General features: G+C 47.1%; 13 protein-coding genes and 1 long non-coding RNA gene across 27 annotated transcripts; 9 read left to right on the top strand and 5 right to left on the bottom strand.

The window, feature by feature from the left end:
• Positions 1 to 16,641: 16,641 nt before the first annotated feature.
• On the bottom strand, positions 16,642 to 18,024 carry LOC138817189 (uncharacterized). The gene is made up of 3 exons (XR_011368775.1): positions 17,977 to 18,024; positions 17,703 to 17,896; positions 16,642 to 16,818 (listed from the first exon to the last, which is right to left on the bottom strand). It is a non-coding gene; the product is annotated as an uncharacterized lncRNA (long non-coding RNA).
• A 297-nt stretch (positions 18,025 to 18,321) lies between these two features.
• On the top strand, positions 18,322 to 23,647 carry Txnip (thioredoxin interacting protein). Its single transcript, XM_070007586.1, has 8 exons — positions 18,322 to 18,848; positions 20,285 to 20,357; positions 20,459 to 20,606; positions 20,721 to 20,823; positions 20,920 to 21,176; positions 21,294 to 21,450; positions 21,550 to 21,701; positions 22,077 to 23,647. Exons 1-8 carry the CDS (start codon positions 18,599 to 18,601, stop codon positions 22,116 to 22,118), a joined length of 1,182 nt encoding a protein of 393 aa, XP_069863687.1. The 5' UTR covers positions 18,322 to 18,598; the 3' UTR covers positions 22,119 to 23,647.
• Positions 23,648 to 38,974: 15,327 nt separating this feature from the next.
• On the bottom strand, positions 38,975 to 49,201 carry Polr3gl (RNA polymerase III subunit GL). 2 transcript variants are annotated; one of them, XM_070007581.1, is made up of 8 exons: positions 49,113 to 49,201; positions 45,263 to 45,431; positions 43,511 to 43,640; positions 42,307 to 42,375; positions 41,676 to 41,732; positions 41,405 to 41,478; positions 41,162 to 41,275; positions 38,975 to 39,431 (listed from the first exon to the last, which is right to left on the bottom strand). In XM_070007581.1, exons 2-8 carry the CDS (start codon positions 45,386 to 45,388, stop codon positions 39,345 to 39,347), a joined length of 657 nt encoding a protein of 218 aa, XP_069863682.1. In that variant the 5' UTR covers positions 45,389 to 45,431; positions 49,113 to 49,201; the 3' UTR covers positions 38,975 to 39,344. The 2 variants fall into 2 exon arrangements, with proteins under 2 accessions (XP_069863682.1, XP_069863684.1); XM_070007583.1 differs by lacking the exon at positions 45,263 to 45,431 and having other exon boundaries at positions 49,113 to 49,191.
• Ankrd34a (ankyrin repeat domain 34A) lies at positions 48,736 to 56,807 on the top strand. Of its 6 annotated transcripts, XM_070007576.1 has the most exons (5): positions 50,911 to 50,972; positions 51,060 to 51,337; positions 52,796 to 53,125; positions 53,425 to 53,502; positions 54,074 to 56,807. In XM_070007576.1, the coding sequence occupies exon 5, from the start codon at positions 54,190 to 54,192 to the stop codon at positions 55,693 to 55,695; it is 1,506 nt and encodes a 501-aa protein (XP_069863677.1). In that variant the 5' UTR covers positions 50,911 to 50,972; positions 51,060 to 51,337; positions 52,796 to 53,125; positions 53,425 to 53,502; positions 54,074 to 54,189; the 3' UTR covers positions 55,696 to 56,807. The 6 variants fall into 6 exon arrangements, with proteins under 6 accessions (XP_069863675.1, XP_069863676.1, XP_069863677.1 ...); XM_070007573.1 differs by having other exon boundaries at positions 51,060 to 51,285; positions 52,796 to 53,502; XM_070007577.1 differs by lacking the exon at positions 53,425 to 53,502.
• A 1,766-nt stretch (positions 56,808 to 58,573) lies between these two features.
• Positions 58,574 to 79,365, top strand: Lix1l (limb and CNS expressed 1 like). Its single transcript, XM_070007579.1, has 6 exons — positions 58,574 to 58,927; positions 67,992 to 68,155; positions 70,507 to 70,647; positions 72,847 to 72,942; positions 74,029 to 74,106; positions 76,279 to 79,365. The coding sequence occupies exons 1-6, from the start codon at positions 58,642 to 58,644 to the stop codon at positions 76,519 to 76,521; spliced, it is 1,008 nt and encodes a 335-aa protein (XP_069863680.1). The 5' UTR covers positions 58,574 to 58,641; the 3' UTR covers positions 76,522 to 79,365.
• Positions 79,366 to 80,732: 1,367 nt separating this feature from the next.
• On the top strand, positions 80,733 to 82,609 carry Rbm8a (RNA binding motif protein 8A). 2 transcript variants are annotated; one of them, XM_070007585.1, is made up of 6 exons: positions 80,733 to 80,846; positions 81,096 to 81,155; positions 81,271 to 81,345; positions 81,523 to 81,659; positions 82,173 to 82,309; positions 82,403 to 82,609. In XM_070007585.1, exons 1-6 carry the CDS (start codon positions 80,780 to 80,782, stop codon positions 82,446 to 82,448), a joined length of 522 nt encoding a protein of 173 aa, XP_069863686.1. In that variant the 5' UTR covers positions 80,733 to 80,779; the 3' UTR covers positions 82,449 to 82,609. The 2 variants fall into 2 exon arrangements, with proteins under 2 accessions (XP_069863686.1, XP_069863685.1); XM_070007584.1 differs by having other exon boundaries at positions 81,268 to 81,345.
• A 66-nt stretch (positions 82,610 to 82,675) lies between these two features.
• Positions 82,676 to 89,541, bottom strand: LOC138817182 (gonadotropin-releasing hormone II receptor-like). Its single transcript, XM_070007578.1, has 3 exons — positions 89,032 to 89,541; positions 84,231 to 84,441; positions 82,676 to 83,466 (listed from the first exon to the last, which is right to left on the bottom strand). Exons 1-3 carry the CDS (start codon positions 89,539 to 89,541, stop codon positions 83,066 to 83,068), a joined length of 1,122 nt encoding a protein of 373 aa, XP_069863679.1. The 3' UTR covers positions 82,676 to 83,065.
• A 723-nt stretch (positions 89,542 to 90,264) lies between these two features.
• Positions 90,265 to 97,282, top strand: Pex11b (peroxisomal biogenesis factor 11 beta). Its single transcript, XM_070007580.1, has 4 exons — positions 90,265 to 90,352; positions 91,235 to 91,350; positions 93,511 to 93,712; positions 95,818 to 97,282. The coding sequence occupies exons 1-4, from the start codon at positions 90,297 to 90,299 to the stop codon at positions 96,215 to 96,217; spliced, it is 774 nt and encodes a 257-aa protein (XP_069863681.1). The 5' UTR covers positions 90,265 to 90,296; the 3' UTR covers positions 96,218 to 97,282.
• A 101-nt stretch (positions 97,283 to 97,383) lies between these two features.
• Itga10 (integrin subunit alpha 10) lies at positions 97,384 to 122,889 on the top strand. Of its 2 annotated transcripts, none has more exons than XM_070007571.1 (30): positions 97,384 to 98,850; positions 101,548 to 101,659; positions 103,705 to 103,814; positions 104,013 to 104,104; positions 104,277 to 104,391; positions 105,810 to 105,937; positions 106,095 to 106,243; positions 107,723 to 107,873; positions 108,622 to 108,787; positions 108,931 to 109,004; positions 109,621 to 109,765; positions 109,918 to 110,066; positions 110,542 to 110,685; positions 110,809 to 111,009; positions 111,393 to 111,523; positions 112,489 to 112,655; positions 112,745 to 112,887; positions 113,471 to 113,584; positions 113,792 to 113,877; positions 115,852 to 115,993; positions 116,574 to 116,666; positions 116,790 to 116,866; positions 117,025 to 117,114; positions 117,933 to 118,017; positions 118,131 to 118,244; positions 118,681 to 118,761; positions 118,874 to 118,987; positions 119,428 to 119,523; positions 120,072 to 120,185; positions 120,455 to 122,889. In XM_070007571.1, the coding sequence occupies exons 1-30, from the start codon at positions 98,799 to 98,801 to the stop codon at positions 120,518 to 120,520; spliced, it is 3,501 nt and encodes a 1,166-aa protein (XP_069863672.1). In that variant the 5' UTR covers positions 97,384 to 98,798; the 3' UTR covers positions 120,521 to 122,889. The 2 variants fall into 2 exon arrangements, with proteins under 2 accessions (XP_069863672.1, XP_069863671.1); XM_070007570.1 differs by having other exon boundaries at positions 110,806 to 111,009.
• Positions 122,890 to 124,898: 2,009 nt separating this feature from the next.
• Positions 124,899 to 155,014, top strand: Ankrd35 (ankyrin repeat domain 35). The gene is made up of 14 exons (XM_070007568.1): positions 124,899 to 124,976; positions 134,006 to 134,136; positions 135,878 to 135,966; positions 136,301 to 136,365; positions 138,939 to 138,996; positions 139,171 to 139,241; positions 140,549 to 140,655; positions 141,714 to 141,898; positions 142,603 to 142,640; positions 142,742 to 144,616; positions 151,130 to 151,219; positions 151,984 to 152,049; positions 153,886 to 153,991; positions 154,820 to 155,014. The coding sequence occupies exons 1-13, from the start codon at positions 124,938 to 124,940 to the stop codon at positions 153,946 to 153,948; spliced, it is 2,877 nt and encodes a 958-aa protein (XP_069863669.1). The 5' UTR covers positions 124,899 to 124,937; the 3' UTR covers positions 153,949 to 153,991; positions 154,820 to 155,014.
• Positions 155,015 to 158,456: 3,442 nt separating this feature from the next.
• Positions 158,457 to 169,879, top strand: Pias3 (protein inhibitor of activated STAT 3). Of its 4 annotated transcripts, none has more exons than XM_070007566.1 (14): positions 158,457 to 158,520; positions 162,097 to 162,514; positions 162,915 to 162,999; positions 163,500 to 163,550; positions 164,031 to 164,121; positions 164,755 to 164,889; positions 165,060 to 165,165; positions 165,586 to 165,659; positions 166,575 to 166,735; positions 167,066 to 167,199; positions 167,280 to 167,448; positions 167,548 to 167,690; positions 168,044 to 168,081; positions 168,511 to 169,879. In XM_070007566.1, the coding sequence occupies exons 2-14, from the start codon at positions 162,100 to 162,102 to the stop codon at positions 168,775 to 168,777; spliced, it is 1,869 nt and encodes a 622-aa protein (XP_069863667.1). In that variant the 5' UTR covers positions 158,457 to 158,520; positions 162,097 to 162,099; the 3' UTR covers positions 168,778 to 169,879. The 4 variants fall into 4 exon arrangements, with proteins under 4 accessions (XP_069863667.1, XP_069863666.1, XP_069863665.1 ...); XM_070007565.1 differs by lacking the exon at positions 158,457 to 158,520 and adding an exon at positions 159,022 to 159,115 and having other exon boundaries at positions 167,563 to 167,690; XM_070007564.1 differs by lacking the exon at positions 158,457 to 158,520 and adding an exon at positions 159,022 to 159,115.
• Positions 169,880 to 170,121: 242 nt separating this feature from the next.
• Positions 170,122 to 172,550, bottom strand: Nudt17 (nudix hydrolase 17). Its single transcript, XM_070007064.1, is given in 8 exon segments — positions 170,122 to 170,364; positions 171,347 to 171,445; positions 171,625 to 171,703; positions 171,810 to 171,934; positions 172,064 to 172,118; positions 172,189 to 172,255; positions 172,258 to 172,300; positions 172,365 to 172,550. Coding segments are annotated over 8 exon segments (897 nt in total).
• A 2,745-nt stretch (positions 172,551 to 175,295) lies between these two features.
• Polr3c (RNA polymerase III subunit C) lies at positions 175,296 to 190,675 on the bottom strand. 2 transcript variants are annotated; one of them, XM_070007560.1, is made up of 16 exons: positions 190,573 to 190,675; positions 189,982 to 190,109; positions 187,794 to 187,960; positions 186,781 to 187,036; positions 186,493 to 186,678; positions 185,523 to 185,608; positions 184,550 to 184,654; positions 184,322 to 184,414; positions 181,834 to 181,914; positions 181,520 to 181,571; positions 180,934 to 180,994; positions 180,371 to 180,521; positions 178,980 to 179,081; positions 178,830 to 178,879; positions 178,185 to 178,334; positions 175,296 to 175,428 (listed from the first exon to the last, which is right to left on the bottom strand). In XM_070007560.1, exons 3-16 carry the CDS (start codon positions 187,938 to 187,940, stop codon positions 175,347 to 175,349), a joined length of 1,602 nt encoding a protein of 533 aa, XP_069863661.1. In that variant the 5' UTR covers positions 187,941 to 187,960; positions 189,982 to 190,109; positions 190,573 to 190,675; the 3' UTR covers positions 175,296 to 175,346. The 2 variants fall into 2 exon arrangements, with proteins under 2 accessions (XP_069863661.1, XP_069863662.1); XM_070007561.1 differs by lacking the exon at positions 189,982 to 190,109 and having other exon boundaries at positions 190,573 to 190,643.
• Positions 190,676 to 190,823: 148 nt separating this feature from the next.
• Positions 190,824 to 229,787, top strand: Rnf115 (ring finger protein 115). Of its 2 annotated transcripts, XM_070007563.1 has the most exons (10): positions 191,137 to 191,165; positions 203,291 to 203,349; positions 204,237 to 204,288; positions 208,410 to 208,467; positions 215,729 to 215,940; positions 221,301 to 221,372; positions 222,509 to 222,581; positions 223,602 to 223,695; positions 226,475 to 226,590; positions 227,978 to 229,787. In XM_070007563.1, exons 2-10 carry the CDS (start codon positions 203,340 to 203,342, stop codon positions 228,107 to 228,109), a joined length of 819 nt encoding a protein of 272 aa, XP_069863664.1. In that variant the 5' UTR covers positions 191,137 to 191,165; positions 203,291 to 203,339; the 3' UTR covers positions 228,110 to 229,787. The 2 variants fall into 2 exon arrangements, with proteins under 2 accessions (XP_069863663.1, XP_069863664.1); XM_070007562.1 differs by lacking the exon at positions 204,237 to 204,288 and having other exon boundaries at positions 190,824 to 191,165.
• Positions 229,788 to 231,184: the final 1,397 nt, after the last annotated feature.

Genomic DNA, 231,184 nt, shown 5'->3' with positions numbered 1-231,184 from the left:
GGTGAGTTCTGCTTTGTTCAGATGTGAAATGCACACTGTGTGGATGTTAGGTGAAGGACACTGGCTTTTGGAGAAATGCACACAGAAAGGACAGAAGCTAGCATGCCAGCCCCTAACTCATCTGTTATTAAAGCTAGGAGCCTCCATGTGTCCGCTGTTGCTGGTTCTTCACAGATGCAGGAAATGGAGTAAGGTGATGTGTTTGCTGAACGCACAGGGGCTCTGAAGCTGTCACTTTCTTTTTCTGCCTGCTATGAGAGATAAAACTGACTCATGTGGAGGAATCATGAGTGTGTAATTCTTCACTAAACCAACCTTCCTTCCTTCCTTCCTTCCTTCCTTCCCTCCTTCCTTCCTTCCTTTCTTTCTTTCTTTCTTTCTTTCTTTCTTTCTTTCTTTCTTTCTTTCTTTCTTTCTTTCTTTCTTTCTTTCTTCCTTTCTCTTTCTTATACTGGAACAGAGGCTTGGACTCAGGGCCTAGGTACTTTCCTTAAGATTTTCCCTTCGAGGCAGATGCTATTGCATTTGAGCCACACCTCCATTCCAGCTTTTGGGTAGTTAATTGGAGATGAGAGGTTCACAGACTTGTCAGCCCAGACTGGTTTTGAATTGTGACCCTTAGTTATCAGCCTTCTGAGTAGCAAAGCTTTACATACATGAGCCACTGGTATCGGGTTGTTTAGATTTTTTTTTTTCTGGTTTGAATTTGGGATCTTGTGCTGTTCCTGAGCTTCTTTTGCTCAAGGCTAGCCTTTACCACTTGAGCCACACCACCATTTCTGGCTTTTTCTGAGTAGTTTACTGGAGATAAGAGTCTCACAGACTTTCCTGCTTGTGCCAGCTTCCAACTGAGATCCTCAGCTCTCAGCCTTCTGAGTAGCTATGATTATAGGAGCGAGCCACTCGTGCCCTGAACTTCTTTTGCTCAAGAGCTAGCACTCTGCCACTTGAGCCACATTTCCACTTCTGGCTTTTTCTGTGTATGTGGTACTGAGGAATGGCTTCATGCATGCTAGGCAAGCACTCTACCACTAAGCCACCTTCCCAGCCCCAGAATTCTTTTTTCATGAAGTTAAATGTACTAGTACTTGGTGACTCTGAGTTACATGTCATACTTTGCCATGTAAGAGTGTAAAATTGCATTGAGGTCAGCACAAAGCAGCAGCTCAAGACTGAGCCTGAGAATCAACTTAAGAGCAATGAGACTCCACGGGCAGAGGGCTAAGCACAGGCGGGACGCTTGCCCGCATGCACGAGGCCCCAGCACTGCAAAATACAAAATAAATGAACAAAAAATGCTAAAGAAGGCAGTCTTCCCCCTTCTCCCCCCTTCTTCCCCCGTCTTCCTCCTTCCCCCTCCCTTCTACTCCAGGGTTTTGCTATGTAGGCTGAGGGAGCTTGTATTCTCCATCCTCCGAGTAAGCTTCCTAGGTGCTGGAATTACAGGTATGTGCCACTATACCTAGCCCTTTATCTCTATTTTTTTTTTTTTTTTTTTTGTTGGTCGTGGGTCTTGAACTCTGGGCCTGAGTGCTGTCCCTCAGCTCTTCAGCTCAAGGCGAGTGCTCTACCACTTGAGCTACAGCGCCACTTCCGGTTTTCTGGTGGTTTATTGGAGATAGGAATCTCACGGTCTCTCCTGACCGGGCTGGCTTTGAACCGCGATCCTCAGATCTCAGCCTCCTGAGTAGCTAGGATTACAGGCGTGAGCCACCAGTGCCCCGCTTTATCTCTATTTTTATTTTATTTTATTTATTTATTTATTTTTGGGTCCGGTTGTGGGGCCTGAACTCTGGGCCTGGGCACTGTCCCTCAGCTCTTCAGCTCAAGGTTAGCACTCTACCACTTGAGCCACAGCGCCACTTCCGGCTTTTTTCTTTTTGCTTATGTGGTGCTGAAGAATCAAACCCAGGGCCTCATGCATGCAAGGCAAGCACTCTACCACTGAGCCACCTTCCCAGCCCTATCTCTATTTTTATATAAAGAAACTTAATTACAGAAGGATTAAACAATTCTAATAAGTGAGAGAGTCAGAAATGTAACCTAAGCAGTTTGTAGTGGTATTACCAGATATTATCAAGGAAACCAAGCTATTTAAATATTTTGAACTTAGACATGTTGGTATGCACTTATAATCCCAGTAGGGTGTGAATTCCAAGCCAGCCTGGACTAGATAGAAAACCCTTCTCTGTCTCTGTCTGTCTCTCTCTTTCTTACACACACACACTTCTTGCTCTTGTATGGGGGCTTGAACTAGGATATCAGACTCTTTCTTGCTTTTTCTTACTCAAGGCTAGTGCTCTACCACTTGAGCCATATCTACTTCAGGCTTTTTACTGGTTAATTGGAGATAGTCAATAGATAGTCACCGGACTTTCCTGCCTGGGCTGGCTTTGAACTGTGATCCTCATATCTCAGCCTCCTGAGTAGCCTGGGGGGCCGGGAGTTACAGTTACACAGCAGCCCCTGATCCTGGCAAGCCAGGTACTCTGACTCTCCATCTCAGCCACATCAACCATCGGCTCCTCTTCTAGGCAGACTGGTGGCGTGCAGGCTGCTCAGAGATCCAGTTCTCCCGGGTAGAGGCATTTTTGTAGGTCCAGGGCAGTGGTGTTGCCTTCTCCAGGATGACCCCCGGGCTAGCTCCAGGTTCAGATCAACTCTGCCAGCTTGGAGCAGGGCTCTGGGGATACCTCCAAATGCTAGATTTTTTTTTAAGGGGGAGAGGGTGGTGGGTTTTGTTTTTTTTTAATTTGGTGCCTATCCTAGGGCTTGAACGCTGAGTGACTGGTGCTTATTTTATAGAGTTGCTAGCATTTCATAATACAGTATAAAATAATGGCAGTTTTATGAAAAGAGTATCTTACAGTTTAAAAACAACCCTGCTGGGTGCCAGTGGCTCAGGCCTGTAATCCTAGCTACTCAGGAGACTGAGATCCAAGGATCTCGGATTGAAGCCAGCCCAGACAGAAAAATCCCTGTGAGAAGTGATGCTGTGGCTCCAAGTGGTAGAACACTAACTAGCCTTGAGCAAAAGAACTCAAGGACAGGGCCCAGACCCTAAATTCATGCTCTGGGACTGACAGAAAAAACCAAAACCAACAAAAACCACCCTGTGACCCCTAATTCTGATCACCCACTTCATCAAAGCCAGCAGGTGGCGCTGGTGACTAAAAAGTGACTCAGGAGATGAGACCAACCCTTGGGAGAGTCTCTGGCTTGTTGGCCATTTGAGAAAAAAATATTGAGTGTTTGGCAGAACTGGCATTTCAGAAATAAGATAGATTCATGATAAGCCAAAAATTTTTTTGGGTTATGGGGCTTAAATTAAGGACTTGGGCACTTTCCCTGAGTTCTTTTGCTCAAGGCTAACGCTCTACCACTTGAGCTACAGATCTACAGCCAGTTTTTGGCTGTTTTTTTGGGTTTTTTTTTTTTTTGGTCGTGGGGCCTGAACTCTGGGCCTGGGCACTGTCTCTCAGCTATTCAGCTCAAGGCCAGCTCTCTACTGCTTGAGCCACAGTGCCACTTCCCGTTTTCTGAGTGGTTTATTGGAGATGAGAGTCTCAAGGACTTTCCTGCCAGTGTCTGGCTTTGAACCGCAATCCTCAGATCTTTGCCTCCCGAGTAGCTAGAATTACAGGCATGAGACACGGGTGCCTGGCTTACTTCCAGTTTTTTAGTGGTTAATTGGAGATAGAGTTTCACAAATTTTCCTACCCAGGCTGACTTTGAACTAGGATCCTCAGATCTCAGTCTCTTAAATAGGTAGGATTACACCTATGAGCTATGAGCACCAGCCAAGAAAAAATAAAAATTTTTAAAATAAAAAAATAAGGGGCTGGGAAGGTGGCTCAGTGGTAGAGCGCTTGCCTTGTATGCATGAGGCCCTGGGTTCGATTCCTCAGCACCACATAAGCAAAAAGAAAAAAAGCCAGAAGTAGCGCTGTGGCTCAAGTGGTAGAACGCTAGCCTTGAGCAGAAGAGCTGAGGGACAGCGCCCAGGCCCAGAGTTCAGGCCTCACAACTGGACCCCCCCCCAAAAATAAAATAAGTTCAGCTGGTTCACACCTGTATTCCTAGCTACGTAGAAGGCTGAGAACTGAGGATCATGATTTGAAGCCAGCTGGGGCAGAAAAATCCCAGTGAGAGTCATCTTCAATTAATCACCAGAAAACCAGAGCTGTGGTTTGAGCTGTGGCTCAAAGTGGTAAAGCATTAGCCTTGAGCAAAAGAGCCCAGGGACAGCGCCCAGGCCCAGAGTTCAAGCCCCAGGATAGGCACCAAATAAAAAAGTGAAACAAACAAAAAACCCACCACCCTCTTCCCCTAAAAAACAAACAAACAAAAAATCTAGCATTTGGGGGTGTCCCCAGGACCCTGCTCCCAAGCTGGCAGAGTTGACCTGAACCTGGAGCTAGCCTGGGGGTCATCCTGGAGAAGGCAACACCACTGCCCTGGACCTACAAAAATGCCTCTACCCGGGAGGACTGATCTCTGAGCAGCCTGCACGCCACTAGTCTGCCTAGAAGAGGAGCCGATGGTTGATGTGGCTGAGATGGAGAGTCAGAGTACCTGGCTTGCCAGGATCAGGGGGCTGCTGTGTAACTGTAGCCACCTCTCCCCCTCCCCCTCCCCGCCCCCTGCCTCCCCCCTCCCCGCAGCCCCCCCCTGCCTGAGGGGGGAGGGGCCGGGGAGGGGGAAGTCCCTGAACTTTCGTGGTGCTGCAGTCTAGTGCTCTACCACTTAAACCACAGCCCCATATCCAACTTCTTTTTTTTTTTTTTTTTTTTGGTCGGTTGTGGGGCTTGAACTCTGGGCTTAGGCGCTGTCCCTGCACTCTTCAGCTCAAGGTGAGCGCTCTACCACTTGAGCCACAGCGCCATTTCCGGTTTTTTAGAAAGTGGTTTATTGCAGATAAGAGTCTCACAGACTTTCCTATCCTGGCTGGCTCTGAACCATGATCCTCACATCTCAGCCTCCTGAGTAGCTAGGATTACAGGCATGGGCCACCGGCGCCCAGCCCAACTTCTTTTGCTGGGTAATTGTAAATGAAAGTCTGGCTGACTTTCTTGCCTGGGCTGGCTTTGAACCTTGATCCTCATATCTCAGCCTCCAGAGTAGCTAGGATTACAGTGGTGAGCTACCACAGATGCCTGATACCTAAACTTCTCTCACCTGTGAACAATTCCACGCCATCTACCCAAGGCCTGGCTTTCCCCCTCCAACTCACCCTCCAAACGTCACAGCAAGTTCCTTCCTGCATTTCTTCTCAAGGAAGCAGATAACATCGTTGGCCCAGTAATTACCGTTCTCTAAATCCATGCCAGGAAGTTATACAGCTTCCCGAGGATGGGAAAGCGGGCAGAGCACAAGAAAACCATTTCTCAGTTTCTCAGGCTCTTTCCAAACCAAAAGTATTAATTATCTCCACTACCTTTAACAGGAAAAAAAAATGACACATGTTTCCTGAGATAAAACATGTGAATGGAGGGGTGGGCTTTGACAAAGTGAAACCTAAATTAGGAAGGCTACATAGATTCTGCCTCTATTCTCAGGCTATTTCAGAATTGGTTCACAAAATCAATATTCGCGTGTGTGTGTGTGTGTGTGTGTGTGTGTGTGTGTGTGTGTGTGTGTGTGTTGGTACTGGTACTTGGGGACTTGAACTCTTGCTTGGCTTTTTACTTAAGTCTGGCACCCTACCACTTAAGCCACAACTTCACCTCTGTTTTTTTTCTGCTGGTTTATTAGAGATAAGAGTGTCATGGACTTTTCTTTCCTGGGCTGGCTTCAAATGGTGATCCTCAGCTCTCAGCCTCCTGAGTAGCTAGGATTACAAGTGTGAGCCACCAGTGCCCAGCTGAGTTTTATCTTTCTTTAACTGGGTTGAACAGTTTGTTTATCCTACTCTACCTTACTTCAGCCAAGAACTGACAGGCCCTTTGCTTAAACGAAAGCACCTGAAACAGAAGAAGTTTCAGCCATAATTTTATTTTCTTTTTACAGAGAAATTAAGTGCTGGTATCTCGTACAACCAAAACAAACTGGGAGAAATGCCAGCAGGGTTGGAGGAGAAACTTCGAGCAGCAGGATGAGTAATGGGGGAGATTATATTAGTAACTCACTAATCATGGATTAATTCAGAGCAATTCCAGAATTTCTGGTCTCCCTAAACTCTGCTAGGTCCTATGACAATATGGTTCTTACTTTTGAGGAGCTCAGCGTGAAGAAACAGACAAAAATCACTACATGATAAATGATAAATACTGCATGTAGCCAGGTACTATTGGCTCCACTCTATAATGCTAGCTACTACACAAGAGCTGAGAGTTGAGGATCACGGTTTCAGTACAATGTTGGACATACTTTTATACATTTCTAGTCTGTATGTTGAACTTGGGCTCCGACAGTGTCTCTTAGTTTTTCAGTCAAGGCCAGTGCTCTACCACTTGAGCCACCGCCACACTTCCAGCTCTTTGCTAATTGATGGGAGGTAAGAGTCTCAAGGACTTTGCTGTCTATGCTGGCTTACAATCATGATCCTCAGATCTCAACCTCCAGAGTAGCTAGGATTACAGGTGCCCAGTGTTAGAGACATTTCTTAAACTAAAGATCTTGTTAGTACATAAACTACCACAGGGTGGCAGGCCTGAGCCAACTAGGTTTCTAATCTGTTGAAGAAAGAATTTCTCAGAAAAGGGGAAGTTGGGTTGAAGACACAATGTTCTGGCTCTCTCATTCTTGTAAACATGAACGCAGTCCAGCGTTCTCCTCAGAGAAAAACAAAGCATTGCCACGCCTTGCTCTGATACATAAGCAGGCAATAGATTTTGAGGGACTAGTATGTCACCATATAGCAGAAGAACTGAAATTGAGGTTTTTGGTTTTGGTTTTGGTTTGGCCAATACTAGGGTTTATCAAGCATGGGTGTTGTCCTTTAGTTTTTTCCCATGCTCAAAGCTGGTGCTCTACCACTTGAGCCACAGCTCTACTTCCCACTTTTTGCTGATTAATTGGAGATAAGACTCTCATAGACTTTTTTGCCTCTCTGGCTTTGAACCTTGATCCTCATCCCTCAGTCTCCTGAGTAGCTAGGATTACAGGCCTGAGCCACTGGTGTTTGGCAAAACTGAGGTTTTAAACCCAACATTAGTAAGCAGAAGAAAATGAGGGAGGGGGTAACTGTTTAAAAACAAATGTATTCATTACCTTATGTAACTGTAAACCCTCTGTTCATCACCTTTACAGTAAATTAAAAACACAACACAGGAACAACCAACATTTCTCACTGGACAGAATGTTGAAAATGAACTCTACAACTTGAGGGTGTTGATGGGAGGGGAAAACTGGGGAAGAGAGTGAGGGGAGTGACATTGTCCAGAAAGAAATGTACTTATGACCTGATTTATGTAACTATAACCCTTGAGTACGTCATGTTTATAATAACAATAAAAAATTGAAAAACTCAACATTTCTTTTGTGTGTGTGTGTCAGTTGTGGGGCTTGACTCTAGGCCTGGGCTCTGTCCCTGAGCTCTTCAGCTCAAGGTGAGTGCTCTACCACTTGAGCCACAGTGCCACTTCTGGTTTTCTGAGTGGTTTATTGGTGATAAGAGTCTCTCGGACTTTAGTGCCTGGGCTGGCTTTGAACCTCAATACTCAGATCTCAGCCTCCTGAGTAGCTAGGATTACAGGCGTGAGCCACCAGTGCCATGATACTCTTATCTCCAATAAACTACTCAGAAAAAGCCAAAAGCAGTGTGGCTTAAGTGTTAGAGCACTATTCTTGAGCACAAAGAGGCTCAGGGACAGCGCCCAGGCCCTAAGTGCAAGCCTCACAACCAACCAAAAAAAAAAAAAAAAGAACGCCATTGTGTTCATATTCTGACTTGTTGAACTGAAACTCCCTTGTACAACTACTCTAAAAAAAATCATGCCCTGGATTATTCAAGTGAAAACAAAGTCATATTTGGTCATAAAGTGAGAAGACTGGGAATCGAGAAGATTCCTTGAGCAGTGTCACTTACTATGTGCCAGAGCAGATAAAATTTCGGAAAGCAGAGCTGGAAAGTTAGGACAGGAGTTCCGAGTAGAGAAAAGCACAGGCAGAGACAAAAGCAGTCAAAGACGCACAGACGTGAACAGTAAGTACCGGGGCTTGGCTAGGTATAGGTACATGGATGAGGAAGCAGAAGGAAAGGAGCTTGAAAAGTTTGGCTAGGGCCATTTTGTGAAAAGCTTTATAGGGCAGGTTGACAGGTTTAGTCAGCAATGAGTTTTTAGAGCATCATAGGGAGAGACTGAAATAAAATCTTGTCAATTTCTTCTAGTTTCAGCCAATGTATTAGAGCAGATTAGTTTAAAAGATTAGTTTAAAAACTATTAACTGAGCTAGGTGTCGCTGACTCACACCTACAATCCTATTTACTCAGGAGGCACAGATCTGAAGATCACGGTTCAGAGCCAGCTTGGGCAGGAAAGGCCCTGAGATTCTTTTTTCTTTTTGGGTCTGGTTGTGGGGCCTGAACTCTGGGCCTGGGCGCTGTCCCTCGGCTCTTCAGCTCAAGGCTAGCGCTCTATGCTCTACCACTTGAGCCACAGTGCCACTTCCAGCTTTTTTTCTTTTTGCTTATGTGGTGCTGGAGAATCGAACCCAGGGCCTCATGCATGCAAGGCAAGCGCTCTACCACTGAGCCACCTTCCCAGCCCGGCCCCGAGATTTTTTTTTTTTTTTTTTTTTGTTGGTCATGGGACTTGAACTCTGGGCCTGGGCACTGTCCCTCAGCTCTTCAGCTCAAGGTGAGCGCTCTACCACTTGACCTACAGCGCCACTTCCGGTTTTCTGGTGGTTTATTGGAGATAGGAGTCTCACAGTCTCTCCTGCCCAGGCTGGCTTTGAACCGCGATCCTCAGATCTCAGCCTCCTGAGTAGCTAGGATTACAGGCGTGAGCCACCAGCACCCCGCTTGGCCCCGAGATTCTCATCTCCAATAAACCACTCAGAAAATGAGAAGTGGTGCTGTGGGTCAAGTGGTGGAGCACTAGCCTTGAGCTGAAGAGCTGAGGGACAGCACCCAGGCTCACAGTTCAAGCCCCAAGACAGACAAAACACACACACACACACACACACACACACACACACACACACACACACACACACACACACACACACACACACACACACACACACACCATTAAAAGAGAGCAAGTGGTTGATGCCTATAATCCTAGCTGCTCAAGAAGCTTGAGATCCGAGGACTGAGATTCATCTTCAGTCTGGGAAGAGAATCTGGGAGACTCTTATCTCCAGTTAACCACCTAAAAGCTGGAAGTTGAGGTGTGGCTCAATTGGTAGGGCAACAACCTTGAGTGAAAAAGCTAAGCAATCCTGGTTTCGGTGGTTCAGACTTGTAATCCTAGCTACTCAGAAGGCTGAGATCTGAGAATCATGGTTCAAAGCCAGCCTTGGCAGAAAAGTATGCGAGACTCTAATAAACCACAGAAAATCAGAAGTGGCACTGTGGCTCAAGTGGTAGAGCACTGGCCTTGAGCTGAAGAGCTCAGGGACAGAACTCAGGCCCAGAGTTCAAGCCCCACAACTGATCAAAAAAAGAAAAAAGACAAAGAAAAAGCTAAGCAAAGAGTGTAAGGCTGTGAGTTCAAGTCCCAGTACTAGCACGAAAACAAAACAAAATCCTAAGCTGGGTGCTGGTAGCTCACATCTAGCTACTCAGGAGGCTGAGATTTGAGGATCATGGTTCAAAGCCAGCCTGGCAGCAAAGTCTGTGACTCTTCAATGAACCCTCATCAAACTGGGAAGTGGCACTGTGGCTCAAGTGGTAGAGCATTAGCCTTGAGCTGAAGAGCTGAGGGACACTGCCTAGGCCCAGAGTTCAAGCCACAGGACTGATTAAAAAAAACACAAAACCTTAAATGAGCCTCTTAATGAGTTCCCCTAAATGAGTTCTCTTCCCATCTTGCTAAGAAGTTGGGCCATACCATTCTTTCCTCAGCCTGGTATAAATATAGACTGTAATAAGCCAGATGTGGGGATTTCCAGATAAGATTTTGTTTGTTTTTGTCAGTCATGGGGCTTGAACTCTGAGCCTGGGTGCTGACCCTCAGCTCTTCAGCTCAAGGCTAGCTCTCTATCTCTTGAGCCACAGCGTCACCTCCAGTTTTCTGGTGGTTTATTAGAGATAAGAGTCTCATGGACTTTTCTGCCTGGGATGGCTTTGAACTTGGATCCTCAGATCTCATCCTCCAGAGTAGCTAGGATTACAGGCGTGAGCCACTGACCAGAGCGCTGGAACCAGATAAGATTTTGGATGAGTTGTTTTTCTTTATTCTTTTCTTGGTATAGTATTAGGGTTAGAACTCAGGGCCTTGGGGCTGCTAGACAGACTTTCTACCACTTGAACTACCCCCCCCTAGCCTTTTACTTTTTTTTTCTTTTTGCTTCTGTTATTTTTCAAACAGGGAGTGTCTCACTTCTGCTAAACCCAGCCTGGACTTTGATCCTTGTTACACCTCCAGGCAGCTGCTACTCTGTCCAGTTTTTTTTTTTTTTTGGGGGGGGGTCTGGTCATGGGGCCTGAACTCTGGGCCTGGGCGCTGTCCCTCAGCTCTTCAGCTCAAGGCTAGCACTCTACCACTTGAGCCATAGCGCCACTTCTGGCTTTTTTTCTTTTTGCTTATGTGGTGCTAAGGAATCGAACCCAGGGCCTCTGGCATGCAAGGCAAGCGCTCTACCACTGAGCCACCTTCCCAGCCCCTGTCCAGTTTTTGTTGTTGTTGTTGTTGTTGTTTGTTTGTTTGTTGGTCAGATTTTTTTTGCTCAAGGCTAGCATGCTACCACTTAAGCCAAAGCACTACTTCTGGTTTTTTCTGTTTATGTGGTGCTGAGGAATCGAACCCAGGGCCTCATGCATGCAAGGCCAGCACTCTACCACTGAGCCACCTTCCCAGCCCCTATTCTTCAGCACCACATAAACAAAAAAGCTGGAAGTGGCGCTGTGGCTCAAGTGTTACAGCACTATCCTTGAGCTGAAGAGCTCAGGGACAGTGCCCAGGCCCAGAGTTCAAGCCCTATGACCAACAAAAAAAGAAAAATCTTTATATAATAAATATATAATACATATTATCTTTTATATATTAAATGTATATGTATTTTAATATTATATGTATTACATATAATTACATCATGAGTAACTGAAAGAAGAGAAGACTGATATGGAGGATTACTATGATTACTATATCAAAATACAGCAATAAGCTGGGCACTGGTGATTCATACCTGTAATCCTAGCTACTCAGGAGGCTGAGATCTGAGGATCATGGTTCAAAGCCAGCCTGGGCAGAAAAGGCCATTTAATTCTTATCTACAATAATCTACTTAGAATAAGTTAAAAGTGGTACTGCAGCTTAAGTGGCAGAGTGCCAGTCTTGAGCAAAAAGAAGTCTAGGGACAGAGCCCAGGCCGAGATTTCTAGTGCTAGGACTGGCAAAAACAAACAAAAAACAACATAAAAAACACCCCACAATATATAATTACATATATGATATAATATGATATAATACATTACATATGTAAACATAATATTTATGTTATATAAAGATATAAATATGTTATAATTAAGTATTTCTGTGGAGAATGTGGCTTAGTGGTAGAGTGCTTGCCTCTAGCATGCATGAAGCCCTGGGTTCGATTCCTCAGTACCACACACAGAAAAAGCCAGAAGTGATGCTGCAGCCCAAGTGGTAGAGCGCTAGCCTTGAGCACAGAGAGGCTCAGAAGTAGAGCACTAGCCTTGAGCAGAAAGGCTCAGAAACAGAGCCCAGTCCCTGAGTTCAAGCCCCAGGGCTGGCAAAATAATAAATGAAACTATTAAATATTTCTAATGTAAATATTTTTAATTTAAAAATTTATAATATATACACACCCACACACATTTATACATGGACTTACACATATATGTATATATATGCATATATACATATATTTATTTATATGTCTACATAGAGAGAGCTATAAGCTGGGGGCTCATGTCTGTAATCTTACTTAAGAGGTCAAGACTGGAGGATTGTGTTTCCAAGCCAGCCCAGGCAGACAAATCTGTGCGACTCTTATATTCAATTAACCAGCAACAAGCTAGAAGTATAGGTGTGACTCCTGTGATGGACCCCCAGCCTTGAGAAGAAAAGCTAAAGGATGGCGTTACAGCCCCCCCCCCCCCCCCCCCCCCCCCCGTTCAAGCCCTACTTCTGGCAAATGCTGAGTTTGGAGGGTAGCTCTGACAGATCCTAGCTGTATGTTTTAGGGCAGGGGGAATAGTTTGAAGAGCATTCCCTTGTCATTCTCTGAGTCCTATCCTATGAGATGCCAAGACTTTTTTTTTTTTTTTTTTTTGCTAGTCCTGGGTCTTGAACTCTGGGCAGGCACTGTCCCTGAGCTCTTCAATTCAAGGTGAAATGTTCTACCATTTGAGCCACAGCGCCACTTCTGATTTCTGGAGGTTAATTGGAGATAAGAGTCTCACAGATTGGGGGTTGGGGGAGGAGGCAGGGAAGGGATGTGAAGGGTAAACAAAGGAGGAAGCTGCAATGCTTGCTAAGAAATGTACGCATTAACCTGCCCATGTAATTGTAACCCCTCTGTACAGTGTGTTCACAAAAAATAAAAATAAAAATTATAAAATAAATAAACCAAACCAAACAAAACAAAAAAAAAGAGTCTCACAGATGTTCCTGCCCTGTCTGGCTTTGAACCACAATCCTCAGATCTCAGCCTTCTGAGTAGCTAGGATTATAGGCCTGAGCCACCAGCATCCAACTTCCAGCTTTTAGGTTGTACTGAGGAATCCAACTCAGGGCTTCATGCATGCTAGGCAAGCACTCTACCACTAAGCTACATTCCCTGCCCCTTACTACGACTTTTATAAAGATGGAACAAGATACCCCATGTCAAAGCACTGAGAGATAGATAGGCCTACACATGAGAGAGAACAGAACATACTTTAAAGTGGGTCAGACTTGCGTTCAAGATTTTGCTGTACTTACAACATGTGTGCCCTTAGGCAAACTGTCTTAGTCTTCTGAGCCTGATTTAATTAACTCTGAGTCACAGTATTGTTACAAGGCTTACAAGAAATAGCTTAACCTTGAATCCTTTCTGGAGCAAGATGGCAGATGACTTTCACAAATAAAATGGCATTGATATAACTATAAAAAAAACCTGGTATTTCACAGGTGCTCAAAGAAAGAAAAAAGACAAGCACTTTGAAAGGGACTCTGAGCAGTTATCGTATGCCTTTTATCTTCGACCTGGAGTTACATACAGAATTGAGTAGTCTCAGTTTTGTATTTTCATTCCACACTCTTACTTGCCCCCAAACTGATATTCCTTAGGGAAAAACAGCAAAGGGGAGAAAATAGAGATGAAGAAAGATTTATGGAGTTGACAGAAGTGTTGACAGCGGTGACCAAAAACAACCAAAGGAATTTACACTGCATTCCCAACTCTGAGACTCTGGAGTCTTCAATGCTTAACAGACCAGAAGTTAAAGAGAAGAGAAATGGAAGGCTAGGGCTTGATGGCTCACATCTGTAATTCTAACTACTCAGGAAGCTGAGATCTGAGGAGCATGGTTCAAAACCAGCCCAGGCAGGCAAGTCTGTGGGACTTTCATCTCCAAAAAGCCAGAAGTGTGGTTGTGGTTCAAGTCAGAGAGCACCAGTGTAGAGTGAAAAGGCTAAGCAACAGCACTTAGGCCCTGAGTTCAAGCTCAGTAGTGGCACAAAGAGACAGAGGGAGAGAGAGAGAGAAGAAATGAGCCCCACACGCATGCAATACCATCACTCAGGAGGCTAAGGCAGGAAGAGATTAGTGGGGGCCCAATAGTGAGTATGAGGCCAACCTGGGTTACCTAAACTCTGTCTCAAAGAAAACAGACGGGAGGAGAAATAGGAAGAGAGGGAAATGCAATCACTGCTCTGCCTTTGTTTCTGGCAGGCAGCAGCAGGCCGGGCATTTCCCTCCCTGAAACCTTTACCTTGTCTGCAGTAAAGCAAACAAATAACAATTGCCACTTGGTTTCCTGTTGGCTCATGGGATAAGAGGGTGGAGAAGCAGAGGTAAATGATCTAACTCACAAAACTTCTGGACTTATCCCTGTTTCTCTACGGTTCCTTCTTTGTCTCATACCTAACAAATGGATGTACCCTGTCTTTTTCAAGGGAGGAGTTTACCAGATTTGCCCAAAGAACTGAGAAAGAAGGAAGAAGAATAGAGGGAGGCAAGGGAGAAATTTTTACCAGAAGACTAGGTGAAAGGTTATAAACAACGCCATCCAGACTTCCATTTCAGAACATGCCTTGGATGTAGGCCCAGAAAGCAGCTGCTGCCACAATTAAACAGTTTTTTGGCATTCAGGAGGAGTCAAGCACAACGTAGAGCAAAGCAGTGGTCTGCCCTGAGCTCCGCAGAAGGAGAAAAAAAAAATCTAGAGAAATATGACTTGTAACAGGATTATTACAAACTCAAAAATTCGAGCAAGGGGCTCATGCCTGTAATCCTAGCTATTCAGGAGGCTGAAATCTGAGGATCATGGTCCAAACCAGTCAGGGGAAGAAAAGACCATGAAACTCCCAGCTCCAATAACCAGCAAAAAGCCAGAAGTGGAGATGTGGCTCAACTGGTAGAATACCAACCTCGAGCAAACAAACATTGGGCTGGGAAGGTGGCTCAACAAACAAGCTAAAGGACAGTGCCCCAGGCTCAGAGTTCAATCCTTAGTACTGGCATACACACAGAAAAATTAGTACTTCATATTATGTCTTCAAATAAGTAAATATTATCAACACTAAAAAAAACTACTTTGTTTGTTTGTTTTTCCCAGGGAAAGGGAATTCTCTCTTTTCTAAGACATCCAAAATCAACACTTCGCTGACCCAATACCAACCACATTTATATATATGTATCACATTGCTAAACAATACCATTCATGGTCTATTGGTGTTTTTTGTTGTTCTTGCTGTTGGTGTGTGTGTGTGTGTGTGTGTGTGTGTGTGTGTGTGTGTGTGTGTGTGTGTGTGTGTGTGTGTGTGTGTGTGTGTGTGTGTGTGTGTGTGTGTGCTGGTTCTGGGCCTTGAACTCAAGGCCAGTAACTCAAGGCCAGCCAACTCTCTGTCCCTTAGCTTTTTTTTTTTTTTTAACTCAAAACTAGCACTCTACCACTAGAGCGGGGTGTGTGTGTGTGTGTGTGTGTATGTGTGTGTGTGTGTGTGTGTGTGTGTGTGTGTGTGTGTGTGTGTGTGTGTGTGTGTGTGTGTGTGTGTGTGTGTGTGTGTGTGTGTGTGTGCTGGTTCTGGGCCTTGAACTCAAGGCCAGTAACTCAAGGCCAGCCAACTCTCTGTCCCTTAGCTTTTTTTTTTTTTTTAACTCAAAACTAGCACTCTACCACTTGAGCCACAGCTCTACTTTTACTATTTTGCTGGTGAATTGGATATAAGAAATTCATGGACTTTCCTGCCCCAGCTGGCTTTGAACTGTGGTCCTCAGATCTCAGTCTCCGGGGTAGCTAGGATTACAGGTGTGAGCCACCAGTGCCCAGCTGATTCATGTATTTTTGATGTCGCCCTCTGTCCTACTTCTTAAGTATTCTTGGAGCTAAGGGATTGTTTTTCACAGACTTGCGACTTGTGAGCCAGGAATAGTCACCTCTAAATTAGTTACACTGGATAAGATTAGGCATGGAATACTCTCCTAAGCACATTTTCCCTTTTTTTTTGGGGGGGGGGGTCCAGTCGTGGGGCCTGAACTCTGGGCCTGGGCACTGTCCCTCAGCTCTTCAGCTCAAGGCTAACGCTCTACCACTTGAGCCACTGTGCCACTTCTGGCTTTTTTCTTTTTGCTTATGTGGTGCTGAGGAATCGAACCCTGGACCTCATGCATGCAAGGCAAGCGCTCTACCACTGAGCCACCTTCCCAGCCCACACATTTTCCTTTTATACACAGAGAGAGAGAGAGAGAGAGACAGAGACAGAGACAGAGAGAGAGACACAGAGAGAGAGAGAGAGAGAGAGAGAGAGAGAGAGAGAGAGAGAGAGAGAGAGAAACAATCCACAACTACACAAATACAGTTCATCAAATTAACAATTTTCCTAGGCATCACAATGTTGAACTTCTAAGATTACTCTAGTGATAATTTCACCTTTATTTTTATTTTTTTGTCTGTCTGGGCCTGGGCATTGTCCCTCAGCTCTTCAGTTCAAGGCTAGTGCTCTACCAATTGAGCCACAGTGCCACTTCCAGCTTTTTCTGCTTATGTGGTGCTGAGGAATCGAACCCAGGGCCTCATGCATGCAAGGCAAACACTCTACCACCAAGCCATCTTACCAGCATACTGTTGTTAATAATTCAACCATCATTGTTATCACTTGAAAACACCTCAAGCCTAAATGGTTAACTTTGTAGAACATAGGGTGCTACCTCAAACCCAGAAACCCTAAGGATCAACATGTTCTCAAGGACAGGTGTGGCGTGTGTATTTTCCAGGAGTTGTGATACCTGATTCTGTACTTGCTTAATATTGGGGTTGAGTTATAACTTGTTAGCCTTAGGGTATATGATGAAGGAACCAGGATCTTAAACAGCGTTTTTTTTTTTTTTTTTTTGCCGAGAAGGTAGGCTTTTAATATATTCAATGGCTTCATATTTACTTCACCATGTGAAGCTCAGGCACATTATCTTCCTCTTTCCAGCAGAAGGACTGAGGCAATAATCACTGGATACCTCAGCTCAAGACACAGCAGGGGTCTAGAAGTCAAAGAAAAAGGAAGAATCCTTCTGTACACAAATTTTTTCTGGACACAGGAATTTGAGTCAACTTTTATTTGTATGCAGGGGTAGGGGGAGAGGGGATAGTGGGGTTTGAATGAATGGAGGCTGAGGGTCTGGACACTGTCCCTGAACTTCTTTTTTGGAGGCTGTACTGGGGCATGAACTGAGGGCACAGGTTGCTGTTTCTGATCTTTTGCTCAAGGTTGATGCTCTACCAATTGAGCCACAGCTCCACTATCAGGCTTTGGTTTTTGTTTTGTTTTTGGTCTTAGGGCTTGAACTCTGGGCTTGGGCACTGTTCCTGAGCTTTTCAGCTCAAGGCTAGTGCTCTACCACTTGAACCACAGCACCACTTCCAGTTTTCTGAGTGGTTTATTGGAGATGAGAGTTTCAAGGCCTTTCCTGCCTGAGGTTGGCTTTGAACTGTGACCCTCAGATCTCATCCTCCTGAGTAGCTAGGATTACAGGCCTGAGCCACTACGCCCAGCTTCGGTGGTGGTGGTGGTTGTTATTATTATTGTTATTATTTTCCTGTCCTGGAGGCGCAGGGAAGAAAGAGAGAAGCGTCCACCTGGCAGGGACACGCCTCATTAGAGGCACTGAGGTAAACAGGGGAACACATATACAAAACGTTCCCCAAGTTTGCAGCTGGACCCTGGGAGATCAGGGGATAAGCAACAGGATGTGGACACTCCCTCTCAATTTCCGTCTCGGAGAACAGAGAGAACAGACCTTAAGGTACAAAGGGTGAAGGAACAGTTCCCGAGCCGCGGAGGGAGTGGCCCACCACCTCGGCCCTGCTTTCCCAGGAGGGAAGTCCCAGCGCTCGGTCCCGGGAAAGGCCGGGCGTCTGGCTTTACCTGGAGACGCGCTGCGGGGGCGCCTCGTCCCCCACAGCCACACCTGCAGCCCCTGCCTGCCGGGGTGGAGTCTGGGGGGCGAGGGGAGTGCTTTCCACAGCACTGGAGCAGGAATGGACGGTCGTAGTCAGGGAATCAGTGACACTAGATCAGGGCAGGTGTGAAACTCCCGCACCAGCACTGGAAAAAAATTCCTGCGAAGCACAGGAGCGAAAACAAATCAAGGCGATACAAGAACCCCCAAACCGCGGCTTTCAGAACCAGAGGCACCCACCTCTGCCCTCCGATGGCCATTCGGGGTCCGAGGTCGAGGAAACCCCGTTTTCCACCCGCCCCGCCCCCCCCCCCCCCGCTCCCCTCCCTCCCTCCGCCTCCGCCCTGCTCGCGGCGAGCTAGGGAACCCGTGCATAACAACCGTTTTCCCCGCCAGGAGCACACAGTGTCCACGCGCCCCGGCGGCGTCGCCGATTGGTGCGCCTCCTGGTAAACAAGGACCAGGCAGCCAATGGGAACGCTGTGCACGCGGGCAGCACGAGCCTCGGGCCCTGAGCTCGCGTGGCTCAGCCGGCCGGGCGACTATAAAAGGCAGTTTCCGGCTGCCGGCTGGAAACATTCGCTCCGCTTTTCGCAGCTGCCTGCTCTTCCTGCGCTCTCTCCGACTTCCCCCGGAGTTGGGGGCGAACCGGAGCAGAGAAGGGGCTGAGTGGAGGCTTGGGGCTTCTTGGAAGCCGTTGGTCTAAGCCAAGCAGCTTAGGGTCTCCGACTCCTTGGGGTCTTGTTGGCGCCTTGTCAGCAGAAGCCCCTTCGCATCTGCCTCATTCCTGGTTAAAAAGTTACCAGGGTTGCAGATCGGATATATATATATTTTGTCTTCTTCCCCCGGCTCTGACCCGAACATGGTGATGTTCAAGAAGATCAAGTCGTTCGAGGTGGTCTTCAACGACCCCGAGAAGGTGTACGGCAGCGGGGAAAAGGTGGCGGGCCGGGTGGTGGTGGAGGTGTGCGAGGTGACGCGCGTGAAGGCCGTCCGCATCCTGGCGTGCGGGGTGGCCAGGGTGCTGTGGATGCAGGGCTCGCAGCAGTGCAAGCAGTCCCTGGATTACCTGCGCTTCGAGGACACGCTGCTCCCCGAGGACCAGCCCACAGGTGGGTGCCGGGCCGCGGCGACTGGTCCGGGGGCGAGGGTGGGGTGGGGTGGGGCTTGGGAAGTGCTTGACTAAGTGCTTTAGATTGTACCTCAGTAGTTTCGTGGGATGCTTCCTATTTTTTTTTAATTGTATTTTAATTGTACTTAAATTGTAATTTAATCTCCTTATCCTGCAAAAAAAAAAAAAATGAGGTGGGTGGGAGATGCAGTTTTTTTTTTTCTGTGTTCCCAGAGCAATCTCAAGGCAGGGGATGGCTTTACTTAGCCTTTTTTTTCTTGTGGGTACTGAGACTTGAACTCAGGGCCCAGGCGCTCTCCCTTAGCTTTTTTTTTTTCTTTTTGCTCAAGGGTGGAGCTCGATCCCTTGAGCCACAGCCCCACTCTTGGATTTTGGGTGGTCAGTTGGAGATAAGAGCCTCAGAGACTTTGCTGTCCCAAGCTGGCTTGGAACCCTGATCCTCACTCAAATCTAAATCTACACAGAAGCTAGGATTGCAAACTAAAGATTTCTGTATGCTTATGTTGCTTTATATATTATTAATATTTAACTGGGAGGCAGTGAGGGAAGGGGTGACATTGTCCAAAAAGAAGTGTGCCTGAATTTTGTAACCTCTCTGTATATATAACTGTAACCTCTCTGTATATCATCTTTTCTTTTCTTTTTTTTTTTTGGTCGGTTGTGGGAAACTCTACCACTTGAGCTACAGCACCACTTTGGGTTTTCTGAGTGGTTTACTGGAGTCTGAGTGGTTTACTGGAGTCTCGCAGAAACAGGCTGGGTAGCTTAAGTCTATAATCCTAGCTACTCTAGAAGCTGACCTCTGAGGATCACAGTTCAAATCTAGCCCCAGGCAGGAAAGGCTATGAGATCTTATCTCCAATAAACCACTCAGAAAACTGAAGTGGCACTGTGGCTGTAGTGGTAGAACACAGCCCTTGAGCTGAAGAGCGGAGGGACAACACCCATGCCCAGAGTTCAAGCCCCAGGACCGACAATAAAAAAAAATCAGACTTTAGTAGTGCCACCAGCACTTGGCTTATATATCATTTTTATAATACCAGTTTTACACTGGTGGCTTATGACTAATCCTCAGTACTCAGGAAGTTGAGATCTGAGGATCTTACATCTCTAATAGACTATTCAGAAACAGCCAGAAGTGGCGCTGTGGCTCCATTGGTAGCCTAGAGCAAAAGAATCGCAGGGACAGCGCCCAATCCCACACACAGTTCAATCTCCAGAACGGTGGGGGGTTGAGGGGAGATTATTAGTATTATTAGTTCTTGGAGTAACTGTACTAGGTCAACCTTTCAATATTGCAGGGTTTTGGAACTTTCTGATTCCCCCCCCCAAAAAAAAAAGTACCAGAATGTTTTTCATTTGCTACATATGCAATCAGCCTCACTCAGATGCATCACTGTCTTTCTTTTTCATCAGGTGAGAATGAAATGGTGATCATGAGACCTGGAAACAAGTATGAGTACAAGTTCGGCTTTGAGCTTCCTGAAGGGTAGGTACTCATAGAGTTACATACATCTTTGGACTCTTCTAGCTTGCTCAGTCTTCTCCCTAACAATACTTAGATACTAAACTATTATTATTATTTGACAGGCCTCTGGGAACTTCTTTCAAAGGAAAATATGGTTGTGTGGACTACTGGGTGAAAGCTTTCCTCGATCGCCCCAGCCAGCCCACTCAAGAGACAAAGAAAAACTTCGAAGTAATGGATCTGGTGGATGTCAATACTCCTGATTTAATGGTGAGGTTTCTCTCAGGATTCTAGTCTCCTTAGTCTCAGAATGTCTAAATTAGATAGATGTCTTGGGCATTGGACTGGAACATCTCAAAACATCTTTTTTTCCCCTTTTCATAGGCACCGGTTTCTGCTAAGAAGGAGAAGAAAGTTTCCTGCATGTTCATTCCGGATGGGCGGGTGTCCGTCTCTGCCAGAATTGACCGAAAAGGATTCTGTGAAGGTGAGGATTTAGTGCTTGAAATTCTAGATGGGAGACAGGTAACAGTAACCATGTAGATTCTATTAGTTCATGTGTGTTCATCTTTCTTATTGCTAGGAGATGACATTTCCATCCATGCTGACTTTGAGAATACGTGTTCTCGAATCGTGGTCCCCAAAGCAGCCATTGTGGCCCGCCACACTTACCTGGCCAACGGCCAGACCAAGGTGCTGACCCAGAAGCTGTCTTCAGTCAGAGGCAATCATATCATCTCAGGGACTTGTGCCTCATGGCGTGGCAAGAGCCTCCGGGTGCAAAAAATCAGGCCATCCATCCTAGGCTGCAACATCCTGCGAGTCGAGTACTCATTGCTGGTGAGTCAGTGGGGTCCGTGCCAGCAAGAGAAATGACTAGAAACTGTTCATCTGCTAGAACAGTGGTGCGCTTCCCAGAGCTCTCCTCTCAACAGCTGCCCTCTTGCTTCTTTTCAGATCTATGTCAGTGTCCCTGGCTCCAAGAAAGTCATCCTCGACCTGCCCTTGGTGATTGGCAGCAGATCAGGCCTAAGCAGCCGGACAACAAGCATGGCCAGCCGAACCAGCTCGGAAATGAGCTGGATAGACCTGAACATCCCCGATACCCCAGAAGGTGAGGCAGCCCTCAAGTCCTTCCTACTCTGGCCTGGTGAGAATATGGCGGTCTGGCGTTTCTTGGCTAGGTGTCTGACTCTGGATTTTCTCTCTGTAGCTCCTCCTTGCTATATGGATATCATTCCTGAAGATCACCGATTGGAAAGCCCCACCACTCCTCTCCTGGATGATGGGGAGGACTCTCAGGATAGCCCCATCTTCATGTATGCTCCCGAGTTCCAGTTCATGCCACCACCCACATACACTGAGGTAGGAATTGTCATTTTCTTTGTTTTACTGGTAGCATTTGTCCTAAACCTTCCTATAGGAAGGCTTGAGTTGGAGGGATTGCTAAATGAGTTCTAGTTTGTGTGTGTGCCTGTGCGCGCGCCCCCTAGTCCTAGGGCTTGAACTCAGGGTCTAAGAGTTTATTTGCTCAAGGCAGGTACTCATCACTTGTACCACAGCTCCACTTCCAGTTTTTTGGTGGTTAGAAATAGGAGTTTCACAGCCTTTCCTGCCCTGGCTGGTTTAGAACTGTGATCCTGAGATCTTAGCCTCCTGAGCAGCTAGGATGACAGGCAGGTGCTATGAGCACCCAGCATTGCTCCAGTTCTCAAAATCCATGGTTTTTCTTCCTCCCAGGTGGACCCATGCCTCAACAACAACAACAACAACGTGCAGTGAGCAGCAGAAGAAAAGCAGCAGCTGTCTCTACTTGTTTCTTTCTGCCTCTCTTCCTTGGACTCTCAACATTCATAGAGACTTTCCAGTGGTGCGTGGGTTACCCCCAACCTCTGCCTCTCCAGCCTAGGCAGTGTGATCAGCAGGCCACCCTCAAGCCAGTACCATTGTTGTGATATGGGAGTGTTTGCTGGATGGGTTTAAAGATACACCGCACCTGTGTCATTTTTCAGCTCTCCTTGGATATGAGGACACTTTTGTTTTGTAGTGGTTGGGGTTGAAATGACCTGCTGGCATGTCTTTCCAGGGTTGGATTTTCTTTCTTGTTGCTGTTTTTTTTAAAGGGAATTACAGATTTGTCATAACATCAAACCTCAAACTTTATGTGCCATCACGTGAGACAGAGCCAATGTAACAGACAAGGATAGAGGGGAAGGCATGGCTCTGCTCAACAAACTTAGGAAGTGAAAAATTAAAAAATCAGTGTTCCCCTTTGTACACTTACAGAAAAAAAGAGAAACACTCCAAGGCTAATCTGCGGACTTGGGAAGGCACTTCTTCTGTGGTTACGAGGAAGCTGCTCTAAGGCGTGCTTGCTTAGAGAATGTACTTTAACTGCCCTACCAAATGTCTGTCATGTTGAAAGCCTCTTGCACTGTGTTCTCCTGGCAAAAACTTGCTCTTATGGGAGACTCCTTTTATATTCATGTGACTCCTTAGAATTGAATCTAAGGCGATGATCTTAGCAGCACTTTAATTCCTGTCAATTTTATTTTATTTTTTGTTGTTGTTGGTTTCTCTCCTTACTGCAAATGTAAGCTACACTTAAACAAGTGTAAGCACAATAACAACAAAACTTGAGAACCAGGTGTGATGGCTCAGGCCTGTCATCCTGGCTGGGTACTCTGGAGGCTGAGGATCATGGTGTGAAGCCAGCTTAAGCAGAAAATGTAAAACTGATCTGATTAATCACCAACAGGCTAGGAGGGGAGCTGTGACTCAGGTGGTAGCCTTGAGTGAAAAAGCTAAGGGATGGCACTCAGGCCCTGAGTTCAAGCCCCAATACTATCACACACACACACAAAGCCTTACTGCTTTTAAGACTAAAGTGTGACCGCTGTCACTCTTGCCCACTGTGACTTCTCTAGACTCCAGGGGAATCTCTAGATCCACACTGCTTAGACTTCACACCCCGCGGTGTGGAACTAGAGGTCAGGGGTCCCCCCAGCCCCCCACCAGTGTTAGGAGGAGCAGCTGGCCTCACTGCAATCACCAGACCTGGTCAGTCGCCCTCAGCCATAGCACTTTGTTCGTCCTGTGTCGGAGCACTGAGCTCCACCCTTTTCTGAGAAATACTACAGCCCGAACCTTTGTGGGCTAAAGGTGGTTCTGTTTCTTGTTTTTGTATTTTTAATTGTATATCTTTTGTATGATTTAAAAAAAAACTATATTTTGTACTTAACCAGATATATTTTCATCCCAAGTGGGGAATCCTTTGTTTAAAAAAAATAAAGTTTTTTTAAATTGATAAATGTTTTCCTTGTTTGTGAACTGGCATTTAAAAATTTATTTAGAGGGCTGGGGAAGGTGGCTCAGTACAGTGCTTGCCTTGCATGCATGAGGCCCTGGGTTCAATTCCTCAGTACCACATAAGCAGAAAAACCTGGAAGTGGCACTGTGGCTCAAGTGGTAGAGTGCTAGCCTTGAGCTGAAGAGCTAAGAGCTCCTAGGCCCAGAGTTCAGGCACGACTGACCAAAATATATATTAGAAAAGCTGAGTGCTGATGACTCAGGCCTGTCATCCTAGCTCTCCTCCTGTCATCAGGAGGAGAGGAGGAGATCTGAGGATTGCAGTTCAAAGCCAGCTCGGGCAGGAAAGTCTGTGAGACTCTTCTCTCCAATTAGCTATCAGAAAACCGGAGGTGGTGCTGTGGCTCAAGTGGTAGAGCCCTTGCCTTGAGCTAAGAGACAGTGCCCAGGCCCAGAATTCAAGCCCCATAACCGACAAAAAAAAAACTTAGTAGAAAGTCCTAGCTGGGTTGTGGGTGGCTCAAACTAACCACTGGTGAATTGGGCCTGTAATCAGCCTCTCACAGAAGGCTAAGATCCGAGGACTGAGGTTTGAAGCTGGCCTGGACAGAAAAGTCCAAGAGACTCCTACCTCCACTTAACCAGCAGAGAAACAGGAAGTACAAGTGCAGTTCAAGTGATAGAGCATCATTCACAAGCTAAGAAACAAGAGCTCAGGTCCTGAGTTAAAGCCCCAGAACAGGCACATGTAATACAAAGTCCTTTCCTTCACATTTCTGAAAATGGAAGGGAACCTTGGAGAGAAAAAAAACGGAGGGAACTCTCCAGTGCATTTGGTCTGGTACACTAGAGCAGTGTGGCAGGGTCCTGTTTTTCTGTATCTATGGCTGATCACTGCCAAGTCCTCTTGATTTTAGATTTAGTGAATAGAGGAACCAGGTTGGTAAGGGAATTTCAAAAGGAAGCATTTAGGTTCCCCTTTAAAAAAAAAAAAAGCCGGGAAGGTGGCTCAGTGGTAGAGTGTTTGCCTTGCATGCATGAGGCCCTGGGTTTGATTCTTTACCATCACATAAGCAGAAAAAGCCAGAAGTGGCACTATGGTTCAAGTGGTAGAGCACTAGCCTTGAGCTGAAGAGCTGAGGGGCAGCGCCCAGGCCCAGAGTTCAGGCCCCACAACCAACTAAAAAAAAAAAAAAAAGTTGTTATTCAATGCCAGGAATTCTAACCAGAATGAAGCTGATGCACAAGCTAACCAGCAGCAGCAGCATTCAGAGAGCCGGGGCTGGGAGGAGGGTGAAAGCTGGCCTGTAACCCTAGCTACCCAGAAGGCTGAGAGCTGAGGATCATGGTTTGAAGGCAGGCTGGGTAAAACTCATCTACAATTAGCAAGCAAAAAAGTTGGAAGTGGAGCTGTGGGTCAAATGGTAGAACATCATTCTTGGGCAAAAAAGGCTTAGCAAGAGCACGAAGTTCTGAGTTCAGGTCTAGTAATGGCACAAAAAAAAAAAAAAAAACCACCATCCAGGACTTAAGAGCTTTAGAGTTAGGAGTATTTTTTTAAGTCTTTGTAATTACCAGCACATCAACAAACTCCATAAACATTTGCTAAATATTTAACCCCATTATCAACCCATAGGGTTCACTTTGACTAGCTCTTTCTTACAATTAGTGATTGACACCCCAATTTTATCACTAATAGAAATAATCTTTATTATTTTTATTTTTTTATTTTTGTTGTTGGTGGGACTTGAACTCTAGGACTGGGCACTGTCCCTCAGCTCTTCAGCTCCAGGCAAGCACTCTACCACTTGAGCCACAGCACCACTTCTGGTTTTCTGGTGGTTTATTGGAGATCAGAGTCTCACGGACTTTCCTGTCTGGGCTACAGCTTTGAAGGGTGATCCTCAGATCTCAGCCTCCTGAGTAGCTAGGATTACAGGTGTGAGTCACTGGTGCCCGGCTGTGGTTGTTTTTGTTTGTTTGTTTATCCTTTCCTTCCCAATGTGCCAGCTAGACTGTAGCTCTTCCTGTTGCCAGGGAGACTTTCACCTGAACTATGTCCCCACCACTTCATTACCTGTTCAAGAGCTTAGGGACTCCTCTAAATTCGTGACCAGTGAAACTAGGTCAAAGTTGATGGAAAAGTTCTGCATCTTAGATTAAGGATGTGGGGGAGAAGGAATGGAGCACACTGCAGGGTAGAGGGGTGGAGAGGTGAGCACTTCAGCGCCCTTACTTGTGTACACAATCTGGTTACTGGTGCTTGGCACAAGAAGAGACTGATAGGGAGGAGATAGACCCAAGGCTGCTTAGAAATTTGATCCTAGAAGGGCCAGAACATTCTAATTCCCTCCTGATACCCTAATCTCTGTCATCTAGCACCATCCAAATGAACTTTCCACCAAACCAGGCACTGCTAGTTCACATCAGTAATTGTGGCTATTTGGAGGCTGAGATCTAAGGATTGAGGTTCAAAACCAGCCCCGAAAGATAAATCCTAGAGACTATTAGCCAGCAAAAAAGACAGAAAATGGAGGTATTGAAACTGGAATTTTAGACACCAGGCCCAAAGTCCAGTAGTCACTCACACATATGTTAAATAATAAATCATAGTGTTCTGGTGCCATGGCTCATGCCTGCAATCCCAGCTTCTCAAGAGGCTGGGAGTTGAGGACTGCAGTTTGAAGCCAGTCCAAGCTGGAAAGTCCATGAACTCTTACCTCCAATAAACCACCAAAAAAGCCAGAAGTGGAGCTGTAGCTCAAGTGTTAAGAGTGCCAGGCTTGAGTTAATAAAGCTCAGGGTCACGGTGCGGCCTGCTGGGCCCTGAGCTCCCGCTCTGTCTTTGGTGGATCTGGAAACGTCCTTGCGTGATCGCTGGGACAGAACAGAACAAGGGGTCTCTTCAGGCCGGTTGTTCACTTTAGGATGATCAGGAGGCCCTACCCTTGTGGGGCGGTTGCCGTCCACTAGAGATGTTCATTGGCTGGGAATGTGGCTTAGTGGTAGAGTGTTTGCCTAGCATGCATGAGGGTTCGATTCCTCAGTGCCACATACACAGATAAAGCTGAAAGTTGTGCTATGGTTCAAGTAGTAGAGTGCTAGCCTTGAGCTAAAGAAGCTCAGGGACAGTGCCCAGGCCCTGAGTTCTAGTCTAGCAGAGATAAGAGAGAGAGAGAGAGAGAGAGAGAGAGAGAGAGAGAGAGAGAGAGTTTCCAAAGCAAGGTGAGAGCAAAGGGATGTTGGCAAAGACTAGCTCAGATCACAGGCACAGATACAAAGTTGGGGACTTTAGTCCATTCATAGGGCCCAGAAAAACATCTTTTAGATTGCCACTTACAGTATGCCTCAGGTAGTAAACAAAACACTGCCCTGGAGAGAAAAAGCAAAGCAAGAATAAGAGGCCTTTGAGTTCAAGATCCAGTACCAGAGCTTGCACACACACATGTGCACATGCACACACAGATACACAAATAAATGAAATGAAAAAGAACCTTCTGATCTGGGAAGGTGGCTCGGTGGTAGAGTGCTTGCCTTGCATGCATGAGGCCCTGGGTTCAATTCCTTAGCACCACATAAGAAAAAGGCTGGAAGTGGCGCTGTGGCTCAAGCGGTAGAGCGCTAGCCTTGAGCTGAAGAGCTGAGGGACAGCGCCCAGGCCCAGACTTCGGGCCCCATGACCGGACCTTCCCCCCCCAAAAAAAAGAACCTTCTGTGATGTGGTTAAGTTTCGCATCTGTGCTGTCCAATACAGTAAGCAGCCTTTAGCCACACGTGGCTATTGAACTTGGAAGTATAGTTACTTTGACTAAAGGGCTGAATATTTAATTGTGTTTAAATAGTTTTCTAGGAAAACTGTTCTGGGAATGTGGCTTAGTGGTAGAGTGCTTGCCTAGCATGCATGAAGCCCTGGGTTCCATTCCTCAGTACCACATACACAGAAAAGAGCAGAAGTGGTGCTGTGGCTCAAGCAAAAGAAGCTCAGGGACAGTGTCCAGGTCTAGAGTTCAAGCCCCAGGATTGGAAAAAAAATAGTTTTTATGACTAATGATTGCATTCTGAGTGCACAGCATAATCTGAGGAAGGAAGTAGCGAAGAGCTGTTTCCCCAGGAAGCCCATCCCTCCCTCAAAAGACAGCAGGCTGCCCTCCACTTCCTTTTTGCCTTCTCTACACAGTTTCGTCCTTACTGGGACATTTTCTGCAGACACCCTAAGTACACTTTCCTGAGTGATGGCCCACACATGTCCTTCACTGACCTGGCTCTTCTTTTCCCATGCTCTTCTCACGTGGCTTTTAATTTTTTAAGAGCTGTGACCTACATGCCAGCCATGAGGGGAGATCTAGGTCTGAGTATTATTTATTCATTAGGTCCAGTCTACTGTTCAAAAAGCTGAGAAAAGGGGCTGGGAAGGTGGCTCAGTGGTAGAGCACTTGCCTTGCATGCCTGAAGCTCTGGGTTCGATTCCTCAGCACCACATAAGCAAAAAGAAAAAAGCCAGAAGTGGCGCTGTGGCTCAAGTGGTAGAGCGCTAGCCTTGAGCTGAAGAGCTGAGGGACAGCGCCCAAGCCCAGAGTTCAGGCCCCACTACCAGACCCCCCCAAAAAAAAAAGAAAAGAAAAAAGGGGGGGGGCTGGGAAGGTGGCTCAGTGGTAGAATGCTTGCCTTGCATGCATGAGGCCCTGGGTTTGATTCCTCAGCATCACATAAGCAAAAAGAAAAAAGCCAGAAGTGGTGCTGTGACTCAAGTGGTAGAGCGCTAGCCTTGAGCTGAAGAGCTGAGGGACAGCGCCCAAGCCCAGAGTTCAGGCCCCACTACCAGACCCCCCCCAAAAAAAAAGAAAAGAAAAAAGAAAAAAGGGGGGGGGCTGGGAAGGTGGCTCAGTGGTAGAATGCTTGCCTTGCATGCATGAGGCCCTGGGTTTGATTCCTCAGCACCACATAAGTAAAAAGAAAAAAGCTGGAAGTGGTACTGTGGCTCAAGTGGTAGAGCGCTAGCCTTGAGCTGAAGAGCTGAGGAACAGCGCCCGGGCCCAGAGTTCAGGCCCCATAACCAGACCCCCCCCCAAAAAAAAAAAAAGAAGAGGAAGATGAAGAGAAAGGAAAGAAAGAAGAGAGGGAAAGGAAATTTGTAAGGAAGTTATTGAAAAATCAGGGTCCACGTTAGGGTTTAGCTCAATGGAAGAGTGCCTGCTAGCTGGACACCAGTGAGTCAAACCTGTTATCCTAGCTACTCAGGAAGCTGAGATCTGAGGATCACGGTTTGAAAAGTCTGAGACTCCTTTTTTTGGGGGGGAGGGGGGTCCGGTCGTGGGGCCTGAACTCTGGGCCTGGGCGCTGTCCCTCAGCTCTTCAGTTCAAGGCTAGCACTTTACCACTTGAGCCACAGCGTCACTTCCGGCTTTTTTCTTTTTTCTTATGTGGTGCTAAGGAATCAAACCCAGGGCCTCATGCATGCAAGGCAAGCACTCTACCACTGAGCCACCTTCCCAGCCCGTGAAAAGTCTGAGACTCCTATCTCCAATAAACTACTTAGAAAAATCCGGTAGAGGCACAGTTGCTCTAGTGGAAAGAATGTTAGCCTTGAGTACGAGAAGCTCAGGGACAGTGCCTAGGCTCAAAGTACAAGCCCCAGGATCAGCAAAAAGAGTGCTTGCCTAGCAAGTTCAATCCTCAGCACCATGGGGGAGTGGGGGAAGCAGATCCTTGGCTACATTGGACACCCCTAAACAAATAGGAAATACAACAATCTAATTTGAGTTAAGACGGGAACTGGGAGGAAAATTATGGGACAGTATTTGGTCAGTCAAAATAGTCATGCATAAAGGTGTGTGTGTGTGTGTGTGTGTGTGTGTGTGTGTGTGTGTGTGTGTGTGTGTGTGTGTGTGTGTGTGTGTGTGTGTGTGTGTGTGTGTGTGTGTGTGTGTGTGTGTGTGTGTGTACTGTGGCTTGAACTCAGGGCTTCACATTCTTCTTTTGGTTTCCCATCCAAGGCTGCTGCTTTACTACATAAACTACACCTGTACTTCAGGTTTTGTTGTTGTTTGCAGGTTAGTGGGAGATTCTTTCTGATTTATCTTCCCTGGCTGTATTTGAACCTCGATCCTCAGATCACAGTCTCCTGAGTAGCTAGCAGTGGACTTTTATGTGACACAGAGAGCTGTAGAGGTCAGCCCATGGACGAAGCCCAGTTTGGCATATTTGGACTTTTTCTCTCTGTCCTGACCTTTCCTGTGGGTCAACCCTCCCCTACTGTTTGCTGAGCCTGTGATAGAAGGAGAAAGAATAAACAGACTCTGGAGGCTGGGAGTTTTCTACCGACTGATTGGCCTGACATCTCCAGGCAACGGCAAAATGGAAGGAGGAGGAAGACAGAGAGAACAGGGGGACAAGGTGGTGACAGACACCGGCCCTGAGCCGTGGGTATCAAGCAAGGCCCTTTCTTAGTCCTTTTTGGGCGATAGAGCTGCTGATTAGGCCTTTCCAGGTCAATCAAAGTATACTTAGAAAATGTCTGGGTAGATACTCAGCATAGATATTTTTAACCTCTTGGGCAGATGGACAGAGGAAGGATTTCAGTTTCTGGGAAGGAAGGGGGAGGTCAGGGGCATGAGTACCATGTTTCCCTTCACTAGTTAGGTCTCTGTTGAATGCCCACCTTGTCAAATACCTACTTCCTCCTTCATCCAGCCAGACCCTTGGCTTCTCCTTCTACCTCCATTCTGTTTCTCTCTATTCCTGGTCTTTTATGTTTACTTCACCTTCCATATGCAGAAACTTTCTTCTCCTTCCTTCCTTCTTCTTCTACTATCTATCTGTCTGTCTATCTATCTATCTATCTATCTATCTATCTATCTATCTATCTATCTATCTATCTATCTATTGCTAGGACTGGGGCTTGAATTCAAGGCCTCAAGTTCTCAATTTTTTTTTTCTATCAAGCCTTGCTCTCTCTACCACTTGAACCATACCTCTACTTGTGGCTTTTGCTGGTTCATTGGAGATAAGAATGCCATTAGGCTGCCTAGGCTGGCTTTGAATCTATGATTCTTACTCAGATCTCAGCCTCCAGAGAAGCTAGAATTACAGGCTGTGAGCTACTAGTGCCTGACTAAAATTTCAGAACTCTAATGTTATCATTACTATTGTTATTGGTTAATTGGACATAAAAGCCTCACAGACTTTTCTGTCTGAGCTGGCTTACAGCCAAGATCCTGAGATCTCAGCCTCCTGAGTAGCTTGGATTACAGGCGTGAGCCACCAGCGCCCTGGCTAGCTTGTAGTCCTTGCCATGTTGTTCCATGAATCGTGCAATTTAGACAAACACAGTGAGACAGAGACAATGGAAGGAGAGACATGGAAGGAAACACGTGGAGAGAAAGAAGGTCAGCTGGAGGGAAAACAATATGAAGGACATGAATGAATGTGCTAAGATCTCCTGCTAGTCCTAAAACACTCCTTGTGACTAGTCACTCCCCCAAAAGTCTGTAGCCATCCCTGATAGCTCGGAACATGTGGTAACATGGTAGCTTAGGAAGGAAACAAAGAGCCAGGTCAAAACAAGGAGCTAGGCCAAGTAAGTGAGAGGTGAGAAGCCAAGAGGAGCTGAGCATGGGCAGCCTGGCAAGATGGTGTGGTGCCAGGAAAAGGAATGGAATACTTAGAAAAGGGCTGGTTAGCACTTGCCCTTTGTCCCACAAAGCCCATCTTTGTTTCACCCTGACTGTGAAAAGTGACATTGCTGGTGGCTCACACTTGTAATCCTAGCTACTCAAGAGGATCAGGGTTCAAAGCCAGCAAGGGCAGGAAAGCCTGTGAGATTCTTATCTTCAATTAACCAGCAAAAAGCCAGAAGTGGAGGTGTGGCTTTCGTGGTAGAACACCAGTCTTGAGTAAAAAAGCTAAGAGATAGTTACGAGGCTCTGAGTTCAAGCCCCAGGACTAGCACACACAACGAAGTATAAACAGCTGGGAATGTGGCTTAGTGGTAGAGTGCTTGCCTAGCATGCATGAAGCCCTGGGTTCAATTCCTCAGTGCCATGTAAACAGAAAAAGCCAGAAGTGGTACTGTGACTCAAGTGGTAGAGTGCTAGCCTTGAACAAAAAAGCAGCTCAGTGACAGTGCCCAGGCCCTGAGTTCAAGCCCCAAGACTGGCAAAAAAAAAAAAAAAAAAAAAAAAGCATTAACTTGGAGGAGTGAATTTCTCTCCAAAGTGGCAATATCTCTGGCCACTGCAGAGCCAAGCAGGTAAGAAGGGTTGGTATAAGAGCTTCTTTCCCTGTCCAAATGGATCTCCACCCATTCCCTCCAGGAAAAGAAATACCTCAAGCCAGCCAAGCATCGGTGGCTCACACCTGTAACCCTAGCTCCCCAGGAGGCTGAGATCTGGGGATTGCAGTTCAAAGTCAGCCCAAGCAGGAAAGTCCATGAGACTCTTAGCTCCCATTAACCATGAGAAAACCAGAAGTGTCACTGAGGCTCACAGTAATATAGTGCTAACCTTGAGCAGCTCAGGGACAGCACTCAGGCCCTGAGTTCCAGCCCCACAACGGACCGAAAACAGAAGAAAAACTTCAAATCTATGCCTCCAACTTAGGTGGGTCTGCTGTCTGTTCCTCTGCCCTTTTGATCAAACTATTGCTAACTCTAGCAAACCCCACTTTTTCTGGTCCAATCAGTGCTGGCAGATTTTTCCCCCTGCTCAGCTGGACATCCAGAGAAATGGAGTCCCAGGATCGGTATCATTCAGGAAGGGACAGGAGTCTAACCTTTGGGGGACACAGTCTATAGCTGCCAGCATGAGAGAAGGGGAGGTTAGACTTTGAGATACTAGGGCTCTTGGTCAGAATTACAGCTGATTCCCTGAATAACGCCACCCCCCTCTTGGTTTTCCATGATGTTGGCCTCAGGTGCTACAGTATGAGCTGGTCACAGGCTATGTCTACTGATGGCCCTTAGGGTGTACTTACATAAGTGTACTTACACTTTTCATAGAAGCTAAGAGCACTGATTGGGTAATGCCAGCCCATTCCTGAGATGATACAAGGACACTGGAATTCAGTATTTCTAGAGTTGCCATTCCAAATGACCTTGGGAAAAAGGGGACCTCAGTAGGGGAAAAGTCAGTGGAGAAGAGGCTGCCATGAGTCTGTCTCGATTACCTAACTGAGCTATTCCTGGCCAGCTCGTTGAGCTTCTCGGGCCGTATGTGGTATTGGAGGAGAACTAGAGAACTGGCCCTTTCCTCAGTGATTTTGGGTGGCTTGCTTGTTTTGTCAACGACTGTCCGATTGTGACCTTGAACTCAACTTCAGGAGTTTTTGCCTTTCTTGCTAGTTGATGGGATTGCTGATCTCCTGCCTCCCTGGCTGACAAGGTTCTTGGAAACAACTGGCTAGGTGCCTGAGGTATGTTTAGCCTCAGCCAAAAATAAGGCTGGAAAATCCAGCGGATGGAGTTCGTTCAGCAAAAGCTGCCAGCATCCTGCCTTTGTTTTCAAACACATTAGGGATCTCTTACTTGTCCTTTTGTGCTACTGCTGGGCTTGAACTCAGGGTCTGGGCACTCTCTGTCCCTTAGCTTTTTTTTTTTTTTTTTTTTTTTTTTTGCTCTGCCACTTGAACTACAACTCCAGTTAAAGCTTTTGGGCATTAACTGGAAATGAAAGTCTTGTAGACTTTTCTGTTCAAGCTGGCTTTGAACCACAATCATCAGATCTCAACTTCCTGAATAACTAGGGTTGCAAGCATAAGCTACTAACACCCAACACCCTTGACTTTATTTGTATGTGTGTAGTGCCTGTCCTGGGGGCTTGAATTCAGGGCTTGGGCGCTGTCTCTGAGCTTTTGTGCTCAAGGCTAGTCTTCTTCCACTTGAGCCACAGCTCCATTTCCAGCTTTTTGGTGGTTAACTGGAGATTGGTTGGAGGTAAGAGTCTTTCAAGGTCTTTCCGGCTTGGGCTGGGTTTAAAACTTGATCCTCAGATCTCAGCCATCTGAGTGGCTGGGATTACAGGTGTGAGCCACCAGTGTCCCGCTTGACTTAATTCTTGACAGGCCTATGCCTATAAGCCATTCTCTCTTCCTATACAGCTATAAAAATTAATTGAAGAAAACAACTTTTTTCCCCTTACATGTAACCTCAATCATGCTTTTTTTTTTTTTTTTTTTTTTTTGGCCTGGAACTCTCCATTTTTCTTTGCTGTCTACTCCCAGACTAAAGTAAATGTGTAGCCAAGTCTCCTATTTAGTCTTCCCTCAGACCACCTGCATTTCAGCTGCCTGCCCAGCCGGGACATGGCTAGGTAGCTAAGGAGAGCAGCATGCATGGAGGATAGGATCTTAGCTGGGTGCCAAGGGCTCATGGGTAGATAAATCCAAAAACTCTTATTTTCAATTAACTGGCAAAAAGCCAGAAGTGAAGCTGTTGTTCAAGTGGTAGAGCACCAGCTAGCCTTGAGCGAAAAAGCTAAGGGACAGCTCCTAGTTCCTGAGTTCAAGCCTGCTACCAACACACACACACAAACACACACACAAGGATTTTTTTTTTTGTGGTCGTGGGGCCTGAACTCTGGGCCTGGGCGCTGTCCCTCAGCTCTTCAGCTCAAGGTTAGCGCTCTACCACTTGAGCCACAGCACCACTTCTGGCTTTTTCTTTTTTTTCTTTTTTTTTTTCCTCTGGCTTTTTCTGCATACATGGTGCTGAGGAATCGAACCCAGGGCCTCTTCCCAGCCCCAAGGATTTTTTTATTTTGTCGGTGGTGGGGCTTGAACTCGGGGCCTGTGCACTTTCCCTGAACTCTTCCCTGAGCCCTTCAGCTCAAGGCTAGTGCTCTACCACTTGAGCCACAGCACCACTTCTGGTTTTCTGGTGGCTAGTTGGAGTTTTGTTTTTTGTTTTTGGGTCCGGTCATGGGGCCTGAACTCTGGGCCTGGGCACTGTCCCTCAGCTCTTCAGCTCAAGGCTAGCGCTCTACCACTTGAGCCATAGCGCCACTTCTGGCTTTTTTTCTTTTTGCTTATGTGGTGCTGAGGAATTGAACCCAGGGCCTCATGCATGCAAGGCAAGCGCTCTACCACTGAGCCACCTTCCCAGCTCCTGGTTAGTTGGAGTAAGATAGTCTCATGGACTTTCCTGCCCAGGATAACTTTGAACCCCGATCCTCAGATCTCAGCCTCCTGAGTAGCTAGAATTATAGGCGTGAGCCACCAGTGCCCAGCCACAAAATGATTCTTGCCGTAGAGCCTACTCTGCTTGGGGCTAGTTTAGTCCATAGTTTAGACACAGGCACATTCTATTGCAGGTAGACAGGCCTTAGCAGGTGTGACCAGGGTGGCCAGCACATGAGGGGCCTCTGGAAGCAGAATGGGCACACACCCTAACCAAATGGGAAGTGTGTCTGTCTGCCAGGCCAGCAGCTCCAGCCTCTGCCCGTTCAATAACACCCATGGTAAGTTGGGGAAAGGTCAATGGAAACAGTCTTAGCTAAAGCCTGGACCTGATCCAGAATCTGGGGAAGCTGCTGGGTCTCGTGTCATTGGCTTTGTCCAGCAGAGTCACCCGCCACACAAGGCAGGAGGTAGGCAGGGCAGAGCATGAGAATGGTATGAACTTTCCGACAGTTCACTTCTGAGGCAGTACAACAGATCCCAAGGGTCATTCCAACCTTTGTCCTCCTTTTTCCAGTTTATGGGAAAGGACTGTGTGTGTGTGTGTGTGTGTGTGTGTGTGTGTGTGTGTAGGGGCAAGGGTGGAGAGGTGGTGCCAGCCCCTCCGTACTCTTTTTCCCCTCCCTTTATTTTCCTTCCTTCCTTCCCCTCCCTCCTCCCCCCCTCCCCCCGGGTTTTGGTCGGTAATGAGGATTGAAGTCTGGGCCTGGGTGCTGTCTCTGAGCTCTTCAGCTCAAAAGGAGTGCTCTACCACATGAGCCACAGTGCCACTTCTGGTTTTTTCTGGTGGCTAATTGGAGTTAGAGAGTCTCACGGACTTTCCTGCCTGGGCTAGCTTTGAACTCAGTTCTCAGTTCTTTTTTTTTTTTTTTTGGTTGGTCGTGGGACTTGAACTCTGGGCTTGGGCGCTTTCCCTGTGCTCTTCATCTCAAGTTGAGCACTCTACCGCTTGAGCCACAGCACCACTTTCGGTTTTCTGGTGGTTTATTGAAGATAAGAGTCTCTCAGACTTTCCTGCTTGGGCTGGCTTTGAACCACGATCCTTAGATCTCAGCCTCCTGAGTAGCTAGGATTACAGGCGGTGAGCCACTGGCGCCTGGTCCCCTCCCTTTTCTTGTTTAAAGTTTCCAGACAGATATGTGGGATTTGTGAGTAGCTCTGCCTCCAACATAAACACAGACATAATAGACTACGATTCATGTGTGAATGTGTGTATGTGTGTGTGTTAGGGGAAAAGACAAAAAGGAAAATTCCAGTGTCTTTTACTTTTTTTTTTGGTTGTGGCGCTTGAACTCTGGGCCTGAGCGCTGTCCCTCAGCTCTTCAGCTCAAGGCCAGCGTTCTACCACTTGAGCTATAGCGCCACTACCGATTTTCTAGTGGTTTATTGGAGATAAGAGTTTCACGGACTTCCTGCCCGGGCTGGCTTTGAACCGCGATCCTCAGATCTCAACCTCCTGAGTAGTTAGGATTACAGGCGTGAGCGACCGGCGCCCAGCTTTTACTTATTTTTTAATTATATTTTTTATTATCTTTAAAAAGTTGTACAAAAGAGCTGGGAAGGTGGCTCAGTGGTAGAGCGTTTGCCTTGCATGCCTGAGGCCCTGGGTTTGATTCCTCAGCACCACATAAGCAAAAAGAAAAAAAGCCGGAAGTGGCGCTGTGGCTCAGGTGGTAGAGCGCTAGCCTTGAGCTGAAGAGCTGAGGGATAGTGCCCAGGCCCAGAGTTCAGGCCCCATGACCAGACCCCCCCCCCCAAAAAAAAAGTTGTACAAAGGGCCAGTCAACAAGTTAGTTTGTCAGTTCTGGGGCTTGAACTCAGGGCCTGGGCACTGACCCTGAGCTTCTTTTGCTCAAGGCTAGCACTCTACCACTTGAGCCTCAGTGCCACTTCCAGCTTTTAATGTGTATGTGGTACTAAGCACACTACCACTAAGCCACATTCCCAGCCCATGTAAATACAATTTTTGTTGTTGTTGTTTTGTTTTAGTACCAGTACTGAAACTTGAACTCAGGACCTTGGGGCTTTTAGCTTTTTTTTTTTCTTCTCGAGGCTGGCACTCTACCACTAGAGCCACACTTCTACTTCTTGAATTTTGCTAGTTAATTAGAGATAAGAGTCTCTTAGATTTGGGGGCTGGGAAAGTGGCTCAGTGGTAGAGTGCTTACCTTGCATGCATGAGGCCCTGGGTTCAATTCCTCAGCACCACATAAACAGAAAAAGCTGGAAGTGGCACTGTGGCTCAGGTGGTAGGGCATTAGTGTTGAGCTGAGGGACAGTGCCCAGGCCCAGAGTTCAGGCCCCACAACCGGACCCCCCCCCCAAAAAAAAAAGTCTCTTAGATTTGTCTGCTCCAGCTGGCATCCGACCCTTGATCCTCAGATCTCAGCCTCCTGAGCAGCTAGGATTACAGGCATGAACTGTTTGCTCTGTTTGCTTTCATGTTGGTTTGTTTTTTGGCTGATCTCTCTCTGGTTTTAACTACTGGCTGAGGTATAACTCTAGGAAATGGCAGCCACAAGTCCCCTGGCCTCTAATCTTCCCCACAACACATCAGAGAGCAAGAAAGGGATACACATCAATCATCACAAATTGCTCAATAACTCTGGAATGTTCTCCTTCTATTCTTGCTCTCTGTTTTCTTGGCTTGCCTCTCTCCTAACACTAGCACAGTCAACCAGGCTTTATAGATGCTTTCCCTTAATCGAGTTCTTTGTTTTTTTGTTTTTTTTTTTTTCAGTGAGGTCAGAAACATCTGTCACCTTCTATTATAATTCAGTCTGCCTTCCGATTTGTAGTTGGGAAATTTCTTGAAGTTTCTCTCCTACACTTTGTCTTATGACTTTCAAAAGCCAGGCAAGGCCTGGATGATAGCACCCCAGATATCTCATTCACTTCCTATTCTGGACAAGCAGCTCTACTCGTGTCTGCTGCATGCCAAGTGGCTGGAACCAATCACCTCACGGAAGGCTTCCTTGGCAGCCAATCAGAGCCTAGGGAAGTGACCTCACTCAAAGCAGAACCGCGTGGGTGAGGAAACATCTCCCAGAGCTGTGAGTGTCCCTAAAGTCACTGCCTTCTGTAAAACCACCTACCCCCTCCCCAAGGGAAGGAGCTAGGAAGGCCAGAGGGAAAAACCAAAAGCGAAACTGCAAGCACACCCTGCTTCTCCGGATGTTTTCACAGCTTGCTCTTACAAGATGTTATCTTGCGCAGTGGGGTCTCATCTGGGCACCAGTGGATGAAGCCTGTTATCCTAGCTTCTTAGAAGATGAGATCTGAAGATCGCAGCTCCCAGCCAGCCAGGACAGCCAAATCCTTGAGACACTTATCTCCCCCTAACCAGCAAAAAGCTAGAAGGAAGTGTAGCTCAAGTGGTAGAAGGCCAACTTGGAGCAAAAAAGCCAGGGGATAACACCTAGGACCAGAGTTCAAGCTCTGGTACTGGCACAATTAGAAAGCATCACCACAAAATCCAAAGTGCAGTCTTTAGGCTCAGGAGGAGAAGGGCATTTGCCGACCAGATGTCAGCCCCTCCTCCCTTCTTCCTTCTGGCACCTTTCTCCAGAACTTAATCTTTTATTTTGTAAATAAGGTCATGATCAAGGTTAAGTGTGGGAAAGGAAGGGCCTCTAACCTGTGAACATTGTATGAACACAGATTCCTATATCCTGAGGACTTGAGACTCAGAGGACAATGGATTTGTGGAAGAATACAGACTCTAGAAGTTTCTAGACATTAGGCAGCCCTCCAGGCAAGTTCCTGTATCTCCTCTGGCTGAACTTGGTTGCCAAGTATATGTCCTCCATGAGAGTGGAAGGGAAGGAAGAAAAGGGCAAGACTTCCCAATGACTAGAAGAGGGACTGTGGACTTGGGTGTACCATGCCCCTGAGTGTATCTTCAGGGCCTGAATTCTTGCTTGGCTTTATCCATTTTAGGCTGGTTAATTAGAGATAACAGTCTTTCTGAAGGGGCTGGTTTTGAACCTTTATCCTTACATCTTAAGCCTTCTGAGTAGCTAGGATTACAGGCATGAGCTACTAGAACCTTCTCCCTTCTCCCACCCCTCACCATGTCCTACTAGAAATTTAGAAAATGGCTCAGTTGGACATCCTGTCAGCCCTTCATCTCCCCTCCCCCACCAGACTCACACTGCACAGACAGATAATAAAAACACTTTATTAAAAAATGTGAAATTCACTTCCAATTAAATTCACAGTGACCTGTAAAACCTGGGTAAGGATATGTACACAGTGGTCTCATTCAGCTCCAACAAGCCAGTAACTCTGTCTCCTTGCTGTTATTTTAATGATATTAGTCTTTTCCTCTTTCTGCACGATATCAGAAGCTATATAAAGATGGGGTGAGGAGAAAAGGCTATCTGTCACAATTCTCCACTCCCAGCTTCAGCTCCAGGGGCCAGTTTTTTGTGTTTGTTTTTCATGTCCATTAAACTAAATGGGAGAGACAGTTTCTACATCCCAAATCAAGAATGATTATGAGTATGGCATGCTGCTAGGGACCTTTCTTTAGTATATGGCTTCATCCATATTGTCATCACTGTCACCCCCAAAGTCTTCTCCATTATCAAAATATGACATGATGTAGTCAGTTTCCTGAAATGGAAAAGAAGTGAAAGTCAGGCATGCTTTCAGCCACAGCCTTCCTCTCTCTGTAGCAGGCCTCTTCCCAATCATATTATTTCCTTTCAGCTGTAGGATTTGTGGGGTTTTTGGGGGGGACGGGGCAACACTGGGGTTTGAACTTGGGGCCTCACACAGGCTAGGCAGATGATTTACTGCTGAGCCACACCTCCAGCCTTTTTTTTTTTTTTGCACTGAATATTTCTGAGGTCTTACTTTTTCTGTCTGGTTGCATTTCTGGGTCTTGATCTGTTTTTAGGCTTCCTGTTGTAACTAGAATAACAGACACACATACAACACACCAACACTTGCTTGAGAAGTGGGGAGAGCCTCGGGAACTTTTTGTTGGGGCTCCTATTTCTCAGCCTCCCAAGGAACTAGAATAACAGGTGTAAGCCACAGATGGCTAGTAGTTCGTTTTTTTTTTTTTTTGGTCTGGTCCTGGGGCCTGAACTCTGGGCCTGGGCACTGTCCCTCAGCTCTTCAGCTCAAGGCTAGCGCTCTACCACTTGAGCCACAGTGCCACTTCCGGCTTTTTTCTTTTTGCTTATGTGGTGCTGGGAATCGAACCCAGGGCCTCAGGCATGCAAGGCAAGCACTCTACCACTGAGCCACCTTCCCAGCCCCTCGTAGTTCGTTTTTGTTTTGTTTTGTTTTTTTGCCGGTCTGGGGGCTTGAACTCAGCTGAGCTTCCTTTGCTCAAGGCTAGCGCTCTACCATTTGTGCCACAGCACCACTTCCAGCTTTTTCTGTGTATGTGGTGCTGAAGAATCAAACCCAGGACTTCATGCATGCTAGGCAAGCACTCTACCACTGAGCCACCTTTCTAGCCCATGGTAGATCATTTTTGAGAAGAACCCAGGGACAGATGAATTCAAGGAGGCTCCTACTCTCGTGAGGTACCATCTCCTTTGGTTCTCCAAAGTTCTAAGGAGAGTATCTATGAAAAAAAGAGGTAAGGGGCTTGCCTTGCTTGCCTGAGGCCCTGGTTTTGTTTTTTGTTTTTTTTGTGCCTTATATATTTATTAAGCAGTCACATTCTCTACACTTCTGGCCGTGACAAGGCAACCACGAACAGCTGTAGGCGGTGACTGTCTCTAACCAGGCTGGAGGACAGTCCCAAAATGACACTGCTGACTTACGAATTACAGGGCAGGCGTATTAAATTCTGATTCTTTAACTTTTTTTTCCCCAAAACCAGGGCTTGAACTCAGTGCTTTGAGCACTTGCTTGGATTTTTTGCATACAGCTAGTGCTCTATCACTTGAACCTTGCTCCAGTTCAACATTTTGCTATTTCAGAAACAGTGTAGTGAACTTTTCTCCCCAGCTGGCCTTGAACATCTTTAGACCCTTCAGATATCAGCCTACTAAGTATCTAGTATGAACCACAAGCACCCAACAGGAATATTAAATTCTAATCCATACTACCAAGACATAGCATCATATTCTTCCAACACTACAGTGCCCAATTCCTTCCTCATCCCCAACTAGTCTCAGAGGCCCTGGTTTTGATTCCTCAGCACCACATAAGCAAAAAGAAAAAAGCCGGAAGTGGCTCAAGTGGTAGAGTGCTAGCCTTGAGCTGAAGAGCTGAGGGACAGCGCCCAGGCCCAGAGTTCAGGCCCCACGACTGGACCAAAAAAAAAAAAAAAAGGTAAGAACAAGGTAGGAAGGGGATGGAGGGTGGACAGTCCCCTTCACCTCTTCATGTTCTTCTTCATCGTACTCCTCTTCCTCTTCTTCCTCCTTTTCTTCTTCTTCTTCTTTCTCCTCATCTTCCTCTGAAGTCACTTCTTCCTCTTTCTTCTCTAGGGTCTTTGGTGAAAACAAATGGAAAAGGAAACACACTCAACTAGTGAATGGGACAATTTGAGACGTACAGGGTCCAAGAAACAAGGAATGAACCTGAGGCCCAGGAGTGCATTAGGCACACTTCCTCCTCACCTCTAGTTTCTGTATTGTTTCTTCCTTGTCTTCTGTGGTCTTTGGGGGCCTCTTGGGGAGTAGAATGGTGGTGCCTGGGAGGGGCATCAAAAAGTGAATTACTAGTGTCAACACCTTCTAGTACCTCCTGCAGCAAATATGACGCTCTGTTGCCCTCTAGTGGCCACTATGGCACCCAGCCACAATTTATGGACTGAGTGGGTATTGGGAGGGTGTGGGAGGCCCTGCTAATTGATGATAAACTCTTCTTTCCCCAGATAGATACACTTACGCTCTTTCTGTAGCTTTCGCACTCGAATCTTTAGCTCCCGTGGTAGACGCCGCCAATCTGGCAATAGAGAGAGTGTGAGTATCAATAAGATCTGACCTGGGATCTTTTATGAATGATTAGTGCTAAAAAGGACAAGTTTTTTTTAACACACACGCATGCACTAGTCCTGGAGTCTGAACTTAGGGCCTGGGCACTTGTCCCTTAGTTTTTTCCTTCAAGGCTGGCACTCTACTACTTGAACCACAGCTTTTTGGTGGTTAACTGGATATGTGCATCTCATGGACTTTCCTGCTGCTTTGGAACTGCAATCCTCAGATCTCAGCTTTCTGAGTTGCGTGGATTACAGGCATAAGCCATTGGTACCCAGCTGAAGGAAAGGTTTTCAAGCCGAGGAGAGAAGGAGTTGGATTGATGTTTCTCAAACTAAAACTGGCTTGGACATCTCTGAAGGGGTGGGGTCTCTTAGATTGGTTTCTCAGGTTTCCAAGAATCTTTGGGAGTAATGGAAGGTTCTGGTTGACGGATACTGCATGCAGGAGGGAAGGGAAGGACACTGGAGGTGGACACTGGCATGGTTTGAGGCATCTGGGACATCTGAAAGAAACAGTCAATGAAAAGTCCCATCACCTACCGGGGTTCCAGTCAAGGGCATTGTCCAGGGGTCCTGACATCTGGTATTTGTCTGAGTAACGTTCCACATCTGAGGGGTCAAAGATCAAGAGTCAGAAGTTTTATCCCTAGAACAAAGGTTATTCCTATTCTCACTTCTGAAGAATTATCTGTCCCCTCACCCCAAACCCAGAGACCAGGGACTCAATCTTCTAACTTGTCCCTTTGACATCCAAAATTATGACAGCTTTTCTTTTATCTCTTGGCTCAGAAACAATTGTATTTAAGTAGTAGTCCAGAGAACAAGACTCAGGGGTTCCTGGCTGGCAGAGTTGATTTTTTTTTTTCAGTGCCAGTACTGAAGACTAAACGGGCTTTCTCTCTCTTTCTCTCTCTCTCATTTGGCCTTTTCACTTATGGCTGGCACTCTACCACTTAAGCCACACCTCCACTTCCAGCGTTTTGCTGGTTCACAGGGTGGTAAGTGTCTCACACTTTCGTCTGCCTGGGCTGGCTTCCTCAGCCTCCTGGGTCTCCTGGCCGTCAGGGGTGCTGAGTATGGGAATGACAGGCACTCTGTTTTAGCATTTCTTTTCCTTTTTAAAATATTTTTTCTCAGTTTAGCGTCCGTGCTCACACCTGTAATCCTAGCTACTCAGGAGGCTAAGATCTGAGGATCAAGCCTGGAAGCCAGCCCAGGCAGGAAAGTCTATGAGACCCATTTCTTCAATAAACCACCAGAAAACCATAAGTGGCACTGTGGCTCAAGTGGTAGAGCACTTGCTTTGAGCTGAAGAGCTGAGGGATAATGTCTAGGCCCAGAGTTCCAGCACTACGACTGACAAAAAATACATATGCTTTTTTCTCTTTTAATTAGCTATTTTTCAGTTTATGTGGTGCTGAGGAATCAAACCCGGGGCCTCATGCATGCTAGGCAAGCACTCTACCACTAAGCCACATTCCTTTTCTTGCTGATATTTGGTGTTTGAACTCAGGTATTATACTTTCAAGGACTGTGATTTACCACTGGAGCCCCATCCCCAGCCTGGGTTTTGCTTAGTCTGTTTTCAGACAAATTCTTGCTTTTGCCCAGAGGCCAACCTGATTCCCCTGGTCTGGTGCTTGCTGGGATGAATGGCGGGAGCCAATCTGCCCAGTTTGTTTTGTGGAAATGTCTTGCTCACTTTTTTTTTCTCACCCAGCTGACCTCTAGCATTTCAACTGACCTCTCTTGGGGACAGCTGGCCGTATGAAGTAGGGGAGCTGCCGCATGGCGCCACGCAGCTCCTGCTTCAATGCCAGGACGTATTCCCCTTCCTCTCCCGAGGGCAGAGGCACTGGGCGGAATTCCAAGGGCTAAGGAAGCAGAAGCGTTATCAGTTCAGGAAGAAATTAGTGAAGCATAAACCTTAGAAGGTCTCTCCCCTTCACTAGTTAATCTTTGTATCAGTACTGAAGTTTGAACTCAGGGCCTGGGTGCTTTTTCTGCTCAAGGCTAGTGCTCTACCACTTGAGCCACACTTCTACTTCTGGCTTTGGCGATAAGAGTTTCACAGACTTTCCTGCCTGGGCTGACTGAACTGTGATCCTCAGGTCTCAGCTTCTCGAGTAGCTGGGATTACAGTAGTTAGCTATCAGTGCCTGATTGATTGTCTCAATTTAATCCAAGAGTTCCAGTGAATAGAAGGGCAAAAGAAAATGGGAACATGGCATGTGGCATTTTGAGAGCTGGGAAGCTGGAAGTGAGGAAAGGGTAAAGCTTTTTGTTGTTGTTTTGGTGGTGGGGCTTGAACTCTGGGCCTGGGCCCTGTCCCTCAACTCTTCAGCTTAAGGTGGGCACTCTACCACTTGAGCCACAGCGCTACTTCCTATTTTCTGGTGGCTAACTGCAGATAAGAGGCTCATGGATGGACTGGGAAGGTGGCTCAGTGGTAGAGTGCTTACCTTGCATGCCTGAGGCCCTGGGTTCGATTCCTCAGCACCACATAAGCAAAAAGAAAAAAGCCAGAAGTGGTGCTATGGCTCAAGTGGTAGAGTGCTAGCCTTGAGCTGAAGAGCTGAGGGACAGCGCCCAGGCCCAGAGTTCAGGCCCCACCACTGGACCAAAAAAAAAAAAAGAGTCTCACGGACTTTTCTACCTGGGCTGGCTTTGAACCATGATCCTCAGATCTCAGCTTCCTGAGTAACTAGGATGACAGGCATGAGCCACCGGTGCCTGGCTAAAGATTTCTTTGATTAGAAATATCTTCTGTGTAGGGGCTGGGATGTAGCTCAGTGGCAAAGCGCTTGCCTAGCAAGTGCAACATCCTGGGTTTGATCCCCAGTACCAAAAAAGAAAAGACAAAAAAAATACAGTTAAAAAAAAAATAAAAATCTTCTGTGAGTTGGAAGAAGGAGAGGCAAGATACAGATGGTATTTATTTATTCATTTATTTGTTTATGTGATTACTAGGACTTGAATTCAGGGCCTCTTGTGATTTTTTGTTGTTGTTTGTGGGGCTTGAACTCTGGGCTTGGGCTCTATCCCTGTGCTCGTCAGCTCAAGGCGAGCTCTCTACTGCTTGAGCCACAGTGCCACTTCCCGTTTTCTGGTGGTTTATTGGAGATAAGAGTCTCACGGACTTTCCTGCCCAGGCTGGCTTTGAACCGTGATCCTCAGATCTCAGCCTCCCGAGTAGCTAGGATTACAGGCGTGAGCCCCGGCACCTGGCTTTTATTTATTTATTTATTTTTGGCTGGTGTCCTACCATTTGAGCCATGCCTCTACTTCCAGCTTTTTGATGGTAATTTGGAAATAAGAATCCCTTGGATTCTTACTCGCAGGGTAGCTCAGATTTCAGCCTCCTGAGGAGCTGGGATTCCATGTATGAGCCAGTGGCACCTGAACTGGGGATGGTTTTCTGATGAGGCAGAATTCATTCAGTCACATGCAGTCAGTCTGGAGTGCTCGGGGGTGGGGAGGAAGAAGAAACACTCACAGGAAAGAGTGGAGAAGGCTGGAGAGTGGGTGGGGGCAGAGCATCCCCTTTCCCAATGCCCACAGCCTCCATGTTGAAAGTCAACTGGCCCCGGCCACGGCCCCGGCCCCCTCCCCGGCCGGCCATGATGGAGGGGGGCCTGGCTATTCAGAGATCCAGCGAGGAAAACCTGAGAAAGATAAAAACACAGAGAGAGAAAAAGGACGATGGGATAGACAGGAAGCCAAGGAGACACAAGATGCAAACCGATGAGCTTCTCTCTAGGACACTGGGAAAGGTAACATCAGTCAACAAGTTTGACTGAGAAGGTTCAGTGCCACAGGGGTATTTCTGAAAAGAAAATGGCTGTTGAGTAGAACTGCAACACAAAGATTCTGGGTTTGTTGTTGTTGCTGCCAGTACTAGGGCTTGAGATCTGAGACTTATATTCTCCCTTAGTTGTTTTTTTTTTCCCACTCAAGGCTAACACTCTACCACCTGAGCCAAACCTCCACTTCTGGCTTTTTGCAGGCTAATAGGAGATAAGACTTTCTTGATTTGTTTGTCTGGACTGGCTTTGACTGTATCCTAAGATCTCAGCCTCCTGAGTAGCCGGGATTGTAAGTGTAAGCCACTAGCTCCTGGCAAAAAGTGTCTCTTGGGCTGGGAAGGTGGCTCAGTGGTAGAGTGCTTGCCTTGCATGCATGAAGCCCTGGATTCGATTCCTTAGCACCACATAAGCAGGAAGTGGCACTGTGGCTCAAGTGTAGAGCACTAGCCTTGAGCTGAAGATCTGAGGGACAGCAATCAGGCCAAGAGTTCAGGCCCCATGACCGACAAAAAAAAAAAGTATTCTTACCATCATCATTTTGTTCTCTGTACATCACCTTTATAATAACAATAAAAAAGTGAAACAAGGGCTGGGAAGGTGGCTCAGTGGTAGAGCGCTTGCCTTGCATGCCTGAGGCCCTGGGTTCGATTCCTCAGCACCACATACGCAAAAAGAAAAAAGCCGGAAGTGGCGCTGTGGCTCAAGTGGTAGAGTGCTAGCCTTGAGCTGAAGAGCTGAGGGACAGCGCCCAGGCCCAGAGTTCAGGTCCCACGACCGGACCCCAGAAAAAAAAAAAAAGTGAAACAAGGGGCTAGGAAGGTGGCTTAGTGATAAGAGTGCTTGCCTTGCATGCATGAGGCCCTGGGTTCAATTCCTCAGCACCATATAAGCAGAAAAAGCTGGAAGTGGCACTGTGGCTGAAGTGGTAGAGTGCTAGCCTTGAGCTGAAGAGCTGAGGGACAGTGCCTAGGGCCCAGAGTTCAGGCCCCATGACTAGCAAAAAATAAATAAAATAAAATAAAATAAAATATGTGGTTCTTGAATATGCAACAAAAATTAATACTGCTAACTTGGGAAAATGAGGTTTTGTTTGTTTTTTTAAGGTTTTTCTACTTTCTCTGTTATTTAAATAGTCAGGTGTGGTGTTATATACTTGTAATCCCAGCACTTTAAAGGCTGAAGTAGGAGGATTAAGGTTTATCAGGCCATAGTGGATTACACAGTATATAACTACAGTAGTTATATCTGCCTTATATACCCTAATAATACTTTTGGTCATGGGGCCAAAACTCAGGGCCTGGGGGCTGTCCCCGAGCTCTTTTTGCTCAAGGATAGAGCTCTACCACTCTGATCCACAGTGCCACTTCCAGTTTTTGCAAGGTTTATTGGAGATAAGAGTCTCATGGATTTTCCTGCTTGGGCTGGCTTTGAACCAGGATCATGATCTCAGCCTCCTGAGTAACTAGGATTGCAGGCGTGAGCCTGCTATTTACAATAGTAGTATTTATTTGGTATATATATATATATATACACAAAAAAAGAAAAAGAAAAAGAAAAAAAATGGTTGTTTCCAGATGGGCACTGGGAGCTCACAACTATCATTCTAGCTATTTAGGAGAATGAAATCAGAAGATTTCTGATTGAAGCCAGCTGGGGCAAAAAAATCCATGAGACTAGCTGGGCTCCGGTGGCTCACACTTGTAATCCTAGCTACTCAGGAGGCTGAGATCTGAGGATCAGATTCAAAGCCAGCCCAGGAAGGAAAGCCCGTCAGACTCTTCTCTCCAATGAACCACCAGAAAACCGGAAGTGGTGCTGTGGCTCAAGTGGTAGAGCGCTTGCCTTGAGCTGAAGAGCTGAGGGACAGCGCCCAGGCCGAGTTCAAGACCCACAACTGACAAAAAAAAAAAATCCATGAGACTCTTATCTCCAATTAATCACCAAAAAGCCAGAAATAGAGGTGTGTCTCAAGTGATAGAGGACCAAACTTGAGTGAAAAACCTTAGGAACAGCCAGCACCCAGGCCTAGAGTTCAAGCACTCTAGACATATGACTAAAGAATGCCCTAGTATGGGGTTGGGAATGTAGCTTAGTGGTAGAGCGCTTGCCTAGCATGCATGAGCCCTGGGTTCGATTCCTCTGTACCACATACACAGAAAACACTGAAAATGGTGCTGTGGCTCAAGTAAAAGAAGCTCAGGGACAGTGTCCAGGCCCTGAGTTCAAGCCCCAGGACTGGCAAAAAAAAAAAAAAAAAAAGGGATGCCCTAGGACAAGTATAGTCTATCATTGTGTCTGACATATAGATAGTGGTCAATAATATTTGTGGAATGAACAAGTACTTAAATTCTATAGGCCTTCCAAAATTGAGATCTTGTGATTCATAAAGCTTCCTCTCCAGTTCCCCTGTGGTTTTTTCTTCCCTGAACTATGAGAGCAATAATGAAACACTAATATTACAAACCACTAATTTAAAGAACTTCATTTATACTCTATTGTCTTTTTTTTTTTTTTTTTTGGTCAGTCATGGGGCTTGAACTCTGGACCTGGGCGCTGTCCCTGTGCTCTTCACTCAAGGCAGGCACTCTACCACTTGAGCCACAGCACCACTTCTGGTTTTCTAATGGTTTATTGGAGATAAGAGTCTCTCACTTTCCTGCCCGGCCTGGTTTTGAACGGCAATCCTCAGATCTCTGCCTCCTGAGTAGCTAGGATTACAGGTGTGAGGCACCGGCGCCGGGCTGTATTGTTTTTTATTGTCCCTAAGTACGCAGTTTAAATTGCCTCTGAAACAAGAGTGCAAGCCGTCTCCCCACACACACAAAAAAGAACCCCAATTCCATTCTATTAATATTACAAATTAAGTAACAGAATCTGCCCTACTAAATTTTATATTCTAAGAATAGACATTAAAGGAACCTACACTAAGTGCTCGGTTAAAGATATGCACAAAATGAACCTGGCACCCTGGCAAGGCCTATACCAGCAGAAGGACATTCATGTAGGAGGCTAAGGTAGGAAGACGTTGGGTTCCAGGCCAGGGTGGACAGCAAGGCGGAGAGAGAGGAGAGAGAGAGAGAGAGAGAGAGAGAGAGAGAGAGAGAGAGAGAGAGAGAGAGAGAGAGAGAGAGAGAGAGAGAGGGGGAAAGAAACAGAAACAGAGGCAGAGACAGAAATCAAGACGCAAACTGTATCCTCCAACTGGGAGAACAATGAAACCTGCAATAAATACAGCTACAGGCTACAGGTAGGCGTCACTAGTCCAGCGGTCTTAAAAGCTAACAGGGCACGGTGACGTCGTTCACCCCGTCGAGGGTGGCTGCTGCCACGGCGGGATCCGGGGTTCGAGCCCGAGCCTGCCTCACTTGAGTATCTGTCCTCGACGCCCGTGGAAAACGCCGGTTCTCCACTCAGCAGTGGGGGCTCGGGAGGGGACGGAGGACAGGGGCCCCGAGGGAGGGCTGCCAGCCAGCCGGGAAGCTCCAGCAGGCGACCCCAGGCGGCCTGGTGCGGAAAGTGCGGACCGAGCTAGGTCCTTACCTGGCGGCGTCCTCGGCCCCGCACCGGGCCCAGGCCGGGGCCAACTTGAAATTTGCTCCTCTTCCTCCAGGCGCTGGCGTTCTGGCCCGCCTCCCGGAGCGCCCCATTGGTGGGTTCTCCTAGCCAATCAGGGACAGCGGAGGCGGCAGGCCCGCCCACCTGCGGTCCGGGAGGGAGGGGGGAGCGCGCGCCGGAACCGGGCTTGGGAGCCGGGCGCCGGGGGAGCTGGGGTGACGGGGTCGCCCGCGGTGGGTTGTTTCTGATCTCGCCCCGTGGAAGGAGGGCCTTGGATGGCAAGACTTTGCGGAGAGAACCTGACCCTCAGATCTCTGCAAGGCGATCTATTTCTGGAGCGCTCCCCAAGAGGGGCCAGAAAGGGGGGGGGGTGACTGAGAAAGGGTTTAGGGGGGGCTGCCTTCATGGTTTGGCCTCGCCTCCAAGATTCCAGCTTTCCTTTCAGTCTTCCCCGGTCGTCCCCCATGGATACTTCTTTTCTGAAAGTGTTTTTTCCGTGGGTGTCGTCCTGTCCATACAAAGGTGGGAAATGGTTTGGGAAGGATTGGGGTAACCGAATGTTTTCTGCATATTCCACTGCCTTCGTCCCCTAAGCCTCCTACGTGAGTGTGTGTGTGTGTGTGTGTGTGTGTGTGTGTGTGTGTGTGCTGGTACTGGCTCTTGAACTCAGTGCCTGGGTGCTGTCCCTTAGCTCTTCTTACTCAAGGCTGGTGCTCCACAACTTGAGCCACTGCTCTACTTCCGGCTTTTGGGTGGTTAACCGGAAGAAAGAGACTCATGGACTTTTATATAGCCAGGCTGGTTTTGAACTATCATACTTTGATCTCAGCCTCCAGAGTAGTTAAGGTTACAAGTGCTAAGATTAGAGACATGAGCCACCCTTGCCTGGCTAAGGGGTCCAACTTTCACGAAGACAGAAACAAAGGAAGAGTTCAGAATGAGAGGCAATGTAGGTATCAGTCAAGAAGAATATTCCAGATGTCAGAAAATGACCTCTACTCTGGGAGGCTGTAATAAATAGGTATAGGGACGTTTGGGGGATAGGAAAAAAAAATTGTGTAGCTTTGGAGAACTTTCTTGAGGTTGTAACCACATGCTACAAGAAAATAGTAACTGATGGGGCTGGGAAGGTGGCTCAGTGGTAGAGTGCTTGCCTTGCATGCATGAGGCCCTGGGTTTGATTCCTCAGCACCACATAAGCAGAAAAAGCTGGAAGTGGTGCTGTGGCTCAAGTGGTAGAGCACTAGCCTTGAGCTGAAGAGCTGAGGGACAGCGCCCAGGCCCAGAGTTCAGGCCCCACGACTGGACCCAAAAAAAAAGAAAAAAAGAAAAGAAAATAGTAACTGAGTGCCGGTAGCTCATGACTGTAATCTTAGAAATGTGGGGGGCTGAAATCTGAGGATCTCTGCTCAAAACCAGCCTGGGCCAAAATGTTCGTGAGACTCTTATCCCTAATTAACCAGCAAAAAGCTGAACATGGAGCTGTGGCTCAAGAGATAGGGGCCAGCCTGGGAAGCCTTTGGGTGAAAAAGCTAAGAGATGGGGCCTAATAGAGTAGGCCCTGCATTTAAACACCAGTACTAGCATGTGTGCATGCGCGCACGCACGCACGCACCCCCCCCCACAAACACATGCAAACACATGCACACACAGGTTATAGTTCCTATCTTGTACAGCTGTGTGAGGATTAGCGATAATATATGTAAAGCACTAGGCTCATAATTGGCAGTAACTAGTAAAAATAGGTAGTTTCCCTGCAATATTTCGCTCTTCATTCCCCAGAAACATTATTTTTAGTATCTTGTGTCTGGCAGCCTACAGCCTCTGACTTATCTAGGAGCCTAGGTGAGCTTTCCAAATCCTGTTTTTTTTTTTTTTTGTGTGTGTGTGTGTGTGTTTTTCTCACCCCCCACTTTGCTTGGTGCCTTCCAGCTGGACACAGATTCACTTCTAAAATATGCAGATGGAATCTATGGTAACCATAGAGACAGGGCAGGTGACAAGAAGAGCCAGAGACAGTATGAGATACCAATAGGGACAGTACAGGAACAGAAAGAGTGATTCGGACAAGGACCTTCAAGCAAGACAGAAGATGAAAAGACAGAAGATAGAAAATGAGTTTCAGCAACAAAGAAGACTAAAGAAGCCAAGCATGGGGGTACATGCCTAGAATCCCAGCAATGAGGAGAGGGAGGCAGCAGGATCATGAGGTGGAGTGCTGCCTGGGCTATAGAGCTAAGCCTTGTTTGTATGTATGTATGTATGTATTTATTCATTGTCCCTTGTGGGCCCTGAACTCTGGGCCTAGGCGCTGTCCCTCAGCTCTTTAGCTCAAGGCTAGAGCTTTACCACTGGAGTCACAGTGCCACTTCTGGCTTTTTCTGCTTATATGGTGCTTAGGAATCGAACCCAGGGCCTCATGCATGCAAGGCAAGCACTTTACCACTGAGCCACCTTCCCAGCCCGTAGTGCCTTGTTTGTTTTTGGTTTTTGGGTTTTTTTTTTGTTTTTGTTATTGTTGTTGGTCATGGGACCTGAACTCTGGGCCTGGAGCTGTCCCTCAGGTCTTCAGCTCAAGGCTAGCACTCTACCACTTGAGCCACAGTGCCACTTTTGGCTTTTTCTGCTCATGTGGTGCTGAGGAATCGAACCCAGGACCTCATACCTGCAAGGCAAGCATTCTACCACTGAGCCACCTTCCCAGTCCATTTATTTTATTTATTTATTTATTTATTTATTTATTTATTTATTTATTTATTTGTCATGAGGCTTAAACTCTGGGTCTGGGCACTGTCTCAGCTCTTCAGCTGAAGGCTAGCGCTCTCCTATTTGAGCCACTGAGCCACTTCCGGTTTTCTGAGTGGTTTATTGTAGACAAGTGTCTCATGGACTTTCCTGGCCTGGGCTGGCTTTGAACCACGATCCTCAGATTTCTGCCTCCTGAGTAGCTAGGATTACAGGTGTGAGCCATGGGCGCCTGGTTTAGGCCCTGTATTTATAAAGAAAAGGAATTAAAAAGGATGAAGAGAGATGAAATGAGAAAGTATATTACAAGGTTTGCTCATCTATCTGTAGCTCTCCTAGCTCCTCCCTTCAGAAATAAGAGAAACTGCTGGAAATGTCCTTAGCCCTATCTAGAAAAATGATCCTAGAAGTCGGGCACCAGTGTTTTACACCTGTAATCCTAACTACTCAGGAGGCTGAGATCTGAGGATCATGGTCGGTGAGACTCATCTCCAGAAAACTGGAAGTGGGCTTGTGTAAAAAAGTGGGCTTGAGTAAAAAAAAAAACAACTCAGGGACAGTGCTCAGGCCCTGGGTCTAAGGTCCACGACCTAACTAACCCCTCCCATCACCCTCCCCCCCCCCCCAAATGCTCCCAGGATATCTACCTTCCTCAGTCTTACCTAACAGGTTCAAATATGGGATCTCAGATCCAAGTTTCACTGTGCTGTATGTTTGTTTTGGGAGAGGCAGGAGTGGAGATGTATGGCTTTATCTGCTTCCACACTGGCTTGTGCTTTCCCTGACAGCTAGTATTTTATTTTGTGCCAGTCTTGGGGCTTGAACTCACTTTAGCACTCGAGCCACAGCTCCATTTCCGGCTTCCCCCGCACCCCACCCCGCCTGGTTAATTGGAGATAAGGCTCACAGACTTTTCTACTCAGGCTGGCTTCGAACCTGGATGCTCCGATCTCAACCTCTTGAGCAATGAGGAGTGAGCCACCAGCTCCCAGCTCCCTGACATTTCAACCAGCAGCCGCATCATCTCTTGCTTCTCCCTGCCCAACGTGGACGCCGAAGTGGATCCAACCTTCTCCGGACGCCCCTCTCTACGTAGCCAGCCATCTGCCGGGCGTGGCAGCCGGGTCTGGCTACCGGGGCTCGTAAACACGGCGAGTGCGGGCCATGGGCTTCAGGAGCCCGGCGGAGCCCCCGCTGGTCCCCGGATGGGTCTCCTAGGAGCCTGCTTAGATTTGATGGCGCTGCCGAAGGAGGTAGGTTAGGAAAGGGAAGTCGGGGTTTAAGCGCCTGGGTTTTTTAGGGTTTATGTGTGCACAGTTTGGTGCGGGACGCCCCCACCCCGCAGAGCCCGGACTATAAATAGCAACGCGAAGCTCCGCCTATCCCCCCCCCCCCCCGCCCCGCGCTTCTCTCCTCCGGAGCCGGCGCGGTGCCCAGGGCGCACCGGGAGGAGGAACCGGGATCCAGTACCGGGGCGCAGACACTGACACCAAGGGAATCTGGGTGCGCCCCCCACACCCCACACCCCCCGACACGCCATGTGGGTCTCCAGGCATCCGGCTCCTCCACCCCAGCGGCTCCTCGGCCCGGGGCTCAATTCTGGCCAGCCGGAGATCCTGCGGATATTCAGGTATCTATTTGGGCTGACAGTCTGGGGGGGCTGGGAGGGCTGGGGTGGGGAGGATGGGGATCAAAGCAGAGAATATCGCAGGGGGGGGCAGATGAATCCCCCAATTCTTCCTCCGCTCCCTGGCAGGTTCCCCCAATGCGATCTGCTGCCTCCCCCCCCACACCCCGCCCCCGTACTCAATATTGGGGGTTGTGGCAATCTAAATGAGGTTAGGAATGAAAAAAAAATAACGTGTGACTGACGCGAAGAAGGGTGCATGTGGGTGGGTGGCATCCAGGCCCCTGGAGAAAGGGGGAGGTGGGGGAGGTCTGAGGAGCCGTGGGGTGGGGGGGTCGCGGGTCCCTGCGCGTGCAGGTCCGCCTGGGCAGGCGCGTTCCCTGCCCACCGCCTCGGGCGTGCGCTGGGGGTGGGGGGAGGGAGGGAAGGGGCAGCTCACAGGCAGGGGTTCGAGGAAGGGCTGTTGGAGACCTTCCCCCTGCCACACGCCGGGCGCCTCCAGGCGTGCCTCAGTTTCCCCTGCTGCGTCCGTCCCTACGATCCCTCTCTCTCTCTCACTCTCTCTCTCTTGCAGGGATAGGCTTTCCCACTGAGACCTCAGGCCGGTGCCAGCCACCCCCCCCCCCACCGACCTTCCTCTCGCGGTCCCCGGCGGATCCCCCCGCGGTGCTCCCGGCCCCAGCCGCAGCCATGCTGCATACCGAGGGCCACGCTCTTCTCCGGGCCGTGGGTCAGGGTAAACTGCGCCTGGCCCGCTTGCTTCTGGAGGGAGGCGCCTACGTGAACGAGGGGGATGCCCAGGGCGAGACCGCGCTCATGGCGGCCTGCCGGGCCCGCTACGACGACCCCCAGAACAAGGCGCGGATGGTCCGCTACCTCCTAGAGCAAGGCGCCGACCCCAACATCGCCGACCGCTTGGGGCGCACGGCGCTCATGCACGCCTGCGCCGGGGGCGGCGGCGCCGCGGTGGCCGCGCTGCTGCTGGCCCACGGCGCCGACCCCTCGGTCCGCGATCACGCGGGGGCCTCGGCGCTGGTGCACGCCCTCGACCGAGGGGATCGCGAGACCCTCGCCACGCTGCTGGACGCCTGCAAGGCCAAAGGCACGGAGGTCATCATTATCACGACCGACACATCGCCCTCGGGCACCAAGAAGACGCGGCAGTATCTCAACTCGCCACCGTCGCCGGGGGTGGAGGACCCCGCACCCGCGCCCCGGAGTCCGGGGGTCTGCACGTCGCCCTCGGAGATCCAGCTGCAGACGGCTGCCGGAGGCGGAGGCGGAGGAGGGAGAGTGGGACTGTTATCCCCTCGAGCTCAGGAAGAAGAGGAGAAGCGGGACATCTTTGAATTCCCGCTGCCCAAGCCCCCGGACGACCCTTCCCCTTCGGAGCCGCTCCCCAAGCCGCCTCGACACCCCCCCAAGCCGCTCAAGAGGCTCAACTCGGAGCCCTGGGGGCTCGTGGCGCCCCCCCAGCCGGTCCCCCCGGCCGAGGGCAGGCCGGGGGCGGAGCGCCTGGCGGCCGAATTCAACGGCCTGACGGTGGCCGGACGCCCGCGCCTCTCGCGGCGGCACAGCACCGAGGGCCCCGAGGATCCTCCCCCGTGGGCGGAGAGAGTGGCGGGCGGGGGTCCGCTGTCGCGCAGGAACACCGCCCCCGAGGCTCCGGAGGCCCCAGCCGGGTGGAGGCAGAAACTGAGCCGCCTGGAGCCAGTGGAGCCAGACGGCCCCGGGCACCTTGGCTCCGATTCGCCGGAGCCCGGTCGCCCGGCCCTGGAGCGCCGCCGCTACAGCGCCTCCCCGCTGACCCTGCCCCCCGCGGGCTCGGTCTCCTCGCCGCGCCAGTCCCAGGAAAGTCTGCCCGGGGCGGTGTCGCCCCTGAGCGGAAGGAGGCGGAGTCCCGGGCTGCTGGAGCGGAGGGGCTCGGGGACGTTGCTCCTGGACCACATCTCGCAAACCCGGCCAGGTTTCCTGCCCCCCCTCAACGTCAGCCCCCACCCTCCCATCCCCGACATTCGTCCCCAGCCCGGAGGTCGTGCGCCTTCCCTGCCCGCCCCTCCTCCTCCTCATGCCGGGGCGCCAGGCTCGCCCAGGACCAAGCGCAAGTTGGTGAGACGCCATTCCATGCAGACGGAGCAGATTCGCCTGTTGGGGGGCTTCCAGAGTCTCGGGGGGCCTGGGGAGCCGGGGCGCTGAGGGACTGGCAGGAGCCGACAGGACCTGGACCTCCTTGGGGGCAGGTGGGAGGAGAGCTCCAACCGCGGACCTGGGGACCGATTGCATGTGTTCATGGCACCGTGCGCGCGTACACACACACACACACACACACACACACACACACACACACACACACACACACACACACACACACACACACACACACACACACGGCAAACTTGTCCACACAAGCACGGTAGATTTTTCTTTTGTGTGTGTGCCGGTACTGGGGCTTGAATTTAGGGGCCTGGGCGCTATCCTTTAGTTTCTTGCGCTCAAGGCTGCCTCTCTACTACTTCTCCAGCCACAACTCCACTCCCTGCTTTTGGGTGGTTCATTGGAGATTAAAAAAAAAAAAAAAAAAGTCTTAACCGATAGTTCCTGCGCCGGCAGGCTTCCAACCGGGATCCTGAGATCTCAGCCTCCTGAGTAGCCAGGGCAGCACAGGAGATTTTTGAGTAAGGAAAGGTAAGCATTCCATTTTACTGGGTATAAAAGACGTGAGCATTCACGTCCTGGTCATTTCACATGTACGTGGGATTACTTGTGTACCCACAGACACAGCAGAGCAGTAAACACAAGACCACTTCTGCTAGGGTCCCAGACTCAGAAGCAGGAGAGACACCCTCTAAAGAAGAGGTGTCCGCTATCTTTGCTCCCCTGCGGAAGCCAACCCTTGCTTTCTATGTGTTCCCTGCAACCCAGCCTATCATGATTCGGCACACTCGACTCCCTCTTCATGAAAAACTCACCCCATTGGGCAGGCCTTGCTTCTTTCTCCAGGCCTGGCTCCCTGTTCACACCCTGCTTACACCTGCAACCCACTTGTTCAGAATGTCTTCTTCAACTCCTAGCCTCAATTGTGCTGCTGCTCCTTCCTGCTCTCAACTTAATTTCTCAGCTTCCTGATTTTTATTTCCACCTGGTTCCACTAAACACTACAACAGGTTGTCTTGTGTTCTCAGGAGGTGGATCATGGGCTTTAAGCTGCTCTTCAGAGCTAAATGAACACCTCCATGGGGAGAAGCGAGGAGGAAATCTAAATCACTCCTCTCTCCACGTGACGTGTCAAATAAATGTGTTCAGAAGTCTTTGTTTGGTCACTTCTGCTTGGAGGTGTAGGATGAGGGGAAAGAGGGATGGGGAGTGAGTGTCATACTAGGGTACCCCTATAATGATCCATGGGAATGTGTGTGTGTTCATGCCAGTCCTGGGGTTTGGACTCATGGCCTGGATGCTTTTCCTAAGCTTTTTTGCTCAAGGCTGGCACTCTATTACATGAGTCACATCTTCTGGCTTTTTTTGGTGGTTAATTGGACATAGGAGTCTTATGGTCTTTCCTGCCCCAACTGGCTTTGAACCATGATCCACAGACCTCAGATTATAGTTGTGATCCACCAGCACCCAGACAGAAGAATTCTTTTTTTTTTTCTTCCAGTTATGGGGCTTGCACTCAGGGCTTGGGTGCTATCCCTGAGCTTTTTTGGCTCAAGGATAGTACTCTACTACTTTTTTTTTTCTTTCTGGTTGTGTGGCCTGAACTCTGGGCCTGGGTGCTGTCCCTCAGCTCTTCAGCTCAAGGCTAGCGCTCTACCACTTGAGCCACAGCACCACTTCCAGCTTCTTCTGCTTATGTGGTGCTGAGGAACCGAACCCAAGGCCTGATGCATGTAAGGCAAGCACTCTACCACTGAGCCACCTTCCCAGCCCAGCACTCTACCACTTTAAGGCACAGCTTCACTTTCAGTATTCTGGTGGTTAATTGGAGATGTCTCACATACTTGCCTACCCCAGCTGGCTTTGAGCCACAAAACTTAGATGTCAGTCTCCTGAGTAGCTAGAATTAACGGTGTAAGCCACCTGTGCCCAGCTCAGAATTCTTATAGATAGCTGCCTGCTTTCCAAGTGACCAACTGGGGCCACTGTGGTACTAGAAGAAGGCAAGTTGTCTGTGTTTTGAAGGTTTTTAGACATTTACTAGGCCTCATATCCTCCAGCCCCCTTTATGTCCACCCTTAAATTCTTTACAATCCCTTAAAAAAGTCTCTCCCTTCACCATCAGCAGATATCTCAGAAGATTAGCGGTTCTATTTTCAAACTTCTGATTTCTTGACCACTCACAGGTTTGTTTTTTTGTTGTTTCTGTTTTTTTTTTTTAATTGTGTGCTAGCACAGGAGCTTTAACTCAGGTCCTACAGCTTGCTCAGCTGATATCCTACCATTTGCAGCATGCTTCCACTCTTTTTACTGGGTCTTCTGAGGATCCATGATGATTTTTCTCCCCGTGCTGGCTCAGAACCACAACCCTCCCGATCTGAATCTCCTGAGGAGCTAGAATTACAGATGTGAGCCACCAGCCAGCTTTGTTATCGTAATTATTAAATAGCACAACGCACTAAAGTCCACTGCATGTATGCTCACTTCAAGTCAGCCTCTTCCCTTGCTCCACCGCCGTTGATAGGTGATCTTGGACAAGTCACACCGCTTCTTTCTCATCCACGATCATAAAATGAAGCGGTTGCGCCCGTGATCTCAAGGATCACTCTGCCCACGGTTCTGAGCCTTACATCCAGGCCTATTTTTCCGTTCAAGCCCCGCCCCCCCGGGGGTCTGGCCAGATTTCTAGTGTTCTCCACAGGATCCCTAGGATTCTTAAGAGGCGAACGCTTTTTTCCTTCGCAATTGGTTCTCAGAATCTCCACCTTCGTCCATTATTTGCCTACGGCGGCGAGGAAGCCCGCCCCTCCCCGCGCTCTCGCTGGTGATTGGGTCCGGGACCCGGCTCGGCCACGCCCCCGCGTGACTGATAGCTGGCTCCCGACCCCGCCCTCCGTCCCGGGGTGCTCCCGACGCGGTGGCGCGGACCGTTACTTGGCCGGCGGGGCTGGCGGCTCGGGGGGCCTCCGGACCGCGCCCGAGGCCGCCATGGAGACCCTGCGGGCGCAGCGGCTGCAGCCGGGAGTGGGCACCGGCGGAAGGGGCACGCTGCGGGCGCTGCGGCCCGGGGTAACCGGGGCGGCGGCCACACCCCCGGCGGGGCCCCCGCCCGCCCCGCCGCCCCCCGCCCCGCCCCCGCCGCCGCCGCTGCTGTCGTCGGGGGGCCCCGGGCTGCCGCTGCCCCCCGGCGCGGCCGGCAGCCCCGCCGTGCTTCGCGAGGCCGTGGAGGCCGTGGTGCGGAGCTTCGCCAAGCACACGCAGGGCTACGGCCGGGGTGAGTCTGGGGCGCGGCCCGGGCTGTGGGGGGCCTCGCCCCGCGGCCCTCCCTCCTCGGTCCTCCCTCTCCGCGGTCCTCCATCCCTCCTCCTCGGTCCTCCCTCCTCCTCCCCCTCGGCCCTCCTTTCTCCCTCCTCCTCGATCCTCCCTCCTCCCCTCCGGTCCTCCCGCTCTCCTCCTCCTCCTCCTCCTCCTCCTCGGTCCTCCCTCTTCCCTCCCTGGGCCTCCCTCCTCCCTCCCTCCCATCGTCCTACCTCCCACAGTCCGCCCGATCGTTGTTTTCTTTTTTTCCTGGCGAGGCGCCCTCGACAGGCATTTGTTCCCTTTTGGGGAGTCGACTTCTGGGTAGCGCAGCCGTTGGTCCCCACACGTCGACGGCCCCCCGTCCCCTGTATTAAGTGCCTGTCCTCCCCTCCGGTGAGCCACCCCCGCCCCCAAGTGTCAGATCCAGTCTTCTTCCCTGTTCCCACCAGGACTAGAGTTCTTCCCATTGTGTGAATCCCGGCCTTAGATCCCAGGCAGTTCCCGTCCTTCCCCAGTAACTCTGGGACTTCTTCTTTACCCATCTCCTTCACTTTAACCCCCCCCCCCCGCCCACCTTTCATGCCAGTACTGGGACCGTCCCTCAGCTTTTTCGTGCAAGGCTGGCGCTACCCTTTGAGCCACAGCTCTACTTCCGGCTTTTTTTGCTGGTTAATTGGAGATCGGAGTCTCGTGGATCTCTGTGTCCCATCTGGCTTCGAACCAGTATCCTCAGATCTCAGGTTCCTGAGGAGCTAGGATTACAGGCATGAGCCACCACCAGCACCTGGCTTTATTCACGAGGTAGGACAAGGGATGGAGGCAGGGTCTTGACTATATAGCCCGGGCTGGTTTCAAACTCAAGATCATCCCGACTGTGTCCTAAATGCAGGGATTACAGGCAGAAGTCACCATGTCTGACTTTCCAAACTCCTTTACTTATTGAAATGTCCAAGGCAACTTCAAGCTTGCTGGGAATGAAGCAGGAACCTTCACAAATCACTCAATAATTGTGCCTTCAAATCTGGACTGAAACCACTGAGCTCATGCCAGCTTCCTGTGACTTAGTACTTCACATTGGTGTCTTAAAAAAAAACACAAAACTTTGGAGCCTTACAATTCCAGCCTCTGTCTGTCTGGCTCCGTTTTCCTGGCCCTTGCCCAGGAACTGAGGGTAAATCCCAGACCTTGGCTCTCTCAGTGTTAAATTCTGTGGCAGTGAGCCAGGTAGAAATTCTATTTGTTAGAATCTTCTGCTTAAAGATGCCTAATTTCCAGAAAGGGGGCTTGAGGACTTTGTTATTTTCTGTGTAACCAGTGTAAAATTTCCTGTCAGATTCAAATTTGTAGTTCAAGTAAACAAAAAAAAATGTAGTGAAGAATGTGAGATTCAAAATTTAAGTGTGGAGTTTGAAACACACCACTTCTGATGTTTGGTCAGTTCTGCTTGAGCTGAAAGTGACTATTTCTAACATTTTAGTTTAGCAAACTAGAAAGTCTTCTAGTCTAGAAAAGTTGCAGGGTTTTCTCTGTGGACAATTGCTTGCCTGCCTGCCTGCCTGCTTTCTTTCCTTTGTTCCTTCCTTTCCTTCTTTCCTTCCTTCCTTTAATGTTAATAATACTGGGGCTTGAATTTAGGGCATTGTTCCTTAGTTTTTTCACTGGGGCTCTGCCACTTGAGCTCCACATCCAGCTTCTTGCTGGTAAAGTGGATAAATCTTGGATTTGTCTGCCTGGGCTAGCTTTAAACTGGGATCCTCAAATCTCAGCCTCTTGAGCAGCTAGGATCACAGGCATGGAGCCTCTCTTGCCTGGCTGTCCCTCCCTCTCTCCTTCCCTCCCTCCTCCCCTCCCTCCCTCCCTCCCTCCCTTCCTTCCTTCCTTCCTACCCTTCCCTTCCCTTCCCTTCCCACACTCCCTTCCTCTTCTTTCTTTCAGAAAGTGTAGTGAAAAATAAAAGCATGTATAAGCTCTTGAGATCTGTCTCTTGCCAGCTTAGTCTTTGGAAAAGGGTCTTAATCTTACTGAGCTTAAGTTTCAAGGGTTATGAGATATTGCAATTAAGGCATAATATGTATTTCAAATTATTATTGTCATCAAATTTGTTGGCTTATGCTTTCTTAAGGAAGAATATAGGTTCCATTTTCTCCCATTGTCTTTCCTTTTTTGGCAATGCAGAGCCTTCGTTGCAAGGCAAGTCTCCCCCCCTTTTTGCCTTGGTTACTTTTGAGACAGGATCTTACTCTTGCCAAGGCCACCCTGAATTAGGGCTATACCATCCCCGTGGAGGCATGGTGACAGGTGTGTACCATTGCACCCAGCCACTGAGTGAGACAGAACCTTGCTAACTTTTTGCCCCAGACTGTCCTGTAACTTTCCATCCCTGATCTCTGCTTCCCAAGTAGCTAGGTTATCAGCTTAAGCCACTGTTCCTGGCTTATTTCCACATATTACTAAATATTTATATCTCTAAATCCAAAGATTCTGCTGAAAACAGACCTTCAGGGGACTTTGCTGTATGTGTCTAATGATGTAATTATCATTAATTTCATTTTTTCATACAATTTGCATTCCTACCATGTGTCAGGTGCTCTGCAGGGTGCTGAGGATACAAACACTAAGATTTAAAAACTCTCCATGAAGTTATTTTTTCAGTTCAATTTTTGTTGATTTTTGCCACTTTTTTTGGGGGGGGGGTCCGGTCGTGGGGCCTGAACTCTGGGCCTGGGCGCTGTCCCTCAGCTCTTCAGCTCAAGGCTAGCACTCTACCACTTGAGCCACAACGTCACTTCCGGCTTTTTTCTTTTTTCTTATGTGGTGCTGAGGAATCGAACCCAGGGCCTCAGGCATGCAAGGCAAGCGCTCTACCACTGAGCCACCTTCCCAGCCCCTTTTGTCACATTTTTGTTACAACTTTCCATTGCTAACTCAGTTCAATTCTTAGATTTGTGTATGTGTGTGTGCGTGTGTGTGTGTGTGTGTGTGTGTGTGTGTGTGTGTGTGTGTGTGTATCTGTGTGTTTCTGTGTGTGTACCAGGACTGGGGCTTGGACTCAGAGCTTGACACACTACCAATTGAACCACACTTCCACTTAGTATTTTTTACTGGTTAATTGAAGATGAGAGTCTTGCAGACTTTCCTTCCCTGGCTGGCTTTGAAGCATGATCCTTACACGCAGCCTCCTGAGTAGCTAGGATGACAGGCATGAGCCACCAGCACTAGGCTCAATTCTTAGATTTAGCAAGGTTATGTGATAAAATTGCCTTTAATTATTATCCTGCTGCTCTGAGTCTTTTTAAAGTCAATATCAAGGGAAACTGTCAGAAGTAGTCACCCTTCCTCTTGGAAACTTACATTTATTAAAATTATATGGAAATGGGACTGGAAATGTGGCTTAGTGGTAGAGTGCTTGTCTAGCATGCATGAAGCCCTGGGTTCAATTCCTTAGTACCACAATACAGAAAAAAGCCAGAAGTGGCACTGTGGCTCAAATGGTAGAGTGCTAGCCTTGAGCAAAAGAACTCAGGGACAGTGCTCAGGCCCTGAGTTCAAGTCCCAGGACTGGCAAAAAAGAAAAAAACAAACCAACCCAGAAATGTACTCTTCTTCTTGTCTGTGTTTCTCGGTCCTGACAGCCTCCATTATAGCTTCTAAAGAAATACTTTTAGGGGCTGGGAAGGTGGCTCAGTGGTAGAGCGCTTGCCTTACATGCATGAGGCCCTGGGTTAGATTCCTCAGCACCACATAAGAAAAAAGAAAAAAGCCGGAAGTGACGCTGTGGCTCAAGTGGTAGAGCGCTAGCCTTGAGCTGAAGAGTTGAGGGACCGCGCCCAGGACCACAGTTCAGGCCCCACTACCGGACCCCCCCCCCAAAAAGAAATACTTTTAAATTTCCTTAGAAAAGATGAGGGAGGGGCTGGGAAGGTGGCTCAGTGGTAGAGCACTTGCCTTGAATGCCTGAGGCCCTGGGTTTGATTCCTCAGCACCACATAAGCAAAAAAGAAAAAAGCCGGAAGTGGCGCTGTGGCTCAAGTGGTAGAGTACTAGCTTTGAACTGAAGAGCTGAGGGACAGCTCCCAGGCCCAGAGTTCAGGCCCCATGACTGGACCCCCCCAAAAAAAAAAATAAAAGAGAAAAGATGAGGGAACAGAGCTGGGCACCAGTGGCTGAAGCCTGTAATCCTAGCTACTCAGGAGGCTGAGATCTGAGGATCATGGTTCAAAGCCAGCCTGGCCAGGAAAAGCCGTGGACAGCACCCAGGCCCACAGTTTAAGCCCTATCACAGCAGAAAGAAAGAAAGAAAGAAAGAAAGAAAGAAAGAAAGAAAGAGAGAAAGAAAGAAAGAAAAGAAGGAAAGAAAGATGAGGGAACAAAGGGATCATGTTGACAAAGAGCAAAAGAGCAAGCAGTCCAGCTTCAGGCCTTGTGATGGCTCTTTCTGCCCCTCCCTTCCCAGCCCTCATTATTCTTGAGTTTCTTATTTCCAGTCTGGGTGTCCAGCCAGGACTTTGGGGGAGCTTGGCAGATAGCTCAGTTTCAGGCAAGCAGAATCTCTGCTGATTTGGCTCAGAAGGCCTTCATCACATGGACCAACTTATTCTGCTTTCATTAATAGGCAAAGCTGCCATTGGCATGTACCCACATAACCTTGTGACTGATGGCATGATGTTTGGGGGATGGCTCTATTCCCCTAAGTATGATTTACTTTGGTCTCTGTCCAGATCATTCCCCTTCTAGCAGTGTCTTTCAGATTATCTTCAATTCACAATCTTTATGTACCTCCTGATAACTCCAAATGTACCATTTCTAGTATAGTCTTTAGATATATCTTAACTAATGTTGGATTCAGACATTTGTGCTCAAAACTCTTTGTTTTGGTGCTAGTCCTGGAGTTTGAATTCAGGGCTTGGGCTGTCCCTGAGCTTTTTTTTTTTTTTTTGGGTCCGGTCATGGGACCTGAACTCTGGGCCTGGATACTGTCCCTCAGCTCTTCAGCTCAAGGCTAGAGCTCTACCACTTGAGCCACACTTGCCACTTCCGGCTTTTTTCTTTTTGTTTATGTGGTGCTAAGGAATCGAACCCAGGGCCTGAGGCATGCAAGGCAAGTGCTCTACCACTGAGCCACCTTCCCAACCCCCTGAGCTTTTTTTTTTGCTCAAGGCTAGTGCTCTACCATGTGAGCCAGCTCCACTTCCAGTTTTTTGGTGAATAATCAAATAAGAGTCTTATGGACTTTCCTGTTCAGGCTGGCTTTGAACTGTGATCCGCAGATCTCAGCCTCCTGAGCAGTTGAATGACAGGCATGAACCTGGCTGTCTTGTCCTTCATCTTTACCCATCTTCTATCTTCCCCCATCCAAGAGACACAGTTTACTGTTGGATCCTATCAGTTTATGATATTTAGGATTTGGGATCAGAGGACTTGGCACTTTGGGCTGCCAAGTACTGGCTATGTGATTTTGAAGAAATTGCTTAATCTTTCTGTGCTTCATCTGTTTACTTAACTTTATTTATTTATTTATTTGGTGGCACTATGGAGTTTGAACTCAAGGAGGCCTCATGCTCCATCATTTGAGCCACTGTGATAGTCCCTTGGCCCTGTCTTTATGGAGCTCACATTAGTTTTATAGAACAAGTATGAGGATTAATGATGAAATACAGCAGGATAGTATAGCAGAGAGAGGACTGGCTTTGGAGCCAAATGAATATTGTTTCTAAGTCCTAATTCTAAGATTGGGTGCTGGTGGCCCAAACCTGTAATCCTAGCTACCCCGGAGGCTGAGATCTGAAGATCACAGTTCAAAACCAGCCTGGACAGGAAAGTCTGTGAGACTTAACTCCAATTAACCAGCAAAAAGCTGAAGTAGAGCTGAGTTTCAAGTAACAAATGCCAGCCTTGAGAGAAAACAATTTAAAAAACCCTAGTTCTGCTACTTTTGTCCTGTTCCTTAACTTGTTTACTTTGTATGATACTCTGTATGATACTTTGTATCATACTCGGTATGATAGCTGTGTGGATTAAATGAGATAGAGAATATAAAGCTGGGGCTGGGAAGGTGGCTCAGTGGTAGAGCGCTTGCCTTGCATGCATGAGGCCCTGGGTTCCATTCCTCAGCATCACATAAGCAAAAAGAAAAAAGCTGGAAGCGGTGCTGTGGCTCAAGTGATAGAGCTCTAGCCTTTTAGGCCCCACGACTGGACCCAAAAAGAAAAAAAAAAAAGAATATAAAGCATGTAATACATAGTAGTCACAATAGCAATGGGCGGTTGCTATTATTATACATTTAGAAATGCTTTGAAAGCAGTACATGCAATTGGCATTGTTACCATTACCTCTTTTTTCCACATGGCAATTAGATTCCCTCTCATGCTTGCATCTGGCAATCCCTAAGCTTGTATAACCAAGAAGTCACTTGCCCATCTCCATCACTGATATGTTTCCCTCCTACTCTATCAGGCTTAGCTTTTTTTGATTTAGATTTTTTGTTTTTTCTCCAGTCTGGTGTTCCATCATTTGAGCCACACTTCTACTTCTGACATTTTTTTTGTTTGTTTGCTGGTTAATTAGAGATTAGAGTCTCATAGACATTCTTTTTTTTTTTCATAGACATTCTTGACTTCAAAACTCAGTCCTCAGATCTCAGCCTCCTGGTGGTTAGTATTACCAGCACCCGACCCAAAGTATTCTCTTTTGTGTTTTCAACCTGGTGTAATAAGCACTTATATGTTCTTTACTATCTTGGTCTTCCTTATCTAAGGCTGCCTCTGTCAGGGTCTTCCATGAAGCAACATCCAATACACATATTTTCCACATTCTTTTTTTTTTTTAAATTTTATTTTTGTCACTTGTGGGGCTTCTACTTTGGGCCTGAGCGCTGTTCCTGAGCTGCTCTTCAACTCAAAGTGAGTGCTCTACCACTTGAGCCACAGCACCACTTCCGGTTTTCTGGTGGTTTATTGGAGATGAGTCTCCCAGACTTTCCTGCCCGGGCTGGCTTTGAACCTTGATCCTCAGATCTCAGCCGTTTAGGTAGCTGGGATTACAGGTGTGAGCCACCGGTGTCTACCACATTTCTATTCCTTATATTAACCATAATGTTCATGATCCTTCACTGAAAGTCTAGCTGAAACTATAGGTATCCATAGCACATGTATGAACATGCATATGTGCACACATACACATAACACCTTAACAGTTTTAGGGGGCTTATGAGCCCTCACCAAGCCCAAATTTAGATTGGACCATAGACCTGTGGTTATGACTCCTAATTGGAAAGGACACTGACTTTGGAATGTCAGGATTTATGTTCCAGCTCTGTTATGGCTTTGTGACCTGGAGCAAGTCATTTGCTCTTCATTAGAATAAGCTGGACAGCTTGATTTATAAAGTGTCCCCACCTCTAAAAATCATACTAAAGGTGGGCACTGGTGGCTCACACCTGTAATCCTAGCTACTCAGGAGGCTGAAATCTGAGGATCGAGGTTCAAAGCCAGCCTGGGCAGGAAAGTCCATGAGACTCTCATCTCCCATAAACCACTAGAAAACCGGAAGTGGCACTGTGGCTCAAGTGGTAGAGCGCTTGCCTTGAGCTGAAGAGCGCAGGGACAGTGCCCAAGCCCAGAGTTCAAGCCCCACAACCAACCAAAAAAAAAAGTCATACTAAGATGGCCATTTCCTTTGATGTTGCATAATCATTAAATAGTCCTGAGTATGATAGCACACACCTGTAACCCCAACATTTGGGAGGCTGAGGCAGGAGGATTTTGAGTTCTAGGCCAGCCTGGCCTACATAGTGAGACTATTTCAGAAAACAAAAACAAAACAAAAACAAAACAAAAAGTCCATGTTATATGCAAAAGAGACTTAACTGAAATAGAATGGATGTAAGCTTTCTGGCAGGGTCTTCTCTCTTATGTGTTATCTTCCCCTTCGCTTTATTCCACTGTCCTATTATTTGCGTGTCAGGATGGCTGTCACCCAATGCATTGTGCTAAACTGTCTCAAAGAGGGAACTGGGGCTGAAAAGATCTCAATGGAAAGAACAAAGATGGCAAAGTGACAGGCAGTAGTGACCTTTCAGGAGCAATTGCCAAAAGTGAGGGTGGGAAAGAGTTTCTTTTTCATGCTGTCTTTTCTCAAGACCATCCTTTAAAAGTCAGTTAAATATAGCATGTTAGAAAAGAGCTTATGCTGCTTTGCAAACTCTGGCTGGTATCTGAGGTCCTTGTTTCAGCTACTGAGTAGGCCAGACAACTTATTATGGGCCACTAGATTTTGAGCCTCTTGCTAGCAAGGACTGTGTTATTCTTTGTATTCCTAGTGACTAGAATAGATGTAGTTACTGGAGTTCAAATGTTTCTTAATTAAAATGTACAGATCAGATGACTTGCTCTGGGAATCTGACTGACTGACAACTTCTTGGGTAGCTAGAATTATAGGGTTTTTGTTTGTTTGTGGGTTTGGGGTTTATTTATTTATTTATTTATTTTTGACAGTACTCAGGGCTTGAACTCAGGGCCTGGGCACTGTCTCTGAGCTTCTTTGCTCAAGGCAAGCACTCTACTACTTGAGCCATAGCACCACTTCAAGCTTTTTCTGTGTATGTGGTACTGAGGAATCAAACCCAAGGCTTCATGCATGCTAGGCAAATACTCTACCACTAAGCCACGTTCCCAGCCCAAGATTATAGGTTTGAACGACCTTTGCCCACCATCTTTTTTTTTTCTTCCAACTTTATATCCACTGCATAGTTCCACGTACAGGAAGCAGATTGTCATGGCTCTAAGCAGTTCATTAATTGCTGTATCTGTGTAGTGTCTGGACTAATCAAAATGTGAATTAGAGGGTTGGAGGAGGGCAAGCATGGCCTTCCAATGTAAACTGACTTAAATCACTGTCTAGTTTTATTAACAAATGTTTTCAAATGGTGATAGGAAACCAAGGAGCTCTAAATGTAGGTATGGATTGTGAGTACCGCGTTGAAATTCAGCACCACTCGGAGGTGATCTCACTGCCAATGGTAACTGTTTCTCTTTTCATAGTGAATGTGGTAGAGGCACTCCAGGAATTCTGGCAGATGAAGCAATCCCGCGGGGCTGACTTGAAGAATGGGGCGCTAGTGGTGTATGAGATGGTTCCTTCCAACAGTCCCCCCTATGTCTGCTATGTCACCCTGCCTGGAGGAAGCTGCTTTGGGAGTTTCCAGGTGAGAGTGGAGGCAGCAAGGTAAAGATAAAGAACGTTATAACTTTGGCCATTAACTTTCTTTTCTTCTTCTTCCTCTTCCTCTTCTTCTTCTCCTTCTCCTTCTTCTTCTTTTTTATCAGTCCTGGGTCTTGAACTCTGGGCCTGGGCACTGTCCCTCAGCTCTTCAGCTTAAGGCTTGCACTCTACCACTTGAGCCATAGCACCACTTCAGGTTTTCTGGTGGTTAATTGGAGATAAGAATCTCCCAGACTTTCCTGCCTGGGCTGGCTTTGAACTGTGATCCTCAGATCTCAGCCTTTTGAGTAGCTAGGATTATGGGCATGACCATCAGTGCCTGGCTGGCCATTAAATTTCTGCTTGAATATTTCAGGACTAAATCAATTCCAGTAAATTATTTGGGCAAGCATCGGATGCTCAGTAGCTTACAAAATAATCTCAGTTGCATACTTTTCTTTCAACCTTCAAATTTTCAAACCCTTGCTGGTATTACAGGCTTATGTCTGTAATCTTAGCTACTTCATGATGTGAAGCTAGCCTAGGAAACAAATACAAGAGACTCTTATCTGCAATTAACCAGCAGAAACCTGAAAGAAGAGCTGTGGCACAAGCTCTTTCTTAGCATTTTTGCTCAAAATGCTTAGGGGAGCTTGAGGCTCTGAGTTTCAAGCCCCAGTACTAGAAAACAAAACAACAACAAAACACAACCACCCTCAGATCTCAGCCTCCTGAGTAGCTAAGATTGCAGGTATGAGTCATAAGCATCCAGCCTTTTTTCTTGCTTCTACTGGGAAGAAATTTTAAAAGACTATATGTTTGGTTTTAGTGTTAGATTCTATTCAGGAACAGCTCCTTAGGTACACAGTATTATTGGGGAAAATGCTATTCACAGCTAAATGTGAAGCCCAAGAATCTCAGAAATCCCTAGCAGAGGCAGTGTAGACACAGCTTTGTTCTAATCTTGACTGCCTAGAGGAATGGAAAATACCTTGCCTGTCCGGAGAACAAGAGAACCAAGCCATGATTGATTTCTAAAATGCTAACTAGAATCTGGCTTTTGAGTGATCAGTTCTGTTGACAGTTTAAACTGAAGCCTAAGCATTTTTTACGTCTAATGATTATATGCTGATGTCAGCAGGCTTCCTCATTCTGCATTCAATTTAGTATGTGTTACAAACCATGCCCAGTTCTTTAATGACTTCAGGATGGTGAATCAAAATTACATTTCCAAGCCCTGGTGTTTGGGGCTCACGCCTGTAATCCTAGCTACTCAGGAGGCTGAGATCTGAGGATTGTCATTCAAAGCCAGCCTGGCCTATAAGACTCTTTTAATTACCAAAAAGTGGAAGTGAAGGTATGGCTCGAGTGGTAGAGTCAGTACTAGCTTGAGAAAAAGAAAAGAAAAGGAAAGAAAAGAAAATTAAGGACAGCACTCAGGCCCTGAGTTCAAGCCCCAGGACCAGCACAAACAAGTGGAAAGTGGAAATACACAGGAGGATAAGGAAGGAGGAAGGATCTTGAATTCTAGGCTGACCTGGGTTTACAGACTATGAGTGACCCTGTCACAGACAAACAAATAAGGGAGATTTAAAATGGTGTAGGCAGCACAGGGAAAGAAAAGAGGGTCAAGGTCAGCTCCCAAGTAGAGGGCGCTGAGGCCTGTGGACCAGAGCCATCCTGCTTGAGCTCTGAAGTGAGGAATACAACAAAGATGCTCAAGGGAAGACATAATCATTACACCTTCCAGTCCCAGAAGACTGAACCATGCTTGAGACTCCAGGAGGGGAAGAAGATTAAAAGGATGGAAGGAGACACCCTGGAAGACATAGCCAGTCTTCTGCTCCAGGGCCTCTTCTCAGAGAGTCTGTTCCTTCAGCTTCCAGCCAGTGCCACTCATAAATCTTATACTATTCTTTGTTTTTTTTTTTTTTTATTTGGCATTCTTTAAACATCTCCTCTAGACTGTTCAGGCCTCATAGAAGATAGGCGGCCCACCATGGCTCCAGCTGGGGATTTATACTGACCTGCCAGTTACCAAAGGGTAAACCGTCGGGGACTTTGCTTCTTGCTAAGCTCTCAGCTTCTTAGCCTATCCTCCTGTGTCCTTTCCTTCAGTTCTTTGTTGGGTTGGAAACAAACCTGACCTGTAGACAATAACACAAAACAACGAAGCTATGCTTCCAAGCATTCCAGCTACTTACAATAAAAACTTTGGAAAATGTGTTGAACACAACCAGTTCATGCCGTTGTTGTTTGTCAGTGTCTTCTACCTCAAGTGTTTCCTTCCCATGGTTTGTTCCTCTTTCTAAATAGACATATGCACATATGTCTCTTTTTCTTGCCCCTGCCTAGTTTTGCCCCACCAAAGCTGAGGCCCGGAGAAGTGCTGCAAAAATTGCATTGATGAACTCTGTGTTTAATGAGCATCCTTCCCGAAGAATCACCGACGAGTTCATTGAGAAGAGCGTTTCTGAGGCCCTGGCGTCATTCAATGTAAGGAAATGGGAATCGGAACAGAACTCTTTTGTCTGTCTACATTTCCGTTCTTCCGGTTTACTTTCTTTTACTTCCGGTTTACTTTTTTTGGTATGTGTATGTTATGTGTCAATCTTTAATTCTAACTGGATGCTTATGTGGCTCAAGTGGTAAAGCACTAGCCTTGAGCAAAAAAAAAAAAAAGAAGGTCAGGGACTGGGAATGTGGCTTAGTGGCAGAGTGCTTTCCTACCTTGCATGAAGCCCTGGGTTCGATTCCCCAGTACCACACACAGAAAAAGCAGGAAGTGGTGCTGTGGCTCAAGTGGTAGTGTGCTAGCCTTCAGCAAAAGTAGCTCAGGGACAATGCCCAGGCCCTGAGTTCAAGCCCCAGGACTGGCAAAACAAAAACAAACAAAAAGAAAGGAACAGTGCTTAGGCCCTAAATTCAAGCCCCAGGAATTGTGCACATGCGTGTGCTCACGCACGTGTGTACACACACACACACAAGTTAACATTGCCTTTATCCTACTTCCCAACAAACTCATTGACAGAGTGATAAAGTCAGCCCAATTTTCTGTTTCTCTTCTCTTTGTACTAACATGTAATTATGTATACAATTCATTTATCTGCCTTGTGTATTAGATGTTGCACTTTTTAAAATCATAAAGTTGCTTCTCTTTGTTGCTTAGAACTCATTCTTCTTTGCCTTAATCAACACTGTGTGTGTGTGTGTGTGTGTGTGTGTGCGTGTGTGTGTGTGGTGTGTGCTGGTCCTGGGGCTGGAATTCAGGACTTGGGTGCTGTCCATGAACGGTTTTGCTCAAAGTTAGCATTCTACTACTGAGCCACAGATCTGCTTCCAGCTTTCTGGTGGTTAATTTGAGATAAGAGTCTCAAGGACTGGACTCTTGGGCTGACTTCAGCTACTCAGAATTTCCCATGCTTGCTTTTACCAGCTCCCTTTCAAGTATATTGTTCTGTTGTCCTTTTGGTTAGTGGAATAGAATCTTGAATGCTTAACTCATGCATTCACTGTTATCTTGACTAAATCAGAGTACCTTTTGTTCAGTATTCCCTCATTGTGAAACAGGGAAAATCAGATTTGTGTTTTCTCTATGAGCCAAGATAAAATGTGTGATGTCCTGTAGGCCTGTGATGACTAATAGAATCACCACTAGCAACACAGAAATGTGGTTAGCATGATGCACTGACAGGTGCTCTAATAGACCTCAAAACTTTAGTACACACATTTTTGTTTGTTTGTGTGTGTGTGTGTGTGTGTGTGCGTGTGTGCGTGTGTGCATGCATGCACTCACGTATGTGCCAGAACTGGAGCTTGAACCCAGGGCCTGGGCACTGTCCCTTAGCTTCTTTGGCTCAAGGATGGCCCTCTACTATTTGAACCATAGCTAAACTTCCAGCTTTTTGATGGTTGATTGGAAATAAGAGTGTCATAGATTTTAATAGCTGTGCTGGATGTGAGCCATTGGTGCCCAGCATAAAATACTTTATTAATAATATTTACCAGGTGCCAGTGACTCACGCCTGTAATCCTAGCTACTCAGGAGGCTGAGTCTGAGGATCACGGTTCAAAGCCAACCCTGGCAGGAAAGTCCGTGAGACTCATCTCTAATAAACCACTAGAAAACCAGAAGTGGTGCTGTGGCTCAAGTGGTAGAGCACTCACATTCAGCTGAAGAGTGCAGGGACGGCACCCAGGCCCAGAGTTCAAGCCCCACGACTGACAAAAAAAAAAAAAAAGTTTATAATTACTATAATGAACAATATTTTAAATATGCTGGGTTACATAAAATATTAAAATATACTACTTAAATAAAATACATTATTAGGGGCTGGGAAGGTGGCTCAGTAATAGAGTGCTTGCCTTGCATGCATGAGGTCCTGGGTTTGATTCCTTAGCACCATATAAGCAGAAAAAGCCAGAAGTGGCACTGTGGCTCAAGTGCTAGCCTTGATTTGAAGAGCTGAGGGACAGTGCCTAGGCTCAGAGTTCAAGCCCCACAACTGGCAAAAAATAAAAAATAAAAAAATAAAAATATATATTAAATTAAATTTACTTGATTTTTATTTTAAGGTGGCAACTGGAAATTTTGAAATTAAATATGTGGCTCACATTTTATTTCTGTTGGATAGTGCTGCCTAGGATGATAATTCTGATCGGACATCTATTTGTCTTTTCCTTTCCTCTTACCAGGGAAACAGGGAGGAAGCTGACAACCCCAATACAGGAATTGGTGCCTTCCGATTCATGTTGGAATCTAACAAGGGCAAGTCAATGTTGGAATTTCAGGTACTCTTATACTACTTCTCTGGCTCTGATAATAATATCTAATATCTAATAATATCTCTAATAACAGCATCATATGTATATATCCTCTTACAAACCTCAAATTTATTTATTTATTTATTTATTTGGGTCCGGTCGTGGGGCCTGAACTCTGGGCCTGGGCACTGTCCCTCAGCTCTTCAGCTCAAGGCTAGCGCTCTACCACTTGAGCCACAGCGCCACTTCCGGCTTTTTTCTTTTTGCTTATGTGGTGCTGAGGAATCAAACCCAGGGCCTCATGCTGCAAGGCAAGCGCTCTACCACTGAGCCACCTTCCCAGTCCAAACCTCAAATTTATTGATGCTAAACAAGAAGGGAAAAAAAAGTGATTAGAATACTTTTCCAAGGGCTGGGAAGGTGGCTCAGTGGTGGAGTACTTGTCTTGCATGCCTGAGGCCCTGGGTTCGATTCCTCAGCACCACATAAGCTAAAAGAAAAAAAGCCGGAAGTGGCGCTGTGGCTCAGGTGGTAGAGCGCTAGCCTTGAGCTGAAGAGCTGAGGGACAGCACCCAGGCCCAGAGTTATGGCCCCACGACCGGACCTCCTCCCCCAAAAAAAAGCCAGAAGTGGTGCTGTGGCTCAAGTGGTAGAGTGGCTAGCTTTGAGCTGAAGAGATGAAGGACAGCGCCCAGGCCCAGAGTTCAGGCCCCACGACCGGACTCCCCCCCCCAAAAAAAAAGAATATTTTTCCAAATATATCTTTCTTTCCTCAAGGTATATCAGATTTCATGATTAGAGATGCTACCACAAATACATTTTGTAAAAAGTTCCCCATTGGGCTGGGAATGTGGCTTAGTGGTAGAGTGCTTGTCTAGCATGCATGAAGCCCTGGGTTCCATTCCTCAGTACATGAACAGAAAAAGCCCGAAGTGGCATTATGGCTCAAGTGGTAGAGTGCTAGCCTTGAACAAAAAATTCTAGGGACAGTGCCCAGACTGTGAGTTCAAGCCCTAGGATTAGCAAAAAAAAAAAAAAAGTTCCCCATGTAATTCTGATGCAACCTCCCAGTATAAAATTATTGTGCTAGTATTTTATATATTCTCCCTCCAGGAACTAATGACAGTTTTCCAACTATTGCACTGGAATGGCAGCCTTAAGGCCATGAGGGAAAGACAGTGTTCTCGGCAGGTAAGAGATTTTATGAGAGAGGGGAATGAAGAAGAACTATTTTAAGGTAGCTGCTTTGTAGAAATAAGCGGTCCTATGTTACTGGTTGTGACTACTGAAAGCATTATTTAAATACCACTTCATTCCTGTAATACTTCCTATTAAAATCTTCACAGTGATTCTTTTATCTGCCAGGAGTCTCCCTTAAGAATTCCCTTAGAGGGCTGGGAAGGTGGCTCAGTGGTAGAGCGCTTGCCTTGCATGCCTGAGGCCCTGGGTTCGATTCCTCAGCACCACATAAGAAAAAAGCTGGAAGTGGCGCTGTGGCTCAAGTGGTAGAGCACTAGCCTTGAGCTAAAGAGCTGAGGGACAGCGCCCAGGCCCAGAGTTCAGGCCCAACGACCGGACCAAAAAAAAAAAAAGAATTCCCTTAGAATAGCCAGGCGCTGGTGGCTCACGCCTGTAATCCTAGCTACTCAAGAGGCTGAGATCTGAGGATCATGGATCAAAGCCAGCCCGAGCAGGAAAGACCGTGAGACTCCTATCTCCAATTAACCACCAGAAAACCGGAAGTGGTGCTGTGGCTCAAGTGGTAGAGCGCTTGCCTTGAGTTGAGCTGAGGGACAGTGCCCAGGCCCAGAGTTCAAGCCCCATGATGACAAAATAAAAAAAAAAATTCCCTTAGAGTCAGGTGCTAGTGGCTCACTCCTATAATCCTAGCTATTCAGAAGGCTGAGATCTGAGGGAGAGCAGCTGGAAGCCAGCCTGGTCAGACTAATCTGTGGCACCTTTTTCTCTAGATGACCAGCAAAAAGCCAGAACTGAAGGTGTGGCTTAAGTGGTAGAGCACCAACTCTAGGCTCTGAGTTCAAGTCCCAGTACCCACACACACACACACACACACACACACACACACGCACGGTAGAGCACCAACTCAAGGCTCTGAGTTCAAGTCCCAGTACACACACACACACACACACACACACACACACACACACACACACACACACACACACACACGCACGGTAGAGCACCAACTCAAGGCTCTGAGTTCAAGTCCCAGTACACACACACACACACACACACACACACACACACACGGTAGAGCACCAACTCAAGGCTCTGAGTTCAAGTCCCAGTACACACACACACACACACACACACACACACACATACACACACACATGCGGTAGAGCACCAACTCAAGGCTCTGAGTTCAAGTCCCAGTACACACACACACACACACACACACACACACACACACACACACACACGGTAGAGCACCAACTCAAGGCTCTGAGTTCAAGTCCCAGTACACACACACACACACACACACACACACACACACACACACACACACCTTGGAAGGCAGGCACCAGTGGCTCATGTCTGTAAATCTGGCTATTTGAGAGGTAGATTAGGAGAATCATGGTTCAAGGCCAGCCCTGACAAATACATTTATGAGACCTCCCATCTCAGCTAATAGCTGTGTGCAATGGTGCACAACTGTTATGCCAGTTACCTGTTCATTTCAACAGACAGCTGGACAACTGTCTTCCCAGCTACTAGAAGTGTAAATATGAAGACTCATATGTCCAGGCTAGCATGAGCAAGGAGCAAGATCCTTTATCTAAAATAACTGAGTAAAGCTGGACACTGGTAGGTGACACCTGTAATCTTAGCTACTCAGGAGACTGAGATCTGAGGATCCTGGTTTGAAGCCATCTAATGCAGAAAAAGTGGGACTCATCTCTAATTAACCAACAAAAAATAGAGCTGTGGCTCAAGTGACAGAGCACTAGCCTTGAGCAAAAATGTTAAGTTACAGTGCCCAGGCCCTGAGTTCAAGTCCCGGTACCAGGTAGCATGCGTGCACGCGAGAGTGTGTGTGCATGCGCACACATACACACAGACAGAGCAAGAGTTCAAAGGACTGGAGGCATGACTCAAGGAGTGTCTGTCTAACAAGTTAGAAACCCCACAGTACCACTCTGTGTGGGAAGACCTTGGAAAGCCGAGACTGTGCCAGATAGTAAGACCTTGTTTCAGAAGGAAAAAGAAGAATCTTATTGGACTCAGGTGCTGACCTCAGACCTCAGTTAGGAAGTTAGGCTCTGAGGTTAGCCCCCAGCTGGGTGACTGTGGTTTGATCTGTGGTTTTACCTTTGCTGAGATCTATTTTCTCCTGATTAGGAGGTGTTGGCTCATTATTCACACCGGGCACTGGATGATGATATTCGCCACCAAATGGCCTTGGACTGGGTGAGCCGGGAGCAGACTGTGCCCGGGGCACTGTCTAGAGAGCTGGCCTCCACTGAACGGGAGCTGGATGAGGCCCGGCTCGCGGGCAAGGAACTGCGCTTCCACAAGGAAAAGAAAGATATTCTCATGCTGGCTGCTGGACAGTTGAGCAATATGCACCCCTCCAACTGCTAGGCCTCTCTCCTCATATGGCCTGTCCTCTCTAGCCCTTTTTTCTATGTCTCTTTCTAAGACTTAGGATAATTTCTGTATATACTTTCTCAGTTTTGTACTTTTAAAAATATATATGTATAAATTCTACACCTGGATTCCTATTTGCTAAATCTCTTTCTAACTTCTAGCTTTGGGTATCTTTTCATTTGAAACATCTCCATTTCAATTTGGATCTCTGGTGGTGCTTATACTTCCAGATCAACTCTGTGCAGTCATCAGTTGCTCACTATCATTGACTGTTGGTGTCTCCTTTAAAATAACAGGGAGACTAAGCAGGATCATATGCCCACTCTCACCCTCATTCTTGCTTTCTCCTGGACTCAAACAGGGTATGAGTAAGAAGCCTTTGGTTTTGGTTTATCTGGAGCCAGTACTGCTTAGTAATACTCCTCGCCCCATCACTAACTTATCACTTCTTTGCATCCAAACACTTTTTTGTGGGTTTTCTTTTTTTTTTTTTGGTGGGCGGGGAGAGGAAAGGATTGTACAGGGGCTAAAATTTCAGTGCCTGGGCACTTTTTTGCTCAAGGCTAGTGCTTCATCACTTGAGCCACAGCTTCACTTCTAGCTTTTTGCTGGTTAATTGGAAATGAGAGTCTCTTGGACTTTTTGCCCAGGCTGGCTTTGAACCTGGATCTTCATATCTCAGCCTCCTGAGTAGACAGGTTGACAGGCATGAGCCCAACCAACAGCCCCTGGCTAGTTTCTGATCTTTAAGTCACAACTAAAAAACTGCCCAGAAATGAGAGAAGAATTATAAACACAATTAATGGGCATAACTAACTAAGTTGATTCTGGGCCTAATCTCTACGCTTCTGCCAGTCCAGATTTCTGGATGTACATAGGAAGAGGGTCAGGGTTGAGACTGATTATTTTTCCCTTTCTTCTTTGTTCCCTTATCTTAGTTAAATACTAGATTAAAATCTTCCTGCCTACAAAGATTGGTAGAAGATAAAATTATTCCTTTCTATCCCCGTGCTTTTGCTCTGTGGAAGCAGTGGCTGTTCTATTTGGTGTGTCAGGAAGTGAATCCCTCTCACTTCCACTAAGTTGCTGTTGTTTATACTTTATATATATATATATATATTTTAGATTCTCATTTTCTTTTTCTTTTCCTCCAAAGTATTGCAGTATGGATTGATCAGGAAAATTAGATGAAAATATAGTTTTATGACACTTTCTAATTGGAACCTTGGGAAACTAAAGGAGAAGAAAGAAAACCAATAATCAGCTCTTCGTATTTTTAATGAATAGTTTTCCTTCCTCACCTCTCTTGGGTGAAATTAGAGAGAAACAGTATGGAATACAGCCAGAGCATTTTCCTTTTGGACATTTTTTTGTTTTGTTTTGAGATGAAAACACATTCTCCCTTGTTTCTGAAGTCTCCTTTATACTGCAGTGTTGTACAGTGCTCTTTCCTGAGTCTGTGTTTAATGTTTCATCAAGTGGAGCATTTCCATTTAACACAGGTTTGCTTTCACATGTAATTAGGAAACAGACTATAACTTGCTCTTTTGGATTAGATAAGAGCAAGATGACAGAGAGATTTCTTGACGTTGAAATCATCTTTGGGACTCGTACCCATAGGTTCAGAGGTAATAATCCAGACACAATTGTATGAGCACTTGAATTTTTAAGCCCTTTCTTTGTATTCTATGCAACACATGTAGGGTTGGAGTAGACTTCCACATTAAATAATAGGTACATTTATTTTATTGATATTTATAATCCAAAACCATATATAAGTCTTCCATTTTCTCCTGCACTCCTTTCTTTGGGAAGAAGGATTAAGTGGTAGGAGTTGTAGGAAGAACTACCTTTGTATCTGTTGAATTCATTATTTTTCTGTTACCCAAGATCACAAAAAACTTGAGAAACTTTGTCCTCCAATTTGTCTACTTTTGGTATTAAAGATTTTAGTTATCTTCTTAATACTTGTATTTTATATATAATTTTATGCATTAAAATAGATTTTGTTGGTGCAGTGAGTCAGTAGGACTCTTTATTTATACATCAGAGGAACTCTAAAATGGTCCCATTCATTTATTCATATGCTAAAAAAACTGTTTTGGTGCCAGTACTGGTGGTTGGATTTGAGCTCTAAGCATTTTTTTTTTCCAGTTGTGGGGCTTGAACTCTGGACGTGGGCACTGTCCCTCAGCTCTTCAGCTTAAGGCTAGCGCTCTACCACTTGAGCCACAGTGCCTCTTCTGGTTTTCTGGTGGTTTACTGGAGATAAGAATCTCATGAACTTTCCTGCCCAGGCTGGCTTTGAATGATTCTCAGATCTCAGCCTCCTGAGTAGCAGGATACAGGTGTGAGTCACCAGCGCCCACAGGCTCTTAGCGTTTTCTACTCACAGCAGGTGCTTTAGATAAGAGTGTCTTGGATTTGTCTGCCCAGTCTAGCACCAAAATACCATTCTCGGATCTCAGACTCTTGAGTAGGTAAGATTATAAGCGTGAGGCACCAGTGCCCAGCTCTAAAAAAAAAAAAAAAAGTTTTATTATTTTGAGAGTGAAAGAAATGAGATTGCAGTGCATGGAAAGGCAGTCCGCCTCCACTCCGGACAGTTCAGGAGCCTGGAATCTGCCCATGGCCCTTTAGCTCTTCAGTCTCCATTCATCCCCACTGCAATCTCACCTATTTTAATGGTTTCTACTCCTCCATACACAGACGGAGAACCTATTCTTTCCACCACAACTTGGTTTGATCCTTTCATCTATTTTTATACTGGACATCACGACCTGAATATGACAGAGCACTGTGAACTCACATATTCAAAATAAAACTCATTTCTCCATACTTGCTTCTCATGACTCCATTGTTGAACCCCTGTAATTACCTAAGCCAGAAACATTAGCTCCATCTTCACCAAATCCCTTATCATTACCAGAAATTATCTCTTACTCCAAGGGCTGGTGAGTGTGTGATGTTCGCTAGTACTGATGTTTATATTGCTGTGAAAAATGCTCTTTAGAATTTTGAGGCCTACCTGAAGTTGTTTTGATAGGGCCAAATCACATGATTAAATTGTGTGTGTGTGTGTGTGTGTGTGTGTGTGTGTCAGTACTGGGGCTTCAACTCAGAGTCTGGGTGCTATCCCTTAGCTTCTCTGCTCAAGATTAGCATCCTCCCACTTGAGCTATAGCTCCACTTCCCGTCTTGAGTGTTTTTTGGAGATAAGAATCTCATGGACTTTCCTGCCTGAGCTGGCTTTGAACCGCGATCTTCAGCTCTCAGCCTCCTGAATAGCTAGGATTACACATAAGCAGAGCCACCGGCGCCCGACTGACTTCCTGCTTTTTGCAAGCTGGTTAATTGGAGATAAAAATCTCCTAGGGGCTGGGAAGGTGGCTCAGTGGTAGAGTGCTTGCCTTGCATGCCTGAGGCCCTAGGTTCGATTCCTCAGCACCACATAAGCAAAAAGAAAAAAGCCAAAAGTGGCATTGTGGCTCAAGTGGTAGGACACTATCCTTAAACTTGGGGGTGGAGGGGTGGGGGTTAGAAGGGCGCCCGCCCGGCGCGTGCAAGGCCCTGGGTTCGGCCCTGGAAAAAAACAAAAACAAAACCAAAAAAAGCTACAAAAATCTCCTAAACTTTCTTGCCTGGGCTGGTTTTGAACCATGATTCTGAGTAGCTAGGATTACTAGCTTTTTGTCAATGAATCCTTGAGCTTGGGATGATGGATATGGCTGAGCGAGCCACAGTGCCTCTTCTGGTTTTCTGGTGGTTCATTGGAGAGCCTGCCCTGTCCCTCACCTCTTCAGCTCAAGGCTAGCACTCTACCACTCGACCATAGCGCCGCTTCTGGCTTTTTCTGCTTATGTGGTGCTGAGGATTCGAACCCAGGGCCTCAAGCATGCAAGGCAAGCATTCTACCACTGAACCACCTTCGCAGCCCAGCTAGCCATTCTTAATAAGGAATTTAGCTCGGGCTTCGCTTTGAGGGTTTTTAGACTCCGCCTTCTACCCTAGCTGGTCCCGCCCAGAGCGCCCTGGGTCAGCTCCTGACCTCCTCAAGATGGCTACAGAAGCACTTCCGCTTTCTTTCTGAACTAGTCCCGCCTTCGAGAAATCCCACCTCCCGCGCGCCGAGGGCGGAGCTTAAGATTAGCCTCTGATTGGTCAGCTTGACTGGCGACCTTTCCTCTCTGCGACAGTTTCCCGAGGTTCTTAGCGCTTCAGTGGCGCCGACGAGAGTTGGAAGGCAGGCAAGATGGCGGACGTACTGGACCTTCACGAGGCTGGGGGCGAGGATTTCGCCATGGATGAGGATGGGGACGGTGAGGACGGTGGAGGCGGCTGCGGGAAGTGGGGAAGGTGCGAGGGGAGACTGTAACTGGAGACATTTCTGCGGGAGCGGGGCCCCAGGGTGCGGACACAGGGTCTCAGTAGGCCCCGCCCCCGTGGAGGGATGGGGCGGGCCCGGGCCGAGCCTGGTAGTCGGGGGGAATGTGCTTCAGGGAGTGTCCCGGGGAGAAGGCGGTCGTTTCAATGACTTTCATACCTGTTCTTCGTTTTGGGGGCTCCAGAGAGCATCCACAAACTGAAAGAAAAGGCGAAGAAACGGAAGGGCCGAGGCTTTGGCTCGGGTGAGTGTGGGGGACGTGGGAGGCCGCGGTCCAATAGGACGGGAGCCCGACTCCCGGAAAACACTCGGGGAAAGGGAAGAGTTTTCGGTGATCTGGTGTGTGTTCCTTTCAGAAGAGGGGTCCCGGGCGCGTATGCGCGAGGATTACGACAGCGTGGAACAGGATGGAGATGAACCCGGACCGCAGCGCTGTGAGTTTCCTTGAGCCCATGGAGATCAGGAATTAGGCACGAATAAAACTGAGCCTAGTAGGGGTGAATTGGGCTAAACATGCTCTGGAGTCTATTGTCATTGTACCCTTGCGATCCCGCTTGAAGCTTGAAGTTTATCTCATGTGTTCGTACCACCACTCTACCCTTCCTCAACAGCTGTTGAAGGCTGGATTCTCTTTGTCACTGGAGTACATGAAGAAGCCACTGAAGAAGACATCCACGACAAATTCGCCGAATATGGGGAAATAAAAAATATCCACCTCAACTTGGACAGGCGGACAGGATACCTAAAGGTATTTTGGGTTGCACTTCTTTACTTCTTTTCCCCTTTAACTCTTAAATGGCATTGATGGCTCTCCTGTTTTTGCTGTGGTTTGCCAAGAATAAAATTGAAGTAAAATAACATTGGAGCCAGTTGCTTTTGACTCAGCACCCATAATCCCAGCTTCTCGGGATACTGAGATCTGAGGATCACAATTAGAAGGCAGCCCGTGCAGAAGTCTGAGAATCTTACCTCCAGGGAGCCACCAGAAAGCCTGAAGAGGATGTGCGCCTTACATGGTAGAGTACTAGCATTGAGCAGAACAGCTAAGAGAACACTCAGGCCCAGAGTACCCACACAGAAACAAAACAACACTGGAGATTGATATTGTTAGGCACAGAACAGAAATAAATCAGACAAGTTGTATATGCAGTAGGAATATATGATGTATGTTCATTGTGTAAAGTTTGTGTATTTTGCTGTTGAGTTTGGATTTGAGGAAAGAGGAAATGTGAAGTGATACCTGTCTCTTCATTTGTCCCAGGGGTATACTCTAGTTGAGTATGAAACATACAAAGAGGCTCAGGCTGCCATGGAGGGACTCAATGGCCAGGATTTGATGGGACAGCCAATCAGCGTGGACTGGTGTTTTGTTCGGGGTCCACCCAAGGGCAAGAGGAGGTACAGAAAAAGGGCATATGCTATCTTGTTAAAGGGAGTATGAGGAGAAAACGAAGACATTGATGAACTGCCCTTTCTCCTATTTGTCTTTAGAGGTGGCCGGAGACGGAGCAGGAGTCCAGACCGGAGACGACGCTGATAAGTTCTCTGTTCAAGTGGTCTTGAAGATTCCATTTGAACATTCAGCCTTGGAGATACAGGGCTGGGGCAGGACTGGGCTGTGTTTATATTTAATCTCTTAACTCTTGTTGCTTAGTGTTTCTTTTGGGTTATGAATAAATGTTGCATTTTTGTTTTCTATATGTAAGTTTTTCCTGTTCTAAAATAGCTGCTTTAAAGCACTATTCACAGTAAGGCATTATGGGTAATTGTGAAGATATTTCTGCTAGGGATGGAATTGTGTGTTTCTAGTGGGGTTTTGATGAGAGATTTTGCTCAATATATATATATTTTTTGGGGGGGTCCTGTCGTGGGGCCTGAACTATGGGCCTGGGCGCTGTCCCTCAGCTCTTCAGCTCAAGGCTAGCACTTTGCCACTTGAGCCACAGTGCCACTTCCGGCTTTTTGCTTTTTGCTTATGTGGTGCTGAGGAATCAAACCCAGGGCCTCAGGCATGCAAGGCAAGCGTTCTATCACTGAGCCACCTTCCCAGCCCCTCAGTATTTTTCTTGAAAGTATACAAGTGTAGCAGTGAGATATTCTGGGAGTATTAGAATAATTCTGTTCCTGTATACTCTATCGGGAGCTGATGGACTGTTATAAGAATGTCTCTTTTGCTTCTTCCTCTTTTGATATCACATTTGCTTGTACTTCTAGCTGTGTGAGGGCTTGATCTGGCATTCTTCCAGACCCTCCTTCCTTGGAGGAGTCTATTCTTGGTTGGTGGCGTCCTTTTTGGCAGCCAAGGGTAAAGGCCCCATAGAGGAGAGGATCCAAAGGAGCATTTAGGAGGCCAAAGAGGAAAAGGATGTGGCTGAGGCTGGGAGGGACTTCACTTAGCATGGTGGGGGAGAACCAGTACCACAGACCCAGTAGGTAATAAGGTGTCCAGCAGAGGGTGAAGGTCAGCAAGACTAGTAGGGCCAGTCGCAGGGCCCGAAGGCGAACACGAGGACGAGTGTCAAAGCTGCGGCGGAGGGCAAATTCACCATCAGGGGCTGGGAATTCAGAAAACACACTCATTCAAAACTGCTCAGCCTCTGCACTGAGAATCTTGAGAATTGATGAAGAGATAAAGATGGTGAGATGGAGCCTCCCACTTTTCCCAAGGAGAAGAGGGCAGCAAACCCTCTTAACTTTTCCCTGCCTGGGACTACATGACTCCTCCTACATCAGACATTTGACAGACATGTTGGGGAAAATGCTTTTGATTGAGAATGCTTTATCAAGTGAAGCCAGCACGTCTGCTTTAAGACTTGATGGTATTCCAGAGTAAAGAAGAATATTGACCTGGCTGGGAAAGTGGCTTAGTGGTAGAGCGCTTGCCTTGCATGCCTGAGGTCCTGGGTTTGATTCCTCAGCACCACATAAGCAAAAAGAAAAAAGCCGGAAGTGGTGCTGTGGCTCAAGTGGTAGAGCGCTAGCCTTGAGCTGAAGAGCTGAGGGGACAGTTCCCAGGCCCAGAGTTCAGGTCCCATGACCAGACCCAAGGTTGATACATTACCACTTGAACCACACCTCCAGTGTAGACTTTGTGTAGGTTAGTTAGAGATGAGACTCATAGACTTTCCCGCCTGGGCTGGCTTCAAACTGCCAGCCTCTAAACTCAGCCTTCTGAGTAGCTAGGATTACAGGCTGAGCCACCAGCACCTGACTAGAAAATAATGAGCACTTAGTCACTTTGGTTTAGTGCCGTACTGTCATAGCAGATACGTAAGTAATACTTTCAGGGTAAGGATTACAGTCTGGGAATTATTCTTACCATGACTCGCCTTTGTGGTCTGGGTACTGGACACACTGAGGACAATACGGCTGTAGCAGATGGCCATGACAGTCAGTGGCAGCAGAAAGAGGCAGCAGAAGGTGAAGAGGTTATAGGTGGTCTCTTGCCATTGAGCCTTGAAGCTCCCTTTGGTGACACACTGAGTGAAGGGGACTGGGCCAGCTCGCTGGACAGTGTGGAACAGGAACAGCTGGAGTGGAGTTGAGCTCTATTAGTACTACTTCCTACAGTATTCAAAACTATCCACGTATGTTACAGGATCTCCCAGTTACCCCTTAACACCATGCAGAGCAGTGCAATGAAGTTTGTTGTACCTCAAATATTTTTTGTCCTGGGGCTTGAACTCTAAGCCCAGGTACTGTCTTTGAACTCTTAAGCTCAAGGCAAGCACTCTACCACTTGAGCCACAGTGCCACTTCCAGTTTTCTGGTGTTTTATTGGAGATAAGAATCTCACGGACTGGCTGGCTTTGAACCATGATCCTCAGATCTGAGCCTCCTGAGTAGCTAGGATTATAGGCTTGAGGCACTGATGCCTAGCCCTGAGCCTCTTTGTGCTCAAGACTAGTGCTCAACCACTTGAGCCAAAGTACCACTTCCTGCTTTTTCTGAGTAGTTTATTAGAGATGCCTGGCTTCTCAAATACTATTCTAATATTGCACTTTGTAACATAGTACCTACAACTTTGCCTTAAATAGTTTTTCTGGTTACATCTTGTAAAATAAAAAAGCAAAAAGAAAAATCAGCCTACGACAAGTTTTTCTTGACTAGGCTGAGGAATAATTGTTGTTGTGAGGCTTGAACTCAGGGCCTGGGCACTGTCCCTGGCTCTTGCAAGACTAGCACTCTTATCACTTTGGACCACAGCACTGCTTCTGGTTTGTGAATGGTTAATTGGAGGTAATATTACAGGCATGAGCCACCCATGCTGGGTTCAGGAATAGTTTTTTTGTCTCTTTTTTTATCCCCATGTCTGGACATACTTGAAAATGTGAGAAGTGTAAAAATAGTTCAAATTCTTGGACTTAGAGTTTGGTCATATCCTTGCATCTGCCTCTCATTTCTATGTAACTTACATATAGTAGAAGCGTTTTTAACCATGGATTGCCTGGAATGAGTCTACAAAAGTCAGTAATTTCTTTTTTTTTTTTTTGGTGTTGGTCCTGGGGCTTGAATGCAGGGCCTGGACATTGTCCCTGAGCTTTTTGCTCAAGATTAGCGTCCTACTGTTTGAGCTACAGCTGCACTTCTGGCTTTTTTGGTCGTTAATTGGAGATGACAGTCTCACAGAAGCCTGGCACCGGTAGGTCATACCTGTAATCGTAGCTACTCAGGAGGTTGAGATATAAGGGTTGCAGTTTGAAGCTAGCCTGGACAGGAAAGTCCATGAGACTCATATCACTTGAAAATTGGAAGTGGACCTGTGTCGCAAAGTTGTAGAGTGCTAGCCTTGAGCCAAAAAAGCTCAGGGAGGGGCTGGGAAGGTGGCTCAGTGGTAGAGCGCTGGCCTTGCATGCCTGAGGCCCTGGGTTCGATTCCCCAGCACCACTTAAGCAAAAAGAAAAAAGCCGGAAGTGGCACTATGGCTCAAGTGGTAGAGCGGTAGCCTTGAGCTGAAGAGCTGAGGGACAGCGCCCAGGCCCAGAGTTCAGGCCCCACGACCGGACCCAAAAAAAAAAAAAGCCCAGGGACAGCGTCCAGGCCTTAAGCTGAAACCTCATGACCGACAAAAATTAAAATAAAAAAGATACATATGGGCTTTCTTGCCTAGACTGGCTTTGAACTGTAAACCTTAAATCTCAGCCTCCTGAAAGATTACAGGTATGATTCCCCCAATTCCTGGCTAAAAGTAATATCTAATTAATACCTATTACTTCTTTGTCATGCTCTTAAAAAAATCACTATAAATTTTGTATTGATAGCTAATCATTTCATCTTTTTTTTGGTCAGTTGTAGGGCTTGAACTCGGCCTGGGCGCTGTCCCTCAGCTTCAGCTCAAGGTTAGCTCTCTACCACTTGAGCCACAGCACCACTTCTGGCTTTTTCTGCTTATGTGGTGCTGAGGAGTCGAACCCAGGGCTTCATGCATACAAGGCAAGCACTCTACCACTGAGCCACCTTCCCAACCCCAATCATTTCAGATTCATGACATGCTACAACACATGGGCAAGGCAGAGGCTATCTGAAAGACACAATTTGGAACCCAAAAATATATCAGCTTTTGCATATACATGTCAAGATCAGTATGCCATTGAAGCATTGCAATTATTAGACTGCAGTTATTGCCAGCTGTAAGAAAAACGTCATTTCCTATTTCATCATCTTACACCTCATAGGTTTCAAGTGACTCAGTGAAAGTCACAAGCTTGTGGTAGAGTAACAGTCAAACAATGCAACAAAGATACTCAATTCCCAGTCCCTATCTAAGGTTTGTTTCATATAAACAGACTAAACAATTCCAGTTTCACTGTAGCAATAAGGTCTAAGTGTGGTATGGTAGAGGTCCTGTTTGGCATTGTAGGAAGTTTTTTTGTTTTTTGTTTTGGGCTGGTCATGGGGCCTGAAGTCTGGGCCTCGGTGCTGTGCTTCAGCTCTTTAGCTCAAGGCTAGCACTCTACCACTTGAGCCACAGCACCACTTCGTTTTTTTCTGCATCTGTGGTGCTGAGGAATCCAACCCAGGGCCTCATGCATACAAGGCAAGCCCTCTAGCACTGAGCCACCTTCCCAGCCCCAGAAGTAAATTTTTTTTTTGTCCTTAGTACTTATCTCTTTTTTTGGCAGCTAATTTTATAATATTTTAGGTTTTGAGGCTCACATCTTAAATCAACTAATATTCTGAAGACTGAAATTGCATGCCCTTCTTGGTTTCCTAGCAAACATAATCTTAATTCTGCAGTCTCAAGCGAAGGTAGTGATTTTTATTTGGAAGAAAATTCTCCATATTTAACTTTTTCTAGACTTTGAGCTCCTTTTCAGAACTGAGATTTGGTTAACCAGAAACCAAGTTCAGATGTCTTTGTGTTTCTTTTTTTCTTTTCTTCTTTTTTTCTGGTTGGTTGGTTCTGGGGCTTGAACTCTGGGCCTGGGTTCTATCCCTGAAATCATTAGCTCTAAGTTAGTGATATTATCACTTGAATCTCACCTACTTTCCTGCTTGGGCTGGCTTAGAACCTTGATCTTCAGATCTTAGCCTCTTGGGTAGTTAGGATTACAGGTATGAGTCACTTGCCCCAGCTGTGTTCCTAATTTTTAATACCCATTCTTCAGTAAATCTAGCATAGAAAGGAAAAACCAGTAACACATCACTATTCATCTCTTACCTTAGTGTGTTCCACTGCCCTCAGGATAAAGTAAAACCTTAGTATTTCTTCTTTCCTCTCTTTCCTGATTATTCACTCATATCAAGTCCTTAGTTTTAGCAGCAACCTCTTTGATATCCTTTACCTTCCATCCTCCTAGCCTTTCTCCTGCTTTAACTGGTTTTAAGAATTTATCATTTTCTGTCTTTCAAGTTTGTTTTTTTTTTTTGGGGGGGGAAGGGGAGTCCAGTCGTGGGGCTTGAACTCTGGGCCTTGAACTCTGGGCCTGGGTGTTGTCCCTCAGTTCTTCAGCTCCACAATAGCGTTCTACCACTTGAAAACCATAGCACCACTTCCTGTTTTCTGGTGGTTTATTGGAGATAAGAATCTCACCGACTTTCCTGCCCCAGCTGCCTTTGAACTGGATTCTCAGATCTCAGCCTCCTGAGTAGCTAGGATTACAAGTGTGACCCACTGGTGCCTGTTTGGTTTTTTGTTTGTTTTTTAATCATTTTTAGAAAGCTTTCCCTGACCTGAAGAATGGGTCAGAGATTCTGTTGCTTTTGAACTCCTGAAGAGTAGAGTACTTGTTCTTGAACTCTTTACCTTTAGCATAACACTTTTTGTGATAAGGGGGCCTGAACTCAGAGCCTCTTGCTCTTGATTAATTTTTTTTGTTCTAGTGCTCATTAGCCATGCCTCCATGTCCTGCTTTTTGTTCAGTAGTTGAAGAGTCTCACAGACTTTCCTACCCTGCTTAGTTTTAAGCCAGGATCCTCACAGTGGGCTCCTCAAAGCTCAGCCTCCTGTGTAGCTATGTATAACTAGGATAATAGATGTGAGCCACCAGAGCCTAGAGATGACACACTTCATGTTTTGTACCACAAGGCATTAATCAAAGACGGTGACTTCACTCCTTCCTGCCCCAAAGGTTTTCTTTTTTCAGTACCTGGGATTGAACCCAGAGCCTTGTGACTGCTAAGGAAGAACTTTACCATTGAGCTACACCCCCAACTCCTTATCCAGAGGTTTTCTGCATCATTATCAGAAGAAGGACTTAGTATGGGATGTTATGGGGAATTGGAAGCCAAACACTAGATCTAAAGAAGAAGGACAGATAATATAAGAGAACTGCTAGAGCCGGGTGCAGGTGGCTCACGCCTGTAATCCTAACTACACAGGAGACTGAGATCTGAGGATCACGGTTCAAAGCCAGCCCAGGCAGGAAAGTCCATGAGACTCTTATCTCCTATAAACCACTCGAAAACCGGAAGTGGCGCTGTGGCTTAAGCGGTAGAGCACTCACCCAAGCTCAGAGTTCAAGCCCCACGACCAACCAAAGAAAAGAAGAACTGCTACAAAGGTTAGCAACCCTCAAATAACATGCAAATAATCTTAAAAGGACTACAAGCTAATGGCGTGTAATATGCACCTTAGCAATCCAAGTTCATATGGTGAAACCAAATCCCAAATTACTCACCTGGGGCACGGCCAGCAGGAAACTAAGTCCCCAAGCTGCCCCCAGAAGCTTCCTTCCACCAGAGCGGGGTCCCAGAGGGTTGAGTACTGCCGCCTGGCGGTCAAGCCCGATAACTACGGGCAAGAAAGCGGCGGCGTACATGGCCATTAGTTTTAGGAACATGAGTGTCCGACAGGCAATGTCCCCTGCCAACCACTGGACTGTAATGTTCCAGGTAGCATCTAGAGGCATTACCACGAAAGTGACTAGTAGGTCGGCAGCCGCTAAATGGGCGAAGAGTCGCCGGACCGGGGAGGGACGGGTCTGGCTGGGTCGCGGCCGGGTCACTGACCACAGCACGGCCAGGTTTCCTCCAGCCGAGGAAACAAACAGCACAATGGTCGCTCCCACTCGGACCTTGGCTGCGGCCGAGAAGGTGGGTAACTCTGAACCCTCCACCTCTACTCCTGATCCCGCCCAGACCTCCTGCCCGGCTGCTGACCCCCAGTCGGTGCCGTTGCCTGCAGACATGGAGGCCTGGAAGGGAGGAGGAGGAGAGGAGGGAGTGTGGGTACGGAGCGGTTAACCCGGGCCGCTGATTCTTCGCTCTCCTTTTCAGGATCAGAAGGTGGTGATGGCGAATTGCGTCCCCTACAGTCTCTTGTCTCTCCATCTATGCTAAGGGAGGTCACCCCACAGAAATTAGGTGCTAATCATACCCGCTTCTCCCTTGATTTAGCCGGGACTTTGAACTTCTATTGCCTAAGATGTCTTTTGCAGCTAGAGCTTTGGATCGCATCGGTGTGTGTGTGTGTGTGTGTGTATGTGTGTGGCGGGGATGGGGTGGTGGCGGCGGATGGTGGACTCTGCTGACCCGCAGGGCTAGAAGATCACTGCGGATCTTTAGCCCCGCCCTCAGGCCCCGCCCACCGCCCTTGCCCTGTGGGCCCGCTCCTCACAGGCCCCGCCCCGCAGGCCCCGCCGGAGGCTCTCGTCATCCGGCCACGCCCCTCTCCGGCCCCGCCCCTGGATATTTAAAGTGTTCCCTGGGAGACGTGCTTACCCGGCGGGAGTGCGCTGCCGAGACCGCACGCACAGGAACACGCACGTATAGGGGTAAGGACGAGCGCTTCGCGTCCTGAAATGCCGGCTCGAGGGCGGGCTCCGCTAGCTATCCTTCCCGACGACGTTTGTCCCTCGCGGAGCGCCGTCGATCGCAGGGGGTGGGGCGGGGGCGGGGCGGGGGCGGGACTCGGCGACGCCGAGGAGCCGGGGTCGCCGCTGTCATGGACGCCTGGGTCCGCTTCGGCGCTCAGAGCCAGGCCCGGGAACGGCTGTGTAGGTGCGGCCGACAGAGGAACGGAGGGAGGGTGGGCTGAGGAAGGTTCTGGTGAAGAGAGATTCCATCCTGGGCTACGGGTGTCCCAAAGGGTCAACTCGGGCTACGGGGGCCCGGACGGACCCCGAGGCACATATCGGAGCCGGTCGTGAGGTGGTGGATTCTTTTCTGCTCCCGGGAAAGATGGGGAAACTGAGGCATGAGTGGGGGTGGGGGCAGCGGGGAGGTCACTCTGTCCACATAAGACCCAACAGTGTCCTCGCCGGCGGGCTGCAGTGAGGAGCCCCGGGGAGCTCCCCGACTTCGCTCAGTCTCTGCCCCGCGCGCTGCGCTTGGCGGTGGGGAGCAGCTCCGCACCGTCCTCCCCTCCACCCCCCGGCCCATCTCCGTTCAGTCCGAGGGCCTCGCAGCCTCTTGGTCCACCTGTGCCGAGGAATGGTACACCCTCCCCCCCCCCCCCCCCGTGTGTCATTACTGATGTGCTTGTGTTGCACTCCCACTGCCTCCTGACCTCAGGCCTCATCCGTGCCATAGCTTTAGTTTCGGAACCCCCTTCTAGGCCCCTTTACGCATGCATCTTTCCCTGGCCTGGAGGAGAAGCAGTGAGATATAGGCCTAAAGAGGAGGAAAGGAGAAGTCTGTCCTCATTTGAAGGATAGTGTGCGTGTGCTTGCGCTTGCGTGCCAGTACTGGAGCGTGAACTCAGGGCCTCCACTTCCAGCTTTTTGCTGGTTAATTGGAGATAAGAGACTGGCTCACAGGCTTTGCAGTGCCAGCTAGCTTCAAACCTCAGTCCTCAGAGCTCAGCCTCCTGAGTTGCTAGCCAGGATTAAAGATGTGAGGGGGAGGGTAGGAGGGTCTAACTTACTTTGTCCTCTCCTCCAGGGCTGCCCAGTATGCTTGCTCACTTCTTGGCCATGCACTGCAGAGACACGGGGCCAGTCCTGAGTTACAAAAACAGATCAGACAACTGGAGAGCCATTTGAGCCTTGGAAGAAAGCGTAAGTAATTGCAACTTTCCAACTATCCCAACTTTTCCTCCATCCCAAACTATTTGCCCATTTTACCCTCTTCCTAATTCCTGACCTCCCCTTTTCTCCCCCCCCCCCCCCATTTCTTCATCACTTGTTTTTTTTAATGCCTCCTGTTGAAAAAAAGTAAAGGTGCAAGTGTGGAGATGTGACAATGAACAACTTCCACCCCAACAGATATAAGCCAAATAAGGGGAAAAAATAAACAAGAAGCCTGGTGCCAGTAACTCACACTGTTGGTCCTCCCATTGACCAACAAAATGCATAAAGTGAAAGTGTGGCTCAAGTGGTAGAGTTCCAGCTTGGAGTGGAAAAAGTCAAACAAGAGCATAAGGCCCTGATTTCAAGTCCCAGTTCCAACACACACACAAAGAACAGGTAAAAGGAAGTAATGAGCGGGGCACCGTGGCTCATACCTGTAATCCTAGCTACTCTTGAGGCTGAGATCTGAGGGTCCAATAAACCACCAGAAAACTGGAAGTGGTGTTGTGGCTCAAGGGGTAGAGCCACAACCCACAACCTGCCTTGAGCTGAAGAGCTGAGGGACAGTGCCCAGGCCCAGAGTTCAAGACCCATGACTGACCAAAAAAAAGGAAGTAAATTGGGGTTAAGACTAATTAAAATCTGGGCTGGGAAGGTAGCTCAGTAGTAGAGTGCTTGTCTTGCATGCATGTGTCCCTAGGTTCTATTCCTCAGCATCCACATAAGCAGAAAAAGCCAGAAGTGGCGCTGTGGCTTAAGTGGTAGAGCGCTAGCCTTGAGCTGAAGAGCTGAGGGACAGTGCCCAGGCCGAGTTCAGGCCCCAAGACCAAAAAAAAAAAAACAAAAAACAAAAAACAAAAAACTAATTAAAATCTGAATAAAAAGTGAATTTTTTTGTGCCAGTTAGCTTTTTTTCTCAAGGCTGGTGCTCTACCACTTGATCCATACCTCTAGGTGTTTGCTGGTTAATTGAAGATAAGTATCTTTTTTTGTGGGTCCTGGGGCTTGAACTCAGGGCCTGGGCACTGTCCTTGAGCTCTTGTGCTCTTGTGGAGCTTCAGCTCCACTTCTGGTTTTCTGCTGGTTAATTCGAGATAAGAGTCATGGACTTGCCGGGTGCTGGTGGCTCACGCCTGTAATCCTAGCTACTCAGGAGGCTGAGATCTGAGGATCGCGGTTCAAAGCCAGCCCGGGCAGGAGAGACCGTGAGACTCCTATCTCCAATAAATCACCAGAAAACCGGAAGTGGCGCTGTAGGTCAAGTGGTAGAGCGCTCGCCTTGAGCTGAAGAGCTGAGGGACAGCGCCCAGGCCCAGAGTTCAAGCCCCACGACCGACAAAAAAAAAAAAAAAGAGTCATGGACTTTTCTGCCTGTGTTATCTTCAAACTGGGATCCTCAGATCTCAGACCTCCTGAATAGCTAGGATCACAAGTGTGAACTACCCAGCAAAGAAGATAAATGTCCTATGGACTTTCCTGTCTAGGTTGGTTCTGAACCTCAGTCCTCAAATTTCAGCCTCTTGCGTATCTAAGGCCACTGGTGCCTGGCAAAAGAATAAGTTGTTTTTTTGTTTTTTTTTTCTCAGCTCTTTTTTTTTTTTTTTGGGAGGGGGGGTCCGGTCGTGGGGCCTGAACTCTGGGCGCTGTCCCTCAGCCCTTCAGCTCAAGGCTAGCGCTCTACCACTTGAGCTACAGTGCCACTTCCGGCTTTTTTTCTTTTTGTTTATGTGATGCTGAGGAATTGAACCCAGGGCCTGAGGCATGCAAGGCAAGCGCTCTTCCACTGAGCCACCTTCCCAGCCCCCACTTATTCAACTTTTACTCTGCTGTTATCTCCCTTTTTTTTTTTTTTTTGTCTGTCGTGGGGCTTGAACTCTGGGCCTGGGCGCTGTCCCTCAGCTCTTCAGCTCAAGGCGAGCGCTCTACCACTTGAGCTACAGCGCCACTTCCGGTTTTCTAGTGGTTTATTGGAGATAGGAGTCTCACGGTCTCTCCTGCCCGGGCTGGCTTTGAACCGAGATCCTCAGATCTCAGCCTCCTGAGTAGCTAGGATTACGGGCGTGAGCCACCAGCGCCTGGCTTCTTTTTTGTATGTCTTACTCTCTGTCACTCTACCTCACATCCTTGCTTTCTTTGATAACCTCCCAGTTCTGCGTCTGGGTAACTCAGCGGATGCCCTTGAATCGGCCAAAAGAGCTGTGCACCTATCAGATGTTGTCCTGAGATTCTGCATCACCGTTAGTCACCTCAATCGAGCCTTATACTTTGCCTGTGACAATGTCCTGTGGGCTGGAAAGTCTGGACTGGCTCCCGGTGTGGATCAGGAGAAGTGGGCCCAGCGGTCATTCAGGTTTGTTATTCTTTTAACTTTAAAGATCTTTTGGCCACTTTCATACTGCATAATTTTTCATAAGAGAAAGATCGCTCAGGGCCTTTCCAAATATACAGTCAGCTTCATATCTATCGGTTTCACATCTGTGAATGCAACCAACTGTAGACTTAAAATATTAGGAAAATAAATATGTCTTTTTTGAACACGTACAAACTTTTTTTTTCTTCCTTCTTTGTGTCAGTACTGGACTTGAACAAAGAGTCTGGGCGCTGTCCCTTAGCTTTTGCATCAGGCTGGTGTTCTACCATTGGAGCCATAGCTCTACTTCTGGCTCTTTGGTGGTTGATTGGAGATAGGAATCTCATGGACTTTCCTGCCTGGGCTGACTTGGAACCACAATCCTCAGATCTCAACCTCCTGAGTAGCTAGGATTACAGGTGTAAGCCACTAGTGCCCAGCCTCCCTCTCTGCTTTTTTGAACCCTGCCAGCATCTACCACTTGAGCCATGCCTCCAGTTTCAGCTTTTATTGGTTAGTGGAAGATTAGAATCTCTTAGATATGTCTGCCTGATCTGACATTGAACTGAAATGCTCAGAAAATCAAGGATTATAGGTGTGAACCACCAGTGTCCAACTTTTTTTTCTTTTTTTTTTTTTAGAGATGGGATCTTACTATGTACTCTGGGTTTAAATGATCTTCCTACCTTAACTTTGAAGTAGCTGGGACTCCATAGATATGTGCCACTGACATTGTGTTCAGTTTTTCCAAAAACATTTATGAGCCAGAGAATAAAGCAAATAGCCAAAAAGATATGACACTTACTTCCATGAAGTTTATTGTCTAGTAGGGAAATCCAATATTACACCGAGAGCCAGTGGAGACCTGAGTTCCAGTCCCTGTACCTGCACAGGAAAAAGTGTACAAGGCAGTGTGATTAACTGTGGTCACCATGGTGTATGTTAGATCGTCAGAACTTGTTTATGTAACTAAAACTTTGTACTGTTTGACATCTTCCCTTTTTCCCCACCCCTGGCAAAACCACCAATCTATTTTGTGCCTTAAGAGTTAAGACTTGTTCAAAGCCAGTGCCAGCATGAAAGTCCGTGAAATTCTTTTTTTTTTTAAATTTAATTTAATTTTATTTGTGAACATACTGTACAGAGGAGTTACAAGTCCGTGAAATTCTTATCTCCAATAAACCACTCAGAAAACCAGAAGTGGAGCTGTGGCTCAAGTGATAGAGCACTAGCCTTGAGCTGAAGAGCTCAGGGACAGTGCCCAGGCCCAGAGTTCAAGCCATGACTGACAAAAAAAAGAGTTAAGACTCTTTTAGATTCCACATATAAGTGAAATCGTGAGATATTTTTCTTTCTGTGTCTGGTTCATTTTACTTGTCATAATCTTCTCAAGGGAGGATGTACCACATAGGAGGTTATAGTATTCACTTGGGTTTTTTTTGTTTTTTGTTTTTTTTTGTTTTCTACTTGGGATCAAACCCAGGGCATTGCACTTGCTAGGCAAGTGCTTTGCCACTGAGCTACATCTCAGCCACCTCCCATCTCTTTGCCATTTTTTTGTTTTTTGGTTGGTTGTATGACTTGAACTCTGGGCCTACCCTCAGCTCTTCAGCTCAAGCCAATTGTTCTACCACTTGAACCACAGTGCCACTTCTGGCTTTCTGGTAGTTAATTGGAGATAAGAGTTTCACGACTTTCCTCCCCTGGCTGGCGTTGAATCGCTATCTTCAGATCTCAGCCTCCTGAGTAGCTAGGATTACAGGCATGAGCCACCAGCCCTTTGCCTTTTTTTGAGGGGGACAGGTAGTAGGTGCTGAACTTGGCCTGGGTACTGTCCCTGAGCTTTCTTGTTCAAAGCCAGTGTTCTACTCCTTGAGCCACACCTCAACTTCTGGCTTTTTTGCTGGCTAATTGAATATAAGAGTCTCACAGGATTTATCTGCCTGGGCTGGCTTCAAATGATAATCTTCAGATCTCAGCCTCCTGAGTAGCTAGGATTATAGGTGTGAATGACTGGCACCGACTATGAAGAGAAGATATTTGAGTGTTGTGTGGCTGTGTTTAGAATCTGTCCACGCCCGTTCTAATCTTCCTGTGTATCTCAGGTACTACCTCTTCTCCCTCATCATGAATTTGAGCCGTGATGCTTACGAGATACGTTTACTGATGGAACAAGAGTCTTCAGCTTGCAGCAGGCGGCTGAAGAGTTCTGGAGGTGGAGTCCCTGGAGGAAATGGGGGGCCTGGGGGACTAGGGACTCCAGGAGGAGGCCTACCCCAGCTGGTGCTGAAGCTGCGGCTGCGAGTCCTGCTCTTGGCTCGGGTTCTTCAAGGCCATCCGCCTCTTCTGCTGGATGTAGTCAGAAACGCCTGTGATCTCTTCATTCCACTGGACAAGCTCGGGCTCTGGCGTTGTGGCCCTGGGATTGTGGGGCTCTGTGGCCTCATATCCTCCATCCTGTCTATCCTCACTCTGGTCTACCCCTGGCTACGACTCAAGCCCTGACAGCCTGGCGGAGAATAAGGAGGGGATTTGTGAGATGGAATCTTAGACCATCCCTTGTGGACTATCTGAATTCTCATTCTATTTCTTTTCCTTGGTTCAAATGAAAAATCCAGAGATTTAGGGGGTGGAGGGAAGACTGTTAGGAAAACATGAGGTCATGACAGATGGCTTGTCAATAGAGTCTGCTATCCAGATGTGCTTGAGGCTTTGCTCTTTTCCTCTTTCGTGGTCTGAGTCTGACTTTATCTGTCTTGTCTATGTCAGACTCTGTCTCTATGTCTTTCTTCCCTTTTCAGACCGCGGTCCAAGAATTTCAACAATTAGTTTTTGTTGTTGTTCTTGGTAGTTTTTAAAAATTTTTGCCAGTCCTGGGGCTTGAATTCTGGGCTTGGGCACTGTCGCTGAGCATCTTTTGCTCAAGGCTAGTACTCTACCACTTGAGCCACCCTACCACTTTCAGCTTTTTCCGTGATTAATTGGAGATGAGAGTCTCACAGATTTTCCTGCTCTGGCTAGCATCAAACCTAGATCCTCAGATCTTAGCCTCCTGAATAGATAGGATTACACACATGAGCCACCAATGCCCAGCAACAATTACTTTTTGATAGGGGACATTATAAGGTTTGTGTTATAAAATTACAACTACCTTCTTGCTATTTTCTTTTTACGCTTAGAGTTGCCACGTGGTTGTTTTATTTTTATTTTTCTCCTTCAATCTCCAACTCATAATTTTTTACAAAATCATAATTTTTATGACTTTTGTCATATCCCAGTGGTCTCCTTCCACATCTCTCTGCACCCCAAGTTGTTTGATGTTTCTTCTTCCTCCCTCAGGTCTACACCATGATTTAGCCCTCTTCCTTCCCTGTACCCATACTTTCAGATTTCTTCTTATACTTTAATCTCAGAATTTTGTTTCCTATCCTTCTTCACCTATCCAGATTGATGCTGTGCCTAGCATCTTGCTGTAAATACTGTATAATGACTCTGTGTGAATAGGTTTGGTTCATATCCACAATGGAGAACAAACCTTTCAAGTCAGCAAATTAAAGATGTTTACTCATTTTCTTTCGTTCTCCCTCTCCCTCTCCCTCTCCTTCTCCCTCTCCCTCCCCTTCCCTTCCCTCCTTCCCTCCTTTCCTCCCTCCCTCCTTCCCTCTCTCCCTCCCTCCCTCCCTCCCTCCCTTCCTCCCTTTCTTCCTTCCTTCCTTCCTCCCTTCCTCCCTTCCTTCCTTCCTCCCTCCCTCATTCCCTCTCTCCCTCCCTCCCTCCCTCCCTTCCTCCCTTCCTTCCTTCCTTCCTTCCTTCCTTCCTTCCTTCCTTCCTTCCCTCCCTCCCTCCTTCCCCCCTCTTACTTTTTCCCCTCACACAGAGGTTCACTGTGTTGCCCAGGTTGGCTATAAACTTGGAATCTTCCTGCCTCAGCTTTCTGAGTAGATAGGATTACAGGTATGTGCCACTGTACTCAACTGTTCATTGACATTTGATGTGGTGTCCCTTTTGTTCTGGTCATTTGACAACCCCTATTCCTGTTATTATACTTTGGGTTTTCCATGGTATTGGCCACACATTTTCACTGAGAACATACAGTGTGCAGGGGGGATATTCTACATGACAGACATGCTAAAAGCTAGGAAGATCTATGGTTCCCACAGCTGAGATGTTGATGCTCAGTGCCAGTGGCTTTGACTTGTAACCCTACCTAGTCAGGAGGTTGAGATCTGAGGATTGCAAAACACAGCTCATGCTCATTCATAGATATGTGAACTTGTTCCTCCAAACACTACAGGGCTGCACATGCTGGGAGCCATGAACTGCATGCAGTGCCCTGGGCTGCCAAGGTCTGGTTTGGGAATTGTGTCTTCAAACACTGTGATTCTTCTGGGTAGGGGGGAAAATTATGCTACTGCTATCAGCTTTTATTTTATATATCTAAAGTAGAGATAAATAAGATTAGAAAGTGAAAAGAATCTTGTCTCTCACTTCCAAATTTGAGGAAACTATTATGGACCTGGTAACTAAGGTAGGAAAAGAAAAAGAAGCAGCAAAGATGGTGAGAATTGTTCTCAAGCCAGGCACCAGTGGCTCACGCCTAGAATCCTAGTTACTCAGGAGGCTGAGATCCGAGGAATGTGGTCTGAAGCCAGCCTGTGCAGGAAAGTCTGTGAGAATCTCATCTTCAATAAGCTACTTTTGAAAAAAGTCAGAAGTGGAGCTGTGGCTCAAGAGGTAGAGCACTAGCCTTGAGCAAAAGAAGCTCAGGGACAGCGCCCAGGCCCCCTGAGTTCACCCTCAGTACTGACTTTAAAAAAAAAAGAAAAAGAAAAGAAAAAGTGTTCTTTAGACACTGAAATGAGACCTCCAGGGGGCAGCACAAAGGCAGAGAACTAGTCAGAGCCCTCAGCCTTCCAGGCCCAGGCTGGGGCTCCCCACAGTTTCCCGCCACCCCTCCTCCCATTCCTTCCAACTTTATTTTTAGCTGCCAGTGGGAGGGGGCAGGATAGGAGGGAAAGTAAAGAAAACAGAGAGGGAGAGGGACGCGGGCACAGAGGACTTCTCACGCAGGGCACAAGGACCCAGCATGGAGCTCACCCTCTTCCTTCACCTGTTCTTACCCCTGATGCTACTGACAGGTGAGGGAATGCAGTATCTTCGATTCTGTGGGAATGGAGGGGACATGGATTGTTTGGAATGGGGATCCCTGGGGAGTTAATATTCTTTGGGAGATAAGGTAGGAGGTTAATACTGATTGTGCATTCCGTACCTTTGTGTGTATTCCTGTGTCCCTACATGAGTCTCAGGAGCCTTGCATAAGATTTGTACCTAACAGCTGAGCGAGGTGGCTCAGCTGTCATCCTAGCTACTCAGGAGGCTGAGATCTGAAGATCCAGGTTCAAAGCCAGCCTGGGCAGGAAAGTCCCTGAGACTCTTCTCTCCAGTTAATCAGCAAAGAAGCTGGAAGCAGAAGGCATAGCTCAAGAAGTAGAGTGCCAGCCTTGATTGGAAAAGCAAAGGGATAGCATCTGGGTCCTGAGTTCAAGCCCTGGTACCCCACAAAGGCAAATTTGTACCTAATTCTCTAAAACCTTTGTCTTAAGTCCTATGGGAATGGGGAAACAGAAGAGAAATGCAAGTGGCAAATCCGATTCCTGCTCTCTCTCCCTCCCCTCAGTTATGCTTGGGGCGGAAGGCGTAACTGCCTCGCTATGTGGTCAGACCTGGTTCAGCTAACCCATGCGCTGTGGTTCCCTGTCGTACCACCCTGTCGGTCTCCTGAATGCAAAAAGGCTTGCATAGAAAATACCTTTTTGAAAGTGAGCATGTTTTGAGTTAGCGCCATAGCTCTTGTTATTTTATTGGTGGGATAAACTTGCTGACTGGCTTGCAAATAAAAAGCAAAACATAATTGAGAAGAGAACCTAGGGAGGAATGAGGCGTGGAATTTTTCCTTGTCCAGTGCCCTATAATCTTTGTTTCCTAAAATAACAGCTCTGATTTTAAGGGAATTGGGGTCAAAAGAGAAGAATCAGCCAGGACATAATTGCGGTGGTAGGGGTCTTTAAAGTGGGCAGAGTTGCAGGGAACTGTGGGAGGTAGGTAAGGGGCAATTTGGTGGGTGGATATGATTAAAAAGGAAGGGGATTGTGAGGAGTGTGGAGGGGTGATGAGCCTCTGGACTGGGCTGATGGTGAACTGTGTATGGGCAGTGCATGGCCCTGCCCAGTTAATTACCATTGAGGTTTCCAGGGCTGGAAGCAACCAGGGGCCTAGACATCGGGAGCAAGTGCCAGACTGACAATGCTACTAGAAGACAAGAGACAGATGGAGAGCCCCCTTGTTCTGTCTTATTATATTTCTATGGTCCTGGGTTTGGGAGAAAAAAAAATGGAAACCATGGTATTCAGGGGCTGGAGGAAAGTTTTCTTGGACCCTCACAATTTGAAGAGGATATGTAGGAGGACTAATGGGGAAAAGAGTAACTTGACCTTTCCAGACATGTCTGTGAATGAGATTTCAGGAGAGGGAATGAAAATACAGCTGTGCATCAGTGTGGCCGAGGGCCACAGACCCACACAGAGGCAGGATTCTTCCATGTCGGGCTCTGAGTAGATGACAGAGACTGGAGAGTTCAGAAGAAATAGGCACACATTAAGAGTCGGATATTCCCAAGCTGGGTGCTGTGGCTCATGCCTGTAATCCTGAATACTCAAGAGGCTGACATCTGAAGATCACAGTTAGAAGTCAGCCTAGACAGAAAAGACCATGAGACTTTGACTAACCAACAAAAAGCCAGAAGTAAGGGTATAGCTCAAGTGGTAGAGTGCCAGCCTGGAGTACAAAAAAGCGAAGTGAGGGGCTGGGAAGTTGACTCAGTGGTAGAGCGTTTGCCTTGCATGCCTGAGGCCCTGGGTTCGATTCCTCAGCACCACATAGGCAAAAAGAAAAAAGCCGGAAGTGGTGCTGTGGCTCAAGTGGTAAGGCACTAGCCTTGAGCTGAAGAGCTGAGGGACAGCGCCCAGGCCCAGAGTTCAGGCCCCAGGATGGACATACAAAAAAAAGCGAAGTGAGAGCACAAGGCTCTGAGTATGACATGTGTACTCACGCGTGCATGCACGCACACACACACACACACACACACACACACACACACACACACACACAGATATTTCCAAACCGGGCTGAGGTTCTAGCAATCTGACAAGCAGAGACAGGAAGATCCTGAGTTTGAGCCCAGCCAGGACTATATAGTAAGACTCTATATCAAAACCAAAATACAAACAAGCTGGGTGTCAGTGGCTCACATCTGTAATCCTAGCTAAACAGGAAGTTGAGATCTGAGGATCAAGGTTCAAAGGCATGAAAGTCTGTCACACTGTTATTTACAATTAACCACCAAAAAGCTGGAAGTGGAGGTATGGCTCAAGTGGCAGAGTGTCACACAGCATACCTCAAGTGGTAAAGCACTTGCCTAACCTGCCAAAGGCCTTGGGTACAAGAAAACAAAACAAACTCCAGACAGTTCCACAGTCTTCTCTATGGCCTATGTCTGGTCCTTCCCTGACTGACCAGCCATGCTAACCTTATTATCTTTTTTTTTTTTTTTTTTTTGGGTCCAGTCATGGGGCCTGAACTCTGGGCCTGGGCGCTGTCCCTCAGCTCTTCAGCTCAAGGCTAGCACTCTACCACTTGAGCCACAGCACCACTTCTGGCTTTTTTATTTTCTGCTTATGTGTGCTGAGGAATCGAACCCAGGGCCTCATGCATGCAAGGCAAGCGTTCTACCACTGAGCCACCTTCCCAGCCCTAACCTTATTATCTTGGCCCAACAGCTCTCTGTACACCGTTTAACCTGGATGTGTATCACCCACGTCTGTTCACTGGGCCACCAGAAGCCGAATTTGGATACAGTGTCTTACAACATGTTGGAGGTGGACAGCGATGGTGAGGAAGAAACCAGAAGGCCATGGGATTGGGACACAGCTGAACAAGAGGAGGCAAGATAGATGGCTCTGTAGTCAGGTCCAGTGGCTCACGCCCATAATCCTAGCTTCTCAAGAGGCTGAGATCTGAGGACTGCAGTTCAAAGCAGTTAAAAACAAAAACCGGGCTGGGAATGTGGCTTAGTGGTCGAGTGCTTGCCTAGCATGCATGAAGCCCTGGGTTCAATTCCTCCCTACCACACAAACAGAAATAGCCAGAAGTGGCGCTGTGGCTTAAGTGGTAGACCGCTAGCCTTGAGCACAGAGAGGCTCAGGGACAGTGCCCAGGCCTTGAAGTTCAAGCCCCAGGACTGGCAAAAAAAAAAAAAAAAAAAAAAAAAAGTGATGTTATGAGTTCTATCCCCAGTACCAAAACAGAAAAAAAAAAAAAAAAGACAATTTAAAAAGAAACTAAAAAGCCAGGCACCAGTGGCTCATGCCTATAATCCTAGTTACTCAGGAGGCTGAGATCTGAGGATCATGGTTCAAAGCCAGCCCAGGCAAGAAACGCCATGATACTCTTTTTTTTTTTTTTTTTGGGGTCCGGTCGTGGGGCCTGAACTCTGGGCCTGGGAGCTGTCCCTCAGCTCTTCAGCTCAAGGCTAGCTCTCTACCACTTGAGCCACAGCGCCACTTCCAGCTTTTTTCTTATGTGGTGCTGAGGAATCGAACCCAGGGCCTTGAGCATGCAAGGCAAGTGCTCTACCACTGAGCCACCTTCCCAGCCCCGCCATGAGACTCTTATCTCCAATAAACTACTCAGAAAACTGGAAGTTGTGCTGTGACTCAAGTGGTAGAGCACTGGAGTTGAGCTGAAGAGCTGAGGGACAGCACTCAGGCCCAGAGTTCAAACCCCATGACTGACAAAAACAAACAAACAAACAAAAACCTAAAGCTGTGCACTGGTAGCTCACACCTATTATCTTAGCTACTCAGGAGGCTGAGATCTGAGGATGGTGGTTTCAAGCCAGAACAGACAGGAAAGTCCGTGAGACTCTTATCTCCAAACCACCAGAAAACTAGAAGTGATGCTGTGACTCATGGTAGAGTGCTAGCTTTGAGCAAAAAAGCTCATGGATGGTACCTAGGCTCTGAATTCAAACCCCATGACCAACTAAAAAAAGAAAAAGAAAAAAGAATCTAGCCTGGAAAGGCAAATCTACAAGATTGTGTGTGTGTGTGTGTGTGTGTGTGTGTGTGTGTGAGTGTGAATTGTGTTGTGTGTGCTTATCCTGGAGCTTGAACTCAGGGCCTGGGTGCTGCCCCTTAGCTTTTGTGTTTAAGGCTAGCACTCTACCACTTGAGTCATAGATCCACTTCTGGCTTTTTTGGTCTTTGGAGATGAGTCTCAAGGACATTCCTGCCCAAAATGTCTTTGGACCTGCATCCTCTGATCTTGGCCTCCTGAGTAGCTAATACTACAGGCTTGAACCACTGGCCCAGACATTTTTTATCTCCCAACTAACCACCAAAAATCCAGAAGTGGAAGTATGGCTCAAGTCAAAGTGCCAGCCTTGAGCAGAAAAAGCTAAGGCAAAAGCAGAAGGTGGAATTCAAGCCCCAGTACTAACACACACACACAAAACCAAAACCAAAAAAGTGGCTGGGTATACTCATACATGAAAATGAGACCCCCTTTACACACTAATTAAAGATAATTTTTTGGGGGGGAGGTCTGGTTGTGGGACCTGAACTCTGGGCCTGGGCCCTGTCCCTCAGCTCTTCAGCTCAAGGCTAGCACTCTACCGCTTGAACCACAGTCCCACTTCCGGCTTTTTTCTTTTTGCTTATGTGGTGCTGAGGAATCGAACCTAGGGCCTCAGGCATGCAAGGCAAGCACTCTACCACTGAGCCACCTTCCCAGCCCAAGATAATAATTTTTATAAGGTGATTGGGGTTCAAATCTTTGAACTTTCCCTTTGGTTTAGATAAATAAAGGGTCACATCTATGACACTTTAAAGGGACTCCAAAAGAGTTACCCTATGCCCATATTTACATCCTTCCAGGATGCTGGTGGGCGCCCCCTGGGCTGGCCCATCAGGTGACCGGACTGGGGATGTTTATCGCTGCTCTGTAGGGGAAACTCACAATGCTTCATGTGTCAAAAGCCACTTGGGTAAGAAGATGTCTGACCATCTCCCACTCCTGACCCCTATTGCCCTTGTAACTTTGACCCTATATCCAGCATCTTCTTTGCCTCCATAACCCACCCCCTTTGGTCCTCACCTGGGTACTGATCCCCTCTCATTCCCTACCCAACCATCATGAAGTCAAGCACCAGCACCCATGTTCTTGTCTACTCCCCACCTCCCAGGTCACTGTCCACTGGGAAATTCCTCGCATCCAGCTGTGAACATGCACTTAGGGATGTCTCTGCTCAGCACAGCTGATGATGGAGAGTTCCTGGTGAGCCACAGAGAGGGTGGTGGCTGGGTCTGCGGAGGCCCGCTAGGCAAAAGGTCTGGGAGAGGGCCGGTTGAGGAGAAGCTTAGCCAGTGGGCTAGAGGTCTCCTCCGTCTCCAGCATGTTCTGGGGTGCTCGAACCTGGGGGGGTCACTATTTCCTCCCCCCACTCCAGGCCTGCGCCCCGCTCTGGTCTCGTGCCTGCGGCACCTCTGTCTTCAGTTCTGGACTGTGTGCCCTCGTGGATGCCTCCTTCCAGCCCCGGGAAACCCTGGCGCCCACTGCCCAGCGTGAGTCTGAGGAAGGGCCTGAGGACCAAGTGCCCAGAAAGGGGTCCTGGGTGGGGAAATATGGCTCAAAAAGGGTATGACTGCCAGGCACTCGTGGCTCATGCCTGTAATTCTAGCTATGCAGGAGGATGAGACACGAGGATTGAGACTCAAAGCCAGCCTGGGCAGGAAAGGCTGTGAGATTCTTAGCTCCTGTTAGTTTGCAAAAAAGCTGGAAGTGGAGCTGTGGCTCAAATGGTGGAGCACTAACCTTGAGCATAAAAGCTCAGGGACAGTGTCCAGGCCCTGAGTTCAAGCCCCAGGACTGGCATCAAAAAAAGGGGGGGGGGCAAAATAAGGGGGGGAGGTTGATAATTTGCAGGGGAATTTGCATGGCTATGCTATTGTTCCTGCAAACCTATTGTTCCTGCAAACCACCACCCCTTGTTTTCTAACACATTAGAGTTCAGACCCCTTACCAAGGCACCAAGACTTCCTGATCTGGTCTAATTAATTAAAAAACTCAACCCTCCACTCTGTGTGCCTTTGCCATGACGTTCAAGTCTCCATTCTCCTATGTGTCACCTATTTTCATACCTCTTTTTCCCTTTGTTTATTTTCCACCAACTAGCTTGCCTAGTATACATGAAGCCCTGGGTTTGATTCCTCAGTACCACATACACAGAGAAAGCTGGAAGTAATGCTGTGGCTCAAGTGGTAGAGTGGTAGCCTTGAGCTAAAGAAGTTCAGGAACAGTGTCTAAGTCCTGAGTTAGGACTGGCAAAAAAAAACAAAAAACAAATTGTTTAAGACCCACCTAGTGCTCTAATCCTAGCTACCCAGGAGGCTGAGGTCTGAGGATCACAGTTCAAAGTTAGACTGGGCAGAAAAGTCCCCAGGACCACTCAGAAAATGCAAGTGGAGCTTTGGCTCAAAGTGGTAAAGCACTAGCTTGGAACAAAAGAGCTCAGGGACAGTACCTAGGCTCTGAGTTCAAGCCCAGTGCTGGCAGAGTGACTCATGCATGAAATCCTAACTACTTAGGAAGCTGAGATCTGAAGATTGAAGTTCAAAGCCAGCATGGGTAGAAAAGTCCATGGAACTCTTACCTCCAATTTATGACCAAAAGGCCAGAAATGGAGCTGCGGCTCGAGAGATAGAATACCAGTCTTGAATGAAAAAGCTAAGGGACACACACACACACACACACACACACACACACACACACACACACACACACACACACACACACACACACACACACACACACACACACACACACACACACACACACACACACACACACACACACACACACACACACACACACACACACACACACACACACACACACAGAGTAATATAGGTTTGAACTGAGTCTCCTGTCCCAGGATTGCTACCTCAATCTGTGTTTCCCCTTACTGCACCCTTCCTCCTAGGCTGCCCCACATACATGGACGTTGTTATTGTCTTGGATGGCTCCAACAGCATCTACCCCTGGTCTGAAGTTCAGACTTTCCTGCGGAGGCTGGTAGGGAGACTGTTCATCGATCCTGAGCAGATACAGGTTAGTGCAGGCAATATGGACAGGCTTGGGGGAAGAGGGAAATGCAGGCCACACCTTCCATCGTATCCAGATGTTCATCTCCCTTCTCTCCCCTCTGTCTCTCCCTCCTCCACTCCCTTCCCACATTCATCCCACGGGGTGCACATGCTCTTGTCAGGTGGGGCTGGTGCAGTATGGGGAGAGCCCTACCCATGAGTGGTCCCTCGGAGATTTTCGGACCAAGGAAGAAGTGGTGAGAGCAGCGAGGAACCTCAGTCGGCGGGAGGGCAGAGAAACCAAGACTGCTCAAGCAATAATGGTGGCCTGGTGAGGCTGTGGGAGGGGCATGTGGAGGGCGGGGCCATGAAGGATGGAAAGGGGGTGGGGCCGCTTGGCAGGTAATGTGTATGTAGCAGGACACTGGCATGCTTGTCTCTGTGCACACAACATGTGCATGGAGGAAAGCTAAGTTGTGATTGCATTCCCTCTTGTATTTCTACACAGGGTCTAGGTTGGGTGTATGTGTGCACCTGTAGTGGGGCTTGAACAAGTTAAGGCCTGGGCTCTCCTTAAGGTTTTTGATCAAGGCTAGCACTTTACCACTTGAGCTATACCTCTACTTCTGACTTTTTGGTGGTTAGTAGGAGATAAAAGTCTCATGGCCTTTTCTAACCTTGCTGGCTTTGAACCATGATCCTCAGATCTCAGCCTCCTGAGTAGCTAGGATTTACAGGGGTGAGCTATTGCTCCTGACTTCCATGTCTTTATTGATCTCTGTAGACAGTACTCCAGCCCTCTACTCAACTGGGACTGTGGCTCTCAGCTTCTCCCCCACTCATGCTCTAGCCGCCTTTGCAAGCCTGATCTAAAATTCATGCTTGGGAGACCCTCCTGACTTGATCCTGACTTGAAGACAGTTGTCTTCCCAAATCCAGTGTTTGTTGAATGAATGCAGTTTGTGATCATTTGCACTTGTGTGGTGCATTCTTGATGTTCTGTGGCATTCAAATCTTGAGCTGTGCTTCATTGATTCTGTGCCTGTTTCTTCCCAAATCCAGTGTTTGTTGAATGAATGCAGTTTGTGATCATTTGCACTTGTGTGGTGCATTCTTGATGTTCTGTGGCATTCAAATCTTGAGCTGTGCTTCATTGATTCTGTGCCTGTTTCCATGTTAGACATTGTTGGGAAATGGCCGGAAAGACAACATGCCTGACCTCAGTGAATTACTGATAGCATTACATTTTATGTGTGCCAGGTGCCAGTGACTCATGTCTGTAATCCTAGCTACTCAGGGGGCTAAGATCTGAGGATCGAGGTTCGAAGCCAGCCAAAGGCAGAATAGTCTGTGAGACTCTTATTTCTTTTCTTTTCTTTTCTTTTCTTTTTTTTTTGTCGGTCATGGGGCTTGAACTCTGGGCCTGGGCGCTGTCCCTCAGCTCTTCAGCTCAAGGCGAGCGCTCTACCACTTGAGCTACAGTGCCACTTCCGGTTTTCTGGTGGTTTATTGGAGATAGGAGTCTCATGGTCTTTCCTGCCCGGGCTGGCTTTGAACCGTGATCCTCAGATCTCAGCCTCCTGAGTAGCTAGGATTACAGGCATGAGCCACCAGCGCCCGGCGAGACTCTTATTTCTAATTAACCACCAAAAAAAAAAAAAAAGCCAGAAGTGGAGCTGTGACTCAAGTGGTAGAATGCTAACACACACACACACACACACACACACACACACACACACACACACACACACACACAATTGTATGTGTGTGTACATGTGATCGTGTGTCATTCATTTCTCTCTCCTCTCAGCACAGAGGGATTCAGCCAGTCCCGGGGTGGCCGACCAGAAGCCGCCAGGCTACTGGTCGTTGTCACAGATGGAGAGTCGCATGATGGGGAGGATCTTCCTGCAGCGCTGGAGGCCTGTGAGGCAGGCAGGGTGACCCGCTATGGAATTGCGGTGAGAACAACTCTGGATCTAGAAGGATTAAGGATTGTGAACTTGAAGAATAGAGGTCTTAACTACCTCCTGGTCTTTAGCCCTGCCTCCCTCCCTTCCTTTCAGATGGTATTGTTCTGTCACTCCTTACTTCACAGAGAATGGGCACCATCCTTTTGTCTTTCTTGTATTTTCTTTTTCTTGTTTTCTTCATCATTAAGTAGTTGTACAAATAGGTTTCAATTCAATGTCATCCATGTCACTTTGATCTTTCTCCCTCATCTCTCCCAATCCCACCCACCCCTTCAACTTTCCTGGTTCCATTTTCACATCATTTACATTGAACTTCCATATATGAGAGAAAGCATGTGTCCTTCATCTCTCTGAGCCTGAATTACTTCACTTAAAATAATTTTTTTCCCACTGGGCGCTGGTAGCTCGTGCCTGTAATCTTAGCTACTTAGGAGGCTGAGATCTGAGGATTGCGGTTCAAAGCCAGCCCGGGCAGGAAAGTCCATGAGACTCTTATCTCCAATAAACCACTAGAAAACCAGAAGTGGGTCTGTGGCTCAAGCGGTAGAGCGCTCGCCTTGAGCTGAAGAGTGCAGGAACAGCGCCCAGGCCCAGAGTTCAGGTCCCACAACCAAAAACAAAATAATTTTTTTTTCCAGGCTTATCCATTTGTATGCAAATGATGGAATCTCATTCTTCCTGGTACATGAGTAAATTCCATTATGTAACAGATGCCATCTTGCTGTCTTGGCCTCAGGTCCTTGGTCATTACCTCCGACGGCAGCGTGACCCCAGCGCTTTCCTGCGAGAAATCAGAGCCATCGCCAGCGATCCAGATGAGCGTTTCTTCTTCAATGTCACTGATGAGGCTGCGCTAACGGACATTGTGGATGCCCTAGGAGACCGAATTTTTGGCCTTGAGGGTACTGCTTGCCCCAGAAAATGGGAGGTGGCAGTGTGTGTCGGGAATAGGGCTGGAGAATAAGTGGGGTTCCAGAATGAAATGTGTAGGTCAAAAGGGAACTGTCTTCTTCTGATAGCATGCTGCTGTTTTCTCATTCACAAGGGTCCCATGGAGAAAATGAAAGTTCCTTTGGGCTGGAAATGTCTCAGATTGGCTTCTCCACTCATCGGCTAAAGGTTGGACAGACTCTGACCCCTCCATGCCAGCTCCCAGCCTCAGATTCACTTATGAGGGGTTGGAGGCATGGCTCTGTTGGTAGAGTGTCAGCCAATGAGCAAAAGCGTCAAGTACAGAGTGGAATCCTGGTGTCAGGCCTTAAAAAAAAGGATTCATTTATGGGTCCCTCCAATTTTTTTCTTTTCTTTCTTTCCTTCCCTCCCTCCCTCCTTCCCTCCTTCCTTCCTTCCTTCCTTCCTTCCTTCCTTCCTTCCTTTCTTCTTTCCTACCTTCCCTCCTCCTCCTCCACCTCTTCCTCTTCTTTCTCTACTTCCTCCTCATCCCCCTCTTCCCTCCTCTGTCAGTACTAGGGCTTGAACTTAAGGCCTCCTGCTCTCATTCACCTTTTCCACTCAAGGCTGGCACTCTTTCACTTGAGCCACAACTCCACTTCTGGCTTTTGACTGGTTAATTGGAGATAAGGGTCTCTGGGATTTTTCTGCCCAGGCTGACTTTGAACCACAATCCTCAGACCTCAGCTTCCTATCTAGGTGTTAGCCACTAGTGTCCCAGCTGACTTTTTTCTCCTTATTCCAGACTGCCTTCTCAATAACTCCACCTGGTTCTTCCCTGCAGGATGGGATTCTTTTTGGGATGGTGGGCGCCTATGACTGGGGCGGCTCAGTGCTCTGGCTTGAAGAAGGTCGCCGCCTTTTCCCTCCACGTACAGCCCTGGAGGATGAGTTTCCCCCTGAATTTCAGAACCATGCAGCCTATTTGGGTGAGCAGAAGGGGACTGCGAGAGAGAGGGGACCTAGAGGGCCTGCCTCTCAGCTTGTGCTGTTATCCCCACATCTCCTGTGTCTTTGAGACGCCCCCTCCACTCTGAGCCTCCTTCGCCCCTTTCCTCTTGGATGCCTTGTTCTCTTCTAGGTTACTCTGTTTCCTCCATGCTTCTGCGGAGTGGACGCCGCCTCTTTCTCTCAGGGGCTCCTAGGTTCAGACATCGAGGAAAAGTGATTGCCTTCCAGCTGAAGAAAGATGGGGCTGTGAGGGTTGCGCAGAGCCTCCAGGGGGAACAGGTATGCCATCCTGAAGGGTTGGGGGCGGGGGGGGGGAGGAGCGAGGGAAGGGATGACACTGTCCAAATACAAACGTGCTCTTTACCTGACTTACATAACTGTAACCTCTCTGTATACCGCCTTTATAATAACAATATATTTTTTTTTTAAAAAAAGAAGGGTTGAGGAGCCAGGGCACAGGTGCCATTCAGTAAACTGAGATATAAGAATCATAGTTTAAAGCCAACCCAAGCAGGAAAGTCCACTAGGCACTTACCTCCCATCACCCAAAAGCAGAGAGACAGAGACAGACAGACAGAGAGAGCCAAGAGAGAGAGAGAGAAAGCACACAAATGGTAGAAAGTATGAATTTTGGTGGACAGAGTTTATTAGGGATGTGAGGATCAGATTGGCAGATTGGTGCATGTTTCCTGCCGAGGCCGCTTCACATTACCTTCCCTTTCCTCTGGGGTCACCACCACTCATCACTTCCCAGATTGGCTCCTACTTTGGCAGTGAACTTTGCCCTTTGGATACGGATAGTGATGGAACAACAGACGTCTTACTTGTGGCTGCTCCCATGTTCCTGGGACCCCAGAACAAGGAGACAGGACGTGTCTATGTGTATGCTGTGGGCCAGGTGAGACTTCCGGTATCACCTAGGACTTGATGGAGGGGGTGGATGGGAAGAGGATGGCACATGCCTCCTGGAGGGGGCAGGAATGTCAAATGTGCGTTTCCTGTGCGCTCGCTCCACCAGCAGTCTTTGCTGATGCTCCAAGACACACTTGAGCCGGCAGTCTCCCAGGACGCTCGGTTTGGTTTTGCCATGGGAGCTCTTCCTGATCTGAACCAAGATGGTTTTGCCGATGTGGCTGTGGGAGCACCTCTGGAGGATGGACACCAAGGAGCACTGTATCTCTACCATGGAACCAAGAGGGGAGTCAGACCTCGTGCTGCCCAGGTCAGGAATGCCCAGAACAAGTGGGGGACACACCTGGACCCGTAGCTACTCAGAAGGTTGAGATCCAAGGATCAAGACTGGAAGTCAGGCCAGGCAAGAAAATGAGGCTGTTATTCCTAACGAACCATCAAAAAACCTGCAGTGGAGATGTGACTTAAGCACTAGAGCTCCGGCCTTGAGTGGAAAGAAACTCAGGAACAGTGCCTAGGCTCTGAGTTCAAGCCCTAGTACCTGCATAAGGAGAAAAAAAAAATTAAGGGAAGGAAGAAAGGAAGGAAGGAAGGAAGGAAGGAAAGTAGGGAGGGAGGAAGGGAGGGCCTGGCAGAAAAACTAAGAAGCAGGTCTGTGAGTCCCTGCCTCAGTCTCCATTCTCTTCCACCCAGCGGATTGCTGCTGCCTCCATGCCACAGACCCTCAGCTACTTTGGCCGAAGCGTGGATGGGCGGTTAGATCTGGATGGAGACGACCTGGTAGATGTGGCTGTGGGTGCCCATGGGGCAGCCATCCTACTCAGGTGAGGGGCTCTGGTTCTGGTGTGGGGGGTTCTGGTTCTGGTTCTTGTAGTGAGGGGCAGGTGAGGGGCTCTGGTTCTGGTAGCAGGGGAAGCACTGCATGGAAGCACAGGACACATCAAAGTCAGAGACTTAGATTTGGGTTTCTTGGTCATCTCCTACATCCCAAGTTTATAGGATGAAAACTTATGGTTTATTGTAAAAGTCAAATCAGTCAATCTAGGTGTTTACTTCATTGAATCTGTTATCTGACTCTGTGTATGTGTGTGTGCGTGCACGCGTGCGCACGTGTACACGCAGGTCCTGGGGCTTAAACCCAGGACCGCATGCTCTTGCCTGGCTTTTTCTTTTAAGACCACTTGAATCACACCTCCACTTCCAGCTTTTTATTGGTTGACTTGAGATAAGAGTCTCTCAGATTTGTCTGCCTGGGCTGGCTTTGAACTGTGATCCTCAGATCTCAGCTTCCTGAGTGGCTAGATGACTAGTGTGAGCCACCAGGACCCAACTCATTCTTTGTTCTGATCATAGGAAGGAAAGCACCAAGGTGGTACTTGTTTTTTCTTCTTTTTCTCCTGCTCCTACTCTTCCTTCTTTTGATGCAGGGGTCCCCCAGTGCCTCATGCACAGTCAGCAAATACATGAGTTCAATCCCCAGCCTGGGCTCATACCTTTTTCCCCCCTTTAATTTGTGCCAGTAGTGGGGCTTGCACTCAGGCCTGTGATTTTTCTCTCAGGCCTGGCTCTCCCCTGGCTCTCACACCTCCATTTCCAGCTTTTATTTATTTTTTGGTGGCTCATTGAAAATAAGAGCCTCATGGACTTCCCTGCCCTGGCTGGCTTCTACCTTTGAATCTCAGATCTCAGTCTCCTGAATGGCTAGGATTATAGGTGTGAGCCCCCAGACTCCGGCTGTCCAAAGGCTTCTCCTTTTGCCGCTAGAGTATCTTCCCTGCCCTGGTCCCAGCTCCAGACCCATTGTCCACTTGGCTCCATCACTCAATGTGACCCCGGCAGCCATCAGCGTGGTTCAGAGGGACTGTAGGCGGCGAGGCCAGGATGCAGCTTGCCTGACCGCAGTCCTTTGCTTCCAAGTGACGTCTGGCACTCCTGGCCGCTGGGATCGCCAATTCGGTGTGTGACTCAATCCTCAGCCCCTGCCCCACCCCTCCCCCCAGGGCTCTGCATCCACCTCCATGCTCACCCTTGCCTCTTCCATTCAGACATAAGATTCACCGCATCGCTGGATGAGTGGACAGCCGGGGTCCGGGCGGCCTTTGATGGCTCTGGCCAGCGGCTGTCTCCTCGACGGCTCCGACTCAGTGTGGGGAATGTCACCTGTGAGCAGCTCTGCTTCCACGTGCTGGTGAGCAGGGGGCGGGGCCTCGCTGCAAAAGGAGCAGGCTGGGTCCCAGCAAGGGTGTGAATCAGCGAGAACGCAGAAGCAGGGAATGGGAGATGATTCAGATGGGCATTTGAATCCTGCTGTTCATCACTGGCAACTCTCCCATGTCACTTCACATCCAACACTCAGTTTCCTTGTCTGCAAGAATAGTAACTATTTCACTGAAGTTGTATCACTGGTGGCTCACGCCTGCCATCCTAGCTACTTAAGAGGCTGAGATCTGAGGATCGTGGTTCAAAGCCAGCCCAGGCAGGAGACTCTTATTTACAATGAAGCAGCAAAACAGCAGAAGTGTAGCTGTGGCTTGAGAGCACCAGCCTTGATCAAAAAAGCTAAGGGACAATGCCTAGGCTCTGAGTTCAAGCCCCAATACTAGCACAAAGAACAAAGTAGGCAATTTCAGAAGTATTTTAAAAACCTTAGCACAGTGCCTAGGACATGGAAAGTTCTCCATTAATGATCATTTCAGCAGTACATTTTACCAGGGACTGGAGTTGTACCCAGAACCTGGTTCCTCACTATGTCTGACTTGGATTTCCCACAGGATACCTCAGATTATCTCCGGCCGGTGGCCTTGACTGTGACCTTTGCCGTGGACAACTCCACAAAGCCGGGGCCTGTGCTGGATGAAAGTTCACCCACCTTCATAGGAAAGCTGGTTAGGAGTACTAAGCTCCACCTTGCCTCTGGGCTCCAGTACTACCTACCCAGTGATTTCAAGAGAGAGGGGTGGGGGGGTGAATGGAGATGGAGGGGCTGCCCTAATCGAAGTACACCTACTTTTTTCCTTCACTTTCCTCAAGTTCCATTCCTTTCTCCTTGCCTTCTCCTCATCCCTCCTGACCCGACCTTGTCTCTCTTCCAGATCCCCTTCTCAAAAGACTGTGGCCCTGACAATGAATGTATCACTGACCTGGTGCTCCGAGCTAATATGGACATCAGAGGGTCCAGGTTGGATATAAACTGGGCAAATAGGGTAATCTGAGATAAGCCAGAGGAGACTTGAAAGGGTGTGTGTGTGTGTGTGTGTGTGTGTGTGTGTGTGTGTGTGTGTGTGTGTGTGTGTGTGTTTACTTTTCTTTCTGTGTGCTGGTTCTAGGACTTGAACTCAGAACCTTGTGCTCTTGCTTAGCTTTTCACTCAAGACTGTTTTCTCTACCACTTGAGCCACACTTTCACTTTCCACTTTTTGCTGGCTAAGTGGAGGTAAGAGTGTCTTAGATTTGTCTGCCCAGGCTGGCTTCAACCTGTGAGCTTCTGATCTCAGCCTCCTGAGCAGCAAGGATTACAGGCCCGCCCACCTTGGGGGAAGGGGGATTGTTTCTTTTTCTTTTCTTTTTTTTTTTTTGTTTTGTTTTACTTAATGTCCAAGCATTTTTAATGTATACTCCTTTGCAATATCACTTTGCTTCTTCATGCCAATGAATCTTGGGACTCCTTTGGGTCCACAAAATGTGGCAGAAATAGCCTTGCCAAAGCTCAAGGATCAAAAGTCCCCACCATTGCCTTTTTTTTCCCCCTATTCTTTTTATGCTATTTAGGTTTTTTTTTAGTTTTTTTAAATTTTTTTATTGTAAAGATACTATACAGAGGGTTACAGTTACATGAGTAAGGTACTGAGTACACTTCCTATTGAGCATTGTTACCCCCTCCATTGTTTTCCCCCTACCATCCCTTCCCTCCCTACCTTCCCCGAGGTTCTTTTTTTTTTTTTTTAATTGTGATTAAGTGATTATATAATTTCCCAAATTTCACAGTATTGTGGAATAATGATGCTCATTTAAAGTCACAAGTTCATTCTAACTTTCCTGGAGCAAATTGTCTATCACAGTCTATAACATATAATGGTGTACACATATACACCATACATGTGGATCAGCAGCATGGGGATATTTAGTAGTGGTTCGACCAGATGAGTGGGAGTTCTTTGTTTCTTAAGTCCTGTTAGTTTTGTCGTATCACCTAACATTTTAGATTTATCATCCACTTATCAGGGAGACCATGTACGGTTTGTCTCTTTGCTCTTGGCTTACCTTGCTCAACATGATTCCTTCTAGCTCCATCCATTTCCCTGCAAATGCCATTATTTTGTCATTTCTAATGGCTGCATAATATTCCATTGTGTATAGATATCACAATTTTTGGATCCATTCATCTGTGGTGGGGCATTTGGGTTGTTTCCATATTCTAGCTATTGTGAACAGTGCTGCAATAAACATGGAGGTGCACGTGTCCTTGTATATTGATTCCTGTTGTTCAGGGTAGATGCCTAGAAGTGGTATGACTGGGTCGTAAGGGAGGTCAATCTTTAGCTTTCTAAGGACCCTCCAGACTGCTTTCCAAAGTGGTTGTATAAGTGTACATTCCCACCAGCAATGTAATAGGGCTCCTCTTTCTCCATATCCCCTCCAGCATTTGTCATTGGCTGATTTGTGGATGTGGGACATTCTGACTGGAGTAAGGTGGTATCTCAGGGTTGTCATTATTTGCATTTCCTTCACCACCAGGGATGATGAACATTTCCTCATGTGTTTCTTTGCCATTTTTATTTCTTCATCTGAGAAGTCCCTCTTTAGTTCCCTTGCCCATTTAGTAATTGGTTTGTTAGGTTTGGGAGGGATTAGTTTCTTGAGTTCCCTGTATATACTGGATGTTAACCCCTTGTCTGATATATTGCTGGTAAATATTTTTTCCCAATTAGTTGGTTGTCTTTTTAGCTTGGTTGCGATATAGATTTAGCTGTGCAGAAGCTTTTTATTTTAAGGTAGTCCCATTTGTAGAGTCTCTCTCCAATTTGTTGTGACCCTGGGACTCTGTACAGGCCCGCCCACCTTGGGGGAGGGGGGATTGTTTCTTACCACAGATAACAGGAGTATTGGGCATCACTGGGCATCTCCTGATCTCTCCTTTGTCCATCGCTTCCAGGAAGGCTCCATTTGTAGTTCGAGGTGGCAGGCAGAAAGTACTGGTGTCAGCAAGTCTGGAGAACAGGAAAGAAAATGCCTACAACACTAGCCTGAATCTCAGCTTCTCGAGAAACCTCCACTTGGCAAGTCTCACTCCTCAGGTACCTTAGAGAAAGGGATTTGAGAGCAGGAGATAAGAAAAGGAAAATTAGAGTTTGACCTTGTTTGTAGTGTGTGTGTGTGTGTGTGTGTGTGTGTGTGTGTGCATATGCCAATCCAGTGATACTCTGCCACTTGAGCCACACCCCCACTTTTGGCTTTTTGCTAATTGGAGCTATATATAAGTCTCATAGACTTTCTTGCCCAGGCTGGCTTTGAATGGTGATCCTTAAATCTCAGCTACCTGAATAGTTGAGATTATAGGCGTGATTGCCTATGATTGCCTCAAAGAAAGGCTCAGTTTTTTTTTTGGATCCGGTCATGGGGTCTGAACTCTGGGCCTGGGCACTGTCCCTCAGCTATTCAGCTCAAGGCTAGCACTCTACCACTTGAGGCACAGCACCACGGCTTTTTTTTTCTGCTTATGTAGTGCTGAGGAATCGAACCCAGGGCCTCATGGATGCAAGGCAAGCGCTCTACCACTGAGCCACCTTCCCAGCCCGAAAGGCTCAGTTTTTAAAGGTTGTGGGTAGGAGAGGGTACAGCCCAGCTGTAGCCCCACCCACACTCCTCTGCCTTTAGAGAGACAGCCCCATAAAAGTGGAGTGCACCACTGGTTCCCCTCATGCCCAGCTCTGCAGCGTGGGGCATCCGGTCTTCCAGGCTGGAGCTAAGGTAAGTCGTGACTTGGGATGAAGAAAGGGCTCTGGACAACCGGTGGCTGGGAGCTGGGAGGCCTGGGTAATCATTTAGGCACACAAGGGTTCCTAAAGGAAGTAATCTCCGGTTTGCCCCTAGGTGACTTTTCTGCTGGAGTTTGAGTTTAGCTGTGTCTCCCTTCTGAACCAGGTCTGGGTGAGACTGACTGTCAGTAGGTGAGGACAGGGGAAGCTCCTTCCTCTCCTATTGAGTCTTGGCTAGAAGTTGGGGGCAGGGGGCGGAAGCAGTGTGCCCCCTGTGTTGGCAGCCGGATATCTAAGGAGGGCCTGTGTGTGAACTGCCCCCTCCCCCGCCCCCATCCCCGGTTCTGCAGCAGCAGCCTGGAGAGAAATGGAACCCTGCAAGATAATACAGTGCAGACATCTGCCTACCTCCACTATGAGCCTCATCTGCTGTTCTCCAGGTATGGCCCAACTTCTGGCTGGGACCCAGTTGGGGCCCCAGACTCATTTCCTTTATGTTTCTCCCATTTTTCCAATGGGATGCAGGGTTACCAGAAACACAAATGTCAAATCTTTTTGTCCTCATTCCTACTCAGGATCAACTATCCATCTATCTATCTATCTATCTATCTATCTATCTATCTATCTATCTATCTATCTATCTATCTATCTATCTTTCTATTTAATTTTTGTTGGTTGTTGGGCTTGGGCGCTGTCCCTGCGCTCTTCAGTTCAAGGCAAGCACTCTACCTCTTGAGCCACAGCACCACTTCTGGTTTTCTTGTGGTTTATTGGAGATAAGAGTCTCATGGACTTTCTTGCCTGGGCTGGCTTTGAACCACGATCCTCAGATCTCAGCCTGCTGAGTAACTAGGATTACAGGAGTGTGCTACCGACACCTGAATTACATTCCATGTCTATTTATTTATTTATTTATTTATTTATTTATTTATTTATTTATTTATTTATGTCAGTCGTGGGGCCTGAACTCTGGGCCTGGGTGCTGTCCCTCAGATCTTCAGCTCAAGGCTAGCGCTCTACCACTTGAGCCACAGCACCACTTCCAGCTTTTTCTGCTGTGTGGTGCTGAGGAATGGAACCCAGGGCCTCATGCATGCAAGGCAAGCGCTCTACCACTGAGCCACCTTCCCAGCCCTCCATGTCTTTTTAATCCTTGTACACTTTTTCCATGTGCTGTTCCTGCCTTCCCTGATCCTGTGTCCCTGTGTCCCTGCGTCATGGCTGTCACCTTGTACTTCCTGACTTGGTGTCTACATAGTGAGTCCACTCTGCACCGCTATGAGGTTCACCCCTACCGGACTCTCCCAATGAATCCTGGCCCTGAATTCAAAACCACTCTCAGGGTGAGAAGTTGACAGTGGGGTGAGGGTAGGGAGGAGCAATTGCTCTGTGGAGAAAGGATGGGGAGAATCTGATGGATTTCAATGGTGTCCCTCACCATTTCCAATTCTCCCAGGTTCAGAACCTCGGTTGTTATGTGGTCCGTGGCCTCATCCTCTCTGCCCTCCTTCCAGCTGCAGCCCATGGGGGCAATTACTTCCTGTCTCTATCCCAAGTCGTCACGAGCAATGTGAGTCTGGGTGGGCTAGAGCATTTGGAACCTGGCTGCCTTGAGCTGGTGAACTCACTGAAGCCAGATTTTGTACTACTTCCCTAGGCTGGCTGCTCTCAGGGCTCCTCTTCCTGTGAGATCTTTCTTTTAATATAACAACAACAACAACAACAACATCTATTTCTTGTGTATATGTGTGTGCTGGTCCTGGGGCTTGAACTCAGGGCCTGGGCACTGTCCCTGAGCTCCTTTTACTCAAGGCTACCACTTGAGCCACAGCTCCTACTTCCAGCTTTTTTGGTGGTTAATTAGAGGCAAGATTCTCATGAACTTTCCTGCCCGGGCTGGCTTTGAACCATGATCCTCAGGTCTCAGCTTCCTGAGTAGCTGGGATTACAGATGTGAGCCACCAGGCTCTGGCTCAGAAGGGTGTTTCAAGTTAGGTCTTCCATAGGCAAGCTGCATAGTCCAGAACCTGACAGAGCCACCAGGGTCCCTTGTGCATCCAGAGGACCTTCAGCACACGAACAGGCTGGTATGAATCGGGAGTGGGTGTCCAGAATAAGAATGCAAGCAGAGCAAGGTATGGGGAGGGGAGTGTGGGAAGCCTTTTTTTCAGGATCCTGATCTGGTCTCTCTTCTCATAGAATTTGAGCAACACGCAGTGTCAGGTGGTGAGATGCCACCTGGGGCAGCTGGCAAAGGGAGCTGAGGTCTCTGTTGGAGTTCTGAGGCTGATCCACAATGAATTCTTCCGGAGGGTAAGCCTTTCCTCCTCTTCTCCCCTCCTACTTCTGTCTGACACATTGACATCCACTTTAGAGATAAACAAACCCATGTAAAAATTTCAGTTTTGCTTCTTGCTGGCTATTGGACCATGAACAAGATATTCATCTCTCTAATCTTCTCTATGTTCTTCTTCCTAATGTGTGTGTGTGTGTGTGTGTGTGTGTGCCTGCCACTCCTGGGGCTTGAATTCAAGGCCTTGAGCTCTCATTTAGCTTTTATGCTCAAGGTTGGCACTCTCCCACTTGACCCCACCCCTCCGCTTCAGCTCCTTGCTGGCCAATTGGCGTCTCAAAGCTTTCCTGCCCAGGTAGGCTTCAAGCAACAATGCTTAGATCTCAGCCTCCTAAGCAGGTGGAATTACAGACACGAGCCTGATGGCTCTTTTCACATGTCCTCCCACCACTCTTCACAGGCCAAGTTCAAGTCTCTGACAGTGGTGAGCAGCTTTGAGCTGGGAACAGAGGAAGGCAGTGTCCTGAAGCTGACTGAAGCCTCCTGCAGGAGTGAGGTGGGCTGGAAAACAATGAGAATGTGAAAACAATGGTGACGCGATGGGGTAAGAGAGGAGTTTTTTTCAGAGTCAAAATGCCTCTGCTAAGAAGCAGCAGGTAAGTCAGAAATGATGAGCATTAGTATTCCTGTATTAAGGTTCCCTATGGGGGCAGGCTTTGCTATAATGTGGGGTTGAGAGAGCTGAATAGATGCCTCATGTGAAGAACAACTCCTACTGGGCGCTGGTGGCTCACGCCTGTAATCCTAGCTACTCAGGAGGCTGAGATCTGAGGATCATGGTTCCAAGCCATCTCAGGCTGAAAAAGTCCATGAGACTCTTTTCTCCAATTCACAAGTTAAAAGAAAAACACAAAACAGAAGTGGTGCTCTATCAAATGATAGAGCACCAGCCCTAAGTGGAAAAAACCAAGTAAGAACGAGAGTTCATGCTCTCTAATGGCATGCGCATATGCAGACACAGACACCTGTGCATGCGTGTGTGCACGCACGCGTGCACATCCACACACACACACACACACACACACACAATTCTCTTCCCATCAGAGCCTCCTCGAGGTGATTCAGACTCGTCCTGTCCTCATCTCCCTGTGGATCCTTCTCGGCAGCATCCTGGGTGGGCTACTCCTGCTTGCTCTCCTTGTCTTCTGCCTGTGGAAGGTAGGCACGCGTGTAATGAGAAATGGGGAGCATGGCACCCACAGTTGGACAGGACTCGTGCCAGGTAGCTAGACAGTCTGTTGGTGTCATGCCCAGATCTCTTGCACTGTACTACACAAATGTTGATTGAGTTAAACAAAGCCAAATAAAATAAATCTGAACCCCATATTTTTGAAGAACAAAAGTGAAGACTGCAGATCAGTCTGTGGGCTGCGGGCAAGAGTCCCAATCAGGGTACGTGCCAAGGGCTCTTCTCTCTTCTTCTATAGCTTGGCTTCTTTGCCCGTAAGAAAGTACCCGGGGAGGAAAAAAGAAAAGAGAACATGGAGCAATGAATGTACAATAAGGCTCCAAAACCCCATTCCTGGCAGCTTCTTCAAGAGCCTTGTGAAAAGAGAAGAGCGGTTTGAGAAGTCAGCAGGGACAAGAAGAAGCTTCTGGACTCTCTCCCCAGACCTGCAGTCTTACTTGGTGATACTCTTGGCAAGAGATGAGACTTTACCTCAGACAAGAAGGGCTGGCACCAAACGCAGGCGTCCTCCCACCCAGGCCTTCCCTCCTTGCGATCCCATTCCCTAGTCAACATTGGGGTCTTTGTTTTCCGGGGCCTATTTGTCCCCATCTCCAGTAATCAAAAGAATGTTTGCCTGTGTCCCTGACTCCTTTCACATTCCCTTATCCTGTCTAATACTTTGTTAAGGAGGAGTCCTCCAGGTTATCTTCCTCCATTCCCCTGCTGTGTGTGTGTGTGTGTGTGTGTGTGTGTGTGTGTGTTTTACCTTCCTGCCTCCTCCTCACTCTACAGGAGGGAGCTGACATTGGCTTGAAAGAAGTAAAGTCAACATCTGCTGCTTTCCTGTGGAGCCTAAGTGATTCATAGAGCGGATGGGGAGAGTCCACAGGAAAAAAGGAGGGAGGAGGAAAAGCCACAAGAGACATTCTGTACAATCCCAAGGAACAGAGAGGCTTTTAGACAGGCAACTGCCATCCACGCCTGAAACCTGAGACTCCGTGGTACACTTGCCTGCCCTCAGGTGCTGGGGAAACAGAGCTGCCTCTAGGCTTGCTGGCACCTCCTTCCCAAGCCTCGGCCTTCCTTGGAAGACCTGATTTTTTTTTCCCTGGAGCCAAGGGTCCCCCAAGTGGCTAAAGCTAAAATAGCAGAGAAGACAGGATACCCTAGGCAGTGTGTGTGCATGTGCCTCTTTTTGTGTGTGTTTGTGTGTGTGGTATATGTGCGTGTATGTGTGTGTACGTGCATGCATGTGTGTGCGTGCATGTGTATGTGTGTGTGTGTATGTACTAGGGCTTGAACTCAGGACCTGACACTCTTGCTTCTTTTTTTCACTTAAGGCTACCACGTGAGCACAGCTCTACTTCAGCTTTTCTGGTGGTTAACTGGAGATTAGACAGACCTTCTGACACAGGCTAGTTTTACACCATGATTCACAGATCTTAGCCTCCTGAGTAGCTAGGATTATAAGAACGAGCTTCTGGTGTCCAGTTATCCCGGGCCTCCCTCTTTAGCTGTACCAAGACTGAAGCGTGAGGATTACTACTTGACCATGGGAAGAACCTTTTCCTTGTCCGTCCATGAGATTGACATTTAAAAGCCAGACACTAGGCTGAACTCTCAGAAACAAGCCCTCACGTGTCCATCTTCGACTGTATAGCATTATAGCATGCATAGCTCCTAGGGCAATGTTTCTGGAGCAACCTTGGTCATTTTTTTGGGGGGGGGTCCGGTCATGGGGCCTGAATTCCGGGCCTGGTGCTGTCCCTCAGCTCTTCAGCTCAAGGCTAATGCTCTACCACTTGAGCCACAGCACCACTTCCGGCTTTTTTTCTTTTCTTTTCTTTCTTTTTTTTTTTTTTTGGGTCCGGTCGTGGGGCCTGAACTCTCGGCCTGGGCACTGTCCCGCAGCTCTTCAGCTCAAGGCTAGCGCTCTACCACTTGAGCCACCTTCCCAGCCCCATCTTGGTCATTTTTTAAAGGGGTTTTTATGATAGAATCAGTTTGTCAGCTCTTATGTGATATTTACTGGAAACCCCAAAGTAAATTCTATATCTAAACCACTGGTCTTGTTTCTATCTTGGTCACAACCAGCAAAGAAAATTGGATTTTCTCCCTTTTTTTCCCCAAAATTATTTTTTATTGTTTTTTTTTTTTTAATGTGGTGATGGGCTTGAACTCAGGGCCTTTCACTCTTGCTTAGTTTTTTTTTTTTTTTTTCTCAAGATGGGCATTCTATCACGTGAGACACAGTTCTACTTCTGGCTTTTTGTTGATTAATTGAAGAGTCTCATGGCCTTTCCTGCTCAGGCTGGCTTCCTCAGATCTCAGACTTTCAAGTAGCTAGGTTTATGGTCATGAGTACTCAGTCAGCAATTTGATTTTCAGAGATACTGAGAAACTTGGTTTCTTTTTGTGTCATCAGGATTTTGGATACCAGAATCAGTAATTGGTCTCCACAGTGCAACTCTGATTTAGCATGGGAAGAATCAGCGCTCATTTCAAGTTAGACAGAGCAAAGATTCAGTTGCATGAGGGGAATATTGGCCAGAGAACCTGTCTTTCCAGGCTGTTCTTGAGGCCTGGATGAATGTTTATTTTGGTATGCATCTGACCTTCAGCAGAGGGCTACCTCCCTGGGCATTGTCTGTTTCCCAGCAGAGTAGACAATATATCAGATGGTGAGGACAAATAAAGTTCAGTGTCAAATGACTTCTGACTCTGTTTGAGTTTCCTAGGATATAGCCTGCTATGGTGAGTAAATGGTGGGCAAATTTTTACTTTATCTGATTCTTTTTGTTTGTGCTGGTACCAGAGTTTGAATTCAAGGCCTAGACACTATCTCTTAGCTTTTATGCTAAAAGCTGTTACTCTACCAGTCGAGCCACACCTCCACTTCTAGCTTTTTTGGTGGTTATTTGGAGATAAAAGTTTCATGAACTTTACTGCCTGGGCTGGCTTTGAACCACAATCCTCAGATCTCAGTTGGAATTATAGGCATGAGCCACCAGCACCCAGCTTGCCTGTGTCTTTATATTGTAGATTTCCTAGGGCTGGGAAGGTGCTTGCCTTGCATGCAGGAGGCCCTGGGTTTGATTCCTCAGCATGTACCACATAAGCAGAAAAGGCTGGAAGTGGTGCTATGGCTCAAGTGCTAGAGCACTAGCCTTGAGCTGAAGAGCTGAGGGACCGCCCAGACCAAGAGTTCAAGCTCCACAATGGACAAAAAAAAAAAAAAGTAGATTTCCGAGAAGAAAAAGTTATAAAGTATATTTTGATTATTTTCTTTGAATCTCCCATGTGAAATGTGCTATAGCCTCCTGTAATTCTCATTTACTTATAGAACTATAGAGTATAAGGTGTGTAGGTTCAGGAAGTACAGAAGGCTGGGAAGGTGGCTTAGTGGTAGAGGGCTTGCCTAGCATGCATGAAGCCCTGGGTTTGATTCCTCAGTATCACATACACAGAAAAAGCCGGAAGTGGTGCTGTGTCTCAAGTGATAGAGTGTTAACTTTGAGCAAAAAAAGCTCAGGGAGAGTGCCCAAGCCCTGAGTTCAAGCCCTAGGACTGGCAAAAAAAACAAAAAACCAAAGACACCTATATTGAAATCACCCATCTTTTATTTATTAGCCTTAAATAAACATCACTGGGGCTCAGATGACTGTAAGATGCTATTCAGTACAGTTGTTAATAATGAAAACAGTTTTGGAGTTAAATGTAGGCTATACTGCTTCAAACCTGTTTGACCTCAGACAGATTTAACGTTTCTAGGGGTAGTTTTCTTGTTTGTAAATCTATTAGAACCTGGTACTGGTGGCTCCAGCCTGTAATCCTAGCTACTCAGAAGGCTAAGATCTGAAGTTCTCAGTTTGAAATCAGCCTGGGCAGAAAAGTCCCGGAGACTCTTTATCTCTGGCTAACCAGAAAAGCAGCGGGTGGAGCATCAGCCTCGAGGGGAACAGCACCCAGGCCCTGAGTTCAAGCCCTTGTACTCTCCACCCTCCCCCACCCCCAACCAAAAGTCTCAACTTAAAAGGGAGTGAAGACAGGAAAGATCGGGTTTGTATTTTGTTGTTGCTGCTGTTTTTTCAGAGAGGGAATGCTAAGATAAAAATCCTCTCTTTGCCCCTTTCTAAGTCAAAGTTGGGTTAGAAAATTGGTCTTGACCCCCTTTCCCTCAGGTTTTGTCCCCCAGGTAGCAGCGGGGGCCCGGTCTTATCTGTGTTCAGGGCACAGCGACCTCCTCCTGGTTCCCAAAGCTCTCTCTAAGTCCTCTTGGGTGCTTGGGGTTTGTTCCCATGGGGCGGGGATGCTGGAGGAGAGGAAGAAGCAGAGGCCCCTGGGTGTAATGAAGTGTCCTCACCGCCTGTAAGGGCCCTCCCTGGGAAGCCGGGGTTCGCCTGCCTCCTCACCGTTCTGGGAGGGGCGGGAATGAGGCGAGCTTCGGGGGAGGCCGGTGCACTCTGCGAGGCGGGGCCCGGGGACCCGGCCCCGAAAGAGGGGAGGTGCACACTGCAGGGCGGACTGCGGGGTTTGGTGCGTGGGGCGGAGCTTCAGGCCCAGCCCTCGCCTTCTCGTCCCTGATTGGGTAGTGTGGGGGTCTGGGCGGGGCCTGAGGCGGGGCCGCTCTCTGCTTTTTGACAGCCGTCTCTGCCCCGGCTGGCGCTGAGTCCCCGGGTCTGGGCAGCGGTGCCCGGCTCTCCACGCGTCTCCGTCCTCCCGCGGCCCTGGCTCCGGCCATGAAGCGCATCTTCTCCTGCTCCAGCTCACAAGTGGCGGTAGGTGCCAGCGTGTGTGGCCCAGGTCTGGATTCGAGACCTCTGCTGGCAGAAATCTCGAGTCCCAGCTTCGTGCACCACGGCGGCCTTCAGCTCCCGTGGTCTGCCCAGCGCTTCCGCAGGGCAGCCCGCCAGCCTCGCTGACCTGACGCCGCTGTCCCCCCAGACCGGACCCCCAGCCTCCGACCCGCTTCGGAGCGTCCTCCTTCCCCACCGTCTTGTGCTTCGCTGCTGCTTTCTTGTTCCCCTCAGCATCTCCCCCTACTCCCAACTTCTGGAAGGTTCTTTGCAGCCCTGTCATCATCCCAAGGCCCTGTTCTCTACTGCTGTGTCTGTCAGTCAGCATTTGCCCGGCCCCTCCTCGGGCTTTGGCTCTGTTTCGCCCCCCCTATCTTCGGTTCCTTACCCACTGCCTCACTTCCACCCTGCCTTCTCCTCCCACCTGGTCCCATCCTTCCCATTTGTTCCCGCCCAACAAGTACTACGCTCAGCCCCACAGCCTCTCATAACCCTCCTTCACAGTCTGCTCTGTCCATCTCACCAACCCTTTCCCATCCCCTCACCTACACTACTGAACCTCGGACATCACCCAAAACTCAAATGAGCTCTCAAAACAGCAGTTTTGGGGTGTGTGTGTGTGTGTGTGTGTGTGTGTGTGTGTGTGTGTGTGTGTGTGTGTGTACAGGGGCTGGAACTCTGGGCTTGGGCACTACCCCTTAGCTTTTGTTTTGCTCAAGGCTGGCACTCCACCACTTGAGCCACAACTCTATTTTCAGCTTTTTGGTGTTTAAGTGAAGATAAGTCTCATGGACTCCCCTCACCCGGCTGGCTTTGAAACCATTATCCTCAGATCTCAGCCCCCTGAGCAGCTAGATGACAGGCATAAGCCATTGGCACTCGGCTGCACTTTCCGTTCTTTCCTTCAATCTGTGTCCCACTCGGCCCAATGGGCACTCATTTCTACCCAACCTCCCCTTTGCTCTGGATCTCCTTTTTGCTTGCTCACTGTGGGTCAGTCTTTCAGGCTAGCTAGCCTGGCAGGGACTGCCAAAGGATGCACAACTGTGCCTGGCTGCTTCTCAAAGGATAGTGATTCTCCTGCAGAATCTACTCTGGCCAGTTCAGTGCAGTATGCTCATCAGACTGGTATGTGGGCTAGTCAAGGCTTTCTGTCTGTTTTTCTCCAGACTCTTACTCTGAACCCATACCCAGTTGTTAATGACTTAATTTGCTGTTTTCTTTGATTGAGTGAAGAAAAGGGAAGATGCTAGAGCAGACACATCATGAGAGTTCCTAGCAGGCCACTACAGTTTCTAGCTTCTGCTGGAACAAAACAGAAGGTTAATGAAGATACTGTATTAAAGTGACTTAGATACTATCTAGTATTTAAGCTAGGTGCTGGGGGCTCTAGCCTGTAATCCTAACTATTCAAGAGGCTAAGATATGAGGATCTCAGTTCAAAGCCAGCCTGAACAAGAAAGTAGCTCTTAATTCCAATTTATCACCAAAAAGCCAGAAGTGGACCTGTGGTTCAGGTGGTAGAGCACCACCTTTGAGCAAAAAAAAGCTAAGTGAAAGTGCCCAGGCCCTGAGTTCAAGGCCCAGTGCTGGCACAGAAACAATAAATAAAGAAGATAGTAACTCAGAAAAGATATAGCTACTCCTTCTCTGAAAATCTCTTATAGACAGACCCTCCCCTTCCCTTCTCCCAATCTGGGAATAGAATTTTCTCTGGAGGTTGGGATTAGAGATCATTCAGAAGTGAATGAACCAGCTACTCATAGTAACATTGCTTGGTTGGCATGACTTAGTGGTGTCATTTATTTGTAAGCAAATATGAGAAATGCTCAGTTAGCTTACTTTGCATGGGCAGGTCACAGAAACTAGGAAGAAAGTTGTGAGGCAAGAGTAGGAACACTGTTGAGACCTGTCCTGTCCTATTTCCATTTGTTTCTCCATTTAGTTTCTTTACATTGACCAACTTGTCAAAAGAAATTTTAATTATGGGTGCCAGAGACTGTGTCTTCCCTCCCTAGATCCTGTCATAATTTATAATGATTTTCCTATTCATTCATACGGACTATTAAAATCCCCTAATTAAAATCCCCAACATTCCTTCCTTCTCAGGTTTGTGCTTGGGAATGAGGAACTATTTCATTCTTCCTGATTTTCCAGTCTCTGGGCAGGGCCTCCTCTCTAGTACAGCATAATGGCTGGATCTTGGAGTTTTAGAACCATTTTTGTGTATTTCTTGACTCTAGATGTCCTGAGGTGTTTTGTTTTTTTTGTCCTGCAATTTGATCATTAGAAAAGCCCATTCTAAACTTTTTGTGTGTGTATGTGCTAGTACTGGGCTTTGAAGTCAGAGCCTAAACACTGTCCCTTAGCTTTTTCCCAAAAGGCCAATACTCTACCACTACTTCTGACTTTTTGGTGGTTAGTTGGAAATAAGAATCTCACAAACTTTCTTGTCAGGGCTGATTTCAAACTTCAGTCCTCAGATCTCAGCCTCCTGAGTACCTAGGATTACAAGTGTGAACTACCAGCACTCAAACATTTGTCTTTCTTGGGTCTAGCTGGCCTGAGGTTTGATCACCAGGAGAATCTAAACTCTTCTTAGTATAACAAGATTCTAGGGTGGTGAGGGTCTGAAAGTAGAGGATGGATTTAGAGCGATCTAAAAATGAAACCTATTGCTGAGTCTTGGGTGTGCAGAAAGCTTAGTAGCCATCTAGAGTCATAAATAAAAATAAAAATTTAAAAATAAAATATAATAGGTCAGGGTCTGCTATAAGTTGTTTCTTCATGAAATCTTCCCACATGTCCGATGATCATATCCTCCACTTCTTTGGGGGTTAACAACATTGGGCCCACTTGTCAGAGGAATGCTATGAGTTTTTTCTGGCAACTATAACAACCTAACCTCTTGCTGGTGCCAGCAGTTACCTCACTCTATCCCAGCTCACATCCCTAAGTCCAACTCAAAGTCCTGCACCCTCTGTTTGAGGGAAGGACAAAAAGAGCAGTGATTATTCTAAAATTAGTCTATGCAGCCAGGTGCTGGTGGCTCATGCTTCTCAGCTTCTCAGAAGGCTGAGATATGAGGATGGAAGCAGACAAATTTGAAAGAGTTTTGTCTCCAATTAACTAGCAAAAAGCCAGAAATGGAGCTAGGTTCAAGTGGCAAAGTGCCAGCTATGAGTGAAAAATCCAAAACAGGAGCTCAAAGCCAAGTTTAAGCATACATACAGACACAGACACAGACACACACAGACACAGACACACACACACATCTCCTAAAATCTCATTTTATTTTATTAAAGTACAGAATATCTTCATAAGCATCTTATATATGAGCTTACTCTACCTAGGTAGGTAATAGACCAAAAAGCAGATCACTGAATAGCTTTAAATATTGATGCCAGATCAGTTTCATTTGAAGTGTTGTGAGATCCTGCCTGGATCCTCAGGGCAGCTTTTCCATTTCCATTCACCTGTTCTGCAAGAGTAGCCCTTGTGTCCTTCACTACCGTCCATCTTGATAGGATGCTGACAGGTACCACAGCCACAGATAGGAAAGGGTACACTTACTTCGACAAAGGCCTCCTAATCTCAGCTATGGGAATAATGCACTTGTTACTCGATTTTATGATTGCTTTGGTGATTGCTCTCTGGGAGTTATGATGGCTATCCAATTTCTATCTAATGTGCTAAGGGATGAATTGGATCTTGGAATTTGAAAGCAATCTCTTATTCTTCTGGTTTTTTTTTTTTGTTTTTTTTTGTCAGTCATGGGGCTTGAACTCTGGGTGCTGTCCCTCAGCTCTTCAGCTCAAGGCAAGCACTCTACCACTAAAGCCACAGTGCCACTTCCAGTTTTCTTGTGGTTAATTGGAGATAAGTCTCATGGACTTTCCTGTCCAGGCTGGCTTTGAACCATGATCCTCAGGTTTCAGCCTCCTGAGCCACTGGCACCCGGCTGTTTCTTGTTGTTGTTGTTTGTTTGTTTGTTTATTATTGTTTTTCATTTTTGTGTGTGCTGGTTCTAGGGCTTGAACTCAAGTCTTCTCACTTTCACTTGACTTCTTTTGCTTGTATCTGGTACTCTATCACTTGAGCCACACCTCTACTTCCTGCTTTTTACTGATTAAATGAGTCTCTTGGATTTATTTGCCCAGACTGACTTTGAACTGTCATCCTCAGATCTCAGCCTTGAGATCAAGCCCCAGTACCAGCACAGAAAAAAGGAGAGAGAGAGAGAGAGAGAGAGAGAGAGAGAGAGAGAGAGAGAGAGAGAGAGAGAGAGAGAGAGAGAGAGAGAGAGAGAGAGAGAGAGAGAGAGAAAGAAAGGAGAGAAAGAAAGGAGAGAAAGAAAAAAAGACTTTAGAGCCTGGTGTGGTGGCACACATCTGTAATCCCAGCACTCATGAAGTGGAGGAAGGAGGATTGCAAGTTCACCAATCTGGGTTATATAGAATGAGCCCCTGTCTACAGAAGGAAAAAAAAAAATGGCTTGAGCCAGAGAACTTCAAGCTGAGGTCATTTGATGGCAGTGCTGTGTGGCGGAGGCCTCTGTGTTCCCGAGTGTGACCTGGTTCCCAGGGTACAGCGTTGTTACATGTCAGAGTCTGTTAGTATGGGGAGTTATTTTGCTTACTTTGTCCTTTGAGAAAGAACCTGTTTGGAGACATCTCCCCAGAGAGTAGCAACTGATGGTGGGCGGCTGCACCCTAAGGCAAGCTGAGAAGTGTGTGTATCTGGAAACAAGTAACCCTTTTTCTTTTTTTCTTTTGTCAGTTGTGGGGCTTGAACTCTGGGCCTAGGCGCTGTCCCTCAGCTCTTCAGCTCAAGGCGAGCGCTCTATGGCTTGAGCCACAGTGCCACTTCCAGTTTTCTCATGGTTTATTGGAAATAATAGTCTCATGGACTTTCCTGCCCGGGCTGGCTTTGAACTGCAATCCTCAGGTCTCAGCCTCCAGAGTAGCTAGGATTACAGGCGTGAGCCACCAGCATCCAGCTAACCCGTTTTCTTTGTAGTAGCCAGAAATAGGACTGGGGATCAGCTAGCCTGGGTTCTAATTCCAATGTGACCACTCTTTTCTTCTTCCTTTTTTTTTGGGGGGGGGTCTGTCATGGGGCTTGAACTCAGGACCTGGGCGCTGTCCCTCAGCTCTTTTGCTGAAGGCTAGTGTTCTACCACTTTGAGCTATAACACCACTTCTGGGTTTCTGATGGTTAATTGGAGATAAGAGTCTCCCAAACTTTCCTGCCTTGGCTGACTTTGAATCACAATCCTCAGATTATGCCTACTCTTTCTATATGATCCTGGACCATGCTCTAATATCAGTGTGTTTCTGATTTCTTTTCTCTCTCCAAGACATAAGGTGATATCACCCTTAATTATTTTCCAATGATATGGAGAAGCTAATTGAAAAGACCACAAAGTTTTACAAGTTTTACTTTTTTTTTTTTTTTGGTGGTGATACAGATTGAACTGAAGAATTTGTGCTTGCTATCACTTAAACAACACTTCCAGTTGTTATAAGTTCTGCATAGAAATATTACTTTAGGGAGCTGGGAAGGTGGCTCAGTGGTAGGGCACTTGCCTTGCATGCATGAGACCCTGGGTTCGATTCCTCAGCACCACATAAACAGAAAAAAAAAAAGCCGGAGGTGGCGCTGTGGCTCAAGTGGTAGAGTGCTAGCCTTGAGCTGAAGAGTTGAGGGACGGTGCCCAGGCCCAGAGTTCAGGTCTCAAGACCCGACCCCCCCAAAAAACAAAACAAAACAAAACAAAAACAAAACAAGAAATATTACTTTAACACCCAGGCCTTGATATCTAGCCCTAGGACTGGGGAAAAAAAAAAAAGATTAGATTCAAGCTGGGCTCCAGTGGCATGCCTATATCCTAGCTACTCAGGAGGCTGAAACCTAACGGAGCACAGATCAAAGCCAGCTTAGGTAGAAAAGTCTGAAAAACTCCATCTCCAATTAACCAGCAAAAAGCTACGCTCAGGTGGTAAAAACGTATGAATGAGCAAAATAAGCAAGCTCTAAGTTCTTTTTCTTTTTCTTTTTCTTTTTCTTTTGGTTGGTCCTGGGGCTTGAACTGTGAGCCTGGGTGTTGTCCTTGAGCTCTTCAGTTCAAGGCTAGCACGCTACCACTTGAGCCACAGTGCCACTTCCGGTTTTCTGGTGGTTAACTGGAGATAAGAGTCTCACAGACTTTCCTGCCCAGCCTGGCTTTGAACCTTGATCCTCATATCTCAGCCTCCTGAGTAGCTAGGATCACAGGTGTAAGCCACTGATGTCCAGCTTGTAAGCTCTAAGTTCTGAGCCAAGCTCAGCTATCAAACTGGAAGTCCTGAGGTCAGCCCCAGGTACCAGAAAAACAAATCTGCCCTGTCATTGGTTAATAGTTTATCCTGCCTATAAAACAGTATTTGAAAATGAATTATTGGGCTTCCATGGGCACTAATTTTCTTCACCTCTTTTTATAGCCTCTTTTTTTGTTGTTGAGATTATACTCCATAAAACATAATGTGCCACCACCAATTTCTCATTCCTTCCTGTCTTAGTATAAGGATGTCATACATTTATATGACTCTATGGTTTATAAAGAGATTATGTACATATTAGCTTGTTTAATATGCACAGCCTGATGAGGTAGTTATTATTACCCATATTTTATAGATGAAGAAACAGGGTCGAGGTGTTTGATGGCTGGCTTTAAGTCACCTAGCTGAGAATGTAGTCAAACCAGGTTCTAAACCCAGCTCAGCTGACAATATATTTATCTGGGGCCCTTTTCACCATATCAAAGATCATGGCAGAAAAGAAAGCAAAGAATTCTGGGCCCAACCAGGCTTCTCTGTGCTTTCCGACCTATGTGCTTCTAACAGCTCTCTCTCTTTTACGCCCTGGAGTACTTCAATTATTATAATTACTCCTCCATAGCAGAACTCAAGCTGGAGTGAGAGGACAATGTATGACGTGTGGCTTTTGTAGGAGACACCTGCTCCCTGTCAAGGAACTGAGGAGGGAGGAGAGGAAGAGAGCAGTTCTCCACTGCCTCTGCCCTTCTAGGCTTCCTCATTAGAGACCAATCTTTTGTCTTTTTTTTTCCGTGTGTGTGTGTGTGTGTGTGTGTGTGTGTGTGTGTGTGTGTGTGTGTGTGTGTGTGTGTGTGTGTGTGTGTGTGTGTGTGTGTGTGTGTGTGTGTGTGTGTGTGTGTGTGTGTGTGTGTGTGTGTGTACTGGGGCTTGATCTCAGGGCCAAAATGTTCTTCCTTATCTTTTTCACTCAAGGCTGGTACTTTGCCACTTCAGCCATTCCTTCACTTCTAGCTTTTTGCTGGTTAGTTAGAGATGAGTCTCAGACCTTTTCTATTCAAGCTAGTTTCAAATTCTGATCCTCAGATTTCAGCCTCCTGGGTAGATAGGTGTGAGCCACCAGCCCCCTGCTTCTTTGTCTTTTGCTTGTTGTTTCCTTAAGAAAGGAAATAGGCGCTGGTGGCTCATGCCTGTAATCCTAGCTACTCAGGAGGTTGAGATCTGAGGATTGCTGTTCAAAGCCAGCCCGGGCAGGAAAGTCCGTGAAACTCTTTTTTTTTGGGTCCCGTCGTGGGGCCTGAACTCTGGGCCTGGGCGCTGTCCCTCAGCTCTTCAGCTCAAGGCTAGTGCTCTACCACTTGAGCCACAGCGCCACTTCCGGATTTTTTTCTTTTTGCTTATGTGGTGCTGAGGAATCAAACCCAGGGCCTCAGGCATATAAGGCAAGTGCTCTACCACTGAGCCACCTTCCCAGCCCCTCCGTGAAACTCTTATCTCCAATAAACCACCAGAAAACCAGAAGTGGCACTGTGGCTCAAGTGGTAGAGCGCTTACCTTGAGCTGAAGAACTGAGGGACAGTGCCCACACCCAGAGTTCAAGCACCATGACCAAAAAAAAAGAAAGAAAGAAAGGAAATAGGGTAGTTAGGTATGATACAGGAAAACAGAAACCTAGACGCTCCAATCAATTGTGAGATGCAAAGCTGATGGTGGTAGAGTCAGTATGGCTAAGGATTTGGACTTCACGCTGTGATGTAAAGTTAGATACCTTGATTTCCTTCTCTAAGGACAAAAAAAAAAAAAAAAAAAAAACCACACAAAAAAAACATGGCAGACAAGCCGGGTACCAGTGGCTCACGCCTGTGATCCTAGCTACCCAGGAGGCTGAGATCTGAGGATCAAGGTTCGAAGCCAGCCCAGGCCAGAAAGTCCATGAGACTCTTATGTCTAATTAACTACCTGAAGCTAAGAGCTTCAGGCCCTGAGTTCAAGCCCCAGCACTAGCCCAGTACTGGAACTTGAACTCAGGGCCAAGACACTCTCCCTTAGCTCTTTCACTAGGGGCTGGTGCTTTACCACTTGAGCCCAAAATGTAGTCGAAACAGCATTTCAATATGTGACAATAATGCTATATTTTTGTTTGGTTTTTGATACCAAGTCTCCCTGTATAGCCCAGATTGGCCTTGAAATCAAGATTCTCCTGCTTTAGCCTGTAGAGTGTTGGGATTACAGGCATGTACCATACTTCCTGGCCAATAATTTTTTTTTTCTTGTTGGTCATGGGGCTTGAACTCTGGGCCTGTCCTTCAGCTCTTCAGCTCAAGGCTATCACTTGAGCCACAGAGCCACTTCCGGTTTTCTGGTGGTTTATTGGAGATAAGAGTCTCACAGACTTTGTTGCCCTAGCTGGCTTTGAACCATAATCCTCAGATCTCAGCCACCTGAATAGCTAGGATTACAGGTGTGAGCCACTGGCACCCGGCTATGGCCAATAATTTTTAATCTTGTGATCCAGTTCTCGTTAGCTCCCTGGCTGGTAGTGTAAATGGGTTAGTTAATATTTTGCTATCTATGACCAAATGAACCAGGCTCAGTGGCTTATGCAACCATGAAGGGACCTTGAGGATGTCCCTTCTCCTTGGGGTGGACTCTCGCCATCCCCTTCTGTATTCACATGGTTTGTGGCTGGCTGCCTAGGTGGAGAGATGGAACCGCCGTGATCAGAAACTGCTGGAGGCTGTGCAGCGGGGGGACGTGGGGCGCGTGGCCGCCCTGGCCTCCAGGAAGTCTGCCCGACCCACCAAGCTAGACTCCAGCGGCCAGTCCCCGTAAGTAAGTCCTTTTGGCCCCACCCTGTTATGTCCTTATGTGAAGTCCTTTCAACTCCATCCATTTGAAAAATTTTAACTCTAATATGACCAGGAAATGCTTTCAATTAGCTCCAGTCATGTTTGTTGTAACTAACACGCATATTGCCTGGTCACTGGTGGCTCATGCTTATAATCCCAGGGACTCAGGAGGCTGAGATCTGAGGATCACTTTTGGAAGCCAAGCCACACAAAAATAAAAGAAAACCGTGAGACTCATCTCTAATTAACCAGCAAAAAAGCTAGAAGTAGAGATGTAGCTCAAGGGGTTGAGCACCAGCCTTGAGCTGAAAAAGTCAAGGGCGAGTGAAAGGACCTGAGCCCTAGTACCAGCACATACACACACACACACACACACACACACACACACACACACACACACACACACACACACACTCACGCACACATACACACATACACACACATTGATAAACCTGTGTCGTGTGTCACCGAATAAAGTGAGAGTGAAGAGGTTACTATTCCTGAGCGCCATCCATTTCCCATCCCGCATTAACAACGCTGACTGGAGGAGTAAAGCTCATTAAATAAACAGCAAGCTCGTATGCTAAGAGGCATTTCACAATGATGAGGGTGCATATGCCTGGGAAATTCAGAGTGAAATGGACGCCATGAGAAATGTCAGGCAAGAGGGATGGATTAGAATAAGGGAAATACTATCTCTCATCTCTGTCTAAATCAGCCTCCAAATGGCCAGTCTAGCACTGGGACACCTTTTTTTTTTTTTTTTTCCGGTCGTGGGGCTTGAACTCTGGGCCTGGGCGTTGTCCCTTAGCTCTTCAGCTCAAGGCGAGCGCTCTACCACTTGAGCTACAGCGCCACTTCCATGGGACACCTTTTGTTCTGCTCAGTGAACTGGGTTCTGGACTCAGAAAGGTAAAGGTGTGCCCAGGCCACTTTCATGGGTATAAAATTCCAAGTCCTGAGGTTTTCATGTGTACTTTTCCTCCAGCTTCCTCTGACTTCCAGACTGCAAATCGTATGGCCTTCCTTTTTTAGGAAGTCAGGCTTTCTAAGAAAAGCTTCCTCTCTGCTTTTGGGATTGGATATGACAAGCATAGCAAGCAATGCTTATTAAATATTCTCTATTGCTGGGCACTGGTGGCTCACACCTGTAATCCTAGCTACTTAGGAGGCTGAGATTTGAGGATAAAGGTTCAAAGCCAATGGGAGCAGAAAAGTCTGTAAGACTCTTTAACCAGCAAAAAGCTGCAAATGGAGCTGTGGCTCAAATGGTAGAGTGCCAGCTTTGAGTGGAGAAAACTAAGCAAGAGCATGAGAATCTGAGTTCAAGCCCCAGTACTGGTAAAAAATAAATAAATAAATAAAGCAAGAACACAAATAACAAAACTGCCCACTAGAACTGCTGCCTAACACATGTGAGTTCATATCTAGCACATGTGAGTTCATATCTAGCACATGTGAGTTCATATCTAGCACACACACATTCTCCCCTTTATTGGCTGTGGTACTGCATGCCTGTAATTCCAGCACTCCAGAAGCTAAGTGAAAAGATTGGAAAAATTTGAGGCCAGTCTGGACTATTTAATAAGACCTTGTGTCCAACAGAAAAACAAAACATAGATGGGAATAACTGTGGGGAAAACAGACATGAAAAGAAGAGGGGAGGGGTCTCCTGCCCTGCTTCCTTCATCCGCAGGTGTCTTTGCTTTGATTCTGACAGTTTCCATCTGGCAGCCTCTAAGGGGCTGACTGAGTGTCTGACCGTATTACTCGCAAATGGGGCGGACATCAACAGCAGAAATGAGGATGGTGAGTTGGACAGTACTGACCTCTGCTGGGGGTCAGGACGGGGCCCTGCAACCTATTCCAATGGTAGCCCCTCATCTCCATCCTCAGTAAGTCCTGCCTAGTATCCCTCCACAGGTTTCCCTACCTGTAAGCTGGGCACACCCCACCCTCACCCTCTCCTCTGCCCTGGAGTCCCTGATGCTTGGGGAACAGGAATTTCTGGCCCTATGTGTCTCAGAGCTTCTCTCTGTAATCTCTGATTACTGTGCGTCTCTCCCTTTCCCTCCCCGGTGAGTCACGGGGCATGCATGGGCCAGCCCCCCCCAACCCCCTCACTCCCTCTTTCTCTTTCCAGGAAGCACCGCCCTGCACCTGGCCACCATCTCCTGCCAACCACAGTGTGTAAAGGTCTTGCTTCAGGTGTGAGCCAGACCCTCTCCTCCCCCCACCCCCCCACTATTCCACCCAAGGAACAAGTGGATCCCTGCTCTTTTTCTTTGCTTTTCCCCTTTTTTTTTTTTTTTTTTTTAATGTTGGTGCCATTACTGGGACTTGGAATTAGGGCCTGGGCCCTGTCTACTTGAGCCACATCTTCACTTCCAGCTTTGTTGCTAGTTAAAAGGAGATAAGAGTCTCACAGATCTTCCTTCCCAGGCTGACTTTGAACTTCAAACTTCGGATCTCAGCCTGATAAGTGGCTAAGATTAAAGGTGTGAGCCACTAGTGCAGGCTTTTTTGTTGTTGTTGTTTTGTTACTCCTGGGGCTTGAACTCAGGGCCTGGGTGCTATCCTTGAGCATTTTTACTCGATTGGTGCTTGAGCCACAGTACCACTTCTTGCTTTTTCTGAGTAGTTTATTGGAGAGTCTCATGGACTTTCCTGCCTAGGATGGTCTCGAACCCTGATAATCTTATATCAGCCTCCTGATTACAGGCTTGAGCCACCAGTGTCAAAGCCGGCTTTTTTAAAAAAAAATACTTCCTTGGAGAGATAAGAATCTTACTCAATTTTTTTCTACTTGGGTTGGCTTTGAACTGTGATCCTCAGATCTTAACTTCCTGAGTAGCTAGGATTACAGGTATGAGCCACCAGGGCTGGCTATTCAGAATCTTAATTTGGTCTTATAGTTAGGAGCATTAGTTAGTCAGATGTACCCTTCTCCTCCCCAGTAAGAAAGCTAATAACCATTTATTCACACAAAAAATTTTATTTAGCACTTTCTTTCTTTCTTTTTTTTTTTTTGGGGGGGGGGGTCTGGTCGTGGGGCCTGAACTCTGGGCTTAGATGCTGTCCCTCGGCTCTTCAGCTCAAGGCTAGCACTCTACCACTTGAGCCACAGCACCACTTCCGGCTTTCTTTTTCTGCTTATGTGGTGCTGAGGAATCGAACCCAGGACCTCATGCATGCAAGGCAAGCGCTCTACCTCTGAGCTACCTTCCCAGCCCCTATTTAGCACTTTCTTTAGGTAGGCACCACACTGAATACTGCCCTTAAGGGGACTTCACATAGCCAGCTCACAAATTCACTATTGAGTGATACCATTGGCCCAGCCACACACGAGACTACATGCTGTGAGGATAAGCAGAGGCCTTTACTTAACCCAAAGCCCTTCTCAGCCTATTCTGAGGCTGTTTCTAGACAAGGAGCGTAAGTACATGTGCTAGGCATTGTCTATGCTCACGCCCCAAATCCTAGCTAGTCAGAAGGCTGAGATCTTGAAGATCTCATTTCAGAGCCAGTCTGGGCAGATGAATCTTCAAGATTCCTATCTCCAATTAACCAGCAAAAAACTGGAACTGGAGGTATGGCTCAAATGGTAAAGAACAAGGCGAAACACATGTGAAATGACCTGTGTGCAATGTAAATAAGTCTCTAAAGTACACACTGCACAATTCCTTCAGTAGGTCATTGAGTATGTTGCAGGTTTGTTTCTGTTCTTCTTGTTTGTTTTTGGGTCCAGTCATGGGGCCTGAACTCTGGGCCTGGGCACTGTCCCTCAGCTCTTCAGCTCAAGGCTAGCACTCTAGCACTTGAGCCACAGCACCACTTCTGGATTTTTTTTTTTTGTTTATGTGGTGCTGAGGAATTGAACCCAGGGCCTCATGCATGCAAGGCAAGCGCTCTACCACTGAGCCACCTTCCCAGCCCTGTTTCTGTTCTTCTTGATCTTTCCCAAATCTCACAAATACCCTGAGAAGCCTACAGTACCAGCCATGGAGTCAGGTGTCATTTCCACCTAACTCGTTTATTCTTTGATTTTTGTCTTACACTCTAGGTTTAGGAACCAAGGCTGAAATTCAAGTATACCTATCGTCTGCCAGGAATGGACCAGGCTTACCCAGTAGTCTGGCTCCCCCCAAACCACAATCCTAGCCAGGCTCTGGTGGCTGATGCCTATAATCCTAGCTATTCAGGAGGCTGAGATGGAAAGATCACAGTTCAAAGCCAGCCTGGGCAGAAAGGTCTATGAGACTTTTATCTCCAATTAATCATAAAAAAGCCAGAAGTAGAGCTGTGGCTCAAGTAGTAGCGTGGCAGCACTGAGTAAAAAAGCCAAATGAGACAGTGAGGCCCATGCTGGGATATAGCCTAGTAAAGCACTTGCCCAGCATGCCTAAAACTCTGAGTTCAATCCCCAGCACACACAGACACACAAAGAAAACACCCCAAATCAAACAGATAATAAAGAACCACAGCCCTTCTGCACTGTCCTTGAGCTTTTGTGCTCAAGGCTAGTGCTCTACCACTTAAGCCACAGCTCAATTTCCAGCTTTTTGGATAGTTAATTGGAAATAAGAGTCTCAGGGATTTTCCTGCCTGGGTTAGCTCTGAACTTCGGTCTTTAGATCTCAGTCTCCTGAGTAGCTAGGACTACAGGCAGGAGCCACTAGGGCCCTACCTCTTTCACCATGGAAGCTGACAAGCCAGCAGGGGTACTGGATGAGGACCTTCACACTAAACTCCACGTTGCTTCCTTTTGTGGCTCTTTGCAGCATGGTGCTAATGAAGATGCGGTGGATATGGAGAACCGCAGTCCACTGCACTGGGCAGGTGTGTGCCTGGTCAGTGGGGTGGGGCTGGAAGGAAGGAGGGGGAGAGAAGGAAGGGGGAAAGCAACCTTTGTGGGAAGGGCAGCCAGCGCAAACCACTGAACTGGCAGGAGGGGATGTTGGGGCATGTTTATGGGCCAGGTGGCTTTCATTCTTCTCCTTCACCCTTCCCCAGCCTCCTCTGGCTGTGCCTCGAGTGTCCTCCTGTTGTGTGACCATGAAGCCTTCTTGGATGTATTGGATAATGTGAGTAACTGATGGACGAATGGGAGCGGTATCAAGCATGATATCTGCATAGAGCAGGCATTAAATAAATGCTTGTGACTGACAAATGATTATCAGCTGTTTTTCTTTTTTCTTTTAGTGAGGGTACTGGGGCTTGATCTCAGGATCTAAGCATCATCCTTTAACTTTTTTGCTGATTTATTGGACTGGCTTCAAACTGTGATCCTTGGATTACAAGGATCACAAGGATTAGAGGCCTGAGGCACTGGTGCCCCTGCTGGTTGTCAGCTCTTTTATGGAGGATGAGAGAAGTCCTTTTGGTCAAATCTTATTGCCTATAACTACAACCACTTTCTTTTCTTTTTTCTTTTTTTTTGGTTGGTCATGGGGCTTGAACTCTGGGCTTAGGCACTGTCCCTGAGCTCTTCAGCTCAAGACTAATGCTCTACCACTGTACCACAGCACCACTTCCTTTTTTTTTCTTTTTGCCAGTGCTGGTGCTTGAACTCAGGGCCTGACCGCTATACCTGAGCTTTCTTTGCTCACAGCTAGCACTCTACTGCTTGAGCTACAGCTCTATGTCTGGCTTTTTGGTGATTAATTGGAGATAAGAGTTTTATGGACTTTCCTGCCTGAGCTGGCTTCCCATCTCAATCCTCAGCTTTCAGCCTCCTGAGTAGCTAGGCATGAGCTACCTCCTGTATTGTTTTCTTTTGTTGTTGTTGTTGTTGGTTGTGGGACCTGAACTCTGTCCCTCAGCTCTTTAGTTCAAGGCTAGCGCTCTACCACTTGAGCCACAATGGAACTTCCTGCTTTTTTTGTGTATGTGGTGCTGAGGAATCGAACCCAAGGCCTCATGCATGCAAGGCAAGCACTCTACACTGAGCCACCTTCCCAGCTGGTGTATTATTATTATTATTTGCCAGTCCTGGGGCTTGAACTCAGGGCCTGAGCACTGTCCCTGAGCTGCTTTTGCTCAAGGCTAGCACTCTACCACTTGAACCAAGTGCTACTTCCAGCTTTTTCTGTGTTTGTGGTACTAAGGAATCAAACCTGGGCCTTCATGTGTACTAGGCAAGCACTCTACTACTGAGCCATATTCCTAGCCTACCTCCTGTATTTTGTCCCCCCCTTCTCCTGAAGAATTAAACCTAGTCTTTTAGAGAGCTTGTAATCTTACGTATAGGATCTGAGCTTGCTTGCTTGCTTGCTTCCTTTTCTTTCTTCCTTTTTTTTCTTGAAATCAGGAGGGGGCTTGGTAGGATTGTGCCAAGTCCCTAGCTCTTTCTGGCTCCAAGTGACCCTCCTTCTTCCCATGATCTGTGTAGGATGGCCGCACACCTCTGATGATCGCATCGCTGGGAGGCCATGCAGCGATCTGCTCCCAGCTGCTGCAGAGGGGCGCGCGAGTCAACATCACGGACAAGGATGACAAGTAAGACATCCCACCCCGTCCCCCACTTGTGTCCAGACCCACAATGGAGCCAGAGGGTGCTGTGTGTGTGTGTATGTGTGTGTGTATAGGAAGAGGGCAGACAGGTCTCTGTCATGGGATCCTCCCGCCAGCCCAGGGATGACTCAGAAGAACCTGGTCTGCTGCCACGAATGGCTTCCGGTAGACCATCCCAGAGATGGAACAGACCTGTCACGGGATCACTGGCTTAATTTCCTTGTTTTCAAGCTGTCTTCTAAACAATGGCATCTCTTTTGGGGAAGAGGGATTACAAAGGGTATTTTATTGGGCACAAGTTTTGGATAATAGTACTTCTTGCTCCAGACAGGCAAAACCTGGTGTAGCCAAGCAAGAGTGCCAGGAAAAATCACTGAGTTCTGGGATCCTTTTCTTTTTCTTCCCCTATCAATGAAAAATTTATGCAGAAGCCAGGTGTGGTAGTGCCGTTTTGTAATCCCAACCCTGAGAGGCTGAGTCAGATTTGAGTTCAAAGCTAGCCTGGGCTACACAGAGACTTTGTCTTAAAAAAACAAATTTATGCAGAAACTTAATCGTAGGAGTCCTTTTAGTTGGCCCTTGTTTTTGTTTTTGCGCTAGTCTTGGGACATGAACCCAAGGCCTGGATGCTGTCCCTTGGTTCTCTCACTAAAGTTAGTACTCTACCATTTGAGATACAGCTCCACTTCCAACTTTTTGCTGATCCTCAGATCTCAGCCTCTTAAGAAGCTAAGATTATAGGCATGAGCCACCAATCACTTCTAGCCTTTGGCTGGTTTATTGGAGATAAGAGTCTCCTTAACTTTTCTGCCTGGCCATCTTCTAAAGGTGATCCTCAGATCTTAGCCTCCTGAATACCTTGGATTACAAGCATGAACCACCAGCATCCAGCATGATCTGTGGTAATGCTGTTTTTGATTGGTGATAGACTTACTGTCCTGACCTTGTTGAGTGAGAGCTGCTTCTGTGAATGGCATTTCTGGAACCAGGACTCCTGGCTTCTGCAAGGGAAAGCCTATACTCACATTGATCTCTACGCTCAGGTCAGCTCTGATCCTGGCCTGTGAGAAAGGCAGCGCGGAGGTGGCGGAACTTCTCCTGAGCCATGGAGCAGATGCAGGGGCGGTGGACAGCCTGGGCCACAATGCTCTGTATTACGCTCTGCAAACACAAGACAAGGCCTTGTGCGGGCTGTTGAGGCAGGCCTTGAACCGGCGGCGGCGAGGAGGTAAATCCAAGCATTTCATACACTCTATCAAAGGAGAAGCATGACATCTGTTTAAAAAAAAAAAAAAGAATCTGGGGCTGGGAAGGTGGCTCAGTGGTAGAGTGCTTACTTAGCATGCATAAAGCCCTGGGTTCCATTCCTCAGTACCACATACACAGAAAAAGCCAGAAGTGGTGCTATGGCTCAAGTGATAGAGTGCTAGCCTTGAGCAAAAGAAGTTCAGGGATAGCAGTCCTCAGGCCCTGAGTTCAAGCCCCAGGACGGGCCAAAAAAATAAAAAAATCTGTAAGAGCTGGGTGTTGGTGCCTGTAATCCTAGATACTCAGGAGGCTGAGATCTGAGAATCATGGTTTGATTCCAGCTTGAGCAGGAAAGTCCATGAGACTCTCATCGCTAATTAACTACTCAAAAACCAGAAGTGGATCTGTGGCTCAAAGTGATAGAGCTCTAGCCTTGAGCAAGAGCTCAGGGTCAGCACCCAGGCTCTGAATTCAAGCCCCACAACTGATGAGAGAGAGAGAGAGAGAGAGAGAGAGAGAGAGAGAGAGAGAGAGAGAGAGAGAGAGAGAGAGAGAGAGAGGGAGGAGGCCCTGAGTTTGAGCTCCAGTACTGGCACATGTGCACACACATACACACACGATCGGTGTGCAATCAAAGCACACAGACCTATCTTTTCTCTTATTTGCTATGTCTTTTCTTTATAGGTCAGAAGCTGGTTCAACATCCAGATCTTGCATCCCAGGTACCTCCCTCTTTTTGTCTCTGACCCTCCCCACGTTTACTGGGGCCGTCCTTGGAGGTCCTCCTTCCTGCCCTCACTTGGCTGTTGTGGTTTTGATCTAGGCCTCTCCATCTGAGCTCCAGATGGGTTTTCCACCCACCATCCCATGGAAAGCAGAGCCTGAGAAGGAGCAGGAGGAAGAGGAGGAGGAAGACCAGTGCTCAGCAGAGTGGCGGCTAAAATATGAAGAGGAGCAGAAGAAAGTGTCTCAGTTGGAGCGGGAGTTGGTACTAAAGACAGAAGAGTGTAAGGCTCAAGCTACAGCTTACTTGGGCCTGGAAAACCAGATTCGAGAGCAGGTACAGGAGCTAGGGCGACTCCTAGTCCAAGAGCCTGGAGCTCCAGGAGAGCAGGGCTCTAGTTTCCGGCCTGGAGGGGACGGTATGGAGCAGGGCTGTCCTCTGGATCTGCTGGTGGAACATATACAAGAGCTGAAGAGGCAGCAGCAGAGGACTACAGTGAAGTCATCGTTAGGTCCTAAGCTGGAGGAGCCTGGCTCAGCAGACATCCAGCGAGGAGTCCATGGAACGTCCAGGGAGGAAGAGGGGCCATCCCAAATCCCACGGAAGGACACAGGACAGCCACTGACCAGCCATGGGAGGCAGACCCTTGGCCCTGATCACAAGGACCAGCTCTGTGCTTCCCCGCAGGAGAGGCCGCAGGCCCTGGGGGTGGAACCGGCAGGCCCGGTGGAAGAAGTAGCAGCAGGCACAGCCGCCACGAACCAGCTACTGCTACAGCTCAGAGAGGAGCTGGCTGCAGTGTGGAGAGACAAGGACACGGCCAGAGGGGCTCTCTCCAGACCCATCCTGGAGGGCGCCCTAGGGACGCCCCGGGCTGAGGCTGCAGCCGCCGCCTGGGAGAAGATGGAGGCCCGTTTAGAGCGCGTGCTGGTGAGGCTGGATCAAGCCAAGGCGGGACTGCAGGGGAAAACGGAGATCGCGGGCCCGGGACAGGCCCACCCAGAGGGCCAGGAAACCTCTAAAGAGAAGCCAAGGGTTCCCTGGGCCCGGGGAGAGCCTCAGGGGGCTCCAGGAAAGGAACAGAGCCCCGGAGGGGCGAAGGGACTGCTGGAGAAGGAGGTGTCGGCGCTGAGGAGGAGCAACAGCCACCTGCTGGAGGAGTTGGGGGAGCTGGGTCGCGAGCGGCAGCGGCTGCAGGGGGAGCTGCAGGCGCTGGGCCTGAGGCTCCAGAGGGAGTTCGTGCCCCGGCCCGAGGCGCAGGTCCAGCTGCAGCAGCTGCGGCGCAGCGTGGGGCTGCTGGCCGACGAGCTGGCCGCGGAGAAGGAGGCCGCGGAGAAGCTGCGCCAGCGCCTGGCCTCGCACAGCGGCGGCGTCCGCGCGCTGTGGGACTGTCTGCCCGCCGACCTGGCGGGCCGCCGGGGGGGAGCCGAAGCCCTGGAGGAGCTCCAGGGGTGCGTTCGCGCCCTGGTGGACCGGCTCCGCCAGGCCCAGGGGGCGGTGGCCCGGCTGGAGGAGGAGAACCAGCGACTGCGGGGCTCGACGTCCCCGCGCGGGGATCCGGCCGCGTCCCCACAGGTGGCCGCCCTGGAGCGGGACCTGGGGGCGCTGGAGGCGGAGCTGCGCGCCGTGCAGGCCACCATGGGCGCCAAGAGCCAGGAGATGGCGAAGCTGAAACAGCTGCTCTACCAGGCCACGGAGGAGGTGGCGGAGCTGCGGGCGCGCGAGGCGGCCAGCCTGCGGCGGCACGAGCAGGCGCGGGAGGCGCCGGCGGCGCAGGCGCAGGCGCAGACGCGGGGCCCCGAGCTGCACGCGGCGCCGGAACCGCACCGCGCGGCGGGCGCGGAGCTGCGGCGGCGGCGGGACGCAGCGGCGGCGGCCGAGCGGGGTCGCGCCGAGGCCCTGGAGCACCGCGCCTGGCGCCTGAACGACCGGACCGAGCGCCTCGCCGCCGCCGCCCGGGACAAGGAGGCCAAGGTGGGAACCCCCCCCCCAGCCCTTCCACCTGGTGCTCGGAGGAGCGGCGGATGGGGTGCGCCTGGGCTTCGCGGCTTCCACGCTCCACTCGGCTGCAATCGCTTGCGAGCTGGAGGGGAAACTGAGGAACCGGGAAAGGGAGGAGGAGGGGGATAGGGAGGAAAGGCTGGAGAGAGGGAAGGGAGGGGAAGGAAGGGAGGGAGAGAGGAAGGAAGGAAGGAAAGGAGGGAGCTAGAGGGACAAAGGGAGAGAGGGTCACCGGTTCCAGGTGAGGGTTCGTGAAGGTTCTCTCCGGAACTAGGGACCCTGCACTCAGGGTTTTAGCCAAATACGAATTTCCAGCCAAGTCACAATGGTAAGAAAACCATGGAGTAAGCAAGCAAGCAGAACGGAAGTGTGGGTGCTCAAAGAGAGACACCCCGAGCTGGGCGCCCAAGGCTCACGCCTGTCATCCTAGCTACTCAGGAGGCTGAGATCTGAGGATCATGGTTCAAAGCCAGCCCGGGCAGGAAAGTCCGTGAGACTCTTATCTCCAATGAACCACCAGAAAACCAGAGGTGGCGCTGTGGCCCAAAGTGGTGGAGCGCTACCCTTGAGCTGAAGAGCTGAGGGACAGCATGCCTTATGACCAACCAAAAAAAAGGGGGGGGGGCAGGCACCCCGAGCTGTTTGACATCAGGGGTGTATTTAACAAATGGAAAGGTTTGAGTTAAAATTGTTCTAGGATAAGTGTTTTGTGTTTTTTTTGTCCTCAAACTTGACACATTGAATCACTCTTGGTGCTCCACTTGGGCTCAGGACTGGTGCTGCTCATTGAACTTTTCTGCTAGTCCTGGGGCTTGAACTCAGGGCCTGGGTACTGTCCCTCAGCTTCTTTTGCTCAAGGCTAGTACTCTACCACTTGAGCCACAGCTCTACTTGCAGCCTTTTCTGTGTATGTAGTACTGAGGAATGGAACCCAGGCCTTCATGCATGCTAGACAAGCACTCTACCGCTAAGCCACATTCCCAGCCCTCTCATTGAAGTTTGATCATTATGTTTGGGCATCCCTCCAAAGAAAGGGTGCATTCTGTCATACATATTTCAAGACAGATGTCCATCCTTGAGATAAGTACTTTGTGCCAGAAGGAGTCATTTCCCAAGTATTTGCTTTTTCAGGATACATGTCCTTCCTTCCTTCCCTCCCCACCCCCCTCTTTTTTTCTTCCTTTCTTTGTGCTGGTCCTGGGGCTTGAACTCAGGGCTTGGGCACTATCTCTGAACTTCTTTTGTTCAAGACTAGCACTCTTGGGCCACAGCGCCACTTGTGGCTTTTTGGTAGTTGATTGGAGTTAAGAATCTCATGGGCTTTTTTGCTGGGGCTGGCTTCAAACTGTGATCCTCAGATTGTAGCTTCTTGAGTAGCTAGGATTACAAGTGTGAGCCACCGCACTGGGCTTGATACATGTCTTTATTTATGTTGCTGTTGCTCAGTTTTCAGAGCATACTCTTTTGGTCCAGCAGGCAAGATCAGATGTAGATGCTTTTCTTTTTCCTTTCACTAATACTGCAGTTAATGAAGGAGTGTAAGGGTTAAAGCAAAGAAGATAGCACTTCTGTGTTTCCCATAGAACAACTCATTAAATACAGCATAGGTTTCTGAATTCCTGGCTGGTGTTTACCATGCCTCATTTTCTCTACTCTATCCTCAGAAAGAGGGAGGGAGAGAAGAGGGAAAGGAGGGAGAGAGGAACGAGAGGTGAGCAGGCTCTCACCTACCAATGGAGCACCAGGGCTCATACCATTTCAGCCTGGCAAGAGGCCTAATGGTGTCTTTTTCTTTTCTTTCTTTCTTTCTTTTTAGTCATGGAGCTTGAACTCAGGGCCTGTGAGCTGTCTCTGAGCTTTTCTGCTCAAGACTAGTGCTCTACCACTTTGAGCCACAGTGCCACTTTTGGTTTTCTGGTGCTTTATTGGAGATAAGAGTCTCATGGACTTTCCTGCATGTGCTGGCTTTAAATCGTGATCCTCAGATCTCAGCCTCCTGAGTAGCTAGGATTACTGGTGTGAGCCACCAGTGCCCAGCTTACTGGTGTCATGTGTTGCTATGGCTCAGCTGACCTTCTGAGATGGCTCATGGTCTGATGAGGTTAAGTAGACACAGTTATAGTTCTCTTCTACCCTCTCTTTTAGAATGGGCTCTGTGAGTGATTTCCATTGGAAAGACAGACCAAAGTAAAGGAAAAACAACAGAAAAGATTTAGATACTAATGTTTTCTGTTGTTAAATGGGATTGGAACTGGGGTGTGGAAGTTGACTCACTGATAAGTTGATGTGCTACTGCTTGAACCATAGCGCTAGTTGTGCTTTCTACTGGTTATTTGGATGTTTTTGTTCCGACTAGCTTTGAATCTCCAGATCCCAGCTTCCTGAGTAGCTAGGGTTTCAGGTATGAGTCCCATCACTCAGATAACCACTGCTTTCTATAATTCTCACTTGATAGTGACTTAACTGGACATGTTTCTATGAGAAATATTATATATATATATATATATATATATATATATATATATAGTTTTTTTGGGTACAGTCTTAGGGCTTGAACTTGGTGTTTAGACACTGTCCCTAAGCTTTTTTTTTTTGTCGGTCGTGGGGCTTGAACTCTGGGCCTGGGCGCTGTCCCTCAGCTCTTCAGCTCAAGGTGAGCACTCTACCACTTGAGCTACAGCGCCACTTCCGGTTTTCTGGTGGTTTATTGGAGATAGGAGTCTCATGGTCTCTCCTGCCCGGGCTGGCTTTGAACCGCGATCCTCAGATCTCAGCCTCCTGAGTAGCTAGGATTACAGGCGTGAGCCACCAGTGCCCAGCTCCCTAAGCTTGTTTTACTCAAGGCTAGTGCTCTACCATTTGAACTACAGCTCCACTTCTGGCTTTTTGGTGGCTAATTGGAGCTAAGAGTGTCACAGACTTTCTTGCTTGGGCTGGCTTTGAGCCTTGATCTTCCTATCTCAGCCTCCTGAGTAGCTAGAATTACAGGCATGAGCCACTAATGCCTGGCAAATTCTTGTCTTTGCTTTTATTAGCTTATATTAGCTCTACAGAAGGGGATTTCTTTTTTTTTTGGTCCAGTCGTGGGGCCTGAACTCTGGGCCTGGGCGCTGTCCCTCAGCTCTTCAGCTCAAGGCGAGAGCACTCTACCACTTGAGCCACAGAGCCACTTCCGGCTTTTTTATCTTTTTGCTTATGTGGTGCTGAGGAATTGAACCCAGGGCCTCAGGCATGCAAGGCAAGCACTCTACCACTGAGCCATCTTCCCAGCCCCTACAGAGGGGGATTTCATTGTTACATTTTGACACACATTTACAATATGTTCCACCAATCTCCTATCTATCACTGTCCCTTCTTTTCTTCTTGTCTTTTTTTTTTTTGGTAGGTCATGGGGCCTGAACTCTGGGCCTGAGCACTGTCCTTCAGCTCTTTAGCTCAAGGCTAGTGCTCTACCACTTGAGCCACAATGTCACTTCCAGCTTTTTCTGCATATGTGGTGCTGAGGAAGCGAACCCAGGGCTTCATGCATGCGAGGCAAAACACTCTACCACTGAGCCACCTTCCCAGCCCTTTCTACATATTTTATAAGTTCTAAACAATCAACTTACAAATAAATTTAACCTGTGAAATGATTTTGAACTTCCTAAAACTGGTACACAAGACTGAATGATTAAAATATATTAAATGATTGGCTGGGAAGGTGGCTCAGTGGTAGAGCGCTTGCCTTGCATGCATGAGGTCCTGGGTTCGATTCCTCAGCACGACATAAGCAAAAAGCCAGAAGTGGCGCTGTGGCTCAAAGTGGTAGAGCGCTCGCCTTGAGCTGAAGAGCTGAGGGACGGTGCCCAGGCCCAGAGTTCAGGCCCCATGACCGGACCCCCCCAAAAAAATTAAATGAAATGATTAAAATATATTAAAAACCATACATTTTGCCTAATATAGAATGCATACACACAGAAGACATGTTATCTAAAATGGAAATCAGTATGGAGTGGGCCTAATTAGAAAACCAGGAATTTCTGTCCTTTTGAATAAGTAGATGAGACTTAAAAAAAAATACAAGTGAAAAAAGAATATGTAGTATAGTTAAGAATGTGCTCTCGGGGCTGGGAAGGTGGCTCAGTGGTAGAGTGCTTGCCTTGCATGCATGAGGCCCTGGGTTCGATTCCTCAGCACCACATAAGCAGAAAAAGCTGGAAGTGGTGCTGTGGCTCAAGTGGTAGAGCGCTAGCCTTGAGCTGAAGAGCTGAAGGACAGTGCCCAGGCCCAGAGTTCAGGCACTATGACTGGCAAAAAAAAAAAAAAAAAAAAGAATTGTCAAAAGAATGTGCTCTTTCCATGTTTTGTGTTTGTTTTGGTTTTCTGTTGTTTTGAACTCAGTGCCTTGGGGCTGTCCCTTAGCTCTTTCACTCAAGGTTGGCACTCTACTACATGAGCCACAGCTCCATATCTGGCTTTTTGGTGCCTACTGGAGATATCAGTCTTTCAGATTTGTCTGCCTTGGCTGGCTTCAAACAGGATCCTCTGTTCTCAGGCTTGTGAAGACTAAAGGCATGAACCAAGGCGACGCCTCAGTTTTCAAATATTGTTACAAAATATTTCTTTAGGAAGAAATAGGTAAGATAATAGCACTTTTCAGATTTATAAGAACAAGGTTATGTTTCAGATAGGACTTTCAGAAATAAAGACAGTTATAGCTGTGTATGAAAGTAGCCTCACGGGCTGGGAAGGTGGCTCAGTGGTAGAGTGCTTGCCTTGCATGCATGAGGCCCTGGGTTCAATTCCTCAGCACCACATAAGCAGAAAAAAAAGCCAGAAGTGGCACTGTGGCTCAAGTGGTAGAGTGCTAGCCTTGAGCTGAAGGGCTGAGGGACAGCGCCCAGGCCCATCGGACCAAAAAAAAAAAAAGGAAAAAAAGAAAATAGCCTCAGTATCACAAAAGAAAATCTAGTATTTCCGTTACCTACATTTTCTAGAATAGCAACATTTCTTTATTGCCACGTTATTCTAGCATGAGCTACTGAGTGCTGTGATGTCTTCAGGTACTTGTTTGCACAGTGAGCCATATACCCCAACAACAAAGTTGTATCGCCCCTAAGCACCATCATTTTTTGTTGTTTTGTAACTGAGTTATAACCAGTGTCGGTCCTCATTGAATCTTGCTGTGTTCAGCTATGGTGTAAACTTGCACTGTCACAGTATCTGTCCGTATTAACAATACATTTGCTTAGCCTGTCATTCCCCTTTCTTTTTACAGTCTAAGAAATAAAAATGTAAAGAGAAGCAAATAAACAAGGAATCTTTTCTAGATTAAAAAAAAAAGCCAGGCACCAATGGCACATGCCTGTAACCCTAGCTACTTGGGAGGCTGAGATCTGAGGATCGAGGTTCAAAGCTAGCTAGGGCTGAAAAGTCCCTGAGAGACTCTTATTTCCAATTAACTACTCAAAAACAGGAAGTGCTGCTGTGGCTCAAAGTGATAGAGCGCTAGCCTTGGGCAAAAGAACTCAGAGATAGTGCCCAGGCCCCCAGTTCAACTGACGAAAAACAACAACAAATGAGCCAGGCACTGGTGGCTCATGCCTATAATCCTAGCTCTTCAGGAGGCTGAGATGTGACGATCAAGGTTCAAAGCCAGGCAGGGCTAATAAATCCAAAAGACTCTTATCTCCAATTAACCAGCGATTGCCCCTTATCTCCATCACTGTCAGCAGCCAGAAGGGTGGTTAGGATGCAGTACTGAATTCATAGTGTGCACTGTGGAGTCAAAGACAACTTGATTCAAATGATGATTTTCCTTCTTCTAAGTTGTATGCTTTGGACAAATTACTAAACTTAGGCTCCCGACTTACAAACTATGGCTAATATTTCCTTTAGTATTGTTCTCAGAAAAAATGCTGGTTTACACCAGATGTGTGCAAAAATACCTGGCTAGGGCTGGGAATGTGGCTTAGTGGTAGAATGCTTGTCTAGCATGTATGAAGCCCTGGGTTCCATTCCGCAGTACCATATAAGCAGAAAAAGCCAGAAGTGGCGCTGTGCCTCAAGTGGTAGAGGTCTAGCCTTGAGCAAAAGAAGCTCAGGCACAGGGCTGGGAAGGTGACTCAGTGGTTAGAGCGCTTGCCTTGCATGCATGAGGCCCTGAGTTTGATTCCTCAGCACCACATAAGCAAAAAAAAAAGCCGGAAGTGGGACTGTGGCTCAAGCAGTAGAGTGCTAGCCTTGAGCTGAAGAGCTGAGGGACAGCGCCCAGGCCCAGAGTTCAGGCCCCACGACTGGACCCCTCCCCCCCCCCCCAAAAAAAAAAAGCTCAGGGACAGTGCCCAGGCCCTGAGTTCAGGCCCTAGGACTGGCAAACAAACAAAAACCCCACCTGGCTAATATCGCATTAAATACCTAATAAAAGGAAGCTGTCTTTGCCCATGAGTGGTATTGGTGGCAGGGAAGACTGGGTTTCACTGATCTCGTGTTTCTTTTTGGCCTCAGATCAAGGAATTGTTGAAGAAGCTGGAGCAGCTTTCCGAGGAGGTCCTAGCAGTCCGGGGAGAAAATGCTCGCCTTACCCTTCAGCTGCAGGTATGGTGTGACCTAGGGTATGGGGGGTGGGAGATGGACATGGGTAGAGAGGAGGGTAGATGTGATGAATAAGTGGGAGACATTCTGTGAGGAACAAGAGGCCTAACCAGTGAGGTCCAGTCTGAACCAGTGATGGACCATGGGAGACTGGTTAATAAAGTCACCACTTCAACTTCTTGCTTCTACCTGGGTGCTCGCAGCTCATGCTTGCAATCTAGCTACTCAGGAGGCTAAGATCTGAGGATTGCAGTTCCAAGCCAGCCTGGGCAAGAAAGTCCATGATACTTTTTTTTTTTTTTTTTGGTCGGCTGTGGAGCTTGAACTCTGGGCCTGGTCCTTGTCCCTCAGCTCTTCAGCTCAAGGCAAGTGCTCTACCACTTGAGCCACAGTACCACTTCCAGTTTTCTGATGGTTAATTGGAGATAAGAGTCTCATAGACTTTCCTGCCCTGGCTGGCTTTGGACTGCGATCCTCAGATCTCAGCCTCCTGAGTAGCTAGGATTACAGGTATTGAGCCACCAGTGCCCAGCCCCATGATACTCTTATCTCCAAGAAGTAGAGGTTGCTCAAGTGGTAGAGTGCCTGCCTTTAGCAGACAAAGCTAAGGGACAAATGCCACAGGTCCTGAGTTCAAGCCTCAGCACTGGCACAAACAAGACAAAACATATACCTTCCTGTTCTTTATGCTTGGTGAGTATGGGGAGGGTAAGCATATACCTTTATGTAACTTTCATATTCTCCCTCTCTCTCTCTTTCTCTTTCAGGATTCCCAGAAAAACCACGAGGAGATCATCTCCACTTACAGGAATCACCTGCTGAATGCGGCCCAGGTCAGCACAGTCCTGGCCAGGTTTGGGGGACATAGAGATTCAGAGAGGAAAGGGGATTATCTTTTCTTTTTTCTTTCTTTTTTTTTTTTTTAACCAGTCTGGGGCTTGAACTCAGGGCTTGGGCACTGTCCCTAAGATTTCTTTTGCTCAAAGCTAGCACTTTACCACTTGAGCCACAGCACTACTTCCAGCTTTTTCTATGTGGGACTGAGGAATCGAACCCAGGGCTTCATGCATGCTAGGCAAGCACTCAACCAGTAAGCCACATTCCCAGCCCCTCTTTTTCTTTTCTTTTCTTTTCTCTTTTCTTCTATGCCAGTCTTGGGCTTGAACTCAGAGCCTGGGTGCTGTCTCTGAGCTTTTTTGCTCCAGGATAGCACCCTATCATTTGAGCCACAGCTGCACTTCCAGCTTTTTGCCTTTTCTTTTTTATCCATGCGGGTCAGTTCCAGGTCTCTGGATATCATTGGTAGATGCAGAGAGGCTGGGCATGAGTGTGAAAGTAGGGAGAGATGTTTGTGCCTCCTTTTCAATTCTCTGGCCCATCATAACAACTCTTCCTGTCCCTTCAACTTTCTTAGTTTCTTCCTGAGCCAGTGGTAGCCCCAAAGGCTACCACTAAGAGTTGGAAGAAAAGATGGGTGGCTTGGTTCTTTAAGGGCAAAGAGTGGAACAGCAGCTGTGTTCCATTTGTGGCCCTTGCAATCTTGAAAAGTAAGCACTGTAGCCAGATGCAGGCAGCTCACTCCAGCTACTCCAGACTGAGATCCGAGGATCAAGGTTTAAAGCCAAGCTTGGAGCTGGTGGCTCACGCCTGTAATCTGGCTACTCACGAGGCCGAGATCTGAGGATCAAGGTACAAAGCCAGCTTCAGCAGGAAAGACTGTGAGACTATTATCTCCAATTAGCTAGCAAAAAAACTGAAAGTGGAAGTGTGTCTCAAGTGACAGAGCAACAGCCTTAAGTGAAGAAGCCAATCAAGAGTGTGAGGTCGGGGCTGGGAAGGGGCTCAGTGGTAGAGCGCTTGCCTTGCATGCACGAGGCCCTGGGTTCCATTCCTTAGCACCGCACAAGCAGAAAAAGCTAGAAGTGGCACTGTGGCTCAAGTGGTAGAGTGCTAGCCTTGAGCTGAAGAGCTCAGGGACAGCACTCAGGCCAGAGTTCAGGCCCTACGACCACTACCACAACAACAAAAAAGTGTTAGGTCCTGAATTCAAATCCCAGTATTGGTGTGCATGTGTGTGCGCGTGCAAGCACACACACACACACACACACACACACACAGAGTAAAGATAGGAAAACAACCAAGAAAAAATTAGTAATAAGTGAGAGCTTGGGAAATAGCTTAGTGGTCGAGGACTTGCACCTAGTATATGTGAAGTCCTGGGTTCTATCCTCAGCACACCAATAAATCAAACAAAATTTGCTAAAATGATAAGTGAGAATAAGTAGTGAATAGTGTTTTATGTCACAGAATCTGTCTCCCCCCCCCCCCGTGTGTGTGTGTGTGTGTGTGTGTGTGTGTGTGTGTGTGTGTGTGTGTGTGTGTGTACATAACAGTACTGGGGCTTGAAATCAGAGCATGGGCACTGCACTGTCTCTTAATTTTTTGCTCAAGTCTGGCACTCTACCACTTGAGGCACACCTCCACTTCTGGTTTTTTGCTGGTTAATTGAAGATAAGAATCTCACAGACATTCCTGCAGAAGCTGATTTTCAACCATGATCCTCAGATCTCAGCCTCTTGAGTAGCTAGGACTATAGGTGTGAGCCACACCGATGCTGGCTCTCATTTTATATTCTTTATCTTCTTCTGTGTCTTTTCTGTTGCCTCTAGGGCTACATGGAACAGAATGTGTACAATATCCTACTTCGGATCCTCAGTGTGCAGGAGCAGTGATGGCCTCCTTGGGCACCTTCAGACGATGTAGCTGTTCTGTGCTGTGAGTTGTAATGAAGGAGGGAGCTTGGGGGGAAGGCTTGGGAAAGGACGCTTGTAGAAAGGTATAGAGTGCCCTTTTTAGCCAGACACAAGTGGCTCACACTTGTAAATCTAACTGCTCAGAAGAATGAGATCTGAAGATCATGGTTCAAAGTCAGTCTGGGCAGGAAAGTCCATGAAGACTCTTATCTTCAATTAACCACCAAATAAGCCAGAAGCAGAACTGTGGCTCAAGTGGTAGAGCACCAACCATGAGGAGAAAAAAAATAAGGGACAGAGCCCAGGCCCTGAGTTCAAGCCTTGGGATTGGCGCGTGCGTGCGTGTGCGCGCACACACACACACACACACACACACCTACTTCTAATGGTGGGTGACACTGGAGAGTCATGGCTTAGAGCATCTAAGGTGAGGTCAGTTGGGGAGTATGGGAAAATCACTGAGTTGAGTTGAATCCTTAAATAAGTGAGTCTGTGGGTGATGATGTGTGTGTGCACTAAGGCTTGAACACAGGGTCTTGTGCTCTTGCTTAGTTTTTTCTGCTCAAGACTGCCTCTCTACCACTTGAGGCATACTTCCACTTCTAGTTTTTTGCTGGTTAACTGGAGATGAGTCTTCTGGAGTCCGGATAAGTTGTTTTCTTGGCAGCCTGGCTCAGAGTGCCTTGCATCAGAATGACTACTTACAGAATGGTCTTCCCCCCTAGACCCTTTGCATCTGGTTCTCTTCCTCAGTCTAGAAAGATGAGGGTCCTTGCTGGTGTGTTGACATAGGCGAGAAGACAGTGGAAATGAAGGTTTGTGCATTTTACTGTCAACTTCTTTCTTTCAGGCAATCAGAGCGCCCCTGGCTGACACACGCTCCTCAAGCTGTGGCGAGTGGGGATTGTGGACATTTGGTGGGGGCTAGGGGTGGTGGTTTCACTTGATCCATGGACCCCAGACCTGATGGTCTGGATTCTACATCCATACGGATGGAACCAGAGGTGTGGATGAAAAGCAGTTCTATGGGAATAAAGCAGAAGGCAGGACGGTCCTGCGTGTCACTGTGTGTTCTGTCTAAAGTGTGGGGGTGGGGAGGAAGTCTGGTTCCTTCGCTTTTCCTTTCTAAAAATAGAGCTCAAGCCTGTAATCCTAGCTACTCAAGAAGCAGAGATCTGAGGATCCTAGTTCGAAACTGTCCCAGACAGAAAAGTCTATGAAACTCTTATTGCCAATTAACCAGCAAAATGCTACAAATGAAAGTGTGGTTCAAGTGATAGAATATATATGTATATGTATATATATATATACACACACACACACATATATACACACACACACACACACACACACACATGTATATATACAATAAGAATTTTAAAAGTTTATTTTAGACCACTTTTAGGTTGATAGCAAAGATGAGCAGAGAATCTGCTTTCCCTATCTCAATTTTGAAATTTCTCTATACTGAGATTTCCAGTGTATTCCATCCCCATATATACACATACTCCTTATCCATGACCCTCACCAGAATAGTCCATATGATATATTGATGGATTTAAGAACACGACCATCACCCAGAGCATATAGTTTACATTAGGGCTCACGTTTTATATGTGTGTTGGTACTGGGGCTTGATCTCAGGGCCTGGGCTCTGTCCCTAAGCTTTTTGCTCAAGGCTGGTGCTTTACTACTTGAGACACAGCTCAAGTTCTGGCCTTTTGATGGCAAGTAAAAGAGCCTCTTGGACTCAAGTCTCAGCCTCTTGAGTTGCCAGGATTACAGGCATGTGCTGCAGGTGCTTGGCTCAATCCCTTTAATTACCACTTATCGGTACCCAACTCCCTCTTCCTCCTGAATCCATGCTTTCTGTATATTAATTTTTTTTCTGGTGCCCATTTGTGCCAGTTCAGGCCCTGAACATTATCCGAGCTTTTACCACTTGAGCCACATCTCTACTTTTGGCTTTTTGGTGGTTCATTGGAGGTAAGAGTCTCATGGACTTTCCTGCCCTGGCTGGCTTTGAACAAAGATCCTGTGATCTTAGCTTCTAAAGCAGTTAGGACTACAGGCATGAACCACCTGTGCCCAGCTAGACTGCAGTTTAGTTGGACACCTTAGGTGATAGTCCTATGGAATTAAGGACCGACCTAGGATGGCTGCCTTACATGGGCTTTTTCTTAAAGGGAAATTTCTTCCAGATAGTCAGGGTCTTATGTGCAGAGAAGCCTGAAAAGTCTGGTTCTTGAGAATAGGAGGAAGAAGCCATACCTTGTCCTTGCTTTCTTTTAGGAACTAAAAGACCACATCTCTCAGTCACTGCCCCTGTCTCCACCCCTTACTGCCCCTGTCTCCACCCCTTCCTGCCCCTCCTTCAGAAAGCCAGCTAGGTGAAGTTCTTCCAAAATCAGGGTCTCTGGTGGCTGTCACTCAAAACCCCATTCCTTCTTTCAACCCGCCCTCTGCTGGGTTACATTGAGTCAGGCTGACCAGCTTTGTCGGGGAAGCTGACAGGGCTGAGAAGACTGAGGAGAGGCTGAGATGGAAGACAGGCTAACCAGGCCTCCAGAGTTTGGCTGAAGGCAGAAAAGACCAACTGAGAGGTGTAAATCAGATCCTAAAGAAGGTATCAACCAGCTTGGGTGTTGTATGGCTGGGCACAAGATTGCTTTAAGGCTGAGACAATGGAGAGAAGAGGGATTGATGGAGAAGGGGAGAAGTCATTTCTATGAAGGGGAGCAGAACCTATCTTTTCCTTCCTGCTCTCTATTTTATTTTGTGCTGTTACTAGGGCTTGAACTCAGGGTTCAAGCCCTGAGCATTGTTCCTTAGCTTGTTTAAGGCTTGTGCTCTACCACTTGAGCCACAACTCCACCTGGTTTTTGTGGCTAATTGGAGATGCAGCTCACAGACCTTTCCTGCCTGGGCTGGCTTTGAACCACGATCCTCAGATCTCAGCCTTCTGAGCAGCAAGGGTTACAAGCGTGAGCCACCTGTACCCGGCTCTTTCTGTTCTCTTTGTTAGCAAAAAATGACAAAGGACTGTTACGTTTCTCATTATATCTGGTGTGGGAAGAAAGAGGAAACTGCAGTAAGAAGGGTCCAGAGAGGGGGAGATCATTTTCCTAAACACACGTGTGAGTCAGAATACAGCTTTAGGGATGGAAGCCAGCACTTCTGCTCACTCTTGAGCTGGTGGAAACTGAGCCCAGGATGGCTGGACTGTGGGAGAAGCCAGTGATATTAACATAGTCTCAGTGTGTGGCTTCCTGAAATAATCTCTAACCCACAAACCCCAACTCCAATCCCTGAAATTGCCTTTAATTCCATAAATCTTTTCCCTAAATAATCGTGATCTCTCTTCTTTCTTTCTTTTTTTTTTTTTTGGGGGGGGGGGATGCTGTCTGTTCAGTACTTGGGCAGGCATTTACAATCCTTATGTCCCTCCTCTTTCCTTCTGGCTTCAGATTGCTGGAGCATTTGGGTAGGAGTGGGCAGTTTTATGGCATGGTGATGGTGTTCAGACTTGTGTGTGTGTCTGCCAGTCCCGGGGCTTAAACTCAGGGTCTGTGGTCAAGGCTAGAACTCTACCACTTGAGCCACAGCTCTCCTTCTGGCTTTTTTTGGTAGTTAATTAGAGATAAGAGTCTCATAGACTTCTAGGCTGTTTTCAAACCACAGCCCTCAGATCTCAGGCTCCTGAGTAGCTAGGATTACAGGTGTGAGCCACTGGCATCGGGCTCACTGTGTGTGTATGCATGTGCCAGCATTAGGGCTTGAACTCGGGATAGAGGATGCTCCATCCTAGCTTTTTCCACTCAAGGCTGGCGCTCTAGTACTTGAGCCACACAGCTCCACTTCTGGCTTTTTGCTGGCTAATTGGACATGAGTCTCAAACTTTTCGGCCAGCGCTGGCTTCAAACCTCAATCCTCAAATCCCAGCCTCCTGAGAAGCGATGATGATAGGCATGCGCCCCTCTTTTTCAACGACGCATTGAGCAGATTCCATGACCACCGAGGCCCCAGTCGGCGGTAACATCACACGGACTAAGTGCCGAAGGCTCCCCCCTTCCCCGGCAGGCGCAGGCTTACTCACCCCTGCTCGAGCGCAGCTTCGCCGACAGACGTGGGCTCTGGAGGGTCAGAAAACCCCTCCCTTTTCACTTCCATCTGATCCCCAAGTGTGTGGTGCCTGGGGACCGAACGTGCGTCGGGATGAGGTCCGCACCCCGGGGCTGAGCCTCGGCGCGAGGCGCCCGGCTGGTCGGGCCGGACCCCGAACCCGCCCTCCGCCGCTCGGCTCTCCGGAGGAGTTGATTTCTCCCGCCAGGCCGGGAGTCCCTCCCCGTCCCCCGGGGCTCCGCCCTTCCGCCCCCCTCCCTGCCCCCTCCCCTCCGTCCCCTCCCTCCCCGCGGCCCGGGCGGGCTCCGGAGAGGACGGCCTCCGCCGGAGCCCGGGCCGGGCGGGGCCGCGGCGTCCAGCTGTGTGCTCGGCGCTCGGGCGGCCGCGGGCCCCGTCCCCGCCCGCCCCGTCCCCCGCCGCCCGCCGCCGGTAAGTCCCGCTCTCCACCGCAAACTTTGTGATTCTGCCGCTGACTGCGGGTCCCGAGTGCGGACCCAGAGCCGAGCCGTCGCTGATTCGGGGTGGGGTTGGGGGTGAGGGGCCGGGCGGAGCCGCGGCGCTGATCGGGGCCCCCGGACCCCCGATCTCCTCCCTGCGCCCCAAGCCGGGGCGCCCCGGCGGCGGCCGGCTCAACTTGGGAGCGCGGGCGTCCGGCCCCGCCGCCCCCTCCCGCTCGGGCCCGGCCCGCTCCCCCCCCCCCCGCCCTCTCCCCGCGTCGTCGGCTCCCGGAGCCGCCCCGCCCCGCCGGGGCCCCCGCTCGCGGGCGCGCTCCGCGCGGGCCCCCCCAGCTCGCGCCCACCGCCCGGGGCGAGCCGGGGCCGGCGGAGGGCGGGGCCGCGGGGCCGGCGTGCCCGGGGTGGCGGGCGGGGCGGGGCGGGCGGCGTCGGGGCCGGACGGGGCGGAGCAGGCGGCATTTGCGGCCGGCGCCGGGGCGGAGAGTTGTGCGCCGGTCCCTGGGCCTGAGCTCGGGCCCGGGCTGGGGCGCCTGCGATGTCTCAAGATGGCGGAGCTGGGCGAATTAAAGGTACCGGGCCCTCCCCGCGCCGTCCGGACGGGTCCGGCGGGGCGTCGAGGCGACGGGACGAGTGGGGTCGGGCGCCGCGGGCTCCAGCGGCGCCCGGAACGAGGCGGGCCTCGCTGGCCGGGGACCGGCGCGGAGCCGCGGCGGGGCCGAGGCCCGGCTCTGGGGCGGGGCCGCGGCGGGCGCGAGGGTGGGTGGGGCCGAGGGCAGCCGCCGCCGTCGGGGGCCGGTGCAGGGGTGAGTGTGCAGGGGGTGGGTGGGGCCAGGGGAGCCGCTGTCGGGGGCTGGGGCGCGGGGGGCGGGGCCGCAGGCCGGGGCAGCGAGGTGTGCAGGGGCGGGTGTGCGGGGGGTGGGGCCAGGGGAGCCGCTGTCGGGGGCCGGTGCAGGGGTGGGTGTGCAGGGGGTGGGTGTGCAGGGGTGGGTGTGCGGGGGGTGGGGTCAGGGGAGCCGCTGTCGGGGGCCCGTGCAGGGGTGGGTGTGCAGGGGTGGGTGTGCGGGGGGTGGGGTCAGGGGAGCCGCTGTCGGGGGCCGGTGCAGGGGTGGGTGTGCAGGGGTGGGAGGAGTCGGGAGCTGCTGGTGGGAGGGGGCGGGGCCGGGACCTCCGTTGCAGGGGTGGTGGCTCTCAGAGGAGAAGCCACTGTGGGGGGCCCAGGCACAAGGCTGCGGGGAGGGTGGGGGGGGAGGCCAGCCCTAGAGTAGGGGTGCTTGTTGGGACCCCGTGGTGTGGTAGGGGGAGAGCATGGGCCAAATGTGCAAGTGAAGAACTGGGGTACATGTGAGGGAGGCAGGCAGGTGGGGGGGGGAGGCAGCAGAGACTTGGAGCTGCCGCCGGCACCGGTGCCCTGGACAGTGCCAGTGGGTGGCTTAGACTTGGGGGACGGGGCGTCCTGCAGATGGAGAGGAAGCAGTCCTGCCTCGGGTCTCTGCAGAGCTGGCACCCGGGCGGGAAGGAGGCCCCAGGTATCAGCAGAGATGAATTAGAGGTATTAAGGGGAAGCTCATTCTTCAAAAGGTGGGTGGAACTCCTGAGATCTGAGGATGGTGGTTCAAAGCTGCCCAGGCAGGAAAGACCATGATACTCTTTATTTCCAAATAACCATCAAAAGGCTGGAAGTGGAGTGTGGGCTCAAATGGTAGAGTGCCAGCCTGGAGCTGTGGGACTGCACCCAGGTCCTGAATTCAAGCCTCAGTATAAGCCCTTGCTCACGCACGTGTGCCCACCCCCACGTCCATGCTGAAGCCTCCAGTGGAGGACTGGCTGGGCCTGCCTATGACATGGTTTCCTAGAGAGTCAGGAGGGACTTCCCACCACCACCACAGGGCTGGGGGAAGCACATCAGAGGACATGGCCCAGAGTCTTAAATCACTGGTTTGTCCCCTGGCCTCTTGCCTCTGCTGTGGCACCGGGCAGCAGTGAGGTCAACCCGTTGGGCCCAGGCCATTTATTAGTATGGGGGCTTGAGCTGAGGGCCTGCGCATCCTTAACTTGGTCCCTTAACTCAAGGCTAGTGCTCTACCACTTCGGGCCACAGCTCCATTTTGTGATTTTTGGTAGTTAATTGGAGATAAATTGTGCAGACTTTCCTACCCAGCTAGCTATAATCAGGATCCTCAGATCTTTGCTTTCCATATAGTCCCTGGTGCTTGGTCCAACCCCTTTGAAGGAGGTTTTTTTCTTTCTTTTTTTTTTGGGGGGGCGGCGGGTAGGTACCTGTCCTAGGCTTTGAACTCTGGGCCTGGGTGTTGTCCCTGAGCTTTTGTGTTCAAGGCTAGTTAGTGCTCTACCACTTGAGCCACAGCTCCACTTTTGGCTTTTTGGTGGCTAACTGGAGATGAGTCTCATGGAATTTCCTGCCTGGGATGGCCTTGAACCCCAGTCCTCAGAGCTCAGCCTCCTGAGTAGCTGGGATTACAGGTGTGTCACTGTTGCCGGGCCGGAGGAACTTTTGATGCTGTTGTCTTAGCCCAGCATTGTCCTCATTCGTTGAGAACTCTGCCTCTCTACCTTTTTGTGTGTGTGTGTGTGTGTGTGTGTGTGTGTGTGTGTGTGTGTGTGTGTGTGTGTGTGTGTGTGTGTGTGATTTTCTTCATGGAGGAGAAGCAGGAAAGTAGTTCTTGCCAGATTTATTCAGCATACATGAACTAATGATCTTCCCTATGAGTTTTTAACCTTCCAGAAAAATAGGACTGAGAGTGGTTCTATGAATGAGGGCAAGAAAGGATTTGGGGGAGTTAGGGGAATTGAACTCTGACCTGGCCATACCCTAGGCAGGGAGGCTTCTGACTAGTCCTATCCACTTGTGCTGCAGGCCGATGTGAGGAGATGGAGGTTGGAGGCCAGCTCGGAGGGTTGGAGGGAATGCGCGGTGGTGAGCATCTGTAGTTACAGCTATGGAGCAGCACTAGAATGAGGACACACAAAGATGAGACTCACGGAAAAACAAATTTAAGGAAGTTTGGGGGGCGTGGCTGGAGTGGTAGAGTACCTACATAGCAGACACCAAGTCCTGAGTTCAAAACAAAGCAACAACCAAACATGGCCCCCAAAGCTTGAGGCTTGGGGAAACCCCGGCGTAAATGGAGGCGGTTGGGAGGGGGTGGTCTAAGGACATGATGCTCCAGCCATCTGTTCCCGTTCTTCCCTGTGGGGCTGTCTGGCCTGAATCCTCTCTTTCCTCTGTCTCTGGTCTCTTTTCTCTTCTCTTCACTGGAGGCTGGGTTGAGTCTGAGGGTCTGGCAGGGGGAGGGAGGGGACAGATAATCCGATTATGTATGAGAGTCCTGGTTAGGGGGGCCTGCTGTCCGTGGCCTGCTCTCTGCCCTCTTCTCTCCCTTTGGCCAGCTTCCAGACATGAGAAGTCTGGGTAAGCTCTGGGAGGTGCTGGTGAGGTGGGCCAGAGGGGGCTGGCATGGCACTTGCCGTGTCTCCTTGGCCAGGCCCGCCAGTGTTAGGGGGATTCTCAAGCTGTTCTCTTCTTCTACAGCACATGGTGATGAGCTTCCGCGTGTCTGAGCTCCAGGTACTCCTTGGCTTTGCTGGCCGGAACAAGAGTGGACGCAAGCACGAGCTCCTGGCCAAGGCCTTGCACCTCCTCAAGTCCAGCTGCGCCCCCAGCGTCCAGATGAAAATCAAGGAGCTGTACCGCCGGCGCTTCCCCCGGAAGCCGCTGGGGCCCTCCGACCTCTCCCTGCTCTCCCTGCCCCCTGGCTCCTCTCCTGTCGGCTCTCCTGGCCCTCTGGCTCCCATCCCCCCTGCTCTCCTGACCCCTGGCACCTTACTGGGCCCCAAGCGGGAGGTGGATCTCCACCCCCCTTTACCCCAGCCTGTACACCCTGATGTCACCATGAAACCGTTGCCCTTCTATGAAGTCTACGGGGAGCTCATCCGGCCGACCACCCTCGGTATGGCGCTCTGCCGTCCCTCAGTCTTTCTAAAATGCCAGGGTTGTTTTATTTTTCAGTGCTGGTATTGAGGCCCCAACTGAGGGCCTGGGCATTGTCCCTTAGGTTTTTCACTCAAGGCTGGTGCTCTACCACTTGAGCCACATCTTCACTTCTGGCTTTTTGGTGATTAATTGGAAATAAGAATCTCATAGACTTTGCTGCCCAGGTTGGTTTTGAATCGTGATCCTCATCAGATCTCAGCCTCCTGATTAGCTAAGGACTATAGGTGTGAACCACCAGTGCCCAGCTAGACTCCAGCTTGGTTGGACTCCTCTCTTTGGTGTTAGTCCTCGGGGATGAGCAATCTAGGGTAGCTGCCTTGCGCAGGCTTGGGAATAACCATGTTTTGTGTCTTTAGCCTCTACTTCTAGCCAGCGGTTTGAGGAAGCACACTTCACCTTTGCGCTCACACCCCAACAAGTGCAGCAGATTCTCACATCCAGGTGCGTGTCCTTCTGTCTTCTGCACCCTCCTGGGTGCTTCCCCTTCACTCAGTCGCCTCACTTTCCTTTCCCTCCCCCCGTCCTCCCTACTCCCATACCCCCGCTTTGCCTCTCACTCACATGTCTCTTTTCTCAGTCTTTTGGATGTTTAGCTGTGTGTGTTGTGTGTGGATGTGTGTACACAAGCATGCACATGCCAATACTGAGGCTTGAACTCAGGCCTCACACTCCATTTGGCTTTTTCACTCAAGACTGACACGCTACCAGAACCACACCTCTACTTCCGGTTTTTTGCTGGTTAATTGGAGATAACAGTTTATCAGAGACTTTTCTGCTCAGGTTGACTTTGAACTAGGATCCTCAGATCTCAGCTTCCTGAGTAGCTAGGATAATAGGTGGGAGCCGCCAGTACCTGGTGTGGACCTCTAACTTTGTGCCCACTTACCCCGGCTCTCTGAAGGCCATATTCTAATATCTCTCTTTTTCCTTCCCTGCTTCAGAGAGGTTCTGCCAGGAGCCAAATGCGATTATACCATCCAGGTGCAGCTAAGGTGAGTTGCTTTTCCTTCTTCCCCGTGAGACTCCCTTTAAAGGAGAGAGGGAATGAAACCGGAGTGTGGTGGGCACTCCGTCCTTGCACTCTGCCACGCTCATGCCAGCCCCGTGTCTACCTGATGCCGAGGGCTTCAGTTATCTAGGAATGGGTTTCCTGAGTCCCCTGCCTTTGTGTCTCAGCGGGTGGTGTCAGTGGCTTGCTCCTGTCATCCTGTCTGCTCCGGAGGCTGACCTCTGAAGATCCTGGTTTGAGGCCAGCCTGGACAGAAAAGTCTTAATGAGACTCTTATCTCCAGGGATCTTCCAGCAAAAAGCTGGAAGTGGAGGTGTGGCTCAAGTGGTAGTGTGTCAGCCTTGAAAGAAGAGCCAAACAAGAGTGCAAGGCCCTGAGTTCAAACCCTCGTACGTACTGGCACTACAACAAAACAAATAGAGCTGCCTCCCTCCCTCTCTTTGTCTGTCCTCTCTCTGGCCAGGTTCTGCCTCTGTGAGACCAGCTGCCCCCAGGAGGATTATTTCCCCCCCAACCTCTTTGTCAAGGTCAATGGGAAGCTGTGCCCCCTGCCGGTAAATACGTCTTCCCTTCTGGTAGTCACCCTTCCCTGCTCTGGTTCCAAGAGATCTACCTAGCACAGGGCTGACACATGGCAGATTCTCTGTTTCTTGAGTAAGTCAATATCATGTAGAAAGGGAGTATTAAAATAGGGCCGAATACACTTTCCTGTCAGAGCCAGAGGAGGGAGATGTGGTCAGTCCAAAGGGTCAGAAAAGACTTCTTAGAAATCATGACTCCAGATGTGGCCCAAGCTGTAGCGTACCAGCCTTGAGCAAAAAATGCCAAGCGAGAGAGCACAAGGCCCTGAGTTCAAGTCCCAGTACTGGCACACACACACAAAAATCATGAGCCCAGAGCTGGAAGCAGGGATAGTGTTGCTGTTGCTCCCATTCAGGGACACAGGGACGAGTTCCTCGTTCCTCAGTCCATAAAGAAGCTCTCCTTTCCCCCAGGAGAAAACCCTCACGCACCCCTAGGTGCTAGTGCCCCAGCATCGTGCAGCACTAAGTGCGCCCCTGTGCGTGTGGTCATGAGGGAGCTGGCCTGCCTTCCCGGGAGGGAGGAAGCTGAGGGCTTTCTGCTGTTGTGAGAGCCAAGCTCCCTCTCCACTGACCAGTGCCACCACCACCCTGCCCCTCCCCCAGGGCTACCTTCCCCCCACCAAGAACGGGGCTGAGCCCAAGAGGCCCAGTCGCCCCATCAACATCACAGCCCTGGCTCGACTCTCAGCCACCGTGCCCAACACCATCGTGGTCAACTGGTCCTCCGAGTTTGGACGGGTGAGTAAAGCTGTAAGAAGTGGCTGGCCGGGCGTGCCGTGGGCCAAAGGAGGTCACCCAGGGCCCCCAGGGCCCCAGCTTGGGGACTCATGATTCAAAAGGGGGGGATGGGGGTGGTATGAGGAGCAGAGGCTAATTCTCCCCCTCCCTCCCCCGCCCCCCACAAGTAGAATTACTCCTTGTCTGTGTACCTGGTGAGGCAGTTGACCGCAGGGACCCTTCTACAAAAACTCAGAGCAAAGGGTATCCGGAACCCAGACCACTCCCGGGCGCTGAGTGAGTAACGCCCCTTCCTCCCCCGGTGCCGCCCAAGGGTGGGCCTCTAGCCTCCCTCCTGTCACACAAACCCCGTGCTCCCTGTCTTTCTCTGCATCCTTTGTGTTGGAGGTGTCAGCGAGGATGCCCTTGTTTCAGTCGGGTCTGTCTGCTTCGTGCCTCCCAGACCCGAAGCCCGCTCTCCCCGGCGAGGGTGGTCCTTCCCTGAGAGCCGAGGGATTGCCCTTCCAACCTCACATGCTTCCATTCCTTCCAGGTCCTTTCTTAGCCATCTTAAGCCTCTTCAGGGATGCTGGGCGGGGGGTGGGGTCCCTTCTTCTACACCTTTCTGCTGCATCCAGTTCTACCCTGTGTTACATTCCACTGGTCCCCAAACATGCTCCCAGCGGGTGCTCAGCCCTGGCTCTGCCTCTGTTTCAGTCAAGGAGAAGTTGACTGCTGACCCTGACAGTGAAGTGGCCACGACAAGTCTCCGGGTGTCCCTCATGTGCCCGGTGGGTACCCGGGGAAGGGAAGTGGGGTAGGGGTGGGGGTGGGGGTGGGGGTGGGGGGACTCTGGACTCCAATGAGTGTTCTTAGCAGCGCTCAAGGGAGGTTCTCTACAACGGAACCAAAGAGGGGCTTTTATGTTCCGAGGGGTTTCAGGTCGACACCTCCCTGTGTATATGTTGTGCCCTGCAACAGACTCCTCTCCTTCCAAAGCCACGCCTCCATGACACTCTTCCTCACCCCAGCCCCAAATCAGTCTCAGCAAGCTTCACTGCCATTTTCACACTCATGCATAGTGTCTTGCCTGTGTTTATTCTCCTCCCCCTTCTCCATCAGCCCTCCCTCCCAGACAAGATTGGCTTGCCTTCCTAGCATTCTTTTTTTTTTCTTTTTTCTTTTGGTGCCAGTCCCAGGGTTTGAACTCAGGGCCTAGGTGCTGTCTCTGAGTTTCTTTGTGCTCAAGGCTAGCACTCTACCACTTGAGCCACAGCTTCACTTTGGATTTTTCTGAGTAGTTTATTGGAGATAAGAGTTTCACAGACTTTCCTGCCTGGGCTGGCTTCAAACTATGATCCTCAGATCTCAGCCTCCTGAGTAGCTAGAATTACAGGTGTGAGCCACCAGTGCCTGGCCCTATCATTTCTTTCTTTTTCTTTTTTGGTGGTACAGGGTCTTGAACTCTGGTGCTGGACACTGTCCCTGAGCTTCTTTCGCTCAAGGCTAGTGCTCTACCACTTGAGCTACAGTGCTACTGGCCTTTGCTGAGTAGTTTATTGGAGATAAGAGTCTCTTGGCCTTCCCTGCTGGCTTTGAACTGTGATCCTCAGATCTCAGCCTCTTGAGTAGCTAGGAATGCTGTTGAGAGGGATTTCACCGTGGCTCCTGGTGGAGATGTGACTGGAGCTCTCTCTTCTCCTCAGCTTGGGAAGATGCGGCTGACCGTCCCGTGCCGGGCCCTCACCTGTGCCCACTTGCAGAGCTTCGATGCCGCCCTCTATCTACAGATGAATGAGAAGAAGCCAACCTGGACCTGCCCTGTGTGTGACAAGAAGGCTCCCTACGAGTCTCTTATTATTGATGGGTAAGGACATTCTCCTCTCTCTCTATCTGTGACATCCTCTACGCTTCCCCTCTCCCCCATCCCCTTTTTTATGCAAGTCCTGGGTCTTGAACTCATGGCCTTTCACTCTACTCTCACTTGGCTTTTTTACTTTAGGCTGGGTCTGCACGTGCTCTAGCTGCCCAGTGACACCCCCCAGCTCTTCCTTCACTTAATTCTCATGACAACTCAGATCTAGTAGTGTGGGTAGTACTTGCTTCACAGATGAGGTAAAGAGAGGTATCGCAGGGCTACGGCCACTGCTGGGGCCATCTCCCAGACTCATGAATCCCTGTCTTGCCACTCCCTTAGTTTATTCATGGAGATTCTTAATTCCTGTTCGGATTGTGAGGAGATCCAGTTCATGGAAGATGGATCCTGGTGTCCAATGAAACCCAAAAAGGAGGCGTCTGAGGTTTGCCCCCCGCCAGGGTATGGGCTGGATGGTGAGTGACCCCCTGTCCCCCAGCCAAGCTACATCTTCGGTGACCCTTCTTCTGAGACACAGCCCTCTCACCATCCCTAGGCCTCCAGTATAGTGCAGTCCAAGAAGGAAATGCACCAGAGAGCAAGAAGAAGGTTGAAGTGATTGACTTGACCATAGAAAGCTCATCTGACGAGGAGGATCTGCCCCCTGCCAAAAAGCACTGCCCTATCCCCTCGACCGCCATCCCAGCCCTACCTGGAAGCAAAGGGTATGAGGAAATGGCAGATGATGAGCTGGGAGGCAGGGGGAAGGTAGAGGGAGGGGACAGAGAGTGGATTTGGGCACCTGTGGTTCACGAGCCTCCCAGATCTTCTGTCCACAGAGTCCTGACACCTGGTCACCAGCCATCCGTGCTGCGGAGCCCAGCAGGCACCCTGGGCAGCGACTTCTTGTCCAGTCTCCCGATACATGACTATCCACCAGCCTTCCCCCTGGGGGCCGATATCCAAGGTATGACCTTGCCCCGAACTCTCTTGTTCCTTTCCAAAGCTAAAGGCACAGTGGGTGTATGCCCATCCTAGGACTTGAACTCAGGGCCTGGGCACTGGCCGGTAGCTTTTCCACTTAAGGCTGGTACTCTACCATGTGAGCCAGACCTCTACCTCCAGCCTTTTGGTGGTTAATTTAAGAGTCTCACTTTCTTGCCTGGTGCTGGCTTCTAACTGGGACCCTCAGATCTCAGCCTCCTGAGTTGCTGGGTTTACAGGCGTGAGCCACCAGTGCAGGGCCCGTGGGCACTTTTGTTTTAGGAGATGAAGGGGTCAGAGAGGAGGCTGATTTTGATTTTTTTTTTTTCTTACCAGGTTTAGATTTATTTTCTTTCCTTCAGACAGAAAGTCAGGTAAGTAATGCCTACTTTTCTCAGAAGAGCTGAGACTGGAAGCTTCCTTTCTAGGCTCTGATGGTACCCTCCCCACTCTGGGGACCTAAGTCTGCTTTTCAGTAGGGTAGCAGCTATATTTTCTTGCTCAGTACCCTCCGGTACTTCCGCCTCCAACTCACAGTTTTAGTGTTGAGCTCTGTTTGGTCAAGACATTTCAGCATAGCTGTCCCGCCTCCTTGCCCCCCCACCTGCCCTAACCGGACATTCCACACATATTAGAGGCCCCAAAAACCTAGCCAGCAGAGCTGTTGGGCAGTGGAAAGGCAGGGCAAGGGGAGGGGTTCAGGGAAATAAGGCAGAGTCAGAGAATCCCCGCAAGTGTTTGGAGACTTGGCGTGGTCACGCCAGGGAGAAGTTTCAACTGCGCCCTTCCTTCCTTCTCCCCAGCACTATGGGCCTTCCGTCATCACCTCCACAGATGAACAGGACACCCTCGGCCACTTCTTCCAGTACCGGGGGACCCCTTCCCACTTTCTGGGCCCACTGGCCCCCACGTTGGGGAGCTCGCACCGCAGCTCCACTCCAGCGCCCCCTCCTGGCCGAGTCAGCAGCATTGTGGCTCCTGGGGGGGCCTTGAGGGAGGGGCATGGAGCCGCCCTGCCCTCAGCCCCCTCTCTGGCTGGCTGCCGCTCAGACGTCATCTCCCTGGACTGAGTTCTTAGGATTGTGGAACTTTTGTTGCCCCGAACATTGAGAGAACATACTGTGGAGGCCCAGCCCTGGTGCCCTGGCCACCCTAACCGCTCGGGGAGGGGGGCTGGGCAAAAAGCCAGACAGATCGACATGGAGCCCTGGTTTGGGGCTCGTCTGCCTAACATGGCCCACCATACCCAAAGGGTTAATACTGACCCCCTTTTTAAGGATATTGGGGTCTTTTTTGGAAATGCCCTTTAGGTAGGGGGTAGGTTCACTAGGCAAAGGAGGCAAGTGGAGGCCCATGAGTTGGGAAGAGCCATCCCCCTGTCTATGGCCTGTTGGGGGAGGGGTCTTTCTCTTCTTCCCAAGGTGCCCTCTACCAAACCGACCAGCCATGCTTCTCATGTTCATTCCGTTCCATTTGGCCACGCAGTTGGCAACATCGAGTCAGGCAATTTCACAGATAACAGAGAACTCTATTTTGGGCTGCAGAAATTTTCTTTTTCTTTTGTACATAAACTAAATAAGAAAAACCAAAACACTCCAAAGATGACTTCCCCTGTCTCTGTCCGGTCTGACTGAGGAGGAGACAAGGCCTTAGTTGATCCCGGGGTTAGGGAACAGAGAGCACCTGGCCTATTTACTTAGGTCTGTTTTTATTGATATATTTAAGTTCACTTTTTTTTTTTTCTTGTGGTACTGGGGGATTGAACCCAGGGCCTCTCTTATGTTCTAGACAAATGCTGTGTCTTAGTTGAAGTAGAGCCCTTGTGTATGTATTTGTTTTTGAAAAAGGGTATTACTGATTTGCCTGGGGTGGTCCTGAACTCATGATCCTCCCGCCTCTGCCTCCTAAAGTAGCTGGGATTCAGGAGTGTGCCACCATGCCTGGCTCAATTCACAGTATTTCTTATGCCAAACATCCCAAGGCCTAAGCCACTAGAGACCTGCGTCCCTGTGGTAGGCCTGGCTCTTTCTGCACCTTTTCTGGGAGGACCCTCGTCTCTTCCTTCCCAGTTTTTCAGGCTCCCTTTGGGGCTTAGGACCTATGTTGTAATTTTACTTTTTATTCCCAAAGTTGTAGCGAAGTTCTCACCCATAATAAAGGTTGTGACTATTGCGCGAGTGTCACGGTGGGTCAGGGAGGGGATTACATGCCTCACCAGCGCCCTGGGAGGGTCCACATGTTCCCATGTTGTCTCCTTCCTTTACTGTCTCTGGATTCATATGAGCTCCGCTTGCACCTGAAGAGGCCGTGTTACATGGAGCATTCCCAAGAGCATCCATCTCCCCTTTCCCAGCCCAAAGAACAGGAGAGCATTCCGGTGCATTGCTCAGGCACCCTCATGTCGCTCCTCACTCTTACCTGTCCAGATACTGCAATCAGAGCCCAAGGGCAAACTTGGTTGCAGTGCTAACCCTCTCTCTGTCCTCCGCGGTGGCTGGGTGGTCATGGGCAGGACCAGAGGTCCAGGGTTCTCCATCTGCTAACTCAATTGCACTGGATTGCAACACCTTCTGTCTGGATTGTGCTTTGGAGCTTACAAAGTTTAGGTGATTTAATCTCCCACCTACTACAGGAGGTGGGTGGGTGTTGCCCGCATGCTAAGGGAAGGAATGTGTTGAAGGTGGTTGGAGTGACTTGTTCCTGTGGAAGAGCTAAGATTCAAATCTAGGTTTTCGGTGCCAGGTGGTTGGAACAAGAACCCTTGGGAATCTGGTGGCCATTGGTTTTCTGAATGCGTATGTGTGCTGATCTTGGGACTTGAACTCACAGCCTGGGCCCTGTCGCTTAGCTTTTTAGCTCCAGGCTGGAACTCTGCCACTTGTTGCCAGGGCAGGCTTTGAACCTCCACCATCACATCTCAGCCTTCTGAGTAGGATTACAGGCATGAGCTAATTCTGTCTTGAAAAGAAAGGAAGTGTGTGTGTGTGTGTGTGTGTGTGTGTGTGTGTGTGTGTGTGTGTGTGTGTGTGTGTGTGTGTGTGTGTGTGTGTGTGTGTGTGGTCTAAGGGAGAAAGGAATTCTTATGGGACATAGAGCTCGCTGTTTCTGTCCCATCCTCCGTGGCAGCGACCGTAGCTGCCACATCTGGTTCCAGCCATGTGATGGAACTCTGCCACTTGTTGCCAGGGCAGGCTTTGAACCTCCACCATCACATCTCAGCCTTCTGAGTAGGATTACAGGCATGAGCTAATTCTGTCTTGAAAAGAAAGGAAGTGTGTGTGTGTGTGTGTGTGTGTGTGTGTGTGTGTGTGTGTGTGTGTGTGTGTGTGTGTGTGTGTGTGTGTGTGTGTGTGTGTGGTCTAAGGGAGAAAGGAATTCTTATGGGACATAGAGCTCGCTGTTTCTGTCCCATCCTCCGTGGCAGCGACCGTAGCTGTGTGTGTGTGTGTGTGTGTGTGTGTGTGTGTGTGTGTGTGTGTGTGTGTGTGTGTGTGTGTGTGTGTGTGTGTGTGTGTGTGTGTGTGTGTGTGTGTGTGTGTGTGTGTGTGTGTGTGTGTGTGTGTGTGTGTGTGTGTGTGTGTGTGTGTGTGTGTGTGTGGTCTAAGGGAGAAAGGAATTCTTATGGGACATAGAGCTCGCTGTTTCTGTCCCATCCTCCGTGGCAGCGACCGTAGCTGCCACATCTGGTTCCAGCCATGTGATGGCACTCACCTTCTGTGGGTCTGGTTGGATTCTGGCCTGGGAATAGATAACGCTAACCCTCTCCTGAAGTCTCTTTCCTAATCATGGCCTGCCCACAGGTAGAGTGAAGAGACTGGGGACACAGGTGAGGTTAGCTCCCACCTTGCACGTAATTGTAGAACCAGGTGGTTTGGGCTCGTGACCAGATCTCTTTCTCATCCACCCGCTGGGCTTACCTGCAGCTGCTGCTGGAACTCCGGGGAGATGAGCAGCAGTGTTTATGACACTTTCGTAAAGAGAGATTTAGGGTGAAACCTGCTGGCTCCCTAATCTGAGAGGTGGAAGGATAGCTAGGGTACAGGAGAGTACTTGGAGGTGCGGTATTCCCGGTGGCCAGGGCAGCAGGGGCTGTTTGGTGGACTTGGGGGTGGGGGGCGGGCGGTTGTAAACAAGGCCCCATCTCACCTCCCTGGGCCAAGAGAACTGGCCATGGGGAAGACATAGTCCGCTCTCCTCCCGCAGCTCTCACAGCCCTCCATCGAGCAGCTGGGGGTCAAAGGCGACAGGTCAGGGTAGCTGAAGCCCCACTCCAAGTCCCGGGAGCCCTCACTCAGCCCACACTCAAGGCGGTCGCTCTGGCTCGGGGAGGTGCAGATGGGGAGGGACGTCCCGTGCCTCCTCCTCCAGCTCCACCTGCCCACCTGCAAGAAAGCCGGGCGATGAGGGACGGCTGCCTCCACATGGACCCCATTAAAGTTCATACTCCCCTCCAGCGGACGGGTTAGCCCCCCAGTCCTCACCTGCGAGTCCTTCGGGTCAACAAGATTTTCCTGTCCCTGGACTGCAGGAGCGCGGCCACACCCAGGCCACGCCTCGGTCGCCTCGGTCCCCATGCAGCGCGGCGCTGGGCGGCTGGTCCAGGGCCGCAAAGGCAGAAAGGGGGGGGTCGGGCCCGGGAAGGCTGTGCGGGCCGCACCCCGACCCCCGCGGGGCCCTCTCCGGAACTGGAGCGGAAACCGGGCCGAGGGGCCCGGAAACGGCCGGTCGAAAAGGACGAACCGCGCCAGGCCGCAGTGCGAGGGCCGCGGCCGCACAGGCTCTGCGCGAAGCCCGCGGGCGTCCGGCGCCCCGACAGCACCAGCAGCAGCCGGGCCTCCGCCATGCCGCGCGCCGCGGCCGCCCCCTGGCGGCCCGCGCGGGCACCCCGGCTCCCGGGCCCCCCCATGCCCCCGCCGCCGCCGGCGAGTCGTCTCCGAGCCAGACGCCCACGACGCGCGGCGCCACGACTGGACCTCCGGGCCTCGGGTGGGTGGGCCCGCCACGCTGGCGCTCCACCGCTTGAGCCGCTGCCCCAGCGCTGCCTTTCCCCCCTAGACTTCTGGCGAGGGGGTGTGGTCAATTCCGCTTGCCCAGGCTAGCTTTGGACGAGCGTGCTTGGGCTCCCAGCCTTCCCGAGAAACAAGGCAGGCCATGTTGTGATCCTGCCTCCCCCTTCTTTCAGCTCCCGCACAAGTAAACTTCCTCAAACTTCCCCAGTCCAGGTGTCCAGCTTGCACCCGGGGTCCCGGTTCGAACCTCCCCTCTCTTCTGTGTGGCTGCGCCGGCCCCGTCGCTGCTGATCTTTGTGACATTACCGGTCTGCGCGTGTTCTGGGCCCTGGCCAGGCCTCGTGGGCCCAGGCCTCGCCTCTCTAGCGTCAAGTCTGGCGGGCTAAGAGCACAGGATGCTTTGTAATTTTCCTCAAGAATTAGGCTGGGAAGGTGGCTCAGTGGTAGAGCGCTTGCTTCGCATGCCTGAGGCCCTGGGTTTGCTTCCTCAGCACCACATTCACAGAAAAAGCCATTAGTGGTGTTGTGAACGCGCTAGCCTTGAGCTGAGGAGCTGAGGGACAGCGCCCAGGACCAGAGTTCAGGCCCCATAACCGACCAAAAAAAGAAAAAGAATTAGGCTGTTCCCCCTGGAATTCTTTCCCTTTGGAAAATCCTAGTTTTATTTTGTGCCAGTATCGGGGCTTCGACTCGGCCTCACATTCTCTTGTGCTTTTTAGCTCAAGAACGGCACGCTACTACTTGAGCTCCACTTCCACTTCTGGCATTTTGCTGGGCCTTTGGAATTAAGTCTCAGATGTCTCTGCCCAGGCTGACTTTGAACTGGGGGCCTCAGATCTCAGCATCCTGAGTAGCTAAGATTGCAGGTGTGAGCCACTGGCATTCAGCAAATCATCTTTCAAACTGCAGGCTGTCCCTTCTTGTACTCCCATTCCTGCTTCTGTACATAGGACTTACTTTGCTACTACATCTCCCCAGTACTTGTTTGCATTTATTTCTACTAGGCTGTAGGTGTATTTATCATTGTATCCCCAAGGCTTGGCCCAGTACCTGGCTCATTACAGATGCAAAATAAATGGAGTTCAGTGGCTCAGAAATAGGGGCTTCTTACTTACCTTTTTATATTGTGCATAGTGCAGAGGCTGGCAACTAGTTAGTATTCAAGTATCTAAAGAATCAGAACAAGTATTGATAAGGAAATTGAAAGAATTCTAAACAATATCTCACTGCCTTAAATAAACTGTAGCTTTAGGAACAAATTATATTAGTGCTATTGAAAGGATTTAGACTTGGCACTTAATTTTTGGTGATATTAGAGCCTTGGTAGGCAGGCACTCTACTACTTGAGCCACACCTCCAGTTTTAGACTTGTTTGGGTTTTTTTTTGGCAGTCATAGGGTTTAAACTTGGGGCCTGGGTGCTATCCCTGAGCTTTTTTGCTGATCCTCAAATCTCGGCCTCCTGAGTAGCTAGGTTTACAGGTACCACTGGCACACAGCAAGACATGCTACTTTCAAGGAACTATGGAGAAAGAATAATTCATTTAGGCTTCATATGCTGGGTACTGTGCTAAGTGCTCTGCACATACAATTTCAGATGTGCTACAAGACTGGAGTTGGCTAATGTGTCGTCTATCTCCAGATTCAGTGTGACTGCTTGGATCAGGTCACCTGGTAGCCCTGAAAATAGGTTGAGAAGCTACAGTAGTCTTTCATATCCCCTACACAATGCAACATGTGCATTAAAAATTACAGTTAAGTGAAATGAAGAACAGGCATAGACTTTTGAAAACTGAATCAAGCTGGGCGCCCGTGGCTCACTCCTGTAATCCTTGCTACTCAGGAGGCTGAGATCTGAGGACTGCGGTTCAAAGCCAGCCTGGGTAGGAAAGCCCATGAGAATCTTATCTTCAATAAACCACCAAAAAAGTGGAAGTTACACTGTGGCTCAAGTGGTAGAGTGCTAGCCTTGAGCTGAAGATCTGAGGGACAGCACCCAGGTTCAGAGTTCAGGCCCATGACCAACAACAACAACAACAAAAGAAAATTGGATCAAATGCTTAGGGAGATGTTTTTGTCTCAACACACTTTCCTGCTCTGGCTGGCTTTTGAGATCCTCAGGTCTTAGCCTCCTGACTAGCTAGAATCACAGGTGTGAATTACTAGTACCAAGAACTTTGGCTCACTTTTTTTTTTTTTTTAAATGTGAACATACTGTACAGAGGAGTTACAATTACATGGGCAGGATAATGCGTACATTTCTTACCAAGCATTGTAGCCTCCTCCTTTGTTTACCCTTCACATCCCTTCCCAGCCTCCCCACTCCCCCCCAATCCCAATCCTTCTCCTTCCCCCCCTTCCCCCTCCCCCCCCTTGGCTCACTTCTTGAGAACAGATGTATCTGATGGGTTAATCTCACTGATTAAGGTTCTTCCCATTGCCAAGACTGGATGAGGGGAGAATACAGCGGTAGGTCCAAGGGGGAGTGAGCAAGCTCTTAAAATATGCCAAACTTCTGAGCAGTAGGGACAGAAAGGGGGTTTCAATACAAGAATCGGAGACTTATCCCACTGCCAAGAATATATCCAGACACCTCCTTTATTTTCTTTCCATTCTCCTACATCTTGTGTGTCACGGTCTCTTCATGGTGCTCTCAATGTATGATTCCAGCAAGAAAATCGTTTCATCCACCTGGATCTCACTGGCATCCAACCTGAGTGGAAAAGGCAAATCATGTTTCCACATTGAAGGCGCATTCAGGATCAGAGGATGGGTAAGGAACATTGCTTGGTTACCGCTGGGAGGAATGGGTGGAAAGCAAAAGGAACAACTGTATCATTCTCCCATTTACTAAGCATCTCAGTGGAACCTGCTAAGAAGGCAAAAGGTGCAGCCTCCATCCTGCAGGGGACGGGTGTAGTATATAGTATATAACCTGAACCTCAAGAAAGAATATCACATGGAAAAGTACAGGCAAAAGGGCTTAATATATATACAATTTTTTTCTTTTTTTTGTGCCAGTACTGGGGCTTGAACTCAGGGCCCCACATTCCCATTTTTTTTTGTCACTCAAGGTTGGCACTCTACCACTTAAGCCAGAGCTCCATTTCTGAATTTTTGCTGGTTAATTGGAGATAAGAGTCTCATGGACTTTTCTACATGGGACTGGCTTGGAACTGTGATCCTCAGATCTCAGCCTCCTGAGTAGCAGCATTAATATGTTTTTGGATGGTGAGACACTGACAATGGCTGAAGCTTAAGGTGATGAGGAAGAAGGGAACGTCTTTAACCTAGTAAGTGCCCTTAGGAACAACCACAGCTAATATCTTTTTTCTCCCCACAGTACTGGGGTTTGAAATCAGCACCTCACACTTGATAGACAGGTATTCTACTGCTTAGCCATGCCTCTAGCCCTTTCCTACAATGTTTTGTACATGCTACTGTGTCTAGCTTCCTCCACTGAAATGTTGTTCAAGGACTTTTTTTTTTGTCGGTTGTGGGGCTTGAACTCTGGGTCTGAGCGTTGTCCCTCAGCTCTTCAGCTCAAGGCGAGCGCTCTACCACTTGAGCTACAGTGCCACTTCCAGTTTTCAGAGTGTTTATTGGAGATAAGTTTCACAGACTTTCCTGCCCGGGCTGGCTTTGAACCACGATCCTCAGATCTCAGCCTCCTGAGTAGCTAGTATTACAGGTGTGAGCCACCAGTGCCCAGCTTGTTCAAGGACTTTCTGCTTGGCTTGGCAAACTGATTCTCCCAACATCAGCCTCCTTTGTAGCTAGGATGATGGATGCACATAATTGTGCCTAGCAGCTACAGTTGACAGGAGGTCTTGTGTATGCCTGATCTCAGCCTCATTCTTCTTCTTTTTTTTTTGGTGCCTGTCAGGGCTTGAAAACAGAGCCTAGAGGGTCTAGCCAGGGCAACTAGACAAGGAAAAGAAAAAAGGCATCTAGATTAAAAAGAAAGAAACAGAACTATCTGTAATTCATAGATATCCTATGATGTCATAGGATATCTATGAATCCACTGAAAACAAATCCACTGAAAAAAAAAAAGACTGGAATAAATTTAGAATAAATCTAAGGACATAAAGTCCAAACACAAAAATCAGTTATTTTGGGGCTGGGAAGGTGGCTCAGTTGTAGAGTGCTTGCCTTGCATGCATGAGGCCCTGAGTTTGATTCCTCAGCACCACGTAAGCAAAAAGAAAAAAGCCGGAAGTGGCGCTGTGGCTCAAGTGGTAGAGCGCTAGCCTTGAGCTGAAGAGTTCAGGTCCCATGACCAGACCAAAAAAAAAAAAAAAAAAATCAGTTATTTTTCTCTACATTAGCAGTAAATGATCCACAAATGAACTAAAAGACTAAAGCAGAATAAAATACTTGGATAAAACTTAACAAAAGAGGTGCAAGACTTACAAAACAATAACATATTGTTGAAAGAAATGAAACAAGACCTCAATAAGTGGAAAGACCTATTGTGCTAACAGAATGAAAGACTTAGTATTTAGCATTAGCTGGGTGCCAGTGGCTCACCCCTGTAATCCTAGCTACACCTGAGATCTGAGGATTGTGGTTCAAAGTCAGCCCAGGCAGGAAAGTCTGTGAGACTCTATATCTCTAATTAACCACCAGAAAACTGGAAGTGGCACTATGGCTCAAGTGGTAGAGTGCTTTACCTTGAGCTGAAGAGTGCAGGGACAGTGCCTAAGCCGAGTTCAAGCCCCATGACTGACAAAAAAAAAAAAAAGATTTAGCATTGTCAAGACCTTATGAATGAAGGTGGGTAGTGAAGAGGAGGAAATGAAGATGGAGACAGGAAACTATGGAAGGCCTCTTGTTATGCCAAATCTGGTCTTTTATTGCTGTAAATATGAGAAGTCATTAGATCATTTGCAGAAGAGTGCTATTATCAATAACTGTAAAGATACTAACTTTGAGAGTATTGAGGGAGACGGATAAGAGGGGAAGTCATTGTGAAGGTCTAGGAAAGAGACCAAGATGAAAACCTTCAGTGCTTAGTGAACAGCAGCAGCATAGAGAAGTTGATGATGTCTTCAGAACTACTTATTTAGAGCCAGGCACTAGTGGCTCATGCCTTTAATCCTAACTACTGAGGAGGCTGAGATATGAGGATCATGAGGATCATGGTTCCAAGCCAGCCTGGTCCACGAGACTCTTAACTCTACTTAATCACCAAAAAGCTGCAAGTGGAGATATGGCTCAAGTGACAGAGCATCAGTCTTTAGTGAAAAGGCTAAGGACAGCACTGGCCCTGAGATCAAGCCTCACTACAGGCAGAAGAAGAAAAACATGGCTTATTTAGGAAAATAGGGGGATTAAATTCTATTATAGGAGCTACAGAAGACAATGAGTTCAGGTTTGCCTCTGTTAGTGGGAGGGGTGTCAGGACATCCAGATGGATTTGTCTGGATGGTGTGTTTAAGTGTAGGTCTGAGTTGGAGTCCTTACTTGTTGACATTGCGTTTCAGGGTCTCTAGCTGCTGCCGTTCAGGGGCGGTGATCATTTCCTCTATTTCCTGCAGCTGTACCTCCTCGGCACCGGTGGCCTGCATCGATGCAATGATGGCTTCTACCCTCTGTGACTTCTCTAGCAGTCGCCTGTCAGATAAGCACAGCTCTGAGGTCTGTCCCCTGACTTGTTCCTTATCTCTGCGGCACAGCTTCCCCTGTGCCTGGTCCTCAGTCAAGGTGGGCGTCACCACGTGAGGACAGTTCCTGTCAACTCGGTTACAAAATAACTTCCTCCTGAAACTCCTCCTGCTTCGCTGATGTACTTAAAAAGTGTAGAATGTTTGTACAGTCTCATCAACTTAACCTGAAAATTTGTTTTATTGGATGTTATAAACATAGGTGAAAACCTCAATAGTGGAATCCCCTCTCCCCCTCTATACATAATATAAGAAGATAATAATAATGATAATAATAAAAGAAAGACTTCCGTGGAAATATATTCAAAGGTATATATTCAAAAGCCCATGATTCAATGCAACTATTGCAATATTGTCTCCATTTCCACAGGAAATTCCTTTTCAGGCTTCAAAGCTTGAAAAGTGGAAAAAAGTAAAAAAGGACCCAATTGAAACTGCTACTCACTTGTTCTCTTTGGTTTCAAACTGCCTCCTTTCTATCAAGTTGGCAATGCTCTGAGGAAGGAGAAGGGCAGAAATGCAGGAAGTTTTACTTCAGTAGCTCAGATAAAATGAGCAATGGAGGCATGAAGGATGAAGATTCATGCGGGGTTACCTTGTAGCACCTGTGCAATAACATCCGGGCAGCTGACAGGACATTCACAGTGTATAAATAGAAGGTTCTGGATGGGGCATGGTCTGGCGTTTTGGGAATTTCCTGTTTGTTTACAAAAAGAAAAAGAAGAGAACTTGTGTTGTTCTTCTGAACTCACAAGTTCACCCGCTTCCCTCCAGGGCCACTTAGTCCTCTCTTTAATAATGCCCTCCCTTTCCCCAGTCATTCAGGAGCCATATTATTGCATAATGAGCCATATGAAGGTCCGTCAACTCTGTGACCCTGTTTGTCCTACTTGACTATCAGCACTGAGTGGCAGGAAAGGGAAGGCAACTAATGTGTTCTGAGCACAGTGTGAATTCTATTTGGCCCTTATCTAACTGTGGTATTTTTGGGGTGGTTACTAGAATTTGAACTCAGGGCCTCTAGTTTGTTAAGATAGGCACTCTATCACTGAACCATTCCTCTACATCTTATGATTATTTGAGACAGGGACTCCCTATATAGACTAGGCTGAACTTAACTTTCTCTTTCTTTTCTGATGGTACTGAGGACTGAATTCAGGCCTTAGGCAAGTGCTCAACCACTTGGGCCACGCTCTCTGGCCCTTTGAATTACAAACTTTAGCCATTATGGTCCTTACTGAGGTAGGGGTAAGCTTTATGCCTAGGGTGGACAGGGCTCCATCTTTCTACTCATGTTTCCCCATGTCACTGGGATGACAGGCACATACCACGGTGCCCAACCACTCCTTTGAGATGGAGCCTTTTCCCTGGGCTGGCCTCTAACCTCTAACTTTGATCCCCTTATCTCTGACCCCAAATAAGATAGTAGCTTGAGCTACTGTACCCCATGCTGGCCTAAACTCTTGATCCTCCTGCTTCAATCTCTCCAGTTCTGGGATTACTAGCATTCACCACTTCTCCTGGCCCAAACTATATTATTCTTAGTGCCATTATCTATCACCATTTTACAGAGGGGAAAAAATGATGGTAGAAAGATGCTCAGTGTAACAGGGTAAGAGGCAGAGCTGTGGACTGACGTCACAATCCATCCAACCTACTTCCTCACAAGGCCTTTGACATGGCTCTTTGAGGACCCAGAAGATGCTGTTAATAATTTAACCCACCATGGATTTAAGACACAAAGAAAGGACAGCAATGAGGAGAAAAAAACAAGGATACTTGTGAGGTAGTTTCACGGCTCTTTTGCTTTCTTACTAGGCTGAAGCTCTACATTGTCCTTAAAGTGCTGGCAAGATCTGTTCAGAACTGTTTTCTGTCTTAGAGCTGGAAATGGAGTTTATTGGGCATGGGGCAAGATGTCGGCTTGGGAGTTTCTCTCACTGTAGGTCAGCTTTGCTGGCTGGCAGTCATTACAACTTCGGTTACCTGAAGTGATATGAAATTTTCTGAGAGCATCTTATATAGCATGTCCTTTGCTTCTTTTGCCGGAATCATTGCAAAGTCCTCCACCTGCTTCTGTTCCAGGTGCTTCTTTTGCAAAACTAGACGGAATATTCTGGCACAACGAGAACCAAATCTGGAAAGAAATGAAGTCAGCAAATGGTGGGCTAGCACAGAATTGGGTGGGCTAGCTTTAGCTTGCAGGATGCCAATAGCTCAGAGGGGAACAACAATCAGAGATTTGTGTCCTAGCTCCGCAGGTTGGTGATGGATGCCCTTGTTAATCACGTAAGTCACCTAGTAATTCACGTGAGCGCCACAGTCCTTACTATGCTTTAGACGCTCATTAATTTGCATCATTGGGAATTAAGTAGCAGGCTTTTTTTTTCTTCAGGGTGAAGAATAGTCATATATGGCTTCATGGAAACATCGGACAAAGTGTACCAAGGTGTGCCTACATTGGTTGCTTACATAATGACCAAATTATTTGTTAACTAGGGTTTGACTAGAAGGATTTTACTCCCGTCCCAATAAGGATGACCCCTTACCTCTCCTGTACCACAGACTCCAGCGTAGCGGTGGCCAGGGAAGCTAATGCTTTATGCAGGTCTTTATGTGGACCATTAAGGCGCTTCAGTCATGTTTTTGGTCTGGTCCTTCTGTCCTTGGATTCATTATAGCTAAAGTTTAAATGCTATTATGTTTTCTATATTTTTTCCATTATGGTACAGAAGTTTGTTAAAATTTTAATTTCATGAGCATATTTAAGGGTTTTATCTGAAACCAAGCTTCCTTCCTTCTTGTTTCCCTGTATCCCTCTTCCTCCTTCTTTTCTTCCTTCCTTCTATCCTATCCTCTTTTCTCCCCTCCTTTCCCCCTCCCCTTTTCTGGAGCTGGTACCTAGGGCCTTGTACCTGCTAGACAAGTGCTCTGCTGTCTGAGCTATATCCCTGGGCTTTAAAATTGTTTACTTTTATCATGCATATAGCTTATTCAAAATTCATAGAAAATAGAAAGTACTTCAATTTCCTAACTTACTTAGTATATTGAGTACTACCCAAATCTGTGTTCATGAGTCACCATTCTGTTTCAAAGCTCAGGCTGCCTGACTATAAAGATAATTGGTAAGGATACTGATGACATACATTCCTCCACCACTGTCGCCAGACTTTCCAACAAATTCTAGCTATGAGAGAGAGAGAGAGAGAGAGAGAGAGAGAGAGAGAGAGAGAGAGAGAGAGAGAGAGAGAATGTTAACTGATTCTGCTGGCAATGGAGCAAATCTGAAGCAAGGGTCTGAAGCAGGTAGTCTTCCTGTCAGATGATGTTAGAGAAAACTTCTGAGCTGTTAGGTAGAAAATGAGGCTACAGGGTAATAATACTAGATTACCAGTGGCAGAAACAAATTATCAACGAACCACAGGGGAGAAAGGTAAAACAGGACTTACTGGATCATCTGCCAGCAGAGTGAGGTACTGATCAAGAACTTGCTTGGAGATGTTGTAGCCAACAGGCAGGGATCTGAAGATCTATGGAGCAAAAAGACACACGGAAATTGGGCTTGAGAATGTATCAAAAGAAAAGGTGGGCTCATTTTAGATTTAAAAAGTATCAAATAAAAACAAAAATATCTGAAGGTATTCCTAGTGGCATTGTTTGTAAAAATATAAAACAAGAAACGATCCACATGCCCAGGGATAAGGAATTAATTAAAAGAAAGTACAGCCAAGGGTGGTATTATACTCCTGTAATCTCAGCTACTCAGAAGCCTAAAGCCCGAGAAACATGAGTTCAGGCCTGGGTAAGTAGCTTCTTGAGAGGGTGAGCTTAGGATCACAGCTGAGGGCCAGCCTGGGCAGTTTTCAAGACACGTCAACTGACAGCTGGGCACGGTAGCATGGCCTCTAACCTTACTATGATGGATAGGCAAAAACAGATGATTGCAACCCAGGAATGTACCCAGTTAGGAATTGAGACCCTATCTTAAAAATAACCACTGTGGGGGCATGGCTCAAACAGTAGAGTGCCTATGTAGCAAATGCAAGGCCCTGAGTTCAAATCTCAGTACTTCAAAAAAAAAAAAAAGATCTGGGGAAGAGAGCACCACTGGTTCACACCTAGCTATTCAGGAGGCTGAGATCTGAGGATCACAGTTCAAAGCCAGCCTGGGCAGAAGTCTATGATATCTACAATTAACCACCGAAACACTGGAAGTGGAGCTGTGGTTCAAGTGGTAGAGTAGCAGCCTTGAGCACAAAAGCTCAGGGACAGCACCCAGGCCCTGAATTCAAGCTCCATGACGAACAATTAAAAAAAAAAAAGTCTGGCTATACACCTATAATCCTAGCACTTGGCATGCTAAACTAGGAGAATCGTGGATTCTAGTCTAGCCTATGTATAAGGAGACCCAGTCTTTTTTTTTTTTTTTTTTTTCAAAAAAGGTCTGCATAAAGGTACATACTAAACTATTAAGAGGGATCGTTAGGAGCTGGGATTATGCAAAACTATGTATGAAATGTAAAATTCTAGTATATTACAAACAATTACAAAGTACAGATCTTACAGGTCTAGTTTAGCAAGTATCGATAATTGTATGTACCCATATAACGACCAGTTGCAAGATCTAGAACAGTTCTACCACTCCTGAAAGCTTGGCAAACTAATGGTACAGAATTATCTATTCCTATTTTGAAATGATCTATTCCTATTTTTTACCTATTTGAAAATAGGTCATCTAGCTACTTTTGTCATGAGAAAAAAACATATTTACATTTGCTCTTTTGTTTTTGTTTTGGTTTTGGTCGGTCATGGGGCTTAAACTCTGGGCCTGAGCGCTGTCCCTCAGCTCTTCAGCTCAAGGTTAGTGCTCTACCACTTGAGCCATAGAGCCATTTCCGGTTTTCTTGGAGATAAGAGTTTCACGGACTTTCTTGAACCGCAATCCTCAGATCTCAGCCTCCTGAGTAGCTAGGATTACAGGCGTAAGCCACTGGCGCCCGGCTTTACATTTGTTCTATAGCAAGTTAGAAACTTAAAAACAACAGGGGCTGGGAAGGTAGCTCAGTGGTAGAGTGCTTGCCTTGCATGCATGAGGCCTTGGGTTCGATTCCTCAGCACCACACAAGCAAAAAGAAAATAGCTGGAAGTGGCGCTGTGGCTCAAGTGGTAGAGCGCTAGCCTTGAGCTGAAGAGCTGAGGGACAGTGCCTAGGCCGAGTTCAGGCCCCACAACCGGACCCCCCCCCCAAATATGCAAAATATTAAAATTAATAGACTGAAAAAAGTATAAGGGATGAAATAATGCCTGCATAAAATGTGCTGCCGGCAAGGTCTCCGTAGGTTGTCCAACTTGGCTTTGAACTCTGGGCTCAAGCAATTCTCCTGCCTCAGCCTCCCAAGTAGCTGGGACTAGAGGCTATACCACCACATCTGACTACTAAAGTCTTTTTCTTTTCTTTATTATTACTGTTATTATTATTATTTTGGTTGGTAGTGGGGCTTGAACTCAGGATCTGGGTGCTGTCCCTCAGCTCTTTTGTTCAAAGTTAGCTCTCTACCACTTTGAGCAACAATACCACTTCCAGTTTTCGGGTGATTAACTGGATATAAGAGTCTCATGGACTTTTCTGCCTGGGCTGTCTTTGAACTGCGATCCTCAGATCTCAGCCTCCACAGTAGCTAGGATTATAGGCATGAACCACCAGTTCCTGATTCTTCTTTGAACTGCGATCCTTAGATCTCAGCCTCCAGAATAGTTAGGATGGGCACCTGGCCCCTATATTCTTAAAATGATTCAGGGATACATTGTACTTGACAGATATTAGTTTTGTAAAAGTTGGATCCTAAGGGACCAAATATTTCTTGGCCCTTCTGCGAACAACAGAAACTTTCCCAAGTCTCAGGTTTGTGAGAAACTAGCACAGAGCAGGTCACTTACTTCATTGGAAGACAGCGGCTGGGTGAAGGGGGCGCTGGAAGGAGTGGTGACCTCACTCATCCGGAGCATGGTCCGCACGATCTCGCTGCTGGTCTGTGTTTGAAAAGTAAACTGGAATTCAGAATTTCTTGCTGTTGACCCTGGGTATGTGGAAGTGCTCACTGCTGGTCCCCAAGTGAAAGACCCTGTTTCCTGTTGGCCCTTGATGAGAGCCCACTTAGATATTACCTGGTCCATCCTGTTGGCAACTGCGCTCACAATAGCTTGGTCCCTGAAGTGTTGGTGGAATCTGTCAAGGTTGATCTGCCAATAAATCCCATCGTCTGGAATGGGCTTAGGAGGAGAAAAGGGGTTGGAGAAACATTTAAGACAATGTGGCGCTCAGAATCAACTGTTTATCATTTCTAACCCAATCCCTCCCTCCCTTCCTTTCACATACTGGAGTTTGAACTCAGGCCTTAAGCTTACTTACTACTCGAAGGCTCTACCACTTGAATTATGCCATCAACCCCCAATCTAGTTTCTTAAGCTAGAAACTTAAGTAATTTTCCCCAAACTTTTGCTCTCTATTATCTATCATTCCAATACTAAACATGATCTACTCTTTACGTTTATCAGATATCTATCTTTTTGGTTTGGGGAAGAGACTTGAATTCACGGCCTCATGTTTCCATGCTTTTTCACTCAAGGCTAGTGCTCTACCACTTGATAACTCCACTCCTGGCTTTTTGGTGATTAATTGGAGATGAGTTGCATGAACTTTCTTTAGGGGCTAGCTTTGAGCCTTGTTCCTCAGATCTTAGCCTCCTGAGTAGCTGAGATTACAGGCCTGAGCACTGGTGCCTGGTTGGACATGCTAATTTTGAATGATGCTGAACAGGTGTCTAAATTTAAGGGTTCAAACCTATGTGTAACTTCCTAGACTCACTTCTCACTACTGGCTCTAGCAGGTCTAAATGTTCCAGACACAATGAACAGCTTACAATTTCTTCTACTTCTATTTTTCATAAGCTATAACCTCTGTTCAGTGCATGAAACTGAGCTTGAGAGAGGAGCCCACAATGAAGTTTACGCTACATTGTTCAACTATGACTTCCATAATCCTACTACTTCTTAGCTCAGGAAACTTTAAGCTCTCTTCTGGTCTTCCTCTTCCTGGCCTGCCTCAGGTTAAGATTCCTAATCAGGAAGCCCAAATCACCTGTCTGTCATCTGTGTGTTTCCGCTTCTTGGCCCTGGGCTCCCCAGCAGCATCCTCATCAGATGATCTCCTCCTTTTGCCTTTCCCTACCAAGTAACCAACCAATAGTTAGGCTGCATACCATATGATGTCAGGACCTGAGAGCAAGTCCTCTCTCTCTTTTTTTTTTTTTGCCAGTCTTAGGGCTTAAACTCAGAATCTGAGTGCTATCCTTGACCTTTTATGCTCAAGGCTAGTGCTCTACCAATTGAACCACAACTCCACTTCTGGCTTTTGGGGGGCTTAATTGGATATAGGAGTCTCATGGAGTTTACTAATTGGGGCTAGCTTTGAACCACGATCTTCAGATCTTAGACTGCTCCCCGGTAGCGAGGATTCTAGATATGAGCCACTGGCACCTAGCTCACAAGTGTCTCTTCATCCCAAAGACATCTACACACATCTGCCTCCAGGTCAGTGTTTTTTAGTAGGCTGAGAAGTTAAGTCTCAATGTCAATTATGACAATCTCTGAAACTCAGCATCCTCAAAAAGCAACTCACAATTTTTCTCTCCACACTGTCTTTTTCCAACCCTTCCTTCACATGAACAGCACCATTATTCTACCACATGTGCAAGTCAGAAACAGCTATCAAAGATACCATTCTTTCTTTTTTCCCCTTTGATATGGCTGCTTGAACACAAGGACCTGGGTGCTGTCTCTTAGCTCTTTTGTTCAATGCTGGCAGTATACACCTTGAACCATAGCTCACTTCCAGCTTTTTGATGGTTATTTGGAGATAAGAGTCTCTCAGACTTAACTGCCCAGGCTAACTTCAAAATGTGACCTTCAGATCTCAGCCTCCTGAACAGCTAGGATTATAGGCATCAGCCAATAGCATGTGGCTTGATCAGTATCTTATTCATTTAATAATCAGTGAAAAAGAATCTACAATTAGTGCAAGTCACAATTCTATTGAGAAAATTCCTTACCTATCAGGGTCAGTTTAGGAATCAGGTACATGTCCTTTTCATGAATGACAAGGGTAGGGGCAGGTGGTGGAGGCCCAGTGTCTAAGTTCTCAGAGTCAGGAACCAAGGGGCAGCGTTGTACAAAGTGTGTGTCTGCCAGTCGTACAAATGTGTTTGATACTTCAGCATAGTCCATGGTCTTGCCATCTGTGCAATAGCAAGAGAGAGGCGGGTAAGGTGGTGTGAGACAGCAGGGTTACTTCTGCAGCCAGTTAATCTATGCGTAACAGCTGTCGATGCAGCACTAACCCTCCATGGTCTCTGTGAGCCGGTCTGCCACTTTCTTCACAACAGCGGACATTGTCATTTTGCCATTCAGCAGGAGCTCCTCAACAATCAGCTCTCCGGTGTCACTGTACAGCGTTTTGGTGGTGTAGATATACCGGGGGTACCTAAGCATTCGCAACACCCGGCTGCACTGGGCTTCATACTCCACCACGCCACGTTTGTGCACTTGGTATATCACCAGGTTATGCTGGATGAGGACACACAGGGCTTTTTTCACCTATGATAGACCAAGAGAAAGAATGGAAAGACCTGAAGACATTATTGCTGGCAATATCTTGCCCAATAGCTTTTTCTTTGTGCCTGTTTTGGGCTGGAACTCAAGGCTTGGGCACTGTCCCTGAGCTTTTTCACTCAAGGCTAGTGCTCTACCACCTTGAACCACTTTCTAGCTTTTTCACTAACATCTGGCACCCTACCACTTGAGCCACTCTTCCAGTCTAATGTTTTGCTGGTTAACTGGGTTGGCTTTGAATTGAGATTCTAAGATTTTACTCTCTAGAGTAGCTATGACTGCAGGCATGAGCCACCTGCGCCCAGCCTATAGCACCGGGATGGTTAGAAAAGAATCTATTTCTCTGTTGGCATAAGCTAATAAAAATCAAGTATTGATGGAAGAAAGTATGTTGTTCATATTTCTGTCACCTTTATCTTTCACACTACAATTTCCTTTCCTTCTATTGTTCTAATCTTTTTTTTTTTATTGTTCTAATCTTTTAAAGGTGGAACTGATTAGTAGACTCACTGTGAATAGGGCATACTTTATTCACAAGGGAAGACAAAGACAAGGGAAGTGCAGAGATTTACTTAAGAACTAGGAACATCTTAAGAAGAAATACCTCAAAGTCTGAGTATTAATTTCTTTTCCCCCAGATAACATTATTCTGATCTTTGGGGCTGGCTTGAGGAGTATAACAATATTCAAACACAGATGAAGGAAATTAATAAGTGAACAAGTTGACATTATGTAAACATACCTGATCCACGGATGTTCCTGTGTCATGGGCAATTACTCTAAGTGGCTGACTGCCAGTTCTGATTAGGTGGGCTCCGATTTTTTCTACAATCTCTCCAAAATGCTCTTGCAGCAACAAAGAACACAGTTTAATTTCTGCTTGAGTCATTTTATAGGTAAGTCTCAGAGCTAGGGGAAAAAAAAAGTAAAAATTCATATATTCTTTCTAGAGGGCAATTTGTGTGTGTGTGTGTGTGTGTGTGTGTGTGTGTGTGTGTGTGTGTGTGCGCACATGCTGATAAGGCTTGAACTCAGGGCCTCATGCTCTCACTGGGCTGTGTGTGTGTGTATGTGTGTGTGTGTGTGTGTTTACCATGGGACTTGAACCTAGGGCCTGGGCGCTGTCCCTGAGCATTTTCAGCTTAAAGCTAGAGCTACTTTGAGCACAGCACCATTCTCACTGGGCTTTTTTGATCAAGGCTGGTGCTCTCACTTGAGCCATACCCTCCACTTCCAGCCTTCTGCTGGTTAATTGGAGAGTCTCAAGGGCTTTTCTACCTAGGGTGACTTGCAACTCTGGTCCTCTGACCTCAGCCTCTTCAGTAACTGGTTTGGAGGGCAATTTGACAACACATACTAAAAGCTTTAAAACTGTTACTATATCAACCTAAACATTTTATTATTTTATTATTTATGTGTATGTGCTAGTCTTAGGGCTTGAATTCAGAACCTGGGCACTATCTCTGAACTTTCTGTTCAAAGCTGGCACTCTACCACTTGAGCCACAGTTCTAATTCAGGCTTTATGGTAGTTAACTGGAGATAAGAATCTTATAGACTTTCCTGTCTAGGCTGGTTTTAACCACAATCCTTAGATCTCAGCTTCTAGAGCAGCAAGAATTACAGGAGTGAGCCACAGGCTACCAGTAAGAAATTTCAATTTCTCGGGGGCTGGGGAGGTGGCTCAGTGGTAGAGTGCTTGCCTTGCATGCATGAGGCCCTGGGTTCGATTCCCCAGCACCACATAAGCAAAAAGATAAAAGCCGGAAGTGGCGCTGTGGCTCAAGTGGTAGAGCGCTAGCCTTGAGCTAAAAGAGCTGAGGGACAGCGCCCAGGCCCAGAGTTCAGGCCCCACGACTGGACCCCCCCCCCCAAAAAAAAAAAAGAAATTTCAATTTCTTTTGTATGGCAACATTGGGGCTTGAACTCATGACCTGTGCAGTTCCTTAGCTTTTTTGCAAGGATAGCACTCTACCACTTGAGCTATGACTCTACTTCCCAATTTTATTTTAGATACTCTCTTCCAAGGAAATAATGTCACTGATTCTCCTTACAACACCGACATACTGAAATAATATATTTTATTTTATTATCTTTAGGTGGTTGTACAAAGGGGTTCCAATATGCCAATTCATGATCATAATGTATCTTGATCAGTGTCTGAAGCAATGAGTAACAATTTAAGAAAGTTACAGTAAATACTCCTCATTTATGGATGCATTACATGCAGTTTCCCCCAAAGATTGCCAAAAATAAATGAAATTTCGAAAACAAAAATTTGCATTATGTAGCTCAGTTGATGTGAAGAAACTCTCGTCAGTTCTACATTAATATCATTGAATTTAAATCATTATGTGATCTGCTTAGTGTTTCCTTGCTCTTAATTTTGTATCAAAATCTGTCTCCTCTAAGAAATGGATGGGTGCCCCAAAAGCAAGCTAAAAATTAATGTGTTTGAAGTAACAAAGTAAACATTTTAGACACGTTGAAAGGTGGCATATCTTCAGTGGAATTTGTACATCAGTTTGGGAAAAGTGAATCACACATCCCAAGTGTGAACAGTGTTATTCTGCAAGGGCAGTCTCCTTGGAACCATATTCCAGGAGACTGCAAAGATCTACTGTATACTCATAAAACGGGTTACAATATGCCATCATTTAAGATGATTTAGGGCATGTATTAGCATGAGATTATTCCTACTGCAGTGTAATAGAAGTGACAAAATGAACACTAAACAGGCACGCAATGGAAAAAAGCCTGAAAGGCTAGGCATCAAAATTATTTTTATTATTTTTCCGGTTGTGGGTCTTGAACTCTGGGCCTGGGCCCTGTCCCTCAGCTCTTCAGCTCAAGGCTGGCGCTCTACCACTTGAGCCACTTCCAGTTTTCTGAGTGGCTTATTTGAGATAAGAGTCTCACGGACTTTCTTACCCGGGCTGGTTTTGAACTGTGATCCTCAGATCTTAGCCTCCTGAGTAGCTAGGATTACAGGAGTGAGCCACCGGCGCCCGGCCTCTAATTTCCTTTAATGATTGATGGTTTGACAAGGTGTCACAGACCTAAGATTTCACAAAGAATTAAGGTCACTGTCAACTGATGTCACAGCTCAGGCAGGGTCACCCCCCGATCCACAAAGGAAATGAAGCTCAGAACACGAAATGAGGTGACAGTGTTCGCAGGGAGACAGTCATGTTCTTCGCAGAACAGTATTAAACCATGAAGTGTCTACAACGTGACACTAGACACGCACGGAAATGGGCATCGCTCATCTTGCGCCTACTTCCGGAACACAGCGGCTACCGACCCTTGCCCATTCACTGCCCCCCGTCCCGCGGCCCCGCTGCGGACCGTCTCGGAGATCGCCTCACCCGTAGCCCACCCGTCCACGGAGAAGCAGCTCCACAAACCCTCTCCCATCCTTGCAACACACGCGTTCCCTGGCTCCTCCCTCCCTTCTGCCTAGGGGGCCCTGGCTTTCTCAGGCTCCGGGCCGTCCCGGCCACTCAAGCGTCCTCCACTCACCCCGGCGTGGGAAGCTCCAGGACCAACGCGGTCACGACCCACCCTACGGCTTCCGGAAGCTCGGGTCTGGCGACCAGGCCAGGAGCGCTCCGCTCCCCGGAAGTAGACCGCCGCAGTCCAGGAGGACGCGGAAGTGGGCCGCTCTACCCCGGAGCTTCTGTGGTTTCCGGGGACGCTCTTTCTTTCCTCTCGGTGGCCGGCTGGAGGACCGGCGCCGGGGCTGTTTGAGTTGCCGGCGGGCGGGCGGGCCGCGGCGGGCGGGTTCTCCTCCGCCCCTTCAGAACCGGAGGCGGGCCGCAGGGTCGCGGGGCCCGGTGGGCGGGCAGGCGGACCTCCCTGGGCCCTGAGGGGACACGTGACCGGCCGGCGCGGGCTCCGGAGCGGCCGGCCGGGCGCGCTGAGGCGGCGGCGGCGGCCGGCGCAGCCCCGAGTAGCGGCCTGGCGAGGGACGGGCCCGCTGCCCTCTCGGACCTCCGCGGCGGAGGCGGAAAATGGCGGAGGCTTCGGCGGCCGGGGCCGACGCTGGCGCCGCTGTGGCCACGCACCGCTTTTTCTGCCACTTTTGCAAGGGCGAGGTCAGCCCCAAACTACCGGTAAGAGCCCCTCGCCCCCCGCGGTGGGCGCCGGCGGCGGACGGGGGGGGGGGCTTAGGCCGCGCCCCCCGCTCCCCGGCCTCCCAGCCCCCCAGCTCCCGCCCTCGGGGGGCTCCGCTCCCCAAGTCCCCGGCGCCCGGGCGCTGGCTCGGCCGCTCCTCCCGCCGCCCGGCCCCTGTGTTTTCCTCCCACACCCCGTCTTTTGTGTCTTCCTTGTGGCGAATTGTGGGGCCAGGGTCCCCCGATTTTCTCGCACTCTTCACCTTCCGCCGTGACCTTTCCCCCTCCCCCCTATATTTCCGTCGTGGCTTCCCCCCCTTCCTCGATTTCCTTTCCCACGTTCCCGCAGATCGCCCCCTCCTCAGCCTCCTCTGGAGGCCGGGTGTGAAGGGCTTGCGGGTCCCTGTCGCCGGTCTCTCCCGAAGGACACCCGGAAACGTAGCCGGGGGAGGGCGGGGGTTTTCGGGGTTCGCGTGAAAGTGAAACAGCCGCGTATTCATGACTTGCAGACTAGCGGCGCTTCCTCCGCCGGGGAGGACGCGGCTTGGAGAGACCGGCGCGCCGTGCCAACTTAGTTTTCTTTCGGCGGCTGCTTCTGCTCTTGTCTTTAGTACCGTCTTCTTCACCCACGCTTTCCCTAGCCTCTGCTCACTTCAGGAGAAAAAAAAAAATCCAGGACAAAATGATGGGGACTGTTTGCTCTGACAAGATTGTTTTTCACTAGTGTCTGCCAAACTGTCAGCCGATAGAGGGGGGCGGTGGTGCAATGGTAATAACGTGTCTGCGGCGGCTCGCTGGCCTGTGTCGGCACCCCGAACCCGGAAGCCAACTGTGGGAAGACCTGCCAGTTAATGCGTGCAGCCAGCTGTCTTTAAGGAATTGATTATACTTGTTCTTTTCCTTCGAAGTGTTTCTCTTAAGATAGGTGGCTACATTGTGTGTTTGTGTGTGTGTGTGTGTGTGTGTGTGTGTGTGTGTGTGTGAAAGAGGGTAAGGGAGAGAGTGTGTGTGTGCGCGCACTGGGGCTTGCACTCAGGGCCACAGCTCCAGTTACAGTTCTTTGTTGGTTAATTGGAGATGAGTCTTACAGACTTTCCTGCCCAGGCCGACTTCGAACCGGTATCCTCAGATCTCAGCTTCCTAAGTAGGTAGGATTGCTGGTGTGAGCCACCTGTATCCTGCCTGTAAGAATAATTTGAAAGGCTTTTGGGTGTTTTTCTCAGCCTTTGATGCCTTGAGAGGTTCATGACCTTTGGCTTATTATCTGTCATTCCTAACATAAATTGAGGCTCATGGCAATTGGATAACCTAATGTAACCTTTACACACAAGGTCTGTTGCATGTTCTGGCAATTACTTGGAGAAATATGTGGTTCTTGCTTGTAAGAACCTGACAGTTCCTTTGTAAAGACAAGACAAAACATGGAAAAAGTAACATGAACTCAGCATTGCTTTAGGATGGGGAGAAATTCTGAGAAAGACATCCTTAGGCAATTTCATCCTTATGCAAAGATAGAGTACACTTATATAAAGTAAGATGTCTAAAATGTAAGCAGGCCATATTGTTTATATATATCATATATAATATATACATGTTATGTGTATTTAATATATATGTGGTGGTACTAGACCTTGGGCTTGCTAGATATTCGTTCTACCACTCCAGCCACTCCTTAGCTCTTGCCTTGTGTGTGTGTTGGTTATTTGCCAGATAACATCTTGCCTTATACCTAGTCCAGCCTGGACTTCAGACCCATTGTGTTTCCCTGAACAGCTGGCATTACAAATGTGTATTACTGAGCTCAGCCTTTGCTTAAAATCGGATCTAGAGAACTTGTGGGGGTTTGAACTCAGGACCTCACGCTTGCTTAGCTGGTACTCTACCACTTAAGTGGTGCCTCCAGCCCACCTTTTCTTTTTTGTGTGCTTAGGAGGTACTGGGCTTGAATTCAGAGCTTCTCACTCAGCTTTTTCACTCACTCTTGGCTAGTGCTCTACCTCATGAGTTACACCCACTCCCAAATTTTGCTGGTTAAGTGGAGATAGAGTCTCTCGGACCTTGCTGCCCAACCTGACTTTGGACCACAATCCTCAGATCTCAGACTCCTGAATACGTAGAATTCCAGTTATGTAGTCTGGGCTCAACCTGAACTGTGGTCTCCCCATCTTTGCCTGTCAGATAGTTAAAGGCTTGAGTTATTGTGCCCTATTGTTTTGGAAGGGGATGCAGGGGCAGTGCTGAAAGTCAAACCCAGGCCCTTACAGATGGTAAACATGCATGTCTTCCACAGAGCTACAATCCCTAACCCTTGATTGATTGATTTTCTTTTTTTCTTTTTCTTTTTTTGCCAGTCTTGGGGCTTGAATTCAGGCCTAAGCACTGTCCGTGAACTTCTTTGGCTCAATGCTAGCATTCTACCACTTGAGCCACAGTGCCATTTGTGACTTTTTCTATTTATGTGGTACTGAGGAATGGAACCCAGGGTTTCATGCATGCTAGGCAAGCAATCGACCATTAAGCCACATATCTAGCCCCACCTTTGATTTTTTTGAAACCAGGTCTCTCTACGTAGCTCCAGTAGCTTGAACTCATGATCTTCCTACCTCTTCTTTTTGAGTGCTGGGATTAGAAGTGTGTACCCTACACCCAGCTCGGCAATATCCATTCTATATATAGTCAGTTATTGACTAAAAGGTTACTTAGTGCTTGACAAAGTGAATGAAGGTCGATAATAAGTGTTTTCAGTTTCAGAGATGGGGCATATGATTGATAGCATTGGTGCCATTGGGTGATGTGAGGTGGGAATTTTGAAGGAGAGGCACAATTCAGATTGAGTGTATCAAAGAGCCCGAAGTAATCACTAGTAAGTCATTGTAGTTTGCCTTTTTTTATAAGTGACAAGTAAAGATATATATATATATATATATATATATATATATATATATATTATGGAACATTTGATGTTGGATGGATGAATGTTGTAGAATGGCTCAGATTATTATTTAACATTTACATTAGCTCACATCTTTTTGTTTTTCTTTTTTTTTTTTGTCCGTGGGGCTTGATCTCTGGGCCTGGGCATGTCCCTGAGCTCTTCAGCTCAGCTCAAGGCGAGTACTCTACTACTTGAGCCTTAGTGCCACTTCACGTTTTCCAGGTGGTTAATTGGTGATTAAGAGTCTCACAAGCTTTCCTCTTGCCCGGGCTGACTTTGAACTGTGATCCTCAGATCTCAGCCTACTGAGTAACTAGGATTACAGGTGTGAGCCACTGGCGCCCGGCCTCACATCTTTTATGATGAGAACACTTAAAATGTATACTTAAATGAACTTAAATTTTTTTTTTTTTGGTTGGTTGTGGGGCTTGAACTCTGGGCCTGGGCGCTGTCCTTCAGCTCTTCAGCTCAAAGCTAGTGCTCTACCACTTGAGCTACAGCGCCACTTCCGGTTTTCTGGTGGTTTATTGGAGGTAGGAGTCTCACAGTCTCTCCTGCCCGGGCTGGCTTTGAACCACGATCCTCAGATCTCAGCCTCCTGAGTAGCTAGGATTCCAGGCGTGAGCCACCAGCGCCCGGCTGAACTTAAATGTTTTAGCAGTTTTCAAATTACATATTTTAAAATTTAATATAAATTAAAATTTTTTAATATATTGTTATTAACTATAGTCACATGACTTGCAGGGTACTAAATCAGGGTTGTTATGTCTTTTTTTTTTTTAAGAAAGGGTGCAGCAGTATATTAATGAGATTGCTGGTTGTTTCTATATCCTTAATACCAGGTAGTTGTCCTGAAAATGTTGTTTATAAAAATGGCCAGGTGAGTTGTCTCGTTCAATACAAATTTGCTTCTGTAAATACTGGCAATGTGACCAACATATGATGCATCTTTACTATATAGGACAAGACTGGAAAATTATACTTGAGCTATTCTTTCAAGTCCTTTTTGCTTTGGTTATTTTTGGGATAGGGCTTCACATTTTTGCCTAGCCTATGTGGACTGTGATCTTCCTATTTTCCACTGAAATGACAGACTTGCATCATCATGCCCAGTTTTTTTTTTTCTTTTGAGATGAAGGTCTCTTAAACTCTTGCCTAGCTGGCTTTGAACTGTGATCTTCCTGTTTCCTACCTGCTGTGTGGTTTTAATAAACAGGCTTTAACTGCTTACGTCCAGTGGGGAGGTTTTTTCTTAGTGGGGAGGTTTTTTCTTATAGATTTTATGTAAATGTGAGATTCCTTCACTCTCAAGTACCCTACCCCACATAAGGTAGATTTACCTAGTTTCTCTATCTCTTCTTTCTTTCTCTTTCTCCTCCCTCCCTGCCTTCCTTCCTTCCCTCCTTCCTTCCTTTCTTTCTCTCTCCCTTCCTTCCCTTTCCTTTCCTTTCCTTTCCTTTCCTTTCCTTTCCTTTCCTTTCCTTTCCTTTCCTTTCCTTTTTCCTTTCCTTTCCTTTCCTTTCCTTTCCTTTCCTTTCCTTTCCTTTCCTTTCCTTTCCTTTCCTTTCCTTTCCTTTCCTTTTTCCTTTCCTTTTTCCTTTCCTTTCCTTTCCTTTTTCCTTTCCTTTCCTTTTTCCTTTCCTTTTTCCTTTCCTTTCCTTTTTCTTTTCCTTTCCTTTCCTTTTTCCTTTCCTTTCCTTTCCTTTCCTTTCCTTTCCTTTCCTTTCCTTTCCTTTCCTTTCCTTTCCTTTTTCCTTTCCTTTTTCCTTTCCTTTTTCCTTTCCTTTTTCCTTTCCTTTTTCCTTTCCTTTTTCCTTTCCTTTCCTTTCCTTTCCTTTCCTTTCCTTTCCTTTCCTTTCCTTTCCTTTCCTTTCCTTTCCTTGTCATGGAGCTTGAACTCTGGGCCTGGGTGCTGTCCCTCAGCTCTTCAGCTCAAGGTGAACACTCTACCATTTGAGCCACAGCACCATATTCCATTTTCTGGTGGTTAATTTGGAGATAAGAGTGTCACGGACTTTCCTGCCTAAGCTGGCTTTGAACTGCGATCCTCAGATCTCAGCCTCCTGAGTAGGATTACAGGCATGAAGCCACCAGCACCTGCCTACATAGTTTCTAGAACTGAATAACCGATATAGATCTGGCTACCTTTCTTTGGATAGCCAGGCAGTTCATCAGAGTTGAAGGTTTTCATTGTAACTGAATTTGCAACTCTAGAGGTAATTGGCTCTTGTTATGGTACTTAGATGTCAAAAATCCATCACTCATGAGTTCTGTTCTCATTGAACCACAGAGACTGGGTATTGGGTTTACATCAGGGTTGTGTCCCTCTCTTGTTCCTCTGGGCTGGGGATTGAATGCAGGGCCTCAGGCATGCTAGGCAAGTGCTACATCCAAAGCCCTGGATCAGCTTTTACTGTCCCCTCAGTGGGAAGGATTGCTTTCAGAGCTGTTTTATGTGTTACCAAGTTTATTCACCATCTAGCCAAGCCATGTGTGTGTTTCAGCTGGACTAGGCTCATGTGGTTGTACAACTTATTTCTTCTCTGTTTCTCAAATTAGGGTGTAGCACTTTTTGGTACAGTTGAAAGTAGATGCAGGCAGCAGCTGTAGCCTACCCTGAGATTACCCTTAGGTTTTTGTTTAATTTTTTGTCAGTCGTGGGGCTTGAATACAGGGCCCGCCACTGCCCTAGATCACTTTTGCTTAAGGCTAGTGTTCTACCACTTTGAGCCAAGGCTCTACTTCCGGTGTTCAGATGGTTAATTAGAGATAAGAGTCTCACATGGACTTTCTTGCAGGCTGGCTTCAAACTGTGATCCTCATAGTCCTAATCCTATTGCAGGCCTGAGCTACCAGCGCCCCCCAAAGCTTGGATTTCAAAATGAAAGATTTTGATAAAATGGTCTGATGTCCTTGAATTTCATGTTAATATATATGCATGACATATATTAAGATGGTATTGTGTATTTTTTTGGTCATCAGAAGAAATACTTAAAGGAATTCCCCAGAAACCCTTATCTTGTCTGTGTATCCCATGGAGGAACAATGTGAAGCCAAGACCAATGGGGTTACTGTTGTATATCAGGGATGACTGGGTGGGCAGTGTACCAGATGGCTGCGATATGAATGTCACTGTCCTCTCATACCCTGCCCTTCTCTTTTTTTTTTTGGATCCGGTCGTGGGGCCTGAACTCTGGGTCTGGGTGCTGTCCCTCAGCTCTTCAGCTCAAGGCTAGTGCTCTACCACTTGAGCCACAGCGCCACTTCTGGCTTTTTCTTTTTGCTTATGTGGTGCTGAGGAATCGAACCCAGGGCCTCAGGCATGCAAGGCAAGCGCTCTACCACTGAGCCACCTTCCCAGCCCTACCCTGCCCTTCTCTATCAAGATCGTGAGTTTGAGTCTGGTAGTCATCATTACATAAATGACATAAGTCACAGATGAGGCTGGTTCTGAAGTATGTTTTGGGGATCAAGGATCTTCTAGACGCAGATGGGGGAGACCAGATGAGTTAAGAGCTACAGCATATTTCTTACATCTCCCCAATATTATCTCACCTTCTCTGATTAGAAAAGGTCATCCTTATCAATAAAGTATGTTAATCTACCTAGTTTGGCTCATTACCAGGTGCTAAACAGGAAAAACATCCTAGCCATACCATAAGATTAGCTAAGGACTCAGAGTAAGGCTCAAGCGCTAAAGCCCTTGCCTTTAGCAAGCTCTCAGTCCCCAGTATGGGGACTGAACTGAGGGCCTTGCTCTTGCTAGGCAAATATTCTACTATTTGAGCCATGTCCCCCGTCCCTTAACAAGTATATTTTGAAAGTAGTAGCTTTAGTATTTTGAGATCTTTAAGGCTACACTGGTATAAAATGAGGGTGTTGTATTTGAACCTGTAGTTTCAGTATGTGCATGTATATTGTAATGAATATGTTTATTATAGCCTTGAAATTTTACTGACAAGTAAACATACATAGATAATGAAATTTGTTGGGACTTTCTCAGTATGTATGAGGAAGAAAAAAGTCTTAAACTTACTGCACATGAGATTCCTTGTTTTTTTGGGGGAAAACACCTGGGTGTCAGACTTTGGATTTCCTTAGGTTTAGTTGGGTTTTTATGACCTTTTTGTTCAGGGAGAGGTTACTGAGGTCTTTCAAGCAATCAGCTTTGAAGAATTAGAAGATTTAGTTGCTTCCTCTTCTCTGTAGCCAAGGGTTTCAAAATTAGTATGTGAAGTGGGTGTGGTGGCTCGCGCCTTTAATCTTTTTTTGGGGGGGGGGGTCCGGTCGTGTGGCCTGAACTCTGGGCCTGGGTGCTGTCCCAGCTGGGTGCTCTTCAGCTCAAGGCTAGCACTCTACCACTTGAGCCACAGTGCCACTTCCAGCTTTTTTTTCTTCTTTTGCATATGTGGTGGTGAGGAATCGAACCCAGGGCCTCATGCATGCAAGACAAGTGCTCTACCACTGAGCCACCTTCCCAGCCCCTCATGCCTTTAATCTTAGCTACTCAGGAGGGAGAGATCTGAGGATTGCAGTTTCAAACCAGCCCAGGCACGAAACTCAGACTATCTCCAGTGAATCACCAAAAAGCTGGAGGTGGAGCTATGGCTCAAGGTAGAAGTCTGTCAGGTTGTAGAGGTCTAGCCTTGAGCTGAAAGCTCTCAGGGACAGTGGTCCAGGCTCTGAGTTCAAGCACAGGAAATGGGGAGTGGGGGAACAAAAGGAAGGGGTATAGATAATAGCTTTTGTTTTATCTCCGCACAGCTTAGTAGTGAACAATAAAGGATATAGTGTAGAGTAGTGGGTTCCACTAGGGGCAGTTTGCTCCCTAGGGAGACGTTTGGCAATGTCTGTAGATGTTTGTTTGAGCCCAGGCTGTCCTGGGACTTGCTCTGTAGCCCATTATGCTCCTGAGCCTGAGATCCTCTTGCCTCAGCTTACTGAGTGCTGCGATTACAGGTGTATACCACCATGCCTGGCTTTAGACACTTTTGTTTCCACAACTAGAGGGTTGTTGTTTGGAGGATCGCAACTACTATCTAGTGAGTAAAAGCTGGATGCTTCCGGATGCATTCTGTCCACAAGCATAGGACCACACTCACAGCAAATGTCAAGAATGCTGAGGTTGAGAACCTGTGAGTGAAAGGATAGCCATAGCCATTGTCTTCATGTGTTAGTCATGCTTTAAGTGTTCCCCACCCCCAGGGTCGCTTTGGTTTCTTAATTTGGATCCTGATGAGAATTTTCAGTAAGATAATTTTAGCCAAAGCCCCCATGGGAAGGATTATTGAGAACAGAAACTAAGGCTCAGTAGTTGGTGGCTAGGGCAGTGTATGTTGGGGTCACTTTCCTTGTGCTAGTGAGACCAGAGGAATTGGATCACCCATCTCAAGTTATACTCTGTGTGACAACTTTTACAGGTATCTTTTTTTTTTTTTTTTTTGGCCAGTTGGGAAAGAATTAATAACACTGCATGTCATTTAGTAAAACCAGCTGGAAATTCCAATTTAAAAATAAAACAAAAAGAATAATCTTCATGTTTTTACTCTTTCTATAACTGACTTTAGTATCAATCATATTTTACGTTTGTTTTTCATAACTATTTAGAAGTTTTATGAGCTTGGGAGATTTGTGCTTAAATTTTTAACTTTTTCAGATTCTTGGTTCATAGAGTAGTCTTGTTTCATTGTTGCTTCTTTGTGTGACTGGAGTTGAGTCATCTAACCTCTCAGTTTACCTTAATATACCCCACTGCAAAATGATACTCACGCATACATATTACAAGCTTGAATGAGAGCATTCTTAAGAATGGAGCTATGTACTCCTGATTGAAAGGCTGTGTAAGGATGAACAGCCCTTATTTACAGAGAAGTAGGGCCTTTTCCAAAATAGAAATAATTTGCATTGTTCTTAGTTTCAATCCAGTTTAGGTTAGGTGCAAAAAGATTGTTCTAAGGTTTATTTGGTTTTGTTTTGGGGAGGTTTTGTGTGTGTGTGTGTGTGTGTGTGTGTGTGTGTGTGTGTGTGTGTGTGTGTGTGTGTGTGTAAGGTGGGCAGCATGTTTTGATATACATATATACATATACATAGTGAAATGATTACCAGGCCAGCTTTGTTTGGCATCAGATTCATTACCCTTAAGAGTTTATATTTTAAAGTTGAACGCTTAAATTAGGATATTCAAATAAGTTATTTATTTACTTTGGTCAGTCATGGGGCTTGAACCCTGGGCCTGTGCACTGTCCCTCAGCATTCCAGCTCAAGGCTAATGCTCTACCACTTGAACCACAGCACCACTTCCGATTTTCTGGTGGTTAATTGGAGACTTTCCTGCCTCTGTTGGCTTTGAACTGAGATCCCCAGATCTCAGCCTCCTGAGTAGCTAAGATTACAGGTGTGAGCCACCAGTGTCCAGCATATTTTATATGCTTTTACTTTTCTTATTATTGGAATAGAGTTAGTGGAAGTATCTTTTCTTTTTTCTTTTAATAGACCCTAGATGATTGTAGGTGATTTCCATGACTTTTAATCTCAGGTTACTTTTGTTTCTTGTTTTTGTACCTATCATGCGGCTTGAACTCAGGGCCTGGATGCCGTCCCTGAGTTTTTTTTACTCAAGGCTAGCACTCTATCACTTGAGACACAGCAATACTTCTGGAGATAAGAGTCTCATAGACTTTACTGTCTGGGATGACTTTGAATGGTGATCCTCAGATCTTAGCTAGGATTACAGGCATGAGCCACTGGTACCCAACCCAAGTTACTTTTTTTTTACAGTGCTTAGGATGAACGAATTTAGGATATATTTGCTGTATGAATGAATATTGTCAGTTTATGAAAGAAGATTCTAAGTTTTGCCTCTGAACTATGGTGGTACACATCAGAGCTGAAGATTTGTTATTTTATGGATCATTTGTCATTTTTCCATCCATGTGATATATTTCAAGCATTTTATGATCCTCATTCTCTTCATTACCTTTAGTATGAGTAAGCAAATGTAATTAAATCCTTTCTGGTTAGATTGTATTGTATGAAGTTAACATTTTCTGATTAAATTTTATAGTTTAGTTTTTCTTCTCTTCTTCTTCTTAGAATATTTGGCTTATTGTGCTTCTGGTCAAGCTTACATCAAGTAACGCTTTGTCCTGTGACCTGATTTTCTGCCTTGGTTCACAATGAGCTAAAGAAGGCTGACTGATTATTGAAGTCCCTGATGATGTCAGTGTTCAGTTGTGGCCTGAAATGGAGGAATAAAGTGATGAAGATTGTGAATGTTAGTATTCTTAAGAGACTGAGACCAGAAGTTAAGTCACTTCTATTGGTCTAAGTATTTAAATTGAATAGTTATCTATGAAGGACGTCCTACATGCTAGGCAAGTGCTCTACTACTTGTAATCCTTGAGTTGTCTGTTTTTGAAAACTGGTTCTTCTATTTTCTTTTGTGCTAGTACTATGGCTTGTACTCAGGTCTTGGACACTGTCCCTTAACTTTTTCATTCAAGGTTGATACTCTGCTCTACCACTTGAGCCATAGCTCTGCTTCCAGTTTGTTTGTTTGTTTGTTTGTTTGTTTTTGCTAGTTAGTGGGGAATAAGCATCTCATTGAACTTTTCTGCCTGGGCTGGTTCTATCCTAGATCTCAAATCTCCTAAGTAACTATGATTACAGATGTGAGTCACCAGTGCCCACTGAGCTTGTAAATTCTGGAAAGTTCTCTGTATCTCCTATAATATTGATGTGAAAGGATAGTCAACAATTGTGATTTGTTTTATAATTCTTTACTTTTATCAAGAATTAACAGAACATATAAAAAGTTTGACTTCTTTTTGCTGTAATCAAAGTAGAATTAGGCTTTATGCTAGTAATGGGAAGGAGTAGTTGTCATTTGGAAGTGTCCAAATGGTGCAGTCTCTGAGCACCAGTGCTCAAGGCTAGCACTCTACCATTTGAGCTATAGCGCCACTTCTGGCTTTTTCTGTGTATGTGGTACTGAGGAATGGAACGCAGGGTTTCATGCATGCTAGGCAAGCACTCTACCACTAAGCCACCTTCCAGCCCTTGTCTCAGCCTTTGACATGCCTTCTTCACTAGGCTTAATCATTTCTAGTTGTTTTGTTTTGTTTTTTTTTTTAATTTAAAACTAGAGAGAGGAGTAGCTCAGCTCTTCTTTTTATTCAAACACTTGGAGGCTATTTTGTAGGGTATTAATTGGCCTAACTTCAGTATTGTTAGACATCAAGGAACAGGGAGGCCAGAGGAAAGGGCCAGACGGGCAGAGGGGCCCTCAGAATACACAGTGAAGCAGTGCTTTATGTGGAGCTGTGGCATAGCATAACAGTTACGATAGTAACATCAAAGACTGACCTAGTCACCACCATCACTGTAATTGAATGTAATGAAAAGGTCAGAAACAGGGCTGGGATGTAGCTCAGTGGCAAAGCGCTTGCCTAGCAAGTGCAACGTCCTGGGTTCGATCCCCAGTACCAAAAAAGAAAAGACAAAAAAAATACAGTTAAAAAAAAAAAAAAGGTCAGAAACAGTGTGAGAATTACCAACTCATGACACAGAATAGTTGTGGTTATTTGAATGATTGTTTCTATAAAATAACTATTAAACTTTATTTGGAACCATTGGTAATCAGAAAGTAGATTAGAAATATGTAAAGCCTTATTGTAATTTCCTAGCGTACAGACTGATTGAAATTGTGATTCAGCTTCTTTCCTATACAGAGTAATATTGCAATTTCTACTAATAATTAACAACCCATTAATAATAATATCTTTTACTGTGCTGATATATATGTATATATATAAGCTTTCTCATTAGATTTAAAGAAAATTAGATGAATTCATTCCAGTTTAAAAAAAAAACCAGCCATCCCACTTCTGTCACCCCCCACAAAACCAAATAATGCACACAAAAAACAACCAATGCAAATTATAAAACATATAAACCCAGAGAAACAAATATTTTTTACTTGCCCTTTCATCTCTCAGTGAGAACCACTTAGGTAACTACAAAACCATTCTGCAGATAACTTACAGAATTCTTTATGTGGCAGAGTGTAACAGAGAAACAAAAATACTTTGGGAATCAAGTGCACAGAATGGTCCAAAGTAGCATCTTGTGTACTGTTATTACATACTTCTCTTCCTAATAAGAAACACTTTTTCTGTTTTTTCTTTTATAGGAATATATATGTCCCAGATGTGAATCAGGCTTTATTGAAGAAGTGACAGATGATTCCAGGTATTGTATAAGTTTATGAATAAAAATTAAACATTCTGTTAACAAAACTATTTTCTCTTAGCATTGACTAAGTGGATTGGAAGAATTTGTTTTATAGCTTCTACTCTATTGAGAGAGGGAGAGAGAATGAGTGTGAATACAGTGTGTGTGGTATGTGTATGTGTGCGCACACATACACAACAAGAAAGAGCAGAAGAATAGGACAGGGAAAGGAAAGGAAAACTTAGAAAATGATGTAGTAGTTGTTGTGGTATAATCCACTGATCCTGATTGTGTCATTCCTTGAAAACCACTTCGGCTATTTCAAAAATAGAAACTGGTAAGTTTTCGTAGACTTTGGTTTTCTTCTAGATTATTGGTTAGCTTTTAGTGACCACTTTGTTATCTGAAGGCAGATTTCTGTTACACATCTGTAGTAGGCTAGAAAGCAACATCTGATGGAGACATCTAATAAGCTAAACCAAATATTCTGGGCATGGATGTCAAAAGGGATGTCCTCTGCTTTGAGGAAGCTTTAAAGCCTTAGGTTATTGGGAGACATTTTCCGTCTTCCTGTAATGTTAATTGAAGTTGTCATTCTTGGAATTTGTTCCCAGTAGCTTCACTAAAGATATAAAATGATAAGAAGAAAACATTTTTAAGGTAACAATATATATTTCTTGATTAATATGAATAAAACTATAAAACCCAATTGTTAAATACTACTATACTACTATTAGCTTTATTTATTTATATATTGCTAAATATGATGGCACATTTATTCTTTTGGCTATCTGGTGTAAAGTTGGTTGAACAGTTGAAGAATCTATGATTTGAAGCTTCTTAATCTTGAAGTGACTGAGGATTTTAATAGTAGGAGATAATTCCTTTACTGTTGCTGTTGGCAGAATCTAAAGTTGAAGGTCCCTTCCACAACCAGGAAAAACTACACGTTTTACAGTATGTACTGTGAGTTTTACTTTGTTAATAATTGGTAATTGTATGTTTAATTGAGTTGGAGGTTCTGGGGCAGTATGTGGCATGGAATCTAGTTTGCTACAAACACTTGAATGTTGATAATAATCTTGGTTTTAAGTAACAGTACCAAAACTGAGCCTGTAAGATTAGCATGACAGCAAAATAAGCAACATTGTGTGGAGATGGCATGCTAACTTGGAGGAGCTTTTTATTTGTGCTGTTATAATTGCATCAAATACTTATTTCAGGCACTTAAGCTCTGCATGTGTTGAGAATATTTTGGTTATAGAGAAGTTATTAATGGACTTTTCTCCCTGAGTATTGAAATAGAAATCCTAGTTTCTTGATGCCGATAGTACTTTTGTACTTTCGTAGAGTAGTACCTAATTAAATATAAAGATTATGTGTTTTGAAATAAATGTGTTTGTATTTATTTTTTTAAGCTTAACAAAGCAGGACAGAGTAGAAGAAGATAGAAAAGGGAAGGAGAAGCATCTCCTGCTTGAAATGCAGAATGTGAGGGCAGACTAAATCAGTGTTTTAAATGATGAAAGAACTTGCCAGGCGATGGTCGATCACTCTTGTAATCCTAGTAACTCAGGAGGCTGAGATCTGAAGGTCATGGTTCAAAGCCAGCTGGGGCAGGAAAGTCTGTGAGATTCTTGTCTTCAGTTATCCACCAGAAAACTGGAAGTGGCTTAAAGTAGTAGAGCACTAGCCTTGACAGAGAAAGCTCAGAGATAGTATCCAGGTCCTGAGTTCAAGTCCTATGACCCACAAAAGGAAGGAAGGAAAGGAGGGAGGGAGGGAAGGAGGGAAAGATCTTTTTCTTAGAATCAGTATCTTACAGGCAGCATGATATTTCTATAAAATGGACAAGTGCTGATTTAAGTATTTAGCAATTATAGTGGTTAGGGGTGGGTGGTAAAATTTGGAAGAGGAAGTCCTTGAATAGGTAAAATATTAAGAGGAAACCCTGGCAGGTAAACAAGGAGTAGCAGGTTCCATCTAAACATATGTCTAGAGGAGAAGCTTGTAAAATTTTGTTTGCTCTGTGTGTGTGTGTGTGTGTGTGTGTGTGTGGTGTGTGTGTATGTGTGTGTGTGTGTATGTGTGTGCGCGCGTGTGTGTGTGATTACTGGGTTGAACTTAGAACCTTACTCTCTTGCTTAGCTTCTTTTCTGCTTTGTTTGCTCTGTGTGTGTGTGTGTGTGTGTGTGTGTGTGTGTGTGTGTGTGTGTGTGTGTGTGTGTGTGTGTGTGTGTGTGTGTGTGTGTGTGTGTGTGTGTGTGTGTGTGTGTGTGTGTGTGTGTGTGTGTGTGTGTGTGTGTGTGTTTACTGGGTTGAACTTAGAACCTTACTCTTTTTGCTTAGCTTCTTTTCTGCCACCAATGCCCAGCAGAATTTTTTTTTTTTTTTTTTTTTTGTGGTCTGGTCGTGGGGCCTGAACTCTGGGCCTGGGCGCTGTGGTGCTGAGGAGTCGAACTCAGGGCCTTGAGCATGCAAGGCAAGCGCTCTACCACTGAGCCACCTACCTTCCCAGCCCCATCCCAGCAGAATTTTTAAGCTTTGTAAAATGTTCTCTATGATTAGTTCCCTTCAGTCAGTTGTAAAGAGTTTTGGTTTTTATTGTCTCTCATGGGGCTTGAACTCAGACATGGGTACTGGCGCTGAGCTTTTTTTTTTTTTTTTTTGGGTCCGGTCGTGGGGCCTGAACTCTGGACCTGGGTGCTGTCCCTCAGCTCTTCAGCTCAAGGCTAGCGCTCCACCACTTGAGCCACAGTACCACTTCTGGCTTTTTTCTTTTTACTTATGTGGTGCTGAGGAATCAAACCCAGGGCCTCATGCACGCAAGGCAAGCACTCTACCACGGAGCCACCTTCCCAGCCCTTTCTTTTTTTTTAATGCCAGTCCTGGGGCTTGAACTCAGGGCCTGGGCACTGTCCCTGATCTTCTTTTGCTCAAGGCTAGTACTTTACCACTTGAGCCACAGCACTACTTCCAACTTTTCTGTTTATGTGGTGCTGAGGAATTGAATCCAGAGCTTCATGCATACTAGGCAAGCACTCTACCACTAAGCCACATTCCCAGCCTGACCCTGAGCTGCTTTTTTTTTTTCCCCCTTGGTTATAGGGCTTGAACTCTGGGCCTGGGCGCTGTCCCTGAGCTCTTCAGCTCAAGGCTAGTGCTCTGCCACTTGAGCCACAGTGCTACTTCCAGTTTTCTGATGGTTTATTGGAGGTAAGAGTCTCACAGACTTTCCTGCCCAGGCTGGCTTTGAACCCCGATCCTCAGATCTCAGCCTCCTGAGTAGCTAGGATTATAGGTGTGAGCCACTGGTGCATGGCTTAGTTTTAACTATTTAGCATAAATGTACAGGTATTTTGGGCTTACTGTGAGTTGAAGCACCTTTTACAAAAGCATTAGCATCTGAAGCAAACATGTGTTAAATGGTTTCTAAGTGGAGAGTAAGGCCTGAGAATGATTTTATGAAGTTGGCATATTGCTTTTGGTTTGGATTAACCAGGCATGTTTATTTGCTTACTGGGCACAGCAATGGCTGGTTTGGTAGGGGAATTTTGAAAATTAAAGCTATTGCTGTTTGAAGCACTTTCTGGGTTTTGTGTCATTGGGTGCTTTTGTGTATGCTTGTACATTTATGTTTTGTCTTTTGGAGTTCTTATGATTCATTCTGTCCCTTTTTCTTAAGAGTGTTATCCAGTTTTGCAAATTTCATAGTGACAATGGTATTTACTATTTTTCTACTCTTCAGGATCCTTGAGAATGGGTATTTTATCATATATACATGTGTTACTAATTCAGCTAACAGTTTTGAGTTATTATAGGATGTGGTAATGAATACTCTAATGTTTGACACATAATATACACTCAAGTATATTTGAGGCATTAATAAGAGTCCTTTTCCTACTAATTTATGTTTGTGAAAAGAGAGAAAAAGGTTGAAATAGATGAGGAAAATCCTAGCTATTTATAATAATACAAGGTAGAATTTAGAACCAAAGTCAGACTGGTATGGAAGAGTCTTATTTGGTTGGAGACTTCAGGATTGATTTCAGTGGAGGAAGCAGCATTTAGGCTGAATGCTAAAGGGTGGGTAGGATTAATTGAAGAAGACTAAATACTTATTGATCTCTTTTCTGATGTGCGAAATTCTATTACCCTTTGTATTACCATGTTTAAACATTTCCCCCAAAATTAACTTTAAAATCAATAACCTGATTGAGTAGTTTTTAGTGAAACATTTTCTTAGCCTATTTATTATTATTATTATTATTATTGTTATTGTGTGTGTGTGTGTGTGTGTGTGTGTGTGTGTGTGTGTGTGTGTGTGTGTGTGTTTTCTTTTGCACCAGTCCTGGGGCTTGAATTTAGGGCCTGGTCACTGTCCCTGAGCTTCTTTTGCTCAAGGCTAGCACACTACCACTTGAGCCATAGCACCACTTCTAACTTTTCTGTTTATGAGGTACTGAGGAATCGAACCCAGGGCTTCATGCATGCTAGGCAAGCACTCTACCACCTAGCCCCTCTTAGCCTATTCTAGAATAAATCTTTTTCTTATTTTGGTAAGTCACATTTGAATTACATTGCTGGTTGTAGGTCTTTCTTTATGGGGCTGCCCCTTTCCTCAGATTTTCATTTGATTTAACACTTATTCCCTTGAAAACTACTTGATTTTATAACTTGTTACATTTTTCATAAATCAAACTACATGACAGTCTTCATTTAAAAAAACAAAAAAAATCAAAACAATTTGTTTCTTGTGCCAGCACTAAGGCTTGAACTGAAGGCATCCAGCTCTTGATTGGCCTCCATTCTGGCATTTTTCTGGTTAATTAGAGATAGTATCTCAAAGACATGTCTGCCTAGTCTGGCATTGAACTGTAATCCTTCAGGTGTCAGCCTTCTGAGTAGCTAGGATTACAGGCTTGAGTGACCAGCTCTATAATTTCTTCTGTGGGTCCTGTTGGGATGAGTTGTTTTTCCTTATTGAGCTTTGTTCTCATTATGCCATTCTATATTTAGCTTCTGGGCAGGGAGCTTGTTCTGGGAATAGAATTGCCATCATTTCTTTTTCTCTTTAGTTTTTTAGGTGGTGGTGGCAGCCGGATAGACAATAGCACATCAACACATTTTGCCGAGGTAAGTTTTTCCTTGGCTATAAGGATGCTTTAGGAAGTGGGTGGATGTTATCATCATGACAGATAAGCACTTCCCAGTAGGGTAAAACATTTAAGTTTACCTGGATATATAAGAAAGAATGAGAGCAAGAGTAGCCCTGGGAAAGATCTGTGCTTCATTTGCTGGCGTTTTGACATGCTGCTTTTGAAAAATCCTTGATTACAAGAAAGGTAATAGCTCTGAGCTCTACCATCTCAAACCTGGTAGTGTTTTCCTTTTCTGCTTCTTCATTGTTTGTGTGGCATAAGAGGAAAAAGTTTGTGCTACCTTTGAAATGATATAGCAGCTTCTGTTGTAGTATCATGAGAACTAGGTACAGAAAGAGCATATCAGGATGAGATAATAACTAAGTTGTAGCAAAGCCATCATCACCACCCTACAGTTCTTGTTTTTAGAATTTACCCCTTGTCGGGCTGGGAAGTTGGCTCAGTGGTAGAGCGCTTGCCTTGCATGTCTGAGACCCTGGGTTCGATTCCTCAGCACCACATAAGCAAAAAGAAAAAAGCCGGAAGTGGCGCTGTGGCTCAAGTGGTAGGGCACTAGCCTTAAGCTGAAGAGCTGAGGGACAGCGCTCAGGCCCAGAGTTCAGGCCCCATGACCGGACCAAAAACAAAAGCAAAGAATTTACCCCTTGTCAATATGGTAGTTTGATATAGATTAAGGGTCTTGAATTAGTTTTAGCTTGTTTGTACGTTGCATATTCATATTTATTTATTTATTTATTTTTTGCTTCCCAGTCTGGGACTTGAATTCATGGCCTGGGCTCTGTCTCTGAGCTTCCTTTGCTCAAAGCTAGCACTCTACCACTTAAGCCACAGTGCCACTTCCCACTTTTTTGGTTTATGTGGTGCTGAGGAATCGAACCCAGGGCTTCATGCATGCTAGGCAAACATTCTACCACTAAGCCATATTCCCAGCCCTTATCTTTATTTTTAGAAAAACAAAAATACTATGATTTGAGCATAGGGCCAGGTTATCCACCTTTACCCTTGAGTACCATTTAAAAATGGTATTTAAAGCCTGTGCAGTTGGCTCATACTGTAATCCTAACTACTCAGGAGGCTGAGATCTGAAGATTATAGTTCGAAGCCAGCCCTGGCAGAAAAGTCCCTGTGAGATTCTTCTCTCCAATTACCACTCAAAAACAGAAAGTGGTGCTGTGGCTCAAGTGGTAGAATGCTAGCCTTGAGCAAAAAAAGTCTCAGGGACAGCACAAAAAAAGAGGCTCAGGACCGGCACCAAAAAAACAAAAACAAAAACACAACTCTAGGTTTCTATCTTTTATATTCTTTGAGAATTATCTTGAGGAAAATGGATAATTTCCTGCGGAACTTCATTCGCCCAGATTTTGATGGTGTTATAGTCAAGAAACTTGAGTCTTGTTTTATTAAGGGCCTTGCTTATGGTTGTGGCAGTAATATATAGCTTTAAGTTTTTTGTTAATTCTGCACTGCCTTAGTAATTGAAAGAGGATCAGACACAGCCATCCCAGGGTACCACACAGAGGCGGGCAGGCACAGGAGAAAGATTATTATAAGGTTTATTAGAGGCGCCATATTTCCCCCAAGAGAGAGAGCACATGGCCTCCATCACCATCCAGGTAGCAGGAGGGTCTGGAGAATAGGAAGTGAGGTAGATGGAGTTCAGGTGGGTCTGGGTAGAGAGAGGGAGAGGCCAACTGTATGGCGGGAACTCCAGGAATGGGAGGGGGCCCAGGTGTGGGTGGAGCTGAGGACCAAAGGTGGGCATAATATTAACAGTAATAAATGAGTTTAATAAAGATATCATGTCTTTTGAACTCTTGTTTTTCTCATTTTGATGGATTGAAAAAAATGTAAAATTTGATCTACTTGAAAGGCCTGAAGCTTTTCTGATTTTAGCATTTCCCCTGTGTGTGCTATTTCTGATAACACAGATTGTCAGTTTCTGACTATAGATGTGCAGAAGATAACTTGGTTTGATTTTAGGTACTCTCTTAGGAAATGGAAATAGATTGGCCTGTCTTGTTTTACAGGTATGACTCATAAGGAGGATATGCACTGAGTAAGAAGTGGTCAGTTTCCTAACTTTAGTAATGCTAAATCTGACATGGATGACATGAGCTATCCTTCCTTCAGGTGTTAAAGTTACTGAGTCATAGTTGGTGACTTCATGTTCTTTAGTAGTGATGGAGTTTGTGTAAGGGGTATAATTATGCTTAGTTCTCCCTTGTTACAATTCCTTTACCATTGTGGCTCAATATATACATTTTTCTCTTTTTCAAATTATCTTTGACATTTCAAAATTGGGGGAAAAATCTATCCTTATAATATAGAAGTTATCAGAAAAATTAATGTAAGTTTGTTTTATAGTCATTGTTTTCATACTTCTAGCGGAAAGGTAGAAGTAAATATTATGGTTCCCTTCCTGACAAAGAACTTAAATTTTAACTGGAGAGCAAGTACAAACACATAGAAAAAATAGGGAAACAGGAGAAATAAAGAGTATAGTACACTAATTATGGAGTATATAGAACAAGTTCAGTAAGAGGAAGAGATCTTTTAGGTCATACAGAGGTGACAAAGAACTTAGTCCCTGAGTTAAATCCTGGATCCCACTTACTGGATGTATAACCTGAGTAAAATTACTTCAAATCAATCTTGATATTTCCCTCTCTCTCTCTCTCTCTCTCTCTCTCTCTCTCTCTTTCTCTCTCTCTCTCTCTCCCTCCCTCTCTCTCCCTCTGTCTCTCTCTCTCTCTCTCTCTCTCTCCCCTAGTACCTTCTCCCTTCTTTCTTTCCTTTTTCCCTCCTTTCTTCCGACTCCTTCCTCCTTCTCTTTCCTTCCCCCACTTTGGGAAAAAAGTGGGGAATGAGAATAGTAATACTTACCTCATAGGAACATTGTAAAGATTGAATAAGTTAATGCATGCTAGGTGTGTAGAACCCAGTGTGTGCCTCATAGTGAATATTTAATACATTTTAAACATTATTAAGTTTTTGTCTTCATAGAGAAGTCTCAAATGAGGTAGAATTTAGTTAAGAAAAGATGTAAGTAAAAAAAAAATCTGGGGCTGGGAATATAGCCTAGTGGTAGGTAGAGTGCTTTCCTAGCATGCATGAAGCCCTGGGTTTGATTCCTCAGTACCATATAAACAGAAAAGGCTGAAAGTAGTGATGTGACCCAAGTGGTAGAGTGATAGCCTTGAGCAAATGAAGCTCAGGGACTGCTCAGGCCCTGAATTCAAGCACTAAGACTGGCAAAAACAAAACAAAATCTATCTTAAAATAGTATTTCTTTTTTTTTTGGGGGGGGGGAGGGGTCAGTTGTGGAACTTGAACTTGGATCTAGGTGCTATCCCTCATCTCTTCAGCTCAAGGCTAGCGCTCTACCACTTGAGCCACTGTGCCGCTTCTGGTTTCCTGGTGGTTTATTGGAGATAAGAGTTTCATGTACTTTCCTACCCAGGCTGGCTTTGAACCAGGATCCTCAGATCTCAGCCTCCTGAATAGCTAGGATTACAGGCATAAGCCACCAGCACCCGGCTTAAAATAGTATTTTTAAGCATTCCTCCTAACTGGTTTCAGTTGAATCACTTAAGTATATATTTATATATTTCTACTTTTAAATTTTTACTTAGGACCATATGACAAATATTTTTCTTATGTCTCCTTATAGTTATACATCTTATGACTTATTATTTCTTTATCAAGCATGTATATTTTATGAGCTTGAATTCTTTTGTGTTCACTTATTAATCTATATTAGGTATGTCTGAGTACATGTGATGGTTGATCATTGAAAAGATAGAGGTGAAACAAGTGGAAATAAAAATTTAATTGTTATTCAGATGAATTAGCACTGTGGCCCAATATCCTAAGTTTACAAAGGATAAACCATCTGAGAATTAGAGGTTGCAGAACAGACTTTTAAGTGAAAGAATTTTTATACATTGGATATTTATATGTCAAAATAAGGGTACATATTGTAAGCTGCATATAGGAATTAACTCAAGATGAATAGTAGAACTGTAACATGTAGAACTGTAACATCTGTAAAAGAAAACATAGGAACATTTGTAATCTCAGTGAGGCATATGTGTCACCAAAGCATGATCTATAAAATAGCAAACTGATAAATTGAACATCAAAATAAAATACTTCTGTTCATGAAATAAAAAGATAAGCCATGGAATAGAAGAATATACTTAAAGATCATTTATCTAGTAAAGGACAATGAACTCCTTTTTTGTTGTTGTCAGTCGTTGGGCTTGAACTCTGGGCCTGGGCAATGTCCCTGAGCTCATCAGCTCAAGGCTAGTGCTCTACCACTTGAGCTACAGCACCAGGTTTTCTGGTGGTTAATTGGAGATAGTCTCACAGACTTTCCTGCCTGGGCAGGTTTTGAACTGTGATCCTCAGGTCTTAGCCTCCTGTGTAACTAGGATTACAGGCATGAGCCAAGGAAGGTGTTCATATAGCAAATAAATATACAGAGAGCTACTTGAAATAATCAGTCATTAGGGAAGTGAAATTAACACCACAACAAATTACCACTGAATATTTGTCAGAATAGCTGAAATCTTGAAAACAGATAACTTTTTTTAAAAGGTAAAACACATCTTGATGATCCATCATTCCACTCCTAAGTGTTGTTTACCCAAGAGAAAAAGAATATGAGCCGAGCACAGGTGGCTCACACCCGTCATCCTAGCTACTTAGGAGGCTGAGATCTGAGGATTGAGGTTCAAAGACAGCCTGGGCAGGAAAGTCCATGAGACTCTTCTTATCTCCAATAAACCACCAGAAAACCGGAAATGGCGCTGTGGCTCAAGTGGTAGAGTGCTAGCCTTGAGCTGAAGAGCTGAGGGACAGTGTCCAGGCCCAGAGTTCAAGCCTCACGACCAAATAAATAAATAAATAAATAAATGTGTATACAAATGTTCATAGTAACTTTATTTACACTAGAAACATTCCAAATCTTAACATCTGGATCTATAAGCAAATCGTAGTATATTTATACTATCAAAAGGCAAAATTATACATATATGTAAAAATATGGATGAATCTCAGTTATGAGTTTTTATAAAGTCAAAAAAAACAAAGAGTACGTATGTAACTATGCTTGGTGCATGTCTGAAATCCTAGCACTCAGGAACTTGAGATTGGAGGATCAAGAGTTGGAGGCCAGCCTGGGCTGCATAGGGAAACCTTGTCTCACAAGAAAAGAAATTAAAAAAGGAAAGGAAAGAAAATAAACCAAGAAAGATTACTGCTGCCTGCTCAGGAGTGGGAAGATTAATTACAAGGGGTACTGGGAAGTAGTTGGGGGGTGATAAGAAAGGAAATATCTGGACTGGGAAGGTGGCTCAGTGGTAGAGCGCTTGCCTTGCATGCTCGAGGCCCTGGGTTCAATTCCTTAGCACCACATAAGCAAAAAGAAAAAAGCCGGAAGTGGTGCTGTGGCTTAAATGGTAGAGTGCTAGCCTTGAGCTGAAGAGCTGAGGGACAGTGCCCAGGCCCAGAGTTCAGGCCCCAGGACCGGACCCAAAAAAAAAAAAAAAAAAAGAAAGGAAATATCTTCAGAAACCAAAAGAGTAATTGTTGGGCTGGGAAGGTGGCTCAGTGGTAGAGTGCTTGCCTCGCATGCCATGCATGAGGCCCTGGGTTCGATTCCTCAGCACTACACAAGAAGAAAAAGCCAGAAGTGGTGCTGTGGCTAGTGGTAGAACACTAGCCTTGAGCTGAAGAGCTGAGGGATAGCACCCAAGCCCAGAGTTCAGGCCCCAGGACTAACCCAAAAAAAAAAAAAAAAAAAGTAATTGTCAACTGAAAAAAAATAGCAAAAAAAACATTATCTGACAAACTTATGAAACTTCTTAACTTAGTTGATTTAGCAGATCTCCTCCTTCCCCCAAGACCTGGACTTGAACTTGGTATCTGATACTTTCACTCATTGGGTTGTTTTTTTTTTCCAGTCAGTTGTGGGGCTTGAACTCTGGGCTTGGGCATTGTCCTTCAGCTCTTCAGCTCAAGGCGAGCACTCTACAACTTGTTCTACAGCACCACGTCCGGTTTTCTGGTGGTTTATTGGAGATAGGAGTCTCATGGTCTTTCCTGCCCGGGCTGGCTTTGAACCGAGATCCTCAGATCTCAGCCAACTGAGTAGCTAGAATTACAGGCGTGAGCCACCAGCTCCCGGTTCACTCATTGGATAATGCTCTGAAACCTGACTATTCCTGCAACACTTAGCAGGTTTTTAGGTGGTATGGCTAGAGTGGGTCTGTAATTGGCTTAGCTTAACATACTACTGGCTGCTGCCCCTTTCTCTGAGTGAGGCGACTATTCTTATAATGTGGATCTGAAAGAAAAAGCAATAGAGACTGTAAGTACTTCAAGACCTGAGGTGGTATGCTAAGTATATATAAACTGTATATATATATATATTGCTTATATCTATTATATATACTATGTAGCATTTCTGTTTGACTTAAATAAGCAGTCAAGTTCCTCTAGTATTACATACTTGGTAACTGGAATAGTAATCTATAGATCTTTGGCAGTATCTGGTGTATAGATATAATTATATTAAGATAATATTTTTCCTCAGTTACCCTTGGCTTTATGATTCTCCTCTCAAACCCAGTTCTCTAGTCTAACCCTTTTTACTGATTACAGTTTATATTGTCAGGTGCTGGTGGCTCATGCCTGTAATTCTAGCACTCAGGAGGCTCTGCCTAGGCAGGAAAGTCTGTGGGACTTTTATCTCTAATAAACTACCAAAAAAGCCAGACATGGAGCTGTGTTTCAAGTGGTAGATCACTAGCCTTAAGCAAAAGCTCAGAGACAGCACCTAGACCCTGAGTTCAAGTCCCAGGATGGGCCCCCCCCAAAAAAGTATATATTCCAGTATGCTTATCAGACATTCCTACCTTGGCACAGTCTGATGTACTCCCTTTCTGATGTAGGCATTAAGAGAAGTATTTTGTCTCTGCCTTGTCACAGTGATGAGACTTGTAGCAAAAATGCACGTGTATTATCTGTGTCTGTCTATCTCAACTCTGGGCCTTGTGTATGCTACTAAGTGTTCTTTACCTCTAAGCTATGTCCCTATGCTCCTATATTCACTTTAAAGATATTTTTTCTCTTCCATAGATTTGGGGAGATAAGCCAGTATTGGGGGACTGTTAACTTTCAGAATGTTAAAATTACTTCTAATGTGATTTATTTCTGTTTTTTATTAGCTCTGGGGCCATTTGGATCACACAATGTTTTTCCAAGATTTTAGACCATTTTTAAGTAACAACCCACTGGACCACGATAACAGAGGCAATGAGAGGGGTCACCAAACTCACACTGACTTCTGGGGGCCAAGTCGACCTCCAAGGCTGCCAGTGACTCGGAGATACAGGTCTCGGGGAAGTACTCGTCCTGATAGATCTCCAGCTATTGAAGGGTGAGTTGTTGTTGCTTTTGAGTTCTCCTTCAGGTTGCTTTCAGTAAAGTTCATGTTGGCATAATCTAATCTTCATAAGGTTCTCATACATTTTTGTGGACAAGATGAAGATATATTGACTGAATCAAAATGAAGCTAAATTGAGTATCTATACTCAATTACTAATGAGTGAAATAAAATGCAGGGTAATAAAGCTAGTATAGGTCACTGGTCTATCTATGCCAGTCCTAGGGCTTGAACTCAGGGCTAGGCACTGTTCTTGAGCCTTTGTGTTGAAGGCTAGCATTCTACCATTACCACTTGAGCTGCAACTCTGCTTCCAGTCCTTTCCAGTCTGGCTTTGAATTTCAGTCCTCAAGTCTTAGACTCCTGAGTCTCTAGGATTACAGATCTGATCCACTGGCACCCAGCCTTCATTGGGATATTTGTTAACCGTTTTTCTTATCGTCTTATGTTTGTATTTTTCAAAGTTAGTTACAGATACTGAATGGTATCCATTTTGTAAAGCTGTTAATTGCTCAAAGGGGTTATATAATGGGAATTCACCCCTGCATATACCATACCTTTAAGTCAATCTGATGATGTGTATATGCATATGGTTCTGTATGTATGATTTCCATGTATGAGAGAAAACACATATTCTTTGTCTCTCTGACCCTGATCCACTAAACTCAAAATAATTTTTTTTCAAACCCATCCATTTTCCTGCAAATGGCATACTATTATTCTTCCATTTTGTGTGTGTTTGTATCACATTTTTTAAAAATTATCCATTCATCCATTCACCCATGTAGGGCATCTGAGCTGTGTCCATAACTTGGTTATGGTGAACAGTACAATAATGAACATGGGTATTCAGGTGTTTTGCTTATATTCTTCTTGCAATCTTTTGGATAAATGCCTGAGTGGTTTCAGTGGATCATAGTGTAGTTCTGTTTTTAGTTTTTTGAAGACTCTCCATACTGTCTTCCATAGTGGCTGCACTAATTTAGTGCTCTCCCACCCTGGAGTCCTTACTAACCTTTGTTGTTGTTCATGATGATGGCCATTCTAACTGGAGTGTGGTAGAATCTCAGTGTTGTTTTTGTTTTTTTAATTTTTTCATTTGGCTAAATATTATTTTGTATGATCAGAGGCATAGAGGCATTGCGTCTTTGTGTTCCTCCCCTAAGAGTGTCCTCTTTGGTCTTACTGTGTATGAATGTATCTAGTCCTATATAGTTTATCATGTCCCAGTGTATTTTATATCCAGCTTCTGCATGTGAGGGAAACTGCTATTTGTCTCTCTTGGCTTGACTTACCTCACTTAACATGATTTGTTCTAGGTCCATCCATTTCCCTTCAAATAACATATTATTCTTTCTAATTAATGGTTGTGTAAAATTCTATTGTGTATAGATACCACATTCATCTATTATAGGGCCTCTGGGCTGTTGTGAATAATACAGCAATGAACATGGATATACATGTCTTTACTCAGCGTTGTTTTGATTTGCATTTTCTTTATGGCCAGAGATGTGGAACATTTCTTCATGTATTTATTGGCCATTTTTACCACTATTTTTGAGAAGTGTCTATTTAGCTTCATTGCCCATTTATTAATTGAATTATTGATTCTTTGTTTTTTGAGCTCCTTGGTATATTTTGGTTATTAGACCCTTTTCAGCTGTTGGAAAAACTACCATTCTGTGGGCTATCGTTTTAGATTAGTAATTATATATGGTGCAGAAACTTTTTAGTTTGACACAATCCCATCTGTCAATTTTCTCTTCTATTTGCTGAGCTTCTGGTGTACTTAGGAAGTTCTTGACTATGGCAATAAGTTCTAATGTTTTTCCTACTCCTTATAGTAGTTTTTTTTTTTTTTTTTGTCGGTCGTGGGGCTTGAACTCTGGGCCTGGGCGCTGTCCCTCAGCTCTTCAGCTCAAGGCGAGCGCTCTACCACTTGAGCTACAGCGCCACTTCCGGTTTTCCTGTGGTTTATTGGAGATAGGAGTCTCACGGTTTCTCCTGCTCGGGCTGGCTTTGAACTGCGATCCTCAGATCTCAGCCTCCTGAGTAGCTAGGATTATAGGCGTGAGCCACCAGCGCCCCGCTCCTTATAGTAGTTTTAAGTTTCAGGTCTTACACTGAGGTCTCTGACACACTTTAAGTTACTATTAGAAGCTAGGCGCTGGTGGCTCACGCCTGTAATCCTAGCTAGTCAGGAGGCTGAGATCTGAGGATCGCGGTTCAAAGCCAGCCCGGGCAGGAGGGACCGTGAGACTCCTATCTCCAATAAACCACCAGAAAACCAGAAGTGGCGCTGTAGCTCAAGTGGTAGAGCACTCGCCTTGAGCTGAAGAGCTGAGGGACAGTGCCCAGGCCCAGAGTTCAAGCCCCACGGCCGACCAAAAAAAAAAAAAAAAAAAGTTACTATTAGTACAAAATGACAGTCAAGGACTCAGTTTCAGTCTTTTGCATATGTCAAATATACATATTCTTCTGTATATGTCAAAGATATACATATTCTTCTGCATATGTTGAAGATAGACATTTTTCTGCATGTATTACGCATTTGTTTTGCTTCTTTGTCAAAAAGCACATGGCTGTAGTTATATGGCTTCATTTCTGATTTTTCTAATCTACTCCATTGGTCTTCAGGGTTGTTTTTCTGCTGGCACCAACCTACTTTTGTCATTATGGCTCTGTAGTAGTTTGAAATCTGGAATTTGATGGGTATTGCATTGAATTTGTAGATCACTTTTGGAAGTGTGATTATTCACAACATTAATACTGCCTTCCTATTAACTCCAATATCTATATAACATCATTGGATCTGTTTCCGTTATTTATCTTTTCTTAGTTTATTGTCACTGGCCCTTTCATTTGATGTGCCTAATAATTTTTGGTTAAATATAGTTTTATATAAAAATTGTAACAGTGGTAGATTTTTGCTTTTCTTTAGAGGGTTCAGGCTTTTCTGGCTATGCAGTCTGTCAGATGTGCTTAAATATTTCATTTGTTACCTGTTGGCCTTGAACTTGCCATTCTGCTTCTTCAGTTTTATGATGTTAGTGTGCAGCCATGTGCCTAGCCCAAACATGCTTTTTAAGACATGTGCATGCATATTACATTAGTCTCCAAAAGAGAAAGGGCAAGTAATATATTAAAAAATGTGTTTTAAGTTACGCACCGGTGGCTCACGCCTGTAATCCTAGCTAGTCAGGAGACTGAGATCTGAGGATCACGGTTCAAAGCCAGCTCAGACAGAAAAGTCCTAAGACTCATCTCCAATTAACCACCAGAAAACCGGAAGTGGCGCTGTAGCTCAAGTGGTAGAGCACTAGCTTTGAGCTGAAGAGCTGAGGGACAGTGGCCAGGAGTTCAAGCCCCACAGCTAAGAAAAAAAAAAATGTGTTTTAATACATAAATGCTTAGTCATGACCATCTGGGGAAAGCAAATGAAAAACCAGGTGCTTGGGATCATTAGAAATATGACAGATGGCCAGGTATGGTAGCACATGATGGTAATCTCAGCTATGCAGGAGACATACGTAGGAGGATCACAGTATTGCAGTCCCAGACTGAACTAAAAGAGAAACCCTATCTAAAAGATAAAGCAAAAGAAGCTGGAAGTATGGCTGAAATGGCCCTGAGTTTAAAACAAAAAAGGAAAAGCCAGGGGCTGGGAAGGTGGCTCAGTGGTAGAGCACTTGCCTTGCATGCATGAGGCCCTGGGTTCATTTCCTCAGTAAAAAAAAAAAAAAAAGCCGGAAGTGGCGCTGTGGCTCAAGTGGTAGAGCGCTAGCCTTGAGCTGAAGAGCTGAGGGACAGCGCCCAGGTCCAGAGTTCAGGCCCCACGACCAGACCCAAAAAAATAAATAAATAAAACCAAGAAACAACAACAAAGGAAAAACAGAAATAATATACTGTGTGTGTGTGTGTGTGTGTGTGTGTGTGTGTGTGTGTGTGTGTGTGTGTGTGTGTGTGTGTGTGTGTGTGTGTGTGTGTGTGTGTGTGTGTGTGTGTGTGTGTGTGTGTGTGTGTGTGTGTGTACACTAGGGCTTGAACTCGGGGCCTTGTATTCTGCTTAGCTTTTTCCACTCAAAGCTGTTACTCTACCACTTGAGCCACACCTCCAGTTCTTTTGCTAGTTCATAAGAGCTAGGAGTTAAGGAGCTAGGATTTGTCTGCCTGTGTGGTATGTCCTATGAACTGCATCGAGATTTATGCAAAAGGCAAAAGCCACACCCACAAATCTTTTCTGGATAGTCTTGGACCTTGGTTTTCTGCTGTGATTGCTGAAGGGCACCATCTATAGCAGGTAGCAGCATATAACTTCCAGAAAATATGTTCAGATCTTAGCTGTGAATGTGACCTTATTTGGAAATAGTCTTTCAGAGATAAAAATTCAGACAAGATTATGCTGGGTTAGCATGGGCTCTAGTCCAGTGGTTGTTAATCTTAGAGATGTTTAGACAACAGATCCAGAGGACACAGGGGAGAAAGCCCATGGAAGTGGAGAAAGAGGTTTGGGTAATGGGTCTGCAAGCAGAGGAATGGCAAGGATTACTAGTAGCCTTCAGAAGCTGAGAGATTGAACCTGGGACATCATATATTGCACATGTATTAGTCAGGTGCTTTCCCACTGAGTTGTACCTGCACCCTTCAAGGTTTTTTTCCCCTTTTGCTAAGGTATCATCCAATATCTCTTTGAGTAACAAAGACCAGCTCATTAGGAAAAGAAATAGATACATGTACCATCTTAAATGGTTAGCTTGATAGGTGTGTGTTCGTAGTCATTTGATGTAGTCATCTAAAACACCCTTAAAACACAGTTATTCTTGGCTCGGAATGTAGCGTAGTGGTAGAGTGCTTGCCTAGCATGCATGAAGCCCTAGGTTCCATCCCTCAGTACCACATAAACAGAAAGCCAGAAGTGGTGCTGTGGCTCAAGTGGTAGAGTGCTAGCCTTGAGCAAAAGAAGCTCAGGGATAGTTCAAGCCCTGAAACAACAGCAGACTTCCAAAAAAGGCCCTTCAATAGCTTACCCAAAACCCAGTGTGTGAAACACCTATACTACCATTGTTAAAAGGGAGTGGGTCCAGAATCTCACTGGTTTAGTGTCTCTCTTAACCCATCCTCCAGTGCCAAAATCCAAAGAATATAGTTTGAAAACTCTACCAAGACGTAAGATCCCTTTGTAGTGTAATTCACGCAGATCTACTAATCTGTAGAGCTCTTACAGGGAGTTGTCTTAGCAGATGTGCATACTGCTAGCTGGCAGACTGACATCTCCTGTGATTTGAGGCAGTAGTTTGTGATTAGTCAAGTACTTTCATGTATTGTCTTATTGAATTATTTTTCTCCTTTAACAGAATAATACAACAGATCTTTGCAGGATTCTTTGCAAATTCTACAATTCCTGGATCTCCCCACCCTTTTTCTTGGTAAGTAACTAATGGTACCTATCTCACTCTGCTGGATTAACATTTTAGCTTCTGTCTTTGGAAAGAAAAAGCTACATGGGTGAGTTTGTAAAAGTGAATGCTGAGCCCTAACTTAAACAGAACTTTTTGTGTGTGTGCTGGTACTAGAGCTTGAATTCAAGGCCTTGAATGCATGCTCAGCTTTTTCACTCACAATTGATACTCTACTATTTGAGCCACACCTCTACTTCTGGCTTCTTGCTGGTTCATTGGAGATAAGAGTCTCTGATTTGTGTGCCCGGACTGGTTCCAAACAATGATCTTGGATCTCAGCTTCCTGAGTAGCTAGAATTGCATATGTGAGCTGCCAGTGCCCAACTAGAACTTAATTTTTATTTTCAGGCTCAGGAGACTTAGTCATGGTTTGGATATGGCTTGATTCCTTTTCCATTCTGTTCTGAATGTTGTGTTGAGATGGGCAATGAGATGGTCTCTACCAAACTTTGTATCTGATTCAAGTTTCTCCTCTGGATATGCAGAAAGATTTCATTCTGCTTCAGAAGGCTTCTTTGGTCAGAGAGACTTCAGCCCTTCCATAGACTCAGTCATTGTCCAGCTTCCAATTGCATTGAACATGCTCCAGCAGCCCATCTTCCAGGACACTGCACCGGCAGCACAAGACTCCCTTTCACCATTGCTCTGAACTAGAAAACCTCTCATTTTCCAGGACCATGTGCAGCCTCTTGGAATGAGAGAGGGCTGTTGCAGATTCTGGCAAGCCAGTAAGGAAAATCTCCTAAATTTTTAAGGAGCTCCTAAAAAAGCAGCTCCATCTCTGTTTAATGTAAGTGGGCAGAGGAAAGACAAACTTTTCTTAACCCACAGGCTATGAATCACTCCTTTTGCTTTGGAGCGCCATGATATTTTAGACATCACATTTTATGTTTCAGTTTAGTAAAATTTGTAGAGAATAAGAAGCTATCTCTAGATAATTGGCTTGACCTTGAAAATACAGAAAAATCTTTGCCTTTTGATTCTAGATAACTAGTAGCTTTTTTAGCTTTGAGTGAGAACAGGATCTCTTAGCTGGCTTGTTTTCTAGGTGTAAGGTAGAGCTTGTTACTCCCTCTAATGCTATCTTCTTGTCCCATATATAGGAGCGGGATGCTGCACTCCAACCCTGGGGACTATGCCTGGGGTCAGACAGGGCTTGATGCCATTGTAACCCAGGTGAGGAGCTGCCTTCCCAGTGGGTCTCATCAGTGGGTCTTGTGGTTTCCCAGGCTTCCTTCTGCTACTTCTTGAAGTGATAGTCACTCTGTTGTATCTATTATTTTGGGCATAAGGGCTTCCATTGGACTGAATAGATAAATGATTATGGATTAGCTCAGTAACTGTTGGCCCAAGATTTGTAGATGATGATTTTACCTCTAGAGGAAGAAAAGACCTCTCCTGGAACAAACAGTATATGGTGTTTTTGGCTTCTTGCTCAGCCTTGTAAAGAGGGCCTCACATGTGACAGCATGGATTTCTGCTTGATGAACAAGGCAGGAGCCAAGGAAAGGCATTCCTGGGCCACATACCTCCTGTTTCTGTTCATTTTACTCGGATTAATTGTTTCATTTCCCCTGGTGGATGGATGAGAATAGAAAGCATGCTATTGGTATCCAGGTCTTCTAATTGACAGTAATTTACCTGTTTCTTAATTCTATGCTGCTCTCCATACTTTGATTCCTTTTCTTCCTGTCAGCAGAAAAGTGTTTGGACCAGTTAAGTATTACTTTCTATTAAGCTGTAATTTTATTCATGACATCAATTGGTTACTACTGTAAAGTGGGCCTTGCAGCCTTGGGTCTCTGTAAACTGATACTTAAGTCACTCTAACATTGTAAAGCAATAATAAGTAAAAGGAGGGGAAACCTAGGGCCCTCAGAGCCTTGCAGGTGTTAAGAGGAATTAACATCTTTAATGTCTGCACTGTTCGGTGCTGGAGCAGCCACCTCTCCAGAAATAGTGAAATGTTTGCCTGTGTCTGCTTCTCCTTCCCCACCTCTCCTCAACCCCCCTCTCCTTTTCTTCCCCACTCTTCTCTTCCTTCTCCCTTCTCTTCTCCTCCTCTTCCTCTTCTCCCCTTCTATTCCTCCTCCTCCCTCCTCTTCTCCTCTTTCTTCTCTCCCTTTCTCCTCCTCCTCCCTCTTCTCCCCCTCTTTCACACCTCCTTCTCCCTACCCCCCTTTCTTTTATCTGTAGCTTTTAGGACAACTGGAAAATACAGGGCCTCCACCAGCCGACAAGGAAAAGATCACATCTCTTCCAACAGTGACAGTAACTCAGGAACAAGTTGGTAGGTTCATTTTCATATTTAGTCTGTCATCCCACTGACCTATGTTCAAAATTCTAGGACCTTCCTATACTAGGACTCTTCTGGTGAAGCTATAGTTCCCAAAAATTCCTATCTGGCTACTAGGTATGAAACGTATAGGAGGTATTGCCTGAGCAGTTACAGTGTTCTTTTTCTAGGTGCTATTGGGAATAAAAGGGTACAAAGATATATGACTGCATTCTAATGAGTGGAACTTATTACTGGAAGCAAAATTTATACCAAATGATTTAGTGTTGGGCAGATGATACTGGCCTTAGGAAAAGGGAAGAAAACAAATGAGAAACTGGGAATTTGTGTCAGATGTACTTACATATCTGAAACGTATACATTTTATTTGTAAGTATTGAAGGGATTTAGTGATAAAGGACTTTAGTTTGAAATGAGTGTTACTTTCCCTAGAAATTCAGATTTATAGTCAAAGAAGATTTAAAAACAGGATAGATCATTCTGCATAAGGAAAGTATGATCTAATTTAGATTGTCAGCATAAACTGGGTGCTGGTGGCTCATACCTGTAATCCTAGCTATTCAGGAGGCTGAGACCTGAGGATTATGGTTTGAATCCAGCCTAGATAAGAAAGTCTGTGAAGCCCTTATCTCCAGTTCACCACCAGAAAACTGGAAGTGGTGCTATGGCTCAAAGTGGTAGAGTGCTAGCTTTGAGAGAAAAAGCTCAGGGATAGCACCCAGGCCCTGAGTCCAGGTCCCACAACCAACAACAACAAAAATATCAGCATAGAATTGCTGTTTGAGTTAGATATAGGATATGACCTTATTAGACTTGAGATCACATCTGATTTGGGAATTATGGGAGGTATGACTAGACAGTGTGGGACCTTGTAGAGAACTTGAAACTGTAAGAAAATGAGGCAGATGTTGTAGGTAGTTGGTAAGTTTTGTGGGTCCTAAGTGAAGGAATCAGAATTTAAGTGGTCTTTGGGGAGGTTAGTGGGAAAGTGATAGGTTAAGTAGAGTTGGGAGGGGGAGGGAGCAGACATAGATTAGAGAGACTTGTTCCATGCATGTGGGATCTAGTGACGGTGGTAGGCTGACAAGGGAAAGGGTAGATTTAAGAGTTCCTTTTAAAAATAGGCTTTCATCATGAACGATGTAATGAGATACAGGAGGGAAAGGAGCAAAGGTGATTTTAAGATTTCACAATTATTACCTATAAAGGTGGTGCTATCCCCTTTAGGAGTGGGCACTGGTTTGAGTAAGAGATGATGTGCTGTCATTTTTAGCTACCAGCTGAGACATAAGGGAAGACGAGCTGAAACACACGGAAGCTGCTATCAGGGAAATTAACTGGTAGCCAAGGGTAGGACACATTTGGGTTGTTAAAGGCTTAAAACTAGGGACACAGCCTGGCAAGCTGTGGCAATAGTCTTAGCATGAGAAGTTAAGTTAGAATTAGAGTGGGCACTAGTGGCTCACACGGGTAATCCTCACTACTCAAGAGGCTGAGATCTAAGGATGAAGGTTTGAAGCCAGCCCATGTAGACAAATCTGCACAACTCTTATCTCCAGTTAACAGTAAAAAAGACAGAAGTAGAAGTATGGCTCAAGTGCTAGAGCTCCAGCCTTGAGTGAAAAAGCTAAGGGGGGACAGTACCTAGGCCCTGAGTTGAAGCCTCAGCCAGTGTGTGAGTGCATGCATGTGTGCTTGTAAATACACACAAAGTTGAAGTTAGGGAGAATTGAAGATACAAATGAAGGAAAGTGGTGATGCTGCCCTCAATACCTGCCATCCCTTGGGACAGGGAGGATATCTGTATCCAGTCACTTAGGGATGTAGAATTGCTGATACTATTAGCCAAGTCAGAGCATTTCTGAGTTTTCTGCTGTAGTAGAGTTTGTGACCATTTCCTTTGTGGAAAGAGAGCTTCTTGTCACTTTATTTGGAGGCCTTGGCTACACTTGGCCTATGCAATTCAGTAGCACCACCTCCAGGCTAGCTTCTAACTTACAACTTCTATAGAGGACTTGAGGGTGGCTACACTGAAGGAAGATGCCTGCTTTGCAAAAGAGCAAGATAAAGTAGTCTGAACCACGTGCTGGTGGCTCACAGCTGTAATCCTAGCTACTCAAGAGGCTGAGATCTGAGAATTATGGCTCAAAGCCAGCCTGGTTAGGAAAGTCTGTGAGATTCGTATCTGTAGTTAATTAGCAAAAAAGCCAGAAATGGAGCTGTGGTTCAAGTGGTAGAACACTAGCTTTGAGTGAAAGAACTCAGGACAGCGTCCAGGCCTGGAGTTCAAGCCCCAGAACTAGCACTAAAAAAACAAAAGTGTCTTTAGACACTGAGTGGAAGTGAAAAATTGCTAAGATAAGTTTGTTCCTTCATTGTTTTATATAGCTTGCCACTATTGCCTCATCAGGAACTGACTGTCAGAAGGCTGCTACACAGTTGTGTGAATGTTTCTGGTTTTACTTAACAGATAATCTAAGCCTGTGGTAACTTTTTCTACCCCTGCATTAAAACATGGTCCTATAGTATGGGTTCTATCAAGGCCTACTACGATAGGCTCCTCTCATCATCTTTGTTTTTTATTCCCTATTTACTACTATCTCTATCCCCATTTTGAAATGCAGAATGATTCATGCTTCTTATCTGCCTCTGGCTTAATTTTTGTTTCTTGTGACTCTTCTTTATGCATTTCTTGCTTTGGTAGACACATTGGGTTAGTTTTTCTTTCTTGTCTTTGCTTGTTTACTTTAAGAGGTATTTCTTCCTCCCACAGAGATGGGCCTAGAATGTCCAGTATGCAAAGAAGACTACACAGTTGAGGAGGCAGTCCGGCAGCTTCCCTGCAGTCACCTCTTCCACAGCAGCTGTATCGTGCCGTGGCTAGAACTGGTGAGATGCCTGTGGAATCTTGGCCTCTTGGGGGGCATGGGGAGCGGGGGGGTTGGGACAAATAAAGGGGACATTGGCAGTTCATGAGTGCTGTGTAGATCAAATTCTAGCCCCTAAGCCCTGGTGATCTTCCATGACTGTGTCCCTGTTTTCTAACCATGCGCAGGTTCCTGTGACCTGCCCCCTGTTCTTGCAAAAAGCAGCTGTATTAGAATACAGCTGTGCTTGTTTGTTTACAAATTGTGGCCATTTTTGTGCAGTGTGGGCAGATTTGAGTAGTTACAACAGAGTTAGTAAAATATTTACTACATGTCCCTTTTAAGACAGTTTGCAATCCCTTCCCCAAGACCACATGGAAAAGTGGCGGGTAGTCACTCTGAAGTCAGGTTTTCTAGTTTGTTTGGTAGTATGTATCAGCTATTGCTAGTTCACTGTCCTAAAATTCTATCAGTTCTGCATTAAGCTCCATTCAGGAGACATCTTGCCATCATTTCTTGGAGCCCAACGTGAGGATGCAGGACTTTTTTGACTTTCTAATTATCAATTCTTTTTTTGGTCGGTCATGGGGCTTGAACTCTGGGCCTGGGCGTTGTCCCTCAGCTCTTCAGCTCAAGGCGAGTGCTCTACCACTTGAGCTACAGCGCCACTTCCGGTTTTCTAGTGGTTTATTGGAGATAGGAGTCTCAAGGTCTTTCCTGCCCGGGCTAGCTTTGAACCGCAATTCTCAGATCTCAGCCTCCTGAGTAGCTAGGATTACAGGTGTGAGCCACCGGCGCCCGGCTAATTATCAATTCTTAATTTTGGATGTTCTAGCTTTTAGGATCCCTCCCTCCCTCCCCCTCCCTCCCTCTTTTTCTTTCTCTGTCTCTCACCTCAGCTCCTTGTGCTTTTGTTATTTTCAATAAGGTCTTGCCTTTTGCCTAGGCTGGCCTGGGCTCCTGTTTATGCTTCTCACATAACTGAGAGGTCAGATGAGCACCATTGTGCTTTTTCTTTGGTTGAGATGGGGTCTTGAGACCTTTTTGCTGAACTTTTTTTTTTTTGTCGGTCGTGGGGCTTGAACTCTGGGCTTGGGCGCTGTCCCTGTGCTTTTCAGCTCAAGGCGAGCACTCTACCGCTTGAGCCACAGCACCACTTCCGGTTTTCTAGTGGTTTATTGGAGATAAGAGTCTCGCAGACTTTCCTGCCTGGGCTGGCTTTGAACCATTATCCTCAGATCTCAGCCTCCTGAGTAGCTAGGATTACAGATGTGAGCCACCAGCACCCAGCTTGCCAAACTTCTTGATCTCAGCCAGCCTTCTGATGACAGGAATGAGCCTCTAGGACTTGCTAGAGTGACTTTCCCAGGTCAGGCCGTTCACATGGACTTTGTGTCTTTCTGTTTCAGCATGACACGTGCCCCGTATGTAGGAAGAGCTTAAATGGTGAGGACTCTACTCGGCAAACCCAGAACTCTGAGGCCTCTGCAAGCAACAGATTTAGCAGTGACAGCCAGCTACATGACCGATGGACTTTCTGAAACTAAAGACCATACCTGAACCAGGGCTGTCTGTGGTAGTCTTATTACCATAGCTGTAAATTGTATCAAAACAAACAAACGTAGTAGGTGGATTTAGGAATCACATAAGAAGCCCCAACCCATACTATGAATGCCATGAGTGTTTTCTTCTCTAAATTGAAAGTTAGTTCCTACAGATGGAATTGTATCTACAACCAAATGCCTCTTGTTCCTAAATTCAGAGTGATACTTTTATAAGTGTGAAACAATTATGTTGGTTTGCTCCTGCCTGAATAGAATCAATTCCTTAAAGTCTAGGTAGGGTCCTGCTGTGTGTCCTGTTGCCCAGTGATGGATGTTTCTGGCCCCTCCCCCACCATGAACGTATTTCACAGCAAATACAAAGGAATCAGTGCCCTAAAGTCCTACCAGTATAAATCCCTTTGTCTTAACTGTACAAAAACATTTTGACCACATTAGTGAGGTAAGATTAATTTAGGAATCTGAGACTACCGAATTTGTTTTGTCTTGATCCTCCAAGAGCTCGAAGAAAATTACAGTGGGAAGGAAAAACTGGTCCATCATCACACACTTAGGTTTTCTCATTTTGATTTTCAGACACTATTTCAAGAATTGCAGTTTCCTTAGAACCAGCATGACATGTGCTAGGAATCTTAATGTCGGTGGGAGTTTGATTCTGGTTCCTTTCTGGGAATGAAATAGGCAGCATACATATACAGAAAGATGTTTGGAATCTTCAGTTCTGAGATTTTTTTTTTTTAAATGATTCCCCTAACTCATTATTTACTGTCTTTTTGTCTTAGGATTACTTCATTACTGCTTCTACAGCCAATTCAATGTTTTTGGTAATTTATTGCTCATTAGAAATTGGAATTTTGTGTTGTCTTAATTTTTAAAGCTCATTTTTCATCTCTGAAGCTTTTCCTGTTCTGCTTGGTTCTGACTCTGCTTGGAGTCAAGCTGATTAATGTGATCATGCCCTAACTCACTTGGCCAGTAAAGGTTGGCCTTGCTTTCTACGTCTAACAGTGTCCATACAGATGCTCTTTAAGTGTTTAAAACTAAATAAATGAAGAATGTAAAGAATGTTGCTGGAACTTGAAAGTCTCAAAATGCCACAGTGGGGCTTGCTGGTGCGTGCAGGCTGTGAGGAAGAGTGTTGAGGCAGCCGGGTCACATCTGCCTCAGTTTGTAATAAGCAGAGCAAGATCACCAGTGTTTTTGGTGACCGTCACTCCTGGGTTTTTTGTTTGTTTGTTTTGTGCCAGTAGTGGGGGCTTAAACTCAGGGCCTTACACTCTCACTTGGCTTTTTTGCTCAAGGCTGGTGCTCCACCACTTGAGCCACACCTCCATTTTTTGTGGTTAGTTGGAGATAAGATTCTCATGTCCTTTCCTTCCAGGGCTAGCTTTAAACCATGTTCAGCCTCCTGAATAGCTAAGATGACAGGTGCCTGGCTTTCTCTTGGTTTTGTGTGACTTTGACACACTGACTTGGAGGTGAGAAAAGGAGTTGAGATCATCTTCATCTGTTCTTTGGCGGCAGATAAACAAGTTGGGGAGAGAAGAGAAGAAGTGGAAGAGTAGCCTGCTGAACCACAGCTGCATGTAAAAGTTATGACTAGAATGTATGACTGACTTACAGCCCAGGAGGAATAAAAGAAGCTTCTTATATACATCCCATCATGCACCTCTGTAGTGATTGTTTCTCTGGGGGAGATGATGGGCTGTTGTGATTAGCCCATTAGAACATAGCCTGAGATATGCATTGACACAGTGTGAGATATACTGGTTTTCAATTGGGGATGAGGAGAGGTGAGATGAGATACTCTAGTTACTTGGCTACTGCTTACATAATGGAAGGCTATGATGAAGTTGGAGCACTTTAAATCTTCAAGGAGATTGATATTTTGGAAATGTTGGTCTGTTAGTGTCCAAAGATGCCAGAACAGACAGCTTCATTTTTCATTGTAACTTGAGAACTAAAGCACTAGTTGTCAGTTGTTTCATAGAGACAAAGTGCTCATTGGGTATCTGCTACCAGGAAACAGCATCACATAGGTGATCTTAAGTTTTCTTCGTTTTCTCCCCATTCATAGGGGACAGAAGGCTCATTTTACTACTTCCCAGACGTCCTGCTTAATGAATTTGTAGTTGTTTTAGGGTTTCGTCCTAAAAGAGGCACTTCCGTTCAAGGTTAGTTTATGTTAAGGAGTTAACAGTGAGAGAAGCAGAACCAATATGGTAGATGTGCAGATTGTAAAACAGATCTAGCATAAGGAATTAGCTCATGCACTTGGGAGGGCTAAGGTGTGCCAGGCTCTTCGAGATTCAAGAGAGCACTTGAAGTCTGAAGGCATGAGCACCAGGAGAGCCTGTGGGGAAAGTTCCCAGTGTGAAAGCCAGGTGCAAGCAAGGCCAGCCCAGGCAGAGAAGACGCCAAGACCCTTGCACAACCAATAGTTGGGTGTGGTGGTACACTGTCAACATCTCACTGTATAGGAGGCTGGGATTGGCAGGATCGCTGTCCAGGCTAGCTGGAGCAGAAAAGTTCATGAGACTCCTATCTCAATGGAAGAAAGCTGGGCATGGTAGCATACACCTGTTATCCCAGCTAGGTTGGGTTAGGAATCCTAAAACAAGCAGATCAAGGTCAAGATAGGGTCTCACTTCATGTAGGAAGTGAGAGCCTATCTTAAAAGTAGGGCAAAACAGGGCTAGAGGTATGTCTCAGTGGTAGAGCTGTCTGACAAGCATGAGGTATTGAGTTTAAACTGTACTGCTCCCCTGCCAAAAGATTATTTTTTTTTTCAGAGTTCCCAATTACTAGTTCTCTGAACAGAGTTAAGAAACCTGAGAGAGCTGGGAATGTGGCTTAGTGGTAGAGTGCTTGCCTAGCTTGGATTCAATTCCTTAGTACCACATACACAGAAAGAGCTGGAAGTGGCCCTGTGGCTTAAGTGGTAGAGTGCTAGCCTTGAGCAAAAGAAGCTCAAGGACCAGTATCCAGGCCCTGAGTTCAAGCCCCAGGACTGGCAAAAAACAAACAAAACTGTAGAATGACATATTACCCCTA

This window comes from Dipodomys merriami, unplaced genomic scaffold (assembly GCF_024711535.1).
Source record: "Dipodomys merriami isolate MVZ:Mamm:240054 unplaced genomic scaffold, mDipMer1.0.p SCAF_7, whole genome shotgun sequence".
Taxonomy (NCBI): domain Eukaryota; kingdom Metazoa; phylum Chordata; class Mammalia; order Rodentia; family Heteromyidae; genus Dipodomys; species Dipodomys merriami.
This window is presented reverse-complemented; position numbering and strand designations above follow the sequence as displayed.

What these genes read in the sequence shown, in the direction of transcription:
- Polr3c (XM_070007560.1), bottom strand. Translation starts at nt 187,940, where the DNA reads ATGACTCAAGCAGAAATTAAACTGTGTTCTTTGTTGCTGCAAGAGCAT. An exon ending in GAGTCTGTGGTACAGGAGAG is followed by an intron (nt 180,522 to 180,933) that starts GTAAGGGGTCAT and finishes ATTTCTTTCCAG; the next exon opens with ATTTGGTTCTCGTTGTGCCA. An exon ending in TTTGAAACCAAAGAGAACAA is followed by an intron (nt 178,335 to 178,829) that starts GTGAGTAGCAGT and finishes CTTATCTGACAG; the next exon opens with GCGACTGCTAGAGAAGTCAC.
- LOC138817182 (XM_070007578.1), bottom strand. Translation starts at nt 89,541, where the DNA reads ATGTCTGCAGGCAACGGCACCGACTGGGGGTCAGCAGCCGGGCAGGAG. An exon ending in TCCTGCTGGCCGTGCCCCAG is followed by an intron (nt 84,442 to 89,031) that starts GTGAGTAATTTG and finishes ACTCCACTCCAG; the next exon opens with CTGTTCCTGTTCCACACTGT. An exon ending in GACCACAAAGGCGAGTCATG is followed by an intron (nt 83,467 to 84,230) that starts GTAAGAATAATT and finishes CTGAATTCCCAG; the next exon opens with CCCCTGATGGTGAATTTGCC.
- Rbm8a (XM_070007584.1), top strand. Translation starts at nt 80,780, where the DNA reads ATGGCGGACGTACTGGACCTTCACGAGGCTGGGGGCGAGGATTTCGCC. An exon ending in CATGGATGAGGATGGGGACG is followed by an intron (nt 80,847 to 81,095) that starts GTGAGGACGGTG and finishes TGGGGGCTCCAG; the next exon opens with AGAGCATCCACAAACTGAAA. An exon ending in TGAACCCGGACCGCAGCGCT is followed by an intron (nt 81,346 to 81,522) that starts GTGAGTTTCCTT and finishes CTTCCTCAACAG; the next exon opens with CTGTTGAAGGCTGGATTCTC.
- Polr3gl (XM_070007581.1), bottom strand. Translation starts at nt 45,388, where the DNA reads ATGGCCGGCCGGGGAGGGGGCCGGGGCCGTGGCCGGGGCCAGTTGACT. An exon ending in TGCCCTTGACTGGAACCCCG is followed by an intron (nt 41,733 to 42,306) that starts GTAGGTGATGGG and finishes CTCTATTGCCAG; the next exon opens with ATTGGCGGCGTCTACCACGG. An exon ending in AAACAATACAGAAACTAGAG is followed by an intron (nt 41,276 to 41,404) that starts GTGAGGAGGAAG and finishes TTTTCACCAAAG; the next exon opens with ACCCTAGAGAAGAAAGAGGA.
- Ankrd34a (XM_070007574.1), top strand. Translation starts at nt 54,190, where the DNA reads ATGCTGCATACCGAGGGCCACGCTCTTCTCCGGGCCGTGGGTCAGGGT.
- Rnf115 (XM_070007562.1), top strand. Translation starts at nt 191,064, where the DNA reads ATGGCGGAGGCTTCGGCGGCCGGGGCCGACGCTGGCGCCGCTGTGGCC. An exon ending in TCTCCCCACCCTTTTTCTTG is followed by an intron (nt 221,373 to 222,508) that starts GTAAGTAACTAA and finishes TCCCATATATAG; the next exon opens with GAGCGGGATGCTGCACTCCA. An exon ending in TCGTGCCGTGGCTAGAACTG is followed by an intron (nt 226,591 to 227,977) that starts GTGAGATGCCTG and finishes TTTCTGTTTCAG; the next exon opens with CATGACACGTGCCCCGTATG.
- Ankrd35 (XM_070007568.1), top strand. Translation starts at nt 124,938, where the DNA reads ATGAAGCGCATCTTCTCCTGCTCCAGCTCACAAGTGGCG. An exon ending in TCTTGGATGTATTGGATAAT is followed by an intron (nt 139,242 to 140,548) that starts GTGAGTAACTGA and finishes TGATCTGTGTAG; the next exon opens with GATGGCCGCACACCTCTGAT. An exon ending in ATCACGGACAAGGATGACAA is followed by an intron (nt 140,656 to 141,713) that starts GTAAGACATCCC and finishes CTCTACGCTCAG; the next exon opens with GTCAGCTCTGATCCTGGCCT.
- Itga10 (XM_070007570.1), top strand. Translation starts at nt 98,799, where the DNA reads ATGGAGCTCACCCTCTTCCTTCACCTGTTCTTACCCCTGATGCTACTG. An exon ending in ATGTGTCAAAAGCCACTTGG is followed by an intron (nt 103,815 to 104,012) that starts GTAAGAAGATGT and finishes CCCACCTCCCAG; the next exon opens with GTCACTGTCCACTGGGAAAT. An exon ending in AAGCCTCCTGCAGGAGTGAG is followed by an intron (nt 119,524 to 120,071) that starts GTGGGCTGGAAA and finishes TCTTCCCATCAG; the next exon opens with AGCCTCCTCGAGGTGATTCA.
- Pias3 (XM_070007564.1), top strand. Translation starts at nt 159,092, where the DNA reads ATGGCGGAGCTGGGCGAATTAAAG. An exon ending in GGTCCTCCGAGTTTGGACGG is followed by an intron (nt 164,890 to 165,059) that starts GTGAGTAAAGCT and finishes CCCCACAAGTAG; the next exon opens with AATTACTCCTTGTCTGTGTA. An exon ending in TCCTTCAGACAGAAAGTCAG is followed by an intron (nt 168,082 to 168,510) that starts GTAAGTAATGCC and finishes CCTTCTCCCCAG; the next exon opens with CACTATGGGCCTTCCGTCAT.
- Lix1l (XM_070007579.1), top strand. Translation starts at nt 58,642, where the DNA reads ATGGAGACCCTGCGGGCGCAGCGGCTGCAGCCGGGAGTGGGCACCGGC. An exon ending in CACGCAGGGCTACGGCCGGG is followed by an intron (nt 58,928 to 67,991) that starts GTGAGTCTGGGG and finishes CTCTTTTCATAG; the next exon opens with TGAATGTGGTAGAGGCACTC. An exon ending in AGTCAATGTTGGAATTTCAG is followed by an intron (nt 72,943 to 74,028) that starts GTACTCTTATAC and finishes TTCTCCCTCCAG; the next exon opens with GAACTAATGACAGTTTTCCA.
- Pex11b (XM_070007580.1), top strand. Translation starts at nt 90,297, where the DNA reads ATGGACGCCTGGGTCCGCTTCGGCGCTCAGAGCCAGGCCCGGGAACGG. An exon ending in GCCCGGGAACGGCTGTGTAG is followed by an intron (nt 90,353 to 91,234) that starts GTGCGGCCGACA and finishes CCTCTCCTCCAG; the next exon opens with GGCTGCCCAGTATGCTTGCT. An exon ending in TTTGAGCCTTGGAAGAAAGC is followed by an intron (nt 91,351 to 93,510) that starts GTAAGTAATTGC and finishes ATAACCTCCCAG; the next exon opens with TTCTGCGTCTGGGTAACTCA.
- Txnip (XM_070007586.1), top strand. Translation starts at nt 18,599, where the DNA reads ATGGTGATGTTCAAGAAGATCAAGTCGTTCGAGGTGGTCTTCAACGAC. An exon ending in GGCTTTGAGCTTCCTGAAGG is followed by an intron (nt 20,358 to 20,458) that starts GTAGGTACTCAT and finishes ATTATTTGACAG; the next exon opens with GCCTCTGGGAACTTCTTTCA. An exon ending in CACCACCCACATACACTGAG is followed by an intron (nt 21,702 to 22,076) that starts GTAGGAATTGTC and finishes TCTTCCTCCCAG; the next exon opens with GTGGACCCATGCCTCAACAA.